Here is a 288,358-nt window from a genome sequence, read left to right as displayed (position 1 = left end):
TTGAACTACCACCGGTGTTTCTGTAGGGAAAAAAAATATTAGGTACCCCACCTATGACACTTCATGTTATTATTCCATGACATCTGCTCCAAGAAACAATGTCATGTATCAAAATAAAGGTAAATATTTTGTAATGCCTCTACAATAGAGAGCAGACATATTTAGACATTTCATAAATAAACAGACAGAAAGATAAATAAACAAATACGTTGAGGCACTTGCTGGTGAATGCAAGAGACATGCCACAGCTGGCAGGAACATGCCTTGTCTCAGGTGTTAGCCATGTTTTCCCAATTTTTTTGCATGCACTTGCTCCAGAGGAGCAGGATTTTGTAACTCTGTAATCCAGAATCTTTGCCCAGAATGCCATTATGACAAGAAATAGGCTTTTCATTTCCCCAAATGCTTTCTCATGCGTAAAGTTTTACCAGTAATTTTCATATTACACACCAGCAAATTGTATTTCATGCTGTATTCTGCAGAAGGGCTCCAAGTAGTTAATGCCAGTTTGAGGTGTGCTTGGTTTTAAACCATACTAGTGGTCTGTGTGAAATGTGTGGATTTATTGACAATAAACAGACAGCAAATGCTGAACACTGAGCTATTCCCACAGTGCTGAATGATGTATCCATGAATCAGACCTGGAGCTGCAGGTGAGCAGGTAAAGTAGGAGCAAACAGGAATTAAGGGAAGCACAGTTTTACTAAAAGAACTTTTGAAGTGTTATCCACCTCCTGCACTGCTTGGACTTCGTGAATTGCTAAATTTATCCCAGAGAGCAACATTAGATGTCACCACAAATTCCACTCATTAGCTCATTGCAACACACAGTAGTTGAGAAGTCACGGCTGACACATTGTCAGATGAGAAAATCCACTGAAATCAGGAGCAAGAATTGTGCTAGAAATGAAAGAAGAAACAGATTACCATTGAAAAAAAACCAGAGGATTAGGGCACTATCCAAAACTGTGTTACTAAACATTTCTTGTTTTCAATAATACCGTGGTACTGATTTAGCACTTGCATCATGGAGATTGCACTGTGTGCATCATGCAAGGACATACTGCTTTTGTGGGTTTTTCCTCACTTTTCCTCCCTCAAAAAAACCCAAAAGCTCATGCTGAGATCAAATGGACAGAGCAGAGTGGGGTGAGCAATATTAAATAAAGGGCTTGATAGAAGTTATTCTGTCATGATCTTGTTTTATTCTCCCTTCTACCAGGCTCAGACTTAAGAAGACTCATTGGTTAATCCCACCTTACCTTTCCTCTTTTTAAATTTATAGCACTGTTTTTTTCTAATGTTATATTTCAGAAGATTTACCAGATTAATGTTCCCTGTCCACTACAATATTTTGGTTCCTACCATCAAAATTAGGTCTAACTCCATGTAAAAACATTCCTATTGCATGGGTAATTTTTCTTTCTTTTTTTTCTCATTCTTTTTAAGCACTAGGCATATATCTCACTTGTTCCCAAATTTCCTGGATATGATATATATTTCCTCACTGAGGTCACATGATGACACAGGCCTACACTACAGCTTTGCTGTATCCTATCAGAGGCATCAAGTTACTAGGAATGTCAATGGATTTCTAAGGAGAAATGGGTTAGGGGAGAAAGACAAATATATTTAGTAAGATTTTTCCAGAGAACACATGTTGCCCTGAAGCAAACACTTTAGTATGCAGCTGATTGTGTGTGTATAGAAAATAAAAGGGGGAAAAAAAAGGGAGAATTCTTTTTGTCTGAAAATTTCCATTCCTTGAACACAATCTAGAGCAGCAGAGTTGAAAACCTCCCCAAAGCAAACATGGACGAGCCATTCTAAATGCTGGAAAACTACATGTTAACAGTATGGAGCATGCCACACAACTTTCCAATTATTCCACTTTTTGTGGAAGGGCAAGGGATCAAATTCTGTTCTTAGTGGCACACTGCAAAGCAGAGAATGGGCCCTGAGCTGGCTAGGGCTGATCTCAGATCTGAAGGGGAACAGGAGAGATTCCCTTCCAGAAGGAAACATTCTCTTCTCCAGCAGCTGAGCAGGCCCTGTATGCTGTGCAACATGCCAACAGGAATGGAAGGAGAACAGTCAAAAGGAAAAACAACTGAGGAGGGGGAGTGGGAATAGAGAATGTACAAAAATCACAGCTGATACCATTTCTCCCATACACTAATACCTTGAGGAGTTCAAAGGTTTTCCATGCCTATGGCATTTGGCAATTATAATCTCACAGTAAAATACCTCAGGTTAATGAGTAACCTCTAAAGGAAGTTACTTCACATAATGACAGCAATTTCTCTGAACTAAATGTTAATAATCAGGCCTGTAATACGGTGAGAAGGAAATAGTGGGCAATTGGCAAATGGAACTCTGTTACCTAGTAACAAGTCCTTGAGGTATGAGCCGAAAAAAATTTGAGCAGGCAAAACATTTCCAGGCAGGCAGAGCAGCTTGACAAACACAAAACATTTTGCAAAGCCGGCAACTGTCCATGACATGGAAAGTGGAAGCAGATGCAAGCAAATTACCTCGTTAACAGGCAGTCTGAGGGACAATTAGCTAATGGCACAGCGAAGGGAGCGCTGTCACGTAACCAGCAGCGAGGGCAGGGCAGCGAAGTTCAGATTACTCCGAAGATAAATGGGAATCCTGTTCCTTACGCTGGCACTGCTCATTCCCAACTCTGCCGCTCCTTCCCCTGCCCATGGGAGATAAGGGGAGCGCTGCCGGAATTCCAGGCACGGTGAGTGAAGCAGCCCCGTTGCTGACTCAGCAGGTCCAGCCCCACGTTAGGGACGCTGCTGCTGCACGGAGAGTTTCGACACCTTTGTCACAGGAACGGGGCAATGCTCCCAGGCAGGGTTACTCGCACTTTGCCACGAGGAAGAGCAGCGAGGGTGATTGCCTCACTCAAACACACCGAACAGGATTTCCCAAATGCTCCCTTACAGCAACAAACGCGCTTGTCAAAATCGTCTTAACAAATCCATCTCCTTTCAGGCACAGTGCAGGAAAACACTTACCCACCTCGCTCTCCATCTCGTAAAATCCTTTTGACAGGTACAGGAACTGTACAGGAAAAAAAAAAAAAAGGTTTTGTCAACCTCCTTCGTGCATTTCCTTTTGCCACAAGCAAATGGTGTGTTTTATCTGTAAAGCTGGACAAACCAGCTCTTTGCAGAGCATTGGTAAATCCCGTGTAAGCCATGAGTGAGAAACATTTCCTACGGCAGCCTCACCCCCCAAAGCCAGCCCAGCCCCCACCATGCTCAAAAGTGTGTCCAGAACCACTCAAAGTCTTGGATTTGTGCATTCCATCATGACTCCTCATCAATATCACCAACTGAAGCACCACAAAGGACGAGAGTGATGCTTCATTCCATCCTACCTCATCACACACAACTTTTACCTCCTGCTGAAGCTGTTCATCAATTTACAAACAATGAGTGTGGCTAGTGTGTCCTCTTCCTTTTTCCCCTTATCTTAAAAACAAACAAGGAAATTTGGTTTTTAGATGTGATGCTAATGCAAAAGTAAATTTTATTTTTAAAATGCACAAAGCCCAGGAAATTCACATTTAAGCTCAGTTCTAAGCACGAGCAAAAACAGCATTTTCATTCCATGTCTATGACTCTGGACAATGCAAGACACTTCAGTGCTCCCATATTTGCATGAATTCAGATCCAAACTAATCCCTGCAGAAGACTCCAGAAAAAGAAACCCCAGTAAAGCAAACACATCAGCTGGGGAACTGGGGAAAGATGGGAACACTCTTGCTTGGGTGATACACCATAGACCAAAGCATTCCCTGGTTCCCCTCAATTTCATTTCTCTCCTTGCAGAATTCCTTGTAAAAGACAGATCATACCCTATAGCCTAAAGATAGCAATAAGGCAGAGCTCAATATTTAAACAAGCCTGATACTGAAAACCTGGGACTGATTGGAATTCCAAGTCCCTTGGTAAGAACACTTCTCAGGAGGAAACAGCTGGTTGGCTTTCAAGTGCTGTGCTTGCCACACATGCCCTTAATCAATTTGGTCTAATTTTGCTAGCTTGAAGTACTTAAATCAGCTATGTGGCCTCCTCATCATATTTGGACTCGGAAGGGAGCAAAGACAGAAGTAGCTGAAGAAAACCATTCCAGCAAGAGTCACATGAAAGCCTTTTAAAACTATCAAATCTTACTGTAGACATACCAAAAAAAATATAAGATCAAATTTGGCAGAACTCTGTGTTCTAACTAGTTTCCACTATCAGACAGAGAATACATTTGCTCATTTAGACAGCAAAGCATTTCCCCAAATCCCGAAGGACAGGCACAGCTGCAAGGATTGCTAAAAACTGTGGGCCAAGTCTGATGGTAGTGCTGCAATGTTGCTTCTAACACTTGAGCAGGTTCACTTTGTGACTTTATGTCAACAAGCCCAGCTTTAACCTATGTCAACACATATGGGCAGGATGTTATTTGGTGAACAAAAGCCACCAGTGACCAAGAGCACACAGGTAAAGCACTGGATATAAAACCAGGGATTGATACTGAAATAATTAGAGATTTGGCACTTGCCATTGCTCAGATATCTGACTCCAGGAACAGCGGAGCTGACTGCTTTCCAGGAATGGCCAAGCACCCACTGGGGGCCCCTTCACAGCACCCAAAAGCAGCAGCAATCAGAGCCACAAAGCACAGTCTAACCTGCCCTGATAGAAGCCAATATTCAGCATGGCACATTCTGGATATTTACCTTCAAGGAAGGCAAGAGGATGGCCAAGAATTAAGAAGCCCCACATGGCCCACGAGCAAGCAATGCACTCCACGTGCCAGGGCTACACTGAGGCATCTGAGGGCTGGACTGGCACTGGGACCATGGGGCAGTTGGAGCCCATGCCTGCGAGAAGCTGGAGCCAGCACCACCAGGTCATGCCGGGACACAGCCACATCCATGGTTTTGTTCCCTTCCATAATGGCCTGAGCCACAAAGTTCCTGCGGAGCTGCTGGCAGCAGCACCTGCGAGTCACTCCTGGGACAGTGCTCTGAGGTGCGAGGTTTGTAGCCCAAGGCATCTGGCAACATCTTGGCTTTGGCAGGCGGCTGCAAAGTCAGGGAAGCTGGCTGCCCCTCACCCAGAGCTTCACCAGGGCAGGCTGGTGCAGCTGGGGGGCCCTGGCTGCAGACACTGTCTCCTTGCACACCTGAATTTATGGGATGCACAGCCATTTGGAAGAGAAAAATGAGGTCACTGGTTTTTATTTATTTATTTTCACAACAAGCAAAGGCTGCTGCTAAAAAGCTTTCCTCCCTCTGGTACATGCCCTAAGAAGGCTTCACCCCGGAGGCTGGCAAGAAAGATGTTTGAAACAAACCTGACACTGGACTCATCATTTGCACCTCGGCCTGATCCTCCTGCCTTTGCGTTCACCACTTGTGCAGCAGAACTCTTATCGCCAACCAATCTCAAGTGACTCATTTTACACTTGTGCTAGGGAGATCAGAAGGAAGCCTCGTGACTTATAATCCATAGTTAAAACTGCAAGAGCATAAAGACAAGTTATCTGGCAAAATGAAAGTTAAATAAATACAGGTGCCTTGTGGTTGCTACTTGCTGATCTGGCAGCAGTTGTTAGTCATTTCATCAGAAGGCCCATCTGCGAGGATCTAAGAGTCAAAAGCTTTGATTGCCTGCCCTTTATGTTGTCTGGCTCCTCTTCACTCATTCTGGAGAGCCAATGAAGGCTCGGAGTAGTAACAGAAACCTATCCAAGCCATGCTGTTCTGCAGATGTTAAAGAGATAAATGCACAAACTGTGAAGGAGCTCACACAATACACGGCAAACGTTTTGATTAACTGCCCTAACTGGAAGTCACAGACTCCAGGCTCTCCTAGCGTGTGTTTTGGCTTTTAAGAAAGGAAGTCTGTAATGGGGTTTTCTGTGAGTGCCTGTCATCCTGAGGTTGCTCAGCCCACTGCTCTTCAAGTGGGAGAAGGCAGCACTGCAGTGGAGCTGGTGTGGTTGCTCTGCAGGGAGCAGTGGGAATCAGATCCTTTTCAGGGAGGCAGCGACAGGAGCATGGGACACTGCACCCACCACTGGGCTCCAGTTGGCTACTGGGGAGCAGCTCCACCACTTCAAAGGAATTCCTCCTCCTTCCTTCAGTCTGCCCACTGGCCTGGATACGGGGGTCAGGCAAGCAGCCCCGCGTTTGGCCCTTTGGGAATCACAAGCGGAAAGAAGCACAGGGAACAAGCAGAGCATGAGGCGGCACATGGGACTTTCTTCACGGCCCACCAGGGGTTGGAGCTTTGCAGGAAGCCAAGTGACATTTCTCAGGCTTAAAAGCCAGAACAATACCTGCTATAAAATATTTTGTGCCAAAAGAGAGAAACCAGCATCACATTCACAAAATACCTCACATGTCCAGCAGCAAAACTGGTCAATACACAGGGAAAACATTGCATCCACACATGCAACTTTGGTGCTTGCTGCTGAACTTGTGTCTCTCAAATTTCCTGTCCTGAACAATATAGGACAGTCCAGAGACTCAGTGTGCGTTGCAAGGGGTGTTGGCACAAACTGACTGAAACCAAAAGAAATTCAAATTCAAGGCTGAATTGCTCTCCTTACCTCATCCCATTGTACTTAGTTATTTCAGCACATAATTGCTAACATCCTTCATTGATCTGAAATTCCTGCGGATACAATAAGGCCAGCCACGGATGGATGCTAGCCTTCACTCTGAGCATACAGGCCTTTGTCACAGCCCCTGGGCTCAAAAAGTAGAAAGCTTTCAGCGTGTCAGTGACCTAAATACATCTGTGAAAGCCCCGAGTGCATCTGTGGGCGCCCCTCATGATGCATTCAGCCCATTTCCTGCAACCACGCCAAAAGCCTGAGGCTCCCCTGTACACAGCAGCTCCTCTTCCCAGCCCTCTCGACTTGTCCTTTTTTTCCACTTACAGTCATAAAATCATTTCCTCTTCCTCCTGGGCTCTGCATTACCTATGATTAACTGCCACAGGGCATCCTACTTTTAAATTCCCTGTGCAGCCCCATCTGAGGAGTTTGGTGTCACAGTGCTTGGAGAAGAAAATTCACTGGCACATAAAGGTTTTATTATTCTCAGAGTGGGGACAGATGTGCAGGTGCTTTTTTTTCTCTCCCAAGGTGAAAGGGAGAGATTACTGTAACACACAAGAGCATAATGTAAAAGTATTGCAATGCAAATAAGAGGAGCAAACTGGGAGATGTGTATGAAATTTCTATACATTGATATCAACATCAATTTTACATAGAGATACGAATACTTTCAATTACTAGGGGGAAACATCACATAATAGATATTTCTCACACCTAAAAAATTATGAGCATCATTCTTTTAAAAAACCATTGACGTTATTGCAATAATTTGAAAATCATTCGAGCTCATGTACAAAACACACTTCAAGAAAGCCTTTAAGATTATTTCTCATGGTTCAGTAGAAATAAATGCTCTGTTGAGCCTGTGTTTGAAAATATTCAGTCCCAATACATATATTAGAAACATACCTCCCTGGCGGTGAGAAAAACATTTTAGGGTTTTTCCTGTCACTTTCCAAAAACAGCTTAGAAGACAGTGGTGAAATCAGCATGTAAGTGATCATCTGGGGCTTGTCTGAGGGAGCAAGATGTAGAAGAGAAAAAATAAATGGAAACAACAGGTTCTCCTTAATAATTATAATAATACATTCTGTTGAGATGGAAGTCCTTAATGCACAAGTATATCTAATAAATATTAGCAAATCTACAATCAAGAAAAGGTAAAGTCAAAACAAGGCAAACCTCTGGTTTTCACAGACACTGCAAGAGGCTCATTTCAAATATCTGCTCACCCCCTCCATCCAGTAGGATCAGTCTCGGATATTTTTGAAATGTCCCTCTAAAATTAGATTTACCTAAACTGTGACAGTCCCTGCAGCGAAGAAAAAAAAAAAAGCAAGTACATGTTTATTCCAGACCTAGATTTTGATTTTACCACAACTTTTCAACACCCATCTCAGCCTCCCTTTGGTTTTCAAATATTACTGACTGAGACAGGAGATTACCCTGCCAAAACTCATATTTTTCTCCTCACACAGCAGCGCTGTTTGAGGGGAGGGCTGAGGCCTCGGGGCCGAGCGCGCTTGGCAGCGGCTGGAGAAGTGGGTCACTCGCTGGCAGCTCAGTGACCCCGTTCCAGCCGGGATTGCACGATGTGTCCCGGCCTTTGGGGAACGGCAGGGTTTGTTTGCTGTCGGGGAGGTGCGGGTTATCAGCTCGGCGGGGAGCGGAAACAACCCAGCGGGGCAACTTTTGTGACAATAAGCAAAGCTCCAGCAGCCCTGGGGCGGCCTCTCCCCTTTCCACGGGAAGCTGTCTCGGCGCAGGTATAAAACCTTATTAACCTGCCGCAAAACAGTGGCCATGCCTCCTCCACATCTAGAAATATTCAAGCGAAGCGTGGGGCGCCATCCTCCCCACAGGGACAACCGGGGAGGCTCCGCACATCACCTCAGCAGGCTGGGCACCATGACACCAAAATGGCACGGGAGACAAAGCTGCAACCGGGCTTTTCACACCACCCAGTGTGGTCCTGAAGAAGAAGGCTGCTGGAAAATGCCCAATTCCAGCCATTTTCACAGCGGGCTCAGCGCCTCAGGCTGCGCTGGCCTGTGAGGGAGCTGCGTGGAGGGAAGGCCGCCGCCATTTCCTGCGGCCCCTCAGGGCACTGAGCGGGGCGCGCCATGAGGGGCACCTGAGGCAGCGCCCACCGGGATGGCAATGGCGGTGACACCCGGCCTCCCCTCAGCGCCCACCGGGATGGGAATGGCGGTGACACCCGGCCTCCCCTCAGCGCCCACCGGGATGGGAATGGCGGTGACAGCCAGCATCCCCTCAGCGCCCACCGGGATGGGAATGGCGGTGACACCCGGCCTCCCCTCAGCACCCACCGGGATGGGAATGGCGGTGACACCCGGCCTCCCCTCAGCACCCACCGGGATGGGAATGGCGGTGACACCCCGCGTCCCCTCAGTACCCACCGGGATGGGAATGGCGGTGACACCTGGCCTTCCCTCAGCCCCCGCCGCCACCTCTGTGCTGAGGGAAGGGGGAAAACAGGGGAAGAACGCTGTGACACCTCTCTGTCCCCTCGTCACCTTTGCGTCCCCTCGTCACCTTTGCGTCCCCTCATCACCTTTGCTCAGTGTGCTCAGCCCTTCAGACAGAAAGTGGCCACCGACTTCTGTTAATCTCAATACCCGCTTTGTTCGCTATGGCCATCGCTTTCTGAAAACTGCGACAAAAAGAGGCTGGCGGGTGCTTTTGGCCCATCTAGGCAGTGCCAGGGCTCCATTCCAGCCTCACAAGGCATCAGCCACATAGAAGTGTACTTCCTACAGATTTCAGCGCGCTTAACTTCACACAGATAGAATCTCACCACAGTGGCACTGTGTGCCACATTAGACCTTACTGCCACAAAAGGGAACTTGAACATGAAAACAAACCCCTTCAAGTCATCCTTAGAAAAACCTATTAAAATCGTAGAAGAGCCAAAAAAGAGCGATTTGAGCACCCGGGGATCCCCAGTTAATAATGGTGGCACATGTGCAGGCTGTGCTGCAGCCCGTGGTACTGGGTTGTGTCCTCAGTGAGCCCATCAGCATTGCCAGGAGCTGCTTTAGGGGAGATACCAACGATTTCCACCATCGTTCTTTCCTCTCTTCCCTTCCCCGCCCTGCCCCAATGAGGCAGCTGTCACACAAACCCCATTTTTCTTCAGGTCGCTCTGAAGAAGACGCTGTTTTGACAGCATCGTGCATTTTCCCTTTTGCGAGTCCATGGAAGCCCTGCCAAAGAAAGTGATATATGGCCAGAAAGAGACCCTCAACCTCACCCTAATTAGAAGCCTTCACTATTCAGCAGGGTTTCAAGAGGACAGAAGCCCGAGGCAGCTGGGTTGGAATATGAACCATACCATGCTCCAGCAGCTTTCTCATATTCATCCACTGACTGAGATCCATCTGTTTATCATCAGCTGCAATACAGTCGGAGACAAAGTGCATTGTTAATAGGGTGTGTTTGAGAGAAAAGTCACAAGGAAGTGCCCTAAACTAAGTGATTTCTGAAAGTAATGGCTACGGAGCACATACCACACAGTAGCGCTGTGCTAATGGATATTTTTCTTCAGTCATGGCCATTAACTGTGTGGTTTTGCCAGAAAGATCCAAAAATAAAATAGAAGGGGTGGCAAAGCTCCTAATCTAGATAAGATAGTTTGGTTTCTAACTAGCTCTAACTTTGATTCCTTTTTCTTATAAAGAAGGCAGGATTTGCTGTACATTATCAGTACAACAGCTCCTTTTGGCCACAAGCTTGTCCCTGGCAGTAACCCTGGTCACTGCTTCAGAGCACGCTGAATGTTCTCCAAGGACCATGATTACATATACCAATTCCAAAGCATTAATTAGCTTGCTTCATCACCCTTACTCAAGTTCCTGTCTCTAAAATAACAGGCCATGTATCATCACATATGACTGTTATAATCTATGAGCAGCTATTATCACATGCTGCATGTTGTTTGGGAGCTGGGGATTGTGCTTTTAAGGCCATGATCCTGTTCTGTCCAGCACTGTATGGAAAGGAGAGGGAACCAGGAGACACCACCACATTTTTACTGAGGCACTGTGAAAATGCAGCTGACCTGATGCCACTGAGGGATGTCTCACCCAGAGTTTGGATGTTGGATCCATGGAGAGCAACAGATTCTCTGCTGCTAAAAAAGCACTCAATGGCCACCAGAAGTAAGTAAATATGGTGGGTTTTTTTTAAATTAATGACAATATAAGGGAATGTCAGATCTTTCTAGTCTGGGGCCTTCCTAGAGCTACTTGGACTTCTCTTAAGTGTGGTGCCCCTTGGACATGGGATAAAAAGCTGGACACTGTGGAGCACATAAAATTCAATCAGATCAGCAGAAGGCTTTCAGTCCTTGAAGCCTCTAAAATTCAGAAATAGAGACACCTTGCAAGCAACACACCCAGGGTTATTTTCAAATCAAAGGTTATAGGGTGTACTTCTTTTTTTTCCTGTTGCCCTTGTTTCAGCTTTCAGAAATTTAACGACGTTCCACACTATCAAAGCATTCATTCATCATCTTGATTTCTTGCCCCTCCCATTGTAAACTCTATTCTACCACCTTTTGCTCACTTCCATGCAGTCACTGTTCTCAGCAGGCTCACAGAGAAGATTGTCTGGAGGCAGACAGACACTCGGGGAACTCGAGCAGATTAGTTCATATGGTACCAGAGGGATGCTAGTTTTATAAAACTTTGTGCACCTGTTTCATAAAAGGTAACTATGGTAAAAAACCAGCAGTTTTCTTTTCTACACAAATAAAGATGGTTTTGTTGCTAATAGAAGTTTGGATGTCTGAGTTTGAAGTAAAAGCTCAAGCTGGACCTTTTCCAACAGGACCTAAACCCGGAAGAATTACAGTAGTCTTGTGATCCAGCGAGGAGTTATATAACACTGGCCAGTGCCATGTGGAGTTATTTCTAAGGATGATGTCACACTTTGCTCTGTGGCCCTGTTCTGTGAGGTGGTGTTCAGGCTGCCATCCGCTACTGGAATGGACTGCACTCACAATCCTGTACAAAAAGTCATTTAATCAGGGTTACCTCTCTGCTCGTCCCAGCAGCTCATGTTTGGTTTAAGCACTGCTTCCAAGTAGGGCTGCAGCCCTGACCTGAATAAATCAGGAGCTGGGGAATTTATCACTTTCCTTGGTGGTTTATTATAGTGGTTATTAAACATCCCTGCTAAAGACACATGCCTGTGCTCTGAGTTTTCTGGTTTCAAGTTCAGTCTCGTGACTTAGCCAGCTAAATTACAGAGCCCTTTAGTACATATTTCCTCTCCACAGAGGTGTTTAAAGTGCTGTAACCAAGTCACTCCTCAGCCTTGCTTTGTGATAAGCAAAATACATGGAATTCTTGATCTCTTTCTCTCCATGCAAAACACAAGCCTTTAAACCAGCTCCCAAGCTTTCTGCATTCTCCCATCTTTCAGCATCCTCCTAAAAGCACAGGCAGCTAGAGGGAATGCTGCACCCCAGTGCATTAAGTGCACTTGTGTCCCCTCTGAGCTCCAAATCCTTTCTCAGATGTTTTATGGAGTATAGGTCCCCATTAGGAGGCATGAATCTGGCTCCATATCCATCCCTTAAATTTGTGTATCTTGTTTTCTAACATCCAAGGAGTCTCCTTCACACCCCTTCCGAGAGAACAGCACTGCACAGATGTGGCATGGCCCAGAAAGGGCCTTTGAGCTCTCTCTATCCCATTGTGACAGTCTTGACACTTTTCCCTTCAGCTTGCCCCAGAATTGCCTCCGAAACCACCATTAAATGGCAACGCACTTCAGATTAGAGGAAATAATCTCCAGTTTAGTGCTGCAGATGACTTTGGGAGGAAAAGCACATTCTGACAGCTGCTTCCATTTCATTGTGCTTTTTTGTTTTTGAAAGAGAGAAGACCATTTGTTTTCAATTTGTCTATAAATAATAGAGGAAAACACAGCTGAGGGGCCCAGTGTGATTTTTATAGAACGTTCATTTTTAGAAATCCGATAAGCGTAACCACATATGTTTGAAATCACAGTAATATAAAATAGAGAAATCTAAAAAAAAGAAAACCTACTTGTCATGCAATCTATTATTTATTTTATCTAGTACTTAGCAGCATTTGTCAAATACTTTGTGTTGAGGGCAACTTTGGACCTAAATTCTGAACACATGGAGAAGTATCTTGCAGACGGAATTAACAGATTAGGACTTAAACCTTTATGAGGTCAGGACTGGGGAGCTTTTCCCTGCATTGAGAGTGACCTCACTCACAAGCCAGTACGACAATTAATTAGCTCCTGTTTATCCAAGTGAGCCAGGAAGGCAATGGATGACATCTGAATTCCACTCAAGAGGTGAGATCTCAGAGATTACCAGTGACACTGGTGATATCTGTTCCTCAGCCAGGGCATAACAGCAACCCCTTATTTCTAGTCCCCTTATTTCCTCAGGAAGACCATATTTAAAAATAAGTAACTAAATAAATACATAAATAAATGAAGGAGGTGAATTATGCCACTCATGTACCAAGAGAAGATCCCCCAGCCCTGGAGTATTTAGCATTTTAGCTGGCCATTCAGGGGATTGCTGATTTACAGTGCTGATCTCTGCTACAGCAATCTCAGGAGACCAGAGTAAAGGAGAGAGGGACAGATATGCAGCTCTAATGTAATATTATGCCTTAGAGCATTAAATTCTCTCTTCCCTCTCCTAGCACTACAAAAATTGTTTATGACCCTGTTTGCCTTCTGCTTTCCTGAGGAACAATCGTGTCGTGTGTCACACCCCTGCCATTTCACTGATATATCATGAAGTGTTTGTTACTAATGTGGCATTACAGAATATTTCTGGTCTGACTTGAATTTTTAGTGCAAGTGGGTGAAGCCACTGGGAACAGTGCTGTTGGAGAAGGGGCTGCATTCAGCTGGGTGGTGGCATGTGAAAGCTGCAGGAAGCCATTAATAAGCAGAGGGGTTTTATTACAGAGGCTCTGGCCACTACCTTGTAAGGTCTCCACAGCATCAGAAACCCAGCCTGTTTGTATCTGCACAGTGCCTGGAAGAGATACAGCAGCCTGGAGAGGCTCCTAAATCTTCACAGGAGGTTGCACTTCTAAGTGTAACTTCCTATATAAGGAAGCAGGCTCTGTGTTGAAGGAAAAGCGAGACTTACGGGAAGACTTGAGGACATGAGAACACTTCCCATGAGAGCAGTTGGCTGAAGCCATCTGTCCAGCATGGGGAACACTCACAGGAGCTCATAGGAATGACCAGGCAGCAGAAAGACATTTGCCAAGGGGCTCAGGGCACTACAGCAATCATCCCTGTCCTTTCAGCCGTGTCAGATTGCTCCTGAAGGAGCAGTGTGGGGTACCAGCAGTGGTTATGAGGGAGCCTGGGGGGAAGAGAATGGAACAGTGATATGCAAAGATTGCTGCTTCTAAAAAGAAGTATGTCCTACAGTTTTAATGAGCTGGTGTTTGCCCAGTACACTCAGTCTAGCTGATGGCACAAACTGCAGATACATCACATCCAGACTTTCAGAGAGACAGAACTGCCGTGTCCTCAGTCTTCTCAGACTTCCCTCCAGGTGCTGAGCTGGCAGCAGGCCCTGCTGCTCCCTAGAGAGGCAAGCAACGCTCTTGACTCAGAAAATGTTAGCAGACAATAACTAGTCATTTCAAGAATATGTTCTGTTTTCAGATAAACACACACAGAACGTGATGAAACAAGACTTTTTTTCGCAAAGGAAGCTGCCCTGCTCTCACTGGACTCAGTCCTGATTGCGCTTGCTTAGACATCCAGCCATTTCTGGAACCTAAGGGCAGTGTTCAGCCAAGTGCATTAGGGCAGGAGGTTGCTTAAAGACCTTGGCTTTAGCCGCCAGTGATTTTGGAGCACTGAGTTTAAAACCACCCACCACGATGTGTCCGTGTTTGTAACATATTGATTCACATTGCCCACGTACACACCCTGGGAGGACATGACAGATTTGTTCCTGTCATCTTTTACCACTCCTTAAGGAAAATATGTAACCAGCATCCCACCTGTCACATACTGAGTCACCTCCCAGTTAAATACATTTCTTACTTGTGTTTTTTTTCTATTCAGCAGATAAACACGCTTCATTTGTCAGCACAGTCACTTCCTCAGGAAAAGCACTGAAGGTTATGCTCTATCAGAATGCAGATCACCCACCAAAACACTTGCTGTGAAACAAATGCCCAGACTTTAGGAACAATAAAGTGCTGGGACTGATTTCAATCAGGTGCTGCAGGAAGGGGATCCTCTTAGGCTGGAAAAGGAATAGCTAAGCTGGCTCGGTCACCCAGAGCAGCTCTCAGCATCCCATGGGCACCAGGTCCCCATCCAGGCTGGGAGATCCAAACCAGGAGCAGCATGAGTTCCCAGCAGTACTACACAAGCAATTATTGAATGTTATTTGCAAAGTTAATGTTTTTTTCCCCCCTAAGAATCTCCATTCACCAAGCCTCCTCCACACATTATGAGAAATTACTGTCAATTCATAGAGGGATGTAAAATTTAGGGATTGGAAGTGGGTTGTTTGCTACAGCTCATGGGGCAGTCTGGCAGCAGAATTAGGAGCAAGTTTGGCATTCCCACTATCTTGGCTTTGTGCTTTAATCAAACTTTATGTAAGATGAAGGAGGCCCAGGAACTCGCCGTGCTATCTGTAATGTCAGGAACTGATTACAAAGGCACCAGTGCTTCTTGTTCTTGCCAGTGCAGCTCCAGTCTGACAGAAAATTATTTGACTGAGGGCTGGTTCAGAAAGGAGCCATAAACAGATAATATCCACATGACTACAGGAACCAAGAACTTAATCTCTGATGGTTATTTCCCAAAGTAAATATTTAAATAAACTAACATCTAAAAAATAATAAAATATAATTAGAGATAAGCAAGGTTATAAAAGTTATTTTCTTGTAGGCTGCAGGAAATTTTACTTCTAAATCCTCTCAGCATACAATGGGGATTAAAAAGTCACTGCTATAGAAATAGACATTATAACCCAAGAGCAAATTTCCTCTGAATATCAGAATGCACTTCCTGCAATGGGAAATTGTCAACAGACCCACGCAGTGCAAAGCAAGGGTTCGTTTATTACACGTGGATATCCTGCCGATATATTTGCACCTGCTTACAGGGTCCAGATTGATTTACAACCACACGGGAAGGCTTCAACTCCCTCATCATGAAAGGTGCCTGTCTCACCCATTATGAACCCCCTTGCCTTTTTATCCTCTTAATGTGAAAAAAAAAGTTTTATTTTTCTGCCTTAAAATTTCCAAATCACTATTCCAAAAGTCACCATTAATCTGTCCGCGGCGCCTTTCCTTTATGTTCTTTAAACCCTCCAAAAACAACAAGCCGAGAAAGAAAAAAAAAAAAAAAAAAAAAAAAAAGAAAGAAAAAGAAAGAAAGAACTTGGTAACGATGCCTTTCATCCCCATAACTGGGGAGCAGGGATGGAAGTGCAGGCAGGCCGAGCATCAGCCGGGCTCTGCGGGCTGCCGGCTCCGTCATCTGAGCTCGGGGAGGAAGAGGAGGAGCAGAGGCTGCAGCAGGTGCTGTGCTTGAATTCACAAGCGCAGCGACCCTCCCTAGGAGCATGGCAGGAATTTCAAATGGGATTAGCCACCCGGACAAGGGAAAGGTCATACTTGACATTTCCACTGGAAATTCTAATGCAAATAGACCTCTGATACTCATGACGTTTTTTTCACACACATCTAACAGCCATACATATGTAAAAGGAAAATGATAAAATGTGATGACTAATTTATGTAAATCTCATAAAGGCAATAAGACCGAGGGCTGAGCACATAGAAACATTAGTCAGGCGAAGGAGCATATGATTGTACTCCTCTGTTATTTGCTACCATTTAAAATTGGTTTATTTTGATAGGGTTATTATTTGTTTAGCTTTCAAAAAGTGCTCAGTGCCTGTACAAGGAATATAGGACAGTGAGCCCTTGCTCGTAGTAAGGAGCACAGCTATCCCTCGGCTTTATTTGGAATGGTTTTGGTTATTGCCATGAGGGTGGGAGCTGAGCGAGGCAGGCTCTCTATGAAGCCAGGGATTTTTACAGCCTACCTCAGGCTTGAATATTTACACACCGAAAAATCCCGGCTGAACACCCAAGGAAAACGCGAATTTTTGGAATTAGATCCCAGTGCAATTCAAGCAGGATACTTAGAACACGAGGATTAGATGGGAAATAGTTCTACAGCAAAGCTTTTCTCACCTCAAGGAGTCTTAACAAGAGCATTGCAACATAGTCTCACACTTACAGCTATTTCCACCATAAATCTTGATAAGCAGATTTCCTTATCAGCTGTGAGGTCACCAAATTAGACAGAAATAGAGTGCTTTTGTTAATCTGAACGCTAGCAGAGTGGCTGGGAATTTTGGTTGTCGAGCTTTTGTTGTCGCTTTGCACAGCAGGCTACACCGCTCAGCAAACCTGCGGTCAGCAGAGCTCTGAGGTATCTGCAGGTCTCCCAGTACTAAATATAAACTAAGTAGAGAAAACCCAATTCTCTCAGCATCTTATTCAAAGTTTTGCTTTCAACACGACCAGGAGCGGTTTTACCCCACTTCCCATCATCACTCGTTTTATTTCAATAAGTCTATTTCTGCACTTTTGTATTATTCCAGACGGACATTTTCCTCGGTTGGGGGGTTGAGGAAAACATTTATTAAACTCCTTAAAGCTTGTTTATTTTTCTTAAGCCTAATTACCTGCCCGCAATGACTTCATTTTGTTTATTATGCGTTTTAAAATGACAAGTTCATCTGCCACCGGAAAGCAGCGCTGCTTTAGCGACAATGAAAGGCCGCAGTCCTGCAAGCACTTATGCATATGCTTCACGTTTTGCATGTAAATAGTCCCATTGACTAAATCCCTGTACTTTGAAAGGGAAGAAAAGGCTGAAAGGCAATCATTGTTTTCCCAGGCAAACAGTGCTGGAGAAGAAAGGAACAAGTTAGGAATATAGAAAATTAACTCATTTCCCGTCGCCCACCACATGCGTGCATATCCTGAAAGTCCTGAATTTACTTCAAGTATCTAAAGTCTCTTCTGTATGCAGCCCAGTTTTTCAGTGCCTTAATGCTTTGTTAGTTTTCCAAGGCAATTTATTTAGGCAGATCTAACATGGCACAAGGAAACTTTTAAAAGATAATTCAAGAGAAAATATTATGAGTAAGTAAAGACCAGTCTGATATTCAACCTCCTCTATAAGTATAAAAAAGGGGGGGCAGTTGGGATTCAAACTACTGTCTAGGAAGGAAAAAGCTATTCAAACACTGCAGAAATTAAATCATTCAATGCACTCTTCCTCTGAGCTTCCCAGTTAGTTCCATCCCCATTTCATCTAAGCTGGATAACAGCAGGTGTATTGCTTCAACTTAGTCATCCTAGGCTAGATATGGCAGGACTGATCATAGAATCATGGAATGGTTTGGTAAGGATCATGTAATTCCAACCCCTGCCACGGGCAGGGACACCTTCCACTATCCCAGGTTGCTTAGAGCCCCATCCAAACTGGCCTCAAACACTTTCAGGGATGGGGCAACCTGTGCCAGGGTCTCACCAGCCTCACAAGGGAGAATTTCTCCCTTGTGTCCAATCTAAACCCATCCTATATCGGTTTACAGTCATCCCCCCTTGTCCTATCGTATGCTGTGAGCAAAAAGGGTCTCAGACCTGGCAGTGTCCTAGAGGATAAGAAATTCCCTCTCTAACCAAGGAGGAGGAGCAGCTCACAGCCTTGATCTGAAGCCCCCTCCCCTTACAAAGAGTGGAAAAGATGGAGTTTCCTTCTGCCTGTCTCTGCCCTCTGGCAGCCCAGCCAGAAGCGCTGGTGCCCATTTGAGACCCTGGTGTTTGGGCACAGCCCGAGAGCCCCGTGCTGCAGCCAACCAAGATCCCACAGGTGCAGTCTGGGGCAAAGAGGGGTGGAACAAACCTGAGAACAGCACTACTGAGGGCCGTGGGCAGCTCATGAGCAGCAGCACTGACATCAGCAAGTGGAAATAGTCCCCTATTACAAACACACACACGTGGGTTCCTACATGAAAACCAGATCTGCTGCTTTGCCTCAGACTGGCTCATGTTTTTTCCGCTTGATAAAGACTCATGAGTTACTCTGAAGTTTCTTCTATCACCAACTTCTTTCAAACCTGACTGAGTAACTATCGTACCACCATCGATGAACCCACATGAGAGGTTTGGCAAGTGGAAAGAATTAAAATAAATTTGCTAGCATCAATTTTCCTATAGCTGTTCTTCATCAATTCTCATTTTAAAAAAAAAAAAAAAGTGTTCTTAACTTGCACAAATTAAAACCTATATAAAAGCAAATTGGGTTGGAACTACTGCTTTGAGGTTCCAACCTAAAATATTCTAAGATATAAATTGCTTATCACAGCACTAACTTTGGCACAGGGGAGAAGACAGAGGAGCAGTCATAGCTGTGATTGCAACCAACAGATATGGGGACAGATATGGGTTCAATTAACACAGCCTGTTAATTGAAGAGTTCTTGCAGCCTGGAGGGCTGCAGCTGATACAACCTCTGCTTCTCAGGTGCCCTTAAGTTGCCACCTGACAAATCTTGCAAGCAGTGCAACTGAATCTATACAAATATTTCAGTGTTTCTTACTGCCCAAAGACAACACTTGAGTGTATAAAATAGGGCCATGGGGGGAAAAAAATGCATGGAATTAATTGAGGATCATAAGCAAACTGCTCCTCACAGAGAACATCCAACAGTGGTGAAACCAACAGGCTTGTGGAACAGATTGCTCTGAGAGCCAGGAGAGCCTAGGTGAGGGTGCCTGCTATGGGGGCACCTTGGCTGGACAGCATTCCTCACTGGGCCCAGGATTCCAGCAGCTGGAGCCCAGACAGCCAGGGAACAGAGCTCCCAAGCTGCCTTCGTGACACGGAACGTGTCCAACTCACACCACAGACGTTCGTGTGATTTGCCAGATGAAGGGGTGGCCTTGACAGAATTAAATGCTGATGATGAATCAGCGAGGCCAAGAGAGCTGATGCAGATTTTTTTTAAAGGTTACTATTCAAGGAAGCAGTGTAGTGCACAGCAGTAACAAAAGGATTGTGGTAACCAGCAAATTAGTCCCTGGAGAAAATTCCTTCAAAATTGGGTAGTGACAGAATCCAATCAGGGTGAAAAAAACCCCACACAACAGGCAAAAAAACCCCACCAGACCCAAACACAAAGAATAAAATCTTTGCAGAACAAGGATCTTTCTCCTTTAACTTCTATAGAACTGGAAACCAGATGTACTTACTTTTTTAAATTATTTATTAATTTTTTATTTTGCCAGATTGCCTAGGACTAAGCTGTCTTGAATATTGAAAACCTACTTCCAAAAATACCCAAAAACAACTTTCTTGATTTTAGCTTACAGATTACTGAATAACCCACAGGCCACCAGCTTCTCTCCTGCTATTTCTAAGTCAGTCCAGATCAAGCTGGATGGGGAGGGGAAAGGCAGGTTTGGGCTTTGTTTGATTTGGTGTTAGGCTAAAGCTCAAGGTCCGTTTATTTAGGAAAGAGATTCCCACCCCCCAGGTGCAGTGCATTCTAAGTTAAATGGAAAATAATAATAGGAAAATAATAATAGGAAAATAATAATCCATATGCCAAGTAAGGTGTAATGCACACTCAGTTCTAGGTTTTGGGGTTACAATTTCTCAAGAAAGAATTTTCTTCTCTTTTACTACGTTTTACAGAATTCCCATAACTTTCCTTAAATACTGGCTTTTTTATCTACAGGTAACTCAGACTCCCCTTTCTAAAGCTGTCAAAGCTGCTCTCTGGAGAAGATCAGTTCTTTCCTCCAGGGCCTGGAAGCCTCTCCCTGACATAACTGCTCCAGCCACCCCAAGAGTATCACAATGAGCTGGAGGCTTTGGGGACAGGTTCCAGCTCACCTGCCTGAGCAGCCAGGCACAAAAGCCCCGTAGGAGAGGAGCAGGGAGCAGTTTTGCCCCTTTGCCTCTGATGGGGATCCAAGGGCTTGGAAAGGAGCGCACAGCGGTTCGCATCAGTGCACGGGATGAATCTAAAACCCAAACCAAAACACGATTTGTTTTTCAGTTTATTAAAGGAAATGTTTTGCTATAATTAATCATGGTCGGCAAGGCCGCTTTATCCAATGCCGTTCCTCCCTACCCCCGCCATCCCACATGGAGCCTTAGCCGGACTAAAATTTTGCAAAGCCTTGCATTGTTCTCCCTGACACCGGATCAGCGGACACAAAAAAGCAACTGCCAGCTCAAAAGCAATCCGGCGATAGAGCCTGGTGCTATCTAATCAAGGGCAAAAGGTCACTTCCGAACAACTGGGCAATAAAAGATTATTTCCAGCCGCAGAACAGAAAGGCCCAGTGGTGGATGCTTGAAAGAGGGGGGTGGAAGGAGGGCAAAAGGGCTCCCGTCTGTGGGAGGAAGTGCATTGAATAAAGCCAGCAGACGGGAACCATCTGGCTTTGTGCGTGGTCTGTTCTTCAGAGCAGAGAGAAAGCCCCCTCAGCGGGGCCAGTGACTCTGTGCAATGATTCAAACTTTTCTTCTTCCTTTTTTTTTTTTTCTTCTTTCTTTCTCTCTCTCATCAATTTAAAAGCAGCTTTCCCAGGCACCAAAAAAATTGGAAACGGGAACTTTCCAACAGGTGGATGGACACGTCAAGTGCAAGCTGCAAGATGAAGCCCATGTTTTAATTTGGTCATGAGGGCTGGCTCTTATCAGGGAGCAAGGCCTGGGGATGACCAGAGCGGGCTTTTTCTGTTTGTTTTGTGTTTAGGGATGGCTCCAGAAGAAGCCTCCCAGGGACCCAGCAGACTCAAATTCCCAACCCGCCCCGTACACTGAGTTTTGGTTGCATTTTTGAACAGCAAACGGCATTTCCAGCAGCATCACCCACCTTTATTATGTATACTTCATGCATTTCCCCCCTTCCTCTCTCTCCCCGCTTGTTATATGGCCTCACTTGAATGAGAGCAAGAAAATAAAAGGGCCAGATTACATTCAGTCCAGTTGCCATGGCCTGTGGGAGGGCAGAATTGCAAACACTTGAGTACAAATGGTACAGTCCCTCCTCCCTCCCCTCGGCCCTGCAGTTGTCCTCCATGTCCTCACTTTCCCTCGCTCCGCGGTTCGCACCGGAGGCCTTTGGCACTCGGCGGCGAGGAGCTCAATCTATTCAAGCGCCCAGACACCTCCTCCGTTCACCAGTGAATTAACTTTAAGCATGCAAATCACTCTAATCCAGAATTCACAGGAGAGGAAGTCAGGAGGGTTCCCAGTGGTCTGGGAAATATTTTTCCTTTCGGGAAGGGAAGGGGAGGGGGGGTCATTGCACTCTTCTTTAGAGCTCACTGCAGGTCACTCTGGCTCATCTCAAAGAAAGTTTAGTTCAGAGGCTCAGCTTGACATTCATTGGTTTCTAAATCGGAACCTCTTGAGCGATTGTCCCAGCAATCCCAGGGATTGGGGCCTGAGCAAATAGCCCCCGACTAATTCTGCTGTAGTAGGGGGGAAACGAAGCAGTTAAATGTCCGGTTTATCAACAGAAAACAACAACTGAGCCTTTGTCCTAACAGGGTGCAGGAGGAAACCGTTTTGCAGGGCTCATCTGCATGAGAAACCCGGGCAGCTGGGAAACACCGACATGCGGCTTGGGGGGAGACCCACGCAGACACTGGAGGAGAAAAATATTCCATACATCGGCTTTCTGTACCAGCACCTTCAAAAAGGAAGCTAAACTCGGGAATTCTGAGTAAGTCTGTCACAGCTTGACAATTTAGGGGCTTTGTTTTAAAGGGGGGGGTGGAAACAGCACCAAAAAAAACCCCCACAAAGCAAAAGTTTAAATTGACAACCTACACAGCAGGTCCTCTGCCACAGCGTATTTGTTACAGAATGGAAAAAAAAAAAAAACAAAAAAACCCCAAACCCTGCTACCAACAACAAGGTGACCAAATGGCCAAGCCAACAGCTCTGGTATTTATTCTCTACAGCTCTGCAAGCTAAGGCAGTGCAAAGACACCAGAGTTTCTGCTATAGTCTCACAAACAGACACAGAAATGTGGGATGCAGTTTGGAGACGCAAAGCCAAAAAGGAAAACCACAGATTTGAAATGGACCTACTATAAAGTGGGTTAAAAAAACCCAGTGTCACTCCTCCTGTTCCTTATTTATTTTTTTGCCACTCAGTACTGATCTGTTGTCAGCTTTACTCAGCTAAGGGTTTCTTGGCAGTCACAGGCATTTTTCTCTAAGGATTTTTAGACACCAAGAAGTGGTTGGAAAAGCACAGGCAAAGGACTTGCCCACCACATTCCCTGTCTCTCCAAGAGCTGAGCAAAGACCCTTGCCCTGTTATTGCCCAGGGTGAGGTCTATAATCCATATAGCAGACATGGAAACTGCATTCCACTTGCTCATCAATACCCAGTGGGAAAACAGCTTGAAGGTGGGGGGGAAAAAATCCCAAATGTAAAGCAGGTGAGCCTCAGGTTAAGGCAGCTGCTGCTTTAACAGCCACTTTCAGCACTTCAGAAAGTGAAACCACTTAGTGGAACAACAAAGCTGTGTGCAAGGAGGAGGGGATGGCTGAGAAAATGTGTCCCTGAGACAAACCCGTTAGGGACAGGCCAAGGCGAGATGATGAGGTTATCACCAGGAAGATCACAACCCCAAACTGCAAGGTCACAACCTGCAGGAACTTAGACAAAGCTTTTAAAGAGAAGCAAATCCAGCCTTTTCTGCAGTGCCCCAAAAGAGACCCACCCAAAGGGACGCTGCCACGGCCCAGCAGTACAACATTCACATTCCAGCCACAACGGAGCCAAACAGCTTCCCTGCAGTGGGGGCAGCTCCTACTCCCACGTACCATGATTAAAAACCTGGAGACTCACAGTTGTTTGAGAGCTCCGCTGGCATTCTTTGAGGCCAGAGCATGCCCTACACTGAGCAGCCACCCTGCTTTCCACTCCACTTAGCATTAATTACAAGCCTCTTTCTTGGATAGCTTGGCAGCTTTGTGGTTCAAGGGGGAAAGGGGGGAAAAAAAATAAATCTCATCCTATTAAGTGTAGCCCAGCGACCAAAAGACTCTGAAAGATAGGAAACCCTTCTCAGCGTGAACAAGCAGCAGAACTGCACTTTAAAATACAGGTTTTAATTGCAAGTGGCATTTCCAAGCTTCCCTGCTCCTGGGGCCACCTCGATGAGGGCCAGGCATGCTATCAGACAGTTAATACCCTCAAACAAACAGCTTCCCACTCCCAGCCACAAACAGAGTTTTAAACATGCCCCATTTGTATCACAAAAGGCAGACAAAGCCCCTGTCCTTGCAGGAGGCTCAGCTCTAGTTAGGCACCCAACAAAGACTAAGTTGGTAAGAACCTCCATTTGGTCTCTCTGGCTGACTCAACCCCAGCATTTTGCTGGGAGCAGATTCTGTAATTCTCACAGGATGCCCCTGTTAGCTTTGAGCACAGACCACAGGCCAGTTTTAGCTGGTACCCTTAGCACAGACTCACCTAATCCAGCGGAGCTCCAGAAGGGATGAAGGAGTCCTGTCACAAACCCTTGGGTTTAAGGCTGCAGGTCTTAGGGCAACCTAAAGGAGATCAAGACCATGCTATGTCCAGCCTCAAAAAGAGCAGGTGTGGTTAATACCCCTCTGTATAACCAAAGGCTCCCTCAGCTGTGGGGAGTTCCTAATTCTGTGGAGCACCCCAGCTGCTCTCAAGGGGCAGAAAGAAGTTAGCCACCAGCTGAGCTGCTCAGAGCTTTCTGAGCAGATTTTTTTCATTTTACCCTGAATTCACAGACTCAGTAGCATTGGTCTGCCATGTTCTCACCACCCTAACCGGCTTAGCCAACAACAGCCATGTCTTGCTGATGTGGGATCCTTTAGGTTTGTAACCTAAGGGAAATGTATGCCAGTAATCTACTGTGCAGATGAGGCAAGCAATCGCTATTCCTTACATCCAGTTGTAAATCAAATGGTTTCCTGCCTAAGTCTAGACAAGAATATAACCCCCAGGCTACGGACGAGTCCTTTTGTTAAGGAAATGATTGCAGATGACTCAGTGCTTTCACCTGTTCTCCCTTGCCAGGTAGCATCTCTGGATGGCTGGACTGAGCTGAGGCTTCACAGAAACTTGAAGCTGAAACTCCTTAGACAAAAAATCCCATCTGGCTTTACAGGCCATCCCTGCCTTTCCAGGGTAGGAGGGCAATGGAGACAGAGCCACCTCCACCTGAAACATTCCCTTCACAAACACATCCTGGTGAGACCTGCTGAGACCATTTTCCAATCTGACTCTGGTGTATTACTGTAGAACCTTGTCCAACCCCTTTGTTGCTTTGTAGCTGTTGTCACTCTCACCTTTCCTGCCTCACTGCTGCCCTTTCTACCCATGGAGTGGGTTTGCTCCATGGGGTGCTTCCCACCATGGCTGCAGGCACAAAACCAAAAGCTCTGATGCCATGTCTCGTAACCCATCAAAAAGCGCCTTGTTTGAAACGGGGAGATGGGGTGAGGTCATCAGGAGCTGTAACCATTCTCTGTTTCAGGCACACCACCTCCTTGTCTGGGAGGCATTGCAGGCAGGGCATTGTAAAGGTTACGTAAAATCAAAACAGGATTGTCAGGCGTTCCTCTCCCCGACATTTGTTTTGGCAAATTTACATCCTCTGAAAAACATGAGGGAGGTATCACCTTCCACAGCAGAACATCACGTACGAGCAAGTGGGGCTAACACAGAGAACAGGCTGCCCAAGAGGCAGGAGGGGAAAACCTTTGGTGTACACTGAGGGCATGTGCAAATATCCCCACGTGTCTCTGTGCCCACAGGATGCAGGAGGAGGAAAGGATTATCCATCATACAGCTCCTGTCATGGGAGACATTTTCATTATTGCTTTATTGTGTTATACAATTGCATTGTCCATAAGCACAGAAGAGCCAGATAAACCCTTTGTGTTGGCATCTCACAGAAGCACTGCTGCAGACTCACGGGTGGGAAGGGTGATGGGCACGTACTTTGTTCATTCAGGTCTCCTCCACCTTCCTAAATTATCTGCAGTAACTGGAAAAAGGGGAAAATCATCAGAATCCCCTAACCAACCTACCAGTGAGGCAGTTTTACAGCTTGGCTCCAAGCCTCTGCTCAGAATCTCTTCCTCCTCTTTTTCAGAGCTCAGTGAAGATGAGCAACAGAGGGCATGGCATCCTTCCATCTGCTCCCGTTCTGGAGGAGAGATAAACCCTTTGTGTTGGCATCTCACAGAAGCACTGCTGCAGACTCACGGGTGGGAAGGGTGATGGGCACGTACTTTGTTCATTCAGGTCTCCTCCACCTTCCTAAATTATCTGCAGTAACTGGAAAAAGGGGAAAATCATCAGAATCCCCTAACCAACCTACCAGTGAGGCAGTTTTACAGCTTGGCTCCAAGCCTCTGCTCAGAATCTCTTCCTCCTCTTTTTCAGAGCTCAGTGAAGATGAGCAACAGAGGGCATGGCATCCTTCCATCTGCTCCCGTTCTGGAGGAGAGATACATCCAAATGTTGCAACTCTGCAATCCTTCTCTCCTTCTGGGATAGTTTCTATGGTAAGATTTACAGCCTAAAAGATATCACTGAAGTCATAGTAGTAAGAGGGGCAGCTACAACATGAAGGAGCAGAAACAGAAGTATTTTACTGAGTCCAAGCCTTACAGATGGCGAGAACAAGAAGCAAAAGTCATGCTCACAGTTAAAGCTAATTAAATTCTGCAATCCCCATGGGAAACTCAGAAACACAGGCATGAAATGCAGAACTGTTTCTTGTTTTCATTTATTTTTTAATACTTTGGTTACACATTCAAATGCAACACGTGGATGGAGTGCAGGGACTGAATTTCCTCAGGTGCTGCTGGATTCACCCCATTTTTGGTTCATAGCCCTGCACCCACATCTGCAGTTCCAGTAGCCACAGTACAGTGATGTGTCTTCAGGCAGAGAGGTAAGGAAGGAGAGCACCTCTAACAAAGAGAGGCATGAGCATCCCAATCCAGACACTGTCCACCTGCCCCAAACCATTTTTTGATAAATTTTAATAACATTACAAGAGCATGTCTTTGTATCTTCTTCGTAGGCTTCCACAGCCCTCCATTAGCAAGATAAGATGAAACAACAGCCACTTCTATCTTTATGTGGTAAAACAAGCTTCTGTATTTAAGATAAACTTTACAGGACAGGTGGTTTCCTAGAATGGAATATCCCCAAGAAAACATTTAACTATAAACGTCAACAAGGTATGAGAAGAGTGCACCTAATAAAGGAGATAGAGGCTACAATAAAAAGGGGCCCTAAATCAAAGAGCAGGTTCGCACCAGCAAACACTCACACACCGGGCTGATTGGAGCAGGGCCCTCAGCACTGCTGCCAGCCCTGCAGCTCTGCTGTGGCTTTCCCTGCCTTTGCCTGGAGGTTTGACCCACACCATCACCTTCCCGGGGTTGTGGCCGGGACTGCATCCACAAAACTGCCCGCGCGGGTTCTGTATTGGGAGCTCGAGTGTACCTCTACCTTTATCACCTCTTAAAAAAAATAAATAAATGAAAGGAAAAAAAAAAAAAAAGAAAAAAAAAGGGGGGGGGGGGGAGGAGAACGCAGAGCAAACATTATCTATTGTTAATTACCTGTAAAAAGTAGGGCTTTTGCCACTTCCCCAGTTTCTAAGAGCTCTGAAGTGAAACCTGAAAGAAGCCACCCATTGTTTCCAATTGTGCAAGAGCCAGGAGCAAATAGGGCTCAAATTGCAGCTCTGAAAGGCAGCAGGAAATTGGCAGCCCGGTAATCTGCTCCCCACCATTCAGGGGAACAAAGGCGACATTCCTCCTCAAGTAGTCACCATTAGAAACCCAAGGCTGATCTATTTAGTAAGGCCCACAGAATAAATCTGTGGAAATAAAGAGTTTTAATTAGAAGGCCATAGGATATGGCTCTAGTTTGCAGCCCCGCAAGTAACATGTATTATTTAGGCTCTTACCTCGTTTCCCACATATCCAAACGCTGACACCCAGACGTCGGCACCGCTGCCATTTAAAAAAACAAACCCAAAACTAATAAATGTGGAAACTGTTGATTACAGGTGATCATACTGTACAGTGCACTGTACCAAGAACATTTCAAATTGATCCCTGTCTTGGGATTATATATTTTCCTCCCAGAGTATTAACAATTCTTCTAACCCACCACACTCCCATCTATGGCAAGGTTTATAGATTCTCCACTAAGTGCTACAGTTTCCAGCAGGATGGGGTTTTTCCCTCCCTTTCTTCCTCCCATCCATCATCCATCCATCCATCCCTCTGCACAGAATGACTCAAGTGCTCCTGCTCCAGTACAGGGCAAGGGATGGACAGTGGGCATACAAGAACACAGGCCTTAGAACTTCAGGTTTGAAAGCCTGGACACTCCAGAATGGCACCTTCTATTTCTTGCTCCAGAGAGACCCTTTGGCTATTTTGACACAGCAGAGCTGGTGCACTTTCAACTCCAACAGTGTTTCCTCACATACTTTTGGCAGCTCAGTAAATTCGAGCTCAGGTACAGCTCAGGTACAGCCAAAGTTTGGCAAAGTTCACACCTGGAGTTGAATTTTGGAACAAAACAAATTAATGACATCCAGCTGTCCTGTATGTCCCACCCTGACTAACCGGGTTTATCCTCACCTTGAATTGGATGAGATACAGGACATGTAAAAATGTATTAAATCAAAAAGTGCCTCAGTGACAGCACAGGTGCTCCTGTAATCCTAGCACATTTCATCCAGAAGAACTTTGCATGCCATACAGAAAAATGAACAAGTGGAAAATTACTCCCTAAAAAGAAGGGGTCAGGTAAGTGAGACTGGATTTAGGTAAGACTTTGGTATAAAAAGAAGGTGCTGTGGAATCTCCCCATGCCCAGGGTAGAGGAAAGCTCCAGCACTTCCCCTTTCCTTTCAGGCAGCTAGTTTATTCATTTTCATCTGGAAGTGTGCTACTCCTAAGTGCACAGATCCAAAAACAACAAATCAGACATCACACAAGAAACGAAGCTTTGGGGAGAACCTTCACCAGGTCACGTAAATTCATCTCTTCCCCCTGCTTGGAGTGTGGAAGAGGAATCCTCCTGGCACTGCAAGAACACTCAGGTGGTTTGGAAATTGAAGCATGTGCCAGAAAACAGGAGGTTTCATTTAAAATAGCCATTAAGTAGTTAATCAGTTATGTAATTTCAGCCCATTTAGGGAGCTCCAGCTGCTTCTCCCAGTCACTTTATCCCACAAACTAAGAACACCCTAACATTTATGAGCATGGGCATTCCCAAGGCAGCGCAAGCACTGTTGCCTGGCCAGCTCATTCACTGGTGTAAATCCATCAGCTCCATTCAGAGAAATATTCCATGGAATAAACGCGCTCATACTCCGGCAGCGACCCTGCGGGGTCAGGCAGGATGTCCCATTGTGCTCCTTCTTGCACAAACACAATGGGGTTCAGCCCCTGGGGGCAGAGCCTCTGTCAGGCTGTTTGTGCCTCCTGACATCGTGTTCTGCAGGATGTTTGTTTTCAGGTCGGGGCACCCAACGTGCAGACAAAGGTTCACAAAACAGGGCGTGCTTACAAGGCCAGAGCCACGGCTATCAGGCACACCTTTCTCCAAGGACTGACCAGATGGATGTTTCTCTGCTCCAAAATAAAGCGCTGCCACACTTCCAGCTAATTTTGGAATATGTGTTTCTCCTGGAAGCATCCTTTTTCTCTTATAATACTGCCCCATGCACATATCAGGAATATTGAAAAATCCACGTGAATTTCTGGTTCTTTTTTGATGCTAAAATCAAAAGTTATTCATTAGGAAGTAGTGTCTCACCATATATACTTAAACTAAAAAGCCAAGCCATGTGTGTTTTGCAGGAAAACTTACCCGAATTTGTATTTATTGGTAAGTAAATGAGGCAGTATCTAAGACACCTTTACCAGGAGGAGTGGGAATGGCAGCTCCGGGGAAAACCAACCCTGCAGTGTTTATGACAAATATAAACCAAGCTGCAAATATCACTGGAGATCACAAGGTTTTTGAGCAGATCCCTCCAGTGAGCAGAAAGCCCCTTACCACGGGCTCCACATGGCTGGTAACTAATGCCAAGGGGAAAAGCCATGCCTTGGCTCCTTCCACCAGCCCCAGGAAGGTGAAACACAACCACAGCAAAGAGCTACAAATGGTTAAGAGCTGCCCTAAAAGCAAACTGCCTCTAAATGAAGGGTCATCTGAACAGGACCTGTGCAGCCCCATGTGCTGTGTAAATCCAGCTGGGTGACAGCAGAACAGAATTTTATTCCAGGTTTTTTTAAGCACCACCATGACTGACACAAATGCTCCAGCTGGAAGAAAGCCAACAATTAACCAGGATTCCTTAGAATTTGGAGGTAATTTTAGCAGAACAAGAAATGCAGAAGTATCACTGAGTCCTGAACATTCCTCCAGGACAAAAATCTATTACTTCATATATATCCATTAAAACACTTCATCTAGCCCCTTTAATCCCTCTTAACAGATTTGCTTTATCACAGACAGAGGAGCTAATCCTCTCCCACCTGTCCTTATGATATGGATCCATAAACAAGAGCAAGTCCTTTTCATTTGTTAGGCATTACCCCCCCTCAAATAACACCCTCAGCCACCCCAGCATTGGTGCAATGGAGCTGTCTTTGGAGAAACACCCCAATTCTAAGGGCAAATTCTCATCCCAGACATGGATTCCTCCAGCACAGAACATGGAAACTTTTATCTACCCATTGTCTTTATTGCTAAATTACTGTTTCCTAAACTCATCTCTTATCACAAGTTTCAAGACATTAAGCAAAGCAAGAATTCCCTTTCTCCTTCAACCCAGACCTTACACATCTGAGGCCTCTGCTGCTGGAACCAGATGGCAGCCTCAGCCAAATCCATCACCCACCCATGCAATTAGGTCAGTAGGTCAGCTGAACTTACTGCCTAATTACACCATCATTTTACACAGCGTTCTCTTGGCTTCTCTAAACAAGATCTCAGAAATATCAGGGAAAAAAATGTAATTTTTATGAGCCACATTGCAACAGGCTCTGAATATCTCAACAGCCTGGTGCTCTGCAGACATGGAGGAGTAACCTCAAACAGCCCCCTGATAAATTTGGGGTTGAAGGCTGAAATGTGCACTTCAGTGCTCTAACTGCTAGAAACCCCCTCAGCAAACCCCCTTCCAACAGAACACAGCATCCTTCCACATTCCACTGTGGAAAGTAGAACAGACACAGTGGCTGAGCACTTGGGGCATGTTTAAAGTAACCTGTGTCTGTCTCTGGAGGCTTCACAGCTTCACTCCACCCAGCTGTCAGCTGGAAAGACATTCATGTGCTCTCACAAACCCTGAGTGGTTCTACACCACAGAATGCAGCTGCCTGAATGAATCCCCAGTCATTTCCATGGCACAGTGGCAATGACCTTACATTCCAGAGTACTCAGAAGTGAGCTCAGATGTATTTGTATGATAAATACAAAGCATACACCATCTAACCCAAGAGAAAAACACATTATTCTCATTTTTCTAACACTACCTGTTCTACCTGGCAATTAGAAAACCATGGAAGACTGCAAGGAACTGTTTTCTTCTCTTTGCTGTGTAGGTCCAAGTAATTTTTTTTCTCCAGAGTCGCTGCAACCTCAAGTTATTCCCAAAATCTGGTTAGCAAAGGGAGCATTAGTATGACTAACTAGAGCATAGCTTTTGTTTTAAAAAAGAGATCTGAAACGGTGCCACGACATAGCTCCTGATGGAAGACAATCATTAAAGGATGGAGAACACGTGGGTCCTCTGGGATCTCTTCTCTTTGGCTAGGAACCAACCCAACCCCCAGCTGAAAAAAAAGACAGAGGTTGAGAGGGCAAGGCTTTCCTTGGGGAGGCAGAAGCAGCACCCTTGGAGCAAAGCCCTGAGCAGGGAGCTGGCTGGGATGCAGCTGTGGAGGCAGTTGGCTCCGTGTTCCCGGGTGTCAGCGCGCAGTTACAGTGGACATCTCCGGCCAGCGCCGGACAAGGCCTCCATTGTGTCCGCGGGGCCGCTTGCAGCTGTCGCTCACAGAGACGCGCGGTGAGAGCGAAGGAGCGCAAGTCCCTGCTCCTCAGCACAATTCCTCTCCTGGCTTTGCTTCCTCTTGGGAAATCTTGGAAAGCAGGATCTGTGTGCATCCATTGCTGCCCCACGAGCCCCCCAGCCCGTCACTTCTGTCACACAGAGGAGCAGCACCATCCTGCAAAGCATTCCTGGGTGTGCTCAGAGGATGACTCCACTTTGTACCTGTCAGGGGCCACCTGTGCTGTTCAATAAAAAAGCAGCTCTTCACTCAGCTCTGCCCCACGACACTGCATCAGCTGGGATGGAATGAACTACCAAAAGACCAGCTTATACAAATCATCACTGTGCTGAGAGTCAGAGCAGCTTGAATATGGCAATTCAAAGCAGCAGGACTTCAAAAAAGAGCAAGATATGACACATTTGTCAAGTCATTGCTCTGTTCTGAAGTGGAGTTTCTCTAGAACCACTTACTCTGAACACTATGTGAAACTGCATCCATTTAAAACTTTTAAAGTTCAGGAGAATTGTGATGTAACCTTGACCCAAATGAGGAAAAGAAAGAGGTCTCCCCATTCACTCTTAATGAAAAGCTTTTTCTGTTGAATGTGTGTTAAATGGCCACAAGTAGCTGTGACACTTAGGTCACCCTTAAGAGCCTTTAATTTAAAGACAGAAGATTCAGTTGACATTGGAAAATGTATGGGAAAAGAATCAAATAAGTCATAGACATAGGCCCAAACACACACATTCCCAGATTTCAAAGCTACTAAACTACAGCAACACAATCACTATTTTTCATCCTGCCTCCAAGCTTTTTATTTAGAATCAAGCTGGGAAGATTAATTTCTTCAGCTGCTGCACAATTTAACTAGCCAGAAAGTTCTATATAGAAAATTTTTAAATGGCTTTGCATGTTAATGTGGTATTCCTTAAGGAAGAAAAAAAACCAACTTGGAAGTTGTGGTTTCCTCCTCCACAACTGTATTTCCAAATGCTTTGGTAAATAAATAGAGCCTCCATTTCTTGGCACTGTTAAGCACAACACAGATTCAATTGTATTAAACATCCCTTATTTGATATATAGTTGGCTTAAAGTTTAAATTAGGTAAACTAAACTAGAGCACAGACTAGTGGCTTTGAAGCATCAATAGGAGGTTATTTGCCACCTGACAGCCCTGCAGGAGGAACAGCCCAGCAATACACACACATAGCTCACAACCTGTGGTTGTAACAAAAGAACTCCAGAGGCGTTTTCATTAATTAATATATTTTCTGCATTATAGTTAACATATGTACTTTCTTCGTGTCATCCTTATTTCGTTAAGTATTGATATTTTGTTATATTCAGACATGAGTACATTTTCGAAGTCTTTTGCAATAAATATCATAAAATAATAGAGATTCACATAATAAATATTCTTTACAATAAAAAAAGTTTTAACAGACTTTTGTCTTAAAAATAGTTGGGATTCAACTTTGTGTTTTATACATAAAATATACAAAAAAGGACCACAATTTGTGGCTAAGGCAATAAAACAGGGACAGAATAAAATTATAAAGTACAGAGCAGAGCTACACTCACTAAGCCAAAGGATCACAAGAGACTTGAAGGATTCAAGAACATTTAGGTGACTCAATGACACCTGAAGGCTGTTTGGATATATGAACACCACCAACTTTAATATCAACTGATACTGACAGACTATAAAAACGGGATTAGGAGGGTGGAGTGAGCAATATCCTTCAAAGACTGGACAGCAAAAGAAACAAATGAGTATGTTGCAGCCACAATGTCTCCAATGTGAAGATCTACATGGTGTAGCAATAACTGAAGTTACATTGAAAATGTAAAAGAAAAAAAAAAAAAAGAGGCAGGGCAATTCTCAGGTCTGAGAATGTTCCAAAAGACAAAAAGAGAGGTGGGGGGAAAAAAAGATGCAAAAAGAAGCAGGCTGCTTATAGAAGAGTCAGGCCTTTCATTTGGTGAAGCCTTTATTTTACATCCCTCTCCAGAAAGAACACACAAAAAGTTACTTCACAATCCACCTCACTCAGGAAAGTTATTCTTCCTTGGCACCCAGGAGGTTAAGGAGGAAAAAAACCCATAACTTGCTGAGAACAACAAAAAAAAAAATCATCTTTGGGAAGATATTCACAGAGCAAGAAGCTTCAAGAGCCCAGTGAGCCCTCACTGTCTCTTTCAGGAGTGGTTCAGTTACAAACTCAGAGACCCTGCCCGAGCGAGCGGCAGGTGCAGATCCCAGGTCCACACTTACCAAAGAGCAGCAGCGACTGCGTGAAACGCTCCACACTCAGCCAAGTCAGTAGGAGGAGGAGAGCAAAGATGCAAGGGGAAGAACTCATGTGTCTGAAGTTGGGCAGACAGAAAGGAATGGAAAGAAACAGTCCTCCCAAAATGGGAGAGGAGGTGGGGGGGTGGGAAGAAGAAAAGATGGGGGGAGAGGAAAAAAAAAAAAAGTCAGCTACAACCTGAAAAACTGAAGTTGGAGGAAGTAAACCTCCCTCCCAAAATCATGAGGGCTTGCCCTGACCCCGGGAGGGGCAGCTCTCCAGTTTACAATAGACCGTGTTGGAGTTCTTGCACCGGCAGCCCGGACGATTGACGCGGTCGTAGCACCCCCGGCAGAGTTTTAGGCATCCTTTGGCCGGAGGGTAGCAGAGCAAGCAAGGCAGGAACAAGGACATGGCTCCCATGCACAGGTACCTAGAACAGCAGTGTGACTGGGAGCAGGAGCAGGGATTATCCGCGTACGAGTCCCCTTCATCGTCGTTGGAACAGTGGTAGAAGATCCCTTTGACCAGGCACATGCAGGTGCCGTACTCCACCATGCTCTCGGCCGAGCACAGGCACTGCCGGTTGCAGGCCAGGCAGGAGGGCAGGGCCCGCGGCGCCGTGCACTCCCCGCACTTGCACTTCCCGCACTGCTCGCAGATGAACTTGTGCTGCGTCAAGTCCTCTTTCAAAGGCCCCTTCAGATCGTCCACGATCAGGGCCGACTGCTTGGGCTGCGCCCGGATTGTCCGCTCGGATCTGTGGCCGGAGCCCGGCCGGGAGGGCGGCGAGCGCCCCAGCAGCCCTTGCTCCGAGGAGGCGCTGCTGTTGCTGCCGGAGCTGGCCGCGCTGCCCGTGCTGGTGGAGCGGCTCAGGACGGGAGCCCTGGCGTTATGCTGATGTGCCGCGTGCCCCGCGTGGCCGGGCCTGTGCTCGTAGTTATTATTCACATTAATTGGTAGAATCTCGTGAGTCCTCTCGTGCTTCTCCTGCCTCGGCGCCGTCCGCGGACCCGATTTCTTCACCACCGACGGCCCCTCGGTGTATTCGTTGCTGCCCCTGATGGCCTTGATCTGGTCCAGTGACAAGATGGTCGTGGGCTGGCTGTCCCTGTCATAGTCCAAGCGCTGCCGGCTGTCCAGGGAGGGCTGCTGAATCACCACCAGGGAGCCGCCGCTGCCGTGCTGACTTTGGGGCTCCATCTGTAGTGATCTCTGCTGCTGGCATTCAGCAGGAACCTGGCATGCATCTGAAATCCTGAAATAAGGAAGGAGACAGAAGGTGTAAATAAACACTGCTTGTGTACATATACACACGCGAGATCAAGGGCAGCGGAGGGATAAAGCACGGGATACTTTATGGAAACAGAAATGATCTGGCAGAGCCCAAACTGCCCCAGCCACCTGGTACCGATCACTTTCAGCAGGGGATTACAGCAGTGCTGAGGATCTGGCCAAAGTCCAGTAATGGGGAGAGTCTGGCTATGGCATCATAGATGAGGAATGCAAAGGAGACCCCATGCCATTTAAAAAAAAAAATTAAAAAAATAAAAATCCAGTATTAACTTGTATGCTTACTTGGCAAGCCATGGGAAGTGCCTCTCCCTTGCTACTGAACTCAACATCTGTCTCTAGCAACAGCAATTCCGAATGCCCCTGACACCGAGCTGGAAACAGCCAAGAACACCACTACATTCATGGCAGAGTGAGGAACGAGCCCAATTCTCACTCTTCTGCCTGAATCTGCAGCATCAGAAAGCTCCACAGATGTGCTTCCTAGTGCATTTGGAAAGTCTCCCTCTTAAAGTGACGTATGTGCATTACAGAGTCCTGAACTAAGCGCTGTCAAGTGGCCAAGACATTTTCTGTGAGAAAGTAACTCAGCCTACACATCTAATATGCTCCTTTATAAAATTAAAGCAAGGGTGCAAACAACCTGCTTTCAAGTATTTCCTAACCACAGGCTGGAGTATGAAAGAAAAATGGGGTAGAAAAGGCTTAGATGAACTAGGTGTCAAAAAGTACCTGAGGATTCATAAGAATGTTAAAAGCAGATAAAAACCCCTCAACAACAACCTCAAAACACAAAGAACAAATCCATTTTCACAAGACAGATTAAAAGCTTCTCAAATACACAGAACATCTGCTCATTTATCTTCCAAATAGTAGAGATGTTACACGTTTCCATCCATTTCCATCCTGTCTAGCTAGACACATGAAGATTGCAACACTGAGAAAACTGCATTGACAGTTCTGCACCTACACAAAAACGTGGCTGAGTATCTAAGTGCCACATTTATGCAGGGAACCAAGACAACAAACTGCTTTTCTTTACTGCCAGCCAAAGGAAAAGTCCCTTTTCACTCCCCTCCGAGATGCCATAAGTGTTTACCTGAAAGCAGAGAAAGGTAAGTGCTACCAAGCATTTCGAAAACTCACCCAATAATCCTCAGAAAGTGTCTTGCCCACCCAGACCACAGCCAGCATGGAGCTGTTCTGCACTCCAGAGAGAAAAAGGCACTGTGGTGTGGGAGCACAGAAAGAACAAGAAGAGGAAAGGATTTTTCTAGCAGCAGTTACCACGGGCAGAAAGTGACAGCTTCTGCCGTGACATGAAGTCTTTGTCCTCATGCAGTAGTCAAAGATTTCATTTTACATCCAACATCACCTGTGTGGGCTTTGTGGTCACCAGATTAAACAGAAAACCAAACACTCTCACTTGTAATTCACAGAATAGAATCACAGAATGGCTTGGCTGGAAGGGACCTAAAAGACTGTGCAGCCCCAAAGCCCCTGGCCATGGACACCTTCCACTAGACCAGGTGGCTCAGAGCTCCATCCGACCTGGCCTTGGACACTTCCAGGGATGGGGCATTCACAGTTTTTTTCCTGTGCCAGTGCCTCACCACCTTCCAGCAAAGGATTTCCTCCTACCCCACTCAATGAGCCGCCTTCTTCACGAGCACTGAATACAAATCCACAACAGACCAAGGGTGAATGAATGCGAAAAGGGAAAGATTTACAGCTGTACCAGTCAGGAGCTGGGCTCCCTAGGGGATGAAAAACAATATCCCAAGAAAATGCGAAAGACATCCAGTGCCATCTTTGGGGGGAAAGTGCAACATCAACGCGGCGCAGACTGACAAGCCCAGCTGCAGACCGGGGCGAGAGTTGAACCAGCCACCTCCACCCCCGCGCAGATCGCTCGTAAACTGCTTCCCCCCCGGACAATAAAATAAAAATGAGTAAAACAAAATAATAAAACAACGTACGGCGCAGGCGGCGAGAGCCCTCACGGTTCTGCACCCGGGGCTGTTCTCCCTCCCCGCACCTCGGGGGTGGGATCCCGCTTCCCTCCCCTTCTCCACACCCGCTCGGACACGCCGCCAGCCCCCCCGTCCCGCCCCGCTCCGCCCCGCTCCCCGCAGCCTCGGGCGGGCGGCGGCGGCGCGGCGCCCTCTGCGCCCCGAGCGGAGCGGAGCGGATCGCGGCGCTGACGGAGAGGAAGGAAGAGGAGGGGAAAAGGGGAAGAAAAAAAAGTTATGAATGAAAACATAGGCTTTTTTTTTTTTTTTTTTTTCTCTCCCTCTCTCTCTCCTCCTCAGGGGAAGGCAGATCTCAGCCCGGCGCTGCCTCGGGAGGGCGGATTACCTGGCGCTCAAAGCGGCAGCCGAGCGGCCGCTTAGCCCCGGGGGATCCCCGCGCTGCGGCTCCGCACCCCCCGCCTCAGCCCCTCCGGCCCCCACCTCCGAGGAGCATTAGGGGGATGTTTTTGACGTTCTCCTCGATCACAGCCGGCCACGGTCCCCAGCAAGCCTTCCCTCAGCAGCCGGGTGCCTCCATTCCGGGAGGGCGGCGGTGGGAGGGTGGTCGGGGCCGCCCCTCGCCGGGCGGGCGCCGCAGCGCTCCGCGGCACCTGCTCGCTGCGGCAGCGCCGGCCCCGCTGTGAGCGCACGGCGGGTCCCAACTTACTGATGTGCACGGAGCCACCGGGAACGGCAAATCCAGCGGGCGGGGGGCGCCCGGGCCCCTGCTCCTCGCTCTCCCGGCCCCTGGGGCAGGGAAGGCCGGCGGGCTGCGCTCCTTGTCCCCGGAGAGCCCTCGCTCGCTGCTCTCCACGTCCTACTGGGCCAGCGGAGAAAAGCCCCGCTCTGCTGCCCACCGCAGCTCCCCTCTCCCGGGGGGCAGCATGCAGCGGCCCGGGCCGCCCGGGAAAGCGGCGCTCTCCTTCGGCCGCAGCTCTCTCGGTCCGGAGGCGACGGGGAGCAAATCCAGCTCTTCCTGCAAAGCGGAGCGTCTGGATCGAGCCTCAGGCAGCTGCAGGCTGCGGCAGGCAGCGGGGTTGTTGCGATGCAGGTCTTCGGGAAGAGGCGGCGGGTGCGCGGCTCCTGCTCCGGCTGTTTGTTATTTCCCTTTGCGATCGCAGTGTGCAGGGCTGCGGTCCCGCTCCGGCGCTCGGCTTCACCGCATGGTCCTTACCGCAAGTCCCGTCTGGCAAAGTGCAACCACAACCTCTGGTGCGAAAGATTTGGTGGGGTGGTTTTTTTTCGGTTTTTTTAATTCTCTTTTTAAAGCAATCACGAAGCGGCTCTGGCTCTCCAGGCAGAGCTCAGCGAACTGCGAACGAAGCCAGAGGCAGCGCAATGCAATGGCCCTGCGAGCTCCCTGCACACAGCCATGTGCTGGCTGTCGCTGCCGGGGGCCGAGTGACAGGCTCGGGGCAGGGGCAGGACGCGGCGGGGAGAGGCGGCCCCGCACGCCGCAGTCCGGTACCGAGGTCTCCGCAGGCTCGAGAGGGTCGCGCAAAGCTCCGACGCGCCGCACACCCCGCGCCGGGTGGGACGGGCGAGTACCGACCCGGAGCTTCTCTGCGAGCAGCGAATCGCGCCCAGCTCAGCGCTGCCGGCCCGGGGAGCCGAGCCCCGGCTCTCCCGCCCGCTGCCCCGCGGAGCAGCGAGCGCGGCTCGCCCGCACCTCCCGCACGCCTCGCAGCGCGGCCGCCCCCAGCGCGGCGCGGGGAGCCCCGGCCGCCCGCCCGCACCTGACCCGGCGGGAGGGGGGTGTGCGGCGCGGCGAGCGCCGCCCGGGCTTACCTAGGGCCGGGGTGAGCGCCCGCCTCCCGCGGCACATTGGCGGCGCGGATCCAGCCCGGGCAGTGCCGGCAGCCGCTCCGCGCTGCCCCGCCGCCGTTCCGGAGTGACTCGGGCCGCGCCTCGCCGCCTTTCAGCGCGCAGCCCCCGCCCGCCGCCGGCCGCGCCCCCCTGATGTCAGTGTGCCTCCGAAATCCCGGCGTGGATTCCCCGCCCTCCCGCCGGGAGCCGCTCCCGCGCGGGCACCGCCGGGGAAGGAAGGAGGGAGGGAGGGAAGGAGGGAGGGAGGACCTGCCCCTCTCCAGCCCCGGCCCCGCGCTGTCCCGCAGCCGCGGCTCCTCCCGGCCCCGCCGGCAGAGGGAGCGCCCCGGGGGCTCGGCCCGGCGGAGCCCGGAGCTGCCCGCTCCGCACTCGCTGCCCCCGTCTGCGCTCTGCTGAAGGGCTGAAGCTCTGCCACGCTCCTCTGACAGCGTTACAGAGAGATTCTTGTCTGTGTTTTACCGTCAGCGCCCTTCAAGCCAGGTGGAGCAGCCCTTCGTTTAGACTCACAAGATATTTTCTGCTTCTTTCAGCCTATTGCAGAGGCAGAAGGACCCGACAGAAGCATTGCCTTGTGTCACCCTGCCATGAGATAGGAAACGGCTCTTCCCACCGTTTTACGGCTGGCACTGCAGCACCAGAGCTGATACGGGTTATTGACCCGGCTCTCTCTCTCCTGCCTTTCCAGCCCTGGCTCGGCAAGGTCCCACCCAAAGGCCACCACTGCATCTCTGCCATAGCGCCAAAGAGATACAGGGATGCTTTCCAAGCCAGTCGTTTTATGGCCAGATACTACCTTTGATGTAAGATTTTGGGTTTGGTTTTTCTCAGTGAGTGGAGTATTTTAACAGGCCACCAAAAGAACAATGGAAAGTGATATAAAGCACATCAAAATTCTAATAATTATTTTATAACAACACGTAAAGTACTGGAATAGTTGAGACTTCCAGTACTTGGCTAAATACCACTCAGCCTTAAGTTTATCTGAAACATACTAACACAATCAGTTCAAATTAACAAAAAATCCAAGTGAAGAACCAAAACAACTAAGAAAATAACAATAATAATAAATATCCCTGCAGAGTAGTCTTAGTGATGCAAGTTCATCTTGGAGGTAAGCAGGGCTCTCTTCTCACACAAGTCCATATGCATTTTTCCTAGGATAGACCAAAAAAACACCTCAACACCTCTCCTTTCACATCTCTAAAGCCAGTACCACCTTAAAAAATCTATGCCAAGAGTAAGAGCTTGATTTTAGAAACATAATACTGGGCTTAAATGGGTCAGTCAAATAACCAGCAGTACTGGCAGGTATTCACTATCATCTGGCACCTGAATTAATACTTCACTGAAAGAAGGGAAAACCCTTCAGCGATATCCAAAGGCTCTCCACAGGCTCAAGCAAACATTCCTGCACCTCACAGAAGTCCATCTCACTAGATTATTCCTGGAAATTATAGCAGTGAGAAGTTCTGACTAGAAAAAGGAGAGGTACATTCTGCAGAATGAACTGGTACTCATGGCTACATCCTGGCATGGCCTTGATTTGAGGATTGATGCACAGGCAGGAACTTAATGCAACCAAGTTATTTTCTATCTCCAAACCATCATCTAGAGGTAGCCCAGCTAACACCAAGTGAGTAGAGACCAGCCCTCTATGCCTGAAGTAAACCCTTCAGAAAAACCTGCCAGAATGGAGTTCAAGAGACTGAACGATGGCCAAGAGCAGTGATCCAATCCATGTCCACCTTCACTCTGAAGATCAGCTACCAGAGATAATCCCCACCTTCTGCAGTCAGATGCTGCTTCTCCCTCATGGCAGCCTGAGTACCAAAAGGTGCATTGGACAGGACAAAAAGCACAATCCATCCTTAGCTTTTTGTTTGGTTTTCCTCCTAATCTACATCTAGAAGCGACTTTTATCTCTAGGTGATTTAACTGACCTTTGTAAAGATGCACTGGATAAACTGTGACCCTCCCACTATCAGTAACAAATATTTCCATGGTGCATCCCACCTGGGAATATTATTCTATTTCTCCCTAAGTAGCATCTCTTAGCCCTTGCTAAGGTGCAGATCTCATGCACTCAGCCCCAACATCACCTTGAGGAGACTCAGCAGGGAAAGTGTTTCCCTTTATGCAAGTTATTTGTCACTTCATAACCAATCTTCACAGCTGCAATTTCTAAGGTTACAGAGGAATACAAAGGCAACTAAACACCCCCCTCCATTAGTATTGATAACAAAATCATGAACCAAATTGTTGTGGCAGCATGTGTAAGTCAGGTTGTTCCCCCACCAGAGATGATCTTGCAGAGGTGGCATCGGGAAAACCGAATGGAACCTGCAGCTCCCCAAAGCTTTGTGTGTCAGCAACTTTGAGTTTGTGTCAGGTGGAACTTTGTAGTTGTCAGTGCTTGAACAGTCTCAGAAACTCTCAGTGCTTGTTGGGACAAGACCAGCATAACAAATTTTTTAACACACCACTAGGCCTATATACACTACAAGGCAAGAGGAAATGGCCTCAAGTTGCACCAGTGGAGATTTAGATTGGGTATCAGGAAAAATTTCTTCACTGAAGGCACTGGAACAGGTTGCCCAGAGAGCTGGCTGAGTCACTAGTCCTGGAGGGATTTAAAAGATGTGTACATATGGCACTTAAGGACTGGTCTAGTGGTGACTTAGCAACCTGGGTTAATGGCTGTACTCAATGACCTTAAAGGTTTTCTCCCAACCTAAATGATTCTATCATTTAAAAACTCTCCAACAAACCAACAAAATCACCAACAAAATCCAACAACAGCTATGGAACACTGCTGCAATAACAAGTACTGTGGGCACTTTCTCAGCATGAAATCTTGCTGGGCCTGGCTTAGGCTGGTGCATGAGATGAGTAAAGCCTCTCCCAAGAGCCAAACACCACGGGTGCCGTAGTGAAGGCACCTTGCCACGTACAGTGAATCACTTCAGGGTAAGGAAGAGAAAGCAAAGGCTGATGTGGTAGCGTTTCCCATCACACTTTCTACCAGACAGGTTGACCTTTATCTGAGATCAAAGGCACGGGTGCCTGGGGATTTCTTCAGCTCCTGTGCAGGGGCTGTTCTCAAAGCTCTCTGAAGACGCACAGCCCATGCAACGCTGCCTCTTGCCGTCACTGTGCGGGCTGGGGAAAGGCACACAGGAAATCCTCAGTTACAAATAGAACCTAGAGTTTTCACTTCAGGAGATAACATCAGCTCTTCTTAGAGGCAGAGGAGAAGGTAAAAGGCAGCAGCCAGGCAAACCTCCAAGAACAAAGGGACGAACCTCGAAGTGAACCTGCCTCATGAACATTTGAATGTGCAATCAAAGCACCGGGGAAATGCTACGGAGAGAGGGGTTTGGTCTGTGCCCAAATTCAGCACAAATTAAACAGAAAGAAAATGCCAAGGCCTGTAAAATAGGTTGAGAGTCTGAGAACTCTCTTCCCTATCTCCTGCAATGTATCAAAGAAACCAGTATTTTCCTTGGATAACCACAGGCAAAACTTCACTCTCCTAGGGGTAGGCCACTGCAAGTCTCTTCATTTTCCACCACTCCTTTGACATACAGGCAACTGGTGCCTTTACACCTCTCCTTCAGGTATCCATAGTTACTGTTTTCTCATCAAGTTTAATCTTCCTTGGAGAACTGCCTCTGTAGCCTTCATGTGTAGCTGCTACATGGGTTGCCTGTATGTGCACAAGATGTTCTGCTAAGCTACTGACCCTATCTTCCTTACTTGGTATTAATTGTTAACTATTTTAGCTAATATGACTTCATCTGCCTGTATAAACAGCTTTGTGAAAAAGGAAAATGGTCATTATTGCCAAATACCGATAATGACTTACTGTCATCTACCATAAATTATTGACAAGTCTTTGTCTCCTGTCCTAGCACTGAGCAAACTGCTTTTCCCAACCCACTGAGACACAATTCCTCGCACAGACACAAACCTTTCCCATTTCTACTGGAGCAGTAGCTGCTTCCCAGGAGTGGGCTGCTTTACTGGGGAAAGAGGAGAAGCTCTCTGCTAATTTAAATACATGGCTCTGTGCATGTTTTTATTATCTAAGCACTTGTGGTGACTCGGTTAGCACAGCTCCAGGAATGCCTCCTGTTTATCAGGTTGTGCAATTCGTCACTGTCAGCTGAAGGAGGTCTCAGGAGCAGCGTTTCTAATTTGATTTGAAAATATACATGGAAACCTGAGCCTGCTTTTAGCAAGAATGATGGGGTTGGCCTAATGAACACAATCTCTCTTGTTGCTCTCCAGAACAGTGTGTCAACAACCAAAGTTTAGGTTCCCTCCGTGGCTGCAGCAGCTTCTGTGGGGAAGCAGTAGCTTCACGTCCATCACGTTCTTGGTTCTGCTGTACCATCAAAAGGCATTTCAGAGAGATTTTAACAGGCAAATGCAAACAGGGAGAAAGTTATTCCATGCATCTCTTGAAGAGAAGTTTGGAACAGGCAAATTTTTTCTCATGGCAACTTCTGCCTCTGAGCCTTCATACACTTGTGTGGTACCAAATGGTGCTAAGAAAGCGTGTATCCAGAGAGCCAGTTCTCAGATAGCTCAGAAGTTGTCACTGCTTTCCCACCACAGACTGGCTACAGAAAAAGGAACATGCCACAGGAACCACACAGATTTCTGGCTGCAGCATCATCCACTTCAATATTTACAGAATTTAACTTCTCAGGGCAAAACCCAAATAAACAGCTCCACACCTTTCTTTTTTATGGCTGAAAAGATAAACCTCTTACCACAAATCCACAAGACAACAGTGATGCCAGTTTGCCAGATCCCAACAAGAGAAGGATAAAATATAATTTGCTATTAACCTATATTTTTTCATCCTTTTCTCATTTTCTGGGTCTTACTCTGACAGATTCTGCAGTTGGAAATTCAAGTATAAAGTGCCAAGACACCCCCTGCATGTTTGACATGGTTTGTTGTACTCTAGAATAGCTTGCCAGGCACATATTGGAATTTTGCTCTGAAGTAACAATGACCTGCCAAGGAATATTCAGTGTCAAGGGCCAGATTCTGTTTCTGAGGAAATCAAAGTTAACCTTGGTTCCCTCTGAGATTGAGGAAGTCAGGAGACTTTGGTATTTTGGAGACAGTGTAAAAAATGTTATCCCTCAAGAGCCTTTGGGTTAAAAAGGTCAGATTTCTCCCACCAAAAAGGACTGGGAAAACCCTTGACAGTGAAGAACAGAAAACACACATGCCCCTGCACATACTGTCACATTGCTGATGAAAACCCCCCCTAATTTCCATTAGGGTGGGAGACAGGCTGCTCTGGTTCCACACAAGCCATGGGGAAAGCTTGCACTGCCTCTCCTGCTGGCTCCCACCCAGGAGGACATGTACAGACACACACAACACAGGGAGGCTGTGACACCAGAAACTGTGCTTGTGTGTGTTGGGGAGGTGGTCCCTCTTTTAGATCCCCTCCATGACTCTATTATGAAGCCACTCCTGTGATTCTTGTTTTTTCCCTGATCAATTAAACAGGCTGTTCCTGAGAAGCCAAAGAATTCCCATGTACAAAGACAGTATTTATTACTGAAACATACCCTGTTTAAAGTATCTCAAAGCTGAGTCAGCGCCCTATCTCTATTGCCCCCCAAGTTCAGTAGTTTTGAAATTTATGCAGAAAATGGAATTTCCTCCTAAATTAGCCTGCCCACTAACCTTCCAAAACACTGCAGTGATGCTGCTGCAAGGTGACATTTCTTGGAGCAGCACTGCAATACAAAAGCATTCCCAAAGGAGGGATTGCCTACAGCAAGCTTTCCATAGATTTTCAGCAGTATAACCCAGCCTAAAAGAAGCATCTGAATAAAGATAAGAACGCCAAGTTTGCCCAGTTGAAAAACAGAAAACACATTTTATATTCGCTTAGAACTGTGGATATCATTGCCTGGCTGAATTCAGTGTTTGCAACAATTCTCCATCCTGTTTATTAAATAAAAGAAAAAAAAATCCCTGACAACAATTCCCTAGTGGGTTCTAATCTTTTCTACATGGAAGGCCAGACAGAGAGCTCAGAGTATTCGAGAAAGGTCATCTTCAGCTCCAGCAGATATTGAGGTCAATTGCTCAGCTATTATTTATGTCCATACCTCTCAGAGGAGTGAAATAGCTGTCACCACCTGGCTGGATTTCAGCTCTGAAGAGGGCAGTTATCAAAAGCTAAACACTGATCTGTTAGAACCTATACACCACTCTGTTCTCATGGCAAACCAACATGACTTTTCTAATCCTCCTCCAAATGTCCCATTTCCAGAAAATTCAAAACTTTATGCACCTAAGATCCAGTATTCAATATATTTTACCATATTCTGAGTCTTTGCTGCAGGTATTGTACAGGGGGAAAAACAAACAAACCAACACCACACCTTTCTTTTACTCTTTCATGGTTGAAAAGACATGGAAAAGATCTCTCACCACAAGCCAGCAAGAGCACAGCAGCTCAGCAGTAGCACTACTCGGATTTCATCACACACCATCAGTGTGAAACATGGGAAGTAAATGGAAAACAACATTTTTGGAGCTGGACTGATGTCAAGAATTACCTTTCAAAACCATCTGCTGTTTTTTTTTTAAACTTGCCACATGAAAAAACAACAACTTTGAGTCAATTACAAACACTCCTGTAGACTCATTAGCTCCTGCAGACTTAATTTTCCAGGGTGCCAATTGCTATAAAGTAAAAGTGCTCAGCACTTCTTAGGAAGACCCAGAAAGAATCATTTGCTCAGAGTTCTTTCTAAGACAGGAAGGGACAATTCCTACTGTTAGACCTCGCTGGGCAAAGAAAAGAGGGGTTGAAAGGAGGACCATGTCAAGAAAACCAAGCTGAGATGCCCAGAACTTCCAAGGCATGCATTTTCTAAATCACACCCCTCTTTCCACATGCTGTTAGGTTTTAGATACCCATATGTATCCTAGTTTGTGTTTATAAAGATGCAAAGTTAATGTGAGATGTAGTAAATGGGACTTATTCCCTGTTTGCTCCTTGAGGAACAGCTAAACCAGCTCTACTGTTCCTGTTAAAGGTAGCTTAGACAGGAGACAGCTGGTCCATCACCTCTGTTTTAAACTTAGGTTTCAGACTAAAATGAAAAAAGCCTGAAAAAAATATTTTCCCAGTGTATTTCGTGACAGGATAGCTCAGCCAAAGCCCATGAATGTAACTGCTTTACTTGTTTGTTTGAGGAAACTTGCCATGTTCCAAATCACCTCCACATCATCAATATTTTCAGCACCAGTGCTGCTCTGCTGAATTGTGTAGAGGAAAACAATCTTCCCTGGCAGGGAATGGGAAGGAAGCAGCACAACAATGCCTCTGCTAAGAGAGATGGCTTCCAAAGGTGTCACAAGAAGAGCTGACTAGGATAGCAGATCCAGGGAAGGAGGAAGGTGGAAAGGACAGAAGTTGATAAGAGCTCAGCAGGAGTAGATAGATATAGTTGGATTGATGTTTTGTCAGAAAAGTGTAGTAAGCTTCTTTCACATTTCACAAGAGGATTCATCACTATTTTCAGCAGCTCTTCCCCTGTACCCAAACACCATGCGTGAAAGCACTTTGTCCCAAGTTATTCTCTGCTGGGAGGTAAATGAACACCAGCTACGGTGAGACAGGCAGTGACCAAGCTCCTGGAAAACAAACAGCCCTGTGGCATGGCTCATATCTTTTACTATATATACATTACTTATTAGCAGTCATTAAATTAATTGCTGTATCTGTAAGCAACTAACAGAGGCTGATAGCACCTGTGCTGAGGGGGTGGCTTGGGGAAGGGCCAGGAAGGAGCAAACCTCCCTCTGTCCTCACTGAGAATGCACTGCTGCACAAAGGCTTTGGCCAGGCTACATTCTGTTCTAACTTTTTGTTTCTCTGTTTCCCCACCCAACTTCACACAAATTCTTACAAAGGTTATGTACAGACTTGTACAAAATGGAGACTGACACTGGCTCTTGGAGGGTTTCCCAGAGCAAGTTTAACAGAGATTATATAATACATTACATCTGTGTTGGTTGGGGTTTTTTTTTATTTTTAATATAGATGTTATTACACTACCAGTTTGTCCTTCCTAGCTTAACCCTCCAACCACCCTTTCAAAATAGTTCATTATATTCTGCAGAGATTAAAAACCTGAGGTTGTGATGTGAGCTTTGTTTCCAGCCCTCACTTAAGACAGGACAAGTGTGTTACAACTGGAGGGGCTCAGCAAGTCACAACAACCATTATTTTCCTTCCACATACACTCTACTATCAAAGTCATGTTGGGGGGGGGTCCTTAATTGATGGAACAGGGGAATTTTAGAGCTAACAAAGAACTTTACTTCGAAATCCTATTTTTAAATCAGAAGTCTCAAAGTAGTCTGCACAGCTTGGGCTCAACTTCTGCAGCTGTGACCCTTCCTCCCAAGACAATCCAGCAGGATAAATCCACTTTAAAATCACAGGGCACTTATTAAGGATATTGAGTATTCTCAAAAAATTGGGCTAAGTCACATCCTAACAGAACTGACTGCAAGATATAAAGCCCACCTTTGTGCAAAGCCATCTCCAAGATGCTCTTCCTGTTACTGTGGGTCTTCCTTCTTCTCCATATCTTTGTTTTTCTTGTGGAGTTTAGAAATAAACAATGAGCAGACAGAGGAAAGGAGGAAATTTTTCACACATGATTTCTACTAATTTCTTTTCCTCCTCACTTCTCCTCAGATTTTTATTCCCTCAACTTTCCCTCTTCTCATTGAGAAAAGGGGCAGGATTCACCTCCTTTCTCTTGATACCATTACTGGACCCTACATTTCTGAAAAATTTAGAAGATTTTTGTCTTACCTTTTTTGGTCCAAAGTAATCTCTGCCACTTTCTATGCACCTCAAGTGTCTAAAGAGCCAAGCTCCAGAAACACACCTGCTACTCCAGTGCTGATAGGGTTAATGAGGTCAAAGCCAGACTCCACTTTGTGCTTAGCAGTGAGACACTTCCTACCACAGGGCCAGAGTGACTGCAGCCCTCCTTCAGCTCACCTAAATCAGCATCAAAATAACACAAATCAGCCCCTACTCTGATTAGAATCAGTATTCCCACTTTCTGTCTCCTTCCAACTCCACTAACCCCCACACCTTTCCATAAAAATCAGTCAGTGATGAATTCCAGGGTAATTTTTCTAATTCACATGTTTATTTTCAATAATTTTCTCCATCTATCCCCTCTCCCACCCTCCCCTTGCTGTCCTTAATCAGTAAGGGCTTCATGTGCTCCAAAGCCAGCTCTTACCTCCTCATCCAGCAGACAAAATGATCCCAAAATTCAGCTCCCCAACAGCCAAGTAGGTAAAGAATAGCTCTCCCAACATCTTCTCTTAAAGTCTCCCCAGCCAGCCAGTGCAGGAAGGGGCCTAACAAAGCTGTATGCAGCCAATTGTGTTATCAGGGCACTTGGCACTACCAGCTGATCCTTGATTACTATTCATCCCTCGGGAAAATAAAACACCCCTTTGTAGTAAAAGTGTAACCGGTTACTATGAGGCATTACACATTAACAAAAGCAGCTTTTTACCAAAATCACAGATGATGAAAGCCTGGAAGTGGAATCAGACCAAGGTAACTGGTTGTTTCTGCATGTTTCAGATAGAAAGCCGACAGTTTAACCAAGATTTTCACAGCCCTAAGAAGAAAGTGGTGGGTGAGTTGTGTCACGTATTTGTATATAAAGTTGTAGTGAGTTCTGTAAAACAAATTTTAAGGATAAAATTGTAGCAACCTTTGTGGTGTAGCATCCTACATATGCTATTGCCTGCACTGCTGCAACCTCAGTTTTCACAGAGTCTTGAATGTTTTTAACAACTTTTTATCATTTGTGCTTTTCATGAAATCCACAGACACATTCAATATGCTTTCAGATTTTCCTTTTTTTTTTTTTTTTAAACTTAAAGTACAAATCACTAAAGAGCACAGCCATCTGAAAGGCAGACTTTTCACTAGGCAGAAGGGTAGAATTTGCTGGCTTGGTAGAATAATCCCTACTTAGGTGGTGAGGAAGCATTCCAGAATATTAAAGGATTTGTTTGTTTGCTAATCTACTTAAGCACCCATAGGCTTTAACACCCACAACTTGTGTGCTTTAGGGATCTTTCATGTCCATGGCCACTCTCACTGCCACAGCTCTGCATTTAAGCTGCAGATTCACACTGCAAGCTGCTGATGGGACACCTGGAAAGAGCTGCATGGCTTTGGTCCAGCCACCCACAAATCCTGCTCCACATTCCTGTATTTTAGGTGCAGGAGCAACGCACAGGTCACTCTGCTTATCACATCCTGTGCTCCCACATCCCACCCATCCAGCTCTGGGATAGGACAGCAATCCAAGCACAGCAGCCCCCTCACAAGCACTGCAATGGAGCTGTGTGGACACATTTCACAGCCTCAGCTTGGGGAGAACTCGCTGACAGGGAAGCAGGGTAGCTTTAAAGGCATTAAGTAGAGCAGGCTCGGTGTAAGCAGCTGCCCCTGTGTGAAATCCGAAGCTCTTGCCAGCGGTGTGGAGGAAAGACATGACCTCATTATTCCACAGCCCAGATAATCCGTTCCTGGATAAAGTGAGAGCTGACAAGTGTTTCACCTTGAACGTTATCAAAGCCCTTTCCACACTTGGCTGATGGCAGAGCCATTTTACCAAACAGGGATGTGAAAACTCCTCAGTGTTAGCAAAGAGATAAAAAATCCCTGGGGTGCGTGGTTAATGCCACACACACACAGGTATGAGAGGAAGAGACCAGCAGCATTTCCAGAACCATTTAGGCACCAGCTGATAAAATATTTTTCTCAACATATCGAGGGTTGCTGCTCTCAATTCCTTCCATCCACCTCAAGGCACTTTCTCTAGGTAAGTGATGAGGGCTTCTCCTGACATCAGCTGCCCCATCAGCACCTCCAGAAAGGTACTTCACCTCTCAGCTGGGATAAATCACTGTCTGGACTATCTTCTAGTATCTTCCCAGTGGTTGCCAAGAGTGATTCCACCCCTCCAATCTTTTAGCTAGAGGAACCCAAGCTTTAATTTCACACAGGCACACGCAGACAACACGCTAGTCTCCAATTTTGTTGGAAGGGTATCACAGAATCATTGAGGTTGGAAATGAACCGTTAAGATCATCCAGTCCAACTGCTGGACCCACAATCAGTTTGAGCAATGACTCCACGCTAGTCCAAGGGGAAGGAATGTCATCTGGTTGCCATTGCCTCCTCTCGCAACACCTGCGCTCTCGCTGGAGTCCTGCCACGCAAACACTGAGAGGGGCTCTCTCCCCCCTCGTCCCTCCTGTCCTTGGCAGGCCAGTTAACAGAGAAAACACACATCCCCTTCTCTGTCAGGGCTCTGGAGCTGTTGGATTTAGGTCTGTGTGGAAGAATGACACCATTTAAAATGTTTAACATAGAACACAGAAAGCCCTGGTGAAAACAGGCAGTTAAGATTCCAGCAGAGGAGGTTAATAAATGAGCAGGTAGCACTTGCAGAAGGAGCAGACACAAACCCCAAGATCAGGAGGAGGTTTCTGCTGAAATATTTGTCTTCCAGATGCTGGCCTGCCAAATGGGCAAAACATGCCCAGCCACAACAGCAATTCTGCCTCTTGCACCTACTTGCATCAGAAAAGCTCCTTATCAAACTGCACACATTAATATCACCTGTGGTATTGTCTTCCATGTCAAAGAAAAAAAAACATCAGTAAAAAATGTTGGGGTTCCTAGGAGACAAAAATTACTGCAATTCACTACAACCATAGCAACAATATTAAATACAAATACAACATAAAACTGATTTTCCAAATGTAACTGCCCCCACTGCAAAGCACTTGCTATGCCCCAGACTGCATGAGCCCAGGAGTAATCCCAAGGCTCAGGAGTGTGAATGGAAGCACAGTCAGTTTTATCCCAACTTTGGGATCACAGGAAGCAAGGTGAGTTCTTTGTGCCTGCTTTTTACTAATTCTTTCAGGGCCTCTTGCCAAGGTTGTGACACCTTCCAGCAGGTGACTCCTCATCTTTGAGGTCCAATTCCTCCCAAATTCTAGCACTACATACTAGGATACCACAAGCCCTGGGCACTAGCATTTCTAGTGCTGGCAGTTGTGTTTCACCTATACATCAGCTGCTTTCTCTGGTAGAGCCAGAAAAAACCAAAACCCTTCAGGGTCAGGCTCCTCACGGCCCTGACTGCAATAAGCAGACAGTTCTCCTGCCCACCAGCCTGTGTCACTGAACTTCATCTTCCTGGGCACTATGGGGCAAAACACCAGATTTGACTTCACTTTTCCCTTCTCCACACCCCATCAGTAGAATTAGACTCCTGCTTCATCAGGAAATATCACTCCCAGCCTTCCATGGATGCTCAGTTCCTGGAGCATTGCTTGGCATGTGTTCAGCTTCCAGAGGGGAATCACCACACTTTGACATTCAAAATGAGTAAAGAAGCTGAAAGAAAAGAGCTCGGATACAGAATCCACAAAAATCAGCTTTAAGGACATAGTATTTAAAAGGGCTGACAAGTCTAAATTCAATGATTTTGAATATCCAGCTTTGAAATAAATGATCTTTAATCTGTCTCTAATGTTTGCCCTTGCACCTGAGGTTGGTAAAACTTATGTTCTGCTCTCATTTAGAAGCTGCAGGAAAATTATCCACAATAAACCTCATTCTTTCTTCTAGGATTAAGAATTGTATATCATACTTGGAGTGAAAATCTGTTTTATGCATTAGGTCGAACACAGGATTGAAATTTTTTTCAAGTTAAGTGAAGATAATTTTGCGTTTTGATCATAAATATTCTCCTGGTCATTTCTGGCCAAACTGTCAAAAGACATTTTATGCCATTTTGGAAGAGGCTGTTATTGGAGGAAAAAGGTAGATTTTATATTTAAACAAAGTGTGCCTGAAATGTTGAAAAGTTGATTTAATGTTAACAATTCTGCAACTCATGCAGTATTTAGGCCAAAAACCAGCTCCAAAAGATAACAGCAGGCAGGAAAAAGACTGTGTTTCTGGAAAACTGAAAGAAGTAAGCTTAGGAAGTCTAACCAGTTAAAGAGAGGATGGGACAGAGATGCTCTTCTCAGATGCCTTCTCTGTTGAGAATTATTTTATTAAAATGAAATTTCACAGAAACACAAGAACAAAACCCAGCAGAAGAGAGAGTGCCTCTACCTTTGAGTTGCTCTGCAGCACACAGGTGTTCACTTTTATAGGCTCACACTGCAAGAGATCTGAGTGGGTGCCAAGGCACAAGGTGTTCAGCAAAACACATGAGGAGTCAGCTGTGAATCAAAGCTCTCTCCTGTAAATGACAGGAGATGCTCCTGGAGTGCTCTGTCCTACAGTGCCCTCATCAGTAAGTTCCAACGAGAGGCTCAGGGTGCAGCAGCTCTCACCAAGCTGGATTATGAAAGGGCTATGAAAGGTGTTTTGATCAAAACCAAATTTTTGGTCCTTTTCCAGAATTCTGATACCCAGGTTTCAATTTGCTCATCCACAGTAGCAGTGATCTGTCTTCAGAAAAGAGACAGGGAATCATCACACCTTCCTTTAAATCTCAATTCAGGAGTGGCTTGGGATGGACTGAGATCCTGACTAGCATCAGACTGGAGAAGTTTTCCAAACAGAATTTTCACAATTTTTTTTATTTTTTATTTTTTATTTTTTTAGAATATCTTTTTAAAAAAATCTAATTCCACAAATGCAAGGATAAAAAGGGGAGCTTCCTACATTTAAAATCATTTTAGGCACGTGGGTGTGTATCAAAGGATTTGGCACCCTGTGGATATATGTGGCACCATACAGGTACAAGGATAAATGTTCACACGGATGGGATTTTTCCCAAGGCACAAACAGCAGACATGGGCCAGCATTTTCTCCTAGTGTCCTAAAATTCAATGTGCAAAATTTCCCCTGATGGCAGCAGGATTCCACAGAGGGGCAGGGCACCAGCTCCCACCTGCCTCTCTTGTAGTTCCTCAGTTTACATTCACTCCTTGGTGCATGTTCCCAATAAACCAGAGAACTTCCCAAGGAATGCCCATCTAGTTTTAACACTCATTGGGAGCACCACAAGGTGCTATTTTTAAGGCTACAAAATCACAATCAGAATTCATTATTGGCAGTGAAAACTGCAGTCTCTCTTTCCTCCCTTCAGGAGCAGACACCAGAGTGAAGTGCCAGGGGATAAAGGTATAGCATTTAGTTTCTGGAAACCTCAAAAATTTAATGGTTGTGATGAATGGTTTACATCCTGAGCTCCAAGGTGGAGTGTGTAGAATTTAGAAAAGAAGGATAAAGTAGTTTCAGATGCAGTCTTGATTCCTAAGGCAACTTTTCCTGTTCATAACTTTTTAAATTCCCTCTGTCTGTTGGACTATTAAAGAGTCAAACAATGAAAAAAAAGAAAAAAAACCTCATACACATCAGCTGAACTAAGGACCCCCTTTTCCTCATCCTCTAATCTTTTACAGCAATAATAAAATTAAATGCTAATTACAGCAACAATAGGTTAGAATGAGAGTAATAAAAAAAGCTGTCATTTAAAAATAGTAGATTTCTGTTTAAAAGCTACAAAATGCGTACAGTGTGGAACTAAGTAAAGAGAGAAAAACCACATTCCAGGTGAAGAAATTACCTTTCTGTTGAAGTTTGTGTTGGTGTTGGTTTACCTTTCCCTGAGCTTTTTATGTCTGGACTAGAAAAGCTCAGCCTTTCTGTTGTGGGGGGAAAAAAAGCTGAATATTAGTTTGCTTAACTGCATTTCATCCTGAGTGCAAGAGCAGAGAGCTCAAAAGGACCTGTCATCATTTCAACAGACGATATAACAAAGAAACAACTTGAGGAGATTTTATCTGTCCCTGAAGTATTTCATGGTCATTTATAACAGTTTTGCAAGGAGGTTTTCTCATCCATTAATTAGGGTTCATTATGGATTTTAAGCAGCCAGCTTTAAATTACCTATTATATCAACATTCCTATTTATTTTGATGGAAACAAACAAGAATCTTGTGCTGACACCTGGCAGTGAGTTCAGGTTAGTGAAGGGCTGGACAGTTTTTTAAGGTGCCTACCTAGCAGCATGTCTAAAAAGGAACTGGTGAAGACCAAAGTTAAATGTCTGGCTGTAATCAATCAGGATGCCTCGGCTTTATCCCAGAAACCTGTTTGGCAGCTTTGCTGGAGAGCATAAATCAAAAAATTCACCATCATTTTAAGCAATTTTTGTAATGAGGCCAGTCACTGAGATGGTCTCTGGGATGACACTGTGGTTGGGGCAGGAACAAATGAAGGCAGCAACAGCATTTGTCGCTTCTCTCTTTAGGGCCATGAATCCACCAAAACTCAGAATTTTTTTTTTTTTTTTTTTGGATACATGGATATACAATTGAGACACACTGACTTAAACCAGAAATCTGACTACCTCTAAAAGGCAGGTTATACCACCAAAATGGCAAAATCTAAAGTTCAGGACAATGTCTATGACACTCAAAACTTCCACAGGGACTTTTATTACGGCAATTCTGCATTCAGTTAACTCCAGACACTCCACTCGCTCCCAGTACAAAACTCTTTGGCTTCTGACAGCATCACAAAGGAAATCTGCCATTCACACAGTGAATGGGGTATGTATTAATTTGCCTTTCAGAGCGCGTGCAGTCCACTTTGCTGCTGGTAATCTGCATAAAACTGGATTAACGAGTCGGGAATCCTCGGGCTCACGACCATCAGCGCGCTCCGGAAGTGCCGGCCTGTGATAGACTTGGCATGGATGTCTTCCTGAAGAGCTAGGAGGGCTGCTTCCCTGCAGACTGCTGTAATCTGCAAAGAAACAACAAAAAACCAACCACACAGCATTATTATTATTATTATTAACATTACTTGAAGAAAGAGAACACAAGAACATCGAATCACTCCAAATACCAAATAATCACAAGTAGAGTTCTTCCAACTTTTTTTTTTTTAATAAATGAGGTTGTGGACGATTAGGACATCCAAAAAACAGGATGCAGCTCAAAATTCAAACCACAGTTAAATTACATTTCACATTACAGCATGCTGCAAATTAACTCACTAATCATATTACCTTGTGTTAAACTCCCCACACCTGATAAATTCAGATCCTAACCACCAGCAATACATTTTTCCATCCCCAAAGTACAAGAACAGATATTCCCAGGCTCTGCGGGCACTTTTCTTTCCCAGCCTTGCACTGGGAAAGAAATAAAAACAATTAATTCCGAAAGGAGGCTCGGAGGAGAGGGGTGTGTGGAAGGGGAGGAGGGTTAAGGTCTCATACCCTGCAATGTGTTTTTAAGCTCTCTGGACTTCAGACAGCGGAAACAGACTGATGCCAGTGTCACTCTAAAGACACATTACTGTGGTGAAAGGAGCTTGTGGAATGAAAAGAGATATTGTGATTTCCAGTGCAACAGGGAAAACAGTGATTGATATTGACTGCTCCCTTATATCTGTAAATGAAAGAGCCAACTGAAACACATTTGTCCGGCTATTCAGCATATTTTCTCTGTTTGTTCACTTACTGAAAGGAGTTCCCCCGCTTATGTTCTGCTAATGGTTGCCAAAGCCGTTTAGTAGCTTTTTAGGGGATTTAGCAGCATGTTTAGGAAGCTTTCACAAGAAAACATGCATGGATTTAGATGGCTTTGTCAAGTTACAACAATATTACTATTAGTTCTGTGCTGCTCTAATGAGCACCAAAGCTAAACACTGCTGTTACGCATTTTAATGCTTTTCAGGACTTCAGAGACAGCTGAACGTGGAAGCGCAGCTGAGATTTAGTGCACCAGCTTCTCGTGGAGATCAGTAATACATCACCCAGAAAGTTAATAGAGGCACCCTGGTCTTTCTGCTCAGGTTTTTCTCTAAGCAGACATTGTGACTGTGTCTCCATCTTGAACAGGAATATTAAGCTACTTAAAGAAAAAAAACAGCACCAGATCAAACACCCCTTGCACTCCCTACCTACCACTATACCTAGAATTCTTTCTCAAGGGAGAAGACAGGTGATGGAAAAACAGACCCCAAGCATTCTGGATTCAAAACCTCTGTTGGCCTTTGAAGGAGGGGTTCATTCCCCCTTGATAAATACTGCAGTAAGGCTACAAAATGAAGAGACTCTCTGGAAGTTTTCATAGGCATTACTAAAAAATCCCCAAATGCAGTCCAGCAGATTTGGCTGCCCCATTCTTCTCACGGAGACCATCACCTATCCATGAAACGCTGAAATGCTGAAGCAGGGTGTCACTGACAAGGTGTTCACTTGTCAGCAGCTGTTTTAGTGAAGGAGAAGCTGAAGGAGACACTGTCAGGTTGTCACATCCAAAACTGAAGGAACACCACTGCCAATCCTATTTCTTCCTGTTTCATTTGTACACCAATACACCCAGGAGGAATTCACCCACAGGCTGATAGTTCTGATGATTATTTAACCTGTTCTCTATGCTCTGCCAACACTATCAGTAACAGTGATGACAACTAACCTCCAAAGGATTTTTTGTTTTGCTTTAATTTTATTCTTAAACACTGAACCATAAGTTTTGTGATAACTCAAAATCACTAGACATGAGGAAGCACCAGAAAACTGATTATTTTTGATTTCTTAAAAGCATTTCAGTTGCTTTTAAGGGACAAGGAAAGACTTTTAAGGTATAAATTATTGTTTTCCCTTTTCCTGGCTGCACTCAGAATTTTTGTGGACTAAACATTTTCTATATTATTGAGTAATAAACAGCAGGCGTTATGGCACAGTGTTGAAAATTTAGGCCCTCATGTCTGATCACAGAGTCACATGGAGTTGTTTCCATTCCTTGGCTAACCCAGGGGATCAGGTTTCTGAGGTAAGAGATTGAACAAGGCAAGTTTGATTATTTTCCTTTGTTCAAGTATGCAAACCTTTAAAAAAAAGTCCTCACAAGCATTCTCACAAGCTGGTAAAGCTAAATCACTCGTGGAAAGCAAACACAAGTAGTAGTGTGGCCACAGTGACTACACAGGAGGGTGAATTCATCTGGTGAATTAGAACTAGTCTGTCATGGAGACTCCTTGACACAGCCACATTAGGACATTTCTTACCATATGGAGCAACAGAAGGGCTTTTACATTTCTGTGGATTGAGGAAAAAAAGGAAGGCCACAGAAGAGACTGTGACTGACAGCAGAGGAAGGAGACCCTTTGCAGCAAGACATGGATTGTTCCCAGGCTTAGCAGCACTCCAAACACAGAAGTTGCATCCACATCATCAGCTTCAAAATCCTTCAACAGGTCTATCCCAAAGGAACTTCTCCTGTGACTGTCCTCAATCACTTCTTCTTTTGGCCTCCACAAGATCACCCCGTATCAAGTACCACAGTCCAATCATGCCTTATATAATAAAAGCACTTTTGTTTGTATTTAACCTGGCAATTTCAGCAAGTCCTCTTATTCTCTGTTTTGAGAAGGTGATTCATCTCTCTTCCCTGTTCACCTTCCCTGTATCATCGATGGTTTTACAGAGTTTTATCTTATCCCCTCTCAGTCAAGTCTTTGCAAGCTGAAGAGTCCTCAGTGACTCAGACCTTGCTCCTGCCCAACCTGTCCATTCCTCCTCCCCCCTTCCATTGTTGTCTTGGCCAGTTCTGCCCTGAGCTCTCACTGCTGAATGCCTGAAGCTGTGCAGGGCATACAGGGGGCTGTACCAGGCCATAGCTCTGGGTTGCTTGCAGTTCCTTTCTTGGCATTGTATTTGTGCTGAGAGGATTTTTCTCAGAAAATTATCCGTGCTGCCTCCAGCATCTTTTCCCAAGTGACAGTATCTAATTTAGGCCAAATTATTTGTGAATTTTTGAAGCTTGGGTGATATCCTTTTGTCTCCATTGCATTTATTAAGATGAACAGCCTCTGCCTTCCTCTATAAATGAATGCTGAGAACCAATACTACTTACCTGCAAGGTAATTCTTAATGAGTTGCAAATACAAACACAAGGGATCATAATTTTTACCCTTTCAGTACACAAAAAAAAGACAAATACAAGTGAAGTATTTTGGATCTCTGTGTGTTGTGAGGAATACGAATAACATCCTAGCCCTTTTCCAAAGTCAAAAATATTATCTCACTGTAGGGAGGGACAAAATAAGATATTTTGTGACTGCATCTGAATCCAGAATGGCTTTCAGCACCCACTCTTAAGGCAGTAATGAAGACATGAAGTGATTGTCAGAGACAACAGTGATTAAACAGCACAACACCAGGCACCAGGCAATTAAACTCTAACTACTGTAACTACATGGGTGCTACTGCAGCAAACCAGGCTAAAGAGCCAACCAGGTGGGGTAAAAAGCTGCTGAATCTAAGAGTACCAGAATATCCCCTCGTTTGGTTATTATTAATATCATTATAAAAGGAAGTTTACCAAAGAGAATTCTCGTTTTCAACAGAGTCAGAGCAATTTACTGACCAATGCAATCATCTGTTGTCTGCAGTCATCTGTTAGCATGAGAACAGTTTTGAATTCATGCATGAAAAACAGTACATTGCTTTCCTAAAGGACTGATTTATCATCTCAGGAAGTGCTTTGAGTTCAGAAAATAAACAATTAATTTAGAATTCTGCTTCAAAGTCAAAAGGAAAGGAGAATTAAAATTTGCTGTGTGAACCACGCACACAGAGAGCAGTAAGAAGCAAAACCACACACCAGCTCAGAGCTATGGTGCAAACAATGAGCCCCTGAGCAGAAGAGGATTTACACCTAGTCCTTCCCTCCTGCCCCATTCCATTCCCAGCAACAATAAAATGCCCGGTGCCAGTTACTGTTCCCTGAATAAACAGCATAAGCACAACCCATCTTTCCTCAGACACCAATGGCTACACTGGCTGCTTCAGCTGGGCCGATTCTCCCCCATTCTGGCATTAAGCACCGACTCTTTCCAGCGGACTCAAAGTCCTTTTCAGCTTCTTTGTATTTAAAGTGCTCTAAATAGCTTTAAAGAACCTTAAAAAAAAAAAAAAAGAAAGAAAGAAAAAAAAAAAAAAAAGAGCTTTTGTGTTAAAGCCTTAGGTATTTTCAAGAAAGTGGTTTTGTTAAGGCCGAGTGTGCTGGGAACACCTGTGAATGTCGGGTTTAATTGGGCTGCAGCTGGTGTCGATTGTGTGCGCCGTAACTGGCAGCCACTGCCTGGCCCGACATTGTGTTTCATTTTCCTTTTTCCTTCCTTTTTAACTCGCTCCTCCACCCCGCCAGTTAAAGTTGTAAGGGGTTGTGTGTGAGAGAGGGATTAGGAGGCTGGAAACAAGAATAGTGCCCTGCGGGTTGTGAATAGCGCAAATTGGGGCGCTTCCTGGCGGAGCGGTACCTGCGAGCCTGAGCGCCCGCCGGGCACCTCAAAGGGAGCCGGGACCAGGTCTGGGGACTCGCCTTCCCCTCGCAGCCAGGGAGGGATAAAAGCTTCACACACGGCATTTGAAAAGACATCAATAACCCCCGGGTCTCGGACATCTGTGTCTCACTCGGGCGAATTCCTGCCCTGCCCCTGTGCCAGGAGCTGCTCTGTGAGAGCAAAAGGCTTACAGCCACAAAAGAGGGAGAGCAGGAAAGCTCTCAGCACCCACCTGAACTAAGGGAAAAGGTGGGCATGGATGCCTTTCCAAAGCGAGAAGCACAGTAACTGGAAGAGGTTGCTGACTGTACTCTTAAAATCCACATAAATAATTCAACGCAACTCCAGCAGCGCACAACTTCCCACAAGGGATTTGCAGGGGGCTCAAAGCAGTGCCGGGCAGAGATGTAAAAACCCCTCGAGGTTTGTGCCACCCCCAGCAGGTCACTCCTGCTCAGTGTGGGACGCCACGGCCCCGCTTTCCCCCCTGTCCTTTGTGCAGGCACCACCCGCTGCCGGCTGCGGGCTCCCGCCCGCCTCTTGTGCTGGCTCCGGCGCTAAGCTGGCCCTTTCATTCACCGATTCAATGCACCAGACCATCAGAAAACTAATCCAGAAGTGAAATAAAAAGAGCCTTAGCTTGCTGCTGGGGTATTGAGATGGGCTCAGGAGGGATTCGACAAGTCGGCATGGGAGGAGCGGGGAGCACAGCAAGTGGGATGCGTTGTGCTCCAGGAACTGCTGGGGAGACCTGGCCTAGATAAGAATGCTATTTTAAGATCTCACAAATATACTTTTTTTTTTTTAATGGGTTAAACTGAGAGGGTCTTAGCTCCTGAGAGGTGAAGTTTTTGATGTGTTTCAAAAAGGCTTAAATATAGTACTTCTCTTGTGTTTCAACTTCCCTGTTTCATGAACAAACCAAGGAAAGACAAGAAAACAGCTTTTACTGTTGTCTGCACAGAGAGTTAGAGATTACTACAAATCTTGTTCTGTATAAGGAAAAAGTTTCCAATACTGTGGAATTGTGGATCACCATATGATAAATTTTGACCAAAGAATCACCCTGTACGTGCATCTCTTCCTTCTGCTCAGTTCTATGAGCTGTGTAGATTTAAATGAGAAGGATCATAGAATCAAAGAATGGTTTGGGTTGGAAGGGACCTTAAAGATTAGCTAGTTCTAACCCCTCTGCCATGGGCAGGGAACCTTCCACTAAACCAGATTGCTCAGAACTTGGCTTTGAACACTTCCACAGATGGGGCATCCACAAAATGATACAACTATACATTTGAGCATTTTGCAAAGGGAGAATAATTTGTTCTAACCAGAAAACAGTGAAGTGTATTAGTATCATGCTTTTCAGACAGTACCCATTCACTCCTCAGATTCATGTTCTGAACCATGGCAGCTATGGAGTGGATTTGCTTAGGATATGATTATTGCTCCATAAAATTTTCCCAGCTGAAGTGTGCAAGGCCCTCACAGGCCACACAAGTGCCTCAGTGAGACAGAGGCTTCTTTGATCTCTAAGCAGCTATGTTGTAAAATGTTATTAGCTTTCCTCAAGTTAAAGCACTTACATCTCTACAGTTCTGTATTTAGGAACACTGCCTTGGAGCAGATGAGTTCCTACCCTCGGCAGTGATAGTCTACAATTAGATATTATTTTTCATAAAAATATAGACTTCTTTCTCCCTTGTTTATTAAAGGAACATTCAGTATGAGCAGACATTGGACTGTCTACTTTTAAACAAGTCTGTACTGATGAGGCAGCATCTTTGCAATTCTTTAGTGGAAAGGACAAGTATTACTTTTTGAGCAACCTGGTCTAGTGGAAGGTGTCCCTGGCCATGGAAGGGAGGTGAAATGAGATTATCTTTAAGATTTCTTCCATCCCAAACCATAAATCCAGGATTATATGTATTATGTATTATATTATACTGTATCTCTGAGAGCAAATGATCTCTGCTATTCCTGATTCCTTTAATGAAAAATTGTTAAGCACATGTAATTGAATAAAACCAGTTCCTTTAACGATGTCTGTAAGTGACCTTAGTTCAGAGCAGTCTGCCCCAGATCTATACAATTTAATGTGCCATTTGCTTATTTGTGTAATTTTGTGGCTGGATATGCAGGTGACCATGTGTGTGGGTGTCCACAGCTTACCTGAGGTGCTGCACAGGGACACAAAGCCGTGCTGCTGCCTGAATATATCTGATTTCACCAGGATGGGGATTCCCACTCACCCTTTCCATGGTGGCCACAGCAAAGACCAAATCCTCCTACTGCCCTCTCCTCCTGATCTCAGCCAGGCTTCAGAATCAGCTGAAGGTGAGCCAAGAGCTGAGCCAGACAACTGGACAAATGCACATGTGGGAAAATCATGGCAACTACTAATGAGGCAGAGCAGCCCCAAAATGCTGCCTTTAATTGCTCTTCCAGTACCAGAATCTGGAGGTTTCTGAGCAGGGGCCGTGCCCGGGCAGCAGACAGCATCACATGTATCAGTAGCTCCTGCTATTCTATAAAGCTCACACACGCCCAAGGAAGGGAAAGATGAGGTATGTAGCCAAAATTAGGTGTATGTATCATAACTCCAGCACATGATGACAGCTAAGGGGAATAAAGCAGAGCTCTCAGTGGTACATGCTAAGTGTCATCACACATACCTCTGCTCATCCCGACATGTTCTAACAGAGCGAAGCCTCGGCTCCATCTGCAAGCTTTCTTTTTTAATTCCTTCCACTCTCTTAAAAAATATTACTAGATGTGGTATCCTTCCAAGCAATGTATAAAACATGTAAATTCCAATTTCAATTTTGTAACTACAAGCCCAAAAGGCAGCTATTTTCCAAGAGGCGCTCTGCCGATATGGCTCCCATCACTTTGGCAGAGACGTGGCATAGCTACACCTCTCACAAAGGAATTCCGTAACAAAACGAGTTTTTACATGCTGGGACTAAATATTTTTAAACAGCACTCTCTGCCAACTTCAAGTTTCAGCTATATTTGTGCAACTAAAAAAAAACCAAAAAACCAACCCCCCCCCCCAAAAAAAAATCACATGCATGTTTCTATACAGGATTAAGCTGCATTTCTGGTTAACCTCAGAATTATTTCATTTTTATATAAACATTTAATGGGAAAGTTTAACTTCTTCCCTTCAATGAGGAAAAGGAAGCCAAGCCACTAGAAAAACAGAGTCTTTCTATGTGTGTGTGTGTGTGTGTGCACGCACTCATTTTAATTAAAAGTAATTAAGAGAATCCTGTGTTCTCACTCACAGTCTGCTGGTGCTGCAGAGGGCCTGGACACAGAGCCAAGGGTATTCTGCCCTAAGCCACCAGCCAGAGAGATTGGATTATGCAACTAAAAATTTAGAAGACTTCATCACTAGCTGGGGCTGTCATGAGTTGCTCCCTAGGAAAAAACCTGTATAAAATAGATTTGGCAGCTCCTACCTTATGAAACCTATCAGGGTGGAGGTGTTAAGTGGTTGCTGCATTTGCTTGCTTGCTTTTCAGATTTCAAGGCACTTATGAGGCTGGGTGATATGTTCAGCATATTCCCCATTTCTTGCACTGGAAGATAATTCTTACCTTTCCTTTCTCAAGTTTAACTTGAGCAGAGACCTCAGACTCCTATCAAAACAAAGCAAATAAAAGCAATTCTGCAAAAAGAATTGGGAGAAGTGCTCTCCCTTCCCTAAAAATATTTTTTTTTTGGTCAATAGAGCACAGCCAGTCTAGAACTGTCTTTCATCTCCTTTCAGCTCCAGCTGCATTTCTATTACATTATATCACCATTTAAAGGTAGCTACAACCCTAAACTTTTGAATCCAGCTAGGAAAGAAAAAAAAAAACCAAACTTTTTTCATGGGTTCTTTTAAACTCTGCCTTTCATTCTGACTTTGGAGCCATGGCAAATATTGTCCTGATTTGGATCTTACACAGCAGGTTAAAAAAGAAACTCTAGTTACCTACATATGAGCTATCAGAATACAGCACAGTAAAAGCAAACCACCAAGTAAAAAATAATGACGAATCTTCTAGAAACTTAGTTTTTCTGTCAATTTGGACAGAAAACACACAAATCCTACAATAATAAGAGTTATATTTTCTGGGTGACATGTGCATACACATCCTGGGCTGAGGCAGGAGGTGAGAAAAGACATTTGGGAGAACACACATAAGGCCTTTGGATTGCAAAATGAATAATGTCCTTAATGGAAGCTCTCTAGCTTTTATTTATTGGGTTCTCAGATCCTGGAAGGAACTGATGTCTCCTGTGGAATATCTATTTCCTCAGCAGAAAGCTAGAGGAATTTCAGGCTGTTTCTAAGTTTACCTCTTGGAGCTTCCCATGGCACTAGCTGCTCATGTTTCCCAGGAAAATCAGGGAGGAGCACTATTGCATGCCTGTATTCCAGGGAGGCAGAGTGTGGCTGGAAGGACAGGCAGACCTAGAAAGCAATGTCATTAAGCTCCAGCAAAATGCCTTTGTGTATGGTTATTACTCCTAAAGGAGGAAGCAAAAAATGCTGGAAAAGAACTTATTCAAGTTTTAATGCAGGTTTTGCTTGTGCAAGAAAAGAAATGAAGTAATTACAGCAAGAAAAGAAACCACGAATGATGCAAATACACGGAACAAGAAAAGTGGGGTACCAACAATTATCTTGCATTAAGGATTGATGGAAGGGTTGTATTTTAATGGAACAGAAAGTCAATTAAGGTGTCTGCTTTTGCACTGTTAACATCACAACTTGTAATTTGGGGGCTCTCCTCCAGCTGAGGAAACTGAATCCACACACTGTCTGAAAGTCACAGAGATCTGCTTACTTCATGGATAATAGATCTAATTTGACAAATTCTTTTCTTTCATATTTGTAAGCTTCTCCATTTGTGCCATGTTATTGCAAAAACCTCCTTGGTCTCTTGGGTTTTCTCCCCCTCCTTCCTTGTCTAAGCAAGACAGTGTAATCCAAATTTCCAACACTAAGAAGACTTAGAAAACAAGTCGCTTGAATTTCTCTTCACAAAGATGCTTTACATCCAAAATTTACATCCTCAGCATTTCTGCAAATATGCACAGGGGAAATAGAGGAGTCTCCCTTCCCCTTCCTCTATGCTGTATGCAGTTTACGTTAACAGCATTTCAGCTTCTTAGAAGTTGCAGTCTAGCATGATACTCAAACAATTTAAGGTTAGAAAAGTACAAAATTTATGCTTAACAGTGCTCAAGGGAGGAGGGGATGACACCCAGAGGAGGATGCCACAAGAGTGAGCTCAGAAACTGTAACAGAACTAAGGACCACAGCTGAAAGACCCTAAAAAGCCACTAGGAAACATGCAACCAGTGACAGGACAGTCCTGAAGTGAACCTGAGGGACACTTACAAATTGAAGTCACCATCAGGTTTTCTGCCTCCTGCTGTCAGTTTGCCAACCAAAACCTGAGTGAATACACAGGAAAAGACCATCTGCTCTTCTTACCTGCAGTGCTGTAGGTGCACTCCTCTTGCTAGAGCCTGCAGCACACATATGCTTTCTCCTGAACTTCCATAAATATTTTACTGTGCTGAATTGTGTGGCCAAGTTATATAATGACACAATAAAGCACAACTGCTTTTCCTAGAGCCATTCCAGCCTATCTAACAGGCTCAAGAATCACCCAGCAACCCACTTTGCATGGCACAGAGGAGGATTGTAAGGATGACAGCATCCAACAGCACGTGCCAAGCGGCCATGAGTCAATGAGATAGAAAAAAAAGAGGACACCTTAATTGTAACATTGACTTTATCCTTAGCAGATGCTGCTCTGTCTGCCTTGTGTGGGTATCTACAACTGGTATTGTTTCCAGACCCTTGTCAAGAGCTCAGTTCAGGAGATTTGCTCAGGAATTGCCTACGTACATGAAAAAGCTTGAACTTTCCAGTTTCCTGTGTACTGCATTTACTCATTTCATGTTAAATGTACAGATAGTAAGACTCAGACAGAAAGTCTTAACCCCTCTGCAAAAACAATAAAAGGTGACCAAAAGAATGAAGACACCACATCCAGGATGCTGACACAGAAGTACAGTTTTCCATACTGAACCGAAAACCAAATGCTATTTTCTCTCAGCTTTTATTATTCAGTACTGCAAAGAGCAGATGTTCTTAACATTCCCCACTTGGTATCATGTTTAATATTTTTCATGCTACCTGGAAGATTCTTTGATATCAATCATTTGTTTTTTATGAGGTGAGCAAGTTTTAAATGCATGAAATGTCATGGAGAAACTGGACTTTATTCCTTCCTTTCATTTTGCATGATACCACATGACTGGTACTTCCCTTAGCAGCCCAGACTGGTGAAGGTGCTTGTTTTAGCTTAAAGGGCAATGACTGAGAAAGTCTCTCTTGTGCTGCAGTGTGCACCTCCTATTTATCAAGTGACTTCCAGATCAAATGGCTAACTCTGAGTTTTGGAATGGGCACAGCACCACAGCAACTTCTTGCACTGAAGCCCTTTCCTCCCCACCCCACATAACCATGCTGTAGCAGCAGGGAGCGTGAAACAACGTGGGACTCTCACTCTGAGTCATTAAACGCTATTTTGCTAAATTAAAGGCCACAAGTAAGTCAAGTATCCATAAGCACATGCATGCCACAGGCCTTTCCCCTTCCCATACTTCCCTCAGCTGTTGATCCTGCAAAATCCCATGGAAGACATATTTCAACTTTTGCTGTTTTTTTTTTTCTTTTTTTTTTGGTGAGAGCAGGACTTCCTACCCCTCAGAGCACACAGCACTCAAACCACACTGCCAAATATTATATCATGTCCTTTCCAGAGTTAATTTTTAATTTCCTGACTCCACTGCATGAGAAATTTTCAAATTGTCTTGGCGGTCACTTAGAGGTGTGTGCAGACCTAATTGCAGGAGTGAATGCAGTGTCAGCCTAAATGCAAACCTTCAGACTAAGTGAGGAATTTCTGTAGAATTAGTTCCTTGGTTGAATTAAGTTCCAGAGAGACCCGCAGCCCAAGGATCAACTGCAAATGTAACACAAAGGCTGCGAGCCTTTCTTGCCCCAGCCTGCAGCCAGGGGAGGCAGGTGTTTTCAATGTGTCACTCAAAAACCTGGTGATTTTTTATTTTCATTTTTTAATGCCACAATTCATAACCCACAGATGTTGTGCATGGCTATAAATCTTGGCACCCTCTCCTCTGCAAAAGAGCTTCTCCTGGTATTCAATTTTCTTTGCTTTACCTTAAGTCACCCTAATCATGCTGACATCTACTATCGATGATTATATTAGCCCTAAAAGATCCTTAAACAAATGAAAAGGACTGACTTCTACTCCTAAAGTTCTGCTTCCAATTTTCTAAAGGAAATTAAATAATGTATAAATCAAATGCTGGGCACAGGCCCAGGCAGCTGAACATCGCTTTGTCCTTTCAAAGTGAAGACGAAGTGTCTGCTATGGAAGGGACAAGCCAAGAGAAATAAAGCTTAACCTCAGCTCCATGTGAAAGTGATTTGGGATAATCGGGAGAATCTGCAAAGAGGTTAAAACAGGGACCACATACTGACAGGGGAACTTCACACAACCATCAAAAATATATCAAGAGCTGACCTTCACCTGGAAGAGCTGCACAGCCCTGACAGCTTCGTCACACTGGAGCAGAGTGCGAAGGGCAGGAGAAAGAAGAGATGAGCAGGAAGTCAAAAATCTATTTATGGCTGCCATTTGTCATGTCTTGGTAATCTTATCAGGGTGAGTTTTTTTTCTGTTTTGCAAGATTTATAACTAAGTACTGCCTGACAACCTTGCAGTAAGTGTGCACACTACTTCCCAGTTCTCCTTTAGCTAGTACACACTACTTAGATTATTAAATCAACCACCAAGGGACTTCCTAATTTATCTACTATTGATTGACTGCTGATCCTTCTCTTTAACACAGTATATGTATCTAGAAGGGGAAAAAAATCAGTTAAATGTGCTAGATTTCTTCCTGATACTATTTTCTGAGCAAGCAATTGCTTCAATTGCCACAAGGCATTTCTTAAAACTCCTGGGAGCAGATGTACTTTGTAATATGATTTCTCAATTAAAAAAAGATCCTAATCAAGTCTATACTGCCTCAACACGAGTTCATGCTGACATTTTTGCACACAGAAGGGTGGATTTGAAATTACTGATCAGCACTAGACTTCATGGTTAGGGTCAGCCTAACCCTATTTACATAAACCAAACTTTGGTGGAAACAAAAAGATGTGACATGCAGCTGTCAGTGCTCCAACTGTGTACACTAGTATTTCCAAAATATTCCTCTCCTCATCTTTACAAAGTACAGAATATTTCAGATGTGATGCAAATGGCCCTTAAGCTTAGATAGTGAAGTCTCATCTTTACGCGTTCTTGAGAAACCTGCAAAATTGTTTTCAGCACTGTCAGCAGTTGTTTGGTCTGTCACCACACGAACTGAGCAGCTGGCAAAGCAAGGACAGCCATGTAACACTCAGATGTGAATGTGAATTCAACACACATCTTGCTTAGCTGTTGGAAACCTGTCAGGGAATGCTTCACTGTTCGAAAAAACCCAAAACATAATAGCACAAACAAAATTCCTATGAATTTATTTCCCTTTTACAAAGAAGAGTCTGTATACACACTCTTTTACTGCAGAGCTGAAGTACACAATGAGTGCAACAGCCACTTAATGGGACACAAATTCATCTGAACATCCAGCACCCTTGATTCTGAAGAACCAGCGAGTTTACTGGGTTCACAGACTTGTAATTTACTGACAAGCATCCATGTCTTTCACAAAAGCTATAAAATATTAGAACACACTTCAGGAATGTTATTACCATAAAAGAGGCAATGCAACCAACCTGTGAGCTGGGAGATTCTCCCATCCATCTCCCTGTCTTCTGACAGACCCCCTGCAAACGAAGCACCAGCTCAGGCTATGGCTGTGCTTGAAAAAGCAAAGCAAGCAGTGGAACTGAGGGGGATTTCATGGCACCACGGGGCTTCACACAAACACTGCCAGAATAAACTCCTCTGTCAGACCTCCAAGTTTCACATCACTTTGTCTCTGCAGGTTCCCAAATATCAATAGTGAGAAGAAAAAAAACAAACCATAAAGAAGGATGGGAAGAAGTAGGAAGTTTTCACGGAGTGTGGTTGTTTGCCATCTTTGGATTTAAACAGAACCAGGCGCACAGTGTGTTACTCACACATGAAAAGAGGAGAGCCAAGAAGGGAAAGAGAGGCTTCTCTCTTTTCCTCTCTCCCTGTTTCAAGAAAGCATCCCTGAAAGCACACAGGCATCTGTTTTGGGTTCCTCTGACGTCAGCAAACACCACTGAAGTTCAGCACATGCTTAAATATGTTCCAAACCCCTTATCTGCTTTTAATAATTGGAAGCTAAATGGAAGCTCTAAGTCATTGAGCAGAACCTTTTTTGCCTTTAAGGTGACGGTGTTTAGTGGCTCTGCAAAACTTTGGACTCAAAAATTACTTTTGATAGTAATACCCACTATCAGAAGTAGATACGGATTTTAATGCAGGATTCAATCAAATTACAAATGCTAAAATTCATGCTCTTGTCACAGAGAGAAGTTGTGATTAAAGACAGTGCTTTATATTTCTACCTATTTTTCATACATTGATGTCTCCAGTAAAAGGAAAATAGGAAGAAATTCTGGTACAAGGCTACTCATCTCTGCCAGGTCATTTTGTTGTGGTCAGCAACTCAGGCAGTGTGTGGCTGGTGCTCTTGGGGAGTTTGGGAGAGGGATAAGAAATGTGGGAGAGGAGTATGAAATATGGTCTTTTCCAACAGACCACATGAAACATTACCAGCCAAGGATCCCAGCAGAGTTAGGCAAAAGTCACTCCTAACAGGAGGCAGCCATTTGACAATCCCTGAGAGGGACTAAATGCAGGACTATAGTCTTGTCATGAATGTCATTTGTCACCACCTAGCAAACTCTGCTGATACCTGGGATGAGCTGCTTCTCTCAGGCCAGTGTTCATTCATGTCCCAAACCTCACGGATCATCAGCAGTGGAGGGTTGCAGCAGCCATTGCAGTGCCTAGCATGGCAGGGACTGGTTCCAGGGATTGCCATGGGAGATACTGCAGTGGGATTTAGTTCCTCAGCAACAGGCAGGATCAAGTCCTAAATTAGCAATTCCCGGCTTTCATTAAGTTTATTCATCCTTAGGCCAATTTACCTGCTGGCATAACTCCCCTGGGGATTGTGCCAGCAAAGACTTTGGCCTAATAATTTCAGATTAATTTCTGTATCATCATCTTTGTGTGGCTTTGGGAAGACTATTTGTATATCCTGCTATAGACCTTGTGGAAACAAACACTAATTATGAAGGAAAATTTTTGACTCCACAACTACTCTTCCAAAATTAAAAAAAAAAAGGTAGTCTAGAGCATGGACAGGAATTCCAGATGGAAATATGTTTAACAAATATGGAAAGTGAATACTTTCCTGTACATTGCTTTGTGAGTTATTAGCACCTAAATAGTCTCCATGGTCAAAAGTGTTATTAATGAGCTGGAAGACAAAGTGATGTAATCAGCAGGGATCAGCAGTAATTTCTCCTGCAGAAGATTTACATGCAGCAGCCATGTGTGTTTGTTTATGATCTCTACATCTGGTAATGAGCTCTCGACGTGATGGAAAGCTGCGGTGGAATAATGCACCCTGCTCCTCACACGCACTAATTAATGCTCTATTTAATCCGGGAAAAGGCACTTTAAAAATAAACACTCATTTCCAGCAGACCATAAAGGATAGGTAGCAACTGAATCACACCACACAGCCTAAAAACTGATGTGTAGCAACCTCTCAGGCATTAAAAAAGCTGAGTTTTAACTCCCAGAGTAGCACAGGAAGAGTGTGTGCACACACAGATCTCTCCAGCACTACAAACACGCACTAACAGGTAACTAACACTAACCCCCAGATACCCACAGAGACAAAGCCAGAGTGATAATCTGCAGGAATGACAAAAAACAGTAAGAGATGGCACAGCTAAAATATTCCCCATGACACTGGGTGTTAAAATATGTTTTGTGTTCTCAAGACACCTATGGTAACGCTGTTGGCCATCACCTCAACCACCTCATTCTGACAATTGATAACAAGAGCAATCAATCATGATTTCCACACTGACAGGAAAAGCAGCCATTGCAAAGATGGTTAGATCTTGGCTGCAGAGGGGGGAATGCAGTGGGGGCTCAGCATCCTCAGCTTGCACTGGAGTTGTTCCACTGCCTTTAGTCACTTCACCAAGGCCCTGTCTCCACAGGATGTCATGCTGGAACAGCTACTGCATTTATATTCACACCCCATCTCATTCCAGGGTAACTTCCTCACGCTGACATGCCCTCAGAAGTACAAGAGTATTCGTCTGTGGCTGCATTTAGCCCTAGGCTGGAGTCTCACGAGGTAACAGAGAATAGAGATTTGGCTTTATCTTATAAACTGTGCTAATATATCTCACCACCCTTTGGACTGGAGCCAACTTTTTCTCTCTAATCTCCCAAACATTTCCCACAGAAAACCTGCACTTTGTTTAGCCCATGAAAGAAGACAAAAATCAGGAAAATCACAGAGATTGCAGAGCATGGAAAACTGTGTGAGCTGTATCCAAGTGCAAATTTCCCAGCCTGAGATACAGAGCTATGAAATGGCCCCTTCTAGTGACAGAGAAATTGTGGCTAAACAAAAAACTGTATGGAGGAACAACATTTCAGAGATTTGGGATGGTTTTAAAGGTAAATCAGGTAAAACAGATAAACACAGAGCAAATAGATGAGTAAAGACTGAAATTTTTCATGTATATTGAAGTGGCAGTGTGAAAACAGTGTTTCTCCTGCCAGACTCAACTCCTACATTCCCACTCACACATCCAGTGTACAGAGTTTGCAACTGAGGACTTCTTGTATGCTCCTCAGCTACAATTAAAAAAGGCATTTTTTGCAGTGCTGACAGCTCAGACCCCCATCCACACCCACTGAGACCATCTGACACATCCCTGCCTCCCCTGTTCAGATTTCCCAAAGCAAGCAGAGAGGACCAAGGGAGAACCACACGTCTGACAGGGATATTCTGATATCAATGGTGAGTTGTCAAAATGAAACCAGCAATTCCCTAAAACTAGTCTGGTTTCAGGAAAAGAATGTGCAGGCTGCAGTCTGCAGATGTGTGCCAGATTCTATCACAGCACCAAGTGTAGGTGGGCAAATGGCAACTCCACTCTCCAATTCCACCAAGGCTTTTCTGATTTAAAAATTATGGCTTTTTGTCAGTGCCTGAGTCTCCATGGGTTCCTAGGTCTGCAGAGCATCTTTGTTCTGCTTAGGCTTGCTCTTTTTTTTTCTCACTCAGAGACAAAACAAGCCAGGGCTTCCAACCATGCAGGGTTTTAATGCTGCAGAATCCCCACGTACCCACTTCCTCCCTTTCCTCAGCTCTTCTCTATCTGATTTACTGTTTACTTACAGACCAGATGGGAAACATGTCGGGAAAGCACGCATCCGGGTTCACATTCACAATAAATACTTTTTATGACTATTCCCATGACCTGCAGCAACAGACTAGATTAGTTGCCCACAACTATGTATAATCACACCATCATTTAAATACATTTTCAAAACAGAATATGTGCTGAGATACAGATCAACTAAATATTCCTCTTTCTAAAATCTATTTCCTACAACTTTACCATTTCCACCTGAGACAGAAAGTCTTATCTTTCAACTGTGGAGTCAATATAAACAGAAGAACATGAACACCTGGGTCCATATAAAAGTGCAGCCAGCAAATTATCAGTCTGGGCTGCTCAGTTTTTGTAGCAAAATTATGAAGTGAAACAGCAAAAGACCTGAAAGTAGTTGTTGATGCTATCAAAATGTGAAAAAACCCCTCTTTTTTATTCTCTGTATCATAAAACCAAACTCACTCTAATTTTAAGTTCATCCAAAAACAGAATTGCAAAAGCATTCTATTCTGATGATTAGAATGTAGAATATTTCCGAAACAGAATATAAGACTTAATCCAAAGCCAAATAAATAAAGGGTCAAATTCAACCTCACCCATTCCATTTAGCAACAAAATTGAAAGGAAATCTTTAAAAAGTAATTTTAAATTTAAATACTTAAAATCTTTTCAAGGTGAAACATTCTAATTTTGTTTCTAATGTAAAAAGTTAAGTCAATTATATAGAAGAAAAGAAATTATTGAATTTAGTGTTTCTGAATAATTTTATAATCAGAAGGAAGTCTAAAGCAAAATTTATAAAAGTAAAATTAATATCTACATTTTCCCCGTGTAACTAATGAGACAGCTATGTCCTGTCCATTTCATCTTATTCAGGATTATTTAAAATTTTTTTTTCATTTCCCATCAACCTGTGGTTTGAAGAAAAATTTGCTGTATCCCTTTTGCTTTGGAAAATGGTTCTGATAGTCTTTTAGCTCACAACTGACAGGAACAAAGAATGCTGGTAGCTCTCCCCTAACTGCTCTCCCTGTGGAATCTCATCTGCTGCAGGATACTTGGAGAACATCTCAGCCAAACTGACTGATTGCATCATGTTCCAATACTTAATCAGAACACATGGAAATATTCCTTTTGTTAAATGCATAAAGATTTTTAAAAAATAGAGATTTCACAAGGTAACTTGGCTTCTTAGAGCTCTATGGTTTTATGAAATGGAGGTTGGGTGCTGATCCTACAGGCAGATGTTGGGATACTGCTGTAACCCTTTAAAAATGAAAAGGGGGTTTGTTTTCCTGCTTTTTAAGGAATGCTTTACCTGCAGGTTTTTGAGATGAAGTGCAGAGCACTGTAAAGTGTTTCCATCTCACTGTAATGTTGGTGTTCAGCAAAGCACCGAGCAGGGGCTGAGCTGGAAGCACCTGAGTGAGCCTTGTGCTGTCAGAGCAGGATCCTGCAGGAGGAGGGCCCTGGTGAAGCAGCTTTCCCAGGAAAGCTCAGCACTCACTGTCAGGCACACACCAGCCCCGGTACTGACCCTGCTTTGTGGAGTCAGGCTGTTCCTGGAACAGCCACAGATCCATCTCTGCCGGCCTCCTCTGCCAGCTCCACTCCAGCTCAGAAAGCGTCGGATCTGGAAAATGCTTTAAAACTGCACATTTCCGTTCAGTGGGCTTCTTGTTGTTCTGCTTGTTTGGGGGCAGGAGCAGGAGGGGTTGTTACATGGTGGAAAAAGCACATTTTCGTGGGCAATTACTATATTAATATATATCACTTACATACATAGCACATCTACATATGGAACCTATTATTACTGAGGAAATGTTTTTTTAATGAGGAAGACTGAACAATACTTAAGAGAGAAAATGTTCAAACCAATGTTAATCTGCAGCAGAAGTAACAAAATATTTTAATAAAAAACAGTAACAAGAACTGGCCTTCCTATCCAGGATCAGCCTACTTCTATATTCACACCTTGAGAATAAAATTCAATTTCCATGGCTTTCCCAACCTAAAATTGCAATCTAAACTCTGACTCAAGGACTTTTAGGAGCAAGACCTGCTTCAGCTCTACATAGAAAGAGAGAGAGCTCATTAGATTTCTGTTTTACAGATCCATGAAAGCATTTCTCCCTCCATTTCTTTTTACCAAGCCTGTGCCTGCCTTTCCTTCCTAGCCCCCAAACTCATCCAAAAATAAAGAAAAAGGGATTTAGGTAATACAATCACTTGTGCATAAATGTAGCTAAATATATTCTCAATTGCTGAGTACTGTTTCCTTTCCCTCTCCCTGTATGCTGTGATTAATTAAGCTTTCCTTAAATGTGCATATGAACTAAGAAGAAACAAACAGCAAAAAAAAAAACCCGAAACAACTCCTCATTATTTTCAAAGGAAAAAAATCTGGTCTAAGAAGTCCTGGCAGGCTAAATATTAGTACAATAAAACTGCTGGATTTCAAATGGTAAAAATAAAGTGTCTAAAAGCTCTCTGTTTGAAAAATGAGAGACATTCAAGAAAGACTGTTCCTGTAGGAAACAGACACTTTCTTTCAGGAACCATCTCAAACCCAAGGATGAATTATTAGTACCAAATATAAACCTCAAAATAGACTCTGCCTGTTATCATAATGCAAATATTAATGAGTATTTGCTAATCCTGTTAAATGTTATCAGCGCTGTTCCGACTTGCAGGGAACAACCTGTTCTGTGCAGATCCTGGCTGGGCTAGGACTGGACTTGGTTTATCATTTTAACACCAGGATCATTGTTTTGTTCACCTTGGGACACCACAGCAGGAGCAACGATCACAAGGGAATCCTGCACGGGTCTATGCACTGGCTCTGCTGGGAAAGCCTGGAGAGCTCTGGGGCTGGCAGATGAGCAGAGCAGCTCCTGTGGCCCAGGGAGTTGTCACTGGTCATGGCTCCCACCCAACTGACCCCTTTATTTACTGTATTTAGTTAGCTTTTTTAATAGGTTGAATGACTTGTGCTGTACAGTACAGATTCAGAATGGCACTGAAATCAGCACCAGCCATTCCAAAGTGGCTTGATGCAACCTCCTGGGAACACCCCTCAGGAAACAGCTCCCAGAACAAATGGGCAGCCACAAAACACACCATCTGTCATAAAGCCCTACAGGTATTTTGAGTGTGGCTCCTCATTTTGAATCTGCACATGGCAAAACCAGTCCTACTTTGTATGGCAAGCAGTGAGGTGAATTGTAATTTGTTCTGCTCCTCAGGTTGCACACAGACAACACTGAACGTCAAGTCTTATGTAACAACAGATTTCAAATTATAAATGTCACCCAGGCATCATTTCAGGCTTTGAAATACAGTTTACTTGTTACCAAATACGATGTGTCAAGTGATTTATCAAATCCATAAGAAAGAAGAAACCAATGAGACAATCCAACAATCCATCCTATCTCCCAGCAAGTCCAGGACTGTCTCCAATCAAATGTATACTGGAAGAAGAGAGATTTATTACCACAGTTTCTTAATGTTACATTTTATATTCAGCAAGTGCTCCTATCATGCTCCACATGGTACTTTCACCAAGCACAACAAGCCCACCTGGATTTCCAGCACCTGCCCAACTCAGTGGTCACCCATTGCCTGCACATCTCTGATGCTGTGTCTCTGTGACAAACTTCTAGAGATGAAGCTGCTATTGAAAAATTTTTGACTATAATCTCTTTCCCTGCTCCAAAAACACACCAGAGTGGCAGAGTTTTTCTTAAAGGTGAGGCTGTTCTTTCACATGCTGACATCAGCATCAAGGACACACAGAGTTTTTCAAAGTGCTGATTAAAAGAAGAGGGATTCCTCCGGCCAGTGTTTCTCACAAACACATGCCTCTCATCAGAAATCTATAAAAAGGAATACTGAAAAGACCTGGAAATATTTAGAATGGCTTAGCTTGGGATTGAGTGACACTGAAAACACACCTTCGCTTTGATGTCACTACAATGGAAGGGATTTTCTTGGCTATGAAAGAAGCATTTCACTAAAAATTAAAAAAAAAAAAAGTGAATTCTGGAATGGTTTGAGTTGGAAGGGATCATAAAGATTGTCTTGTCCTAATGTTCCTGTCATGGCAGGGACACTTTACCAGACCAGGCTGCTCAGATCCCAGTCTAATCTTGCCTTGAACACTTCCAGGATGGGGCATCACAACTTCTCTGGGCAACCTGTGCCAGGGCCTCACCACCCTCTTTTTACAAGTTATTTTTGAAATCCTTTGCACAGGCAAAACTGAAGGAAGCTGGCTATTTAATTCACATCTAATGAAGGTAATGAAAATATTTTTGGTTTGAAATGCCTACAAAAAGTAGTACATCTCCAGGACAAATTTCAAAAAACACTTAATATTCAAGAAATAATTAAATATATGATAAAAGCTCCTCCATGTCTGCATAAGAAAGGAGACACACACACATATATATATATGCATTTACATATTTGTAAAGAAAGGGTAAAACAAGATGAGCTGTACATGAGTGATAATACTACCAACAAATTTCTAGCAAGTCTCTAACAAAAGTTGAAATCCTTTTCTGTCACATGAGAGAGATGTTTTGGCTGTATTTATACATCATCCTGAGTAAACTGGCTGAACTGCAAAACCAGAACACTATGTGAGAATAATGAAAGGAATGAAAAATACTGCTGCCCGGGCCTGACATTTATCAATATAAAATAGCCACTTTTGCCATTGTTTGAAGTAAGGGAAGCAATTAAAGTGCACAAAACCATTTTGATACCAGCACCCTATTTCCTGCACATGTTGGTAACCCAGGGGCTCCCCCTCCCTCCTTTGGTGCTGTTCATTAACTCTCCACAATAAACACCATCCTCCCCTACCACACATTTGAGAGCACTCCGAAACTGGGAGATTGGGCAACAGCACTGCTCTATGCAAAACCAGCCAAGTCCAGTCAGGAAACAGATTAATTTGAAAGCCTTAATTAATGACTGAACGTTTATACAGCCAAGATTTATGAGTTACAAGGAAGTAAGTCCAAAACATAACACTCCCTCCCGCATGCAAGCTCTCTCTTTAATGGTAAACAACTAGCCTAGGGTAAGATATTGTCTCAGTGCTCCAGTTCCCTTTCGTATTCCAACTTCCAAGCACTGACAGAAGACAAATTAATTTCAAACTTCTTTTTTCTTCCTGCTCCTCTATAAATATTGTTACTAATAAACATGGCTTAATGAAGACAAACTATAGATTTTTAAATAAATAAGCCAATCTTTTTTTTTTTTTTTAGCTCATGGATGCAAAGACATTATATAACAAAGAGGAAAGAACAGAATCCTTTTTGTATAGGTAAGTTCGTGAAACTTATTTTCTTGTGAAATGATAAACAAGAAGAGATGCAAAAAAAAAATCTCCTAAAATCCTCCCAAACTCCAGGTTTGTCAGCTCACTTCACAAATACTCTTGCAAATTTAGTAGCAACAAATGTAAGAAATGAAGAGCAAGTTTTCAGCTTTTAACATTTTGACTATATTCCATATTCCACTTCTGAGAGCTGACATCTCATTATGATGAGCTCTTGCTGTTTGAATATTAAAACAAGACTGCCAACAGCACTTCTTTGGAAGTCCTCAGGCCTTAAACTAGAAAAGTCGAAATCAAGAAAAGTTTTGTTCTCTTGTTTGCAAACTACCACACTCGTTTTTTGCTTTGCAAATTCTGTTTCGCTAACAAAGGAGCGCGGTTTGGTTCCCCGCCCCTTGGTTTATATAACACAGAAATACCCAGAAATCACCACAGAAAAGGCAAGATCCCATGAAATGAGGAGCCTGAGATGAGTCCTGCAGCCACAGTTTACCCTCCCTGCAAGGGGATTCCCCAAAATCCCTCTCTCCAGGTACACAGCCATGACTGCCCCTTGCACAGGTAACCAGAAATACACGTGGCCCAGGGCTTTGGGGTTTGGGGTCACCGTTTTCTGCTTGCTTGTGGCAATGCTGAACACTCAAGCCCCTGTTCCTGCCTGCCATGGGAAAACCCCCAACAACCCATCCTGCTAGCTCCTGCTCTTTGGTCCCTCATCCCCAGCTGAACAACAAAAGCCATGCCATGCAAGGGAAATGAACTGCTGAAGAGCAGAAAAAGTTCTGCTTATACAGACTTGTAAATACTCACAAACCTGAGCTATGAGTTGGGTACAATTTTTTTTAACCCCACTTTATTGGTTTTATCATCAAGTGAGAGCTCACTGGGAGCAGTTCTGGAAAAAGACAAAGTTGGTTTATCCCAGTAAAAAGTGGACAGGAGGACAAAACAGAGGACAAATTGCTGCTCTCCCTCTCCTTTCCCTCCAATGGCATGTTTCACTGTGCAATGTTAATATAACAGTAATTTTCTAGTTTTATCACAAATTCACTTTGTTTGCTAGGAATGAAGTAACAAACTCCACGTCTGTAAGACGCCAACTACTTGGAGAAAATAACTCCCACCCCCAACTTTCCTAAATAAGAAAATAACCCATCAAACAAAACCCAAAGCAGCTCTTTTAAACTGGACAAAACGCTCTTGGTTCTCCTCCCCCGACAATGGGGATGTCAAGACCAATTAGCACTTGCAGTCATCTTGGGGTTTGCTCTGTTTTCTCCCACTGCAAGTGGTCAGGCCAGATCTGATGGCTCCCTTCTATACATGCAATGCCATGGACAAATTATAGAAGACTAAGACCTGAAAGGCTTTTTTCCTACCCAGCTATCCTTGACATTTTCATTACACAAAGACAGGAAACAAAAAGCCTAAGCTGAGAACTAGGTGATAGTTTGAAAAAAGTTTAATTACAAAGTAAAACAGACCATGGAATTGCTTCTAACATAGCTAATAATTTGCTGCAGAGTTATTATTGTGCTGCTTCCATCTCCCAATAACCTTTTAATCCTTTTGCCAAAGGCAATCCAAAGCTTTTCCATATGTATGTAAGGGTAACCGTAAATGATAACTTGGAAATAACAACTTCCAACTTCTGCTACACAAAAATCTGAGCTACAGCAGTGCTTGTGCCCATCAGCTTTCCAGCAGAGCTCTGGAAAACAGAATTTACATGGCAAGAATGAAAACTGCCCTGTTTGACAATGTAGGTTTGGCTGCAATACTTGAAAGATTCCCTGTCTCCATATTCAGCATCAGTGACTGTCTTAATTACCAACAACTTCTCAAAAGTTTCAGAATTAACACTGAGAAGCTTAATCTCGCCAAAAAGCCACCAGCTCCAACAATGCCATCGCTAAAGTTTGTGGATAAAAAAAGAAAGTGGAACAAAGCAGACATTTCAACTATTCTATCCTCAAAAAATCTCACTTAGAAAAAAAAAAATTACACATAATCAAAATCTCTCTGAAAGGCAACAGAATGCATTTGTGAACTCAACTTTATGGGATGACAAGCGCATAAGCCTGTGCCTTTTATACATTTTTAGGGACAGGGAGTATCAAAGCAAACCACAATCAAAATTTTAAGGAAGAAACCAAAACACTCCTCCACTCCAAATATTTTGTCAATAATGATCACCCCTCAGAAAATAAACTCAAAATTCACTTAACACAAGTAAAATATCATTTCTATCATGGGAGAAAGCAATGGAAGCTGAATAGTTGGTGCATGTATTACACAATGGTAGTTTTACTAGCAAGAGCATTTAAGCTTGAAATTAGGTACATTTATTGTTCAAGAAAATCACAGCCTATTGTGATTTGATTTTATTAGATATTATTATTCATTATTAGGTTCCAAATTTTTGCAACAGAAACAATGACTTTTTGCAGATGACTGCCAAAAGCAAACATCCTATTTTCCCTGCACACCAAGATACCAATATATGTTCAAACATTTTAATTCACTCACAGAACGCCAGCTCTCCAATCTTTGCAGTTCAGTGAAGTGTAAACAGTCAGTGTTGCCATTAAAATAACATGTTCTTCATTCACAGCAACAATAGCCAGGTAGATTAACAGGCTTTTACACCTGGGCCCTATTATGCCTCTGCCATTCATTAACATTTCTTCTACCATGACAGCAATTGAACTGGCACAGTCCCAGAAACACAAGTAGGTCAGCACAAGGTGTTCCTCTGGATGCTTTCATCTGGTATAAACATCCTGAATTAGCCTTCAGGTACTACATCTAAATATCCCTAGTGCCAATTAAGATCACAATCAGAACTATTGCAGATCTCACTGACCAAGTGCAGCCCGTGGTTTTGGAGGGCTGATTCTATTAAGGATGGAAGGTAATTTCACTGCAGAAGTGAGGAGCCTTCTGCAGCTCTTCTGGCCAAGCTGATACTGGACATTATGCTTTGGTGCTACCTCCTTGAAATCACAGAATCATGGAATGGCCTGGGTTGCAAGAGATCCTAAAGATCACCTCTTTCCAGCCCCCCTTGCCATGGGACACCTTCACCAGACCAGGTTGCTCAGAGCTCCATTCAGCCTTGGAGACTTTGAGGGATGGGGCAGCCACAACTTCCCTGGGCAAGCTGTGTCAGGGAAAAATTTCTTCATAATAATCTAATCTAAACTTATTTTCTTTCAGTCTGGAGCCATTCCCCCTTGTCCTGTCACTACATGCTCTTGCAAACAGTCCTTCTCCTTTCCTGCGTGGTCCCTTCAAGTACTGGAAGGACACAATTAGGTAACCCCAAAGCCTTCTCCAGGCTAAGCAATCCAATTCCTTCAGCTTTTCCTCATAGGAAAGGTTCTCACATCCCTCTAATCAACTTGGTGGCCCTCCTCTTAATGCAGCATATCCTAAGGGAAAATGAATATATATGTAAAGAAAGAGAAATTGAACACTGAGGATGGACAGTCAGACATTGCATACTATTAAAATTAACCTTAATTACCACTTAAGCACTTGCTAATCTTAATGGCACAAGAAATAGCAGTGAACACATAAGAATATTCACTTTCCCCACCCACCTCAGTTTATGAAAAAAGTGAGTACAAATCAATGAAACAAGAAAACTTCAGATATACCTTTTACTAATGTACTAACACATACTCAGTATTTACAGCAGCTTCTGCATGTTGAGATGATCTGACTCCGAAGTTGTCATGTAAGAGTGGAGGACCAGGAATCAGTTTTCTCTGAAGTGGAATAACTTTTTGATGACTTTCTCCAATTTGTACACCTTGTCTTATACTTTAGGACTAGAGCTGAGACAAACTCCAAGCAGCAAGTTCACTCCTAACCACATACCCCATGACACATCATAACTTACAAGATCAAATGCCAGCACTACAGGTTTAAATCAGAAAAACAGGTCTGTGTGAGGAAGAAAAAACATTTTTTATTTATTCTTTTCCTTTTTTTTAACATAAAAGCCAATTTTTCAACTCTGAGCTGATATAAGCATTTGTATTACACCAATGGAAGTACTTCAAAAGGCAGAAATAAGCCAACACTTTCAATTCCTTCCTGATCACTGCAAATGCAATTTTCACTCTGAACTTTACATACCCCCACTTGTGCTCATTGCTATACTAAGAGCGTGTGCTTTAAGACACTGAAGAATACTCCCCACTGTCTGATTAAAAAATAGATTAAATTAAAAGTTGCTAGAAATAACTCATAGGCAAAAAATAAAACTCAAAGAAAACAATAGCAGTAGCCTAAAGAGACATATTTTTTCCTTCAGGAATGAATTCCCATCTGCTTTTAAAGAGCAACATGTTTTTCCATTGCTGGGAATTACAGCCAAGCCCAGGACAATAAAGCAGCAAAGCCAGAGGCAAGAGCAGAGGGCAAGTGAAGCTGGCTGACAGAGGCTGGGCCTAGGTCCCTCTTTTATAAGCCTCTGTGACAGTGGCAGCTCAGCAGTGCCCTGCTGTGCTGGCAGCACCCCTCTGCCACCCTCAGCAGCCAGGAGCTCCTGGTTACCCTGCTATGGGTGAGGCTGTGGGAAAATGAGAAGGAAAAGACAGGGAAAGGAGGCAAACAGCACAGTTGGTGCTGCTGGCAAAGCCAGGCATTTCCCCTGGGCTCAGCTGGTTTGATGAAACTACAGCTGGCTTGTGCAAGCTCAAGGGAAGGGAGCTTGCTCCTGACACAGGTGATGCTCCTACTGATGTTCTTTCTCCAAATACTGCACACAACACAAAACAACCCTGCAAAAGCAAACATGAGAATGCTCACTTACAGAACCTGGGTGGTGGTTACCTTTACATGTTGAAATCAGCTGTAAAGTTCCTGCATCTGAACTGTTTTGGCATTTAAAGTATCAAAGTGTCAGCTCTTTATGGGGGGAAAAAAAGAGTCAGGTTTGAGAAGCAAGCAAAATTTCATACCTCAGCACTGGTTGGTGCTCATTCAAATTCCCTCTGGCTTTTTTCCCCAAGTTCCTCTGAGGATCACTGTTCTTTGAGTTACTTAGGAAGTGGTTTCGACTGTGTCCTCCTGAGCTGTTAATGCGTCTGACCTTTCGGAAACACTAATGTCCCTTCAGCCAGATGCATTAAATCTCCCCTGCTTGATTAAACTACTAGCAAATCATTATCTCACTGAAGGAGAAAATGTTCTTTCCCAGATGAGCTTGCCATGCATACATTTCAGTGCCAATACTCTCCTCTACACCAAACCTTATGTTTGGCTTAAATGTGCTGATTGCCCAGTTGTGCTCCACATCCTCACTAGGTCAGAGCACACAGCACTTTATCAGGCCTCAGCTGAGACACAACACGATGAAAACCCACCCACTCGGGGCAGCATCTCTGAAAAATGGACGACAGGAACCAGACCTTTCAGAAGTGACTGCAAAGAGCAGGGAGAGGCAGAGTAATGCCCCAGGATCCTGCTTTCAGCACTGCCACACCAATACCATCCCCAGGTGCTCACACTGCCCTTGTTCCCAGTCTGCCCAAGCACATTCTGCACGTAGGAGCCTCCTGCGAGAGCAGCAGCAGGCAGAGTCCCATGGGAAGTCCTGTGTAGTTAGTTATTTCCTTTCCGGTGATTCATCTCGTTTATCCCAAACACTAACATTTGGAAAACATTCCCAATGCCAGGTATTTCCTCACCTTCCAGACACCTGTGCCAAACACATCCTTAGCACTGATAAATGTGTGTAGGAAGGATGTGATCCCATGCTACCCATATTGGATGAAGGCTGAGACTTTTCCTCACCCACCCACACAAAAATGTTCACTTTTCAATGAGTGATATAAATTAACAGATCCTCTGCACCATTCCAAGAGAAACATCAGAGGTTCATCTGAGGCCTTAATCTTGCTACATTTCAATTTGATGGCGTTCCTTACCTTGAAAATCACATTTCACTCTAATACTTCAGGCTACTATATAGAATTGAATCCACTGCCCTTCAATAATGTTAAGCAGAAAGCCTTTTCTTTAAGTCTGGAAGATCTTTTCCTTCTTGTAGAGCTAGATGTAAAGAAAATAACACCTTTATCTTCTGAATGTCCTTTTTTTCCCCTATATCTAAACCCTCTCTCTCCTTTATGGCAGATGTTCTTTACCTAACAGACAAATTTTTCCCCAGTCTCTTAAAAGGGTCTTTACCTCTATCCACCTACAGTGGAACACATCCTCATTCCTTTTGTACTTAGTATCTTCCTCTCTATGAAAGAGGATTTTGGAGAGGTTTGGTTGTCTGGGGGTGTTTTTAAAGTCACTAGTTTAAATATGTCAATATCTGGTAAACAAGAACACGCATGTTTTGGAATACATATTTTAAGAGTCAAAGACTTGAGCTGATTTGAGCTAGTTTGCTGCTGCACAGATCTTTTTGGCACCACATCTGCTCTTATTTGAGCCAGAGCAAACCTTCATCAGCTTGCTTTTCTTCCCTTTCATTTTCTGTGCTCCCATTGAGAGTTATTGCAAAGTGAGAAAGATATTTTTTACATTAACTGTTCCACTTCGACTCAGAACCAGTGAAAGATTTACAGGTTCCAAGATTCCCGCTCTACTCTTGTGTCCTGTAAGCATGGAAACTGATAATACTATAGAAACCATGCCAGCCTTGGCTTTCACCATGACCTGCTTTCCACCAATTTAAAAGCAGTCAGTCCCATTATCTTACTTTTATAAGCACACTCATCTGAGGAACATTGTCATCATACCCAGATTATTTAATTTTTTATTACTTCCAACCAACTTTAAACTCAAAACAACTCAACACTTGATTTCAGTTTCTGCCTAAAACCTCCCCCTCTGCCTTTTAAATTGTAACAAAAACATCATCTGACTGCAGCTCAGACAATAAAAGAACATCTCTCACTCTGCTGGGTTTATTTTCCTTTTTATCACCTACTTTCTGGAATAAAATATTTCTCCATTGGGGAAATACTCCCTTCATGCTTTGCTTGTCTAACCCCAAATTGAAAAATGAAGCACCTGAGTTTGTGGAAAGCCCATCTTTCCTAAGGAGAGCTGGCTGTGGCAGCACCATGAAAACAAGCAAATTACTTCAAAACATTTCTTTTAAATACTTCTGTGGTCAGATCTCTAATTATTCCTACTTCATTGGGAAATGAAACAGATAAAACTTCTCAGCATGAAGTAGAACAGTGAAAATGCTCTAGGAAAAGCTGTGATCAAACTGTGAGCAGCCTCAGAGTGCAGACATTCTAATTATATAAAACCATTAAAAAATTATCAGTTTTATAGAAGTTGGACCTCTGGCAATTTTGCCCAAAATAAAATGCATTATCCCTGAAGAAGAGCCCAAGCACTGCTGCAGAGCACTACTTCAGAAGGGTCTGGAAATGAAGACTGCACTCAAATTCAAATATTTCCAGAAAGCTGAGGATTTCTCCAACCTAAAAGTTAACTGTACAGACATTGCTCATCTAATGCCTTTTTTTTATTAAACTTCACTGATACACGAGAGAAGGAAACTGTAATTCACTCTCATAAATTATCTTCTGCCTTCCCTCACATGAAACAGTGGGAAGTAATCGCCCTATTTTGCTATCTTGATGTATCTTTAAAGGTAGTCATTAAAAGAAACGCACATCCAGCAGGTGAACAGAGATAACTGGTCATAAGCGATGACAGGCAAAAATACACAAGTATCTGATCTGAAAAGGGGCCAAGTTGGAAGCCAGATGCACACTGAACTCTCCACTTTCCTGGCTGTTTATTCAGCTCATGTCAGGATGATTCAACGCATCTTTACACGCAGCTCACTATTCATACAGCATCTTCTAGTCACAAAACCAGGCATTTTCCATTTCTTTCTCTGAACAAAGGCTAGAACACTGCAATGGGAACTTGCCATTCAGCAGCGGAAACTATTTGTAAAGCTGGGAAGCTGGAGACACTGGGAAGAAAAGGCTTTAATGAAATTGGCCACTGTGTGTGCCAACTGTCAAGACTTTATATAGTCTTCCAAGGAACCCTGACTGAGGCTTTTTCTGTATTTACTCTTTACATCCCAGTTATTATGATACTTTGCATGATGCAAAAGAACAAAATTCATGAGAAATGCCATATTAGAAACAGACAGCTTTTTTTTCCCCTGCAACCAGTCTGTAGCTGCACTCAATGACCCATTAACTTATTTTTGGTTCTGTACAAAGCTAGCACCAAGACATTTGTGACTCATTATCAACCAGGCACTGGAATTCACCACCAGCTTTTCAGCTGATCCAGATCCAAAGGAAATCCCCATATGCTTGGAATTTCTAAAATACAAGTACTGCTGTTGTTGCCTGGTAAGGAGACAGTTGCCATATGCAACAGAGGATATGTTTATATTTATGTTTTTGGAGGCTTGTAACTCAGCCAAAGGCAGATAAATTTTCCCAAGTTGTGCCACTGTCCCCCAAATATAACACTGTTTCAGGTCACCGCTCCAAAACATGGAGGCAGTAGAGCTGTGACAGTTTTCCAGTCCAAAACTTCAGCCTGAAATCCTTTTTATTGTTGCCTTTTTTTTCTTCATTGTAAGAGCTCACATTCTGGGCAGAAAGATGTGCTACCCAAACCAGCTCTGCTCACTACACGGTTTCCATTCATGCATTCATTCATTCAATCATTCATTCATTCCCAGAGTGCAGTCTGCCCAGTGCTGTGGAGGAGGAAATCTCTGTGGGTTTGGCTTTGGTGTCTGCTGTGACACAGCTTTCCAAAATGACCCCACAGCACATACAGCAGTGTCCTCACCAGCCAGAGGTTATTAGTAGGCAGCACAGCATTTTACAGACTACCAGCATCTAAATGACAGCTCAGTGGGGAGAAGCCTTGCCTGGGAGCATCACCAGCCCTTTGAGAAGGGCCTTCAGCAATCACACAAATCCTCCACAATCACCCAAGACAAAAGTTTAGCTTATTTCCCTGCCCTTGTAAAAAGCACACAGAGAGATGGGGAGCCAAGACAAGCACATCACATTTTCCACTCTGCTATGGAAAAAGCAGAAGGTGACTATGTAATTAGATGGTGTGATAATGAAGACACTAGGGCTGGCTACAGCAAGGTGGAAATTCTGGCATTTCATACCTTTCAAGAGCTCAGCTTGGCAACCTTATTAACATTCTTTGAATTTTTGAATTAATATAACTACTCTCAATCTATTAAAATGAGAAGAGAATGAAATATCCTTTCACAAGACACTGACATGAATAATATTCAGGGAGCAGAATGGTGACCACTAATGTACTGATACTTATTATAACTGCCAGGCAGCAGCATCTGAGAAAGTTTCTCCTTCTACCCAGGACAGGAAATAATTGTCTGACATCCACTGTCAGAAGCTAAGTAACAGCAATTAATTATAACAATAAGTGCTGCTGTGAGGTCTTGATTATATGGATTAGGAAAACACAAGCTTCAAAGTGACTCCTTTGCAATTTCCCTGCAGTGTTTCCTAACTCTGTCTCTTCTCTCTCCTCCTGAGGCTCTTAGTCACAATCCTACATCAGAAGATTCCCAGAGATGTGGGGGAACTGTCTGGGAGAACTTGCCTCCACCTCTCTTCACTCCTGGCAGCACATCCTTAATGAGGCCACCTGCAATTGTACGAAGGCTCACCCTGAAAGAGGTCCTTCCCCTGGCACCACTCCTCTGATGGGGACCTTGAAATAAAAAACCCCCAGACTGCAAAAACACAGGAATCTCTGAAATATTCCCTTTTATAATTCCCACCAGCACTCCCAGAAAGCTCAAAGAATATTTGAGTTCAACTTTAAACATCACTTGTGATGAAAGTTTTACCTCTGCTCCTGAGTACTTCTGTGTGTGCTCCACGAGCTCGGCCAAGCAGACTTCATTGCTGACTGGCATGGACTGGAAATGAAGCTTGAAGATTTCCCTGCGAGTGGCTGCATCTGGCAGTGGCACGTAGATAATTCTGTCTATTCGCCCCGGCCTCAGCAAGGCCTGCAACGAAAGCAGAAGTTACAGCACATCAAGGAAATAAAAAAACCACAGCTCAAAACCACCACTACCACTAAATAACCAATAGTTTCAGCAAAAGCAAGAACCAGCACAAGAAAAGACAGTAAGGCTATTCAGCTTGTGAAATATCAGTTTATGGAAAAAAGGAATCATAAAGGAACCACAGTCATCTTCTTAAAACAATAGTTCTAGACTTGTTGCAAGGTGTGCTGGAATGTTAGGACTTGGCAGAAGGACAGACAGCAATGGACACATCCCAAGTCCAGATCTTTCACCAAGACAATAAGCAGAGAAAAGAAAGGTTTTGTTGAAGTGAATCTTACACTGTGGATCCATGTTGCTTTATCCCACATTATTAGAGCTACACTTGCTTACAGAAAAGCAGGTTATTTTGACAGGGTTTTTTATGCAAAATAAGGTAACAACAGCGATGCTCAGCTTCATACAAATGTGTTTGGCCTTACACTTTGGGGTTCAGGGTTACTCAGATTATACTGGACATGGGAAGGTGACAGAACAGAGACAGACAATGTAAAATGGGACAATGCCCACAAAGGACAGCATGGAGGGTTCAGACTGGATGGGAGGAAAAAATTTCTAGAAGAGAAGCACAGCCTCAGGGCAGGTTATTGGGGAAGCTGTGAAAATTCTGCCCTTGGGGGTTTTATGGCTCAGCAGAGGAAGCCAAGCTCTCTCCAAATCTGGTCTGGTGAAAGCCCTGTGTGTACAGGAGGGGGACTGCTGGGCCTCTGGAAGCTCCCTTCAAACAGCTTTCTGGACAGGGTCAAAAAGTAAACTTTATCTATATATAAAACAATTATATCCGATAGAGAGGAGAAGCCAAGCTCTTAAATTTATGAGAAGGGAGGAAGCACATTTCCCTATGTTTATAAAAGATCTCCAGGATTTCTGAAAACCATCTACAGTAAAAAAAGTAAAAATCCTCCCAGCCTTTCTTACTTGACATTTGGAAAAAAGAAAAACAAAGTACAATAATCCCATGCACAGCAAATGCACATAAATAGTATTTAAACTATTTTTTTAAAAACAGAACAATATTTATAAGATTCAGCATGTAACCTAAATTGTTTTTATGTTATGGTTCTCCCTTGGGTAGACTAGTTTGAGTTCCAGATGACTAGAGATATTGCATGGCTGTCCTGGGCTGTCAGCCAGTAAGTCTTTTCCCAGCCTGATCATGTCAGTGAAAGTCATGCTGAAAAAATAGTAGGAAAGAGCTTTCCTTCCTGCACAGCATTGATCAAGTTAACACCCTTCCTAGAGTTTCTTTAAAAAGACTGTTGTGGTGCTTCAGAGTGGAAAAATGTATCCTGAATGTTAAGAGATGTCTTGTTATTTTTAAAACAGAACATGAAAACACTCAGCAGAAAGCACGGCCCTGTGGTGCTGCATGGAGCTGTGCAAGGATAGAGCAAGGCTGGAAGACCACAGGTCCATACCCAGCCCAGCACCCTGTCCCTGCAGCAGCCAGTGCTAGATCCCTACAAAAGAAAGCAAGAAACACTGGTTTGTGCACTGGTATTTGCCCAGCAGACTGTGCTGTTTTCCACAGCACTCCTGATGAACCCACACAAGACCTCAGCTCACTGACGCTATCTCGACCACTGTATAATTCAGTGCCTAAATCATGTGTGTGTGTCAGGATGTTGCCATTTTTTGCCAACACACTTGAAAGAGAAATTTGCATGTTTCAAGACTAGGCTTGGAGGGAGAGGAATTACACTGCAATTGTGTTCTGTGTGCTCTTAAGGAAATGCCCATAGCTAATTCTATTATTTAAAAGAAACAAGAAATCTTCACGTGAGTATGGTGGTGCCTCTTTCAAACCAAGGCAGGTTTCATCAGGACACCCAGATAATTAGAACATTTTCTAGAGCCAGCTTCCCACTGATGAATGACCAGGGATGTGGTGCAAATCGGACAGGGAAAATGCTCAGTGCCAATCAGCTGGGAGCAGGCCCTCCATTGCCTGGCTCTCAGTTCCAAGACACAAAAAGCACAACTGTAGATATAACACAGTTAACATTTTTCTGGTGAGTGACTTAAATCTGTGTTTCCTCCAGTTTGTCCCCAGTGCTTTGTGTTTTACATATGGTGGTAGTTGAAGGCCCAAGTTTTAAGCATGCTATCATTACTTTTTTGCTACAATCAGGCCCAGGGACCTTATCCAAGGCAACCAGATGTGCTGGGAACTGTACAAAAAAAGCACAAGTCAGTTGCAGCAGTGCATGCTGGCTATATCAACACAGACAAAAAGGAGTGAAAATATTCTATAACCTCAGCTTGAGACGAGAGTCAGACTCCCTCCAGGCCCTGGAGACAAATGTAGATTGAACTGAGAGCTGGTCTCCACCTGTCCTCCTGATGTGGTAACCCTGGGCACAGCCTGACTCTCCTGGCTCTGCTGCCATCACTGTGGCAGGAGGATGGATCCACACCGTGGAGAGGGAGAAGGAGGGATTCAGCAGGAGCAGGAGGATGGATCCACACTGTGGAGAGGGAGAAGGAGGGATTGAGCAGGAGCAGGAGGATGGATCCACACTGTGGAGCTGGAGGAGGAGGGATTCTGCAGGAGCAGGAGGATGGATCCACACTGTGGAGCTGGAGGAGGAGGGATTCTGAAGGAGCAGGAGGATGGATCCACGCTGTGGAGCTGGAGGAGGAGGGATTCAGCAGGAGCAGAGGCAGGAGGGGGAGGGTGAAGAGTTGAAGCAGGCTGCAGGCCCGGGCAGATGCGGCTGCCGGGAGTGCGAGATGAAGCGCTCTCGGCTGAGAGATGCAAACGCCATTTGGGGAGAGGAGCACACGGGAGGTGGGAAGTTGATGGGGCCAAAATGAATTGATGTGTGCAGAGCCACAGAACTCACTGACGTCGAGATGCAAGGCTGCACAATTTACAATGGCCAGGAAGGGCACAAAATTAAGTAATTGGGGTTTTGGTAGAAACCAGAACACTTCGAACCCAGAATACATCGTACCATCGAGCAATTCTTCTGTAGATTTATGTGATTTTTTTTTTGGTTGTTGTTACCACAACAGTTATGAAAGGTCTAAGTGCTCATGCATTGAAAGGTTATGAGGGATATACAGATACAATGCTCCTCTGGGGAACACTGGGAAAGTGGGATAATTGTCATGTAATACAGAGCATCATCAACAGCAAACCCACAATTTTTAAAGGAGAAACTGCTCCACTTTCAAAAAGAAACTTTTCTCTTTTTCTGTAATTAAAATCAAAATATATCATTGGAAAAGATACCTAGGTCAAAAACGTGTATTTTGTGCAATTATGAGGACAATTATTTCAGGAAAGAAAATGTAAATAGGTAAAGCATGGAAATATTTGTGGTTCCTACTAAGAATGGACCAGATTTAACCTTAGGGCTTTGCTAATTTTCTTCCTCCTCTTTCCCTGTTTTTTTTAAGCATCTACCTTTAGAGTTAGCTTTGTCAAAGGATACTTGGCCATTTCTAAAACCACATTGTCAAAGAATACAGAACCACAACACTGACAGGATCAGAACCAGCTGATGAGCTCTCTATTGGACAGGAAAAAAACATTATTTTCATACAGATATATCTCCACAGCTGTGCTTAATTCATCAAAACCATTCTTAATCACATCTTGTAACAAAAACTCACACATGAACTGTGTGAGAGGGTAACCTAACTTCAGCAAAAATAAATACTTAAAAACTCCCAAGCAGTAAGTGGTATATTGAGGTAAGAGAAAGCAAATCAGTTCAGAAGGTAGAGAAGCTCATCTGGAGAATCAGTGTTACTGCATGTTCTCTGCTGCAATCCACCGCCACAAGAAGGAGCAGATTTTTATACTAATTTTGCTTTCTTTCAAGCAAATAGATTGCTTTTAATATAAAACCTAAAAAAAAAGCAACTAAAAGCTTAATTTTGCCTTTGGAGTCCATTGGGATTAGACCACTGATGAAAAGGAGAGGACTGGGAATAGTTCCTTTGTAATTAAATCCTTCAAATTTAGATTAACAATTGCTATTTATGAACTGGGGTTATGGCTCCTACTTACATGGACTCCTCAATACAAGAGATGCTCTGTATCTTGTAAGCTCAGTGGGTAATGCGATTTTTTTTAAATTCACCATAACAATATTTGAACATTTCTAAGTAATTTTAAAGAAACAGAATCAAACAATCAGAGAATGGCCTGGGTTGGAAGGGACCTTAAAGACCATCTAGTCCCAACCTCCCTGCCATAGGCAATGACAACTTCCACTAGATGAGGTTACTCCAAGCCCCATCCAGCATGGCTTGTAACACTTCTAGGGATGGGGAATCCACAGCCTCTCTGGGAAGCCTGTGCCAGGGCCTCAGTATGCTGCCACAGCCTTCCTGCAGCCTGTGCAAGTAGTAGCTGTTTGAGAGATGCTTTCCATGGTTTTACCCACATGTCAGGGCAGATGCATTGCAAGTGTGGGAAGTGTTAAAGCCTTCTTGTGCCATCATTTATCTCTGGCAGGAGTGAAGGCAGCTCCCATCAAGGAGGTTCTCCTACGCTTTTGAGGCTCACCTCGGTGCCTGATGTTTTTGTTCTCGCTCTGTGCCAGAGCAGGTCATGCTCCCAGCCCAACAGATCAGGAAGTACCTGGCATTTTAGGATCTTTGAAAGTTTCAAGTACAGGAAGCTCATCTATCCTGTTTGCTAGAGAGATTAGGAGGTTTTTTGGCAACCATGGGTTAATTACCAAAATTAACAGAAGGTGCTGAGGGGAAAAGACATATTGGAGTATTACTATAAAGGACTTAAAAACTATAGTCCAGTGGAGAGCTGAATTTTAGTCTCCCACAAGGTTTTTACGCTTTTATTCCTGCTCCATCTGGCATGAGCTGCTCTGGGAGGAAACCCCAAATTCCTCTGTTGCAGGTGACACGCTTATTCACTGTGTCACAAGGCTGGAGTCTTGTAATTACAGGCTCCCGAGTCAAGCAAGACTGCTTTGTTCCTGCCAAGAGCCCCTTTCCTCACACTCTGCCACCTCCCCACCTTCTTCCTTCTGTGCCAATGCCTGTCACCACCGTCAGCACATGCCAACATCTCTAACCAGTTCCTCTCTTTGATGACATTTTTTGCTGGTCACCACCCTTGTACGTCTCCCAAGATCTGTGAAGATTACTCTCTGCTGTCATTACACAACATCTACGACTCCTCTCAGGGTGGAGCACTTTGGTTCCATAACCTGTGCTGCATCCACTTCATAAAATGCATTTGCCAACACAATTCTACCAAACATCATTAGAAACCAGCTCCTAGAAAATGCTGGTCCCCTGTGAGAAAGCTTTGCTTTCCACACAGATTTATAAAAGCCAGGCTGCACAGCCCTTCTGGTGTCAATTTTGCTCAAGACCTGGAGCATTGTGCAAGTTGACAAGAAAGGACATGATAGTTTGACAGCAGGTGTTCAGCAGGAACGCGCTACCGAGTGGCAGCCGCGCAGCCGGAACCCTCTGCTCAGGCATTCAGCAGGAGCACAAATTAAAGGCAGGAAGCAAAGTGTGCTTTGATACACTGGCAAACAGCAAACCAACTCCAACTGGGAGACAGCTGAGATGATCCCAGTCCAAAGCAAGATGGAGCGATACAGAGAGTGAACCATCTCCAAAAGAAGAACGTGATCTGTCCCTCAGACACCCCTGCCTGTGAGGCAGTTACTCCCTCTGCCTATCCTCTAGGTATATGTCTTTAGTTAATCTTTTCCCTTCATCCACTAATTCAGACCAGTTTCCAGTCTGTCACATCAACAGTGGGAAACCACCCTGTGTAATTCCATGTGTCCTCTGGAACTGCTCTCTTTGCCAGCTACCCACAGGAACTAACACCTTCAGCCAGCACTACAGATCAGTCTCTCAGCTATTACAGCAAAACAGTTTACCCTACAGTGTGCAGGGAAATAGCAAATTCATCCTTCTTTACAAAATGAAACCTGGGGAAAGAACTGTCTTGGATCAATTGAAACCACTGTCATCACCTGCTGGAACGACAAGCCCTGCTTCTGCACATTTCACAGCAACCAGTCATTTCCACTAAGGAAGGTGATTTAAAACAGATACGAGTATAATTTCAATAACTACAAATAGGCAGTGCTTGAAGCGCTTCAAAAAAGCAAAAATTTCCAGAGTTGATGTGAAAGCATATTGAGCCACAAAAAACCCTAAGGAAGGCCAGGCTTGGCTTTCCAAACCTGCACAAAGCGGATGCCACAAAACAAACACTCTCGTCTTTTTCATCAGACTAACAGCAGTGCCCTGACCACATCACCGTCCTGCCACTGGCAGAATTTGATTGATACAGCCAATTCATGGGGAATTGCGGAGAAAGGAGACTTGAGGAGACTTGTTCTGTTGCAATGAGACCATGCAAACACAACTGTGAGGAACAATGCACTCCTTGGCCCATGCAGATAATACCAGGGCATGGGTTTGTGTAGTTTTGTTCAGATAGGATTAAAATATCTCAAGAAACTGAGTTTCAACCACTTCTCTTGGCAGAAACATCTGCAGGCAGATACTCTGCAGCTGCAGAACCAGTATCTCCGTGCTTCTTTACTCCATCTGATATTTCAAACAGTTAAATTGGCCAGTTGGCACAAATCACTGCAGTGCTCACTGGGAGCCAAGCTTTGCCCAGGCCTCCATCTATAAAAGTCTAAACCTGTCAGACACACAGCCCGTTTTCAATGCAGTAAAGGCAGTGCAAACCCAAGCAATCACGCTGATACAATTCCAGTTTGGCACCACAGAAATTCAGCTCCAAATTACGTGTGTTCAAACCCGCTGAGGCACTGCCAGGGAATCAGGCTCTCAATCCCCCCTGCTTTGTCAATATTGCCTCAGAAAAGCAATTTATTCTTCACAATCTGCCTGGACCTTCAGCACACTCAACCACACATTTTAAAGTCACAAACTTCCTTTGCAAAAGGGGCATCAGACACAAGGTTTTGTCCTCTCCCCATGTCCAGTCTGAGCAGTCTTACCACAATGGCACAGAGGATGTCCCAGTTTTCAGCTGCTTTCCTGCAATTTTAGCAAGGAGCAGGAGTGATTTAGTCCTTTGACACTTGCTGGGTCTCACAGTGAGGTTTTAATGTGGAGAAGACACTGGAAGATACCCACTCCATGCAGCCTTTTCTTCCTCATTGCTAATAAAATGATTTTCAGTAAAGTTAAAATTAAGTGAAGGGAAAAAAAATTCTATCATCAGCTAATAAACAACATAACACACCCTCTTCAGTGTATGTTTACATAAGAGTCCTCCATGCTCCTGTCTAAGAGGTGCAAAACCTCAGGAATGTCAGCTCTTTTTTTCCTTTCCTTTTTTTTTTTCCTTTTTTTTTGGGGGGGAGGGCAGGCAGGCAGTGGGGGTTTAATGAAAGAACCCCTTTAGAAAAAGATAACAATTACATGTAATGGAACCTGGAACCAGACTCTTTTGGCAATTAATCACCCAGGAGCCGTTGCAATCCTGCAGGCTGTTTCTGACAGATTTTGAGAGCTTTACAGGAATCACTGGGATAAGATGTGCCTGGGCTGGCTTCTGACAGGGACCAATCATGTACAAAGTGCATTGTTGGTTTTGAGTTTTGTACTTTTTTTTCCATTTGTATATTCATACACACACACAAATATATATGTGTACACACACATCCACACAGATGTGTGCACCCATATATACATTTCCATAGGAGTCTTTCTTTACATACATGGAACAACTGCAGAACTCATTTGTTGGCCCAGAGGCAAAAAAAGAAAGAAAAAAAAAGAAAGAAAAAAAGCCTTTTCTTCCTCTCAGCAAAGTAGAGCTATCCATCACTTAACAGAGATACTTCCTGTTTTCAAGCAGTTGGGAAGGCATGACTTCCAACCCAAATACTTGGCTTGGCAAACCATTCCTGTGTTGACAGATGCTTTTATAACCACTTCATTCCACCTGAAGTTTCAGTATAAAAGGAGGTGGCTTTCGTTGTTAGGTTTTTTACCTTCTTTTTTTTTTTTTCTCTAAGCGGGGAGAAAGGGAAAGCAGAAAGGAGAGGAAAGAGAAGGAAAAGGAAGGAAAATACCACAATTATAACAGCTGGATGACAGAGGTTAGCATAGCTCTGACAGATGTTGCCATGTAACCTCAAAATGACATGTTAGAGAAAAAACAAACCACCGAACCTGTTCCTCGTAGGAAAGAGAATTTTGAACTCCTGCCAAAACAGCACAATTCTCCTCAGAAGCTTTTGAACACTGCAACAATGATCTACCACACAATACATTACTTTCCATACATAAGCTTTACCTTTATATTACCAGTGCTCTGACTGATTAAATTACCAGCATGGGATGAGATGTTTTTCTGAGAGACAACTTAGCCTCAAATGACAAAAACCGACAGTGGGTCAGCTCCATCAGGATCTGCCTTGTAATAGTTTTTCATCTCCTACTTTCTGTTTTCCTAGGATTCATCCACAGAACATGCTCTGAACACTTCTTGAGGCTGCATGCTTCAGTATGTGACAAGGAGAAGTTAAACTGTGCTTCAGACAAGAAGATGTGTTTCTAAAGCTGCATGATCCAATTTATATAACCTTTTGTCATACCAGTTTCTGTATTCTTTACACCTGGTTACTTCAGTGACTACCCTACCACAAAATTCTTCATGACTTTTCCTGGCTTGTGACCAAACTTTACAGACCTGTCTAACAAACTACAGATAAACAAGCTGCAAAAAAATATTCCTGGAACAAACCAGACATGTGAAAGCAGCTGCTTCTAAAGAAAGAAATCAGGAGAGAGGTAGGTAACATCAAGGAAACAATTCAGAAACAGTTTCAAAAGGAAATCAATGACTTTCCGTCATTACTGCCAGTGCTGCAGCTGAAAAAAAATAAATTTCTGGTTTTCATTATTTGAAAGATCTTATTTTACTACTGTGGTTCTGGAAGACCATTTTAAGCAATAAAGTAGATACCAGTCACAATAACTGTAAGCTAAAGGAAAAGTCATTCAATGCAGAGAGAGAATAAAGCCATGATACAATAAATATCACTCATTCGTACTTGAAATTGGAAACCAAGCTGATTTTGCCTTTTACAATCCTGTCTTGAGGCTTATATTCCAAACAAACAGGGAGTGAAAAAAAAACAAACCCTGGTTTAAACCCCTCTCTTTGACAGTCACAGCCCTCCTGCCCTTTCATAGCTAACACTTACTGGGTACAATGCAGGTGCCAAGCCCATTTGAGGCTAAGGGAACACCTGGCACTGTTGGGGAGAGATCCAAGAGGTCTTTCTCCCTGCCAAGGGCAAAGCTGGTGGCCAGGCAGGAGCCTGCTGAGCAGAACAAACAGAACAGGATGCCTCTGTTCATAGGATAGCAACCATGCCTTTGATAAAGAAACAGCCAGAAGAAAGCAAGGGGTTTAAACAGGTTTTAACTCACTACCTGGTAGTGGAAGAATCATAGAATGGTTGGGGTGGGAAGGACCTTAAAGATCATCTCATTCCAAATCCTCTGCTATGGGTCAGTGCCTGAACACCAATGAAGCCTTTTCTTCCTCTCAAAAGGTGCATTCCTAACCCATGTTTGTTACAAATTGAGGAGAAAAAGAGAAACAGGTGGGTAAGAAGCCTCTAACCAGCACCTGCAAAGTGATGCTCACCCAGCAAAGCACTATTTGAACATCTAGCAGAGGACATGCAGCATGAGTCTTTAAGTAGTTCAAAATTTTTCTTGGGTCCAGATGAGCAAAAAGACTTTGGGAACAGCCAAATGTGGTCACTGAGGCTGCTGCTGGTGCCACAGAGCAGGTGACAAGGATCCAGTGACTGAGGAATAACAGGTAACACTGAAGAACTGCACGCCTGACTCCAGAATGCCAGATAGCTGCATGCCAGGATATTAATGCAGTCAAGACACGGCTAATTAAGAACAGCGGTGCACTGGCTGGGTCAGAAGCCAAGACACTCTGCCTGGAGAAAAGGCCCCACAGACATGCCTCCTCTTATTAGTGCAGGCAGACAATCACTGACTTCCTCCACCCGGATGCAGGAAGACAACCTGGTGGTTTTCTCCCTCATACCAGCAGAAACCACTTTGTGTGTTGATCTTAGAGTCTTGTGGGTGGTGCAGAGTTTACATAAATTACAGAGCTCGCTGCAGCTGCCAGTTGCAAGCGACAGAAAGCTGGAACTCCAGGGTTAAAACACATCCTTTCTGCTCATCAGGACTGCAGCGGTGCTGATAAAAGTCCTGAAATCATTCTGCAGGTCTGCCAAGAGTTTATAGCCCCTAACAGACGTGAAATACCAGAAAAAAAATTTGCCACTGAATTCACATTTTTTTCCTACACTGCCAAGAGTTCCCTCACACAAATGCAGGACTCTGCTGACTTGTCCATCTGGCTTTCTCCTTGACTGTCCCCACTCTGTGAAGCCACCTGTGATGTTTCCAGCTCTAAGCACTTTGCAATGGAGGAATCATTTTGGTCAGCCCCTTTCACATGTTCTACAGTCAGCCTGAAGGCATTCCTGCCATGGCAGACAGTCTGGCATCAGATCTGGCTTCATTCTTACCACATATCCTAGATATTTCCATCTTCATTTCTGGATAATTTAGGAGATTAAGTCTTGTTCAACTCCCGACGAATCTCAGTATTTGTTATAAATTCATTCCATTTAATACCGACTATTTCCCCAAGGCATTTAATTTCAAAAGCTTTTAGACGTCTGTCTGTACCTTTGGTGGATTTCCAGCTTTCACATCCAACTGTTAAGGTGGAAACAGAATTTCAGTGGAAGATTCCTACATCAGTTTTAAATTGTGGATTATCAACACCTACATCTTCCTCAAGCTGGCAAAATGCAGCTGCTGCCTCACTGATGTACTGCACTATTTCCTTCTGGACATCATGCATCACATACAAAGTGAAGATGCCTGGTCTGCATCTAGCTTATTTTTGCATTGTATTATCAGGCCTGAAAATTAGTGGTTCTTGTTAAGTGTATTTGATTTTTAACTTACCTCCTCTTTTTTCTTTTCTTTCCCCTCCTTTCTTTTGTCCATGAGCGTCTGCTGGAAAACAACCTGGTTGTGGTTTTTGTTAAGTAACATAATGTATGTTCCGAGTTACCTTTTTTATCTCCCACTTTTTCCCACTTAAATGAACAGTGGCTCCAAACAACAGGGGTGAAAGACTGCACCTCTACTTGTCTGCATGAATGAGTATTCATCCTGTCAAGCTGTATTTCAATCAACAAAGCTTCACCTTGACCTTAAGCCTCAATGAACTTCTCTTAACATACCCTGTCATTTCAAGATGCTACAGTACCAGTTCCTGATGGACAGATTCAAATATCTCTAAACCTATCAGTACAACCAACACTGGGGAAGGTGTTTCAGATAAGAGTTTGGCCAAGTTATGATCAGGATTCAATTTGGTCAGCATATGGCCTTCTGTTCTACTGAACTTCAACTCATTCCTTTATCCTCCCTGAAACACCACAGGAGAAGACTTATCCAGCAACAAAAAAGTACAGAATCATATTAATTATACAGTAGTTCAGGTCAACTTTAATTTCTGCTCTTCTTTTTTTTTCCTGTTTTTTTTTTTGCTCCTGAATTATATTTTTGTAACAACTTCACATTACCTTTAACAATTTTTTGGGCAATTTTCAGGATCCATATTCATTTACAATTCTTCCTTTGAGTTACTTTTCCCTCTCTGCAGTGAGGCTTACGATGATCTACTTACAAACTATTTGCCAAGATTTACAGATCATTGCTCTGCTCAGCTGTTCAATATTATCATTGCTTATTTCCTTCTCTTCTTGTTAAAAACATTTCATTTATTTCCTTAGGAAGTCTCCTGAGGTGTAAGCTACGCTGGTATCACCTTTTTAACAATTGTTCACGTTCCTCTGATACTGTCAGCAACACATCTCATTTCAAACTGCATTTACTTGTAGTGCAGTTCACAGAAACTGGGTTTTCCACCTGAAAGGATCTGTTTGAACAGTTAATTTGCATAATTTCAACAACTTTTACATATATAAACCGACTATGATTTATTAATACTTGGCTGTCTGGAAAGCTGCATTCATGTGCCAGATATGAAGTTGTCAGGCAGAAAGGCCCAAAAGAAGCCACGTTGAACTCCTGAGGTGAATTTTTTCCTTCAGCCAAGATTTCTTGTGAAGTGTTGAGGGATGTTTACTCCCCTTCATCTTACAGGTGTCCAAATAGGTGTGAGCTTAACTGAACAAGCCTCTTCTCCTTATGGGATGCAGATTTTGGAAACCATAAGCAATTTCAAAGCATAGAAGTTCTTGCCATAACCTGAGCTGTACATTTTGTCAGCTAATAGAGTTCACAGCTTGTTACATTCCCATCCTGCTGCCAGTGTCACAGAACCCCCCTCTTTCTTCAGCATCTGGGAATTGCAATGTATTAGATAAAATATTCGATTGGCCCATTATTAAAAAAAAAAGGTGTGTTTTTCCTACTGAACTCCAGTGGTGAGTTATTGCTCACTTGCAACAGGGAAACAGAAGTATCTTCAGTGTTCACACCACGGTCTTCCCGGAATTTTAGCAGCATTTGATCCTGAAAGCTTAAGTGACTTGCTAGGGAGTCACTTTGAACCAGCAGCTTTATCTTGGGCTCTAATCACTGTTCAGAGGACTATTCAAACCGTAGTCAATTTGACACAACTATCTGATTACAATAGCCCAGTTCAGGATGCCGCTCAGGAATGGTGTGCCCAGAGCCTGACGTTGCCCAAGGGCGATGTGGCTTGTAAGGAGACACTCACCTCGATTTCCTATTGATCTGGAGCTTCCCCGAAGCATTTGCAAATTGCAGGGACCCGCACTTGGACATTTAAAATTTAAATTACTCTAACTTACTTCACAGGACCATCAGTACTCAAAGCTGTCCTCTAACCAAGAGGAAATCCGAATTGCCCTTTGAATAGAGACAACTCTTGGGCTCTAGGGTTAGGATTTATCAAAGGAATTTAAAGAAAAACATTCCTACCTCACATAGCTACATTTCTAACACAAGAGCTTCACAACTACCAACATTTCCTCCCACATATTATTTAGCTTTCCAAATTATATTCATTCTTCAAGCTTCTGAATTCATAAAACCATTATTTGGCTGAAGGCCAGAAAATTCGGGAGGAAACAGAGAATCTCAGTTTGCTCAAGATGCTCTGATGGAACACCAGAGTTTTAGATTGTTTCTGGGGATGAAAAGATATCTTTTTGTACCAATAGCACATGCATGCAAAAATTATTCTATGGGAAATCTGTGCCAGGAAATTCGGCTCCTCTCATGATGAGCACCATCAAAATGGTCACAAATGGTGCTGACAATGAATCAAACCCCATTTTAAACACAAAAATGAAGACAATTAACCTGTAAGTGAAAATAACTTGCTCCCTGGACAGAGTTGGGGATTATGGCTGTCAGATTTTGACAAATCGATGACTTTTCGTCTGCTTAAGGCAAGTTAAAATTCAGTTAATGCACAATTCAAATCCCCCCTTTTGCAGACACACTTAACATCTTTCTCACAGGCTGATATTTCAAAACCAGCACTTGTATAACAGAGAACACAGTTGAAAAGCTGAGAAACCTTCCATTCTTAAACTCCAACTTCAGAACTGCAGGCATTCAAAGGTAAGTGAATCAAAAAAATGCCAGACCATAATAATCTCCACAGCTGGGTGTTGGGGTCTGTGCTGGAGACAGACAGTCTCCAGCAGCAGCACTCAGTATCTGCAGGTTTTACACTCACTTTTGGTATACCTGCATACAGCCCAACGTGAGTGTTCCATAACTCACAGGGTTTCAAAATTCCCGGAAGATTTATTAGCCAACACGACAGCTTTTGGCCCCTCTGAGAGCACCAACACCCACAGACAAAAACTTCAGGGGGGCTGTGAGACTGGAAATAAACCTCCCAATTAGCATTGCTTTTTCATCCCACTCTGCTCATAGGAAAAATCCTCCCAGTCCTTGCACATAATGCAGAGCTGCGCAGTCCTTAATATTTTATTTCCTTAGTCAGTGCAGTCCTAGGATGGACAAAAGCCTGTTTGGCCACAGCTATGCATAACTGCAGGGCTCTGCTGGGCAAGCATCACTGGTCCTCTGCCTGCCAAAAATGCCAAGGAAACACAATCTGAAGAAATTCAGGGAGCAATAAGAGTTCTCTCAAGCACCAGGCTTCACCTGTCTAGAAACTGCTGGAATTTCATCATGAAGTGTTCATTTCCCTCCTCTCAGTTCTGTATCCAAAAAGCTCAGCCAGGATGACAGAAACAAGCCACATCCCTGCCTTCCCTGTGAGACTGGAGGAGAGTAAAGATAAAAGAAAAAAAATTCTCATCACCTTTACAATAATCACTGCAAAACTGTACTGAATTTATCAAAATGAAGGATGATTTCTCACTCATTTTTTAATTACAACTTGGCAAGCCTGGAATAAAATAAAAATGCCTTCTGAATTTCAATTCATTAGTGTATATTAATGAATGTTACATTATCATAATGCAGCTGATGTTACTATTCATATTGCTGAAATGAAATTTGACACAATGCAAGCTGTACCAGAGACAGTTCCTTTAACTTCCTATATGTATTTTCTTTTAAATTAAGTCAGACTTTTTTCAATTACATATTTCCTGCTTGTTTTTTCCTCCAAGTTTTCTTTCTTATTAATTTCAGTGAAGCAGCTGTAAGAGGTAACAATTACAGCAAAAATGTTTAATTACCCAACTAGCTTTTAAACAATACCTGTGGGCACATACACTCCTTACGAGAAGTTACTTAAAAGTAAACCCACAAGAATTATTGTTAAATAATGGTGTGATTATCAAAGAAAATTATTCTTTGTGAGTCATTTTCACATTAATTACAATGTATTATTTGCAGGGCAAGGTACATGCAGTTCATTCTGCAGTGTTCCTAGGGGAGTTTAATGAGGAGTTGGTCCCACCAGGAAGCAAAGGCAGGAACTGGATTGACAAGGCCCCCACACAGAATCTCTGCCTGCAAATCACCCCACCACCACCAGAGTCTGCAGCAAACTTGGCAGGAATGGACAGGATCAATGAAACTAATGAAAATCAGTTAAAAGAGGTGACAAACAGCTGCAAAATATTTAGAGAAAACCATGGAATTGAAGAGATGATCAGATTTCCAAACCTTGTTTTCTAACACTCTTAAAATACCCACTCAGCTTTTGAAAAAATCTCTCCAAATGAGTCTGAATTAACCTGACAATTAATTCAAATACCATTTATAAATGATGAGAGAATATCACTCAGGTAGCATTTATAAATGTATAAAATAGAAAAATAGCTGTTAATCTCTACAATTTTCATTCTTCTAACTGGCAAGTGCATCATGCATGGGGTTTTTTTTGTTTTTGGAAGACAAAATCTCTTCTACAGTAGCAATCATTTTAATGAGGTTTAATAATAATACATATAGTTTACATATCACAGGTACTGTGTTAATGCATCAAGCTCAGCTGGAGTGCTCACAATCAGTTCTATGAGACTTTTTTTTGAGAGCTTGGATTATTATTCACAGTACCCTTCAATTACCTTTCCAAATTCTTCACTGATGAGCACAGCAAAGGTAGAATCACTGTAACAATGCACACTTACATTTATTAAGACATTAGAGCTCCAACCTGCTGCTGCTGTAAAGCTCTGCAGCTCCTCTCTCCTGGCACTGTTAATATTTACAGCAACAGAGGCTGATCCCAGAAATGAAACAGTGGCCATTGGCTTTCTCATCATATGAATCAGCAAGTTTATATAACCTCAAAATCCTAAAACTTGGGTGGTTGAATCTTACTCAGTATCTCATCATGAGTCCTCCTGGCCAACGGGGAATTTCAGACTTTGGAAATTTGCTCTAACTCACAGTGATCAACACCCAAGGATTACAGGTGGCTCCACCCTGCTCCAGGGAATTAAAGCCCAGGTTAAAGAGATTCCTAACCAAGGAACTGCAGCTAAAAACTAAACCAGCACTAATTGTTTCTAGCACAGAGGAAAAGCACCTGGAGCTGCAGCCAGACCACAGAGGAAGGAATGAGAGGAAAGTGGGAGAAACACAGGAGGAAGAAGATAACAGAAAAAGTCAGAAAGAAGAAAGAGTATTTCCCATTAAGATAAGTCTAGAGAGACAAAGGTGTCAGTAGGATTCACACACAAAAACAGCTCTTGCAAAGATCTGCCCCAGTCAATCAGCACAGCAGCTTGACAGTGAACGGGAATGAACCTGAGCTGCACAGGTTTTGCATCCCTTCATTTTCTGGGAAAGACTTTAGGGCCAGAAAAGCAAGTTAAAGACTCAGAAATGGTCATGTGGTGTCTCCCTGGAGCTCTGCCTGGATGCCATAAACTTTGGTGGAAACATGTTCTGCAAGCACAACAAGAGCATTTCCAAACCAAAGTATGTCCTTCCTTGACCAGGTGTCTCATGTAAAAACCCCAACTGGTTACCAAAGAAAACACCAATTTCTGTTAAAAGAAACCAATCTGAAACATTGATTATTCACAGAAAAAGCTGATTTTTTTTAAACTACAGCAGCATCTTCGAAAAGCTATCTTATTGTATCCAGGCTAGCCAAGATCAAACAATTTTAGAAATCATTCTTGATTAATTTTTTGAGCATGAAAACTATTTGCTAACATTTTACTGAAAATTCGTGGGAAAGCTTGAACACAGCAATGCCTATTCTTTAAATTCCAGTGATAAGCACATCCTAGAGCTCCTGCAGGGAGTATGCCCAACCTTCCCTACTGCCTGAACATGTCACCCTGAAGTCTCTGCTATCATGCACACACAGCATACAGAGACAGGTTATCCTTGTATGGTTTGACAGAGCAGTAGAAGCAGGACGTGGGAGGGCAGCCAAATACCTGAGGCTAAATTCCTGGCACATTAAAAGCCTATTTACTATTGCCCATAATGCCATTTCATATATAAAAATACAAAAAGAGATCCATGTGGAATTAACTGTATTGTTCATTTCTGTGGTTTTCCCTTTGCCTTTTTAATTTTTTTTTAACATGGAAGAACTAGGTCAATATTTTCCAGAATTACCCAACTTGTTTTATACTATGAGAAAGGAAAACCATTCCTACTATGAACATTGTTTGGGTGAAAACAACGTTATTTATGGGAACTTTCCCCATGTGACATTTCAGAAAAGGAAGCATAGTAGCAAACCCCTTTTACCACATGGAATAAAACAGATTTTTATGTGAAATACCAGTACAGACATCTACCACTGGAACTAATAAGGCAGTAGCAGTCTGTTAGGTGGGCCACTGAGCAGAGGAAAATGAAGATTATACCATGCCTTTAGGTTTCACAGCTCTGTTTTGATTTCATAACTGTGCAGAGTAATCTAGATTCTCTGTGACATTTAAAGTGCCCTTTACAAGATCCATCTGCTTGATTTTCCCAGTTTTGACTCCACATCAGTTGTCTCCAATTTGTTCAGCCACCTGATACCCAGCTACAGGGATGCTGTCACTCTCCAAGATTCTCCTACACCTCTGGGTGCCCCACTCTCAACTTTCATTCCTCTGAGTGATAGGAGTGAGAAAACCAAAGTGTCAGCCACGCCAGAATGGATCACACCCAATGACAACTGTTTAATTTAGCTGCCAGACTCTGTCATGTACAGAAAAGAAGGTTTACTAGAAGTAAAATCTGCCCAAATCTGGATAGAATTTGCAAAAAGTTAAGAAAAGGTACACACATAACGAAAGTCTGAAGTCTCTCCTTTACTGTGCAAGTGGTGAAAGAGTTTCTAAACCAAATCACAGTAAAAAAACCAACAATACTGGTATGGGCAAAACCAACAACTGCGGTAAGAGACAAGCCCCTGTTAGTTTCTCTTGAAAGAAACAAAAGTGGTTTTTGTTCACATGAAGTAGACAATGGTCCCAATGGTCAACATAAAGATTCCTGTAACTGATCCATTTGACAAAGACCTGGACAACTTTAAGTACAGACAGCACTGTGTGGATCACCTGTAACAATGCTAAAAAGCATCTAGGACTTCAGCTTCACTAAGGCAGGCAGTGTGTGTTGTCAGCAAAGACAGTACTTACAGAATCAGCTGTGGCTTCTTTTAAGATACATTTAATTTCTTTTCCCAGAAAATTGGCATTCCAGCTGACAGCTCCAGAAGCATGTTCACATTTCACTATCTCTACTTAAAATATTGAAGAGAGGACAGGTAGCAAATGCAGGTGAGTCACATCTTTTCATTAAAAGAGATACTTAAATATTTTTTTTGCTTTTAAACTTCCAGTTGACCATAAAAGTGTAAAAGTCTATAAATAAAATAATGAAATTACAGTTAGAGTTGGAAGGGACCCAAAAGACCATTTAGTTCCCATGGGCAGAGACATTTTCCTCAGACCAGGCTGCTCCAAGCCTCATCTAAACCTGGCCTTGAGCACTTCCAGGGATGGAGCATGCACCAGTTCCCTGGCCAACCTGTTCCAACCTCACAGTAAATAAAAAACCAGTTTGGTTAGCTTAGATGAATCCTTTTTTGCTCTTCACTGTTGGAACATTTATTTCTGCCCTCATCAACACCATTACAAACCCAAGGTAAATATGTAAGAAAACCTAGAACCATTTAGCATGATGTGCTTTTACACCAATAAAATTATCATCTTATTTGTGTATCCCTTAACACTTACCCTAGAAAATTATTGTGGCCTCTGGATATTGCATTATCATATATAATCAACAGCATAACTAAGAACAAACACTATTTAAAAGATCTGACTAGTGGCAAAATGCTAATGTAACAACAGATATTAAACAGGTGCAACATTTTAAATTATTTGGTATGTTCTCTATGAAAATACAGATGATGATAGTCCAGAAGAATAATGAATACAATTTTATTTTGTGCAGCTGTAAGATAAATGCATATAATTAAGCTGTCATAAGGGGTTTTGTTCTCATTTTATTCAAGTTATTACTCTCCAATCCTCTGGAATGACCGTCCCTCTTTGCTTAAAGGTCATTCTCTATAGTGGTTCATTTAGAGAAATTCTACTGAACACAAATACTCCATATAAGGCTACAGAAAGTCTAAAACCCTGTGAAAACACAGGGTGCTCTGAGGACGGGGAAAATTTGTATCAAGAAAGAAACACTGAAAGATTCAGAATAAACCCAAATACTGAACACAGGTATTTTCTGGTAGGGCTTTACAAACCCTGTGCCACCTCTTAACCTTTTGCCTTAGGTGGTTCCTGGCTCTCTAGGAGCTACTGAAAGAATTTTTCAGCTCCTATCAACATTTGGTTGCAACTGTAGCCCCTAAAGCTGTAAAAGAATTTGTACTGATACTTGTTCTGCCTGTTACTCACAGAGTTTTTGTGTAAAACCCCGGCTTTCACACAGCCTCTCTAAACCTCAAGTAGCATCTCACCAGTCTACAATATTTTGGTGTAGGCAAAAAAAATATTACTTTATATACACTTGAATCATTAAATGATTAAAAAAAAGCCATAGCCACCCCACCAAACTAATTAACATCAGAGCCTGATTTAAGACCAAGGGAGAAACATCAAAAGACATTACAGCATCGTTTGATGCTCCTCTCTTGGCAATGATTTCACAAACAGCAGGAAAACAAATGTTTCCAGTTACACGTAGGCTCTCACACTCGTGCCTAAGCAAGGCCACAGCTCTCTGCTAACTATGTTGGGGTGCTTAGCTGCCAACTGGCTCCAAGTACTTCTCAGAAATATGAGGTTCCTCCTGCAGCAGGGCCTAGATAATGAGGGACAATTAAGAGATGAAAACACGCTGACTTCCAAAGGAGAATAAATACAGTGCAATAAAGTACGAAGGATTTTATTGCCAAGGAGGCAATCATATAACATAAAATTAAGGTATTACATAAAATTAAGGGATAGTTGAAAATCTGAGCTTCAGAGGAAGGAAAATTAAGAATTGCCTCCCATCATTCTTATAAGGGAAAACTACCAATGAAAGACAGAATTTTGTCCCACCTGTTGCTGAGAGACAATAAGGACTGGTCCTGGAGAGAGAAAAGAAATGGCCAAGGTAGGGAAGGGTACAGCTGGCTACTGTCTTACCTGGGGGGTTTTCTCTTTGGAAGGGTGGAGATACCACAAGATTTTGGCTCAGCTCCTCTCCCTCGGACAGGAGACGGGCTGCGATTGCTGTGGGAAAAATCCATCACAACCGCAAGGTTCTGTCCACTGCCATCCTCTCCCACCGTGAGTGCACCTTTGCTCATTAAAGCAGCTGCTGAAATGGGACCTTATTCACACCTGACCTGACTGGAAAGGCCCCTCACCATCTACTGGGGCACCTCAGGGGCACCATTTCCAGGGAAGCTGCTCTGGAGGAGCCAGCTGCCACTGCCTTGGGCTGTGTGTCCACCTGACCCCACAGTCCTCCTGAGGTTGTGAACTTTTCTGTTCCATTTTGTTTGTTCACCACAGGGAGGTGCCTGCCTCTCCCATCCCAGCAGCCGCTCCGAGGTTCCTGCTGGAGCCCACCTGCCATTACCGCGTGAGGGAGGCGCGGCTGAGCCACAGCACCCCCTGGAGGCTCGGAGGAATCACTACACCTGCCCCGCCCGGCCGGGAGCCAGCAGCGCCCCTGCTGGCTGTGACAGGAACTGCATCATAACTGTGCCTTCTCCAAACAAAACAAACTAAACCAAACAAAACACCAAAACATTAAAAAGACACTTCACAGAAGGTCAGACTGCAACAGGCAATCTCAGAAGAAAATGCCTCTTCAATCTGAATCAGAGGCAGAACCATTTTTCAAATTAACGGATGGGCGTGTTTTGCTGCTAATCAAAGTAACAATTATTGATAACTTCAGAGCATTAGCCAGTTGCTTGAAAAATATGTTCTCCAATCCAAAAATCAAGTGCAATTGCTTCTAGAGTTTTCCATTCCCTTGCACGTCTTTTTGGAGAAAGGAGGAAAAGTACAAGCAGCTTTTTAAGGACTCTGTAGATGTTGGTGTCTTTATTTGTTTTCTAATTTAAAAAAAAAATCTGTTGACATATTAAAATAACAACTTGTTTAAGTTCAAGTGAATATTGGATGTGACATGCAGGAAATGTTCTACATAGCCTTGTCAAAGAAAATGAACTTCTCACCTGGAGGGAGGCAAAGGTAGGGGGGAAAAATATGACAACCAATAGTATTTTCTGCTATTTTATATCTGTTTTCTCTAAAGCATTCCACCAAAAAGCCAGCAGGGATCTTTAGAATCATGACCACAGTTTGCTTAACTAGAATAAATCATAAAACACTAATAGTTCAGTCAGTTAGGGAAGGTGTATTTGAATTTCATATTGCACTGCAAGATTTTTCAAGGTGCTTTAGAAGTGTGAGTCCTAAATACGTGATTCTTTCATATTTCCAGGGACAAATCGTCAGACCCTCCACTCTGAAAAACAATGAGCAAAGTACTTTTGAAAGTTTCACCTACAGTGAGGTCACATCATACTGAATTAATGATATATTACATGAAATATCTTTATTACCTAGAGAAATGACTACAGCTCAGGCAATTTTCTGAGACACCTTCAGCACAGTTACTAATAAAGTTTCATCAGCTGGAGGGCAAGGTGAAGAAACAAAAAGAAGAGTCCTTGCAGGAAAAGCAATTTTCAAAAAACTGTTTCGGGAATAACTCACTCTTGAGTGCCTGCAATTCAGGATGTGCCACACATGATCTTGTGCTTAAAGTGAAATTGAACTCCAAAGAGGAGATGGACACAAGCTGGAGAGATTTATGTGGCTACAGGCTTGTTGATTTTACTGTTGGGTGGTGTGCAGCTCTGATTTAAGATGTGCTGAGCAGATCTTTATATAAAATAATAACAATAAATTAGTGATACACATGTAGATTTATGTGTCATGAGTCCAGAGCGCAGAATGCACTCTTAATGAATTTTAGAGATCTGTATAAATAAATATAACAGAAATCACACCCTGGATGTCCCTGTCTTGTGTCTCTCAATAGGATCTAAATTAGATACAGTCTGTTTCCAACACATATATAAATATGCTCACAGAAACACTAATTATCAGCCTGCAAAATCAGCTTGGGTTTTCAGAGCCAATTAAGATCCCTGTGGGTTCATTTTTTGTCAGGAAAGTCAGCAGAGACAACTCAAAACATACACAGGAAGTCTATCTGCTGCCCAAGATGAGATTTGTACAATTGCTTTTCTGACCGTAACTGCGCTTACTTCATTTCTTTTTGCTAACTTTACATTTCCCATATATGATTCATGGTGTTATGCCAAGGTCACCCAGGTCCCTGGTATTAAAAGGTTATACAAACACATCCCTGGAGGAACTCAAATGAATCAGATACGCAGCGGACAGACTGCAGGCCTGGACTTGGAGAGGGAGGGAGTGTGAAAGCCAGACCCCAGACAAAAAAAAAACCCAACAAAAAAACAAAAAAAACCCACTTCACTTTCATTTGTGACTTCACACGAAACACACAGAAATGCATCATTACTAGGAAGGAAAAACAGCAGAAAATGTTTCCTCTGGGGGAGGAACAGGAAGGCAAAAAGGTAAAACACCCAACATTTGCACTTCTAGAAACCACCTGAGGAGCTCTCTGTGCTCTGTTTTCTCATGCTGTCTCAAACCCAGCACCCACACAGATCCCTGCCCTCAACTGAGCACTGACAAGGACTCAAAGCTACAGCCTTTCTCAGCCTGCTGATTTGCAGCTGATATTCATAGAATCAGAGAAATCCTCAGGTTAAAGATCACCTAGCTTCAACCTCTGTCATGGGAAGGGATGACTTTCACTAGACCAGACTGCTCAGAACTCCATCCAGTCTGGCCTTGGACACTCCCAGGGATGGGGCATCCACAGCTTCTCTATTTTCCATCAGGCAAGCAGTACCAGATGTTAAGGCTAATAATTTATCACTCTACATCTTCAAGATACTGTAATAATAACAGCAACAGCTTGTATTTGTTACATTTCTGTGAAACAAGGAGTGGAAACTGGGGAGAACAGACTTGGAGGGGTTTGTCAGAAGCATCATAGCAATTTTATGTTCCAATTAGAACAGGCATACAGTTTTTCACTTCTAGTATTACATTTGTACATTTTTAACCTTCATAGGTGTCAAGCAATTCCTGAGTTCTTACAAACTGGTATGTCACTGCCACAGAGCAATCATAAGCAACTCCAACTTCAGAGAGACAGGTAGGTTGGACTTCAGCAGTAGATTGGACCAAAGAAATCTCAACAATAATTTTCCTGATTTTGTTGGTTTATGTAACGGCAAGGTTCTGAGCCCAAATCCTTGAACTCTATTAACCTGCATTTCTTCCTCTCCCAGTACAGTCCTGCAGAAAATTCTAAAAATCTCTCTCCCTCAATCCTGCTTCACTTCGAATGCCTGTTCTTTCTATTACTCATCAAGTAAGATTTAAAACATAAATGGAACAAGGTGGCAGAAACTTGCTTCCAGCTCTAAATTCCTGACAGTACAACCCAAAGTCTGTAATTTATAGCTGAAAAAAGAAACAATAAGGCAATGACTTCTTGTTATTGTTACCTTTACTTGAAAGGTTACAGCCAAAAACTGTCCAAATTCCAGACAGTGCAGGAACAGTCACACCTTCTCCTGCCAACTTACAGCATGTTAGGACAGGAATAACTTTTGTAAGAGGACAACATGGTTGAGGCTTTTTCAGTGCAACAATTTTCTAAGCAGTGAGCTAAGAAACATTATCTATATTCCCCGACACACTGATAACCAAACACCTGGCACGAAACCTGCATGTTCCCAATAAACCAACACCCATTTCCTCTGCTCCTGTTCTTGTGCTATGGATCATCTGGGCTGGAAGTCTCAAGATCTGGCTGATGTTCTCCATTGCAAGTTTGTCTTCTGTTAGTTTTGCCACAATCCTAGCTAAGTCAGATCTGTTTCTCCCACTTCAGTAAAAAGAACTTCCAAAATCCTAAGCCTGTTTTACCAACTTCTTATTTGCTGCTCCTCCTTGTCTCTACTTCATTCCCACCTATAACCTGGAAATTTTCTTCCCATAGAAAATATAAAATTATAATACTTTCAGCTTTCCATTTTCCATCAACATTTATATCTCCAAGTCTTTCCTCTTGTATCTTTGTCCCAGCTGGAGTTTCCCCTTGCCCAGTCTCTTCCTTCTCTCCCTTCAGTCTTCTTTTTGTCCTTCTGAACTCATCCAACTTATCTGCTCATGTCCTTCAAATCCACATCCATCTTTCCTTCTATTCTCTGACCTCTTATTCCATGAAACACACCCCTGGTTTCTACTGTCCTAAAAATCTCACTCTTCACTCCATCCAGCCCAATGCCAACCCTCTTCCCATACCTGTGTGACATCCTGATCTTCCTGTCTTCATTAACATTTTCCACCACAGTCTCTTTCACACAAATCATCTGAAATTATGTTCCTCATTATTCAAACTATTTTTCCCCATTTCCCAATGCTGTTATCTGACATCCACATAGGTATGCATATTTGTCTTCCCAAAACATGGATGCAGACTCTTGACCAATTAATACTGGTTATAAAATAAATACTGGTTAATAAAATAAGATTTTATTCTAAAACTGAGTTACTGAGAATAAAGTCCACAGTATTGAGAATATTCTCAATTAATTTACAGGGAAATGAAAATCTTTTGGTTTTAAGGGAAGGCTTATCACTAATACAAGCCGTGCTTGTGTGCTTCCACCTACCAGAAAAAAATTCACCTTATGGAAATTACTGCACAGGACACAAGAAAAGTATAATGAGGTTTCATTTCATATCAAAGACTCCTAAAGCACAAGATACTGCATCACTGCATCCAGTACTAAAACCCAATCACCTCCAGGATGGAACCTATGTCAACATAATCTTTTGCACTGATAATATCAATTTGTGCTTTCCAGTGAAAGGAGTCACCTTGCAAGACCAGTCCAGGTGAGACTGTCTGGAGCCCACATCACTGGACTTCACACAACTTTAGGCAAAGACCTGTCTCTCAAATCAGCTCAGGAGAAGAGCTCAGCTTCTGCAAGGGACCCACAGGACACCTTCCCTGATCTGTGCCATGCTTTAAAGGAAAACCTTGAAGTCCATCCCTGCCTGACGCATCGCGTGCACCAAGGTGAGCCAGACCCAGCCACAGGCACCGCAGTGGAAAAGCCTCCGGCTGCCTCCTGACAGTGCCATCAGGTGAAGGCGGCTCTCGGCGCCCTGAATAAACACAGCGGGATGAGGGAGGGAATTCCTGACATTTCCGGGTCTGAGGGGAGATCTCCGGAGCCTCGGCTCCTTTCCAGGTCAGACTGGCTGCCGCCAGCAGCGCTGATGGCGAGAGGGAGAGCAGTGCTGCTGTCCTTGGGGTGAGTGAGGGCTGGAGACAGACAGTAACAAGGGAGCAATCTTCCCAACATCTCCCAGACTTCTGGGTTAGAGAAACCTGTCAACCTAACCTCCCCTTTCCTTTTCTCTTTTTTTTTTCCTTTTTTTTTTTGTTGTTATTTCATTGACAGGATTAAGATTCTTATCTCAGTAAGCTATTTTCTTAAAGCTGAAAAATCAAGAAATGAACTGCAGAGCTCAGGGTTGTTTGCACACCCAAGACAGCAGCACAGGGATGCTCTGGTGAGGTGGGAGAATCTCCTCTGCAGGCAATTATCAGTTTGGATCAAGTCATTCAGAAAAACTAATGAATGAACAGAAGATCCTATTCTACCCAAATCAAATTTCTGTACCTAAAAAATGTGGGTTTTACAGGGCAGGCAGACCAAAATGGAGGAAAATGAAACAGTTCAGGGTTGTCAGGAAATCCCCTCCAATCCATCACATAATTTATTTTAATTGCTCTTTCAATGAAGACCATGATATCCAAAGGCTTTTCAGTGTTCCTGGGAACCTTCAAACTGTACTGCCTGCACTTCTCTGCCTCTAAGCCTTAGCAAGTTGGAAAAGAAAATACTCTAAGTTCTCATATGCAGAGATACATCGCCCTAGTCCTGGAGTCCTAGACTTCCAGTATAACTTACCCAGGAGATGCAAAGTTTCATCAAGCTATAGAAAATTAAATGGAGGTAATTCCACCTTTCCAAAGTGCCCTTTTCTCCCTGTTTAATCTATGATGTCTCCCAGACTGCTCCTTACCCTGGAGACCCGAGCACAAACTGTGCTTGGGACACTGGGCACATCATGCCCTAGGCTCTCTCCCTGCTCATAAAAAATGTGTTTAGCAGGAATCTTTGGCCAATTTAAAGTCCTTAAAGAACCAATTATAACCTCTCATTTTCAAGAAAGAGGGTACCTCAAAATGAAACTCAAAATGCACAAAGCATCAAAAAACACTTCCAATATATTAAAATATTGAAGTGTTCAGATGCCATTAAAAACAGCCTGTTTATTAATAAACAAGTAAGCAAGATCTCAGCTGTCAGACTTTGCAGAGCTTGTCACAGGCAACAAGGTTGTTCCTGTGCTTAATTAACTCCTTGAACTCCAGTTTCAGCTGAGTACTACTTCCCTTAAATTCAGATTCTGTTTACATCACCCTAATTGTTCCAGCTTTAACTAATAGTCAGGATAGAAATTGTGTGTATACATCTCTATATAATAATGACTCTTTTTTTTGGTCATATTCAGGTGTGGAACCAATTCTTTGGTTTCATTTTGTGTTGTTTTTAACATACCATCACTCATCTATGGTTTTCCCCTCAGAGCTGTCTTGACTTGACAGCAAAAGTAACACTGCCATTTTTTCAACAACAGCAAAAAAATCCAATCTCCCATACTCTTTCTCTGACCCAGTGAACCTCTTCTGTAACTTTACACCAGAGAACAGCCCTGCTCTGTGTTTCAATCTTATTAAATGCTTTTAAGATTTTAATCATTCATTCATTGGCTGCTAAGTGAATATTATATCCCTTTCCTGTAGGCAATCAGATACCATAATGCTTTAAGTTAAAACTTGTTGCTGCTGCAAACAAAAAGGTAACAAATAGTTTCTTATTCAGTGCTGAATCAGTACCCAGAAAACCACCTCACTAGCTGCAAATACCCTCAGGGCACCTTTATTAATAGAGCTGATCCAACAATATTTGAAAACAAAATAGCCAAAGACAATGTTCATAAAGAAAAAACGGGCAGAGTTATAAAACATTAACACAGGGTTGTGACTCTGCATTTTTATGGGCAAATTCTAAAACTGTATTACAGCTGTCCAATGATGTTTTTAAATCTTAGTGGAAAGCTTCCTTTGGGTTTTTGTTTGTTTTGCAGTTCTCTCAGTCAATAAACCATTTGGTTGTGGGTATTTTGTCAATTACTTGAACACACAGGAGAGAAAAAGCAGTGATATTTCTGATAAATGTTCTGGTGCTCTGTCCGTTCAAGGAGGAGCAAATTGGGAATTTAAGTCATTCTGGGTTCTTTCTTAGGCATCTATTTTCCAGCAACTGCTAGAGACTGGAAATTGGACTAGATGAATCCTTAGTCTGGTTACTCTGCCATTCCTGAAATTATTTTAAAACAATCTGATAAATTGGGTAGAGCATTTGTACATGATACAGTTTTTCACATCATGGTTATCCAGTAAAGTTTTATTTTCTGAAAAATGTCAGAATTATTTCTCTTTATTCTGGGCTAAAATGTTTGCTCTCAATTAATTATAGTTTCACACAGCAATCAAAAGACAGAAATTCTTTTTCCAAGCCTTTTTTTTTTCTCCTTTCCTGGATTTTTTTTTTCAAACTCCAAGGATCTGACCTCAAGCATAATGGAGTCAACAAAAATCTTTCCAATATCTTCATCAGACTCTGGGTCATGACCAAAGCTGACTTCCTCCTTTTTCCCTGTTCCTTCCATAACACTTACAGGCCAAACAGAGTAACAACCTGTTGACAGGTAACACTAATTTACAGTCATGTGAGAGGCAGAAGCATCACACACAGTTCTGCTGTAAACTGAGCCCAGTGCTGTTTGCAACTTCTATAACTTCATGGCTCGTGTTTCTCCACAATCATAGCACCAACTTTTTTCTTTAAAGACCTCTAAATTGATATGTCCTTTACATCACTGGGTATCTCCTAGTCTGTCACCAAATAATAAAAACCACAATAGAAGTATAAAAAGTCAGAAATTAATCCTTTAATGGGCTTTTACCAAGATGGTTCTGTCAGTTTTGCAGCTCAGATTGCGCACTAAAAGTTATGAGGCACGTGACAATTTTTGAATTACACTATCTTTAAAAAATTGCTTGAAAAGCTTTCTCACTACAAAGCCACCTAAGTTAAGAAAACAGGGAGGCTGGGGAACGGGGGACAATTCTTGCCCTACCAGCAACTCTAATGAAGGTTTTTCTTTCAACACTTCCCCAAGCCTCTTAATTCCCACACCATTCAATATTCCATGAAAACAAACAAAATAATGCATTAGCTGATTGTAAAGTCTCATGTTATTTCTTGGCTATATTGCATACCAAACTACAAACGAGGTACTAATATTTATTATTTCATACTCAATAATGCCCTCCATATTGGATGTACCTTTTTTTCTGGTAGTGGAGCCCCTTTTATCCTTCAATAAGCTGTTAAAAGATTACAACCAGAAAGGCAGCCACTTCTGTGAAGGTCACAGTTTCACTTACAAATACAGACATCATCAGGCTTCTTCCTAACACCATTATATTATTTGATTTTTTTTTGTGTGTGTGTATATGATACACAGTTCTACTTGGAGAGCTGTATATACATGGAAATAAGGCTTTATGGCCACCAAGATCAATCTGCTTAACAGGAAAAATTGGCAGGGAGAGTAAGGAAGAAAGCTGAAATACCTGTGAACTCAAATGTAAGGAAGTTCATATCACTGAGAGTCACAAGGGTTTTCTTTTACCCCAGGACATTGCATCAATGTATTCATTTGCATTAATGATCAGAGAACCTCAAACAGGTTCATGAGATATATAATGAAACAAGCTATTGGAACTGCATGCTGAGAAACATAAAGTCAAAAAGCCAACAACATGGAACTAAACCTCACCTCTGAAGAAGAACAGGAAAAGAAGACACTTTTTTCAAGGCCATTTGCCATTTAAAAAAAAAAAATTCTCATTTGCTTTCACTGAGAAAGTTTGAATAAACATTCTCAGCAGAGCTTTTGCCTTTCTGACATCATTGACTGTAATATTTTGAACTCAAACATCCAAATATATTTTGGTTAATCGGGAATCATAAAAAATCAAAATGAAAATAAATTTGGCAAGATAATAAAATGGGAGCTCTCACCAACAACTACACCCAGCCCGCAAGATACACCAGTGCAGAGTTCCAGACAGATTTATTATTTATAACTGAAACTCACCTTGAAATAATGCAAGGGAAAGATGCAAATCTAACCTGAAAAGAAACAGAAGCACACACTCCACTTCTTCTCTTAGCAAGCTGCTTTTGCAGGACATCCTTCTATAAAAACTACATCAAATAACTGCAGCAAAAGGGGGTTCAGGAGAATTTTGTGGCTTAATTTTTCTACCTGTAATTGTCATCCTGCCAAAGCAATGGGGAAGGTATGAGCAATTCCTGAAACAGTTGTGTTTTAATTCTGATGCCAAGTCTTTTGGTTATGAAGAATTTTTTCTGACTGAGTTGAAAGTCTATCACAAGCACACAGAAAGTCCTAGGGCAAGAACAAAGGTGCAGGGCAGAAGCTAGTTTATTCAGGCTTGTCAAGTTAAATCTTGTAAAATATGTACACATTTAATTGTTTTCATCATTTATATACGTTTCAAGCGTGGAGGGGGCCTCCTGAATCTTTCAAGTAGAAGGCAAGCACCAATTCTGGAAGTCCTGTTTGATGAGGGAAGAACTCACTCATTTCGGAAGTTTTAAAAGATTGGGTTAGTTTGACTTATTTTGGTCACACTAAACACAGACAATTTGGAACCATTTCACTTATTTCAAGCAAAAACATCTCAAGAGCAGCCTGACCTTTGCAAGCAACCCTAACGGTGGGTTAGACACATTATAAAGGATTAAACAAAGCAATAAAGTAATGAGGAAGAAAATGAGGGGCAATGAGTGTGTGGGAGACCCTGTAATTGAGAAAGCATTATAAAATGAGGTACCACTTGCAGTAAAACACTTAATGAAAGCACAGCACAAGCCTGGCTTCTCTCTCCTCTTGTCACTTAGTTCACTGAATGACTGGATGTGCTGCCTCCTCTAAAAAAAAAAAAAGTGAAATATTACAAAAGAGACACCTGGAAAAACACGGATGTGGTCTTTTTAGCTCCAGCCTGCCTTCCTGACCCCCCCACGCACACTCACCACTGGCCAGGCTCCTCCCCACCTCCTTTCTTTCCTCAAAAGCAGTTCCCCTCAGCTGCAGGAATGCCAAGCCATTCTTTCAGGTAGCTCAGCCCCACTACTTCTCCTTTCACATGTCAGGATGCGCCATTCAACAGAGCTTTGTAGGTACATGTTGGGAGGGGTTTTTTCAGCATCAGTACCAGGAGTGCACACAAATTCTTTAAGAACAAAACAGGGAGATCTCTGTACCAGTTTACCAGGTCCCCTCAGACCATCTTACCACTTCTACAAGTGTTGACCAATTTTAATACTGTGAAAAATAGGCAGGAAAAAATACACAACACATGCAATATGTCCCTTCCACCTGTCCTACCAATTTTTTTCCCAAGATTGACTGTTTTTCACAAAAGCCAAAATTCTGCAGCACTCTCACTGACAATAGAACACGTTTTAGAAGCGACTTCTCCTATTAGAGATGAAAACAGTGGTCTGACTGAGAATTATTCTAGGACAAGAGAAGCTTCTGTAGAACCTTCTCTGCTATCAAAAAAAATTACAGATGTTTTGGGGAGGTATGATTTGGCGATGACTGTGAAGTAGCAATTAGTAAAGCATCAAAACTTTGCAGGATATTCTCAGAGTACACTAGAAAAGAGGATCCTTATATCACATCCCTCTTCCAAAATTCAAAACAATTGCCCAAAATAAAATGTGTGGGGAAAAAACTTCCTGGGGAAGAAAGGTAGTGGGCATGGAGTTCCCGCTATCTACCACATGGAATATTTAGGAAACAAACATTCTTTTCCCTGTAATGGCAAAACAAGTTAGGTGAGCAAAAGATGAAATGATCCCAAGCTTGGGCTTCATTCCAAACTCCCTATACATGAAACCCAACCATCAGCTGGATCATCCCGCCTGTTTTCTGAAGAATATAATAGATGGAAATCTGCTCCTTAAACTGTTTTTCATACAACAGGAAACCGACAAAACAGCATCGCAACAGCAGCGCTCACAGGGGCTACAGAAAGTCCTGATCCTGGGATCAGAGCCCTTCCTTGCTCCATCTTTTTCCCTTTAACAAGCATTGGAAGTATCTGTAAATTAAAAATTTTTCGTCACAACCTCCTAAAGTGGTCTAAACACACAAAGACAATGTATGCAGAGGAACCTATGTGCAGGAACACAGCCATACACACAAGGCTTAAAGTTTTAGGATGTTCTAAAATAAGTTTTTGAGAAAAGTAGTCGCTACTATTTATGATGGAGAAATAAAAATCATTCCTGTATGTTCCTCCATTTTCTCCATTATTTAAAACTAATTTAAGAAAAGTTAGAACTCTGATATGCAGCAATTTCATTATAATGGAATTAAGGTGATCAAAACATGCCTATCACTGAAAAACACAGATCCAATCACCCCGAAATAAAAACTGTGCAGCAGACAAAGATCAATGAACCTATCAAACACAATCTGGTAACTTCTTAGCCTCAACATTTAAGCGACCAACACTATAAGCCTCTTGAACAAACACAGCTTTTGGAAAGGTTAAACCTGTGAGGTCCTCATCGGAAAGTCCCTGAGTAAATTATAACATGTGATGATGACATTCCTGTGTCTTTTGGAAGCAGCGAGGGGAAGTAAGGGTAGGTCATTATAAGCCACTTGCCTTTACAACCGGTTGTAAAAGACAATGAGGACAGGAAGCTTCCCACCGAGATCAAGGTGCACAATCCCCAGCTAAAAATAAACAAGCCCCGAGAGTCACATCTGCTGGAAAATATCATTGGAGCCTGAATTCCCAGGTGCCGAAGCAATGGGAAGAGAATGCCTTGGTACAGCAGGCTCCCAAAGGATCACAAAATGATAATTACAGGGATTGGCAGCGATTACTGTTCGTGCTAAAGCTGTAGATAAAAATATCAGAGCGTGCTAACTTATTAAACCATGGGAAAGAAGGAAATTAAAATAAAAATCAGATTAAAATAATTTGAATTTGCTTTAAATTTATCCTTGCCATCCTTTAGCTCCCAGACACAAGGCCTGGAGTTATTCTGTCACAAAACTTTCCTATCAGAAACAACTGGAGCAGTAGGGAAAAAAAAAAGCCCAAATTTCCAGCCTTTCTCACCAGGCCTCACCCATTAGACATCACCACCCCACTCCCAAAGACTCCCAGGCCAACACAAATTGCTCTGGGGATCAACAGCCATGCCTGTGCCAAGGGATATGCACTCTCTGCAGAGGGAATTGGGTTGCTGGAGCTGCTGAGATCTCTTCCCATCAAACCAGCCATGGGTAAGCACCCAGAATGGGTGGGCAGTTCTAGCACAGCTGATCAGCAGTGGCAAAAAAATATGGACAACATCATTCGTTAGGGTCAGGGAAGCTACCTGTGCTGGCACAGCCATGTTTTGGTTGAGGAATGGAAGAGAGTTTTCTGCCTTCAATATTTACTTTTTTTTTCCTCCCATGGGCAGGCTCCTGTGAACAATGTGATGACATCTTGAGTCAGGTAATTCTTTCCTATTCTGATTTTTTGGCAGCTCCGTGTGCACAGAAAGGCCTGGTGAGAGACCACAGTCTGGAGACTGCAGTGGGAATAACAGAAACCCAGAAAGCTCCAAAACCTAATGCTGATACCATTAATGAGTAAATTTATTGGACCTGAGGCAGTTTCATTTAATTCATGGATAGCCTAGAAAACTATTAAAAACCATGGATTAGAAACCATTTCTGGCTGTCAGTACTAGGTAAAACTACGCACAAGAACATATCCTGCAACCTGATATAAAGATTACCTAAACATAAACAAGACTTTGGACTAAAGCACAAAATAAAAAATATTCCAGTTGTGGGAGGGCAGGAGGAGCATCCTGTTTCAGGTCTTTTTAATGCTTCAATTCCTTACATTTCTTACTGCTCTGAAGAAGAGATTTTCACACTTCCAGTGCTTCTTCCCTGTATGCTTGGTGGTTTCACCATTTCCTTCATTTCTCAAAGCATCTTTTAAAAACCACTCTGTTTTTTCACTGCCATCCAAGGACAGCTACACCTGGTGTGGAAGAATTACTTTAGTGACTGGTGGTAACCACACAGTCACTATACAATAACAGAATTGCATAATTATAAAGATAAGCTCTTCTTTAAAACAGAGTACCCACATTCTTAGAATCAGCAGGAAGGGGTGAAAAACAGAACTGGTGAAGAAAAATAATTAGCCTTCTTTTTTCACTCTTTCCAGTCAGTAACTATTTTTGCAGGACTCATTTCTGTAAAGTGTTAATGGGTAGTACATGTTCCTCTCCTGCAGACTCTGATGCACTCTGTAACCTGAGAGCTATCACACACTCATTCTCTTGGACACATTTTCCACATTATTTGAATATATCCTTCCCTTAAAACTACTTTGGCATGACATTAAGGAAGTTGTGGCTCAGGTGGTAAATCCAGGACCATCTTGAAAGGCAAGCTGGTGAATTAAGCTATATTCAAATTAAACAGGAAACCACGGGTTGTTAGGCTTATATAAAAATACCCCTAAGAACAAAAGGCATTTAGAATTTTTGTTGACTGCCTAATAGAAGGAGTTATATTCTGGTTCCAAAGCATTCCTATTACAATAGAAGCAGCCCTCACATATTCCCATTTGAGGCACAGTCCAAGCTGGAGCAGCTCTGAAGCCCAAACCACCTCAATCCAGTCCACTAAAACTGAAATATTCCAGATATTGACCCAAAATAAAGTTCACCAGCTGAATCCTTCCATGGGTTTGCTTTTCCCCCAGTAACTTTAATTTTGCAGGATTCAAATCTGTTGCATATAAAATGCACAGAGCATCACTCCATTGCTTTCAGCACAGCACAGAAATGCACACACCATCATAGCCAACCAAAGTGAGAGAAACAGAGGGGCAGTTTCATGGCCTCCACAAACCATGATTATCATCCGAAAAAAGAAAAAGTCTGCTGTGTGAAAATGCAAATACAGAAAAACAATTTAAATTCTTTTTCTAACACTTCAGATCTTAGCAGCAAAAATCTCTGCTGAATAACTTTATGCATGAAAACTCCCATCCCAGAGGTTTTACAGAAAAAACCATCAGAATTTATTAAAACAGTAATTCATTCCAGTATTTTCATGTAAATCATCTCTGTTGCCTTCACAGCCCAGTTATTTTCTCAGCTGCTTTCCCCCCCATATTTTTTACCTCTAATTTTAAAGTAGATTAATATTAATTCATATTAATTAATATTAATACAGATTAACACAAAGTGTGGGCCAGATGCAGGAAAAAACTTCCCTAAGCCAGAATGATTTGGAGGACAGGCTCTTGAGTCTGATTGCTGCAGTGATGAAGATCAGACACACAGCTTTGGGGGAAACATCTAATTTCACATTTTAAACACCTGCAAAAAAAAAAAAATCTCACTGTGATCAGAGGAATCAGGGGACTGGGATTTATGAGTAAGACTGTCAAGATTGTAAGAAACAGAATACTGCGTTTCCAGCTCCCTTGCCAAATATGTATTATGCATTCAGTTCATTTTACATAGATTCAAGCAAGCAACAAAAAAGGAAAAAAACTGAGAAATAAAGAAAAAATCATTCTTTCAGTCTACAGAAACATCAGGGATTAAATGTCAATAGCAAATCTCTCAGTACTTCCTGCCACCACGCCAAATAAAGCCTGATTTCAAGCCAAACATCTGCTTTGTCTGTCCCAAACAGGAACTCATGAGAAGGAAATGTAGCACCCTGTACACTGTGGTCAAAAGACAACATTTTAAAAATTCTGCTCTATTCAAAGGTTTACCTGTAAAATCTCTGAAAGAGTAAGTATAAAAAAATAAATCTGCTATTTGCACTCTCTTCCTCAAGGGCTTCATGACCAAGGCATCATTCATCAATCACACAAATGTGGCATTGGCAAGAATATTCACCATGCTAATGCCTTTTACAGAAGTTCCAGTCCCACATACATTAATTCTGAAGGAATAAACCAGACTGACATTTATTATGTGCACATGTATAGAGTACCCTCTCTCTCTTCTGCTCTCCAAAATAGGAGATTATACAAAAATCAGGTGTTTCAATGATATTAACACTACTTTGGGAGTACAGTTTCCTCTGTGTCCAATGCTATTAAACCTCCACAAAAGCTACAGAGGTTTTACAGAGCAGTCACATTTTCCTGGTCTTGGCTCCAGATAACAAATAATATCATTGTAAACTGGAGTACCTACTGAAAACTGAGGTGGAAAATTAAAATATACAAACATTTTTCCAGGCCAAGATTTCCAGCTGACAGTATCAGAGCCTTTGGATGTCTCACGAACTAGAGGTCTCTTGGGAACTCCCTGCTAAAGGCTGATGACACATTTTGCTGATACAGAATGAGGCACCAATCTGTATTTTTACAATTCTAGGTAACAAACTGCACTCCTACCTTTCAGAAAGAAAATTCTAGTTGGATTGGATGGCAAAACAAGTGCAGTAAATTTTAAAATCTGGTGTGTATGTTTAACAGTGAAATTGTTCCTCTGCATTTTACAGGGTTAAAAACATTTCACATATATTTCCATTAGACAATTACATATTTTTTGTAACAAAATGAAGTTTCTGTTCAATTCAGTTAAACTGCACTAGCTGAAAATCTTGGTCAAACATTCCCCAGCACCCATGAAACAATTCATGTCTGCAGTTAATTAATCCTCACCCCACCCCTCTGAGAAACTCAGGTCAGCTCTCTCCTTTGACAGGCAGCCTAAACTACAGAGCCATGAAGGGGTAAAACCCAGATTAGCACTTCTTGTTCCTTAATCCTGTGATGGGTCTTACAGATCACAGTGCACTTAAGAGCCTCAGAGAGGAAGGACACAGGAACTCTACCACTGCTCTGAAGAGAATCAACATTCAGAACAGTGTTATTTGGCTAGGAACTTCAAACAGAATTCCAAATGGCGGTGAAAACACTGCCATGGCATGAACAGTAATATAAGGGAGGGAAACAACACAAAATTGAGACAACCCACACATGCATACAACCACACACTCAAATTCCTCTACAAGAAATAAATCCAGAGTATTATCAGCAAGTGAACAAAAAGGCTCAGTAAATTTGGCATCAGTTATGATTGTGAGATCTCTTTTAAAAGCAGGTACTGAGTTCTCAACCATGGAGGCAAGGGACCAGAAGTTCACACCATATTATCAGATATGGATATGTCTGTAATTCAGTTTCTTTCAGTTTGGATAAATCAGCTATGAAAAAGGAAACCCTGAATTTTTAAAAGATATATAAAACTTTGTCTCCTAGAAAATAGTACTGGCATTGCTATTCAGAACCTAAAGAAGTAAACAGCAAAATAAACTAACAGGGAAAGGGTTCCCAATAAACAATAATATTTATTTAGTGTGCATTACTTAAAGAAAGTATTTTGTTAGGACTTGCTGGAGTTTTCAGGTTTTTTATCTTGTAAATCTCTTGTATCAGTTTCAAGCCAAAGTCATGTTTCCACATGAAATCCTGATACTCTCATTTTACACTAGTGGGCATAGTGCATTTCAACAAGCTCCAACTTGCTGTCACATGGAGCTCACATTGTGGGGAAATGTTACATTTTTAGACCAACATTTGAAAGTAAAACAGCCACTGAGCGTCTTTGTGCAAAACAGGATCAGCAGATGGTCACCTTCCCTTAAAACACAGCCCCATACTTGTTAATCTTTCCACAGATTGAGAATTCAAGGATTACTGGGAGATACTCCTTCTTAATAAGGAACTACTCTCTGTGAATCCACAGGCTGTTGGTGGAAGCTCTTTGCTCTTTATCTAGATAATAAAGAAACAGGAAGGAAATAGAAGCTGAGATTTGTACAAGAGCTGTTAAATGATGAAACACAGAGGAAAAAAAAATTAAATCCTTCAGGCCGTCAGTCCTGTTTCCTCAGATTTGCTGCTAGCATGGACATCGGAACATGGGGACTTAGCTCCAAGTCAGACCACCTGGAAGGCTGCTGAAAAGCCAGGAAAGCCTGGGAACTTTTGTATCTCAGTGAAATGAAAGCCCTTTTCCCATCCAGCCTCCCTTAATTGCTCAGTGTATTTCTTGGTGATGGCAAAGGAAATGAGTTGTTGCTCAATTCACTAGAGCCCTGCTCTATAGCTGACTTAAAAAAAAAAATCAACAGGGAGGGGGAAAAAACCATAAAAGAGTAGTTAAGCAAAATTGATTACTGGACTTGAAGAAACTAGGATGTAATTTTTAGCTCACTCTGAGTTTCCTATACAGTTTAACCTGTGCTGCCACAGCTGCTCACTGCTTCACCTGTTTCTCAGGTGTACAAACACCATCCATAACTGCATGAATGTGAGCTCCTGAGCTATTTTAGTGAAGAGGACTACCCATATTTTTAGGTATCACCCACAGGCTTTCCACTAATAGTTTATATCTTTTCAAATAAAATTTGTTTTTTCACAAAGTTGTGTTCCAGAATACAGCCCCACAGTTAAGACTGCAAGTATAACAAAACCCACCCACAGTCTCTTTAAAACCTGCAGAAGTGCACAACACCAACCTGGCATGTGCTGGAATTAAATCAGGGGTGCATTTTCTTTTAGAACCCAAATAAAGTTTCCAAGGCTTAAGGGAACAGTAGACCTCAAGAAAAATCAAGCAGTTAATAATTTACTTTCTGATGTGAGACTAATTTTTATCAACTTACCTTGCCATCAATCAGTTCCCATCTTTTATGGGACCTTTTTTATCACAGCTCATTTTTAACCTAGTCTTTGGAATATTTCCCAAGAGTGGTCCCTTGTAATTAAAAGGAAAAAAAAAAAAGAAATAAAAAAAGCAAAAACACAAAACCCCACCACAAACAAACTTTGAGCAAATTGGAAATTAATGAGACACCATTTATCAGTTCACTGCAAGTGAGAAGTAAATTTGCAAATGTGAATAATTAGGAAATTTGTACATCTAAAATGAAATTAATTTCTGTACATCTTTTCACATGGTATATATTGAAATACTTCTTTTTAGATGTGCTAAACTCATAGAGAACTCCACTACTACAAACCAAACAAAGAATTTTAAGTGGTACATGGCTACTCCGCTGAAGTATCTTCACATGATGGCAGGTAGCAAGAATCTATTATTTTCTAATTAATGCAATTATAAGTTAATTTACTGAATCTGTGTGCAGGAGACAAAAAAATCTTCCAAGGAGGAAATCTTTCAATAGGGTCTTGGCACCATTCACTTGGTAATTCCTCAAGTGTTTGAGTAAAGTAGCAACCACGAAAATGTTAAATCAAAATTTGGCTGTTGGTGAGGGGAGTAATGAGAGGAAGAGGGAGACAATGGAAGAACATTAGGGAATGAGGAGAATATTTCATATTTACTTTAGTCATCTAATACTGACTGTGATCTAAAGATACCACTACTGGATTCAACCCCTGAGCCAATTTGCCTAGATCACAAATTAAAAGTCCCAAGACAAGGGATAGGCACATGAAGTTATCCACTCTCCAACTCCCTGCCCATATACAGGCTCAAGGAATTCACAGAGCAACCAGAAAAAAAAGTCAACAAACCTGCAACTAAGGCACATGGAGCAGGGAAGAAGGAATGGTTATTTTACACTTCAACAACCTTCTAGTGTTCAGTTTCTAAGAGATAAGCCCACCATGGCTGGGCAAGCATTCCTTCCTTAGAACCACCAAGTGTATGCTCCTACACTTGGCTACCTGCACCATTACCATAAGGGTAGCCCAAGCTTATCCCACCCATTTATCAGTATTAATTTTGTCATGCCAAAACGAGGATAACTGTTTTCTTGGGGCAAGAAGCTTGCCCATACTTGTACTGATAGGAATCTAGCTTAGTTTTAGGCTTCAACAAAGCAGAGAAAAAATACAGTGACAACAAAAAACACACATTGAAAACTTAAATTCCATTAGTTTACAAGGACTGAAGTGTGTGTCATATTTTTTTCCCTTGTGGTACCAGACAGTCAATAACAAGAAAAAGACATATTTGTAAAGATTTAGCATTTTGGAATAATTAAAATTAATGGAAAACTTCCAAAGTAGCTCACTAATGTATCATGCATAGCCTATTAAGCTTGACACAGCAAGCTTTTTCTCATGGCCTCAGCTGCAGGGACTATTTAATGTATCTGCTGTGTGCTGTCCCCTAGGACCACAAAATGGACTTTATAAACTGTTAGGACAAACACTGACGTGCATCTAAACTTTGTTTATCGCTGAAGCCAGGCCAAACAGTGCTAATTGGAGCTCTTCTGCTAAACAATGTTTACTCACTAATTAGTCCACTTCCTAAACTGAATGTTCCAAGAAAAACTAAGAAAATATTGGCAAGTCGCCACTGGGTTGCAGTCTCATCAAGAAATTACTTCACAGACAAACAAGGACAGGTAATGGTAAACTGAAAAGGTAAATTCAAAGGGATGAACCAACATATGTGGCTAAACTGTGAGGGAAAGCTGTTTCTATGGTTTTTTAATGCAGATGGAACCAAAATATTCAAATGTGGAAAAAATACAGTGCTGTACACAACAAGACAGAATGGCAGCGGTGAAAGTAGCTCCACAAAAATAACATGCTGTACTCTGATTGCAAATGCATCTTACTAGTACTATTATTATTTATAATTTGGACTGCTAGCAAAAATCTGAAGAGGATATGTCAGCCACATGATTCATAAAGCCGTGTCATTCAGACCTCTGAAGCCAGCAAACTGAACCATTCAAGAGACAATCAAAATCTGGTGGGGTTTTACAGACCAACAGCAAATCAATTTTGCAGGGGAGTGGGGAAAAAAGCCTAAAAAAAAAGGATTGAAACTCCACTAAGGGTAAATGCTCATGTCCCTGAGGTAGCTCCTGGGGACAGGAGGTGAAGAGAAGCCATCGAGAGGGAGACAAGCCTAGAAGAGCACAGTGAAGAGGGAGAAGGGGAATGGTCTCAAGGGGAACATGCCCCTTCTCTTTCCAGGATGGCTTTGGTTATGAGATAGGGGCCCTGGAACATCCAGGATTTTGTTCACCCTGCATATGATCAAGGAAATTTTTATTAGGTGTAATATAGTAATTTTAAAAGAGAGTAAAAACATGGCAGTATCATGGTTTTCAATACCTTTTTTGCTTTAAAATAATGCCAGTTTTCTTGCACCAAATCCCAGGGAATATTGTTTTCATGCATCAGTCTCAATCTCAAGAAAGTTCTTCAGAGCACAGGCAGCAGTGCAAGGACCTGGATCTCTAGAATACTCCATTATCAGTATCCCTGGTAATCAGAAATGCCTTTTGCTGTGTTTAATGAAAGGAGGAAAAACTTTTGACCTGGAATTTCAAGCTAACTTAGCAATTTCTGTCTTCTGACCCCATAGTCTCTGACCTGCGTTTCATTTCACTCTGCTGCCGAAGGACTTCCTCGCGCGGCTGCAGCCCAGTGCCAGACATCCAGTCTGATTTGGGCCGGATCTTTGGAAGCCTTATCTCCAGCCAGCAACTTCCTCTGCAACTACAAAGAGACCTGGGCCATGGCTGACTCCCTGCTGCACCTCTATAAGGGACTATGAGGAGCAAAACTCAGGAGCATGCCTAACCTGTGCCAGATGGCTCAGGAGCACAAGGCTTCCTCCACCTGCAGGGTGGCCTCTTGCCCACACACCTGGGGCTAAAAGGGGCTCCCTGTTGCCACCCCTGACTTCAGAGCCATGCTTAGGAAACACACACCAGAGTCCCAAGAGGGTCCTTGCTCTTTCCTACTCACAACTTCAAAGGCTTTCCTCTTCTGCTGCCAGGTACTGTGTGAACTTCTGGTAAGAGCAGCTGGCTCTGAACTGTCCCTCTGCTAAAGAGGGAGATGCAGAGAAGAGGGAAGGGAAAAGGCACATGTCCTCCAAGAAGCTGTGAGGCAGAAGCACCCATGTAACAGGAGATAAAGCACCACACAGGGAAATAAAACTCCCTTCAGGACATGAAAAAGCACAGGGTGGCAAAGGGTAAGTGCAGTAGATGGGAGTGAGACAGAAATAAGGTCCATTAGCCAACAGCTGATTGTTTCTAGGATGCATCTGGGAGCTGTGTTTGGTTTCCCTATTTAAATTTCCAAGTGGCTCTATGCCTAACTTGGCTAAGGAGGCTCACAGACATGGCTGCAAAATATCCCTCCTGCAGTGAACCCTTCTATGCCACTCTAGAAAAATGGGTGGTTTATCCTCTTCACTGCTTGATCTCTTCTAAACCACAGGATCTTCACATGATCTTCCCTAAATCACACATTCCCACTTCTGGAGCTGCCTACTTTTCTAGTTCAGTGGTTTCTCAGTTATGAAAAACTAAGGGCACAGTATTCTTTAGAGGTTATAACCGTAAAAACAAAAGCAATCACTCCCAACAACTCAGCACCGTCAAAAGAAAGCCAACACCTCATCAGCTATTAAAACTGAAAAGACCAGTAATTTAACTTATTTATTAACTGGTTTTTGTATCAACCCACACTTTCCCTTTAATTCAATCCTTAATCTCCGGTCTCATTAAAGGAATAAATTGCTTTTCCAACAATGGGGAAACCCAAGTAGAACCCAAGGCTACTTGGTTAATTCACAAACACATCATGCTGCTGGGCAAGGAAAACACAGTGTCTGCAGCTTTGTTTATGCTCCTGGATGCCAGAGGATAGACTCAAAAGCTACATGCAATCAACAACCTGCAGAGTGTAATAAAGAATAAAGGACAATGCTCCACACATGGTGTATGGATTACAAATGGAATCAGCTTCAGAAGACTCCTTAAACATGAGAAACCTGGGAAAAAATTCATACCCTCAATATAACTGAATTTGTCACACAGGTTTTCAGAATGCTCCCATGATTGACAAGTGAGGTCTATTCTGTCAATTCTTTATAAAGCAGGGATATTGTTTTGCCTGTATGTGAGTTTGGAAAATAATTTAAATTCAAGCTGTTACTGTTAAAAATCCAGTATTCCTAAAAAACTAGTACTTGTGCACAAATTAAAATGTCAACTATGAAGCAGCGTGAGGACTACTTCAGAATAATAAATGCTCAAAATGTGAACAGCAAATTCTCCATTAGCATAATTTTGGGAGGGGAAAAAATAATAAGTAAGAAAGATTTACCAATAAAATACAGCACCTTTGTAACACTCAGGGGATGATTTTCAGAATTCCACTGAATTCCACAGAACTACTTCTGGAAAAGCCACACTGCTCGCAGAGAATAACAGCAATTAAAAACGAGCAGTAAAGCTGTCAGCAGCTTCCTTCTTATTCAGGCCACTGTGATTTCTGTCCTGAAGAACACGTCTGCACTGATGAGCAAAACAAAAAAAGCGAGTTGGGAATGACTGTACATGCTAAATAACCCCGAGCTCTGGAAGTGAGGCAGCACACATCTCGTCTTACCCACCCGAGAGCAAACACTCCCTTCCAGCAGGGACAGGGACAGGTGAACAGCCTGCTGCAGAGTTTGGGTGTGACACCTCTTTGTGATACCAAGAACACTCACAATGAAGCATCCCTCAACTCTGAACTTAGCCTCAGGCACGGCAGGGAGTGTTTTGAGCTTTAAAAAGAAAATTAAGAGCATACAGACTGCTTTAACTCTCTCTCCTCTCAGGCTTGTCTACAGAGACATTAATGGCTATGCTAATCCTGTTGGGACGCTTGTATTCCAGGATTAATGCTCCCTACCCTCTTCTACTTGTATTTTGTACACAGAAAAAAGGGGAATTTTCATCCTGGAATACAAGTGTCCTCATAAGGAGTTACACTGGGATAGCTACCCAGGATCAAAGAACTTCCTTAGAGGATAAAGCCTTTATCTCCACACATTTGTTCTTTTCCTGTTAACTTGAAATGAAAAGCCAAGACCAGCAGTTCTCCTGTCTGCTACCCTGGGAACCACTGGACAGCTCGGGGACTATTCCATCTTTCAAGAAAATTTTCTTTCTCATAAGATAACTCAACTTTTTATGATCAAGTCATGTAGTTTCTGGGCCATATTCACCCAGAGTTTTCAATGCAGATCTAGAAAACACAAAACATCTGCATAAAACAAAGACTTGAAATTAGCTTCTGAGTCTGAGAAATAAGATGTTTATCTCCTCATGCTTATGGATCCAAACACTTTATATAAAATTTTTTAACAACTTCTTTTACAAATTCGGATTGTGGAAAAAGTTGATTTTTCCCCCCTTCAAGTAAAGAAAAAAAAACACAGAAAATCCCCACCCAATAAAATCAACCAAAAATCTCTTACTTGCAGTGGGAAACAGCTACTGTTTCATTCCACTAAAAGAGAGGTTTGAGTCTACCAAAACCTGACAAGATATAGATTATTTCTCACCACTGCAGCTCTAATGCTGTAAATGTCATACCCATCAGATTCTTGCTGCAGCATCTGTCAGGAACTAAGACATTTACTAACACAGAACAGGATTTGCTTAGCTGGGCCTTAAGCTAATAGAAGTACTGAATTGTAAACAGGCAGTGCTTTAGGACAAAACATGTCAAAAGAGCAGAATTTAAACAATGACATGTAAGGAAAAATGAAAAACCAATCACTTGCAATTAGACTCAAAACGTGTTTAGTCCCCACTGCCCCCCACCATCAGCTACAATAAACATGAGGCATAAAACCAATTGTAAAAAGTCACATTTAATAGAAGGGGAAGCCTCATTTGATGCAATGGGTACAAGCAAAGTAAGGGACAAAAATGTTCCATGACCTAAATAACAAGTTGTTTTCTCAACTGCCAAAGGAATTTTAAAGGGTTTAAACATTAGTTATTTCCATAGGAAACTTGCTCATGGTTTCAAGCTGCTTGTGATTTCAAAGGAGCTGCAAGACTTGTTTTTGTAGCTGTGGTTGCAGGTTTACATGAAAACTCTTATATTGATGTTCCCTACTACTCACTGGTGCAGGCTAAATAACAATTAATACGCTTTGTCTAAACTCACATTTTCTTCAACCATTCAGCTCAAGTTTAACTTCTTTATTTCTATGTGCTAGCATCCAGTTTTCTTTTTTTTATTATGCACAGCAAATGCTGCACAATCAAGCAGAAAAAAGATCAGGGCTTTAAATAAAAAACATTTAAATATTTAATACTTAAATATTTCATACTCTGACTTGTAAGCACAGAAGTAAAAACAAAGAAGTATTCACAAACTGAAAATGCTCCTTCCATTCACATTACTTTCTGAGTAGATTAGATTAGAAAAATCAATGCTTACCTTAATGTTATTATGTTATGACAATATCCAGAAATGCTTCCTCTGCTAGCAAAAATAATGAGTGCAAATAAAAGCAATACAGCTCAATATCTACAGAAGAAATATTGCCATGAAGAAAAATTGCATTCTGAGAGGATGCACCATCAGGTACATCTGCACACAGCACCAAATGTCCACATCAACAAGAAAACATATTTCAGGAGTCACCCACACAAATGAATAGCCATCATCTCTGCCATGTATTGGGGAATATATCCATAATATTCCTACCAGGTTTTTAAATAAAGGAAGATCTCAAGTATGAGAAATTCCACAAAAGCTACAGCAGCAGGAAATAAGAAGTAATGCAGTAAAGTAAGAAATGGGACACTTGACAGTGATTTTCATTCTGTGATGCATTTTTGAAGCAAGGATTTAGCTGTCCTTTATAAGTGATTAAATTAAAACTCATTTTATTCTTCTCCAAGTATATGTATCCTACAGACCAGGAGGGAATCCATATAACTAATATTAGAGTTTTCCTGATATTCTTTGTTCTTAGATCTTTTTTCTCCATTCAGTGACAGTCTGTGCTTACTCTCTACACAGGGGTAGCTGTATTTTCCTCTCCTGACAAATACATTAGTTCCATTAACACCGGCAGTGCAAGCACAACAAGTCTTCTGTGTACCTTTAAAACACACATTGTCCATAAGCACTTGTGGAATTAAACAGTGAACTTTACCCTCGGGGCTGTCTCCGATTGGAAGGCAGCCACTGGATACAGAATGTTTTTGCAAACAGGTCAATCAGGAAGGTTAAGAGAGCAGACCAAAAAAAACCAGCTGAGAATAACCCTGCAGTCCACTTGCAGGAAAGCCACACTATATTTTAATTGATGTCATTACTTAAATCTCTTGATGCTCCATGCCAAAATGGGTGACTTCATTGCTATGGCAACCAAAGCAATGCTGCTGGCCACTTGTGCCATCACAAGTCCTTTTCCTTGTCTCCCTTTGTTGTAACTTTAATTCACTGGGTATTGCAGGCAGGGGGAAGGAGAACTGGGGTGGCATCACTGCTTTTGTTACTGAAGAAACCACTTGTCCATCTCAGAAAAGGATCTGAACAGTCAAAAGACAGTGATAATGTGAATTCAAACCACAATGACTGTGCTTTAGTTAGCATTAGGGAGAAATAAGAAAGAGTAGAAATTATAAGAAAAAAAACCAACTCAACAAAAGAGTTTCAGAAAAAAACAGAAAGGTGTGTTGTATATAACAAACACAGCAACCATCAGTTCAAAGCAAGAAATACCAGGAACAAGAAATCTGGGAAAGAAGTGCGGATGTTAAGAATGGACAAGAGTCAATAAAGAAAGAAATGCAACTGAAGAAAATGTTGCAATTGGGCAAAAAGGAATCAGAGGAAAATAAAGCTTAGAAAAACACCTAAAAGCTTCTATACTTGGAACAAGATACTAAAAAACACAACCAAAACCAAACAAATACAACAGCAAGCAAATACCCCCCCAATATATATCAGTCTTCAACTTTCTGAATTTTGTTTTCCCAGAGCCATTGACATATTTCGGTCTGTTTTCACCAGTAAATCAGGTTTGTGCCAGCATAACCTGTCCAAGGCTAACAGAGGCAATACCATCCCCATGTGAATTATCCAGTGTCTGCATGGGCAATTAATCCAGTCAAGGTTTTATCCCTTGCTCACTGGGCATACTACTTCTTTCCTGCAGTAGGTTCTATGGTGTTTAATACACCAGAAGTTCAGGTATAGCCTTCCTAAAATCCAGCAGAAGTCAGCCAATAAGCAGACATACAAATTTATCAGAAGTTTCATTAGTTTTGCAGCTTTGTGGAAGCCCCTGTTTTAGCTCTGGAGGAAAAGATGTTGGTGAAAAAGCTGATTCGGGTGCCATGGACAATTTTCAAGACATTTTTTCAGTTTGTGATTCATTTTCATTTTTTGAGAATAACTCTACTCAGTACATCTCTTTTCACTAATCAATAAATGACTACTAGAAAAGGGACAGAATCAAAGAAATCATGTACAAAGCAAAGAACTGAAAAGGAAAACACAATATAATTGGGAATTTCCTTACCAAGGTGATTGATTTTGCAAGAAGTGACAAAATGAGAGGTAGCTGACATGAACAGGAAGGGTGGGACACACTAAGATGGAGAAATACAGTGCCAGGGAAAAGACAAGAGAAGAAGAACAAAAAGAGAGGGAGGAAAAGCAGGCAAAATTTGAAAGCGTGAAGTCAACAAAATGAAGAAAGGTCAAGCTGGGAGCAATGAGAAATTCAGCCTTGAATAGGCCAGTGTTCACAAAAGGAGCAAGTCAGGAAAAAAAAGCATCATTAGTGGTGGAAAAGGGCAAGTTGTGGTTCAGAGAAAAACAATTGAGAAAGATTTGGAGGCGGAGGGGGGGAAACCCACACAGAGTTTGGTAAAGACTAACTCAAGTGAATGAACTGAATGAGTGAACAGGAGACGCCATCCAGGCAACAGCAAGATGGCTCCAAAAGGAAAAAAAGACAGCTTCCAGAGTCACTGGATTCTAGCTGGTTTTGACCTTGAAAATGGAGAATTTGTTTGGCATATTTGAGAAGAGTCTCAGATAACTTCAGGCATTAGAGTACAACTTGACCTCCTTTAGCGGGATGCAATGACATAATCCAATTTTTTTTTCAAACTTACAAGAAGACAAAGTGTGAAGAAAGACTGTGAAAGAAATTTGTTTTAAAAGAAATATATTGATGAACTTTGTATCATCACCATTATTTTTGGCACCTCTAATGTTTCTAATAGAATTCTGCCACTCCACTGCTTTTAGCTTTGCAACCCTTCTATTCTGCATTTGGTACTATAACAATTCTTTGCCTTACCACTGGAAACTGGTATCTTCTGGAAGAAAACAAAGTAATAGTTCACAGCAGTCCTTAAACCATGACCAATATTTTAGGAAATGAAACTGCTCTTAAGCACTACTGAGTCTTTTGAGTGCCTTACCTTACCCTGTTTCACAGAAACCTGATGAACTACACAAACAGGCTCTGGAAACAGGAACGCTGAGAAAATGTGTTGTTCCCCAGAACAAAATGTTTAGTTAGCTGTAAGAGAGGCTATTGTAAAATTCTAACCCAATTGGTTCAAATATATATTTTACTCTACTTCAGAGGCACTTATTGATGTGCATTGAATACACATATTTAATATAACCAAAAAGAAAAAGAAGTAGATAACAAAATAACAGATAAGTAAAAGGTGTAGTTGAGGAGATTCTTAAGAAAGAGCTGCAGCAAGAAGTTTGCAGCTAAGATCTAATATTTCTATCTTTTCTTTTTGCTTGTGACTTCAGCATGGCACCAAAGTGTGTTAGAGCTACAACCTGCTGCCTTTTAGGTGGGCTTTCATCCTGGTGAGCTCCACAGCTGACACAAAGCCCTTGTGAGGATTTCACTTCACTATGAATTAGTGTCTAACACTGAGAACGCCTTTCATCATCAGCTTGTATTGCCTTCAGGTGTCTATAAATTCCTCTCAGTCTTTATGTAGCACTTGTCTATCAGACCATGTCATCAGTTTTACTGCAGGCAAGAGGAAGACACACCTCTTCCTGAGACACAGACAACACAACAATTACCACAGCCACTCTTGCATTATCATTTCATATCTGCTCATTGCCAACTGCTAATCATCCACGACTCACTGTAGAAAACACTTTCCAGACTCTCTTCACCTCACTGGTGCTGAGAGCTACAAGGTTAAGATGGTCTCACCATTGACTAAGCCAAGCCTCTGTGAAAAAAATCCCAGCCATGCATGCTATCTGAACAGAAATGAATAGCTAACAAATATTTATAATAAAAACATAGGGACTTTATCAACTTTTTTAACCAAGTCTGTGCTGCACTTGTGTGCAACTTATTTTGTTAAAGAAGAGGTGGGGTGAAGTTGTGTCTTCTCTTCCAAATTTAAAAAAAATGAGCATAGCTAATCCTCCAGGAACGAGGCAACTCAAGAGGTGGGGTAGGGAGTGCCTAATGTTGAGGATCAGCAACTTATTCTAACCTGTGGATAAGAGAAATCTGAAGTTGCAACCTTCCCTCACAGCTGTTTGGTTAAACATGATGGTGCTGAGCTAACATGAGTGGTTGTTCATTCACACCACCCCTGCCATCAACCCACTGTGACATTCCTCATTGAGACACCACAGTCGAAGGAAAGGAACCAACCAAAGCACTGTCTACCTGAAGGTTAAAATCCTTCACCTAAATTCACATTTCAGGCCTTAGTCAAGTCTGCACGTTGAAACAATGAGTGAAATAAGTTCAGGTAGGAAAGTCACACAACCGGGGAACTCTGCAGCCTGTGCCTGCTGACCCACACTTCCACCACACTGCTGTAGCCATGAGATGCAGCTAATCTGCGCTGTCAAGCACCATTCTTTTAATGGTAGCACAAAGTATTTCAAGGAATTGAGTTCAATGCAATCTCTCACATCTTAGTAGTGACTGTGTCCCCTGCAGAGATGGAGCATCCTGCTGCTTTCCCATTTCCTGAAGAGCACACCCCAGCAGATATTCCCCTCTGGGTTCCTGCTGCACGAGGGAACCAAATGCACACCATCGAATTATTCTTACGAAACATTTCAGTCTTCAAACTTCAGAATCTCACCCAAATGTGTATTTTGCTTGTCACTCCTTTTATTCTGTTTTCATAGGAAGGAAGTAATAATAAACAAATTACTGCACAAAAGCACATGAGCTCTGGCAGGCAGTTTGAAAGCTATTGACAAAAACCAGTCTATTCACTGCAAGCCTCCTACTTTTACAATCTGTCTGATCAGGATGCAGAGGACTAATTCAATGGTTCCCGATGGAAAAATACCTAGTGGGCGTGTTCCATTTCCGGAGACAATGGTTTGCCATGCAGAGCTTTTCTCTTCCTCCATCCCTCTACTCCCCTGCCTTTAGCTTTCTTTTTTTTAAAAAAAAAAGATCTGACGATTTTGTTCTCAAATACCACAGTAATACTTCACTTGCACAAAACCTACTTAAAAAAAAATTTAAAAAAAAAGGTGTGGGAGGGGGAGAAGCTTTTCAGGAAGGCTGGGACCTTACTAAGTACTATTTAGTCAGGGCAGGCTGCTTCCCACGGACAAGTCCACATTATATGGACCACATATGGTAGTGAATGTCAGAAAGAATCATGTGAATCAGTTCAAAGAGAATGGGACTAAGAATTTCAGATTTCATTCTGCAGTAAGAGGCTAAACACAGCAGACTGTGCAATAAACGTTGCTGAGTTCACAGCCATTCACATGCCAGCTGAGGGTTGACTCTGGCATTAGCAAACCCATTTGCTCCCAGCTCTTCCAACTATGACAAGGCTTTTATACATGAGCTACCAGGCACATAAAAAGAACATGTGAAAACTCATAGCAGAGATCACATCTTCCAGTGTTTGCATCTCACAATAGCACTGACCACAATTACAGTTTCAGTACCATTCGCAGGCCTCCGACAAAGCAAAATTTCCATGTTTTATGCAGAGCTATTCCAGTCACGGATTAGAATCTCATTAAAACAGCACCCTCATTGTCCTTTTTAACAGCATTGTTCATAAGGAATGGAAGAACTAGCCACTGCAGTTTATTTATCAATATTTCTCTTTGGCTCCCAAAAGCACGTGCCTGCTCTCTCTTTGCAACTGAACTTAATTGATGAAGTAGTCTGAGATTTAAGACCTATTCCAGCTCTGAGCCCAAAGACCTTTTTCATATTTCTGAAAGCTGTTTAGTTAATTTGTTTGGTTTGGATTGTGTTTGGGTTATGTTTCTAGCCATAGTCTGTCCTTTCCCTGGCTCTCCAGGACACATTCTCTGAAAGGTGTTCCCTAGCCCTTTCGCAGTGTTCTGCACCTGATGAGCCTCACCTCTCTGGAGAAATGTTTGCAGCATCTACACATTCAACCACGGGGATGGGTAGGCAGAAACGGCTGAAAAGGTAAAGGTAGCAACAACAGAAAAGAAAGAATTCTACCAGTACAAAGGTCATGGCAGTCCAATCATCCTGGCACTCTTGTTAGCATTTCAGAGTTAGAAACACTGAAGACATAAAAAGGGATTTTCTAAAATTTGTGCATAATTTTGAGATTGTCCTCTTTCCCATCATCCTCATAGATCACCAGTGAGAATCTAACACAGAGGAGTGGTGGTCATGCAGGTACTTCCACAGCATTACTTGTAGGATTTTAGGCAATTTTATGTGGGTGGAAACCTGTTTTGGCTGTTTGGCCATTTCAGGAAGTGGGCCTGAAAAACGGCCTTTATTCAACCACATATGTAGTGATTCTAAAGAGGGAGAAACCTGTCTTTCTATTTAAAATTATAGTAATTGGAGCTGGCAAAATTCAATTTATGTTTCTAATAACCTGTGACACAGAAGGAAAAATATGTCACATGGAAAAGTTGTACTGTCAGTGGAGATATCAGCACCAGGTGAGATACAGAATAGGCTACCTGCCATTTTGAACTCTATCTTCCAGTTTTGAAACCTGTAGGGACACTCCAACCTATCACACCACCAACAACTCTTCACATCAGCTAAACCAGATGTGTGACTTCATTGCCATAGGAAAGAAAACAAAAACCAATTTATTTCATGCCACACTATTTTCAGATGGATTTTTACATCCACTTTTCTGGGAAATCCAAAGTTCAGAGCTCTCACAATCCCATCTCTGTCCTCCAAACATGCCCAAGTGTACACATCACCAGAAGACTTTTTCCACTTCTGCAGCTTTTCTTTGTTTCAACAACAATCTGGATGGAGAAATAACAAAGCTCACTCCTCCCTCCCAAAATGATCTGCTTTTAATCACAAGTAACATTTAAAACAGACATTAGAAAGGAGAGGCTGCCCCTTTATAATTAGGAGCTTGATAATTACCTGGTGACTTGTAACAGACCCATTTTCAATGCATCTTCCTTCCTCTCTCCCTTGATAATGTAATCTAATCTCTTGGCTATGCTTTCATCTGGCATCCAATGCTACACATTGTTTATCAAACAACAATCTTTTCTTAGGTAATGACAGAACAAAGGCAAGGAAGAGCAACTATGGTAATACTACAGCACTTACCACTTCAAAAGTCACTGAATTGGTATGATTTACACTACTTCCATGCTTTTTCTCCTCTTTTCCATCCACTATTATCTCCTCTGTGCAATACCATGACCTGTCTTCACCCTTTGCTGGACACTCTCTGTATTTACACCTTACAGAAGCTTTGTGCAAATTATCAAGAGTGGAAGTCAAAACTAAAAGCACACAGAAAGCTGAGATACTCCATATATGTCTTCACACTCAAAAGCACAGATATTTTCTATGACATTAAAATCATGTATCTCAAGTTCCTTTCCTATCACTAAAACATAGCAGTAAACATGCAATGACTATTTAAACACAGATTTTAGTCCCTCAATAGCCCATTCAGAAATCCTGATAAGACTCTAAACACAAATTTCTTTTATACCTCAATGTTGATGAGAGGTCAGGCTGCAGAAGCTTTTGCTTTGGATTTTTTGGGGACAATGATCCTGTTTTCTACAGAAGCCTGTACTTCATATTCCCTGTGTGCCTTAAGTTCAGTAATTCCTCACATCCATAAATCAAGACAGGATGATCCCTGCAACATCCCACCTGTGCAAGGTTCAAGACAACAACTGTGATGTAGCGAACAGTGAGGGCCCCAAAACTCCAATATTTTGACAGGTCACAACTGCAAGGACTACCAAGGGCAGCACAGTGATAAAAAAAAAATGCCATCAGCAATTAGCAGCTTGGAATCAAAATCAGGCAGAAACAGCTGGGTTCATCTGTGTAAATGGAATCTGCAGATCTAAAATAGCACTAATCACTGAATCTCAAGCCTGATCACTCTCATCACATGTCTTTTACCACAGAAAAATGTAAAACAATTATAGAACAGAGCAAAGTAAAGGAAGAGGTAGATGACTATAAAGTATGCAGATATTTAGTACAATATTAAACTAAGCTTTAAGATTTTTATGCCAAAAGAAACTGACTACATGCATTATAAACAACAGCCCTCAAGTACCACTCTCAGAGTCACACCCTTGTATTTACAACTCATTATCAAAGCATAATAGCTTTATGGTGAGTGACACTGACCCAAACTAGTACTGAGATAATGATAATGCACTTCCACTGCGATGTGAACAGGTTCAGAGAGAAATTCCATCTTCCCCAAACATTATTTGAAGCACACATCTCTGGTGATGCTTTCTGAAGACAGAGCACAACCACCTACTTAAATAGGTATGAACCAATGAAGCACTGAGGTTAGCAAGTCAAAAACCACAGAAGAATGTGGTTGTGTGGGTGTGAGGATGCTGCCAAGCTGTGATGCTGTTACAGACTCTGGTTGAAAACACTAATCTGTAACAGGCAAATCTGGTCAAGGCCAGAGCTGAAGGAAGGGTAAATGGGGTGAGAGCATGGCAAATGAAGTGTGGGGTTAGGATATTCTTCCATAATACATTAGAAAATTCTCACAATTGATAACAGCAACAAATAATAAGATGGATTACACAGTTCCTAACAGTGTTTATTTTTAAGCAGTTACACTACCCAGTCAGGATGGCAACAACAGGACTGTAATTTGGCCTTAACATCCTTGCACCTGAACCTTGCAGTACCATCCTCTCCTAGCAATTCCATGTAGATCCCCCCGGCAAAACACTGGGTCATGACTAGGAGCCCAGGATGATTCAAACCCAAATAATTTGTGTGCCACTTCAATTATTGCAGCCCCTCTGACTAAACATATTTCTCCACACCCGTGGGAAGCAGCTCTGCTATTTTTGCCACTGTACTGTTTATCAAAGAGAAAAATTAAAATTGCTCATAGCAATCACTGCCATACAGTGTCACTGCCTGGTGTGCCTCACTCAGACCCAGTTTATCTCTCTTTAACCCCATGCCAGGTCAGACAAACACATGGATTGTCCTGCTTTGAAGTCAGCTAGCTCTCAAATTGAACTCTGGCTTCTCACACTACTGCAGATAAGAAAACAGTTCATACAAGAAGCACTGCCAAGTCATCTGCCAATCAAAAATGCCACAATTCTGACTAAGAACCCACCCCTCGTCCAGTGCACTGGTTGCTATCTATAAGCTCTATTTTGGAGCACTTCCAAGTGTTAAAGTAACTCTGCACCTGTTTTTGCATCTAAATCCAAGGTGTTTCAGCAGTTCAGCTTCAGGTCAGTCCCAGGCAGAGGTGACGGGGTGGGAAGGCAGCAGAAACTCTACAAGAGTTCTGCAGCTGCAAAGGCAAAGGGGAGGAAGGAGCATATCTTAAACCCAGAGCATATCTTAAACTTCTTTCCATAATTCCATAATTTTAAAAGTCTCTTAGTGATGAAACAATTTCCACAAACATCATCACCTATCCAGCAAATCACCACTATTCCTTGCAACCAATAACACTGCCAATAATTCCTGGTAAGCACAAAGGTTAACAAATCTGCAATATTATTGGATAGCTCTTGTAAAAAAGACAAACCAGGAGTGAATCACAGCTTTATCACACACTGATTAACACAGACGATAAGAAAACTGCATTAATCAACATTCCCATTGCTGCTTCACACCTTCCCTACCTTCTGTAATGGGATCTTTGCATAAATACTTCTTCTCTTTTATTATAAAAGACTACGATTTTACACCAAGAGGACGTTTATCAGTTAAAGTGTGTGGTTTTAAAAAATGAAAATTGTACTATTTTCTCAGTTTTCTAAGAAAGTACTGTAACAGCTGAATAAGGAAAGGTTATTTTAACCTCCAAAGGCTATTGTTCCCTTTTTTCTCCCAAAAATTGTCTGGAGCCAGACAACACAAGGCTGCTGTGCCCTGGGCTAGAATGGAAGGGGGAGGAATGATAGGAGGGGGGGTGCCTGTTTACAATTACTCCATTCCTGTTTTTAATGAATCTTTCTGAATGACCACTAAGTGCTGGTTTTGTTCTTTGGAACAAGGGAGCTATTACTGGAGGACTAAAAAAAGGAAGGAAAAGGGAAAGCAAACGGAAAGTTGCCAAACTCCAGGGTGTTTCAAACACTTCAGCTGCATGTCCCGGAGGTAATCTGCTCCACAGGCACAAGGCTGTCCCCACACATTTGCAGCCTCTTTTCTTCCTCTCCCTTGCCGTGCTAAAATGAGACAGCTGAGATAAGGGGGAGGGCAGGAGATAGAGCTAAAGTAAGAATCAACAGATAGCTATAAAATATGAAGAAAGACATTCTTCAATTTTGAGTATCTATAATTTAATCAGTGTCTACATTTGACTACTACTGACACTTGCAAGTCAGAATTCCAGAACCACATAAGGGGATGGGTCACTATTGCACCATCATCTGCCTGCCCTGCACACCATTTGAGAGTTGCCCTCCTCAAGAATCTGTCAGTCCAGACAGTCACCACTAAGTCAAAGACAGAAATTCACCATGAAACCTGGATTTCTGGGATTTTTTACTAGGCTGATAAGGTTGCAATGCATCAGACCTTCTTCAAGAGCAGGCTGGATGGGACTCTGAGCAATCTGGTCCAGTGGATGCTGTCCCTACCTTGGGACTAGATAATCTTTAAGGTCCCCTCCAACCCAAACAAGGCCATGATTCTATGGTTTAGATACTATTAATTACATATTTTAGATTTACTTCTTACCATACCTTAAATAAACACTCATTTCTTACAAGCACAAGGAGGAGTCAATCTCACTTAACCAAAAAATATTGTAAGGACGGCAAACACATTTTCATTCAACAAAGCTTCTTCAAAAATTTTTATGGCACAGACATATAAAAATGGCACTACATGGGGTTTTTTTTTGTGTGATGTGGTTTAGACACTGTATTGACATAGATTTAAAGAAAGCTCCTTACAGCCACAGTTTGAGAAATGCAACTACATCAAATTTACACCAGTGAAACCATCACGTACCTCAGTAAATTACCAAGTTTTTTCCGCATGCATTACTAAACCTGACATCAATCTACTTTATTGAAAATAGTTTTCATCTAATCATCAGGAAAAAAAAGTGCAGCCCCCTCTGACTTGCTAAATGACAGTCCATTTATAAAGCTGGCTGGGGGTGGACAGTTTCAATTAGTTAACTGTTCATCATCTATGACATTTGTTTATTTACAAAAGGTACTGGTCTGCTACTGTGTGTGAAACTATCCAAGTTGCACCAGGATGTTAGAAAATCAAGGCTGGGACCTGTCTGTAATACTGTTCCTTGCTACACCATTTTTGTATCTTCAAAAGCTGTCAAATAGATGTGGGCATGTAAAAACATAACTTGTGCATGTCTGTACTCTGCAGAGGTATTTGCACCTACAATTACATGTTAATATTCACCTGCTGCATACAGGGCAAAGAGGGCAACTGTTCTGCATTGTTTTTCTGCTTGCCTTTTCACACTGTACAGAAAGTTTTAATTTTTGTTCCAGTTAATTGGTAGCATGGTGACAAATTAACCAAAAAAAAAAAAAGTTTACCTTCAGAGTGGTGCTGGATTTTTAAAAGTGCAACTGTATAATATTATTCCTATTTCTGTGATAAGTAGCAGTGCAAGATAAAGTTTTCCTTGCACAAAATTAACTGGCATGCACACATGGGATCCCTATCCCATAAAAGTGAAATAATATATATTATTTCACATTTTGATTAATCCCATGTGTTTTTGCTACAGCTCACCATGAAGGATTTGACAATATTTCCACAGCCAACACAATAAAACCAATAATAAAAATAAAATAATAATAAAAAAGCTTGCAACAACATATTCCCTCATAAAGAACTGTATAAAGCAGAAAACTGCTCCAAGCTAGAAAATGAGCAACCATTATTACACAAAAAATTACCTATTTTAATGTGTCATTTCACACACACCTTTGTCAGAGAGGAAATATTATTTGTATACTCTCCATCCTTCAAGCTGAGCTTGTACTTACACACTTGGAACCACCATGACTCATCTGATGACAAAAAGTTGGATTATTTACACTTTTATATACAGCAACCATATTTTATCTCTCAGGTTCCCTGCCATGGTGGCTGGAACACACATTTTCCTTGAGAGGCAGCGAATGACTCAAATCCAGATGGGCAAATTACCACACATTTGCTGCAGCAAATAAAGAATGTGCTGTGCAAAGGAAGAGTTATCACAACTTGGCTGCTGTTTGTGTTTCAAAACCTTCAGTCTCCACTTGGTGAGGACCCTCCAAACTCCAGGAAGCAGAGTGTGAGTAATATAATAAATTTCATAGACTTAGATTCATTTTAAAACACAGACATGACAAAACACATTTATATAATATTTCTTCCTAGAATCTGGACAATTTTATTGCCTGAACAAACAGAAAATCCCTTGTGTAACCTGGCTAAGATGCTTACCTCAGTGACACTGCATGGCAGTGACTGGTATGAGTTATTTTTCTCTTTGATAGCTTTTTGAAGTCGGTTCTTTCATTAGCCACTTACCCCATTAGTCACCAGGTAGGCTCTTATCCACTCAATGTCATCATCTCCTTCAACTTACAAGGAATACAAATAGATATTTTTATTCCATCTTTGTTCCCCATTCACTTTTGCCTTCTTTTTAATTAGCAAAGTTTAAAACTGTAACGATAAAAGCCACGTTTGCTTATCTGAGAGCGGCTGAACTCCCTGAAGGACTGATGCTGATCTCTGAGCCTCCTCCACAGCACCACGTGGCCACTGACCACATTGTTCCATCCCAGAGCAAAACACCAAACTATTTTTATATCATCCCCATACTGCTCAGCATATACCTTAAAACTCATTGTTTGGGTTTTGATTGTTGCTGTACTCAGAGCAGATATTTTCAATGGCACTGGGCCATCCATAAGTAATCCCCCAAACAAATACTTTGTGCTTGGGAAATCTCTGGCAGGACCCTGTAGCACACATACACACAAAGAACAAAAATCAAACTGCAGCTACCCATGCAAGTCTGGTTAACTCCCAGCATCTGCCTTTATAACCTTGGATCAGATTCTGTGCACATTTTATTTCTGAAGCTCAAAGGAAGAGCTACCTGCAAGGAAAAGCAGAGTCTATCCCATGGCACACTGCTGACAGAAGGGCAACTTTGGGTCCTCACCTCTTGGGGAAGGCAGGGACAGGTTTTTTCCTGTACGGTGCCCAACGTGGTCCTGGTCCATCACCACAGCTCCCAGCAGCCTTCCTGCATTTACTAACATAAATAGTCAATCCACAGCCCAGACACTTTCCATCTGGATGATGAGAACAATTTGTGGTAGCAGGAGGATGTTATTCTGTGCACGGACCAGCCACCCAAAAACCCTACCACAGATACGTAGCCTGTGGATTGCACTACTATTTGCAAGGCAGCACAGAAATTATTTCTTTTAAGACTTGGCTTCTTTTTCTGCCCCTGAGGAGGAATGTGGTGCATTGGTTACCAGCATCACAACCAAACACAGACTTCTCTCAAAGTCTGGGTGACTAAATGGATGCTATTTAAGAGCTACAATTAGACCTCTGCTTCTCCACAAGCATCTAATACGACCACAAGCAACATCTCAATCATGTCGTTTGCAAACAGGGTGAGCGCTCCCTGCTTGCCTTCTGTCTGCAGTACTGTGCCATGACAACCATAAAATCCAGAGAACCTACATCCACTCAAGAAACTGAGATTTTTCTGGATCCTTTTGCCCTTTTCTGTGCCACAAAGGACAGTAGGGGGACCTCAGAATTCCCAGTTCTTTCCTCTCCCAAAGCTCAAAGTCCAGCTTCGTGCTTTGCAGACAAGACATGATGGAGGATGGGGCTGCAGCTACTCAGAAAGCAGTATGCTGTCCAGACTACCCAAAACACAAAGATGTTTGCAGAACTCTGCGATAAGCTGATTAAATTTGCTGAGCAATATATTTTCCATGGCCAAATCTAGGTGAATCCTCCCAGAGAAAGCAATCCTCCTGTTTGGATCATCACCAATGCTCCAAAGATAAAGAGCCTGGAGTTTTTCAGAGACTTGATCTAATCTAGACAAATTATGCCCTTATTTTTCTTTTACTTCTCAGAATCATCTGCAACATTGTTGTGAAAACATAGAGACAAGTCAGCCCAGAATGCTTCAGTCAGAGTGGTTAATGTTGGACATTATTTCTTTTAGGGGTATATAGATTTGTACCACAGCAGTCAAAGAACTGGAAAGAATTGAGCCTTCTTTTTTTGGTCTTGCTTAGTTCACATCATTCAGGGAAAAGGTACAGTTACATCAGCAGAAAGTCTCCACCAAGAGCCTTCTGCCAGCTGAGCCAGAGAAATGCAGCTGTTGGACACTCAGTTACACCAGCACTGTCACAAATGGGCAAACCTTGCCAGCAGACCAGACATGAGCAGAGTTTCAGGCAGGCAAATCAAAACTCACACACAGGGGAGATGAATTGCCAAGTTCCTTAAATTTCTGTGAATTCAGGTTTGTGTGTCATTTGATTGAATTTCTTTTCAGTTGAGGCCTGCACATGCAGCATTGCTACTGCTAGCAATTGCCAGTTGACACTTCTCTGGGAAGCATATCTTGTGCGGAGATTAAAGACAAGGCAGGAAACGAGGGTATCTTAAAAGGAAATTCCCCACATTTTTTTCCCCTCAGACTACAAAACAGGACGAAGATGATTTCAGGATTAAACACACGATATCTTTGCAGTGTCACAAACCAGGTGAAAACTGAAGTGAAACTGAGAGCACAAAAACACAAGACTGGGTTTTTTTCTACAGTATTTTCATCAGAGATTTTAACTGGTAAATATGTAAAGCTACACCTAGCTTGAATTTGAAGGAGAAGAAAAATATCCTCCCATTTCTTACTTTCTCTACGCATTTTGGAATGTAAAAAAACACTTCACACATCCTGGAGAGCAGTGGTGTGCCTACACAACATGGTAAAAACTAATTAAGAAGTAAAGAAAACAGAACCAGTGATTCAGCCCAGTGTCAATTTTGTGAGAAAACAAACAACAAATATAAACATTATCAGAGGGCTTACAACCCCTGAACAGAGGCTAAGTATCTTCTATTAATTTCAACATTCATGTAAAAAAAGTCACTATTACTGTTATCTCTAATCTTTTTCTCCTTCTCTAGAGACTCAAAATAAATTTCAGAACTAACCAGATGGTCAGCAAGCATTAGCAAATGACTTTTAATAATAAAACCTAATTAGTTCTGACCTGATTTCCATCATGCATTATCAGCTTTGGCCATCATAAGAACTTTGCAGTCCCACAAGCACTACAGACAAAACTTGGACACGAAGTCTGGTGGAAACCTTCACTCCCTGGGCTCCCCACAGCCCCCTGCTTTTTTGCAAATGGGATTTTTATTTTAAATGGGACTAAGAGACATATAAGGAAATTTGTACTTGCATTAATAGCTCGTTTGTTATGAAGTTTTCACTTCCTTTTAACATTAATACATTCTGCAGATTTGCTATTCCATGTGACAGTATTTCAGGCTTCCTGGCAGAGCACTCCAGGTGCAGAGAAGACTGCTTGCTGAAGCCACAATTTTCCCTTTATGCTTTCCTAGAGCCAATTCAAGCCAGAATAACATAAAGCAAAGAAACAAAACCATTGCAGACCTGTCATTTAAAAACAGAGATTTTTAAAAGGCTTTAGGGGTATCATTTATGAAACACAAAGAGATTTCCTTCTTTAGCAGTGTTCCAACACATTACTCTTTCGTGCTTACTCCAAGACATGAATACACTTGCCTAAAATGTCAGTGAAGTATTTATACAAAGGCAACTCTTCAGAAACCTATTATTGTGAATACAAAACAGGAAGCACAGTAATTCCACCAATATATGTTAAATAATGCTCAGTATAAACTGTGCTCTTCAATTAATAGGCAGTGTTAATCCCTCCAGGGGAACAGGAGATTTGAAGTGTGAACTGAAAATACTGACTCATGATAAAACCTGTGAGTATTTTTCCCACAAAGTTTTTTGTTTTGTTGGCTTGTTTTCCATTAGGGGCATTTTCTCTCTCTCCTCTCCTAATAGCAGACAGGAGAAAACAGAAGATAGAATTTGCAATATAAAAGGATAAGGGAAAAAAAAAAAAAAAACAGCGAAGGTTGACATTCAATGATATTGTAAAGTGAAAAAATGAAAATAAAACAGTGTAATAAATGCATAATGATACTTCAAACCCTACAACTTCTTTCAGTTCTCATGCTCTCAGTAACTAAGCTTTGAAATAACTGCGTTACATGGAAAGTGCACCTCTAGGAAACTACTCCATCAACAACTTGAATACAGCTGTACTGGTTTGCAAGTGTCACAACTATTTAGAAAAGGAACTAAATAAAAAGACTATTAATACTGAACAATCCTCAGCCACTTAGCTGATATTCCACAAAAAAAAAAAAGTTACAAATAGAAAGTATTAAAAAAAAAAATCTTTCCTTTTAAGCATTAACCCCCATGAATTAAAGAAACTTATGGTTTTTATTAAAAAACAAAATAAACTGATTAATAAAAATCACATACTTCATAGTGAGACACACACTCCAGGTATTAAAATCACAGCTCTTTCCTTACACATGTTGAATAAGAAAATATTTTTAAATAGACAGATTTCTAGAACACTAGTGAGACAACCTAATCAGCAGTTTGCTCTTTTCAAAACATCTACAGATGCTTTAAAAAAAATAAATTCAAGAGTTTCCCAAGTCCAAAGACCTGAAATAAACACCCTCTGCAAATTCCAGACAGACAGAAATCAAAGCTCCTCTTTTGTAAGGTCAGACAAACCTGTTTCTATTTACACATGTGTAAGAACATCTCTTTTGACACAACTCTGCCACAGAGTCTCTCTTCCCACTTTTTCCTACAGGCACAGGATTTGGAAATCTCCGTGCAAGCTAAGAGATGGAACTTTGGTTTGACTGCCATCTGCTGATCCCAAGCTTTGGGAACCTGAACAGTAATTTAAAAACATGTGCACAAAACTTTCAAAATGTTCAGTGTTTCTTAGCCCAGTTCTTGGTAACAAAGAAATTGGAAAATTAGAGACAATAGGTGTCTTTGTTAAAAGAAATAAAATCAGACGAAGTGTCCAGACACTTAGCATCTTTTAGCTAATTTTCAGATAAGCAGACACAGAAAATTTAATAATTTCATGTGCATAAATAAGATGACTGTTGAAACAAAAGTATGTAATGCCCAGGACCACTGTGACAGTAAGAAACAATCAGGTGCAACAGCTGCTCCTTAGAGAAGAGGGAATCACAATTGAAGCAGCTATTAAAAAATCCAGTGAAAATACAGAATAACAATAACCTACCTTTATATTCTTCCACAATGGAGAATACCACAACAACCTGTTTTACCACAAAAATATTTGATATTATAAAAAGTCTTTGTTTCATCATACCCCAATGAAACAAACACACATACACAAAAGAAAGCAAATTCACTTTCAGGATCCTAGCATTTGTTGTTTTATTTCTTTCAAGACAGCATATACTTGCTGAAGGGCTGAATGATGTGAAAACAATTACACCAATCACCCCTTTGGAAGGGAACACACTGTGGATGAGGACAGGATGTGAAGTGGGGTTTTTTCCCAACCCAGAATGTTTTTTTATCAGTACAAGACAACATTTAGACACTGGGTTCATTTTCACTCTTTTCCCTCATCTCTGGTGAGGTGGGAGAACTCTTATGTCCCACAAGCTTTTTCTCAATTTTTTCCTTCAGCAAAGCTTAGTGCATTCACTCCATTATTATATGAGAAAAGTAGAAAAACAAGTAATTATATTAATAATTATTTAGGTATATTATATAAATGTTATATTCATATGAGCAGACAATGTTAAAACTCAAAGGGTTCAGAATTGCCAAAACAAACATTGTTTGAACCCTGTTTGTATGCATGGTGTATTTCTGCCTAATCAGATACTGACTTTAGTCACCCTTTTCTAGCTCCTAAAATTCCAATTCTGCAAACATTCAAATCCACACTGAGCCATACAGTAAAGCATATCCATAAATGATTCCATTGTCAGAAAAAAATGCAATCCTCAGCTTATGGGAAAAGAAAATGGTTTGAGCATGGACTGAAGGAGTTCCAGGTTAAGATCTTTTGTATCAGTATTTCTATGAGAGTAAGATCCACATGAATAAAATGCAAAGCCATGGAAATCCTACCACAGGAGAAAAACAAAAAACCAAAACAAACCAGGCTGCCATTTGAATAATGAGTTTGCATTTCTCTGTGTGCCCAAAACTTGAGGTGGCATGCCAGGTACACAAATTCTGATGATTCTGAATTAAACCACAACTTTTCTTCTCTTAGAACAGTACTAATTAAAATCATTTATTTCCAAATGTCTTCACTGTCTCAGAAGGTTAATGGTTCCAATTAATATTTTTCCCTTTCCAAGGGCCTATGTTATTTATGTTCTGTCACAGCATTGCTGGCAGATGACGTCAAAATATGCCTTTGTTGTGGAAATGTGTCTGCTTAAACAGTTTCTTTATTTGTGATGTGGCATCTCCTGTAAAACATATTCTGTTTTCACATGAAATACAAAGGCAGGACAGAGTCCTATTATCTACAAAGCCAGTGAATGGTCTTGTTCAAGCCTTGCACATGATCTAGATCCTTCAGTGGTGGCTTCTTTCTTTTCTCTGCTCTGTTTGCTGGAAAGTAGCTCAACCCAAAAAAGAGGAAACACAAGACTTTCCCCCCTTCAGCCATAATTCTGAAATCCCTTCACAGGCAGTGGGGTTGAACAGAGGGAAGAATTTTGAGCTCTGTGAATGTTAATCAGCAACTTCTGGAGAAACAGTGACAGAGCTGCACCTAATGCCTCAATTACAGCGCCTACAGCAATTACAGCTCTTTCACTTTGTTTCCATCACTCTTGCTCACGATGCACAGAGGAGACAGAGACATTCAATAAGAAAGTGTCAGTCTTCCACAGGCAGCACACTGCTGTAACTGCAGCAAGGAACACAACCTATTTCCCTGTCACTGATTCTTTGCACTATTCCATCCCTTGACAACACTCTTTCCAGAGAGCAGGCAGATGGCTGAAGCAACATCATAAAATCCCTCCCTGCTGGTACAGAGAATCAAACCATCATTTAAGAATGATATCCTCTGAAGTCAGTCCTTCTGAGTGAAGAATGAGGTTTACACTGCAGCTCCCCTGGGAAATGTATTGTTTCTAAGTACAGGTGGAGAAGCTCAGAGGAATAGGAATCAATAGGGAAATCTAGGATGAAGTTACATTTCCTCACACCCACTCAAATGGAACTGTTAGTGCATGAAGACAACAGAGAAGCTCAGATATCAGACCAAACTAGTACTTAAGCACTAAACCAGGTATTTAAAGACTTTAACACACTTCAGCATTAAATGCATGAAAGAACAGTGTTTCAATTTTATATCTATAAAAAAAGAGAATTTTGTAAGCTAGCAGAGGGTATTTACATTCCTTAATAAAACTAAAATAAATGGCCATTTTATAGGTGCAGGAACATGTTCCAAGGTGTGTGTTTGCCAATTACACACACCCCACATGCTGACTGATGAACACACACACCCTGGCGTGTGTTCTTGCTTACATAGCTCACGTGCCTCCCTGTTAAGTAATGGAATAAGACTTGCCTTGCAAACTGGCTAACACCGCCTCTCCTCGCTTGGTGACTTCTGCAGAATGCATTCACTGCTAAGAAAAACAACTTCTGAAGCACAGCTAAGCTCTTTGCAGTCTGAAGAAGATTCACTCTTGTCTGCAGGAAGCAATGCTGTGATCCCTCCATTTTCTGTGCCGCTCCCAGCACTCAGCACTTTCCTTGTGCATTGCTGCCTACTGTAACACAATCCTCCTTACAGATTGCTTTTTTCCTACCAACTAGTAAATCTCCACGAGTGCCTGTTTCACTGTTTTCCTCTTTACAATCAGATAGGCAGGCTTAGGCTCTGCACACATCAAGGTAAACTGTAATACAGAGAGAAACTTCTTTTAGAATGACCATTCTCTTCAAGAATTTTTTTTTTATTTTTGCTTTGCTTCTACTTGCTTATTTTGCACCCTAACTTGCACCAAAAACAGTGCCAGGCTTCTTGTTCTTCTCCCTTTCCTTTTCAGAACCAGTAAACAGTGCAAAGGAATACAAATTCCCTCAAGCTCATGATATTGTGTGATGCTTTATCTCTCATTGCTCCGTTTCTCTGTTTTCAGTAAGAGTCCAACTGTGCTTGTCAGGATCTGTCTGTAGATAACAGCATGCACTGGCAGGGGAGAGGCCTTTCCTGTTACCCATTGCAACACAATACAGACCCTCTTCATCTCCATCTGTTTTTCCTGTATAAAATATACACCTCCTTTATGAGGTTTAATACCAGAGAAATTATGTCATATAGGAACCATAATTTTTAATGATAGAGTTATTCAAAGCAACCGGGATGGTAAAGAATTGTCCAAGACACTCAGGAGACAGCAACTGGATAATGTTCAATGTAAGTAAAGGCAAAGCACTGAACATGGGAAGTTCAATATTCTCTTCATAAATAAGTACATGTGACATGAGATTAATCATTACCACTTCTACTCTTAATAGACAGTGATGAAAACTCTAGTTCAGTTCTTGGCAGCAGTCAAAAAAAGCAATTCTGGTGTTAAAAATGCAGAACTGCTAATAAAAGGGTAAAGATCAAACCAGAAAACATCATTGTGCACCCACACAAACCCATGGTGCACCTTGGTCCCCTTCTGTCCAAAAGCATGTAATAGATCTGGAAGAAGTTCAGAGGAGGACAGCAAGGATGATCAAAGGCATAAAGCAGTTTCTGTTTAGGAATAGCTGACTCTCCTTTCATTCTGCATGGAAAAATTTCACACGATCAACACTCTCCAAAAAAATTATCTTTTCCAGGTCTGACTGGGAACAGTACTTCAAGAAGATGTTGTAGACAGCAATCAAAGCATTGTTGTAAAGTGTGTTTAAAGCACAAATACCTGCTTTATGCTTCTCTGTAGCAGAAAACTTCATTTGCCATGGAGGGAATACAATAACATTTAAAGCAAAGGAAGAAGTGACTACACCCTCTTTAACTGAGCTCCTCAACTAGGTAGGAAAATGTAATATATAACCCCCAAAAGAAGCAGTCACTTCAGATTTCCAGAACTGCTGAGTCCTTCCTGGCACCACTCAATCAGAACACTTATTTAACTTTCAGACCCTTTGCTCTCAATCACCTTGTCATTTACACATTTTTCTAAGTTATCCCAAAAAAAATCGCTAACTGTCCTGAGTCTGAGTCAACTCATACAGTTGCCTATACATTAAAAATCAGCTATTGGAAATTCTGCCTGTGATCTCCTATTTTTCCTTCTTCCCACAGAAATTTCACAAAGAAATGGTCCTAATTCACTAAAAAGACTAATGGTGGCATCCAATATCCATAGAGGACATTAAGTAAAAGATTATTAAAATCCTTACTGAGAAACAAGTGTATAGCACCTAATCCCTAAATTCAGATGCTCTTTAGAGTCCTTTACTGATGTAAAGAGCTTGACTGTGTTTCAGCTTGAACTCTGAGGTTCAAAGGCTTCCTAAACCTAAAATGAGAAGTGAAAATGTCACAATCTTTACGTGTATAACCAAATAATGGCACTGGCCACCTCATCCTCTCAAGTTGCCCTTGGTTCTGACTGACACTAAACCAGTGACCTGAACAAAGCTGGGCCTTCCATTTCACCATGACTTCCCTTTTTACTGGAACAGCTCCCTACCCTATTAGGGGAGAGATAACTATCAACAGTTAATATAGAAGTCACTCAACATTTTATATTATAAAATAATCCATTTAGTAGCTTATGCTATTCCGAGCTTTGACCTTCTTGTCCTTTCCAAGCTGGCTGGCTGCCTTAGACTGATTTGTTTTGTAATGTTCCAGTCAAAACATTTCAGCTGTTGCATGAGAAGGAGACCAGGAAAAATGTCACTTTATTTACAGTTCTTAAAAATTAATAAAAATAAAACTCTTCCATCCTAACCTTTGGAGAGAGGTCTCGAGACCTGACCACATTACAGAGGACTTGAAACATCTCAATTTGAAAAGGCTTTGTGAGGCTTCTTGACATTTTGTAGATACATTTTCCAAATTTTGCCCACTCAGAGACTGATCCTACCAAGGCTCAAGGAGTCTGCAGCCCATGCTGGATTTTGGCTCCCAAAATGACAGCAGGGAAGCAACTTCTCCCCTTATTGGAGTTGTCTGAATACAGTCAAGCAGAAAGAGAAGACATCAGAATGAAAAGTCTGATATGAAGAGAGAACACATTGAAATCACGAGTCTGGACACTGGGGCAAAAGCACTCTTTTGTTCTCAGAAAATACCCTGGGTAACAGGCTAAAGTCCCCAGTAGACACCACCAAAAGAATCAGCAAAGGAGCTTAATGTCAAATTATGACCTGTTTCGAGTAAACAAGTTTTCTGTGGCAGATCCAGAGGGTCCTGTACTGCTGATAACCACGAAGTTCTCAGTATGACACAAAATTATGTAACCTGCTAAATCCCCCTCAGAAACCAGTGATGGTTCATCTGATTTTAAATAGTGTTAATCAGAGCCCTCAAAAGCAAGGAAACATATTAAGGTAATTAAAGTAGAGGTAATCATAATGACTTGCAAAAATAATTTTCTAAATGAATGCAATTTAATTAATCGTGCATAATGCACACATCTCTAATTAATGTAAATAGAGACTGCACTGTGATGCACACAGAGGATGAATGAACCAAGACTGTAGCCAGTTCTTCACTCACGAGTGCTCAACAAACACAACATCCTCCATAATGCTATTTTAATATAGCATACACAAAAAGTTGGACAAACACTGTGCATCCTGCACCCACAAAGAGCAAAGCTGGGCAGAAGACCAAGTGCAAAGCAAGCTCTAAATGTGTCTGTGGCTACAACCCAAGTGTCGTATCTGCAGCCCTTCCCTGAGCTTCTGCAGTTCTCAGTATTACACTTACATCCCTTCCAGCGTCACTCCCATAAATATTTAAAACCCAAGGTTGTTTGGAATGCCTCTCCTTTAGCTGTTATCACCACCCTAATGAAGCTAATTAAATAAAACCAGGACTCATACCATCTACCACACTGGAATATGCCTTGCTGCATTTTGCTTCTCTGCCTTCTCTGTACTTTGCTGTACAGGTACATTATACTTAGTCATAAAATTAGTGTTACTTCTCTACATAAAGCTTTTTGCTTTGTCACTAAATCAACATGAAGAACAGACTTGACCTAACCCAACACTGAGGCATTTACAGCCAGTCTACGTGTACTGCTTACATGCCCCTCATTTTTAGAGGCATTATTCATTTTAACCCCAGATGTTCCCATGTTATCTTAGAAATACAGCATAATTTCTATGTCATAGTTGAAAAAAAACAAACACACACGCAAAAGTAACAAAACAAAAAACAACCACAAACCTCCAAAACCACACCTGGCATCACAGTTACAGACACATTGAAGCAGGATGGCATTTATACAACAGGCAAGAATCCCACAGCCTTTCTGAGTTCCCACCATCCAGAGGCTTGCTAGCACCCTGTGTACCTTAGCTGGACTCTCCAGGCAGGAGGTCTGAACAAGAACAAACTTTGGCCTGTGGCCTTCACCTCTCCATCTCTGGAATGAAATAAATACACATTGATAACCTTGAAGTAAATTTTCTGGCATGTGCTGCAGGGAAGTTTATAGAAGTCTAAGTGATGCTAAAACACATGACTGAGCCAACACAAGGAATGCTTTCCACTATAAACAACAAGAGAAGGGTGTATTGACTTTTCTGTTCCATTTGAAGTAAAACTATTATATTTTTACATTGTTTAAATGTATGTTTTCACAGACAAAATAAAGCCAACTTGTCCTGGCCCTATAGTATATCTGCTAAAGGAGAAAATATGCAGCCCAGCAAGTTTTCCCTCCAACCTTTCTTTTCAGGCAAGTAATAAATCTTGAGTGAAAAAGTCACTGTGCTCTTCAGCTGTCACCACTAAGATTTTGTTTTTTAAAACCACAGCAGCCTTAAGGCTGATTTACTACTCAGCCCTCCACACTCTGACAATCGAATAGTTGGAAACAAAAATCACTTTTGCACACCTGGAAATATTTTATTTGCTGTGCTCATGAGAAAACAAAGTTTCATCTGCGAGGAAGGAGGCAGGGGGGAAGGGAAGGGAGACAGGGAGATTCAGGTGAATCTTAAAACCTAGTTCTTGACTTAGATACAAATATATATCCAAAACTATCTCTGCATACTAAGAGTGGTCAGGATCTTCAGGGATCATGGATTCACTATGTAATCCAGCTTTAAAGCCTGGAGGTCTCAGCCCCTTAAAAATCTCAGCCAGTAAACAGCACTGCTCATCAGGTGTGTCTATTCAATCATTTCAGTTTGGCAGGTGAACAGAACATTTCAATAAAAAACTTCTCAAGAATTTCATTTTGCTCTTTTTAAAAATAAATTTAATAAGCTTCTAATCATGCTAAAGTGTAAATATCTGATATTTAAAAAGCCATAACCTGAACCTCTGAGAAACTTTCCAGAGCAGCTCTTTGCCCCAGTCAGTTGCAGGTTTAAGAAAATTAAGAGGAAAACTCAAACACATACCAGAGAAAAGGAATTGATGGAAAATGTGATGGTGCCAAAATAGTGAAAATATTTTAGAATATCAGATCCTCTTTTCAATGTCATGTAGTTTGATATAATTTTTCCCTAAAGCTTCATTTTCTGAAAATTTATTATATGCTCCAGAACAATCTTGTCTTCAAAAGAAATCCCACATCTTCTGTTATTTCAAAGAGCCATACTTGCACCTGGGCAAGATGATGTAAGTGCTCTAGGTGCTGGCTGACTGAAAAGGAGACCCACAAAATCTCACTCTCTGTTTTTAATCCCAGGGCTTTACAAGAATATGGGGAGTGTCCTTTGACAAGCAGAGAGGCATTTCAGCATTTCAAGTAAAACAGTAATAATTAATGGTCCAGCAGTGTGGAGAGATGTGGTGATTACATTCCCATACTTTGAGCCCTACTCTGAAATTCTGCATCACAGGAATAACCTTTAGTGAGATGTATCTGGGCAATACAGAAATCACAAATAGGCAAGTACATAAACAGGAGAATATATTACGTGGTACTGAGGTAAGATTGTGCCACTGCATCACCTGCTTTGGAACAGCACAGACAATAACAAATAAATGAGCAAGATTCTTTCCTATTCCTTTTAACTTTTGAAACTGCAAACTTAAATATTTTAATTTCTTCCATGAGTCTTCAGAAAGACTGAACTTTGATCTTTTTAAAGAGGAAAGATTATTCACTTTTGCTGCAGGCAAGAAATTATAATTTCTTTACTGATTCTGCCAAATGGTTCTATCACACGTTTTTTTATTTTCATCAAAAAAAGCCACTTTAAATTAAGATTGTCCCATAACTACACAGCAATCAACATTTTGAGGGGCAGATCAATTTGATAAACCTCTGCTTGACTTCTCTGCCCAGAAGAGTCCTTCAAATCCAACTGAAGCATGGGGGAAGGGAGTTTTATTCCCTTTCCTCACGCTTGGCAGTTGCTAGGAAAAATATCAGCTGCAGTTCTGTTTTATTTTGCTCATGCAACCAGAACAGAAAACTCAGTGTTATCCACATGACTCTTAAACTAAATAAGCTGAATTCAAAGCTAGTGGTTAATAGAATGAAGTCAAGAAAGCTTACAAAAGGAGCAGCAAAACTTGCAGGTGATGGAAGAAGCAAAAAAAGTAAGGAAGAAGACTAGGGAGTAGGAAGCAAAATAAACATGCAAAGGAAGGCAGGAAAAATCCCCTGCACCAGCACAATATGCAAAATATGTATTTTTATAGCAACAAGCAGGATGGTTGGAAATGGGGAGCCAGCACTGCCCCCCTGTGCTAACAAAGCATTTGTAAAAGTTCAGCTCTTCAGTATTCGGGTACCAGGACAGCTTCCAGTTTAAATTACACTGAGGCCCATGAATGCAGACAAAATCCAGACCATCATCAATCTGGAGACAATGGGCACTGCTGACAGCACAGCCTCCCATTAATCTTCATTTGTCCTATCACATCCTGTCATTCTTATGCAAATAGCATATTTGAGGATACATCTTTTCTGCACCCCAAGATAAGGAGAAGTGAGGCTGTCAGGAGCACCAGGATGTCATCCTGTACCACAGACCATCCCTTCACTCAGCACCTTGTGTTTTCCATCACAGCTAAAGTGTTTGACATTCAAATTTGACCCAGCAGGAGGGAAAACCATCCAATGCAACAACACACATACTGCTTCCTGGCTAAAATATTCACCCAGGTCCCTGGGGACATGACAGCCTCCCTTTTTTCCTTATGTATCCTTGCTAATGGAGTTTGAAATGTTGCTTAAGAGGGGTAAAAAAACATCACTGCATGGATAGGTAATGATACCAATTCACCCTACTCACACTAGAAGTAAGCCCAGCACTTAGAAACCAGGAAAATGGGTTCCACTGAGAAAAGGAAGGACAAGGGACACAAATCCTGATGAGTTGGACTAGGTTTTCTTGCATGGAAATCTGTCACAGCACACCTGAAAACTTGTCCACATGTATGTCTGGACAGAATGTTTCATTTCAAGCTGAGCAATTTACACACAGCCTTCAAAAAATTTTATGTGGGGATGAGTGATCTCTCATTAGGACAACTGATGCATAGGAAAATACAAACAGGCTTTGAATCATAAGCAGCTCCATAAAGTTACTGCTACATATTTCAGGCATGAAAAATCACTCCTGAGTGGGTAAGTCACCAAAACCAAAAGGCAGTTTTTCCAGCTATTGCTCATCAATTCTGCTTATAGAATGAAGAAGAAAAGGAAAGATTTTACTATTATTACTGACTCAGAGTGTTTTGTTTCTGTATCACTTTCAAAGAATGTTCAGAACATCTTGTTCCAGAATATTTCCCTTCCAAGAGAAATCACTTTCTGTACCATACATGGCTGAAAACAGTACGTGCTGGGTTTGTATTCTTACAGAAAATAGAAACTATTCCAAAGTCTTTCCAGCATCACATGAATGAGATGCAAAGTAGCTGAGACACAAACATGAGACACAACTCGAAGATGGAATAATATTTCAATACAATCATGACATCTTAGAGAAATATGTTATTAATAGGCATCTGTGACGAGTCCAAACAAGTTTCCCATTACACAAAACTTTATACAAAGTCTGACTCAAACCTATTCACTCTCTGAAAGCAACGCACTGCAGTGTTTGCAGGGATAATGAAGTCTGGGGAATACCCTTACATCTGATATCCCCACGTGCTGTTTGCAAATTACAAGAGATTAATCATCACATCATTGTCAGTTAAGCAGGAGCCACATAAATTAAAGTGTTGGATGGATTGTTACCAATTTTGCAGGCATAGAAACCTTAGAAAACACACATTCCTCAAGCATTTCTTACTTTGAACAGTCACAAAAACATATTCCAGACGTTTTTACTTGGAAGTAAAGAACAAAAATTGCAGTGCACTTTTATACCATATGTAAAAGTCATACCTTAAAGATTACTGTATAATCACCATACATACCTATGAAAATTGAACACTTGCTTATTGTAATATATAACTATTTCCATATAAAATATTAATGTAACAAATTCTTACCTTCTCAAAGGGATCACCTATTACAGAGTAAACTAAAAGCCCCCCACTTTCCCATTTCCCATGAGTGAACCTTTCCCCTTAGTGAAGTATAAATGCTTTTTGGTATCATCTTCTTTCTTCCAGGGAAGGGAAAAAGTACAACTCAAGGACTGCAAATATTCCATGGACCCAGGAAAAGACTGGCCTGGTATAGCCTCTCTGGTCTGGATAACAAAATTGTGTTGTTTCATTCTTAAAAGTTCACCACTCCCATAAAATTTGTATGTACAGAAGATATTAAATTTTTATGCATCATATCAAAATGAAAACTTTCATTCCCATGCTAAGAGGTCTGGATTTGGATCTGGAGTGATGGAGGTACAGCACATAGTAACTTAGGCACTATCCTAAAGTCCTCTGTATTGTAGGGTGGCACCCTTAACTCATGGTAGTTCTGTTCCAATATTGCCAGTATTTTAAATAAAACCTAAAATATGAGAAAGCAGCATTCACTGTGTGTCCAGGAGGAATCCAGCAAAAGAGAGAATGACAGAGAACTCAATTCCCAGGTGGTGATGGAGACAACACAGTAGAACGTTGAACTGACTCCAAAGGAAATTTCCTTGCTGTTCAATAAATCAGAATGTTCAGCTTAGTCTTACCCCAAAGAACGGTCACCAAAAAAACCCGAAATCACTTTGACAAAAGTGAAATCTTGAAAGTTTCAGTCTTTGCACACTTTTCACTGATGAGTTTTATTATCTTTTACTGAAAACTCTTTGCTAGCTCTGCTTTGCCATGGCAGGCTCACAGATAAATATACAAGTAAGCACTGAGGAAGTCTTTGTCAGGTCTCCATCAGCTGTGTGGCTTCCTCCAGTTCAAAAGGGAAGAGGCTGTGTTCTGGAGCCAAAATGCAAGGTTTTTTTCCTCAAGACCCCATGTGCATACAAACCTTACCTTAAACATACACATTTCATATGCATTTTATGCCTGGATGCTCCAAGACAAACAGAAAAGACTATTCCAAAACCAGCTCAGAAAGTGAGAATTATGTAAGAAACTTATACAAAAAACTAAAAAGATCATTAAAATTTAATTCATTAATGTGTCATCAAATTCATTAATGTTGTGAAAAAGCTGTGGAATAAGAGCCTTACCAACACTATCAATCATATCTTAAAGGAAATAACTTCAGACTGATCCATCTCCTGCACTTAACTGTGAGAAGACACAGCAGTGGTAAATGGTTTTAAAGTGGATTTTCCAGAGGGCTGCTGGGTTGGGTTTGTGCTTGAAGGTTTTCTGCGCTAAGTGTTACAACCCTCCAGATTTTACAAAGTTGAAATGTTCTTGTCACACCAGCAGAGCTGCCCTGGGATTTGAGGAGAAATTTCCCTGTTTACAGTTGGAAACTGAATTGCTGAGACACTTAATCCTTGAAAGGAAGTAACTAATGAAACCAGCAAACTCCTGCATAAACAAACACAACAGAAGCAAAAAAACCACAGGAGCAGTTTGACAGAAATGTTGCTGCACAAGTTCAATGAGCTTGACTTAAGGAAAACGTCTTCAAAAACAGATATTGAAGGCTACCATAAAACACTTTTCTTTTCTTTTAAAAATTCTGTAGAGGAGGAAAAAAGTGAGGGACATGAACCATTCCTCTGCCTTGTCTTCATTTCCAAACTTAAACTCTTCTTCATTAAATTGTTCAGACAACAGTTTGGAGAGCAAAAGAGGATGGAATTAAACCAAAACCTGGTCTTTTCAAGAGGAACAGGATATAGACAGTGCATCTATTTGTACCTTGTCTATCATGTCCGGTCTGTTTGTAGCTGCCAGAATTGTCACATCCTTCAGCTGTTCTATCCCATCCATTTCTGTCAGCAACTGAGCCAAGACACGGTCTGCTACGTTCCCAGCACCTGAAGAGCTGATTTACAGGTAAAAAAAAAAAAAGTCACAGCATTATCCTTCCCTTCTTAGAAAATAGAAGAAAGGAAAACATATACTCTTCTTTCCTAGCTACATTTTTTTGTCCAAATTTTTCATAATATTTCTTTTCACTTTCAACCTTATATTAAAGTGTAAGTGCTCTAAATATTTCCATCAGACAGAGAGTGCACAAATATAGTTGTACAGTTATTACACACATATATTCCTGCATCACCGCCACCCACCACAGTGATGTCCCAGAGCCAAAGCAATAGTAATGGCTCCATCACTGTTGTACAGCTCCAAATAAATCCCCTAACTTTCCTACCATACAACTGGTTCTGCAATTTTCCCCAGCAAAACAGTGAACTTATCACACCCAGTCTGGAAAACATCTTTAAGGAGCTATAATAAATGTTGGCTAAGAAAGTAAAATATTTAGGTTGCTAAGAAATATTAGAGAAGGGACTTGGGTTACCTGGTTGACAGCTTTTGGGGTTTCTGCAGCCACACTGGAAATTCCCAAGCCATATTTGAGTATTTCTAACATACCCATGGGTCAGAGTCCCACTGACTTACAGACAGCTGAGTGTGATAAAACACTTCAGGTGTTGGATATGGATAGCAAATGCTTTTGGAAAGACACACAGCTTAAAGGAAATTAAAATCAACTTTGTAACATTAGCTAGTCTCAGCAGGGATTCAGGCCTCCCATCTTGCATGAGTTTCAGTTTTACCCCACTTTACACCCAACAGACTGAGCAAAAGAAAATGCAAAGCAAAGAAAAAAATAACAGTAAAACTGGGACAAAAATATTAACGTTACAGGAGATGATCTGAAGCTAAAAGACTTTGGAGGAGATGCTAAACTTTTCTTTGTTTCCATAAAAAATTAAAAAGAAATATTTAGTTTTAGAGAGAGGTGACTAGAACAGATATTACATCTTTCCCCAGTATAAACGTTTCTCTTACAGGCTTCAGACCAAAAAAAAAAAAATGAAGTAAACAATTTTAAGTCCATGGATGAAAAAATATATCCCTAGCAAAACCAGTATCAAGTGAAGAAGTGCCTGGGCCCTATGACACTATGGATTTCTAATGTCAGTGCTTTTTTTTACACAGCTTACTAAGCTATCACACACTGCACCACTTCAGCACACCCTACAATGAGTTAGCTTTTGGTTGAACAGGACACCCTATAAAAATGCCAGGCAGGCACAGGGAGAGATCCCTTCCCCAGCTGCTGGGAGCTGCCCCAGAGGCACGGTGTGCTCCCAGAGCTCGGGTGCTGCCCGAGCTGTTCATTCCAGGGGTGACACACAAGGATGCGATTTTCCATTTTCCCATGGTTTCCCAGCAAGGCTTCCAAATTAACACAGGCAACGTTCATTAAGGCTGCTCGGAGTTTTGACGCAAACAGCAGCCAGAGAAACAAACCGTGATTAACCCTCCAGTCCCACGGAGGCACTGCCAAAACCAACTTCCAGCCAAGGGGCTGCCTTGGCCCCCACCTCCCCGCCTCCACCTGACCTCCACACGTTGATGTCATCCTCACAACTGCCTGGAAATGGTCCTCCAAAGGCACGTCCTGGTACAAACTAATTTCCTGTCAACACGCTGCCTGCAAATCCAGGCAGCCAGAGCTAAGCCCCTCACATAATCCACGCAGGGCCATGTGTGTGCATGGCTGTGTGCATGCAGGAGCCCTGCCCAACCAGAAATACCTCGGAAATAAAAAACGTGTGAGCAAAGAGGAGCCTGCCTGAGAATTTCAGGCAACCGCTGGTGCAGCCCTAATGAAATACATTAGGCTATGTGTTGTTTTAATTTTTTGTCAGCCCCACTTTATTTACACTCCTCAATGAAGTTTTTAAAGGTAGAGAAGGTCATTACAGCAGTTAGAGACAGAAATTCTCCTCTATGTGATATTCCAGCTAATCTTGCAAGTGTCCCACCAGTCTCAGACAAAGCACATGTGCACTCCTGCACAGGCACCCAGCTTCACCACCAGAGAACATTCCTGAAGCCTGTCAGGTAAGACCATACACATTGAATATGAAAGACAAATCTGTTCTTGGTATTTTACTTTGGCTAAAGGCATTCCCAATGCCCATTCTGGCAGATTAAACCACATCTTTTACAGTTTACCAAAGACTCACAATAAACCTGGATTAATTCTGCCTTTGCCTGATGGACCCGAGATGAGGAGCACTGGCTCCAAAATCGATACAGCAGGAGAGGACTCTCCACAGCTTTTATTTCTATCTTCTCTGGTCATATCCAATGACTGCTCAAGCCAGCTGGATTCATGTATCAGTGGGCACTGAAATTTCCCCCTGGACACCTTAAACCACTCTCATAGTTCTTCCAGGGGATATAAAAGCAGCCACAGCGTGATCCTATCACCGCACCAAGGAGTACATACAGTTCACTAGCTTATACAGATCTTCAAGCCAAGAAGATTTTCTTTCCAGACATAACCAGATGTATGAAATCACATTTAAATATGTTACCCTTCCTGCTATAGGCATTTTTTTGACAGCAACTTCTTGTTTTGTACATTTTTACTTATTTAATTTCCTTTCGTTCCCTCCACCCTTTTTCAAACAGATTTTTTAATATTTGAAAACTGAAAACAGTCTGAGAATGCAGTCAATGCGTTTCATCCCCTCAATGAAATTTGGTAAGTATCACCATTATGAGCTTAAGCAAACACACATTTGCATCATCTGACCATCTAGAGCCCTTCTGAAAAAATACTCATTCCACTGGCTTTCCAACACCAGATGTCATTTGCACTGAAAAATACATTTAAGGTTACACCACCACTTCAATCTCATAAAGGAGAACCAGTGACTCTCCATCTCACCACTGACTGCAGTGGCACTGAAGCCTGTTGGAGCACCTTGGTTTCAGAATCAGGCTCATAATTTAATTATACTGCTAAATCGTAGATGTGGAAATGCAGGAGATCTTCACACAATAACATTCTGAGAGCTGTTAACTTCACAGCAAGTGAGGCTGCAAAAGCAGGTGGAAGTCTGGGAGGACCCCTCTCCTGCACAGCTGACCCTACCTCAGGCAGAGCTGTGAAGTCAGAGGCAGACTTCAGAAGCATGCAGGAAAAATTACTGCAGACAGATGAATCTCCACATAGCTGAAATCTAGAATGCAGGTCTTGTGACAAGGGAGTCCAGCCCACCTTCTTTTACAAAACATCCCATCAGGCAAGATTTACATATGGATAAAAACTGGCTTGATTATTTTTCCCCCCAAACAAAAAAATTGCAATCAAAATTTACAGGTTTTAAAAATACTTGTGGATGCAGTATCATCTCAAATAACCCTTTCACTGAAACTCATGCAAACAATTTCATAACAAAACAAACGTAAAACTCATTGAGATATGACAAAATGCTCAGTATCAAAATAATTTGAACAGGTTGAAATAGACTGTCCTGGCAGGATGTGAACGACGGAGGTAAAAGGTTCCTGAAATACAGAAGCGCCCTGCCAGCAGACTCCCACGGCAGAGCTGCTGCACTCACACAGCCTGAAGGATTTTTATTGAGTCTGACATTTGTGTTGGGGCTTTGCAGGGGGAACCTGTCAGCAAGGAGCACCTGCCAAGCCCAGCTTTTCCATCCGGCTGCCGCGATCGTAATTAACTGTCACACTCCTTTATTGCTCTCCCTCATGAACCCAGGTGAATTATGGCTTTGGCAGGTTAAGGTTTTCCTCAGAATGTGAAAAATAAAGAATTCTCTACTCCAATAGCATTACCAGAAAGACAATAACCGCAGCATGGTCCCAGATATCAAATTCTGGGCAATAATTCCATCACTGGGTCATTTTGTCCAGCAGAACGGACACTGCCATGCCAGTCAGGAAAAGCAGGCTTGTCCAATATTAAAACACTGGGCCAAATTTACTTATGTGAATAGAACAACTTCAATGACCATTATTCAGACCACTACAGATACTACAGGCTTGGATGTTGTTAAAAAGCTGAACAACAACATACAGCATGCATATCCTGAATATTATCACTTAAAGCTTCACTGTTCATTGGGGAAAAAAAAAACCACACTAGTACACAAGCCCTTTCAGTGCTCAGACAAGAAACATTCCCCATGGCAGGGAATCTGTTATCAGGAAAACTCTGCAAGAGGATGATCCTAAACCATTCCCTCCATCAGCACCCTACAATTAGATGCTGTTGGATTCTGTACACACCTATATCAGCTATTACCCACTGCATTGTTTCATATCTTCCCTGTTTTCTCAAGCACAAAATTCAAGTACCTCAGAAGGAAAATATCCAGAGGAAACCTAGGCAAAGCCTGAGAAATTCAGTCAGGGTAGAATATTTGTCTTCATGGTCACCTCCATGCCAAAATGATGTTTTGCCAACTGTCGATTTGCTGATTAAATGTCTTCCTGTAATTTGGTTTCCAAGGCATTAGAAGTGCACAGAAAAATAAAAGAACTCCAAGTACCCCTTGAGTGGTCTCCAGCTTGCAGGCAAGCTTTCCTAAAAAGATGAGCTTTGTGAAAACAGGAAATAGTGCTCAGCTGTCAGCAGGTGACTTTGAAACAAATGGCCTGCAGACAGCTGCAGACACATCCTAATTATCCTTCACGGTTGTGTAAGCAGCCTCTTCCACTCACCTAAATTTCTCATTATTGCAGCTTCCAGAAGTTAATGAAGTAGGCCCAGAAAAATGAAACAGTGAAAGGAGAGAAAAGGAGGAAAGGAACCAGTGTGAGACAGGTGTGGAATCAACAGACTTTCTTCCAGAGGGCTTTCCCCAAAGCACATCTCTAAATGCTTGAGTGCCTAGGTGATGATCCATCACCCATTTCCATCTGCTTGAAGCTAATTCCAGATGCACATCCATGAAAGACTGGCACTAGCCACACTTCCAGAAGGATGCTAACATCACAAGTTCTATTCTGCTAACACTGATGTTGCCCTAAAAACAAGCAATGAAACAACATTTTAAAAAAACCCACACCTGATGCACAGTAAATTTCCTACTTCCTTTCGTTCTGTTTTTCTCAGCATTTCTCCTCTGTGCATTCCTGGAAGTTAATCAAGTTTAAACCTGTAATCAATCATGTCTACCAGGCAAGCAAGCACAGTTTAAGTCATATTTTAGACCCAGAAGTAACAAACTAGACTGGATTTCATTTCATTACAACAATATTTATGTATAATAAGTTCCCTGTTTATAAATTTTAGTTACAATTATGTTCCTCCTGTATTTCATTAAAATGATGACTTCAAGAAAAGGTTTTATGGATCCAGTCCTGCTTTCACTGATGTCAATGAAAATCTCCTTTGATTTCAAATACCTGAATTATAATGCAGGCTGGGAATTATTGGAATTTGTAAACAAAAAGGAAGAAACACAGATTCAAAACCATGTTGTGATAAAGGATTCTCACCAAAAGCACTAACAAGTTTAATTTAAAATTAAAGGGACTGCAGACATTTACTGTATACACACACAAACGCTGTTAAAATCACTCTTCCAAAACCAATTACAAAGCTTTACTGTACAATAAAATTGTTTCAAAATTTTCCTCTTTCACCACTCCTTGCTAGACCTAAAACAAAACGCTGGCACTAGGCATGCAGCTTTTTCCCCCCCAGACAATACTTGTATGGATACCAAATTCCAAAACTCTTAAGAATTCATACAGCAGTCACAAAAGTTTTGAATGCCTCAATTCTCCATCATGTGCAAACACAGCTCAGATATTGCAGGGAATCCCCCAATTCAGGCACACTAGTGCCAAAAGAGGCCAGAAACACAAAGTTCTTTGTCTGAGCTCAACAAGAATTGGGTCCCTCACAGCAATCATGGCAGGGGGAAACTCCATTTCTTCCAGGCATGCTTTGTTCACGTTCTTGCATAAGAAATATTAGGGGGACAATATTTCCTTCAGCTTCAATACTGCTAATTTACCCTGTGCAAGGTGGATTTCTGCCAAGAACCTCTCTTTTGCTGCATCCCCAGAGAATCCAGCCTGTGGGTTTTACTACTGGATGCAACACACTGACCTCCTTCAATGACAGAGCTGCCCATTGCACCAGGGAATTTGCACAGGCACTAAAATTCAATGACAAGTGCAAGTGTAGAGGATAAATAAATATGAGCTAAAATATCCCAGGATAAATAAATACCAGCTAAAATATCCCAGAAAGATATCTTGGTTTAAAAAGAGAAGATTTATCACTACCCCTGTTCAAGGCAGAGGTGGCACATTACAGAAGAGAAGCTGCTGTTCCTCACAGGTTCTTCTGAAAGCCTGAGAGCCTCAAAACTTGAGACTGCAAGATTTTAATACCTCAAGTGAAAAGTGTCTTTCAGTGGTTCTGACTATTTTAAGTTGGGGTTTAGGAATCAATGTATCATCTCCCAAGCATACAGGATAACATTTTCCCAAAAAAAAGCATCACCATGCTGTGGTTTCAGAGGATTGGAACCCAAGTCCATCCACTTTGCCACTTCTGTCCTCACTCTGAAAAGGTTGGTAACATTCATCTACCAACTTTGGGCCTCCACAAGTCAAATGCAAGGTACTAATTTTGTCCCTGTCTTTTTATTCTTTTCCATGCCCTTGGAAAATTGAATTTATCAGTGTCTTTTACAGCAGCCTACAGCATTTCCCATGCTATGTTACAGAGACTTGCAGTTCAAGGGGAAATGCTTTGCTTCTGAAAAACAAGAAAAGGATGTCTCTTGCCGAAAAATCCTAAAAATCCTACTTATATAAACAATGTCCCATTTCCAAAGCACAGAGATTTCTGAAGTTCAGCAAACAGACTGTCTGTGCTGCATTTACACAGACCCACGTTCATTCATCACTTTCAAGTCTAATTACCAAGCCATTTCCCTCTTGGCAACCCCTAATGGCCAGAAGAATTAGGTTTTACATGGTCAGGATACTGAGGGTAACAAATACCCATAACTCTCAGCAGCTGTGCAATTTGTACAGCCTCCCAAGCCCTGTGCAGGCACAGGATTACTTCGAGGCAAACTTTCCTGCTCACACTCTGCTGTATCCAGACCAGTCCTGCTTCAGTGCAGTCTGTCCTACAAAAAGTCATTAACAGCATCTTTCAAAAGTAGGGGGAAAGAAAAGAAAAAGTCATAATCTGCTTGTGCAAACAAATGCTAATTAGAAGCAGAAAGCAGAGGAAAAAACTTCATGCATCTCATGGTTCACCTCTCCTGGTGCATGACTGCAGAAGTTTTTCCTTTCTCAATCATTTATCCTCTTCAAACTTCACTGCAACACCTCACCTCTAACTTTATACCATCTTTCCTGCTGCAGGTTTATCATTTATTCTTTAGAAACAGTCATGGTGAATGCCTCCCTTTTTCTCTACAGTCAGGCGACTAAGCCACTAATTTTTCATTTTCAGTTCTCTCTAAACTTACTCTAACATCCCAACATAAATCAGAAAGAGATGGAAAAATCCTCCATAAGCATTAGAAGCTCAGAGTAACAGAACAGAAAATGCAGAAGTGAACACAGCTCAAAGTATCTTTACATCTTCACTACCACATTAAAAACTCAAGTCCATTCAGAATCACCCTTTCCACTTCCTGCATCAAGGATCATCAGATTTGTCTCTCAAGCAATTGCTCCTCACATTAAACTATTTTTCCTCAGAACTGCAGGATTATATTTCATAAACACTGGTATGCATCCAGCCCACAATCTTAATTCCTTAATTAATATGTATCAGTGTGTTGCCTACATGCAAAATAGGGAGGGTGTGAACAGACAAGAAAAAAATCCAGGAGCTTAATTCATACTGATAAAACATATGGAATTTCTAAGCAGGCTGGATAAGAAATAATATTTTCCAAATAAAACATTTTGACAGTGCACAATGTCAATTACTATAATTTTTGCTGACTTCAAAGTATTACTAGTTTTAACTAATAAACACACACACATAGATTTTGTAAAACAAAACTGCTACATGAGACAGTTACATTAGGTATCGTGTTAGCTATATTACAATTATGGAATTAATTAGAGATTGGGAATGTGTAATAAATAAAACACTGTGGCATAACTGAGTGCAGCCACAGTATTTGCCATGGAATAATGGCTTGTGCAGTGACAGAATCCACTACCTGATGCAAAGGAGACATAATTATGAATAGTTCCAAACAAGAAAATTCCTCAGCTTTCTTTGTCTACCTCTACACTCACTGCATTACAAAGTCTATTAGCTCATATGTGCCTGCTGCTGAGAAGGGATTGTTTAGTGATCTCTGCAGAAGGTTGGGAGCAAAACATTTGTGTTTTAAAACCACAAGCTTTAGTCAAATCTAAATAATGGTTTAATGAATACTTGGCAGGGTGCTTTGAAGAACAAAAGCATTAAGTGATTTACTCAAGGTTATTTCACATCTGTATTTCTGATCAGAATTATGTGTAAAATTACTCCCACAGCTTGACAGATGCAGCTTCTCTGGATTTCTGGACATGCCTACCCAGCAGATATGGAGTGGCACACTCTGCAGAAAGCCCACAGCATCCTATCAAGGATTTAAACTAAGAGGATTTAAACTCTCACAAAGCTGTATCACACAGTGTTTTTCACTGCCAAGGCAAAGAAAACTAATTCAGCCAACAGAGGGAATAGGGAGACAATATAAACAGGTGTTTCCTTGAAAACTTCAGCATGGTCAGTAATAGCACAGGAAATGGATCTCCAGAGACCACAAATCGTTAGCATCTCTAGTGCATTTGCAAATTCCTACTGTGCAAAGCCAGCCTGTAAAAAAGGGCCATTTCTAATAAGTGCCTTGTCTGGTTTCCTACACCATTTAATTTCAGATGAATTTTATGAGAACTCTGCTACATATTTTACCTCCCATCTGGTTCAGATTTGACAATGAAATATTTGTGTGTCCCACCCTGTTCTTTTTAAAGCTCCAAAACCAGATGTCTCCAGCACAACACAACTGCAGCAGGTCACACCACATTCTTCAGTAAGCTGTGCCAGGCCTACTACCCCCCACAGACAGTCCCAGGTAAGGTAAAATCAAGTTGTTTACTTCCTTAAAAGCAAACAAACTCAACATGTCCAGGGCACTCTGTGAAAAGACTGTTTAAAATGCACCATGGCTTAACCTTCCAAAAGGTTTGATCTTGATGAAGTGCTGGTTCTGAAAGCTAAACACATTAACAATTGCAGCAGGGGATGATATTCTTTTCCCCTCTACTGGCTTGATTCAAGCAAACAATTTTGCAATTTCTGTTGCTTCAATGTATAGCACTTCTAGGAAGCTCACAAATTGCCCAGCTGCATACATTGCACTTGAGAAGGATTCTGAGAAAAGCATCTTTAATGAGATTTTGCATTTTCAACAGCAAGAATGTTCATTTCTTAGCAGGCTCACAGGGCAGCTCTATGCTACATGTGATACCACCTCCTGTGACACAAATAATTTATTTACGTTACCAACATCAAAGGGACACACCTGTTATCCCTTCCTGAATATACAAATACCCTTCTTGCAATACAAAAGAATCTGTAAGGATGCTGAGGGAGTTTTCTTCCCAGAAAAATATTGAAATTTTGATGTGCTTTTAAACAGGACAAATGCTTTCTAATGCACCAATTTGGCAGTTTTTCATGCAAAATAAAACAGGATAAAAGTATTTACTGCAACAGCAAGTAGCAATTACATTTATAAGGAGGTATCCTCCAGCAAAGTCCACTTACAGAGTCTGTCAGATGTGAAACAGTGTAGTAGTAACTAAAAGCTTCAGACATGAACTAAATCTCTTGGAATCATCACAAAGAAGGATATTAAAAAAAATACTATTAGCTTTTTGCACAATAATCCCTTCTTAATGTCACACATGAAAGGACACAACTGTTCCCAAATATTTTCATAAAGTTTCTCCCAGTCTGGCAAAACGTTTAAACATAGGTGTAAATTTAGGTTTATGAGTGTTCTCCTTGGAAATTTCTGTCATGTAGCTTATGATCATATTGTTTGCTTGATGGAGACACCAAATTAGGCCAGGGCAACAACCCTGGGAAAGGAAAGGAGTTAAGTTACTGGAAATAAAAGGTAAAACCACAGAAAAGAGTCAAAGAGCATGAGAACCAGTAGATTCATTCCTGCTAATGAGATGAGAAAGGAACTCCATCAACTTACCTGTTTATGCCAAGTTAAAAAGGCTTGAGTAAGTCACACCTTACCCTTGTGTACAAAGAATGAAGATATTTAATAAAATAATTCTAGAAAAGTAAATAAATATGTGATTGTACAGTGAGAGTAATTTATCAGGAAATAATGTCTGCTGTTTTTGTAACAGGATTACTTACTTTCCCCTTTCACCAGCCAAGGCATCAATTTCATCAAAGAAAAGAATTGAAGGAGACACTGCTCTGGCTTTCCTGAAGATCTACAAAAAACAACAATTAAATACCCAGTTTTAAGGGATGGAAGCTGTTTACAGTACACTTATCACTCCCTGCACATCTCAAGACCTACAGAGCTTCATGTAACAGCCTTTTTTATTTTAAAACAGATTTTTAATAAGACAGGCTTGTAGTAAAAGCCACCTCAAGACCCCAAATTCAACATGTATCACTAGGTCGATGCAGGAGAAAGCTAAATATCCCTGCTGCTTCATTTTTTTATCTTCTTTTTTAAGCTTACACCAGAAGCAGTTTTTCAGAAAGTTTAATGGTAACCTCACAAGCAGAGAAGAATTTGAAAGCCAAGGAAGCTTAATATCTAACATCTCACCTCTCGCACTGCTCGTTCAGACTCACCAACGTATTTATTCATCAACTCGGGTCCCTGCAAAAGAGAAAATTAAAAAGCATGATACATTTGTATACAAAATTATTAAGATAATCTGCCAGTGCTACCCTGGTCATGCTGTTACAAAAAATTCTGAGATTTTGTCATTTGTAAGTGTTATGATTGTATTTTTAATTTACCCTCTACCTGGTACCAAGCTTTCTCCACTTATTTTAGTATCTATGCATGTTGTTTAGTTCTCTCATCCTAACACTTTGCCAGTATCTAAATATGAAATGGATTTAACCAAAAAACCAAATGCTGTGAGGTTCTTAAAAGTGCTCAACAACAGTACCAAGGGGCTGCAAACCAGCCAGGACAAATCACAGTAAAGCATTTACCTGCACCCTGTGCAACCAAGCACCACAACAGTGACTTAAACTAATGTTTAGTAGCACTTCTTTGAACCTGACACTCTGCAGGTGAAGCAAAAAGCTCCAGAGCAGCACACCTGAAACCATCCCTAGCGAGGAAGCTGCTCAGTGTCTGAGCTCATGCACATTCCTGCTCCTCTGCTGAGCTGCCAAGCAGGGTTATGAGTGCCAGCTGCTGTGGTGCCTGGTTGTTCTCACAGCCCCTTGCACCAGGAACAGACTGGAGACCACAGGGTCAGCATTCCAGTCTTGAACAAGTACTTGCAATTATAAAAAGTAAAACAATGGCAAATTCTCAGAGTATTTTCTGTTCTGCTGCATCCTGTAGGATAGGCTGCTTAAATAATGCTTCCTAATGGGCCTCAGCTTCTCCTGGGATTGGTAATGACTCATTGACTTCAGCCTGGTTTGCATCAACACTGACCTGCAGCCACAAACAAGGATCATTATCTGCTGCCCTGAATGAAAAGAGCCAGTGGCTCCAATCTATTTTCCAGGCAACAACAGGTGTCCTTGTAATTTCCCCAGAAGAAACATCCTTCAGAGTCAGAAAGCTGAACCACCTCCTCCCAGCTGCGGGTGCCTCCAGGTAATACTCAGCCCAGAGCACAGGGCAGCTTTAACAGCAGGTATGTCACAATTAACAATGTGTGGCAGACAGAGATTTCTGCACTGGCAGTGACAGAGCCTCCGTCACAAGCCCTCTTTGAATGGGACCATCTGGACTTTGTTCCCAGGTCAGTGGAACACAGATTCACCACTCTGAAAATGCAGCACACTGGGTTTTGCAGCCTCCCCTCTCCACCACTCATTTTCATTCCTGCAATAACAGTTAATACATGACTTTACCTTGACACTGAAAAACACCTGTGCTTAAGTAGGGGTAAAAAATATATCCTCTGAAAAGCAAAGCACAAGTCATCTGGTATCAGCAAAGCATCCAGGCATAGACACCATGTTTATTTCCTTCTTTTCCAAGATTGTCCTTTATCCAAAGGACCAGGTGAGACAGTGCAGCAGACAGACCTAGACAGGCCAAAGCCACACTAAAAGGGTTGACAGGGACAGCACTGTGTGCACTGCCTGTAGGAAAGGTAAATTACACAACTGGCATTGTTTTCTTTCAGCAACATCCACCCTTAAAGCAACTGCTGTGGTAGCTAAAGTGTCACCTGGAGGCCTCCAATGACTGCAAAATTAGAGTTTGCATGGAAACAGAATTATTCAGATACAAAACCAAGGAATGACGGAAAGAGAAACACAAAAAACGAGGTGTGAGAGAATCACAAAGCCTTTTGCTGCTATTGACACCACCCCTGAGGAGTGTGGAGCAGTGTTAGTGAGGGACAGGCTGCAGCTCAGAGACAGCCCAGCTGCTCCAGGCCCTTGTTCATCATGCTCAGGACAGATCAGGAATCTGATAGCACAGCCCTGACAAATCCTTAAGGAATGAGAGCAGAGTCCTCTCTTTCCATCCAGCTCCCTGTTACAATGAGAAACTGCTGCAGACTCTACGCCCAATTAGAGATTTCTCTCCCTAACTTTGCCTTGGAGCCTGTGGACCTTCTCTTTCATGCCCTTATTCCCATAAGTAATCTTCATTCACATCAGTATTTCCATGGAAACCAACATCACACACATCAGTGCCAACGGTGTGCTCCTCTTCTATGACCCAACATCAAACAGCCTGATATTTTCTTTTGTCTCAGAAAAAAAAACAAACCAACAAACTTAAACCCAAAACTACTCTATTTGAGCTTTAAGGTACAATATAATTTCATATGCTTGTAGTTTTATTTTTAATTAAGCATTAAAATATGATGAAGGCAACATAAAAGCAATAAATACAGTTTAAAATGTTTCAAAGAGAATTATTCTGAATGCAGCATTTTGCTGTAAGCTTCAACATGAAGGTTTTTCTCCATTTTTCTCTTCATTAAGCAGCAAATCCAGGGGAAAGATCACTACATGTTAGTGACCTGTGCCTCTTTGTGGAGAAATTTCATGAAAATTGGTTTGAAAGTCTCCTAGTTCACCCTTCATGAGGGATACCAGAACTGCATTTGAGTGTCACAGTTTTTTCTGTGAGCAGCTCAGAATCCTTATTGTCCATGGCAAGAAAAAGACAAAGCACACACAGAAGAGGAGGAATTGCTGTACAATTCAATCATGCAAACACTGAAAAACCACAACACAAAAACTAGAAATGCTCAAAGCAGCTGCAGGTAGCAAATGAACTGTGTGAGCTCTGGTCCCACCTGAGCTGAGCCTCTGCCTTACCCTGTCTGCACCTGTGCTGTCCTTCAGCTCAGATTGATGGCAGCTCTTATTTGAAAAATAAATCTGCAGGACAGGCAGTCTGCAGGCCACCACAAAGTCACCTGCTGGCAGCTGATACAACTTCTCATTTTCACAAAACTCACCTTTAGCAGACTTTCTTTAGAGGCCACTGAAGAAATACCAGGAGAGCTTTTTTATTTTATTTTTCAGTGCTTTTCTAAATGCTTTAAAAATCAAATGACATGAGCTTGACTTAGCAAGCTGACATTTGTTGAAATATCATTTCTCTGGCCAAAGGAGTGAGCATAAGGATTCTTTTAAAAGCTTTTTATGGCTGTTGATAGATTGACCACGAGGTGCTAGAAAAAATGGGCTAGTTTAATGCTGCACAGCTCTGTTCCCATCTGCAACAAGTCATCTTCCATACAAACAGACATGAAGAAATAAAAGCTGCTTCTTGTGGTCATTTGCACAGGGACTCCAAAACCAGCAAAAGATGTGGAGCAGAAAATTGGCAGAAGTGGTTGTAGCTTAGCCATGCATATAAGCATTTGTGAGCTAGAGTCCAGACTGACAGTAAAAAAATCTGCCAATTCAGGCCCACTGGATACTGCTGAGGTTTCTTTATTCAGCCTCAAAGTAGAAAGGGTTTCCAGGCATGCTCTGCTTAAAGACTATTCCATCCCCACTTACAGGATATATCCCTGTGTATCACAAAACCTTCTCCTTGCTTATGGTCTGGATTTCTTTTTTATTTCAATAAAATACAATTCCTTACATTTAAAACAGTCTCAGAATCAACTCTTGAAAGATTAACTGCACAGAAGATAAAACCCCTATATACATGCAGCAACATGAGATAAGCTTGTGCACACATGGTTTTGACAAGTTCTCAAAGTGTTTTTAAACTGCAAGAGGGACATCTGCTATCCCTGAAGTTAAAGACTATCAGTCATTTTTCAGAGCAGGGCTTAAGATTTTTTCCACCACTTGGCTAGGAAATTTAGACAGTGACTTCTCTTACTTTTTTTTTAACTCTTTTGACAATCAGGCAAGTTATGCACTTAGGTTTTCTTTCTGAGTCACATGGGCACAGCTCCAGATGTCTCCAGCATACAGCTCAGTCTAGACTCCTCAGAAATACTGTGATAACTTCACATATAGGTTCTGAGCTCTTACACAGACACATTAAATTCTGTTAGCCACAGAGCACAATTCCTATGTGCTAAACATCCAACTAGAGAGTTTATATCACATCCAATAGATTATTACTACAAGAGAAAGCACAATTCCTTCTTCACCATATTCAAAGCAGAAATAGTCAAACAGACATTAAAGTATCAGTCATAATTAATAATTAATTTCAAATTATGTCTCTAGAAACTAAGCTCTGTATTGTGAGTCTCAGGGGAACAAAAAAAAAAGACAGAGGTGCCAAAATTATTTTTCAATTGTTCACAATGTGTTCCTGAGGCAATGTTCAGTGCCCACAGTCACACACTGACATCTGAGTTAGACATTGACACAAACTGATTTGGGTAGACATTCACCTCTCAGGTGCCACATGCTAATTAATTTCTCTCAAGACTGCAGGAGAAGCTTAGACATCCAGCTCAGAGGAGCAAAGTTTGATCCCACCCCACCAATGCATCCTTCACAGAGTTAAAACTAACATCCTTCTTTAATTCTTTCCAGCTTTGACGCTAAAGGTGAGATAGAGTCATGGAATCACAGAATTCCTGACCTGGGTTGGAAGAGTCCTTAAAGATGATTTAGCTCCAACCTCCATGTCATGGGCAGGACACCTTCCACCAGACCAGGTTGCTCAGAGCCTCATCCAACATGACCTTGAAGAACTCCAGGGATGGGTAATCCACAACTTCTCTGGGCAACCTGCACCTCTGCCTCACCACCCTCACAGTAAAGAATTTTTCCTAATCTATCTAATCTAAATCTGTTCCATTTTAAAACCATTCCTTTTATCCTGTCACTACATGCTCTTGGAAAAAGCCTCTCCATCTTTATTGTAGGCTCTGTTTAGCTTCTGGAAGGTCACAATCAGGTCACTCCTAAACCTTCTCTTCTCCAGATTGAACAATCCCAATTCTGTCAACCTTATGCTCTACTCTAACAACACTGAAGAGACTCAGAAATTAGTTATTGAGTCTTTAGGCACTGTAACCTCCATGGCAAAATGCTGTTCCATCCCTTCCACAGTCTAACCAAAGCAGCACATGACTCAGGGCGGCTGCAGGGAAGCAAGTTAACAAGATAAACACTGAGACTTCCTTGATTTTAACAGTAAGGCTCTTTCTAAGGCAGAGGCTGTACATGTGTGATTTGGTAATTGGTTACGCTGCATAGAAAAATATTTGCTCAGAAAACGCATTCTATTTGCTTGTTAAGAATAAAGCCTGCTTCTTCTCTTTCAGGGCTGCTTAAAGATTTAATCTGCATCACTCCCAGCTTCTCAGCACAAGGAAACCCCAGGCTGAGCACCATGCACCATTTTAATCACTTCCTCTCCCTCTGCCCTGCATTCCACAGGACCTTAAAAACTTGTTGACACCTGTCTGGGGTTTGAAACACTTCCATTTCAGCAGGTGCTTGGGGGCTCCAAAGTATTTAAGGGAGCAAACTGGCAAAACCCTGTCATCCCCAATCTCTGCAGTGAAGTTGCTACAAGCAGCATGGTCAGACTGCAAAGGCAAATCAAATAACCAATTTTCTTTATTGCCTGCCTCAGAATCCACTTGTTTGCCATTTGCCTTGACCAGCAAACTACAGTGACAATTTTTTGTGGCTTCTTTACAGAAGACAGAAGCCAGGATTTGCACTGCAGAATGAACTGACTGGAAACACCAAATTGCACTCCCTGCATGCACCAGTGCCCTCGGAGTGCCTTTGGCATCATCAGGGCAGGATCCACGCAGGAGCAAAAATCACACAGCAAAAGCACAGAAAATGAGCCACCCCTGCTGCAAAACCTGTTTGCTGAGACTTCACACCTCCAGCAACACTCCATTCCTCCACTGGTTACTTGAAGAGAAAGAGAGAAAAACTAAGTGCTAATAAAAATTAAATTTGCAAGGTAATTGTGAAGAGACAAAAAACCAGATGGGGATTATATTTAACCATTTTCTGCCCATATATTCACTTTTGGTAAGTTTATGGTAAGAATGGATGAATGATTTATTTTTAGTTTAGTAAAATATGCAGAGAGTTTCAGGATTAAAAGAGCTCAAAGAATCTCAACTTATCTCTAGTAAAAAATGTCAATTTTTTCAAATAGAGTTATTTTTACTATCTGCTAATTAACTAACAAGTTACTGTAAATGTGGTAACCGTGAATTATCTTAGAAATTTTATCAAATGTTTGACAAAATTTCACATGAAACCACAATGCTTCTGCATTTTTTTCATCTTAAATGCCTTGCTTATAATCACCAAGCTTTCTTATTTCAGGCTTCTGCTCACTGAAATCCCCATTAAAAGGCTAAGCTATCTCCCCAAAACTCAGTGACAGTTCTTCACAAAGGAAAGCAGTCGACCTTTCCAAGCCTCATTAATCTGTTGGAGCTGCCACAGCCAAGAGCTGAAGGGAAAAGCAGAGGAAACTTGAATTGGAAAATATTTTGACATAATTGACCCAGATGACAAACTAAGCTTAAGCACATGTCAAGCACGGGGAGTGGTACAAAAGCATCGGCTGGGTGATACAGGAAGCTAAAGCAAGCCAAGGTGAAGTCAGAGCCCTGGGAACTGTGTATATTTTTGTAATTACTGCTAATTGAAAAAAGAAAAGATTCCTTCTGCTCAAGTTCTTAAGTTACAGCAAATAAAAGGTCAGGAATATTTTCTCTTAAAAAAAAAAAATCACACTACAGTTGGCTCTCTTAACCAACATTTCAAATTAAAGTTTAAGAACAGAGTTCACATCATCTATACCAGTGGTTTGCTCAGTGCTGACATCCTTAAACACTCCTTACTGTCACAGGTGGGTTTGGTTTTCTTTTGTTTTGTGTGGTGAGTTTTGTTTTTTTCCAAGCATTGCTTCATCCTGTTTACAACAATTACTGTGTCTCATTTAGCTGAACTGCAAGGCATTAACTTTTTTAAATTTAAGCTGGTTTTTGCCACTACCCCAAGTGAGGTTTTGCCTTACTTTTGATTTTAAACAGACAAATGTTAAAAACCACTAAGCAGCAAGAGGAAAAATGATGTTTCTGAAACTTTCACTAGCATATAGAAGTTACATAATTTTTCTTGCTACGTATCTTATAAACTCAGGTAATCTGCTTGTTGGACAGCAAACAGAGCTCCAAGTCCCCATGGATCAGACCATCACAGCTGGGTGATGGAGTTTATCTGGATGGGTTTGTCCTGATGGTGGCCTCCCAGCCTGACATCTTAAGAGACTCCAGTGAGTCAGACTCCAGTGTTCATTCTAAAATAGGTTAAAACCAAAAAAAAAAAGCTCAATGGTTTTCTTATTTGGTAGTAAAGTTAATGACCTAAACAGCACAATAATAGGAGGGGGGAAAAAATTCCACACAGAGTCTCTGCAAATTGCTTCCCAGAAAAGCAACAGCAAATCTGTAAGGAAAAGTAATACTAATTTGATTCTTAGCACAACACAGTGACAAAGGATTTCCTAAAAATAAAATAAACTAAGAAACTTAAAATCCAAGAGGGCACTCATAACACACCTAAATAAACTAAGATGCAAGACAAATGCAGAGATAATTATCTATACCATATAGTAAAATAGGTGAGCTTCTTCCAAAAACATAATATCACCACAAAAATCCTAGTGGTCTCACAAAAATATAGCTCAAAAGAAAGAAAAGCTAGTCAAAGCTGACCCTAAATGCAGGAACTGACAACACAGTCCACAGAAATACCTACCACATAAATAGTCAAAAGAGGGAACACAGTGACAAAGGGTTTCATTTCCTTCATGTTCAGTTTTAGATGACATCTAAAGCAAAAATGTCAGAGAGACAGGTTGTATGTAATAGCAAGGTGTCATCAGCCTGGCAGAAGCTGAAAATTATATCCCCATCATATTCACATGGATAGGTCCCATACCTGTATATAAGGGGCTTTTCTTAGTAGCACAAAAATGCATAAAACACATTTCAGAAGAAAATTACAAACTTGGGGACAAGCACAAGAGGACTGTGAAGGACAAAAGTGCAGAGACGTCTGATTGAAATAAGCAGTCAGATCAAAAGTTGTTGATAAGTCAAGACTGATGTTCAATCCTGCAGAATGAAAAAATTATCCTAATCTATTCCTTCCTGCAGTCTTGCACACTTGTATCCGTGACTGCAAAACACTTAAGAAAATCTCCAAGCAGCTGAGAACAATTCAGTTGCCTTTTCTGTAGCAGAGGTTTGGAGGGGGGAATAATCCAGATGACCACTAAAACCCTGAAAAGCCTCAGTGCTACAAGAGATTCAGAAAAAGGGGTTGACGGGAAGGAGCAGGAAGAGCCATCTCCTGGAAAGTAGTTGACAACCTCCTCCTCAGTAAATTTAGCAGATACATTGTGTTAGAGACAAAGAAAGTCAAGAGAAAGAACAAAAATAAACTATTCCCCCTAGGAATTATATGCAAGATTGCTTTGTAAAACAAACCAACCAACCAACAAGCTGTTTCGCTCTGGAAAAGCAAAAGGTCACCAATCTTGGTGAAAATACAGCTATAAAAAGTTTTTGGCCAAGTATCAAAGAGCATGTTTACAAAAGGGCCACATTCATTGTAACACTAACCATTCAAACCTCACAATAGACTTCAGGAGAGAACAGGATGCAACGTCAAACATCTGTTATCACGTTATTTTCTTCAGCTCCTCTGCCCAGAAATGACATGGAGACTCAGCCCATCTCCCAAGCCTCACGAAAGGCCAGTCAGACACGGGCCAGAGGCTGCCCTGTGACAGCTCCCCATGCCCAGGATGGATGGAAAGGTCACATCTGAGCAGTTTGCTCATAACCCAGCTGAAACGTCTCACTGAACAGTCAGCTGTCCAAACTGCACAGACACACGTAGCAAACAAAAAGCCTTCCTTTGGAAGGAGGCAGGTTGGGGCAGGGGTGATACCTGCTGCACTGCAGCAGGACAGCCAGCTCAGACAGACAACACATCCTGCACTGGTGGCAGCTGGGAATTACTGTGCCCATGGCTCTTAAATGCAGTGTGCAGACACAATAGGTCCAGCCTTCCAAAAATCACTGGCGCGAGCAAGCACTGCATGGAACAGAATCGATTTCCTCTCAGGCTTCACGGACAAAGGGAGAGGCAGCATCCAGCAGCAGGCTCCCACAGCTACAGCTGTGCCTCCTGCCTGCAGCCCCTGCTCCAGAAGAGCCTCTGCCCTCTGCACCATCCCCAAAGAGGATCCCACAAGCTGTAGAGCAGACACTTTTCATCAGAATTACTTACTCGAGAGACACTGGAAGGAAAATGCAAGTCTGAAAAGTAAATCAAGAATCACACTTTCATTTCAAAATGCCTGATGTCAGTTCCAGGGATGGATATCAGAGACAAAATTTAGAGAGCAGGAAAATTAATAGGGCTATATGCAAGAAAAATCCCCTTTAAAAAAACCCCATCAAAATAAACCAAAACCCCACATATTCATCTACTTTGGATTTATTGCAGGAATACTTGCAGTGGAAATTAATTCATGCCTGTTGTGCTTGAAAAAGTGCTACAGACGATATTTAACACATTTAGTACATGATGGATGTTGCCTTTTTCTGTCCTGGAAACAAATGTGAAGTTAGAGAAAGTGGGCTATGTTCCCTTCCTGGAGTCAACATGTCCAAGGCTGGACATGCTCCAGAGATGTGCTTCTTGAAACATCTGTACATTGAATATTTGACCAGTTCCAGGCCAGGGGAATTAAATCAACAGGGAATCACAGGCAGTTTGCTAGAGCCAGACACTTCTGCTGCAGTTTGTCAATGATGGGGGGATGTTGCACGTGCAGAACTGCACCATGGAAAAATCTGCATTCTGTACACCAGCATTTCCCACCATTGCACCTTCAGATACCTCCTGGTCAGCATGAGCCACCCTTCACTTTCAGACAATTAAGTGCATCAGTAAAAATGTGAAAGGTGTTGTGATTGAGGGAAACAAGACAGCAACAACATCCATTCTTAACTGTTAGGGTTTTTTTTTTCCCCAGACTGCTACCTTTTTTCCCCACCCTCACGGGCACTGGGACAAAGAGGAATGTTTTCTTTTAAACAGAGGCAGAGGAAAAGGTTACCTTGTTTACCAGTAACTCTGGAGCACAAAGAACTACTTTGTCTTTATGGAAGAGGCAGTAAAGGTAGAGTTTCTTAAGGGTTGAGGTTTCCAAGGTTGCCCTTGTTGATGTGACTGTGACCCAGAGGGCTGCCTGCAATCCCAGGGAGCCCAGGCAGTGAAGAGCCCCTGGCTTCAGGGTCAACACAACTGCCTCTGCTCCCAGAGAGGATCCAGCTCCAGCGTGCCTGAAAGGATGGGAGGAGGAAGAAGCTGTGCAGAAACTAACACAGGAGGCTTTGTGAGTAAAGACATGGTCAACAGAGAAGGGGACGTGATCTTACTGCTGAGGAGGAGATACTTTCAAAATACTTAAACAAATGTTTTTTCTTGCACTTCATTAACATTCTGACACAGCTGCAAGACTACCCCATGTGGAATCACTCTGCTATCTTTTTTTTTTTCTTTCCTATGCAGTGAAGCTCAGTATTATTATTAAATAACTTCCATTCATATGTTTTCCATACAACCCACAGTGATCAATTACACTGATTCATAAGCAACAAAATCCAAAATTTTTCTATACTAAGTGTTTCTTAACGCTGAGAGACTATCCCATTTATCCAAGAGTATTCAAGATATAACTGATTTTGCAAGCTTTCTGAAAACTGATGGAAGTAAAACTATTTCCCCAGGAAAAAAGGCAAATAGGACAAGAAAAATCTGTAATGAAACACAGTGAGATAAAGAAAGTGACCTTCCTGAGGAATGAAAAGGAATGCAAGAGATTAGATTATAATAATTCCATGCATGCAAGTAATTATTACAGTAAGAGCAGTTATCCACTATCCAGAGTCACTTTTCATTTACATTGCTTTAATTGCAGTATAAATACTGTTGCCACTTTCAGAGAGACTTTAAACAATGCCAATATTTAAGATGTCACTCTACAGCTTACCTGTCCATCCAACATCTGTGCTGTGATAAAACAGATAAAATAAATAACAATTCTTTTAACAGCATACAAGAAAACACAAGGTTTTTACAAGGTGTTTGCTGGAGCATATATAGGGATCAGAAAACCTAAGACCCACTGGATTTGAACACTGGAAATTGCTAAACCATCAGTTGTTATGCAAGAGTTAAGAAAAACATGAGCCTGAATGGCCTACCTTCACTGCCAAGAAGTTGAGGCCACTTTCATGAGCCAAAGCTTTTGCTATCATGGTTTTTGAGCACCCAGGAGGTCCATAAAGCAGGACACCTTTGGGAGGCTGGATCCCCATTCGGATGAAGGACTCTGGATGTTTGAGAGGCCATTCAACTGCCTGTTTCAACTTCAGCTTGACATCTTCTAGTCCTCCTATGTCTGACCAAGACACCTGCAGAACAGAGCATTTTTGCTGAATTCAGAACATGGAGAAGAACTATTAAAAAATTAAACAAAACAAAAATGCTCTGTAGAATGTGCACTGGTTCTTTAATGAATTTGTTTTTAATGAGTCACTTCTTCAAAAAGTCTTCATTAAACAAGAAGCACAAGACAGGCTTGTCAGGAGTACATAAAGCCATGTGATATGTCCTACCCAAAAAAGCAGGCAGATCTAAAACCTGCCACACCTCTTCCTACATGGCTGTCAACAAGTCTGAGACTTTGCTCCACATCCTCCCAGCCTGCTCTTCCTCTGGTCACCATACACTCCTGTTCAAGTATTAAACATGTCAAGGCACACCTAAATCAAATAATCTTCTGCCTTAAAACACTCTTCCAGAAATTTGCTCAACATAAATCATCCTTCAGCTCTGGAAAGTGAGTTAGATGTGGAAAGCAAGCAGAGTGTTGCTGAGAGGTAAGGTATTGCCTTTCCCCCAAGCTGAAAGCTGGTGTCACCCTTGGTTTGTCCTTATTTTCTCCAGATGCACAAGGAGTGGAAACTAGAAGTGGACAGTCCTTGAAAAAGGTAATTCAGTCTGTTATTGAAGCAGATGAAAAAGAGTATTAGGATGTGGTGCAAGCACTTTTGTTAAAGACCAAGCAAACTTCAAATCAAATAAAATTTCTCTTAGATTGTCAACTTTTATGGAGAAGAAAATAACAAAGAGAGCAGAGAGCAAACAACAGAAGTCTGTGCTTCTGAGTCAGACATAAAATAGTGTGGCTTAAATTTCATTTTAAAAATGTCATTACCTACCCCTACAATCCTTGATTCTATGTAGGAGCTTTGTAAACTGCACAGAACTAAATCTTGACACTCTTAGACAACTTTTTCTGAGGGTAGAAGACAAGCTTGTTCTCCTTTTTTCAATATCAATCCTTGCTCATACCTGGCAAACCATGGACTAGTCATTCCAATCAAATATTTTGACAAACATGAACAAGAACATCTTGAAATTAATTAGGCCATCATGAATTCCCTGTATAATTCAGCAACAGAAAGCAAGATCTATTAGCAGTACTTCACATGCACGTAAAAAGTCAGGGAGAAAACTCTTAAATATTATTTCCACCCTCTTAAATATTCAGTCACCCTCTGCAAATATTCAGTGTACTGAGTATCATTCAGGCATCATTCAAGTGATTTTTCAGACCCACTACATGTCATTTAACACCAACACAAGTGACAGAATTGTACAGAAAAGGTGAAATAAGGCCACTTTACATGAAGGTTGTTTCCAGCAATCTGGAGACTTATTCTGACTTCACTTTGAATTCCAACAGTACAAGTGGAATTGGTGCAGCAATAGTATTCAAAGCAAAAATAGCTAATAAACCATTCCCTTCACATTCTGGTGAATTCTAAACAGAACAGATTTTTCCTCATTTCAAAAGAAGAGAGATAAGTGTGGATGGGGTGGGGAGGGGGAGAAAGGTTGGGGAGCAGTCCACCAGCAACAGTTAGACTGCTTCACCTGCACAGGAACTCAAAGGAGAGGTCTTGCAACACCAGCAATGAGGTGTGATGTGATGTCACTGTGGAAATGGCTTTAAAGATCAGCCTTAGGGCTGGGCTCACACATACAAAACCAGCTCTCTGCGACAGCATGTAGGACACCAACATTTCATTACTGCTGCAATCTTTAGCTCTCCCCAGAATAACAGAGCTCAGAGTGCGATGCAGAGCAGCAGCTCCCCAGAGGTTATTAAGCACCAGTAATAAAGAAATAAAACAGGCAAAGGATGTCTTATCCAGAACCCATTGGCTGCAAAGACACAAATCTGAGAGTTGAATTGCAGTAAAGGGAGTGAAAGAGGCAAGCAAAACCCACAGCACTCTCTGAAAAAAAAATTCAGAAAGACCCATAGGAGAGGGAGGAACAGCAACTGCAGTGCAACTCTCCAAAGAACCGCAGTATTAACTTTCTGATTTGTAATGTGCATCCTCTCTCTCCTAAATTCCTGCTGCAGAAAAAGCAGCATTCCAAAAAGGTTGTAACACACAGCAAAGTTCAAGAGAGGTTCTGTAAAAACAGAAGGCAAGATGCCACACAGAACTAGGCAGCAAGGATTTTACATTTGCTTTGGTCACAGCCAACACAATTCAGGCACAAAAGGAAGGAACTGTGGCTTTATTCAGAAGTTAGTTTGAACTCTTCTCATTTGATTGGCACATGGCTACTGCAAAGCAATGAAATATGAAAGAGCTCACCATCTGAAAAATGAAGCTAAAAATCAAAAGAACTCCTGCATGTCAATGGTTTTACTGATAAGTAACTACACAGGCCAAAAGTCCCATCCATACCAAATGTGATGCCAAGTGAGCACTGTACCTGCACTACCTACCTAAAAAGTAGATATTATTAACGTAGCTCAAATTCCTGTCTTCTCTTTGGGAAAAAATCTCACAACTTCTAATTTATTTAGTGTTTGAAGTCATTTTTAGCAAGGATTTTTTTAGATTACATCATTCACAGAATATTTTGAGATGGAATGGACCCTAAAGATCATCTAGTTCCACACTTTCATCCTTTGGTAGGTGTTATGGGAGGGCACAAAATCTGTTGCACCCCGTACTTTAGATTCTACTTCAAACTCACCCCAGGTAGCAAACACATGGCTTGAAATTTAATCTACATCTTCAGAGAATATGCATTCTTTGTGGGAATGCAGGTCCTGTCAGCACAAAAGCAATCCCCACTATGTTGTTAATAAAGGAATGAATTCCAGTGATACTCCAATAACTCAGTGGGTGTTTAACAAATAAAATCAAGTGATAATCAAGGAAGCCACTAGCAGGGTGGTTTAGTGGACAAGAGGAGCCTGAGGAGTGGGTTGACCAGGACTGAGAACAGATTTCCTGCAGTACCTCAAGGCCTTGCTTCTACCTGCCAGTGTTGTGCCTTTGGGCAGCATTCCACCTGGCTCCAAAGGGGCTGGAGTGCCTGGGAGGCACAGCACAGGGGTAACAACCTGAGCCCACGAGCTAGTAGCACAATGAGCAAGACAAGAATTAGTAACTCTGGCTCTCAGCAGAACCACTTAGCCTTGAGGATATTGGTGCCATGACACCATTTCCAGGAAAAGCTGTTTGGGGCCAGCCCAGGCAATTCCACCCTGCACAGCATGGACTCTTAGCAAGCCAAGTGTGACATCCGAGCTGGCTGCGTGCTGCATCCGGTTCATGGATCTTATTTCCCATTCCAATAAGTTTGGGAATAAGGGTCTACAGTTATGCAATCTAATTCCTAAATGACTCATTTTCATGCAATGAAATATAAATGTTTTCTTCTAGGGCTTGGGAAGCTGCTGAGAAACACCAGCACAACTGCTCAAAGAATCAGGATTAGACAGACTAAATAAAAAATTATTTGCTCAATCTTCTTAACATAGATCAGAGCTGCTTTAAACCAGATCAGTTCCCCAGCCCAGTTTATGTTGGGTCTGCTACTGAACCACTATAACATGTAATTAAAAGGGCAGTAAGCAGGGTAAAGATGAACCTGGCACCACCAAAATGCTCATATAATGACAGTCATCTGACAAGTGACACTTGGCAGTGATAATCTGCCTACACATTGAATTCTGCCTTCACTTAAAACCATATAATGCCACTGAAGACATTCAGGCCACATTTACACAAAAATCAGAGCAATCAAACTCTTGACAGCTTTGTTTCAACAATTTTGGTTACAAATGCTAACAGCTGGTTTCAGCTTTATTTTGTGTCCGCTTCCAAACAGGGTCCAGCTTTCATGGCTATCCCAGACCTTCCTTGAACATGCATCTGAAGATTATTACCCCATTAATCTGCTCAGCATAAAAATCTACAGATCAGGAGATATAATCCTGCACTCCAAACTCTTCCTGAAGCATTAGGAACCATTCTGCAAAGGGTCTGAAATTATAAATAAATAGACATGCAAACAGAAAGATAATGCACAACATGAATCAGTAAATTAAGGCTTCCACTCCATACAACTCCTGACAAAGTTGCCACAGCATTGCACAAAAACAACTTACTTTTGGCACATCAATTGCCACCTCCCTCATGGCGCTGGGCCTGACATCGTTCATCCCCTGCAGGAAGTCATTGAAAGCAATCATCACTGACCCAGCCACCGCGGTGTCCCACAGGCCGGGCCTCTTCCCCAGCGCTCTCCGCAGTGCGTACAGACCTAATGGAACACAAAAACATGGAAATGGGTAGGCTTCCTCCTGGTTCTCACCACAGCAGAGTGTACCACACACAAAAATACTGCAGCACTGCAAAGGAAATGATGTTCAAAAGTGCTTCAGTGCTGGGCCCGAACTACGTCAGAGAACACGCATTCACTTCTGATGGGAGAGTACAAATAAGGGGATTTAAAAACCACACATAGAATATAAGATGTATCTGTTCCAAAAGACAGAACCAAACAGCCTTGTTCCTGTTTTCCCAGAGATGAAGCTTACAGGGCAAATCTGGATGTTCAGATCTGAACACATTTCTAAACCACAGAGGAAGAGGGACAATGAACATTCAAGGACACATTAAATCAGCTCACAAGAAATTCACAATCTCGCCCACTTCTCTATTATCAGGACAGTATCTTCAAAATTAAAAAAAAAAAAAAAACTATGAGATTGCTTTAACTTTTATTGGAACCCCATTTTTCCATTTAGTAAGATGACAGACACCTGCATTTTTCTGGATATGGAACAAACATTCCCTGTAACACTCAACAGTTCTTTGTTCCCTTCAGCAATTACACTTTCCAAATGCAGGAAGAGCTTTTACCCATTCTTTTGTTTGGACAAATCACTCACATGCAGTATCTATAAATCTTGATGCTAATTCATAGTTTCTTCCTATAAATCAATCCTTCAGAAGCCACACAGGTCCCACCTACTCACCCATCAATACTCCTAAGGCAGGACCAAGCAGTACTGCTGGCAGCTCCCAGGCATTCCCAAGAAAGCAACTGCAGCCCCCTTGTTTAAGATGCTCAAAAGAAAGATTGTTTTCCCACTGTATAATTATCCATTTTAAAGTCTAATATAATTTAGAGTTTTATTGCTTTTGCTTCCAACTCTGTCCTGTGACTGAAAAAGTTACTTTTTTTTTGTCTACTATTACATGTTCAGTATAATTTTATATGCAGGTATACACACACCCAGATACACGGTGTCTGTTGCCATGTGTTCCAAAACAAATGAGGCAGTTCATACCACACCAGCTCACCTTGCATGACCATAAAAAGACAAACATTTGTTAAGTCTCTTCTATATTTAACCAAACAAAACATCAATTAGTGCTACATGAAAGGACAATAAAAGGGATAAGCCGTTTCTGAAAATAGACGTGGTTTTAACTTTCAGCAGATTGTTGTCTTTTTTTTTTTTCTGCAGAGGCACTGGTAGATGCAGACATGCAAAGTTTCTGACAATGACAGGAATTCTGCATTTCCTACAATATATACAACGTGTGAAGAGATATAATATGTCCCCTGTGAAGCAGTACAGCTGGTGTCTCTCCATAAAGTGCCAATTACGGCAGAGCCGGAGCACCTGCATCCAATACCCAGGCTCTTAATACAATAACAGAAAGGAAAAAAGATTGTAATTCAGGCTTCCCCTTGCACAGAACATCCAAAACTAATAAGATATATAAATAAAAACATTCCATGAGGCCAAGGAGAAAAATGAAAATCTGGTCACCAGAGGACAAGTATAAAATGTAACTGACTCATTTTAACAACTAAGGCAAATTTCATGCTATTCCTCGCCCACTCCTTCCTTCCTCTGAAGGAGTTCATTTTAAGCCAAAAAAAAAAACCAAAACAAAACAAAGCTTTAATGAGACAACTTAGATTCACACCCCCAAATTTAAAATTTATATCCAAACAAATAAAAAACTCAACATATTATTCCAGTGTCATTGCAGCTGTGACTTCGGGAGGTGGGAGTGGGCACTGGGGTCCAGTCTTAGGTTTTCTTTCAGGGCAGAATATCGGTTTAAAAAAATGCAAGTAAATGATAAAGATATCCACTTATTTCTATTCCTATCTGCTCCACCAAGTGCCAGTGTAGCCCAGCACTCATTTGATGCATTTTAAATGTCAGGATTAATTTTTTTCCCCCATGACATGATTAAGTCTTAAAACCAAGCGTATTTATTTTAAAAATTGAGAAAGAACAGCAAACAAAAATGCCCAAGGAGACCACTGCTCTTAAAGTTTGTTACTGCCAGTGCTATGAGGAGTACAAGTGAAATTTCAGTCCTCAGCAGTGGGTTTGAAAGGCAACAGCCTTGATCCAGAACAGGAATAAAGAGGTCACAGCTTTCCAAACAAAGCCGGAATTCATTTCAGCATGTGCACGCACACGCCACTGCACAGGTCAGCATTTAATTGAAACAATGTTTTACATTAAAACAATAATAAAAAACAGATTGAAAAAGAAAGCATGATTCTTCCTGTTTCCTCCTGTTATCATAATCATTCTTTCCTGCACTTCAGATTGACCTCTAACAAGAGGGGCGGGGGGGGAGCCTCAGTAACAGGAGAGGGATACAGCCAGCGGCTTGCCAGAGGCAGGAAAACACATCCTTGTCTTGAGACGCTGAAAGATGGATTTAATGTAAGGAAATGCAGGGTAGGATGCAAACCCTGCTGCCAGAAGCAGTGCAGAGGCAAAGGCACGTTCATCACTACACAAGTTATAATGCAGATACCAACAGGAACACCTCAGAAAACATCAGGCACCTCCTGGGTGTCTTCCACATGGGAATGCTTTGGGTTGAGCATAATGTCACTGCTGTGAACTGACTCTGAACACAGCATTTGTTTCAGCTCTCCCTGCTGCTGTTCAGATGTTACCCTATTCTTCAGGGTTAAGGAGCATCAATAACCCTTTTGGCAGTGCCTAGGGATGCTCAGAAATGGGCAGGTGGGTTTTCCCTCTTTGATTCCAGTCCTGCATCAAGGGAAGAAGGACTGAAGTGCAGTTATCCTGTTGAAGGGTCAGTGGGACTTCACACAGGCATGGGATACCACATCAGTGAACAACACTGATCCTCAGTGAAGCAGCAATGGAAAATCCTGGTTTAAACACAAAAAAAAATAAAAGGAAAAGAAAAAAAAAAAGGCAGCATAACAAGGCATGCATGATTACAAACAATGGAAAATAAACAGCTTGTTCCAGCCCAGCAACTGTGTGCTCTACCTCACCAACTCATCCTGTCTGTCTGGAACAGAGGAAACCAAGTGGACAGAGGGGAAAAACGCAGCAGAACGCCCTGTCCTGGTACAGAGGATCCTTCTTTGGTACCAGGCTATGCACAAGGTCGATAGCATTGTTTGCCTGTAAGATTTTCTTGCTCATAGCTTGGCTAAGTTTTGGCACATTAGGTCATAATAACAAATATCTGAGCCTAAAAATAGACCCTACGACACGGCTATATTTGTCAGAGTCTGTGTATAATTACACACCACTGTAAATAATAGGAAGCAGCCACTCAGAATGACCAACATATATGCTTTAGGTTTCCAAAACACAATATATACACGACACTTGAGGAAATAAACTGAGCCCAACAAAATGGTTAATCATGCATCTTTTACTGCCCATCAGCTGCTCCTCTTGCAAATCCATCCTGTCTGGACTTACTCTACCAGAATCCCAATACCAGATCTTGTAAGTAGCTTCAAAGAAATTATTATCTTCTTGTGAGATTGTTTATAAAAGGAAATGTTTCTTCTTTCTCTGCTAATCTAGCATTTCCCTCCCAAATTCTTCTGGCCAAACCCAGAAGATACACACTATTTCTCACTGTGACAGCTGTCAGGTCCAGTGTGATACTCTGCCACATGGCTGGCAGTGAAACACTCAACAGAGGGGCATGGATGGGTAAGATCCCAGATTTCTTACGGTACTGGAGGGGGCATCTTCCTCTACTTCCAGATCTTTACATACACTTCAAAATTTAGCAGGTTTATGTATAGAAAAAGCATTTCATATAAGTTAAAGTCAGTTTAAAATGCATTTAAAACTTTTTTAAAAAATTTAACATGAACATAAAACTGTACTTAGGAGAAAGTCAGTAAGCAGAAACCCTGACTTTTTGCTCTCAAAACCATATTCTGCAATCTATCTTTAGCTGCCAGAGCTATATGGGAAAAATCCCCAAAGAACTTTCATGCACTTTTTGCACAGGAAAGATAATGCCCTTAAATCCCTTGTAACCATAACATTGCAAATTCACTGGGCTAACCTGAGCACCAACCTACAGCAGGGATTATATCCACAATTTATAGTCCTTCCTGAAGAGCCCCAGCATTTGCTGGAACATGTCTGTGGAACTGCCTGAAAGTTGCTGAGAAGTGTGACAGGGGAGGGCAAGGAAGGAAGGAAGGAAGGAGGAACTGCATTTTCAGAACTTCTTTCGTAGAGGAAATGGTTTATTCACAGATCAGGTACACACACACGTCATTTATCCCAACACTGTGACAACAGAGGGAAATAAGGAATACCAGACTGCCTGCTCCCAGACATAAATGTACCTAAGGGCTGTCACACATCTGTGAGGAGAAAAATAAAGACTGCTAGGCTACCAGAACAGCAAGGACAGAACGACAAGAAGCAACAGCTAATGGCTAACTGCCCAGTTTAATAGTAATTAGGAATGTTGGCAAAGGATGCAGCTAAAAATTCAAGTTAGGAGACTAATGAAAACTTTGCCTGAAAATGTTCAAGCTCTGTCCCCCAATAGAAGCTGATCATTCTGCATACAAATGCCTACTGCTGACTGCATTGCCACACATGAATATAATTTCTTCTATACCACTCAAGCTGCAGAAGCAAGAAGACAGTGATTTATGTGCCAAGAAGGTTAATTTAAAATATTAGTTACAGTTATTGATCAACTCTTCTCAAAAATAATCCCTGTTTCCTGCTTGTATAAATATCAGTAGGCAGAATGGGATGTGCTTTAAACAGATTATTAAGTACTCAGCTCACAAATGTGTGCATGAAGTCAGCAATCCCATCATCCAATTAGCTGCAAGTTTTGGATAAGCACACACTTAAAACTATTTATGATGAAAACCAAAAGTTCACATGCCCTGACTGCAGTGAGTGCAATGTTCCTCGTGCAAAAACAAAAATTCACTACAAAGCAAACAAAACAATGGACAAAGATTTTAAGAAAAAATAATTCCAAAAACCAACACAGTGTGCACCAGCATTGCTTCAGAGGGGCAGCAGCCACATGTAGCCACTTCTGCAGAAAAGCCATCATTCTGAGCTGCTGCTCAAAGAAACAATCCCTAAACATGTCAGAGAGGCCAAAAAAGCCACACTGCATTGCCATGTGTGTGAGCAAGCACGGGCCTGTCTGCTCCTTACCTGCTGGGCCAATTGCTTTGGTTTAGAAACATCCTCTGCTTCAGGGATCCGACTTAAACACCACAGAACACAGAACTCAACACTCATGAACACTGAACATTGGATTTTCTTGCTCTCCTTACACCATAAATTAGTGATGGAACACAGCGCCAGAGAACTCAGTTGTCCCAGTCCAAAAACTCATTTGTAGCTTTACATTTGTATCACGTCTGCACTTTTCAGTGCATTTCAAAATCCAATATTCTGTCCTTTCTGCAAAAATTTCCTAACATTTTTTTCTGTATTGACCATCTGACTAGATATGTTATTAATATTCCCCAAACTCCCACATTTTCTACACGACCTTTTCACAAAAAGGCAAGCAGCCTTTCCCACCTCATTTTGAGTGTCTCGTGGGAACCAGCACTCAGTCAGACAATGCAACAGCAACAGTTTGCAACAGCATAGCTTCAATATTTGTCCCTGCTACTAATAAAAAAAATAACAACACAGACATGGCATTTTCAGTCACTTTCTGTAAGGGAATAAAATAATTATAGCATGTCAAGCAGTGCTTCCCCTTTCAAATCTGTAACTGCAGTCAGTTAATTTGAAAGCAAACCAAAAGTCACCCTGCAAAACAAACGATCCCATTGCCTTGGCCATCAACTGCCTCTGTCAAAATCTGCATTTTCAACAACATCTCAAGCCCACATTCCTACATTTAGCAGTGAATTCCAAGAAAAATATCTGCATTTGTTGCACACCCCCAGCAGAACCCGGGTCCAGACAGTGCTGGGAAAGTTTCAGCATCTTTATGGCTTAAAGAAAGGAAGGATATTCTTGATGCCCTAACACTGGGCTGTTTCATCAGGGCTGTGCCTGAGCTGAAAGGAAGAGCTCGATTGGAGATAGGAGGCTGGGAAGGCAGGGATTGAAGGCAGCGTTTGTCTGGTTGAAAGAGCAGTCAGGGGCTGCTCCTCGGGGTGCACAGAGCCTCACTGTTAATCACATTAGCCCACACAGCTCATGTTTCCTGCAGGTGGCCAGGCTACCACAACTGCAGGAGCTGGGGGGAAAAAAAAACCACACAGGTCTAACAAAGAGACATTCCTGGGCTTCAGGGGAATTCACTTCCCCATCAATTACAGGGAAAACCAGAAAAATCCTAAGAGACAGTCCTTTAGTTGATTATTGTTTTTTAATTCTTACTTTTAATGCAAGTGGATTGCAGAAACTCTTTCTTGGGGTGTAGAAGACAGAGTAGGAAGTTTCTCAGCTCCAACAAAAAGCCAAGTACAGTATGCTCCTAAATAAATTACAGAGCTATGGATTAAACAGCATAAAGCCTCTCCATCCTGTATTATTTACCAGAATTCAGGGATAATTAAATGAGCAAATGAACAGACAAGATCTCCAAACAACAGGACTCAAAATTAAGAGCATAAGACAACAGACCATTATCACACACCTATGAAAGTGGCTTCACAGATTCAGCAGAATAATGCTGATTCATACTGGTCAAAGATACATCTCAATCTCTTATTTCTCTAAGATTCTTTTATAATAGATACTCAAGCCAGTAAACCATTCTAATCCAAAAAGCTAAGCAGGGTGATACCTCTTTCAGGCAATTAAAAAAACTTCTGATGCAAAACAAAGCCACCAGTGCCTCTTTCACAGAAGTCTCAAAGTCTCAGTGGTTACAGCATCCTTACTGGAAGCAAATCAATGCTCTTGCCAGAGTGACCACTATTTAAACAAAGCCATTTGTTCTTCCTCTCCTCATGATGCTATCTTATCACAGCCCAAGTGTTTTATATCAGCACACTGAAATTATGTGTAATGAACAAGGATGTTCAAGATAAATTCTGAGAGTCACAAAGCAAATACTCCCTTTCTCTGTAAACAATATGACTGAACCCACTCCTTGAAGAAATCAAGTTATATTTATATTCACCCTCTTGAAATGCTACAGGCAGCCATAGAAGGATAAGTTTATAATAAATTGCTATATTTGGAAACCTTTGTTGCTAAGCATCTTCTAACATTCAGTACAGTTTATACCATTCATGTCCCTGCTACATAATTAACATTTCATATGTTTTGGTTTTTTTTAAAAAAAAAGAAGCACAGTTCTTATCTTTGCCAATAAATTAAAACCATTATAATTTTTTTAGGGAATTAATAAAAGACCACATGGTAAATGAAATAAAGGAGAAGCAACAAGACCTCAAGGACATACAAACACTGACAATATATGCAGGGATATGGCAGTCTATCTTCTACACACTCCTCTGCTCAATAAAACAATCCAGAAGGCAGCTTTTCACACTAAAAACCAGCCCATTAAATAATTTAGGATACAGTAGACCTCTCCCAACCTGAAGAATGAGCTTTTCTCAGCTACACACATAAATAAGCCCTTTTCTTGTCATGAATTCTCTGTGTGTGAATCCCTTGGATGGTACTCAAGTCCTCAGGAGTCTACCAAGAGGAGCTGATGCCCAGGGATGTGGCCCAGTGCCCAGCATAGAATCTGCAGGTTTGTCACATTTGGCTGTTAACTTCTGTAGAAATCACAAGTACCTTGCTAGGCAGTGGAGAATCACAGCAAATCTTAATATTTCCAGTGGAGTCACTACAGATACTGTAACCTTGGACATGTAGATACCCTACAAAAATCAGTTTTGGGGTTTCATTTTTATCAGAGGCTAGAACTGTATCTTCAGTAGAGGAAAAGGAGAAAAATCCACTAATATTTTAAAAATTCAGGAGTTAAAATAAAAACACTCTTAGCTGATTGTTATAAGTATCTCCATATAAAGGTGTCATGGGTTTTGGTCACAATACCCTGTTTGGGACAGTCCAGATCACAGAGCACAGATTCTGCAAAACCTTCTTGCCCACTTTTCCTCTTCCTGCCCATCCCAGCACACACCACACCAAAACCATAGACACAGGGGCCTAGAAACACATTCAACACAAAATGGACATTACAGGCCCACAGAACTTCTTCAGAATTCCCATGAAAATGCTGAACAGAACATGAAACTTGCCTGTCTGACCCCAGCAGTACCACTAAACAAATCTTGTACTGAAGAACAAACAACTTCTGCCAAAAAAAACCAGTTGTAATGTGTTAAATTGTACAATGGTTATTTACTTTCCATGATCAAATGGTCTTCAGAATTACACAGAAGGCAAACATCAAAGCTTTTATAACGAAGTATCTTAGGAAACCTGACTAGGGATGCAAAAGCCCTACAAATACTACATTTACCATGTTACTAATTACTACACCCTTGGTTTATACTAGCAGTATATACACAATACATGTGTTAAAAAAACAGAGTTGAAGTACAAAGATAAGGAGAGATGAGTCCTCTAGAAAATGATCTAAACTTTGTATTAAGAATATAAACATATTTAGCTTGCAAACTTGCAGTCTTTCCAGCCACAAACCCAAGGACATAAATGGGGTATGCAGGACTTGAGAGTCTCCCACAGATCACAACAGAAACACAATCAGCAAGCAACAGTAATCTTGTGCCAAAAACTGAACATGGATTCCTGAGTTCTGAAATCGTTTTTCTAAGCTAGTTTCCACATTTCACCTGTACTTACATATCAAGTCTGAATTTGGCACAAATAATCTTAACATCTGTGAAAGAATTCTTAACTCAGATGTTGTCTGAATACCAAGCATTTTGGACATTTAGAAATATGCATCAGTCACCTTAACTATATGTTTATACCATGTTTGATGCTGAAATAAATAAATATATATATATATGAAATGTTATGTTCAATTCTAAGGCCTACATCACCAAAAAGGTTATTGACAAACTGGAGGCAGTTCAGAGAAATTCAACACAATTTCTCGGAAGGCAGGAAGGATTTATTTATGAGGAAAGATTAAAAGAGCTAAATATTTATAGTTTGGCTCAGTAATGAATGAGGAGGTAGGGGACATAAGAACAGCCTAGAGATATCTGAAGGGTGTAAACACTAAGGAGGGAGAGCAAACGTGTTATACAAGGATGTAAATAGAAATAATGGGATAAAACTAAACAAGGAAAGCTTAGGCTCAATATCAGAGAGCATTCCTGGACAGCAAGCTAGCTTGGCCCACAGCAGTTTCTGAAGTGAAGCAATAAGAACCCATGCATCTTGGAACAATACAAAAAAACTAGACAAAACACTGGAAAATTTGCCATATGAAGGAATTTTCCTCTGCTGAGGAGAAACAGTAGATTTGCTAAATTTAGCTCCAATGAAAGCAGCAGTATTTTACAAGGTGTTGAAAATGTAATATAAAAAAACAGATAAAGAGCTTAATTGGAAAAAAAAAATACTCCAGCTAAGAACATTCCTTAATGATGAGCAACTTCAGTTTATGTAACAGCTCGACTGACTCATGCTTCTGCAACTTCTTGAAGGAGAAAACTTCACATGGGCTGCAAGGAGTTAATGGTGCTGGGCTGTATTTTCCCCAGCAGAGGTCACCCCACAGCAAGAAACACAGGGAAATCTGACAGCAAGGACTCAAACTTGGAGAGAAGAGCAATAGGAAGGAGACATCCTCCTCTCCCCTCATTCCCACCACTGGCTTTGGATGCAAAGTTCCTGCCCTGCAATCAGTCACAGGTAGATGCCTGAAGATTTTTATCTGTGTAATGTTCAACCTGCACAACGTTCCAGATTTATTTCTAAGAGGTGCTCATGAAGTAGGTAAATATCATCTATTTGCAGCTGGATTACGAATCCATCTGCACATGCATGAGTAAAAGCCTCAGCTGGGTCATGTTTGGAATTGAAACCACAGCACTTCTCACTGAGAACTTGAGATTACATTAGTTAAGTGTTTACTATTTGAGTTCCGAGACACAGGCAGACTGACAGGCTTCCAAAAACAGAGGGGAAGGAAAATAAAAAGGGAGTTTATCTTTTTTTTCTGACAAATATATACAAGCAGAAAAAATAATGATGTTTTCTAATTTAAAACAGAGCTTAAAACACAACTGAAGCCAAGAGGAAAGTGCTAGAAAACAAATAATCTCTTTTTTTTTTCTTCTTCATCTATAAAAACTCCACAAACTCCTATTTGAGAACTACCCCTTAAAAATTCTGGAAGCTGGCAAGTAAAGACCTTGCTGTTCCAGGTGCCATCACCCCTAATAAAACATCTGTCATCTTCGCAGTCAGCTCCGATGCAAGAACTATCCGTGCTCTGTGCCACTGCCAGAGGAAGCTGTCCCAGTGCCAAAGGAAATAAAAGTAACCAGCACATGCAGCAAACTTATTTGTGAACTACAAAGGAGCAAACACGTGTAAGCAGAGCTGGACAGTCCATTTTGACTCAGCTGTTTCAAAGGGTTGCTCATGGGCAGATTGAAGGTCCAGCACTGGAACTGTGCAGACGCACTCTAGCAAAACCTAGGAACTGATAGAGAGTACTTGCAATATTTCATCCAATGAAAACAGGAGTGAACTCATGCTGAGGCATTCCCTGGAACATACTGAACCCTGGCTGTGTGATGCATGGATAATTCTCCAGGGCTATGCCTGTTCCCAAGGCCAAGGGCCACGTTCCAGCCCTGGGCTCAGGGTGTGCTGTGCAGCGCTCTCAGCTCCACTACACAACCCGAGCCAGGTGCACACAGGGCCCTGGCCCCTGCCAGGAGCTCCTCATCTGCAGAAAAATGGAATACAGGCACAAAATATGGAAGGGAGACACAGGAAACACCACTCAGGCTCCACAGCCTCCACATCCTGGGAACAAAGACCAGCAGGACAAGCTGTGCAGCCAGAGTGAATTAGGATTTGTGTGCAAGGGGCTGTCTAGAGAGCAGAAGAACTCTTAGGGATGTTAGTTAATTCCCAAAACCATTTGTTTACTGAGAGAGAGCAAGCTAAGATCCTAGAAATGGTACAGGGCATTCCCCAGGATTATTGATCTTAACACTGCATTTTAAAAGTTATTAATATTCCAAGAATTTTTCCCATCTGCCTGGGAAGAGACACACTTGGCTGTGCTTTCTTTGACACAAAAACCTGAGTGTTTCAAAAGCTATTAGTACAGACTGTGGATTTCTTTTTTCTTTAATAAAGAGACTAACAGTAAAGTAATAACCCAAATAAGATAAACAAAGCCTTACCTGCTTCCTTGCACAAGGCTGCCAAGTCTGCACCCACGTAACCGTGTGCACTATCAGCCAGATGTGCCAACTGCTCTGCTGTGAGTGAATGGGGAACCTTCTTCAGAAGCTTCTGGAGGATGTCCAGACGGTCCTGGGCATTGGGAATTCCAATTTCTATCTCCTTATCAAAACGGCCCGGCCTGCGCAGCGCTGCATCCAGGGCATGAGGACGATTGGTGGCCCCAAGGACCAACAGCTGCCCTTCACTGTCTTCCTGAAGGCATCAAACAACACCAAATGTTACTTTTAAAATACAATCAAATGTAAAACAGATAATATAAGAAGCACTCCCACTTTAACCCCCAAGAATCTGCTTTACTAAATCAGGAAAGTCAGAATCAAGGAGAGAAAAAGAAGTGCTTACGCTAAAACGCAGTGTTGGCACAAGAACAAAATGGTATCAGCAGACCTTGAATAAACAAGGTTGGGAAACAAATCAGGTATCAAACCCAGCAGAGACAGGAGGTTATAAAGCTTCCTGTGGTCCAGCAGGAAAAGCAAGGTCAAAAATCCTAACCAGTTTCCTCAAGCTCTGCTTCTTCACTGTTGCAGCGAGGCAAGATCAGTTAGGAGGTCTCTCTTGCAATGTCATTCTCTTTTTGTGAATGAAGCACTCTATCCAGGAAGAATATCTGTCAGCCTTTGCCACCAGAAAATGTTCTGCCTGTGAACAATTCCAGACTGGGCAACTCAAACTGCCATGCAGGAAAATTATGAGAAACTTGCAGATTACATAAACAGAAGAAATTTATTTTCAGACTCTGGACAGAGTTCTTTCATCTTTCCTGCTAATAATCATAAAACATAGATGAGAGATTGCCAAACTTTATGGGTTTAATGTCCAATTTACTCAAGTCAATTAAATTTACTGTTTCTTTATTAGGTTCTTGTTTATGCTTTACATACTGCTCTAGCAATCCTGAAATAGTTGCTGTTGCCTACATATTATCAGAAGTATTCTAATGACTTTGATTTCAGAGCAATTAAAATACCTGGTTTAGTTCAATGATGAACTATCACTGAATTTTCAGTTTGATCTCCAAAACTAAAAGAAGGGGAGAAGGCAAAGGAAAGGAAGAGACTGGAAGAAAGCTACTTTCTTTTAAACTAACAGTTTCCAGGAGACATTCCTCTCCTACATCCTCTGCTTAGTATCCAAAAAAGCATTAGATTACTCTACAAAGTCTCACCTACGTCTGTTTTCTTTCCCCACAAGTGATACATCTCAACTTGGTTCCACTGCAGAAGCAAGTTCAGCAAGTCCCCATGTACATTAATTGTCCCATTAGATTCAACCTACTGAGCCAATGCCATCCATTAATGTCAGCAGTGAAGCAACAACTCTCTTTTCCACTTCATTCTGAGCTCCTTCTCTCTTTGGACAGAGGGCATCCAACTCATCTATAAATATAATCGAGGGGCGACTGAGGAGAAAAAAATAAAAGAAAAGAATGTTAATGTGCTCAGGAAGATTTAAAACACTAAGGCAGAAGAAAGTTCTTAATGGAAAACATTCTGTTCCTACAAAAACTAACAAGCATCCCACTCCTTTAGGTAACTGGAAGTTTCAATCTTGTATAGAGCGTTACTCAGAGAGAAAACTAAAATAAGTAATGTATGAGACAACTAATACCTTCAGCATGCAATAGTCACATTCAAGTCTAAAGCCTGCCTAAGCCAGGTCTAACAAATTTGGGCAAGGTGCCATCCTACTCCAGAGGAATGCTATATCCAGTACCAACACCAACTCATTTAGAGCTAGTCTCCAAAGATAAAAATCTGGATCCTGGTGAAACACTGGCTCATGCTTCTATCTGTTGAAATAAGCACACAGGTCAAGCAATTTGTCACCATCCCTAACAGCCCTTTAAAAAGCGCAGTGTCCAAAAGGATTTAAGAGGCATCCTACAATTCCACTGCTTTCCTCCTAGCTAAGCTCTACATATTTATTTAATTTTGAAAAGTACTGGATGAATAAAAAAAAATCATAATTCAAAGGTTCTTGCAAATATTTTTTTCTTTTAAGGCTGAAACTCATACCACGAATAAAATTCTCCAAAGGAACGTACCGGAGAGAAGCCTCAGCGAATATCTGACGTAACCTCGACTCAGACTCCCCATAAAACCTGTGAGAATTAAAATATTTTAATTTAATGTTTTAATTTTGAGGTTTTTGTCTTTTACAGGGAACTTGGAAAATTACTGCTCATGTGGTACAAAAGCTGTAGCACACAATTTCAAAGTCCTGAAGTCTAGGCAAATCTACAATAATCTTTATTTCCACAAGGACTAAAAATTAAGGTGAAATGGGGCACAGGCAAAATTAGAAATATTAGACAAAGGGAACTGCTTCTCTTCTGTGTCAGAAACAATTTTTTCTACATTTTTGAAGAACAAGAAAAAAATTACTTCTCTGGAGACATCAGCCTGTGCAGTGTCACCTTAATTGCAAATGGACTTTAGTTAAAGTTCCTCTTCTTGTTGCAGAACTAACCTACAGGCAACTGCAGATGCAGTTTTAATGCCCTCTTTAGTTCAGTCCACACCTCACACAAATTTCCTGGCCAAGTCCAATAAACCTCTTTTAATACAAGAAACATAAGCCCTACTTGAGAGAACCCTTTCCCACTTTGACTGTTTTGGGCAGATAACCCAGAGCAAACACTACACCACTCCACAATGGGCAGGTGCCAGGGTATATTTTGGGCTACTATATTTCCAGAGTGAATGGAAATAAAGTGGGTGCACTTACTTGCTGATGATTTCAGGGCCATTAATGACAGTAACGTAAGCGCCAACCTCGTTTGCGATGGCCTTGGCAATCATGGTCTTCCCAGTTCCTGGAGGGCCATAGAGCAGCACTCCTCGAGGAGGAGGGATGCCTTGGGACAAGCACATGCAGGCAAACAGAAAAAAGAAGTTAGTGGTGATAAATGCCAGGCCCAGCCTGCACTTGCACATTTCACCGTCCCTGGCACTACCAATACTAACTTGAGCAATAATTCCTGTAACAGAAAGATCATTACAATGAGTTAGGCTTACAGGGAAAAGATCACTCTTAAATGGCACATTCATCCACATTATTTATTTTTAACGTCCCAAAGACTCTTTAAAATCATCTGTTTAAATCATTATATTTTCCAGTAGTTCATTATAATCTTCACTGTGTTTTCTCAAAAAAATTACTCAACTGAATACCCAAAGTCCATGAACACACTAAGTTATTAATGATTCTTACAGTCATTATAATAAATTTCCTCATCAGTAAACAACTTCTCTTCAACACAAAAAGTTCTACAAATGCTGTGAGGCCTGATTTAAGAATGTTTACAAGATGATGAAAAACACACGTTAAAAGGATGAAACTGCCTATTTAATGGCACATGTTAACAGCCAAAGAGACAGAAACATTCAGGCACAGAACATAAGAGACTTTGGAAGAACGAGGTACTGCTGTGTGCAGCTGAAGCTGCAAGGAAATACAGGTGAACTGCATGAAACACAAGTGTGATCCCAGGTAAAAAGCCCACCAAAGTTTCAGATCAGCAAAGCCAAATTAAACGGACACAAAAGGCAAAACCAGAAGTTGAAAAACTCGAAAGCAAAAAGCAGAGAGAAATGTTTGACAAAGGCCTGACCCCAGTACAAAAGACACTGGTGAAACACAACCAAAGAAATATCAGGTGGGATTGGGAATCAGACAGGGAATGAGGACTCAAGCACAGGCCACAAGCCCAAATCTTAGAAACTAATACAACTGGAAAAGTGAAATAATTATCTGCCCTCTGACAAAGGATAAAAATAGAAGCATCTCTACAGACAGGTTCCTTCATACCACTCCATTAAAGCATGTGCTGCTCCCTCCTGTGGCGTTTCTGGCACTGGCAATACACGGGGCTGTGGAACCACAGGCTCACCTCAGCTCCCATGAGCAGATAAGGACTCCCAGCGTTTGGATGGGGGCTAAAGGTTTGTAACTGCTGAGAAAACACCATCATCGACCAGGTGATTAGTAGAGAACCTGCTCAAGCTGTAGAGATTAGGTATGAAGAACATTCACGCTGAAGCAAACTCTGCTGCCACAAAACCAGGTGGTGATGCTGGGGCTGGACCACTCGTGGAGAGAGATGCCAGGAAACCTGTGTGCTATGGAAACTGTCCCTGCTGAAATCACCTCCTCTCTTAAGTGTAAATCCTCCCAGTTTTTATATATATATTAGCTGTAACTTTATGTGTGGCAGCAGTAATCGTATTTGGTTTGCCACCCTGTAATTCCACACTGAACGGTTTGAGTAAACAGCCTCAAAAAACCTCCTTAAAATTTTGCAGGAGCACACAGGGATAAAAAAAAAAAGCAGAAGAATTAATCTGAGTTTTCCTCCATTTAAAAGATATGATTAATTGAGTCTACCAACAAAAGATCTTATGACAACACAAACAGCTGCACCACCTTTCAAGTGTCCAACTACAGAATTCTTCCCTGTTTGCTATAAATTCTGCTCATGTATGCCTAAATTTTGGTACAGACACACATTTCTTCTCTGCTCAACTGGTTTTCACACAGGTTAACCAGAACATCTTCACAGTATCCATGCAGTGTAATTGTAAAGCAGTTTGACATTGTTTGGACACACAAGTTTACCAGATCAGCTACATAAAATTCAGTCCATAATCCTGGAGTAATTAGTGTTTAATTTTAAAAAAAGCCATGTTAAAGAAGAAAGTCAATGAAAAAAACCAACTCTCAGGCAGCCTACCATAACTCTTGAACAGTTCAGGTTGCTTCAAGGGCAGTTCAACAGCTTCTCTAATAGTTCTGAGTTGGCTGCTTAAGCCTCCTATCATGTCATAGGTGACCCGGGACTCACACTCGCCATTCTCTGCTACACTGGTCCTTGGTTCAAGAAAATTTATTTTAGTTCTTGAAGAAATGAAGTAAAAACAATCTGTGTTGCTCACTGCTCCGATTTTGCCAGTTAGTGGGAGTCCCTCAGTGCTGCCTTCCCCAGCCAGCTCCAGATCCTGGCTGAGGTCTGCACCATCTCCCCTGCTGAAGGTTTTGTCTCCATGCCGGGAGTCTGGAGCGCTGGGTGTGACTGGTGAGCCTGAATCCACGGCTTTGCTGGGGGTGCTCATGGAGCCAACCTCTGGACTGTCACCAATGTCCATCCTGCTCAGCTGTAAGGACAAGTCTAAGGCACTGCTCTCCAGATCTGACCTCTCAAGGTTTGGCTCATTGGAATCATCAGGAATGGCGCTGCCGCCCTGAGCAATCAGCTCCGCACCGTCAGTCCCCTTCACTTTCATCACCACGATGTTGCAAAGTTTGCCATAGTAAGTGAAAGCCAAGAGGTTTCCTGGAAGGACTATTTTCCCATCTATGAGAAGATTAAAAAAAAAAAATGACAAAGATTATGCTATTTCAATCTACTTTGGCAGCAATTAACACTCAGATATTGTTGCATCAGAATAATTCTTTCTCAGAAATCTTAGAAAGTGCTATAAATTAACAAAATATAATTATGAGGTAATTTCAGGTTCTTTGAATCATCCTTTGTGCATACACAGACTCTACTGGATAAACATTTGTCAGTATCATATGTAATCTCCCCAGACTCAAACTCATCATTCATTTCAGCTTTTTAAATGTCACACAAAGTGAGGATTTGGGAATTAGTATTTTAAGAAGTAAACACTTTGTATTCACTACCTTGAATAACTTACCTTTCTTTTTTGCCTTACTTATGTACACCTAACACCCAACAAAGAGCAACTTTACTTATTTACCATCACCATAAAAAAAGGGATTCAGACACTGGGATTTTTTTTATGTTGATCCTTTAACTTATTATTAATGTGCAGCAGTGCATTCTTTTCCTCACACCCTGAAGTGCACCACAGCATCAGCCTGAAGGCTGTCAGTGGGTGCTGAACACTCCTAATTTGAGCCAGCAACACAAGTAATGGACAGGAGAAATGGAACCACAACTAATTCAATTTAGGTATTTGCAGCATGACATAATTAATTAGCTCAAGACAGATCCCTGAACTAAGTGTGAACAATGTAACACCCCATATTGTGCCATAAATCCTTGATTAAGAGCATAAAAGGAAACTGTTTGCTCATATATCCAGAACTACAAAAATTGAACAATCAAAAGAGAAGCAGCAAAACTCATACCAAGGTTTCTCAGCAGACAGACAGACATTTCCTCAGCATTAACAGTGGCATCTTTGTCCCTGTGGTAAGAAGGGAAAAAAAATCAGCATTCCAAGCACTTAAAAACAAAACCACAGCCTACAGCACTCCACAGTCTTCATATCATACGGACTTAATCCTGAAGACATTAGACACAAGAAGTATACCTATTTAATCTGGGACTAGTTTTGCCAAACAAAATGCTGTAATTAACAAAATTCTAAGTTGTATTTATCATTTCTCAGGATCACAAACAGGCAATGCAGGCATCTCTCCTATCCAGGCACGACAATCACTGCTACAGGTACTGAATTGAGAAGAATTTAGATCAGGTGAGTCTCTTTCAGCCTTGCAAACACACACACACAACTTTTATTAACTAAAACAATGCCTTGAGCACTTGCACACCCACTATCAAAACACTCCAGCTTTTCCCACAAAGCATTTTCTAGTCGTTCAGTTAACAGACTCAGAGCTAAGACTCACTCCATTCTGCAGATGGAACCTCATAACTCCTGTAAGCACCCACACGCTGAAAAGCGGCGGTACCAAAGCCATTTATTTAAAGCAAGCAGACGCAGCTGCTGCAACTCAAAGTGTGAACAACGGGGGGAGCCCTAAGCCTGCAAACGAAAGCTTTTTCTCGATTTTTTTAACGACCGAGGAAGCAACTTGATGGAAAACAGGTGTATTAAGTTAATCTAGTTAATGTTGTCGGGATCTCGAGTTGGGGATTGATTCTTTTAAGTGGAGGAAAAGCTAAATTGTGCATGCAAGCACTATCCAGAGGTGTTTAATTTGCAGAGAATGAACTACACCTGTTAAGCACCTAGAAACCAAGGAAGTACTTGAACAATGGGATTTCAATTTATTCTTTTAGTAATTTATGTTCTCGCTTTGTACATAAAACTATGGTTCTCTGGACATCAGGAGGAATTTATTAATGAAAAATAAGTCTGCAACTGACTGACTGATGTTAATTGCAGTGCTACGGCACTTTCAAAAGTAACTATAAAATAACTTTATTTAGGAAATAACTATAATCAGATTCTGCAACAACCCAAATGCCAACTCTGTGAAATTCTAAGAGAATGACAAATTTTGAAGGGAAGTGGTTGAATAAAAACCTCAGTAAGGTTATAACAAGTTCCATACCTCAACTTTACATGGACTTCCTCTGCCTGGATGACTGCACCAGTCACAGGCTGCACAGTGACAGCATCACCTGGATTTACTTTCAGGCTCTTCTGTGTGGTTTCACCCAGCCCAATTTTCCCCCCTGGGAAGCCTGTGGTGGGCCAAGCAGTACAGACCTAGGACGAATTTTCAAAGCAAACATCTGTCAATTGAGGTCATGCCCCTCTCATTTCCAGTCAGGGTAAGCAATGCTTTAATATGAAGGATTAGATTAAAACCTGGTTCCACTGAGCAAGACACAAGGGGCACTGAGCTCTTAAGATTTAACCTAAGACACTTCCAAGATTGAAGAGGTTATATTTTGCCTATGAATGTCATAAAAAAATTCCACCAGCACTCTCTACACATTCTGCAGATGACTCAAAAGCATACACTGGGCTCATTAGAAAATGCTATGCATCAGTGAAAAAAAGATAAGCAAATACACTTTATTTGCAAGTAAAACAGATGTGTGTGCTTATGTAAGATATAATATACAATCCATTTGTTCACACATGACTTACAAATTTATAGGAAAAAAAATCAGCTGCATGGATTTTTCCAACACAGAGAATACAGCTACAACTAGTGTAGATGACATGGAAGAGCACATTCACCATCTTTCTCAATGCATGATCCATGCTGGTTCCATGGAATACAACAGGAACAGGCTAACAGCACGGGGAAAGCACCTATCGGGCCAAGAGAGGGTCTCACCTCCTGCCGCCCATCAGCAGAGGTGAGCAGGGCCGGTCTCCCTATGCAGAGACCCGCAGATTTCACGCTGCTCAGCGACAGCTGCGCCAGCGCCCTGCGCAGCATCTTCGGCACTTTGTCATCTCCTAAAGTTTTGGGGAGAAAAAAAAAAAAAAAACAAAATTTTTTTTCTCCCCTTCCCCTCAGCAAAGCCGGCGTTTCCCGCGGTCCCCGGGAAGCACACCCTCCCCGCTCTGAGGGGAGCGCGGACCCCCGTGAGGCGCTGCCGCTCCGTACTGCCCTTTCCACCGCCATCCCGCCACGGCCGGCACCCTTCTGCGGGAATAAGGGTAGGTTTCCTGGTCTGAAGTATCCCTCTGGTCCCGCCTTCCTGAGGCGCCGGGAGCGCGGCTGCGATTCAAACGAGGCGCTCTCAGCGCGCCGGGCTGAGGCAGCGGGGCTGGGGCAGCCGGGCCCGCCCGTCCCCGCCTCCCGCACCCCGTACCTGCCTCCACGGCGTCGGTGACACGCAGCGCCAGCAGCCCGCCTGCGGCAGCTCCCGGGGGAGCATCCCGCGGGGAGCCGCCGCCCGCGGCCGGGCGCCCCTTGCTCTTCCTTCTGGAAGAGGAGGCGGACATGCTGCCCGCAGCCGGCGCGGAGCGGTTCCGGAGCAGAGGCCGGCACCGCCCTGAGGGCGGCCGCTCTCCGCCCCGCTCAGCGCCATGGCGGGCCCGTGGCGGGCGCTGCGGAGGGCACGGGGCTGCGCGGCCCTGGCGGGCTTGCGGGCGAGGCCGGACAAGTTCGGGGGGGTGAGCGTGGATCTGGGCGAGCTGCGCGGCTCCCCGCGGCTGGAGCGGGCCGCCTTCGGGCGGTGGCTGCGGGGCAAGTGCCGGGCAGGGTCCGGGGTCCCGAGTGCCGGGGCGGGCGGGGGCGGTGTGTGAGGGGCGGCGGGGGGCCCGCCAGGGGGCGCCCTCAGCCGCCGCCTTCCCCTCACGGACCCTCAGCCGCGGCCGGGAGGTGAAGGGCGCTGGCAGGAGGGAGCAGAGGTTGTTCACAGAACCGTAGAATAATTAGGGTTGGAAGGGACCTGTGGACATCATCCAGTACCATTGCCTGAAGCAGGTGACACAGTGACAAACCACAGCAGGTGGGTTTGGAATGTTTCCAGAGGAGACTCCACGCCCCCACTGGGCAGCTTGTTCCACTGCTCTGCCACTCTCAATGTGGAATTGTTCTTCCTCGTGTTGAGGTGACAGGTGTTTCATTTTTTGGCCATTGCTGCTTGTCCCCTCACTGGGCACCACTGAAAAGCGTCTGGCATCATTCTCTTTGAAATATTTGGATGGATTGATGTGGTCCCAATCATCTTCTCCAGACTGAACAGGTCCAGCTCCCACAGCCTCTCCTCATAGAGAGAGGATCCAGACCCCTCATCCTTTTAGTGGACCCACTCCAGTAGTTCCCTATCTTCTGTGTACTGAGGAGCCCAGAAATGGACAGAGCACTCCAGAAAAGTAGTTTTCCCTGTTTCTCTTGGCAGACCCCAAATGTAAAAGCCATCATTTTGCACATGAACACCAAGCTGTACCTCACTAAATGTTGAGCTGGCAGCCTCTGAAACTGCTGGTGAGTTTCTCACCAACAGTAGTTTTTCCCTGTGGTAAATGACGTGAAAACACAGATTTTTTTGCGCATTACCGACAGCTGCAGTGCACAGTAAAGTGTAAAAGAACACAGATCACGGGCAAAGGGGTCCCTGACCCTCCTCGCTTCCCTCTCTTGCAGAGTCCGTGTCTCAGTGGCGGGATGAAGGCCGTGTCGCTGTCTGGCTCCGTGTCCCCATCCTGCAGAGCAGCCTTGTGGCAGTGGCTGCCTCCCAAGGCTTTGCCTTCCACCACGCTGAGCAGGGCTCCTCCACCCTGACGCTGTGGCTGGGAGAGGGGCCCAGCAGGCTGCCAGGGTTCGCCACACACCAGCTGGGGGTTGCAGGTGAGTTACTGCAGTGGTTGCACCCACGGAAAGTCTTCAAGGAGCCCTTGGGAGCCCCTTCTCTAGGAATTGTTCCTTTGTACAACCAGCATGTGGAAACCAGCTGGCTGCTGCATTTTGGAATGAAAAAGTAACCACCGATATAGAGAAAAAAACACTTCTCTGCTCTGTGTGCTTAATCTGTCTAAACTGTTGTAGTTAATGTCTGTAAATGGGGAAAACTTGACCCAACAGGGGTTGAGAACCTAAAGCAACTATTAGCCTGAATTGCAGTGGTCTGAAAGCTGATCTAAGCTGTGCCTAGAAGTCTTAATCCAAGCATATATTTTACCAAAAAAAATTCCCAAACTCCATACTCATCCATCTAGACCTCCCACAACCACAGCTAGGAAGTTGTCACCTAACTGAGAAAATTTCCAAGGGTCTAGACAAGACGGTTTCCCCTTTTTTCTTTTATATTTTTTCATGTAGCACAGCACAAGGGACTGATGAGCCAAAAATACCATCAGCTTGAAGTTAGCTTCACCAAATTCCAGCAGTGTTCCATAGATCAGCCACTACCTATCCCATCACTCAGTTTTCTGTAATTGGAGATTGGTTTGGACCCCTCATGTACTGGTTCAGGGTTACATTAACACACAGAAATTACGAGACTGGGGAGAGCAAATTTCTCCGGTTGCAATCCTGACTTGTTTGTCCTTGGCTTGCAGAGACTGTGGGGTTTTATTTCGCCACCAAGAGGTGTTAGGGCCCATAAACAGCAATTTGAAAAATCTAGTTACTCACAAAACATGGTTTGTTCTGTGTAGTAGCAGGTCAGGTGAAAGGAAGTTTGGGAGGAAAAAGCCTTGAATTAGAACACAGTGCTATGGACATCAGCAGAGGGAGCCTTCGGTTCCCAGGCCAGCAGAGGGCAGGGTGGATGCAGAAGGCGGCCTTGGAGCTTGTCAATGGACATGTTGGAGCATGTTTTCCTGAGGTATGGAAACCTCAGCATTGAAATGTGTGGCATTGAACTGCAGCAGGACAGTGCATTCTCCTCGCAAAAGCACCGGGTTACTCCTTGTGAGGAAACCTAAGTGTAAGAGAGGTTTTCTGAATTAGAACTTGCACAGCTGAAAGTGCTGCTTCAAAGGAAATCACATTAAAAATGAGTTGTGGCCCTGGTGGACACCAGAAAGAACTGTAAGAAAAATCATAACTCTGAAAGACTTGAAAATATTTAAAAACGTGTTTTCAGAGCATGATTTGCAGCTGTGCTTCAAGACACAGCACTCTGCAAAGTAGGAAAAAAACTTTAAAGAAAACTTTGGTAAGTGCAGGTATATGGATTTAATAATTTATTATATGGGTTTTAAAATTGCACAGCGCATCTTTCCCATAATTCTTCGAACCTGTACACTTTTAGTCATTATTGGGATTTTCCTTAAAGGGTGTAAATATTTCAGGAAAGCATTCTAGGCAGGTAAACAAGTGTGAAATAATGACTGCTATGGGTTTTTTTTTTCCTTTGTTCTGCTCACTGTCAGTGGATCTGGTACACATCCCAAATACACTCTTAAGCAGCATGGATACCACCTGGTAGGTTTATTCCATTATCTTTCTACTTTAGGAGGGAGACCCTGGGTAGTGGAAAGGCTCCATTCTAATTTTAATTAATTTTATTGAAATATTAAAGCATTTAAATACAGGTATTGGGGAGGGGGTCAAACATAAGGCTTTCTTTATTCCCTAACCAAAAAGTATTTTAGAACATGTCTGCAGTAAATAAAATCAATATTCTGGTGAGAGTCTCCATCTTTCCAGTCAGTGAAATGCAGGAGTCAGTCCTGTGAGCATCCTGAAAATGGAAATCAGGTAGCAAGGCTCATTGCCAAGTAGACCAGCAGCCTCTTTTCCTCCTGCCTGGAGTTTCCCACACAGCAAACACAGCACAGCCAGGGCTTGAGCCTCAGGACCGTGCAGCCAAGTGATGACAAAGGTGTGAATAAGCAGGGTCAGGTCATGTTTTACCAGACTGGATGAGAGTGGCCAAGCAGAGAGTAGCAAATGTTACTCATTGGGCTTGGCCATTATTGTTTAGAAATAGTGGAATGTGTGATGTGTCTTCCAGCTAAGTTACTACATCCGTTTGTAGGCGGCAGGATTTTCCACATGTGAAGATGCAGAGGAGTCTCTGGTGTATGAAGTGATTAATGTGTTTTTAAAAGGCAATTCCAAAATCCTCCACTTCCGAGGAGGATGTGGCCTGCCATCCACAAAGTGACATGTTTGTAAATATGCCGTGCAACAATGGCATGAGCAACAAGCTGAGGAAGGAAAGTAAAAGGAGAGGAAGAAAAATGAAAGGCATTTTCTTCCCCCTTAATGGTCTAAAAGCCTTACAAAACAGCTGTTACTTGAATTGCTACACCACAATCCCTTTGCTGAAACAAAGTCCTTGAAGGACTCCAGGAAGGAAAACCTACACACATATGGGATCATCCCTTGGCCAGTCCTGGCACTTAAGGAGATCTAAAATGAGCAGCTGTGTTCCTGTGAAACTGCATGGGAAGATGGAGGTGGGTAGGTTTGATAAGCCAGTTGTGAAAAGTGACTTAGAAGTATTTCCCAAGTTGTTTTACAAATACCTGCTCCTGTCTGCTGCTGCTTACAGTGCAGGCAGTGGTCTCTGCACTCACTCTGTGGTTGACAGGTGATTCTCAACACTGAACATATATGCATGCATTTTTTCAATCAGTCATAAATAAAGCAGGTAGGATAAAGATATTTTTTTCCTCCATTACTCACTATATTCAGTTATCTAAGGGATTCTTTTTTTATTTTTAAATGCTTTTCTTGCCTATTCCCCAAAAGAGAACATTCAAAACCAAGTTATATTGTAATAGTGATTACTTGGTTGGGTTTCAAATATAAACCTTTCCAGAAAGTCATCCTGGCATTGGATGTTTTAAAGCTCCAGGTGCCACATTTGTAGCCAGAAGGAGAGTTTTAAAATCCTCAATTCAGGGCAGTCGAATTCTAATCTCACTGATGCCAACCAGGTGTGGCCCAGTGAGGGAATATGAGACCAAATCCTGTTAGTGTGTTTTCTTCCTTCTTGCTCTGGATTTATGTATCCCTTAGCAGAGATTCTGATCACCTCACTGGGAAATTTCACTGCCAAAAATTACATTCACAGGCTTCAATTTCAGGGGAACAGAGGCGAGCAAACACACTTTTTGTTTGATTCAAATGGCAGTTTCCTGCTTTCACCAGCCCTCCCTGATCTCAGCAAACACTTTGGCTGAGGAATGGCTTTTCTAGAAAACAAATCCTCTAATCGCAAAGTTCTCCCTGCTTTCCTTTTATTGCCTCTTTTAATCATTACAGTAGTTGAACTTGGACACTGCTAAATATTGACAGGAAGAATGAAATCATAAAGTCACAAGCCACGGGGAGGCAGATATGTGACTACCCTCTTAAAGCACGTCCTTTGACATATCTTGAAGGAAGCTTGGTACCTCATGTTTGAAATATCCTCCTACACATAACTCTGCATGTATTATTAAAAACCAGGATGTTCTTAGCTGGACATTTTAAATGCACATGTCATCACAGATGTGCCTGTATCCTCTTCTTCCTGCTGTGAAATGACATAAGCATTTTGTTCCTGATAACCTCTAATTTGAAAGCCATGCATGACTGATGTGGAAAAGATCTTGGGAAGCTGCACCACAGCACTCTTTAAAATCTGAGAAAAATACCTGTTTTAAGGGAAGGACATTTTTAAAGTATGACCAATGAGTTATGACATAATTAAACATCAAAGCACTTGGGTTTCAGAAAGTAGGAAAACTTGTAATCTGCAGGACAAAGTCATAGGCTGAGCATGAGGACATAAGGGAAAGCTGCACTTCTCAGACAGATGGGTTTTTTCATCAAGTGAAAGTGTCACTTTTCCACTTGGAAGCAATGCTTTTTGATTAAGAAGTTGACTCAGATTATGGTGCAGTTCCTGTCATGAGTTGTTAGCTGTAGTGCGAGTTCAAAGATATTCACACAGCTAAACATTGTCTGAACAGTCAGCCCAGAGTACTAAACCTGTGTGTTATTAACCCAAAAACACTCAAACCTTCACTGCAGCAGGTGGGGGCTTTGTAATGAATTTCACTGGAGAAAAATTCATCCCCCTTAAGGGTGGCTTCTCAGCCAGAGTCACTGGAAAGTTCTCTGTTATTTGAGGAAGATTACAGGCACGTCTCTGCTGAAGCGAGCAGCTTTGCCAGATTGTTTGGGTAACCTCTTGATCTTGCATTCTTTAGTTCTGATATTAACACAAGCAAGTTTTTCTTTTCATTTCTTGTCTAATCTTGAACTTGAATGTTGGATTTATTTATCTTGGTATTGCCAACTTTGAATTTTTATACAGGATACTTAACCTTTTTCTGATATTTTACTGTGCATCCGTTTTCCACTGACAAACCACTTTGTGATTCATCCATACATACCTCACTAGCTGTACATTAGGGGTTTGTTAGGCTTTATCAAAACATGTTAAATTTTGATTGTTAGGATTGAACAACATTGTCCAACACTTCCTCTTTTTCAATATTCTTTCTACACCAGGTGCTGTTCTAGATGAAAGCACTGGAAAGGTGTTGGTTGTACAAGACAGAAATAAGGTATGTTTGTTACAGGATTATAAAATAGATAAGTTCATTTAGATAAGCCTATTCTGTAGTAAAAAACCAAAATATATGTTTATTTGTATTCCAGACCAAAATTGTGATAGTTAAAAAGTTACTTCCTTTTACTAGCATCTTAAACACATCAAAAGATTACTAAATTCCATATTAGGAGGAAAAAAACAAACCTCTGAAAATCAACAGCTTTGTTATAAATTGTAACTGTGGATTGAACTAAGTATCCTTCCTGCTTTTAGTTTTCTGTTTTCTCCTGTAACTGATCCAGGAGTCTCTGATCTTGTGTTTGGAAAATCCCCATGGCTCGAAACAGATTCTGAGAGGACTCTGATTTGGTTTGGTTTCCAAAATTCCAGGCATATCTGTGGCTTTAACCGAGCAGCAGCAGCATGGTTGGCCATGACCTGGAGACCACCTTGGTCCAGCAGGTGTAAAGATCTTGAATTCCTCACACACAGAAGTGCCCGCCCCCCTACAGAGGGTGCCAGACCAGAGCAGTGCTGTGGTGAGGGTGGCTCGTGTGATGTGGCTTGAGGTCACCGAGCATCCATCACTGAAATGTCTTCCAGCCCCTATCAGCCTAACCCAGGTTTTAACTCAGCTGCTGCAGAAAGCTCTCAGGCTCACTGGCAGCTGCCTGTGGTACTCCATTCCATAGACATTTAGCCTGCACTCTGCTTTCATTTGCAAGTTAAAGTGTTTCATATTAAAACTGCATTAACTCTCTAAAAGAGTGAGACTAATGCAGTTTTAACATGAAACAATCAAAACTTTAGGTAAACTGAATGCATAGGCAGACTTGGATGCATAATTTTCATTTTGTACAGTTAAAACTGTGCCAGAGTCTCACTGGCTGCATTCTCCTGTCTTTCCCAAAACAGCTACTAAGACTTTCCTCCTCAGCACCCACAATATCAGTTCATTAGGACCTACAACACACCTAATGGGCTTCACTGAAAGAGTGCTTTCATAGGCAGGTTCAATCATACCGGATATTGAGTTTCTAACACAAAAGACAAGGGTGTTTCTCTTCCTCTGAACTTGTTTCCTGTAATTGAAGATGTTTATTTTTCATTTTTGTAATTTATAATTTTACTTACAATAAAGTAAAATGTCGAGGACTTGGCTTTAGGAGGACCTCCAGGCTTTCAGTCAGCAATTACCAATCAAAGCATAAACCCACCTCTCATGCTGTAGACTCCAAAAGTGATTCCAGCTCCAGAGAGTCTCCAGGAACAGAACAGCATGCTGTAAATATTAGAAACATTCCATTTATTTACCCTTTTATACACAAAAATATAAATGTGCATGCTTACCTTTTAGTAAATAACTGAAACAGATATCAGAGTTTAAAAAAAATAATTAAAAAATTAACAGCTGTTGGACTGCTTGGGTTTAATTGTGACAGGACAATTCCACAGCACATAAAGATTTCCAGGAACTAAAAGTAAATCTGAAAGCCAATAGACAAATACATGTACTTTCCATCTGCACTATTTTTAATCTATTGCCTTAAATTCCTATCCAAGCCCTTTAAGAATGCCCAGGAAAAAAAAGAATTTTCCAATGTAGTCATTAGGGTTTCAAATCACTGGAAAGCACACAGCTTCCCTGCTATGCTGCATAGACAAAAAAAAAAACAAAACTTTTTTTGGGCCAGTGTGCCTTTTTACTGCATTTATTTCTAGGAGAATGGTAACTTCTTCCTACATAAACTTTTAACAAGGAAAGAAATAGGAAGTACATAGAAGTAAAGCCTACAAATCTTTGTGCTCTTGCAAGAGGTGCAGGGAATGGAACTCCTTTAGCAGTGTGAGTAACGACACTTAGCCTGCACTTCACGTTTTAATACTGAAATTTATTGCAATTCAGTAAGTGTTTCTATACATAAATCACACACAAGCCCTCATTTCTTGTATTCCATGAAAATGACAAGTTACACTAAATGATCATTACAGACACACAGACATCTTAAAGCCAGTGCAGTATAGAACAATACAATCATAATATCTGTTTGTAAGATTAAATATATATACATTTTTTAAAAGCCAAAACAATGAAAGTGGAATACATTAGTGATTAAATATAAGATTATATAGTCTATAGCAGCTTTTTTTTTTAATACTCAACTACTCTATCTAGCAGCAACATTGTCTAATGACTGTTAGACAGTTTGTATTTTCAATCAGTAGGTGTTTTGTTCCAATAGTTCATACAGACTGTAGCTGTCTTTGATCATCATGTCAGCAGGAACAAACAAGTTCCAACTTACTGCTATTTTTAAAATAACAATACTGCAACTTCAAGAAAAATAAAAGTTATGTGTTAACTGTCTCCATATTAAAGAGTACAACACAGGCTGACTACTTCATTAATAGATTTTTTTCTCCAATACAGACTATAAACGCATGGAAATTTCCAGGAGGTTTGTCTAATCCAGGAGAAGACATTGGTAAGTTCTATGAGAACAGGTCAGCCATCAACAGAACTATAAGGACATGAATACCACTGAAATGCAGTGTGACCCACGCTGGTCCTGTGATGGATTGTTTCCTTGAATTAATGGTGAATAGATGGAGTGACACAATGCTGAAACCCTCATGATAACAGGGTAGTGTGTTCAGGACAAAGAAGGTTTGTGTAATATTTACTCTTTTTTACACTTTCTTTTAAGTGAGTGCTTGAGGCCAGCTAAGTTTTTGCAGGCTAGAGATATGCTGTGATATGAGCCAGAAGTGCAGAGGATTAAGGTAATCCATATATAGCCCAAATAAAACTGAAACAGGGAGCTCTCAGCTCACACTGGAATCCAGGGCAGTGACCTCAGGGATGGACTGAGCAAAAATTTCCAACTCTCCCTCTTTATGCACAAAACAGAAATAAATGCACTGCTTCCTTCCACCCCTTTCACTTGATTAGTCTGGACCAAGAGCTCCTCGGCACAGGGCCAGGATTAAGTGCAGGGCCTCAGTCTTGTGGGCACCTACTCCCACGAGGCACTCCTGTGGTAGGAAACAATGCTGGTTTGAGGAAACGTCTCATTTCTCTCCAACACAGCACAGCTGATGAACACTGCTGCAGTTTATCTTCACAGGTGAATGAACAAGGGTGTTTATGGAGGGAGAGAAAATCTGGCTTCTTCCTCCTTGTATCTCAGCCCTTAAAATCATGATCCATAGGCTGGTTACTTAAACTGGTTGTCAAGCCCAGGTTTCCTGACTGCTCCGTACCTTAGAAACACGTACTGTTGTAGCAGTCTCCCTACAACCATGTGTGGTAGGGTTGTATTCCAGTTATTATTTTAATACATGGAGAAAGTTGATGGTTGTCAGGATATGGCTGAGTTTAGTTTTTGGAACTCATGAGTCCTGTTTTAAGTGCTTCTGTCAAAGCTGGTGATGGAAATCAGAAATACTTGCTAGACAAAGCAGTGTAACGTGGTGAAATGGATCCATGTTTTCAAAAGAATCCCAAATGCCATGGCTGTTGTCTAGCCAGGCTCCTTCTCACTTCTAGTGCCAGCACAGCAGCAGGATTTTTGTACTCAAGGGAACAACAAATGACCAGCACTGGCATTCCAGTGGGATTCCCCAGAGTGATACTGCTATGACAGCAGCCATCCTTCACTTAACAGATGAGATGATGGCTGGAGCCTGAACTGAAAACCACCCAGAAGCTCTTACACAGCTTCCCTCCTGCCACTTCTAAACTACAGAATAATAAAAATTAAAATTCTCTGCATCACATATTACAGGAAGATATAAATTAGTGAAGCATAAAATATAATAGAGCCTAATTTTCCTTCCTCATTCTTACATAAAACTTTAAAAATACAAGTCACTCAAGGGACTAAATTTTAAATTAAAAATTGCCATTACAATTCTTAAAATCCTTTGGTTACATGAAGTGACAACATGCATGGCTGCCTACTTAAGTGAGTGCCAACTGACTCATGCAAGTGACACCAATAGTTTCATAATGCAGATTAAGCAAAGTGCACACATTTTTGTATCTGAGTATTTCTGAAACTCGAGCCCTAATGTTTCTTCTAGCTTAACTGTCATTAGATATTTATATTCATACATACACACACTTAAATAAAAGGAAAACAGAAAATGGCACTTCATCTAAAAGCAAAGCTCAAAGCTTAAATAAAATCCCTCATTACTGCAGTTTTTCTTAACCACAGCCTGCCCCAGCATTCCTCACGATCTCAGTTCACTTCTGTGTAACACAGCCCCTTGCCCACTAACAAAACCACCTGCCACAGGGAGTTGCTATTCCCAACATCCAAAACTACCCCTGAAATGTCTGCTTTGTTCCCCTCTGACTTGGCAAGATGCAAGCTTCCATACGATGGTGAATCTCTATGAGCCTTTTAAAATTTGTTTTTGGAAGCAAGCCAGCACACATTCCTTACTGAAAATGAACTAACAGGAGTGGGTTACACTGCACAACAGTTCTGTACACTGACCACTCAAACCAGACACAACCAGGAGGTTACATTAATTTAGGAAAAGCCAGTATTTAACCTACCAGTAGTTACCCCAGGCAATTAGGACTTGACTTGACTATGATGAAACTGCAGACTTTGGAGAAATCAGTGGAATATTAAAACACTTCACTGGGGGCTCTTCAATCTGTTACTGAAGAGAAAATCTCTCTGGAGCAGCTCTGGATGGATGGGTGGTTCTCTGGCTGTAATTGCAGCACACAGACCCTGCAGACCCTTAAAGCTCCTGCTGCATTTGTGGTGAGCAGTGTCAGCACTGACCTCACTCCAGCTGGGGCACACAGAATGCACAGATGCAGCACAGATGCAGCATGTTTCATGGAAGAACAGGCTCTGTGCTGCACTGGGTGCTGTGCCATATTTGAAATGCCACCAGACTCTTAAGGTACATCTTGAAAAGGACCAGGAGAGTTTTACCCATATTATAACCCCTTGGGGTGAAGTGCAGAGATCTGATCAAGAGATCTGACATCGGTCCAGGTGCAGCTGCACAGGGTCTGAACCTCAGACTGGGCACGGGTAAGGACAGGGATGGGGATCCAAAGGACTGCCAAGGCAGTGCAGTGCTGTCTTGGATTAACACATCAGTGGAGCCAGCAGTCCATTGCAAACCACACCCTGAACAGCATTACCAAAGTAATTCTGTAGGATATACACAAGAAAGGCACACAGCAATTACTTCTGTTTGGGGACCAAAAAACTAGCTTTTCCTTGTGTTGGAAAAACAGACTGACATTCTGAAAACCTTATGAAGCAGAACAGAGAACATGCTGAGTAACAAACAGGCTTTCCACCTTTCCAAAAGGAGTGCTAAGTTACTCTCAGATGTATTGTAAGGATTGCTCTTTCCACCAGGAGACACAGCAGTTCGAGAGGTTTTTGAAGAGACTGGCATCAAGTCAGAGTTCAAGTCCATCCTAAGCATCAGGCAGCAACACGAGCACCCCGGAGCCTTCGGGAAGTCGGACATGTACATCATCTGCCGCATGGAGCCCTCCTCCTTCCACATCAGCTTCTGCCAGCACGAGTGCCTGCGCTGCGAGTGGATGGACCTGGAGGAGCTGGCCAGGACGGAAAACGCCACACCCATCACCAGCAACGTGGCCAAGCTCTTACTGTTCGGGTACCGGGAAGGGTTTGATAGGATTGACATAACCATGAGGGAGTTCCCAGCTGTCTACACAGGCCTGTTCTACAAACTCTACCACAGGGAGCTGCCCGAGTCCTACAGAAACATGACATGATAGCAATACATTTCACATTTCCTTATTGTAATAATTTAGAATTATTATTGCAGTGTTGCATATTACAGTTAACCGTGGACTTCTTTTTAGGTAATTATTAGAATGTAATTATTCTCTGATAAGCTAAGATATAAATTATTTTTAAAGGTAATTATTGCTATGAATGTGCATCAGGTTTTTTCTCCTCTACTCCGTAAAGCAAGCATAAGGTAAATAAAATACATAGGTACCTAGAAAAAAACAGAAGTTACTGATCCTGAAAATATATTCTGCAAGTCATTTGACCTCCACACACACTGGCACAATAGATTTAAAGAGCAATAAAAAGATAGTATGAAACATTCATGGTTTAATCTGGTATCTGCAAAAGTAGTTATAATATCAGCAAATAATTGCTTCTATTTGGCTGCTTCGGAGAGGAGTAGGAAAGGCAACATTGTTAGTGCTGTGTGGCATTGATGCTCAGGATCTGCCGTGGAAGTCAGCTTTTAGCAGACATGGGAAGGAAAAGGATAGCTTTCTGTCCAGGTCCTGTTTTTGGTCCAGGTTTGTACTGTCCAGTTCTTTTCAGTGCCACGTACCAATCCGAGTATTTCCGTGACCGGTAAGTGTTGTAGTTATTGGATTCCAAACGCTCGAAAAAGAAACATTCTTCTGTTGCATATTTCTGAAAGGGAAAAGAGAAAGAATTACTGGTAGCACTACAAATCAATCCTTCACATGCAGGGACTAACTTAGCAAGAATGTGAGCAGTACCTTTGGTTTTAAAAAAAATAGAGATTAACTGTGTCACAACTGAACAAAGATACTTATTGTGAAAATATTGTTAAAAACACCTACAACAAGAGGTTTTTACCTATGGTTCATTTATTGTCTCTAACACAGATCAAGCAGCTTTTAATTTGCTTTTACTGTGTAATTTTGTTCTGATCAGAAAATATATAAAGAAAATGTTTTGTAAGAACAAAAACTTTAAGCAGAGTATAGACAACTCAGTACAGTTGCCCAAGCTGGAAATTCAGGCACATCGAAAAGGGTAAAAAAAAAAAATTCCTTATTTCTCCCTAAAGCATATGTGACACCAATGCCTTCCTACAGTGTGTTGTCAATGTAAACATTTTGACATAAACCCTATGATTTAGGTAACAAATGACTGCTCAGGCTTCATGAACTATGTGTTCCTTAACGTCTGCCAGAGGGAACATTTCAGGAGCTGTGCAGCAAGAGCGGGATGCCAGCCACTGCACTGTCAGTCTCAGCACCTGGAAAAACCCTGGATGCCTGTGGATTTTCCTCTCAAATACACTGCAGTCCAGGCTGCATTCAGAGTGTGGATCTGGCAGCAAAAGCTTTCACAGCACCTCATGAAACACCTGAACTGCTCAAACTAAATTCAGGTTATTCTCACAAACATTCTTGGAGCACAGCTTGAATCCATAACATCAAAAGACAAGGATTTCTCTTTGAGTCAAGTCCTTCAAGTCTGGCAAAACCTGGCTGATCACAGCAAAACTACAAAAGCACGACAGAATGCACGGTCATATCCTTAAATAAATTATTTATCATGAAACAAAAGTTAGTCAAAATTCTTCCTTTCATGGGAAGTTTGGGAAATTCTTCATTAAATTAAATAATCACATTTCATTCCATAAAGTGAAACTATTTTATTCTCATAAGTGGAAAGTCAAAATAAGCCGTATCAGATAGGAAATGTTTCCGTTATTCCACTGAAAATCTGATGGAACAGATGCATTTCTGCACAAATATTTTCAGTTAAAAGAGCATTTTCCAAGGGGAGGTTTTGACTATCGGCATTCCAACCAGCCACTTCCTCCAGTGGTAGAGATCACCTCTCCCCCACAACTGAGGCTGTTAGTAAAGAGCATGAAAATGCTCCGTTAAAAGCTGCATCATCCAGATTTACAGACAAGAACATAACCCACTGCACCCCCACGCAAATCATCAGGGTGAGCAGTGGTCCACGAGCTGTGCAATAAATCATCCTGCAAAGCCCAGCTCAGAACAAACCCTGCAGCATGCCTCAACAAGTAATTACAGAAACATCCAACCAGACGAAAAACAGGCCTGAATAACAGTTTGCAAACATATTTACAAAAATGTTAATTTATTTGTAAAACAAGGACACTATGCAAATTGATCCCGGACACTGAAAAGTAATTTTAGAACTCCAGACATAAGAAAGGACAGAGTAGTACTTGAGTCACTGGTGGATTAGAAATTAAAGTTCCATAATGTTTTAGAAGAAATTTCAGCAGTGTTTCACCATGTGCAATTCACCACAGACATTTCCACTGTACGCTCTGTGAGCTCTCATGAAACACAGCCCTGCTCTAACCGAACAAGAGATGCTGGCAATTAGAAACAGTTTCTTGAATGTGTTTAGAGGCAGAAAATGGTAAAGGCACAGCCAGCCACAGACTGTTGGAAGTCAGCACAGAAATCCTCATGGAAAAACATTGCCCGTGCTACAGAAAACAGCCATGAAATTGCAGCAGCGTTTGTTAGGCTGGTTGGAGGAAAAAAAGTCTTGTTTTGAGCAGAGAGTTTCCACTATGAATAACAACAATGTTGTGTGCAACAAACATGATTCAAGTAATACCCATTTCCAGAAACAACACCAAAGAAAAAAAGTTTTACAAGCTCAAGTGAGAAGCACAAAATGACCCAACATTACATATTCTGCAAGGGTAATTCCGAGTAACTGGACGATACTTCCCGAGCATTTCACCTTACAGGAACTGAGCAACTAAAATGCTGCAAGGGAGGATATTCTACAACCAAACCCATCATGCAGCAGCAGGTCAGAAATCCCAAATATAAACACACCCCTGTGTTTATGTTTATTTTTTACAAATGGTGCTAAACACCCTATTTTGACCATTCCCCATCGCTCAGGGTACGGAGTGTGATGAGAATGGGAAGCCGAATGCCACCGCACCAGCACCACAGGAAATTCCCAATTATCCCGAACTCAAGAATAGCACAGTGGACAACTCCTCACATTTTCTTCAACTGAGTTGTCCCACAATATCCGAGTAACTTGAAGCAGGTTCTTTAACTGCATTCCTGAGCCCACACAAAACTCCCTGGAGCCAGAACTGAGGAGCGCCCTGGGGAGCCCTGCTCCTGTAAAACTGTCTCATTTCATGGAGGCAGAGAAGGGGAATCAGAAATAATTTCTGCAGGCACGGGTCTTTCATCAGCTGCAGTTCAGCCAGGGTTAGGAATGCACATTGTTAGCCCCAGCCGCAGAGGGGGCTTGCACGGAGGCTGAATGGGGCTGTGAATACACAAAGCACCCGGGACTAGGTGCTTTACAGACCTAAATTCTGCCGGGGTGGATGCCCTGCAGTGGTGCTTCACCAGGCACTGAAGGATATGAATGTGCATGAGGGATTTACAGTGTCTAGGTGTCATAAGCAAAATGAATGCAACTGCAGCTCTTAAAGCAAAATTTATCATCTGGCTCTGAGAGATATTAACTCTCAGAGTCTGCTGCACACACTGGCTTTAAAACACAGTTAAAAATTCAGCTGATACCAATAAAACACACGAGTTTAAACTAAAACTAGTCTCACTAGAGAGCAGCTTAATTTACCCTCATTTATATAACTTTTAAAATTTTATCATCACATTTTCAAAAATATTTTTCTTGCCAGTTTTCTAGTTACGAAGTAGAAGTGCCAAAAAAAACCCCTTAATTCTCTACAAAGTGGAAAATGAGAAAATAATTCATACAGATTAGTATCACAACGGTAATTTTTTAAAGAAATTTGCTTTACTTTCCATTTCAAAGAGGTCTTTTAAAATCACTTTATGTGAAAGTAAGTGAAAGAGGAAAAAATCACTCCTGAAGGTAAAAAGGCAGACACTCTATTCTTCATTTGTTTTTATAATTTCCTGATCACTGTGATTTTTTTCTCTCCCAGACAAGCCATTCCTGTTAAATTTTGCAGCTCCTAGGTAGGGCAGAAATACCCAAGTCCTCCCGATTCCTATTTCAAGTAATTGACAGAAGCTGTGCAGAGCTCATTTCTCCTGATAAATCCCACACCCAGGAGCTAAGTCCTGCAGGAAGAACGGTTACTCCACACAGAGCAAGGGCAGGACACAGCAACACAGAGATATGAGGAAAGGGTGCTTACCAAGGCCAGCAATCTGCCATCCTCCTTCATGGCCAGGAAGCGATTGGCACTGACACCTTTGATGGACACCACTCCTCGTTCCTCTGCCTGAAGCTGCAGCTTGACTGGAAACAAACAAAAAAATAAAAAGACAAAAGGTTTCACATCCATTGTGGGATTGCAACACTTGACAGTCACTGCTTCAAACCCTCCACGCTTCAGCTCGCAATGAAAAGAGAAAATTTTCAGCCTTTGGCTTTCTGATCCCATTTTTACAAAGAAAGTAGCTACTCTCAAATTGGCAACCGCTAGACCGAGTTATTATATCTTCATTTCGCGTAAAAAACCCATGAAATTCTTTGAAAGGCCACTTAGGGCACGGCGAGCTGCTCCCAGAAAATGGAAATTTTTCATGGTAGTTTCTCCAGAGGTTATCTCGATGTTTGCAGAACAGCATCGGACACTGAACGCACACAGCTGTGTACAGGCAGCCTGTCAGCAAGTCTAACCAAGACTGTTCAGGTCCATTCCACTCCCTAAGGGTTCTGCAGTTCCCAACAGAAAAATATCCATTCGTTTACCTCATCCATCCAACAAGTGGGTGGAACAAACAAACTGAACTGCAGCAGTAGGTGAAGGCAGCAAAGGCACAAGAAACAGCGTTACACAAAACAGGAACATGTTTTGCGTCAATTAAAAGAAATTACAGATTTTATAGAAATAAAAACCTGTAAGGTCCTATCCCACAGCTTTCAGCTACTACCTGTGAATTATTAACACAAAGCCTTAACTGATTTCTGTAGCCATAAATCAAACCCAGTAGTTTGGATGAACACATGAAAGCTTCCCCTTTGCCTGTTGTACACAACATCTCGGACAAGAGCTTCCTTCACCCACCTGCTTTGGTTCAGCAGGTAATTTACTCTGTTTGGAGATGCAGTTTTAAATAGCTTGAGCTTTTCAGAATAAATGCCTGAAATGACTGTAAATTTTGCAGAAGGAGCATCTTTTGAGATTCAGAGAGAGGTTGTTGCTTATTTGGCTTTTTGTTGAAGGGAAAAAAGACAGCACTGAAGAAACCAACCCAAACTCCAACACCAGGAATACACGGAACATGAAACTGTCAGGATAATTGCTGCCAATCCTTTTTCAGGGTAAAAGTAAAAAGTCAGGCACAATTTCATCTCAGAACCAAGTATCCAAAATACAGGGCTCCCAAGTTATGAGGCCAAAATCAGACTTGTGAACAGCTCCAAACACTTTGGTGTAACTCCTTAGCCTCTGGGGAAGCAAGAACATGGAAAAGTGCTCTGGGCAGGGACTGTGGGAAATGGACTTTTGAGATGTGCCAAGCACACAGCTTTCACCACACACTTAACAAGAAACAGCTGTGGAACAGCTGAAAATTAATATTAATTACTGCAGTACTGTCTGCTTCGTGACTTTCTCTGGACAAAAACGCACACGAAATCCTACAGTATCACACCGGGCCAGAGGTTCAAGTTCTGTAAAAATAAACTTCTGGTAAAGGTTTGTAAGTCCTGTAAAAATTTGTATCGTTTGGAGAAGCTTGTGAAAACAAAAAAATAGTCCCAAGGTATTCCTGCAGAGTTTGAAAAGAGCTGCAATACTGAAAGCCCCAAAAGGAAAACCAGCTACACTGGATTTTCCTCTCCAACTACACAAACACGTGAACAAACAGAGCCAGAAGAGTACTGAGAGTTTTTCAGGTCTCAGTGTTACTTTACAGCTTTATTAACGCAGTGGGTATTTGCCACAGGGTTACACTGAGCTGGAGATGCCAAGATACAACACAGCCTTCTGATCAAACACATTTTGACCACATGACCATCACCAGAAGTGACAATTTTAGGTTTGGCTCACTGCAACTAAACTGGTTGTAAGAGGAATGTATCACTTGACACCAATGATCTGCATCTTTGGCAGCCTTTGGACACCAACAGCAACAGTGCAGACTTTGTTCATCATTTCACATCTACTCCTAATACTTGTTTTCAGCATAACTAAAAATCCCCAACCATGAAAGTCAATAATTAAGACATTTGTATCCCAAAAAAAGTAGTAGATTGTTGTGAAAGAGGTCACTAACCAAGGGCTAAAAAGGCCTGTTTTCCCAGATATTCTGGCACTTCTTTGAGGGCCCCTCTAGCACGGCAGAGTTATTTCCCACTTCTCATTCACGCCCTGCAATCCACAAGGAATGCCAAGCACAAGGCTCTGCTCAATGCCCGCTGGTGTTGTGAGAACACAGAGTTCCCCTGCTGGGCAAACATCCCCAGGACTGGGGCTAAATCATCACTAACTTATTAAATAAAACAATACAACCAACTCACAGCACCCAGGAAATTTACAGCTCCTATTAAAGACTTTCTTTTCTATCATAATAAGCTTAACAGAATCATTCTGCTGAGTAAGAAGAAAATTGCAGGATGTCCATATGCACTTTCACACCAGTGGAGAAACTGAGTGATGTAGCCCAGGTGAACCTACACTGCCTTCCATTCATATAAATATGGATAGAGAGGGAATGTTTTTTACAGTAATAAGCAGAGGTTCTGTTAGACATTTGTATTCACTGATGTTCTGGCTGAAAAACGCCACAAACTATAGTCCAACCCGAATTTCCACTGAAACCAGTACAATCTGGGCACAAAAGAAAGTTGGAGTACACTGCAACAGGAACTGAGATGTTCTTTCACAAGGTATGTGGCCAGGACAGATGTACAAGCTGCAGGTTAAATTGAACAGTGTATTTAACAGAGTTACAAATGGGCATTTATTTCACAACTTGGAGAGACTTTTCTAAGAATATGGAAGTTGAAAAGTGGTATTTAATAGCCTTGTGGTTGGCAAGGTTTCAGATTTCTGTTAAGAAATGGATCTTCCTTGTTTTCTTAGAGACCTCAAAAAAAATTATTTCCAAGGCAGTTTGTGCAGTCCAGTGGAGAAAATAATTTTAAGGACAAGTAGCTAGACATGAAAGCTGTTAGTAAATGCAGGGAATAGAGAAAACATGAACATTTTCCAAAAGTACTTTTATTGTCCTGAGCACAAGAACTGGAAAATCACCCATACAATGCAAACTCCCAGGTGCTTTTACAGTTCCAATAAACCAAAGCTTTAGAGTGGCCCAGACCCAGGAACTGCACAACTTAAACGGTCCCAAATGGTTTCACTGCTCCTCATCATAAAGGGTTCAGCCAAACATATCCTTCAAAACCAGTTCACTTCAAAGACCTGGGCAAAATCTTCCAACTTAATACTTCAGAAAAACAGAGCTGCACATTCTGGAAGTTGCTCACTGCTGAGCTGGTACTACCTTTTGATTCCCAGTGGGAATGTGCTGGCAAGCCCTTTGTCCAGGGCAAACCCTGTGAGCAAAGCCACGTGCTGGTATTTCACTCACAACAGGGGCAGGAGAATGCCACGGGATCAGTAAGGAAAAGGGAAAATAAAGGTCACAGGGAGGAGAGAAATGGACAGAAACACATTAGGAATAAAATAAAAGGCAAACAAAAAGAGCAAAGAGCAGTAAAGGGAGGGCAGGATAAGGCAGTACAGGAAGGTGCTGTACTGGGCATGAGGCGAGCTCACTCATCTGAAGGAGGTGGAATTTGAGGATGTATTAGCCAAAGGGATTAATAAAACTCCCATTTTCCAGCTCCTCCACAAGGAAATGGGAACTCTAGCCACTGTATCAGAGAAACCCTGAAGTAAAAACCAACTATGAGCTTCTGGCTTCGGATGCATTTACACAGCAAATGAAGGTTTGATTACAGCCTCAGCTGTATTTTCACTGTAACCCTACACACAGCCCTCAGTGCAGACCAACGCTACAAGTACCAGCCCCAGTGTCAGGAGCACACAAAACTCGGGTCAGGACTCCCTCTAGTCCAGCCTCCATCACTCCACAGAGAGAACCCTGCCTGCCACACTGCACCTAAAGGAACAGCTTAGGGCCGGGAAGAGAGGACAAACTGGATACTATTTCAGCCTCTTTTCACTAACATACAGCTGCTTTACTGGAACAAAATGCAAAACACCTCTCACTCAGTTTATGAGAAGGGAGAGTTTCTGTACCCCCCAAAAATCCCAGGCTGCACGTCTCTGGATCAATGACTAGTGTTACTACAGTCTGCTGTGGAAAAGCTCAGCCCCAGCCAAAGGCTCAGGGCCCATCTCCAACATATTTGCAGAGGCCCTGTAAGGAAAATCCTTCCACGAGGCCCCCGAGTGACAGCGCGGTGAAGCTGCTGTGCCAGCTCCTACTGCCCGTCCTCCCGCACCTCCGTGCCCACAGGAAAGCACAAAGCAGCTATTTTGCAGTCTCCCTGCAGAGGTGGGTCAGCTCCAGAGGGAATAAGCATCAGAAATGCAAGGAAGTTCACAAAAAAAAGAGGGGAAAAGTAAGACTCAACCACGTTTCGCTAAATGCAACACCCTACAGCCGAATTCCCACTCTGCTCTCCTCTGTGGCTGAAGCTCGCCATTCCTTCATGCTCGGGGGCAACATCTATTCCCAGCCAGGTGTCCAAGCAAAACACAAGGAGTCAGATGTGCTTGCTCCACACCTAACACGACAAACCCTCCCAAAGCCAGGGCTGGCTCAAAGCTACACATGCATTTACAAGCACACGTATATTAACACCCCACCTCTGGCATTTCCTGATTGCTGGATCCGATCCAAACCCCAGCCTGGTGATGCCTACTGTAGCTTCCTCTAAGAATTACAGACATCTTTCTGTCCCTCTGTCCCACATCAGTTTCTGACAGTTTCTGACATCTCTTTCAAAGGCACAATTAGCAATTTACAACTTCTGCTGTTTGATAAGCGCTGATATACAAGGTATCCCCAAGCCTTCAGACTGCGAACAAGAGAACAACTTGCTCACGGTAAAACTGAGCCACTGCCAGAGGCACTGATGGACACACTGCCTAAAACCTGGAACACGTGTGAGCCAGGGAGAAGAGAAACAGCTTAGCAGGAGAGGTGGGCTGCTAATAAACCAAACCATCAGAATTGCAACAAAAACAATCAAGCCAATGGAGTGTCACAGCGAGAAACAGTGACTCACGCTCCCATACAAAGGCACATTTCTTTGCTTTTGCATGACAACATTCTAAGTGTATCTTTTTCCTTTTTGCCAGCCAGAGGCATAAAACCACTGGCAGACAGACCCAAGGTCTCCAAAAGGTAAACATCTACAACAAAAATACACACTCCTGAAACACAAACACTTCAGGAAGTTCCGGTTACACTTAAGAGTAATCCAGGGCTTAAAGCAGAACAGTAACTTGTGTAACTGTTTAAGCATCCTCCCGCTGTTCTAATCAACCATATTAACAGGGACATTCTCAGATTTTGAAAGTTTTCACCTTTTAAAGTAGTACAGATACTGACTACAATAGAAATTATTTCCCTATTCAGGTCCTCTACCTATCCTGATTTACATCTTGACCTCAGTTCCTACAAATACCCAGCTGTACCTAACATGCACCTGTGACATTGGGAATCCTCCCCATGAAACACTGATTACCAAATACACAGCATTCTCTGGTGTTTCCTATAAATCTCATATAAAAGACAGTAAAGTCATCCTGCAGAACAATTTCAGAATAGTGTGACATTCAACACTTCTGGCGCCGGTGTGACACTGTGCTCTTTGCCTGTGTGCCCACATGTAAAATACGCACAGCCACACTTCTCCACTTCTCACAGCTTGCATAACCTGGCTGATCAAACGTAACTGAGTAAAAAAGTCATGCAAAAGCAAATCCAAAGTTTGTGGATTCTGCTTACAAAGCAAGACTGGGGCATTGTGTGCTGCCGAGTAAACAGCGATTGCTTCGCATTACGAAAGGATTTAATACGCCAGAAACTCCAAGTGACCATCATGTACAACCCTTCCAAATGCCTTCTGCCACACTGTTTGCTGACTCCTTGGCATTGCAGACGAACTGATGAACTGATGATGCATCTTTGGAAGTCAAGAAGGCAAAAGCAAACAGAAAGAATTCCTAGCTTTACCAGAGAAGAACTTCTTTCATTACTGGATATAGGTAATAAAGCTTAGTCTCCAAATTACCATTATTTTCACCCCATATTCTTGATTTAGAAAAATGTTTCAGGGTTTCCTTATCAAAAGAATAACACATGCCTGTTCACATGTAGATTTTTTAGAACTGTTCCCAAAGGGCTTTTTGCAGCAAGGGTTAAGTTATCCCCCACTTTACTCTCATTTGCTTTTGCTTCATTTAGTATTGACTGAAGTAAACTGCAGAATAACCACTTGTGGGTGTTCAACTTCAGAACAAAGCTGGTGCAATGTTCAGCTAACACAGTCGTGTCAAAAGACACGTACAGAACTTGCAGAAATTCAGCTTTATATTTACTGTGCATTCACTCATCTCCTTGTAACTATGACCTGTTTTTTACTTGCAGGAAAACAAACACATAAAACCAGGGACAACCCAAGGCAAACACAGGAACAGCATTTTCAGAAGAAAAGGTAAGATGTCTAATTTTTAGAAGGTATTTATAGTGTTCCTCCTCCAGGTACAACTCACACGACTGCTCAGTAGTACACAGCAGTTAGGGCTGTGACTGATGTCGGAGCAGTAACACATGAGATGAAAGGCAAAGGCTGCCAGAGCAGTGGTGAGACATTGCTGACCCACAGGCTCAATAAGCATCGGTGCCACAGCTGGAAAGAAAAAGCTGGATTTTAGGAATGCCAAGAAGAATCAGTAAGCTGGATTTCAGAGTCTGGAGCACAGTGGTGAAAGAGGAACTCTGTCAGGCACCCAGGGATGGCACATCAGACAGGAGGAGGAAGCAGGAACAACCCCATACACAGGAGCTTCTGAGTTTTGAGCTGCCTTTTAGAGCTGATTGCTCTTAACCTGACCAAAAGACAGCAACTATGCTGGGTTTGTACTTCCCAGTACCAATGAAACTGAACTGATCATTGAGATTTTAATAAATATTTTTACAAAAAATAAAAATAAATTTAAAAAATTAAAGCCTTACACGTGCACACACAGTATTGCACTGGTGCCAGCCCAGCTCCTTTACTGCCAGCACAGTGCAAATGCCACCATGAGCTCGGAGTCTTACTTCATCCTCCTAGTCCATCCCTTTCCAGCAAGCTGTGTAACCACCACGTGCTGACCTTCCAATAAAGCATCCACAGGGGAACAGCACCAGCTGCAGGGAAGGACAAGAGCTGTCAATCACTGCTGACCTAGCACAGTAATGAATCAGTCCTCACAAAAAGGCTCTAATTTGCTTTTGAATGCAGTGCTGCTTGAGTAGAGTTTTCTTCGTAAGAAACCACATTCCTTAACTGAAAATAAAACTCACAATACATATTTGGGTAACACTCCTCACTTTTATTCTGAGTACATTTGAACCATTCTAAGAAGGGACAGTAAGCACTTTCCTGAGAACAAAAGAGAGACCTTGGAATCTGCAGCTAGGAAGAACCTACTTGACTCCTTGCTGCTCCAGCCTGACCATTGCTAGTGCCCATATCCTGGTTTAGATTTATGTGATGGTTTCAATGTCCACACTGCTCCAGACATCTCCTGCAAGAGGGTGCTCCTGCAGCACACCAGCTACAGGCACTGGCCATCACCTTACAGCACAGCAAAGCAGCAGCCAGGCACCCCACTCCTGATAGAATATCACACTGACAATACTGATCCACGGGATGAGAGCCTGATCACTGGATCACCTTACCACTACTGGCACTGGCTCTAGCACAGGTAAGTGCTCTGGAAGAGGTTACTTCTTGAAGCTCTAAAGCAAGCAGTAGGTTGGGACTGAAATAAAGAACACCTGGCAACATGAGGCAGTTCTGTGCACCTCTTCAGCTTTGAGGAATTCCTGCATTTCTAAGGACACGAGCATTGTACATTTTTTCCCTCCATTTTCCTGAATGAACAGCATTACTGTCAGCAAAACATCCACAGTGAGTCTGTAAACGTCTCTAAAACCACAAAATTAATGTTTCCTATTTACATACTCCAACAAATGGCCAGGAGCACGTTCAGCTGTTCATCCCAACTGCTCTGAAACAGGTGGAGAAACCCAAGGAACTGAATCCACGTACTGTTTCCCAGGAACTGCTCAGCCCAACAAGTCTGTGCAGCAGGATTCCCTAAGTGACCTCTACACAGAGGTGACAGCCCCTGCATGGCCCTTGGTGGTTGCTTGTCCACACTAACACGTGCTGCTGGTTTTGTATCCACCTCTGTTCCTGCAGGTCCCATGGAGTAACTGCACACTCCACAGGTGTATTTCCTACACCCAGGAATGTCGGTCTCTCCACCGGTCTTTCCAGAGTTGTGAGACTCTATGAACATTCTTTGGAACACAGCCCCAAAATCACTATTCTAACCTGAAATGTAGCATAGGTGACAGCTATACAAACTCTCTTTGCACTCTTCCAGACATCCATCTGGGAAGACACTGTATCCTGTCCTGCATTTTGACAGATGAGATGGTTCAGGACACGGCATCACAGGACAGGCAGTGACAATCAGCTGCCACTGGAGAGGGGCACTCTGTGTCTCTCCACTTCACATTGCCAGCCTCGCACTCCTACCACCTCCCTCGCACCATCCCTGGCACTTTTCTTGGCATGTCAGTGATGGATATGTGGGGAAAAATGAAGACTTCACGATTTTTTCCCCAGAAATGCCAAGAAAAGATACCAAAAAATTGATGCCAGTCCCCACAGATGCTACAGACCCAAGCACAGATCGAGATGCTGTAGTAACTGCACACTTGAGTATGTTAAGGACATCCTTTAACACCAAAAATAACCCCAAAGCTACACTCCCACAGAACGGCACAGAGTGTCAGAGATATGGGGGAAGTTTGCATCAGGCATTGCAGGCCAGCCTCAGGGCAGAAAGGAAAGAACCAAGAAACACTACAAATATTTTCAAGCTGTATCACAGCTGACATCTCTCCTTGCTCTTACAAAACACCACCATGCAGGATTCCAGAGCCACGGCTACCAGGATTTTGTGACTTGCACATTCCAGGAATCCAAGTGATTGCGGTTTTATGAGATCTGCTGAAATCCTGTCAGAAGGTAACAGACAAACCACCAAGCTCTGCAGCACAAGAAGAGAATTTCACCACACTGGCACTGCACACGGCCATGGAGTCTGGGCCCTGCTTTGCCCCCTCCCAGCACCCTCAGTCTCCTTTGAATCACTCGGTCAATGTGGTTTCAAGCTCTGCAAGTCAAAGACGAGCGACAGGCTCAGCCAGGGTCACTCCAGCAGCACTGCACCACGACAGCTCCTGCAGGACAACCTCCACCCAACTGTGCAGACATCATCTCATTTGTATTCTCGGCCGATCCTATCGAGCTCCAGTCAAAATCTGGCCCTACCCTGAACAAACAAAGAACTACGTAAGATAATAACCTAAAATGCCAACAGCACTCCAGAGAGGCGCCCTTTCAATATTTTTATTGACAAGTCTGGAGGCAGCAAAAGAGGCAGACAGGCAAAACAGTTGACCTGCACATTGTCACCAAACACTGCTGAAAACAATGAAGGGTGAGAGACCTGCTTTGTTTTGAAACACCTAGTCTTGAACAGGTGCTAACAAAAGCCAAGGCTATTAATTCTCCATCAGGATTGGAACAGTATCTCCTAACCAAGGCTTCAAAAATCCTGCCATAAACTTTTCAGATATCACCTGGAATAGATATTCAATTTACAGATGTCAGACACTTATGTATGTTTTTCAGCAACAGTAACTTGAGCATTCTCTGGGCTGCGTTGGGTCTGGTTTGGTTTTATTAGATAATTGCACTAAACACGCTGTCACCAACAGTCAAAAGCACCATTAATTCCAGGGTTGTTTACCAGCTCAGCACAATCCATCACCTCTCAAGTATCCTGAACAGATGGCCAGTGATCCCAAAGTAATGCTCCCAAGAGTGCTAAAAACCATAATGATCAAATAACTATTTATTAGAACTGCCTGCCTTATCTGTAATCCAGGGGAGCAGGGGAAAGCTTACAGAAAAAGTGTCACTGAAAAGATTATCATTTAAAATTCAGGTTGAGTTACTAACATAATTTACTTCCTGTAGAATGCTTTTAAATATGACCCCACTGCAGAGAAACTTTTTCTTAGAATCGGCTGCACAAATTTCAAGCATTTATGAACCAAATGAAAACCAACAGCAGCCACCTGATCTCACAACATGTTATCTGTATTTGTCTCTTCCAGCTCTGGGAGTGTATGGCTAACAAAGTTGGATTATCATTTTCCTGCAAACCAGACTATGTAAAAGCACTCCCAATTTCCTAAGTGAGACAATTTAAGGGCTAAATCCTGCCCTCTAGTGTACCTCTGGATGGTGGTGCCCTTGGAACCTTCTCCACATCCAAACTGGGCAGAAAACAGCTGGGAGGGACAGGACAGCTCACTGCCCACTGGAGACCCCTTGTGTTGCCTTGGCCCACCTTTGGAGTGTACCTGCTCTTGGATCACACAGCTCCGGGGTGGACAAGACTCCCTGGGAACTGGGATAGGGATTAGCAAACACAGCGAGAGCTGAGAAGGCATCCTCCCCTGGGCAGGAACACGATGGTATTTCTATGACAAAAGAAGCAAAGGAAACATATTCCCAACTTTTTCACACAGGAGATCTCTGCTACCTCATCCCCTAAAGGCAGCAACATCCAGGAGCCAGGAGGAATTTCTCTGCCGTGCCACAAAGTACTTGGCAAAGCAGTTAAGGTCTGTGCAACAGATCAAAAGTAACGTGAAAAAAGTCTGTTTCCAGAAGCACCTGGGTAGAAGCAAAGCATTTGAACATTTAGGGGCAGGGTCTTTTCTAAATGAGTCACCTCTCAGTGCTAAGATCTGGAACAGATCTTGCCCTGTCAACAGCCCCAGCCACGTCCGTGGGACACCAAAATGGGAAAGGAGATATTCCAAGTTCCAAACAACTTACGCACCTACAAAAGCTAAACACGATGTCCTGAACCTTCATATGAAAACACTTCCTGACGTCTGCTCAACTTAGGAGCACCATGAGTTTTCTCCCATTGCATGATTGGTGACCAGATTGCCATCGTCTTCACTGAGCTGCTCTAAGAGTCAGTCAATACTTCAGCAGAGTCTTTCCAAAACATTTTGAGCATAACCATTTAAATGTGAGAGAGACTGGTCAAAATCTTAATATTAAGACCTATTTATGAAAGGAAACCTGCTTAAGAAATTTTCCTGGACCAGTACTACCCAATTTCACATTTTCTTCAGATATTTACGGAAGAGGAGAGAGGTACTGAGCAGGAAGAAGGCATTTCCTACATCTGCAGGGTTGACTGAGCTCACACAGCTGAATCCTTTCCAAGTGAGAGGCTGGAGCCTTGTCACCTCATTAAGGAGTGGACAAGAATGGCTTGGGATGCCTTGGATACTGTCTTGGGTTATGCACTTCATGAAACAAAGCTGCTTAAGAAATTATGGAAATACATAAATGCCAACCATTCCTCATTTAGGGAAACTCTGAAAGGAACCAGCTGTGCTACACATTCTAAATGTATGGATAAGTGTTCCCTTTCCATTCTCCAGGCTTTTCCCCCTCACCAGCACTGTAGCCTCTTTGAGGGAAACACCTCTGGAGAGTTTCTAAAAGCTTTTCCAAAAACACTGCGTCCTTTGTAAGTTTTCCAGGGCATAAATCAACAGTTGTTGATCAACAACAACAAACCAGCCATGTTTTTTGTTTTGCTTTGGACAACAAGACTCTCAGAAAGCGCCTCCTGTTTCTTGTTTGTGTGAAAGCACCTCTTCAAGGGAAAACACTGCAGAGTCCCCAGAGTGTGTCCAAAGGGGCACTTCACTGCAGTCACGGCAGCGCACGCGTCAGATGTGGCAATAGTGGCCATGGAAGACGCCCTGTCCTGGGTTTCAGCCGCGTGAATCATATGATCCCAATCCTCCAGCACGCAGGACGTCAACTCCCGTTCTTAATTTCATTAACAACGCAATTATGAATAAATGAAGGTGAGTGTAAAACCATGCTGGTACATAAAGCAGACGTGTATTTCAAACAGAGGCAGAAGGAAGGGAGCTAAGAAGGTCATGGATCATGGAAACTGGTTTATAGCATTAAAACTTTGGTGTGAAATGTAAGGAGACAGTAACTTGCCTTCTAAAACAAGAACTTCCTTTAAAAGTAAGAAGGATGATGTGCTATTGAAATGTTATTTTGTATAATTAATTCCCAAGAATAGCAGCAACCACAAGCATCTCTACTAACTGGCCTTTAATTATTTCTAAACCAAATTGTGCAGACATTGTATTTCTTTTCTCAAAACCACCTTACAAAACCTTTTGCTTAACTAAGAAAATCACCCTGAATTACTTGAGGTGTCTATTTTCATTGCTAATTTCTTTTTTTAAAGTCCTCTCACATTGTCCAAGATTTATTGCCCTCTGCCATGCCAGGAATACCACGAGATTTCACAGGGCAGCACTCACCAGGTCAGAGTTGAGCAGAGTCGTGTGGAATGACGTATTTACAGCAAGGATGCTAAGGATGTGAACCATGCAATGCCCCAGCAATGAGCCTCGCTGATGCTTCAAGCACTGATTATAATCTGCTTCTCAGAACTAGGGCTCTTCCAGGAAAAAAAAAGAAAGGAACAAAAAGCAACAAGCCAACAGCTGTCTGATAATAAGAAAGGAAAGCACAAGATGCCAGTTGAAAATTTTAGTATTGATAAGGCTCAACAGGAAGAAAAAACAAACATTCAATGGACTCAAGAATTAAAAACTAGTATTAGTTTTCCTGAGAGAGAGTAATAAAAAAGGCTGAGAGGAAGAAGTTGCTGTGAGGGAGCTCTGTGATGAAAAAGGCTGCAGTGAAAAATACCAGCTCCCTCAGGGCAGCCTGGCCCAGCCAGGTGAGCACACAACACACACCACTACCTGCACTGTTCAAAAGCAAAGACAGGGAATGAGGCAAGAACCCAACAGCCACAGCAGTGTCCTGGACTCAGCTTCAGCCTTGTGCATCCCCCTCAACATCACCTCCCTTTGCAGCAGATTTCCAGCACATTTCCATAGCTACTTATGGAGTCTGTTAACTAATGAGATTAATTACCTTTAAGGATTCCTGTAACAGGATTTCTTTGGAATTGCTGGGTAAAACTAATTGTTTTGCAAAAGGTGAATGTCCGAAGCAGAAAGTAATATTAAGCATCTTTGTTCTGTCTCCTCACTTCCTTTTCCTCCTAGTCCCTGTATCCATCACCCAGAGCACAGGTGCAAAGCAGATGAAGAATCCCAGTAAGGCATTTCACCTGCTCCTCATGCCAAGTGCCTGCAGGCAAGCCCTGCACACGGCACAGTAACAAATTCCCTCCAGCCAGGAATGGGGCTGGGACTATCTGACAGCTACACAGCAACTCCCCATACCTGTGCTGAAGGAAACGCCTCACAGGCACACCAAAAACCCACCACACACCTCCATGCTGAATACTTCCAAAATATTCTGAGCTCTGCAAAAGCCATTTTGTTTGTAGGACAAAAAGCAGCCTGTGTTGGTAATAGCAACCTGCCACAAGCTCCCTGCAAGCCTCTGATCACTCGTCCCATGGGCTGTGCTCCCAGCCCAGGAGCCTTTCTGTCCCTTCAAACCATCAGGTATTGGGAGGGACAGCCTCCTGCAGCTGCTGGAATCCATGGATTTTATCTGTATCTAAACCACCGTTAATAAAGTTTAAAAAAAAAAAAAAAAACAATGGAACATGTAACATTTTAAACGAAAAAGGTGTTCTGACAGCTGTTTGTTATAAACCCCGCTTCCTTGGCCAGATTTACCCCTCTGTTCCTAAGAGTACCTGTGTGCCAAAGTGCTCGTACTCAAGAGCACCTGCCCACACTGGGAAAAAGAAAGAACAACCTCCTCTCTACCTTGCTACGCATTCACCGCCGCCGTGTAGAGCCGTCAAGTGCCATCAGACCCCTGTAAAGGCCACGCAAACAAACCCGAGACCCCTTCAAGCCCGTAACCAAACCTCTGTGCACCTGACGAGCTCAGCACTCAGCAGGTTGAGGGCGGAGCCGCCAGCGAGGCTTTGCCTCGGGAACATCCCGCAGGTGCCGGCGCGGGACCGCTACGGGACGTGGGTACGAATTAACCCGGCATGAATTAACTCCGTCTGCGTACTCGCGGTTATTCGCTTAGGAACATTCGGCAACATTGACGGGCGCTTTCCAAGCACGGCTCGCTGCCGAAGCTTCGGCAGGGCGGGACGGCCGAGGCGCGGCTCCGCTCGCAGCCCCGCTGCCCGGGCGAGGAGCCGCCCGCCCGCCCCGGTGCCGCCCGCGGTGGTCCCGGGACACACTCACTGTGCGGGTCGCTCTTCTCGCGGACGCCGTCCACCTTCCCGTCGGGGTTGATGCGCAGGAAGAAGCCGCCGTTCTTGCAGTACAGGCGCTTGGGGTCCTTGAAGTGCCCCGGGGGAAAGGCGCCGCTGCCGCCGTCGTCGGGCAGCGTGGCGATGCCCCCCGCCGCCGCCATGCGCCGGGCCCCGGCGGCACCGCGCCGCGCCGGGCCCCCGCCGCCCCCCGCCGCCAGCGCCGGGCGGCCTCGGCCCCTGCCCCGGCCGTCCAGCCTCGCCTCGCCGAGCCCCGCAAGCCCCGAGCCCCGCCGAGCTCCCGACTCGTCCCGTCCCGGCCGGTCCGCGGGAGCTGCGCAGCTGTGCTACAGGATCGGCAGAGCGAGAAGTAAGACAGAGCCCAGCACGCCGGGCTCCCCGCCGGCACCGGGCTGCCCCCGCCGCGCCCCGCCCCCGACCGCCCCCGCGCCGCGCCGGGCGCCGCTCCCTGCGCCGGGCCGGCCATCCCGGGGGAGCGGGCAGGGGCGGCAGCTCGCCCCGCGCCCAGGGACCCCGGCCTGCAGCGGGGCTCTGTCCGTCCGGCCGGGCATCACCGCCGCCAGCGCTCGAAACGGGATGCGGCCAACGTCGGTCGGACATCTTTTCCTCTGGCGTTATAAAATAAGTAACTGGAGAGTTATTTTAGACCAGAAGTTGTGTGGCCTCTGCACCATGCTAAATTGTTTAAATCACAATATGATGAAACATGTGTTTAAAATAAATCCATGGTAGCCGTTTTGTTCCATTGCATTCACCAGAAACCAGTTCTCTTCCCATCCAACAGGAGCAAACTGATAGCAAAAGGCAACAGGTGAAAATTCTGGCACAGGCCTTCCCCCTCTAATAAAACAAATGTACACAGTTTATAAAGTGTAGCGACCCATCAAATGCACTTTGTGCCTGAGGCTGACAACAAAACGGGATGAAAAGTTTGTTTCCCAAAGCATGCTTTGTGCCCCTAATCTCCTGTTTAACAGCGGGCTGGCTGCTCAAGCCTGGAGCTTGGGAAGCTCTCTGGCTTCAAAGGCAGCACAAGCACAAGCAGCCCTGGACAGTCCCGAGCGGGACAGCGAGCACCGGGCTTTTCACAGAGCCAATACACAGCCACCCACAGGAACGAGCCAGCGCCAAGGCAGACACAGCGTCCAGCTCACGCAGTTTGCAATATTCACTTTGCTAGCCAGTACGTCAAGGATGTTTTGTTGCCGCTTAACTTCCCTTCCCAGCTCTGACCTCTGGCAAGCCATAAATTTTAGTTCTTTACCAGAATCAGGGCAATCACTCTGTGTCCCACACCCTCACGATGAAGGGAGCAGGGCCCAGCCCAGGCACAGGTTGAGCCCGTGTCAGCTGCTCCCCCTCAGTGCCACAGGCTCAGCCCAGGGACAGGAATCTGCTGCCAAATGGGCACTGCAGCCCCATGAGCGTCCCCCCTTCCCTAAGCTCCCCAGCCACCCATCCACTTCAAACACTCTGCTGCTTCTCATGGAAATCCCACCTTACCACTGTCCCTGACAGCTCTGGACAGTCACAGCCAACAGTGAAGACCTTTCTTGTTTTCCTCTTGCTCTTCCTCTGCAACAGAACCTCCATTCAGAGCCTTTTGTGTCCTTCCACTATGGAGCCTTCCACTTCCTTGTGTCTTTCTTAGAAGGCAGATGAAGGGACGATGAAGCTGAATTCAAGTAGATAAAGGGGTAAAAACGTCATTTTTTAAACTCTAATAAGTTCTTTAAAAAACCAATCTCAAAATGCTTAAAACCAAAGAAACTTTTCTAAGGACTAAACATCCATGGCTCCACTCAGCCATTCCTGGAACTCCACATTCCCTGCACTCACGGCAGCCCTCCCAGCTCTCAGCTGGATGCCCTGTCCCAGAGCTGCAGAGCAGACACCTCCTTTATGGGACAGGGTCCTGGTGTTTCTCAGACTCTTTGGAGCCCTGATCTCCTTGAGGGGGCTCAACACCGTGGAGGCAGGGTGGGTATGGCAACCACCCTAAATTCCTTATCAAATGATCTTTTGAAAACCAGTAAAATCCAGTTCACCAGTAAAATTGTGAGGCTTGAGAACTCTTTAGAGGCTTGACACTGGGAATTGTGTATATGGGGCCTGCAACTAAAAGATACAAACCTAAAATGAAAGTTCTATTCCCTAAGCAATCTACACTCACCTCCAGATCTGCCAACTTTCTGTATTTTTTAATCTATTTTCCTTTCTCTCCTTCAAATGGAAAACACGCCTGGTTTTATTTTCTCCACTCTTTCTTCTGCAGTCCAGCACTTTAATATGGTCATTAATACTGCTCCTAAACATTGACTAAAGCAGGTCTGGCAGTAGCATTTTCCTTTCTTGTGGCCTCTTCCACCACCCTTCCTCAACTCAGATCTTCCACACAATTACACCCATACAGCTGCTCCCCCTCCACCCAGACCATCCATTATCCAATTCCTTCACAAGCCTTCTCTTGATGTCTAAGTGTGACACTCCAGGTTACAGTGCCCTAAACCCAGCCTTCCTGCTAGGTACCTCTTAGAGAGCCTTTCTCTAACCTGTTCCATACATCTGAACTGCTGCCATTCTCTGTTTGTCCTGCACTGTTTTGTAACCAGCTACAATTTTTACTAGAATCAGAGAACATCTCAAGCTGGAAGGCACCCATAAGGATCATCTGAGTCCAATTCCCTGCTCCTCACAGGAATGCTTTACCTCTTACACAGAAAAGCTGTTTTATTCAGTGCTGCTCTCACTCACAGAGGTCATACTAAACACAAGGCACTCATCTGCACATCCAATCATCTCATTTATTCAGTACATAATTCTTAAGTTTCTAGAGACTCTCAATAAGAACATCTGGGGAAAAGCTCCAAAGCAAACACGATTTAAGCCTAAATTATATTATTAGTGTGGTTAAACAAAACCCCTGAAAAATCCAAGAGTAATTTTTGAGATATTTCAAATTAAGAGTAAAAAACCCCACCAGGTCCATCCATCACTTTTTGGTTTTTAATCCAAGGGGGAGCAACTCTCCCAGTAGTTACTGCTGCAAAATCCTGCCATATGATGAGCCCAGGAAATGTCAATCCCCTTTCACAGAAGCTGCTTTTAAAGGGGTTTCAGCCATATGTCCTTGATATTTACCAGGATGACATCTCCAGTTTGCTCCCACAGGAATAATGAAAATAGTGTTTGAAAATCTGCAGAAGACCCAATTTTCTATAGAAATTAAAACCAACCAACCAAACAAAAAGCCCCTCACTTTTGAAAAGCAATTAGAACTCCAGGAAAGCAAAGACACCAGGAACACTCGGGCTCATCCATCTTCCCACCATGAGGACACCTCAGCGGGTGGTTGGGGTCACTGTGGTGGCAGGGAACGCTTCCAGCTGCTGGAAATGGAACATCAGCCCAGGCCTCCACTCCACCACAGAGCCTCTCCACTCCCTGGGGCTCTTGACTTTCCAATCCCTCTCTTTGGTGCATATCCAAGAAGCAATTAGCCAAAAAGAGATGGATAAGGTGTATCCCTTCTGAAGTTGTTCCTGTGTTGTCTAGTGCGCAACTAACAGTGAAAAAACCATCCATGTCCTTTCTCCAGCACATATTGACACCAAAAGTCTCCCACAAATTCTCACACACTCACTTGTCGCAGGAAATGTCAAAAACTTCAAGTACATTAACTGCTTGAGTTAAATTTGGGAGGAAGATTTCCTTCCTTCAAAGCCTGAGCATGAGTTTAAAAATTCAGTAGCAATTTTTTCCTCAGAACTTTTAATTCTTTCACCGTCAAGAGCTGATGTTTATATTCTGGATCAATATTTATGTTTGCTCAGGAGCTTAAGCACATGCTGCACCTGCCTTGTATGATGGAAACAAACAGCCACAAATCTGTCTACAACTGAGTTTTCCTTCTAAATATTAGTTATGTAGAAAGCAGCTTCAGTTTTTGCCCACCTGCTTTTGTAGGTGCAGTTTATTAGGTGAAGTTTCCCTGCTTGAAGTATATATGGATATTAAGTGCCTGGGAAAGCCTACTGGCATGGTCAGTCTTTTAAAAACACCTGTAACAGAAGTGCAGCTTTTCATTCACCTTGCTGAAGACTTTAAAACCCTTCATCAATATCTCTTTTAAACCAAAGCTTATTTCTTCCTCCCTCATTTTTTTTTCTTTTTCTGGTGCAAATAGTAGAAAGACATTACATCAACAATAGAAAGAAAAATCTCCTCCCCATTACAAACCTCTTACAGTCTCCATTCCAGTTCAAAGAGTTATTCCTCTAAAGCACCAGTGGACACTTGTTTATGTCTTTCTAAATAACATTTTCTCAATATATGCTTAATCTCAGAATGCCAAGATGGCCAAAACTTTGTTTTGGGTTTTCTTTACAAATGTTGGAAACACAAGAGCCCAGTACAGCTGAAGATAAGAGAATGAACAATCCAGTGAGCCTAAATTGGAAGTAAATCAAATTTTCTGTGGTCCGGAATGATTGCACTTGGAAAAAGATCTGAACTGTCTAGAAGCACTGGCAGCTGTTGCAGGTCTAAGAGATGCAGTAGTGACCTCAGCTTATGAGAAATGAGAAATAATGTCCTAAGCACAAATATTTATGGGGGTTAGAGTTCAGAATTAGCAAAATCACCCCTCTCATTCTCTCTAATGTACATACAAACACATATACACACCCTTTGCTTCTGTATCCACATCACTTAGAGTAATACATCTAAATTAGCAAAATTACTCCAGGCTAAGAAAAGAAACAATTTCAGTATAAAGATTGATGATATACATTAACAAAAAAACTGGTCAGAAATACTCTGCAATCAAGCATCATGAACTCAAACAATTCCAGTTAATACTGAATTTCAAAGAAATCCAGATTTGTTGAGAGATTCCTTAATGGGAACAATCATAAAATCACATCTCTTTCTCACAGCATTGCATTATAAGCATAAGATCATGATTTAGGTGTTTATCTCTCCTGATCCTGTGTCACTGGAAGGGTGGCAGAAAGTGTCCCAAAGGAACCTGGCCCCTGCTTAGGTCTTGAGATACATTGTACTGGTACAGGGTAAAGCAACTGCTTTTGCACTGGGAGTGCTTGGACACGTTCAGAGATTAGAGGGAGATGATTTTCCCTGTGTTTGGGGGGGGGAATCAGTGCTTGTGGGGCAGGTACAGCTAGTGCTGCCTGTGTGGCTGTTGCCAGTTCAGAAACCCATTATCCCATTTGACCAGAGCACACACAGACTGTTAGGAAGCAGATCTTCACATAAACACAGAGTAGTTAAGATTGGAACGCACCTCTGCACATCTGGCCCAACCCCTGCTCAAGCAGGGCTGCTTGCTGCAATAAATTTAAATATTTTCAACGACAAACCTCTCATAAGTCAAAACATAAGTTACTGTCTCTCTTCTAGCAAGTGATCATGAAATAGTGAGAGTTTTGTATAGATTTGTCTCTTATCCTCTTTTAAATTAGATTCTTACACAGGTCATAGAATTCATAACTTCCACATGGGCTAATTCTGGAGAATGTTACATTATTCACAGGACTGCAGCTGGAAATATAAATGTAGGTGGAAGTGAGGAAAATACTCTCTCCATTCACTGGTATGTTATAGTACAAGGCCAAAGTAACCTCATGGAGGAATACAGCAAAGACAGACTATTCCCAAGGAACAGCAGTTACCACATCATGCAGCTTTCATCATGTCACGCTGAAGGGCAAGGAGAGATGAGATCAGTGGGACATTACAAAGAAAAAAAAAACATTTTACTACATCATGAATTTAATTTCTACCACTTGCACAACTAAATCTTGCTCTGCGTCATTTCTGTAGGATGTGTTAGCTGGCAGGTAGAAAACAGCAAGAATAAAGCAACAACCCCAAACCCCTCTGTGTTGGTAACAATCTGTGCTGATAGTATTCCAGAAGGAATGTCACAACTCCCCTGTTTGTTTTCTCTTTGTTTCAGGACTGTTTCCATGGATCCCCAAACCTAGGCCCCGCTGAAGGGCTCCCCAGAGGACATAACACCCTGCAGCAGCAGGTCACAGACCAAGCATCGCATGCAGAACACAAACAGGAGTTCCAGTGGCACAGTGAACATGTGAAGCCCTTGCAAAGACAGTTCCCTGTTCAGGGTATCGCGTTTGAGAAAGGAGAGACAAGCCCTGGAATGCCTTTGGAAGTGCAAAGAAATGATGTGGTCCCTTGTGCTGCGTTAGCTTTTTAGTTCTAGGGAGGGAGAACTCTCCCAAATGAGCCTGAGGCAGCGTTCAGTGCTGGGGTGGATGCACTTACTGCTCCACCACACCCCGATGCATCCATCCATGCAGTGACCAGCTTGGGACAAACACGTTCTGCAATGTCCCCCTTTCTCAGCTAGGAAACCATCCCTATATGTCTGGAAGTTCACCATGACTGCATCTCCCACGGTATCTGAAGTTACAAGTACTGTAAGTGCAACTGAAGCCAGCTGGCTCTTGTGAAATCTTGTTTGTTCCTTGGAGAGACCAGAGCTTAACGCAGCTCTTCATGGTGGTTAAAGAACTGTAATCCACTGTCCACATGCCAAGATAGAAATCTGTTATCTGCCAGAAAATGACTTTCCCAACACTGCCCAGGCTATTATCTCAAAGCTGACCTGCAATCATTAACTTCCAAGCATCTGGGAGGTTAAATTGCTCAGTGTTTTGTCTCCTTTTACGCAAAAGCAATACTCATTTCATAAGGATCACTATTTTAATTTATATCATTTTCTTCCTCAGGAAACAATAGAGATGGAATGCCTGCATAAACCACATTGTTACACCCTCATTACTTTTATAAGTGCAATCTTGATGAATTTTCACTGTAAATGCTGCATTACCTGCTCCAAGAGCCCCCAGCAAATGCTAAAGAGGAAGCTCACTGACATTAATGTGTTCAACTACTGACCTCTGTCTTGCTCAACTGCTGAACTCATACTTCCATGAATTCCAGCCATTTCATACTTCATGTGGCATCTGGGAAGATTTTTCTAGGGAAAAACCAGCTGTACCTTAAAAAGAATACTGAAGGTGCAAACCCCAAGCAACAGGGACTTAGGAGTGAAAAGCAAGAGTTACAGGTGTCGTTACAAGTCTGAATGTTTGCCCTGAAACCTCTGTGGGCTGTTCATGCTGTTGATCTAAAACTCACAAATTCCATACCCATCCCCTGGGGGGGCTGTCAGCCGACACTGGTGATAAAGCTGGGCCCACTGGCTTTGCCACAGGCCACAGTGACTCTGTGTCCCAAACAGTGAGAGGTTGTCCCCTGTGGCAGGTTGTCTCCTGTGTGGGAGTCCATGTGTGCACGTTATCAGGGGATGACAGTGTCTTCTGACAGCAGATGAAGGGAAAGGCTGTGTAATGCCAGAGCCAGGAGTGAGAACCAGGAGGACACTGAAATAGGCACAGACTCATCTCCCTTTCTCTTGGCTGCCCCACCCTCCACCCCCAGCCTGTCTCGTCTTCTCATCCTTTGTCCCCACCCTGTTCTTTTCCCTTCCCCTGCTGTCAGGCACAGGTTCCTGGCCTGTTTCTAAATCTTTCCCCAGCTCCTCATGCCAAACTCTGTCCTCTGGACTACTTTTCCTTTGTATCTCACTATGGCTCCTAGCCATGTGCTCCAGAGCTGTGTTTCTTTCCCCAATGCTTCTTAATCCCTCCTTTCTTGAAGTTCAAAGCCGATGTACTCCTTCCTCAGCCAATCTTCATAACCCTGTAGCTTATTTTTATCATGGGCTTCTTCATTTTCCTTTCCCCTAGGACTTGCCCATCTCATGGTAGTTCCCAGCTCCCCATTTCACTCCCTGGCAGGGTGCAGTGTCCCTGAGTCCCATCAGACTGCCCAGCACCTGCCTACCACAAAACTCAAGTCAAAAAACTCACTTCAGTCTTCTTCAAAGAAGGTACCATGGCATCAAATATCTCAGCAGGTGCAACCAATCCCAAACCATACATCATCTAGGAGTGCTTCACTGCAGGGAAAAATAATAAAAATATATGTACAAACTTTATTGCCATAAGTATTGAGGGCTCTTCTTCTGACTAATCACACGCCTTGAGTCACTGCACCACAGCCAACAAGTACCTTGGAAAAACAACAAAAAACTCAGCAAGCAAACAATGATAGAAGCCTTCCTCTCAAAGACCAGAAAGTCAAAGTTATTGCAATTACTGGTATTAAAGAATTAACTGAAATCCAGGTGGCCAGACAGCATTTTTAGTGCATATGTTTGCATACACATAGGATACATGCAAGGATGGATAGAACTCAGAAATGTGCTCTGAAGTTTATTTTGTAAAATTCACCCTGGCCAAGATGAATGCTGGATTTTAGCTGTTATTTCCATTCACAATTGAATTGCACTTTTTCAGACAGATTAATCTTAGAGTTTTCATATTGAGATGACAGCTGTTTATGAATCAATTTATGGGCTTTGTCATCTAATGATTCATTTGTTTTAAAATGACCGAGCTAATATTGATGATTCCTTTCACTGGAAATGGGAGTTACACATCCCATTTTACATCAGTTGCTCCTAGTCTGAAGTTGGCTTTTCCTTTGATTGCTTCCTTGCCCATTGTTGGGTTTGCCACTGTTGTGGCTGACGTGCACACAGAGACAAGGAGAGTCACTCTGAGCTATTGGCTGCTCTCCTGACATCAGTGTGTGGGTGCACAGCCAGGGTTAGTCACTCAGCCCAGCTGTGTGGGCCTGCAGGGAGCGCCGTGTCCTCGGTCACATTTGGGAGCCGTGCCGGGGGATGGGATCCCGAGGGAGCTGCAGGCTGCCAGAGCCTGGCTCCCGGGGCTCAGCTCCCGCTGCAGCTCCCTGGGTGTCCGCAGACGGCCGGGAGGGCGCTGCCAAGGCAGGCCATGGAGCAGACGCTGCTGGCCAAGCCGTGCTTGTATTAAGTAGCACTTGTGCAGCTCAGAGCCAACATCCTTCCTTGTTTTGACTGATGTAAAAAAAAAATTACTCTGGGATGATTTGAAGTCAGGCAAGAAGAGAGTGATGAAGCATTCCTTTAAGGTTTTTACTTCCCATTGTCTTCCCTGGCCCCCCTGAGGCTACCACGATGCTGCCCCTCAAAGCAGGAGAGGTGGGGACACCGTGCCAAGGGAAAGGCTGGATGCACAGTTATCAGGGGTATCAATCCCCATGCAGGGTATGGAAGGGAGAGCAGGATGTGCACAGGATATATCCCCAGGCTACCTCACCTACTTGGTTGGAATTTATGGGAACATTACCTTTTACTCACACCCTTCAAACAGCTCCTCTCACCGACTTTGGCAGCCATCTCCACATGCTATTTTTAGTGCACACAGATATCATATGAAGGTATTAAAATATTTTTACCTACAGCACTTGTGTGTTCCCAAGAAAAGTGTACAAGAGCCTTTATGGCCCTGCATCCAATGACTTCACCTCGTGCTGAACAATTCCTATAATTTTTACTAACAGGTCTCTTGTCACAATCCCACCACCACAGACACTGTAAGGTGACACCAGTGTCACGCCAACTACTTCACTTTTATCAGGGGTATTCGTAGAGGTGACTTTCAAGGACAATTATTTGTTCCGACTTCCTTCTTAACAATGGTACCAAGTAGCCCATAAGGCATCATTAGTTCATTAGTTGCTGAAGTATGGTTCTCCTTTCTTCATTATAAACTGCTTGCTGCTTTTTTTGACTTTTTTTTTTAACTATTTAGCTATTTATTTTCAGGATAAGAGTATGACCTCATGCACTAATTCATTATTGAGAAGAGTTATTTTTATGGAACGCTGGCTTTTTTCCTTGTGGCCAGTTTCACCACGGAGACATGGATGGAATAAATACCTTTCCCAGCTGTGGCTGTGGAATGGAGAACAGAATGCAGCAGCAGAGAACTGTGATCTTTAGCAAGCCAAAGTTTCAGAAATTCTGAAGGGGAAGAACCTGAGTACAACCTGAGTACAGCCCAAAGAATTTACTTAGGGAAATAAAAAAAGAGCCTTTCTTTGTGTGGTTTTTCTTTTCTGGAAGCACTAGAGCCAATCCCTGTCCTGCTTTTCTCCATCTATAATGTGTGTTCTTCTCTGGTTTCTAGAAGATTCCATGCTCCATAAAGGCAAAAAGATGAGACAGTTATAAATATCATAGCAAAACTCAGGAGCTCAGGGAAGGAGAGCAGGAAGAAGTGGCAAGTGCAATATAAGGAATGAGTTACTGCCAATGCATTTTTTTCTCCAGAGCCTATAACAAATAAAAGTTAGGTTAATCACCTAATAAACCTGTGATTTTATTAAACAATTACTTCAGCCATTATTCTAAACCAACCTGATTCCACATTTAGTGCAGCCTGGCCAATGCCACTCGACTGCCAGACACACAATTAGTGTTTCAGGAGTTAAGTGGACCTAGCTGGGAGCTCTGTTGGAAAGTATTTTCAAGCTTAGGGGATGACTACAATTAAAATCCTATCACTGGAGTTGTTAATTTGATGAGAAACCTTTCCTGTCATTCTTCATTACACTCTCACCTTCAATACCCTGAGCATAAGCTTCTAGGGAAATCAGTTTAGGGTATCCCTGTGTTGCCTGCCATTTCCAACAGCTGATTCCCGGCCATGTCCCATGCTCTCCAAATTAAGCACAATAAAGCATCTCAGCACTCTGGAGTCAGTTCAGGCCTCCATCCAAATCCTTTAAACATCTATTGGGCTCTTTGAAGTGATGATGGCAGCCATTGTTTTTAAGACTTTGGGTTCCCAGCCAGCTCTCACTAGAAGTCCTGGCTCCATGCATCAAGTGTGTGAAACTGCCTGGGTCTAGGACGTGCAGTAAGAACAACAGAGTAAAAATGTGACAGAAATAATGATGAAGTGATTTGTGTAAAAAATAATAAAAAGCATAATTTGTAAATTTATCCAGCTTTTTTTTACACAACTGTATTTAGCAGATGGAAGTAATTTTTCTGAAAAGAATAAGAAAAAGAGGCCCCTGAAAATTATGAAGGGGTAAACAAATGTTTTTTGGCTGCCACATGCCCAAGACACAACACCAAATTCCTAGAAAAAAGCTGCAGCTCGTGTGTTGCTATACCCTGTGACAACAGAGGTGAACAGGTTTGGTTGTCAGGAGTGAAGCAGGGTACCTTTGTTCTTCCACTCACACACAAAACAGATCAGCGCTGAATAGTCTTTATTCTTATTTCAGTTTCTCTACATGAGCTTTGTGTACTACCTTCAAAAAAAGAGCTTGGCTTGTTTTATGATGTTTGGATACTCCCTCAGGGGATAACTGAAAACACAACTACATTACCTCTCAGACACAAGTCTTTTTTCCAGCATGTTACATGCAAGAAAGGCAAATCATAAGCATTGTGAGCAATGGGATGAAAATACTGGAACAAACTGTATGCAATTATCATAGGAGACTGGATGGAACTGGCCAGAATCCAGATGTGGTATAAATGAGCATCAATAAAGGAGTTGCATCTGCTTACCTCCTGTCTGAATCCATCTACTGATTTTAGCATATGAAAAGCAGTGGAGCTGGGAGGAATTTAGCTGTAATTCCTGCTCTCTTGTATGGAGCTGAACTCTCATTCATTTCAACCTGCAAAAGATGGAGAGCAGAATGTTTAAGAAATTCAAAGCAGAGGCAGGGCCTAGAGGTCTGATCCCAAGCATTTTTAAAAGAAAACACAAATATTACTAAGATCTTTGCAATGAAACTTGAGTGGAAACAGGATTAAGGTTCTAGGCTACAAGAGAAAAATCATATGTAATAAAGTAACACTGCACTGTTCCAAAGTAGTGTAAGAAAAATGTACTGGAGTGTGCTTCTGGGGTTATAAGGCAGGCCAACCAAAACTTGTTGGATAAAATTCCTGACAAATTTGTAGGAATATGAAGCTGCATTCAGAATGAACACAGCTCAGAGGAGGGTGACACATAGCCAACAAGTGATGTTCCTGGTGAAATGCACTTTCACTGGAATGTGTTTTATGATTTTCACAGCAATCTATTCAAACTAGGAATGACCCCATCTTCACTGGTCATAAAGTATAATCTCACAACATGACTTTTTGTTACTTTTCAAGGGAAATAATTGGTCAGAAATGTTTGTAGACACAGCACCTGCATGCAGCCCTTTCCAGGAAGCAGCTGCCAGTAGGGCAAAGACACAGCCCCAACAGCTCATTTTTATCTCCCTTTGCTGCACAATTGCCCTTGTTGATCTTCAACTCCCAGCTGTTAGAGAAAGGAGAGATTTTTGACTCCAGGGACTGCAGCCACAGCCCATGGAAAGCAGAAGTGAGCAAAAGTCAATTTTGGTACACCCAACTCCCTCCCCACAACAGACAGACCTCATTTTTTCAGATGAGACACATCCCCGTCATGCCACTAAACAAAAAATATTTTTTTTAAAGTGCATGACACAATGGAGGAAAGAGGTTAGTGCTGAGGGTAAATTCCAAATGGTTGGGATGTTTTCCTAGACAGCCTCTTACATAACCCCCAAAATTCTGCTGGGAGCAGAGGGGAGTGGGCAGAGAGCTCATTGACAATACCAGGCACATGTGCACATACACACACAGCCACCACACACGAGGCAATGAGAATTAGCTAGTCCACTCCAAATGTCAGCCAATTTATGTAATATCCTTTTACTCAGCATTTCTTATTCACTGGAGGGGGAAGAATCTCAATAATTTTGTCAGCAGGCTCTAGAGGATTGAAAATGGGATAAGTCAGTCGGATTTATCGTGTCTCTCCAGTCAGTGATGTTGTTGTCTGCTTGACAGTCTGTACATCAATTAAATACCCAGTGAGCAAGCAGGTATTCATAACAACCACCAATGGGTTTGGTTTTAATGAGCTCTAATTATTATTAACAGCAGCTGTCAGCTCTGTGCTGCTGCTGCTCATCTTTATCCCATGAGGCACAGAAGGCTTATTCCAGAAAGCACTTTGTCCAGGGAATGGTTTCTCAGATGGTGGAAAGCCAGGAAGCACAGATCAGATGACAGCAGTGCTGAGACTTCCTGATTTAACACACCTAGGACACGAGGGAAGAGCTGAGAAGTGGAAGTATGGAGATTAACAGAATGGATATAAATAATGGCAATTATTTCCCCAGATTGCAATCAGAAACAGTAGCTTTTGTGACCAGAGTAAAGCTCACAATGCACATCGAACAGAATTCTGAAATTAAATCATCTCCCTTCAGAGGTACTGAAAAATCTAAGAAAAAATTAAGGTTGAAGTTCCAAAACCAAGTAAAGAAATTCACAGTTAAATTCATGGCTTCTATTTCTACAACAGTGTCATAAAGGAAAAACAAAACATTGGATCAGCAAGCAAAAAAGGATAAAAGAACATCTTCATTGGTTTCAAATGTCCAAAGGAAACTCTGATGAGCCTTCCCTTATAAGCCATTGGTTCATGCTCCTCTTCAAAGCAGAAAGTTCAGTTTTTCCTATTGCAAACATCTTAATAACTGATTATTTTAGAATTATATATATGAGGTAGAGGATTTTTCTTTTGGTTTAAATTAGGAAGGTTCCAGAAACTGTATTGTGTTTGGTGTACTATTTTGTTCCTGACAGATCAAGCCATTTTCTTGCAGCTACTTTAACTTCCCTGAGAAACTAATTTGTTTATTCAGTCTCAGGATTAATCTGATCTTCATGGAGAAATTTTATTCTGGAGATTTTTGTTTCATTACAGTCATCTTCAGTTCTTAGGAATACTTCTGGTTTTGAAGGAGAGGACAGATCCAATTAACATACAGATCTAAAACTGAGGGTAACACCTCTGTGAAAGGCAAGGCATCCCTTGGAAAAAGGAGTCTGGTTTAAACGACAAAATTGTTCAGCAATAATTTAAAATACCGTGTCTTCATCCATTTCATTTATTTACAGAATTCTTCTACTGGCTTTTCTTTTTCAAGGACTAAAGTTTCCATTTGTTCCTCTTGCAAATACAGCAGTAAACGATAACATAAGCTGTCATTACAAATACTTTGATGACTTTGCTGAAAGCAACTTTTACCTCAAGCGTGCCCCAAGAGCCATCAGATCCAGTCTGGCTTAAACCAGCAAAATATTCCTTTAGATAAAAGCAAGAAATGAGAACGTATTGGAGACTGTGTTCTAGCTAAGTGTAAAATGATTGTGTCTCAACATATCATTGTCAATGGCCCTTTATTTAAATGATCCAGTTGATAGGAGCTGACCTTAAGCCATCTCCTGGAGCAAGAGGCACGTTTCTAAATGCCAGGAATGCAGAATGTCCTTACCTGCCGAAATGTCAGAGCTCTAAAAAACCCAGCAAGCTCCACACTTGCTCTAAACCCTCCTGAACTCAGTTTGACTGAAACAGGGATTTGAGCAACACCCCATGAGCTGCCGCCTCCAAAAAACCCCACCTAGGGAGGGCATGCAGACCCCACAGACCTTGCAGTTTGAAGGAGGATAGGTGGTAATTTCCAGAGCTGAGATTAATATTATTTTCTGCCACAAAGAAAGAACCAGAATGGATTTTTATTTTCAATTTGGAATTTGTTTTAGAGATGTTTAATTTGTAATTATATCATGCTGGCTGAGTGCTTAGTTGTGTTGTGGCACTCTTCCCAGAGATCCTCGTGGATGCAGCTTGTAACAATTTCTTTCTGTTTCACAGATGGTCTGTATTTGCCTTTTGCTTTATTTATTATTTTTTTAAGAACACTAATTGCAAGATTTAAAAATGAAAACAAAGAGCAAAAATGACAGTGGAACAGTTTTAGGCTTCAAGTGGTTACTTGTCTCCAAAATTTCTTGTGGAACTGAGCTGCTTCAGATTACTGCAAAAGCTGCAACATAACATTGATCTCGAATTATGGTTTGAAATTTCAGCAATATGTCACAGAGTTCTCACAGGTATCCCTGTTATCAACTGTAGCCAACCTTGCTAATCAACTCACTTAAAAAAGCCAAATGAAACAACAGCAACAAAAAATGGATTCATGACATTCTCCAGCCTGGCTTTTCCACACTCCAGATTACAGCAGGAGGGAGGTCCCAGCCACAGTTGGTGCTGTCCCCCAGGCAAGGTCCTCTCCCTTCCATGCAAATCATTCCCAGTGACATTTCTTTGACAGGACTGCAAAGTCTTGATTGATTGCAGTAAATCAGCAAATCACAAGCAGCCCTAGTTCTCCTCAGAAGCAAACACTGGGCTCTTGATCCCAAATATTCCGTATTTAAGAATGTTGTGGAGCTTGGCTTTAAGCCCCTCACTTTCCTGCCAATTTCAAATGTGATTCAAATCTCAGTTAATTTTCTCATCTGTTGCAGTCATTCTCACAGGATTTTGTTAGAAGCAGAATACAGAGAGGATTGTAAGAAAATTAATTGGGGGAATTTCTGGACCTGGCACTTCCAGGAGGATTTAAGAGGCCAAATCAGATGATGAGGCCATCATCTTAATATTAATCTCTTCCTTCCATGCACATGTAAGAGTGCAGAATTCTCTCTTGCCTAGACTTTAAACACAAAAAGCTACTCATGTAGGGACACCTCCACTGCAGAGGATATGCTCTTTGACTGCTTTGCCATTGATCAACAGGAAATGATCAGCTAATAAAAGATGGTGACACAGCAAAACAATCCAAGAATAAATCCTAGACCACTTATGGCTCATTCCCAGTAAGTTAAATTTCTGTGGAATTTTCACTGTTGTTGTTCTCATCTGACCACAAAGGAAAACTCAGGCTGTAATCAGCAGTGATTTTAAGGCAAATAAAAAGAAGTAAATAAATGCCACAAAGAATCCTTCTCAAAATCCTTCTCTATGCTGGCAACAGCACAGCTACAAAATTAGCCTCTGCTTGGGACACTCAAACAGATGGGTGTCACCCAGGTGGAACAGATGACACATTAAACAACAGACAGTGTCTCACTCCATCATATCTGACCCCAAAATAATGACAAAGCTCATATTTAAGGAACAAATTACCCAGATCTGCTAGGCATCTTATTCTAAGTCATCCCATGTGCATTTAGAGACTCAGGTACAGAACAGATGGTGTGATGTAAGGGCTTTATCTTCACTGATTTAACCTACAGGCATTATAGAATGGTAAGTCTGAAGCTGAGCTTCCTACACAAAATAAAACCCTTTTGGCCTGTCTGCAAAGCAGATATTTCGTTGTAAAAAACCCAAGAGGAGTGAAGATCATAGTTCCATTCAAAACCAAAACACAAGGAAGAAATAAAGGGCAGTGTACAGATTTGTAAGATTTGCTGTATAGCACGGACAGGCACAGAGGATAAGGGACATTTTAAACAGAGCTGAATCAGGTCTGTAAAACTGGATTTGAGCCCTGTGGAATTCCTGGGATGTCGAGCCAGGTAAGCCCTCAATAGCTAGAGATGATTGGTGGTTTTAAAGCTTGAATATTTCAAAGAGAACTTTTTCCATCAATATCGCAAGAGGGAAAGAACCAAGACCAAAATAATGTCTCACAGCTTTTATTTTATGTGTGAATCAACTGGTCTAAAGGAAATACTACCTTCTTTGACTGGGAGTGTGGAAGAGTTCATGGATACAGTATGTATTTTTAAAGGAAAACCTAATACACATGTTTGGAAAGGAAAAGGACAAGAGCTAAGCTGCTGGCAGTATTTGCAGACATCCCCAGACATCTTGAATAGAGGTATTCTTCTGGGGGCTTTCACCTTGTCTGAAGGTTTTGTACTTGTTCCAGGTCTTGCACTGTTTATTACATTTTAGAAAGTCAAGTTATTCTTTCCAATTGCATTGCAAACTACAACATTACTCTTGCTAATTTTGGGGACTCAAGAGCAAACAGAGCAGGGGAAGAGGCAGACACAGATGAAAGCGCAATTCTAAAAAAGCATTTTAAGTTTCCCCTTAAAAAAATAAACCACAACCAAAACAACTCCAACTAAACCAAAGAGGAGAAGGAAGGGCTTTCCTCAAATCTGCAGCAATAAAGTCTGTTCATTTTTTGCTTGCAATATTAAAACCACTGCTACAAATCTGCCTGACCCAGCACTGCATCAGCAGTACAAGAAACGTGACAAGGGGCAACCTCCAACACTTTTGTCAGACCAAGACAAACAGACAGAGACTCCACCCTGGAGATTAATATTAAAGCCATAAATAAAGAGATGGCATGCAAAGGAAATGACTGCAGATTATGGGGAATTCTTTCAAAGAGATGGTAAAAAGAATTAGTAAAACTCTAACCCCTCCACATATACTGTGGTCTCACTTCACATCCCAGGCATTTGAAAAGACAACATTGCTTCCTGCCAGCATGCCAGCTCGGATGTAGAGGAACTGCTCTGCTCCACTGAGTTTGCACTGTGTGTTGTAGGACTACTCAGAGCTCTGCTTGGCACATTGTAAATGCTGTGGCTTAATCTTCACCCTACATCCCAAAAAAGAGCTACTGTGTTCATTGTCAAAATTTGCTATTACTCTCTAAGAGCTACTCTGGTATTATCCTTGTGGAGTTCAGACTTGTGGGAATTGGGTAAGGCCAAGTGAGAAGGCTTTTAGAGAAATTCCATCAGCTTCATCAGCTTTGCAAATCAAGGAAATTTCTTCTGAGGTGAAGAAACCGTATCTTTGATGACATCAAACATTCATCCATTCATTCGTTCCTACAACAATTCTTACTCCTGATCATTATCCAAGGCCTCATTCTGTTACGTACCATATGAACAGAGGAAAGAGTTTCTTCTCTACAGGGTTTGCAGTTTTAGGTAAGAAACAGACTGACAGACCTGGATATGCCTGTTTCCAAAGCTGACTGTTCTTCCTAAGTGACATTCCCTGTAGGAGGCATCCCTTAACCTAGGGATGCTGGGCTTCTAAACCTCATCAAATTCTTCTGTGGATAGCATGGCTCAACCTATTGCATCTCTGAAGGAAATGTTTTCAAGGACCAATTCCCCAAAGCCATGGAAATTTCACTGATGTTTTTAATGAGAAAGGGATTGGTCCCTCTATTAATTCAGGACCAAAGTGTGATTTCCCTTTCCCCTCCAGTCTCCTGAGAGCAACACATCAGGGAAATTACATCTTGCCACACATGCACATCAGCAAAAGCATCTGGGAATTCCCATTCAAGGTGAGTAAACGCAGTTAATTCAAACACAGCTAATTCAAACACAGCTAATTCAAGCAGGACCTCTTGGCACAGACTAAAATCTTTTAAATTAGTTCCTGTATCTTTGGAAGGCCTTTCTTCAGTACTTTAATAATTAGAAGTCTGTTTAATAATGAGACATGAACAAATAAGAGACACTGGATTTCCTCCAGCTTCTTCTGGCTTTGAAACTTCTCTCTTCTTCCACAGTTTCAGTGGCCTTATGAATGGTTGGGAGAGGAATCTGGGAGGCTGGAGGGCCTCCTCAAGCTCTGCTGGGAAACAATCCTGAGCATCCAGCACTGGAGCTGAGATGTGAGAGCAGCTCTCAAATTAGCCACAGTAACACCATGCATAGCAATTACTGCTGACATTTGGAAATTCTCAGTGCTTTCTTACAGCACTGCTCTTGTGTTTGAGATGTCGATTACAGGCCTGAATAATTGCACAGCCAGGGTCACACTAAATGACCATTTTTCAAGTTAACTGCCTGGTACTTCTGATAAACAAGGAGAGATTTGGGCTTCAATTCCAGTAAAGCTCTCTTACTGCCAGTGACACCCGAGTTGCCGGGCTTCTGGCAGCCATCAGCAACACTGTCCCAGCTGAACTGCTCCAAAAGGCAATTTGGGTGGGGTGGCTGGGGTGGTTATTTAGACAGTGTTTACATAAACCAAGAGATGAAGGGCAGTGAGAGGTACTGAGCAATGATTGCCCCTTACCTTGAGCAAGGAATACTCAGGGAGCTGGAATAATGTTAAATTAGCAGGGCTTTGCCAGTTAATTAACCTCATCTAATCAACATACCTGTATTGCTGCAGGTGTGCCAGTTAATTTTCATCACTTAGGGAATCAAAGACATTATACTGATAGGGAATTACACATGTGGAATCCCCTAAAGCTTGTACAGGCATATCCTGGAGCTGTGACTCACAGACAGAACTGCAAATGCAGGGAGCAGCAGATGGAATACAGGAATTAATACCCCAAACAAGACAAAAAGACAAACAGTTCCTTTCAGTTCACAGAAGGGATCTTTCTTCTGCAAGGCTCTCTTGAAAAAAAACGATTGATAATAGACAGCTATTCTAAAAAAGGAGGTATTTTGATGGTTTTCTTTGACATTAACAGGAGGTGAATCAGTTCAGAGTTGTGTGACTATACTGTAGATTAATTGCTGATTGAGAAACTGTTCTCTTCCAGAGTGTGTGAACATATGTACATATATAAAAAAAATTTATTTTATACAACTCCTCTGGGGTTATTCTGGCTCTCCAGTCCTAAGAAATAGGAAGTTCTTGTTGTTTGGTTTTGTTTTGTTTTGAAGTGTAGTCAGTGAAAGCAGTGACTCAAACTACACCTTGGAAATAAGTAAATTCACCAACTGTGTTATTTATAGTCATCTCTCCAAATCTGCAATGCTGATTAAATATATGGTCCCACAACATAGTGGACAAAAGTTGTGAATACCACTAAACTCCATTCTCGTGATTTCACTGGAATAAAACACAGTCTCATTACTTCTAAATAAAAACTGCATGCCATCTTTACTACTGCAATAATGAAAAAATAATCCTATTGTTTGGAGTAGCACTTGGTCCCTAAGGAAAGAATTCCTTTTGAACTAAACAGTTTTTTGTTTTGAATCTCTGCTAGGCAAGGAAACCAAATACAGCCCTTGGTTTCTCCCCCTTCTCGTGAGCTCTTTCACCATCTGTGCATGATCATGGCCCAGCCTTTCTTTCCACCCTCTGAGAAAGGCTCCTCCCAAACACATCTCACCATGGGAACACATGGCTGCTGGGGATGGTGCTGAGGTTTAAACTGGGATTAAACTCGGGCTTGGATTAAATGTGACATGAAGCCACTCCCCAGGGGTCATCCAGGGCCTGATGTGGAAGGAGAAATTGGGGAACTACTCTCTCTTTCCATTCTGCATCTCTGCCCCAAATTGCCCTTGTCCCTACAGAGTTTTCAGGGACACAATGCAAGAAGCTGAATCCCAGTACTCACAGAAAACCAGCATCTAAATCAGCAGAAGCACCAGTGTGGGTGCTTTTCAAAAATCTACAGAAATGGGTATTATGAGCAAAATAAACAGGTAGGAACCAAAACTGACAGAGAGGTGTGCTCTTCCTATTCAGTAACAGCACAAACCCCTATTAAGTGTCAAACCCAGTCTCTGGTTTGTGCATGCTCCTGAGCTGTTCCCCCTCTTCTGTCACCTGGCCTGGAATCATCCCTGTAGACATTAGTTCTTGAAGCAACATTATCTGTAAAGAAAAAGCCTTAGACTGGAGATCTGTTCATGCTTGGTTAGAGAAGAAAGGTCTTGGTCCTGCAGCTTTGCAATAAATGGTTAATTAATGCAACGATGCTGGTGGTAAGTGGCAGAATTAAGTTTGTGATTTTTAGATTTTTCCAAATTATGTCATACAAACTATGCTCTGAGTGTGCTGGTGTGGAATTATCTTGAAAGGATTGCTGATCTACAGAGAGGGGGATAAAACTGGGCAAAACAAATCATCAGGCTTGTAATGTGTCCCTGTTACTCCCAGAAGTGCCTGTTGTTCACAGCAGGTTTCAGAACAGCAAGTCCTTCCTTGAAGCAGCAGCTCAGCCCCATTTGAGTCTGGCACTTTGATGTAACAGGGAGTTTACACAGGAATGTTATAGAGTTTACACACAAAAAGATTTTTTTTTAAAACCCACAAGTTACAAGACATCTCATTCACTTGATACCTGGTGATGTTGGTTCAGCTCCTGTAGATGTCCTGCCTGAGTTGGTTACAGGAAGCCAACCTGCTTTGCATGGAAGGTCAGCTCCCATTCTCCAGAATGGTTTTTTGCTGGCAATGTGACTGATGGGATGACTCAGGCTTGCCAGTCACCTCATCCTTGTGAGCAGAGCTGAAAATCTCTTGTCACTCCGTAACTGTTCTCCTAGATTTGATTGCCCTCTCCAACTCTCTCCTCTAAAAAAAAAAAAAAGTGACAATGTTCTCCCAGCCTCTCCATCAGTCCTGGTCTGGGATATCTAAAGGGGTTCAGTGCAAACAAACAGTCTTAAGAGTTTTCTCCTCACCTTCCCAGAGTCACTCCTTTGCCTACCTGGGGATTGCTGTAGGCACACACAGTCCCCTACATCTCCCAGCTCACATTTTCAGCACACCTGGCAGCACGCAAACTCTCAGGTGCCTCCTGACAGCCACTGATCACTGGTCAATGTCCCCTACAGGGACAGAATTTGCAGGTGGCTGCGCCCTCCAGGCTGGCTCAGCTTGGGACAAGGGTCTGGTTGATTAAAAAGACCTTTACTACATTTCAGGAAATCCTCAAGGAGCAGAGGCCTAAAATTTTTTTTTTTATAAAGAGTAATATGAAATAGAATGCCATCAGCCCTAAACAGAGAAACAAGGCACCTGATTGGGACCTGGTTCCAGCGGGGAGCGAGATGTGCCAACTCCCTGAAATCTCAGCCATTTCCCAATTTCCCAGCACATCACATGTAAAAGCTTAGCTCTGCCATCACACCAAGCTCTACACAAACAGCCTTTGTGTGCAGAGGAGGAGCCTCTGCCTGGCAGGAGCTGAAGTCGCCCATGGCAGATGTTGAAATCCTTTCTGTGCCGAGTGCCATGGCAGACAGGCACAGGATCTCCATTCCATGGTGCAGAGAGCTTTAGGAGAGCTGAGGCTGAGACAGCCACACCAGTATGTTGTATTCCAAATTGCAGGAGAGGATGCCTTGAGGAGAGCTTGCATGGTAAACTTCTGTGCATATCAAAGACAGAATTTTAAATAACCCAGGATATAGGATGTACCTAGTTTATAAATTGTTCAATTTCACTGACCTGTACAAAAACAGGTGTTAACTAATCAAAAAAAAAACATCTTGAGAGCTTTTTTGAAAACCTCTTGTCCTGGTTTCAGAATCACAACATTTAAATATATCATTAAAAGCCTGATTGGAAAAATTACATCATTTTGGACTTTCTCAACATTTGGTGTGTCAGCTCCCAATGTCTAAGAGTGCCATAAATAGATGTTGGACCACCTCAATACAATTCCTGTCTGCAGATTTTCCATAACACACTTCACTCTATTATTCAAATAAAGTCCAAGTGGATCTTTTCCTGGGAACAGGGGTTATGCAATGCTCAGCACAGGAGGTTCAAGAAAAGCAGTGTAAAGCCAACCATGAGCTGCAAACACTGCAGAGCAGCGGCGTCTGTTTATATTTATTTGTTGTGTTTCCATTGAATTCTCACTTAACAGCCCCCAGCTCCTTTTGCCTCTTCTGATCTACCAGACTCTCTCTCACATCAAGAGTGTGCCCAAGCAACTGCACATCAATTTTCCAAACAATTAATAATGAAAATATAATTGCAGGATGATCAAAACTGTAATCTAATGAGATCCTTATGGTGCTAGGAACTACTGTTCCAAATTAAAATTATAAGCATAGTATATTGCCAAAAAAATCCACCAAATTCTGGGATCTGAGAGAAAACCAGAATATTTTGTTTCAGGTCAGAGATGTACTATGACTTTAATACACAGATACCCCCAATAAGTATCTAAACTTTATTTGTGGATGAATTTTGAGCATTTTAATGAGAAACTTCTTGAATGCAAGGATCCTGTTTAGCATCACCATTTCCATTCCTTTTCCATTCTATTTTCACCAGACTGGTGAGACATTTCACTTTCAGTGTGACTCAGAATGCCAAGCTCAGAAAAAAAATCTCCATAGTTACACACAATGAAGTGCCAGCTCTCCAGTGCCCAGCTTTCAAACTGTCAGTGCTGTAACACAGCAAAAATGCCCTGCCTCAACCACCAGGATAGATTCATTCCCAGTTGTTGGCCAACACCTAAAACTTCAGCAACATTTTCCTCTCTGCAAGGAGAGCTGAAAGACCCCATGGAAATGATCTAAAAATCCAATTGGCAATGTGAAAGAAAATTTTGTGTAAAGATGCATCCAAGGAAGGATTCAGCCTGAATTGGTCAAAAACTAGAGAAATTCCAGAGGATATATATTGGGACCATATAAACATGAACCATATAAATATGCAAAAATAGAATCTATTCACACAATCTCTCAGTATAAAATGTAACACATTATTTCAAGTTTAACTCTTATGCTTGCAATGTATAACAATTAAGAACAAGGCATTAATTAAGAAATAATTACAGTATATTATTTCATTTAACACAAGTACAGCAATGTTATGTAAGAGATCTTTACCTTTCTTCAGAAGACATTAGGAGGCAATACCATTAGCTAGAAATGCATGGCTTGGGTTAGGGATAAGGCCACAAGTGGTTTTTGTTTGTTATTTAATTCTTATTTCTACAAATAAGAAATTACCTTGTGACTGTCTCTCATTCTGACCTCTGCTGTTACATTCTAAAGTCACAATCACATCTCACTCTTTGCTTTATAAAGCCATGTAGGTTGCACCTGGGTTTGCACTGACTCATGGATTTACAAATCCTGAAAATCCTATAAAAACATAAATTCACTTGACACAGGCGAGTTCAGGATCTCATTCCTTCTGGGGCCTGTGATGATTTCAGCATCAGTTTGAAGCACCAGCAGCACCAGGTCCAGAGCTCTCCTCCACGCCTCTGTCTTGGCTGCAACATTATCACAAACCTTTAAATCTGTGACCTGGTTAAGGAAGGGATCAGAGCTGCCCCTGAACACTCCACCTCTCCTAAACTCTTCCAAAATATAAGCTGAGGCAGAGCCACAGGCCGCTGCTTTCTGGAGGTGGTTATCCACAGAGGCACTTGCTTCCAGCTCCGAGCCGGCCTTCGCAGTGTTACACAGGACCACGGACAGGTACTGCTCCCAGCCCCTGGCCAGTGCCTGGAGCACAATGGATTTATACTCTGCCAGCCAGGGACTGGGAAGCCATCTCACAGCTCTGTCGTTTCCCGGCCAGCCGGGCTGCTCTGCGAGCGCCTGGATGTGACTGAGGCACAGGAGCTCCACTGCACCGCCCCCAGGGAAAACCTTCCCGTCCTTTAGAGCGTGATGGAGTCGATACAACAGTGTCCAGAACTGGTCTTCGATGAGCTGCACCTTGCCAGGCAGGGCAGTGGTGAGCACGGCCGTGAGCAGGGCGAGGCCTCCCGCGCTGATCCGCGCCGGCACCAGCTCGCCCAGATCCACCGCTCGCCCATCGCTGGGCTCCCACAGCTCCGCCCAGGCCCCATTCCCGACACAGGAAGCGTTCAGCTGGCTCAGGTACGACACTGCCTGAGCACCTGTGGCCGTCCCAAAGGCACACAGCACATCCCGAGCCACACCGCCAATTACTAATATCCTGCTGGCGATGCACCTTTCCATGAAGTTCTTGCACACGTTCCCTTTGACCAAAACCAGGTTTACCTCAAAGCTCATCAGGATATCCGACATTCTGCTTAGCCACACATCTCCTGTGCTGCTTCCCTGTGGACTGGGATGCTCCAAAATGGTCCTTACATTACGAGGTCTGTTAAAACCCAAGTGTCGATACTGCTCCGTGAGGTCACCATCCATCAGCACAATCCGGAGGGGTTTGCCTGCAAAGTGTTTGATGACTGCGACTTGCTCTGGTGACACTAATGTGACAAAGCCTGGGGAGACACAGGAATAGCCCTCAGGCAGGCCCAGCACACAGCACGTCACAATCTCTGCGATATTAATCTGGGAAGAGCCACTGCACTCTGCTCTCTCTTGCTGATAAGCGGCGATGCTTTGCAGCAGTTTCACGCCGGTCTGGTTTCCACGGCTCAGAGCCATTGCCAGGTGTCCTAAACCACAACATCCACCCAGATCTGCTGACGGTCCTGAGAGGTGTCTTGAAAAGTGGCTTTTCCCTGGAGTGCTGAAGTGCCTGCTGTGGGTTAACTTCCGTGTGATGCAGCTGGATGCAGTACCACCACTTCCAGACAGCGCAGATGAACTTCTGTCACCCACTGCTTTCACAACAGAAGCCACTGAACCAAAGCCAGCCAAGGGTGAAACCAGGAACTTGTTAAAATTACAATCATCTCCTTGATGGGAACAAGAATTTACTGGAATTACTTCCTCTGTTGCAGAAGCATCTCTCTGAAAACACAGCAAATTCCAAGGATTTGTGAGACCATCACATCCAACTTGGCCAGTGTTGCTTTCAGAAGCCTTTGGCCTGACTTGGCAAGAACACAGCTCTTTCTTTACATCCTGTATTGGTATTTGAAGACACTGGACTCTCTCACAGCAAGAGTTCAACCCCTCAGACATCACAGACACTATTGCTGGAACAGGAACGTTCTGCTGGAGGCACTCCACCACAGCATTGCTCCACGCTCCAACCAGGAACAACAGGGTACTCAGCCCAGTCTTAAACTCCTTGTTCTGAGCCTGAATGGTTTCATTAAGAAGCTGTCCACCAGCACTTGTCAAATCCAAACTTTCAATCAGTCTAACAGCAGAACATATCAACGTGCTCTGGTTGGTGATTTCATCCACAATGAATTTATGTGATTTCATTGGCCCCAGGAATGTTCTCCCAGTGGATGCTAAGGATGACAGCTGCTGGAGTCCAATGTGTCTCCTGGCATTCACATCCCTGAAAGCCATGGGCAGTGGGCAGCATCTGTGAACAGATCACAAATTACTGCCCCATCCCCACAGCACACCACAGCATAAACCACCAAAAAACTTAATTAACAATCTAGCCCTGAGCACAACTTTCTTCTGTATAAAGCAGGTCTGCTTCCTGCCCACTTATGAGAAATCAAGGGGCAGAGTTGCTGAAATGGGGAACTGTTAAAATACCATGGAACAGTTCCTGGCTGGCTGATACCAAAGAGCTATTAATTCCCATGGTTTCTTACACTTCCAGCAGTACAGGCTGTGTGGAACTACCACCTTCCTCCTGCCCTGGTGTCTGGAATTTCAATTATTTGCCTTACTTAGGGCAAAAGTTCATTGGAGCAGAATGGACAAATTACGTGCCAAACTCAAGAGCTTTGTGCAGATCCTTCCTGGTAACAACAATGCCACTGACTAACCTTCAAGTCTGGAAAAACATACTTTATTCCAAACTCTGTTTAGTCCAATTAGCATGCATGAATACCTCATTAAGTGAAATAAAAGCAATGTCAATTCTTCATAACTTACAAACTGCCAAGACTTTAAAGTTTTGACCAACTATTCATTCTTAACCCACCAAAAAGAAATCTTCTTTCTCTCAAAATCTCTTCCACACCATGATTCCACGGCACACTACGTGGATTAAAATAAAGCTCTTTTCTTGAATGACCAAGTATACAGAGTCCCTGTATATCCAACCCGGCCTTGGACACATCCAGGGATGGGGCATCCACAGCTTCTCTGGGTAATCTGTTCCAGTTCATCACTGCCCTCACAATAAAGACTTTCTAATATTAATTCTAAATCGTTTGTCTGTCAGTTTGAATCCATCCCCCGCCTTGTCCCATGCCCTTGTAAATAGTTCTGTCCCTTCTTTACTGTAAGTTCCCTTCAGGTACTGGAATTTATTCACTTCATTTATTCCAGCTCCCTAAAGGCCCCTTTGCGTAGCAATTCCAAATCCAAAAAGCTCCTTCTTTTTTTTTTTTTTTTTTTCCCAATCCCACACAGCGAAATATTATTGAGCATTAAATTTTGAATTTAATTTTACTTGAATACTTGAATTTAATTACTTGAATATTATGTGGTAGTATAGCTAGGGAGAGGAAGCGCGCCGGGGCCCGCCTGCCCTCACGGCCGGGGGGAAGCCGCCCGCAGCGGACACACCGGAACTGCACTGGCGGCGGCCTGGCCGCTTCCTGCGGGCCGGAGGGTGCCCGGCGGGCCGCTGCGGGTGTCTCACCGGAGGGGCCGCGCTCCCGGCGCTCCCGCCGCTTCCCTGGACACGGAGTTGCCTGGACACGGCCGCCGCTCCCCTCAGGCGCCCCGCGGGCGGGCCCGCCCTCGCGCTCCCTCAGCTGTCCCTCACGGGCACGCCGCGCCGCCATTGGCCAGCGCCGTGAGGGGGGCGGGATCCCGCGCCCGTTCCGCCCGCTCATTGGCCGGCCGGGCGGCGCGTGCCGGCTGCGCGCGGCGGTGCGGAGCTCCGGTCCCGTCCGGTCCCATCCCGGAGCGGCATTCCCGGCCGGATGGTGAGCGCGCCCTCCCCGCCGCGGGCTCCCCTCACACCGCCGCCTCCCCCGAGCCCCTCCGCCCCTTGCTGCCGACACCGTGGGCTGTGCAAACCCCCTGCAGGTTCCGCCCCTGCCCAGGCCGTCGCTGCTGCCCGGTTATCTCGCATAACGCACTCCGGAGCGGCCCCCCCGCTCCAACGGGAAAAACACCGGGATTGGCAAAATGCGTCACCTGCTCTCGGCATTCCTGGTTCTTGTTGGCACAGCTCACAGAGCTCCGCATCGTTCGGGGCCCCCCGTTGTGGGAATGGCACCGGCCAGGCCCGGAGGTGGAACCTGGAAGGGATTTGCACAAGTCAGATGTGGAATAAATGGAACAATAATATCCGTAGCCAGGAAAACGTCTCGTGTTCTCCTTCCCAGAGCGGCATATAAAGAGTAGAACTCTGATACGTGTGTTAATAGCAGAGGGAGGTCGGGGTGAGGGACAAATCACGTTGGGAAAAAAAAATTTCATTAACAAATACAAGAAAATATCATCTTTTGAGTTAAAAGAGAGATCCCAGCCCTAAAAAAGCCCTAAAAATGGTAACAATACAGCAGAGGCAAGAGCCTGGTCAGCAGTAACTAGGTAACAAATTCCCTGCTTTGGGCTTGTTTTATTTACTTTTATAAAGCCTAACCAGTCTAAGCTAGGTGTGGGAGGGAATGCCTTTCCTTCCACGGTTCCGTGCAGATTCAAGGCCACAGGACGAAAACTGCTGCTGATATAAAAACAAAATTTTCCTCGAGGAAAGCATTTTTTCCTGCTTTATAGGCAGGAGGAACACTCTATACTGTGCTGGCTTACACCAGGGTTAGAAGTGTCCTGGATAATGATGCACCAGCTCAGCACAAGCAGATTAATTCTCCTTATGGAACAGACTGTGTGCTCATCTCGCTGTCTCACAGGAGCACATCTACTCGATGGACAGGCAGCCTGCAGCCACACAGCTCCCTTTAAACTTGGCTCCCACAGGAGTGGCTGGTTTTGAGTCTCATTTACAGCCAGGACCCTAAGCAGCCACCCTCTTTAGCTGTGAGGATGTTGTACTCATATTTTTCAGGTAAACCTGCAGGAAAGGCAACTGGCAGGAGGTGCAGAGGGTTAAATCATCTCAGTGGAGTGTTCATTTCGTGCCCACCTGTTTTTCTGGCATCATTCCTTTAACTGATAATCTTTCAGTTTAAAACAGAAAGCAGGAAGCCCAAATCCACATTCCACAGGAACAAAATATCTTTTTTTCTTTCTGCAATTACCTAAGGAAATCAACATAGAGATTCAATGTCTACCACCTGTAGCAAAGAATGCCTCACCTTTGCTACAGTGTTAATGTTGTCATTTGTAATTAAGTGTATCCAAAATTCTCCCTGGAATGTTCTGTTTCTTGTGTGTTCTCTCCCTTCACTTTCTGAAGGCATCCAACTACAGAAAACCTGGCTTAGGTACAGCTCAGCGGAAGAAAAGTGGCTTGAAACCTGAGCTTACAGAAGAGCAAAAGCAGGAGATCAGAGAAGCTTTTGATTTGTTTGACACTGATGGATCTGGAAGCATTGACATAAAAGAACTGAAGGTTTTCAAACTTTTTTTTTTCTTTTTCCTCTGAGATGAAATTATCTTTGATCTCAAAATTGTAGCTGCTTTTCCTGTTTGTCCAACACTTTTAGAAAAGTTTTGGAGTACAAAGAAGAGTAGTGGCTTGGTGTCATGACTGAATTTGGGGTGCACTCTGCATGTAATGCTTCACAGCAGAAAGGCTTCTCTACTATGTGGCTATTTAAATCTGCCAGCTTTGAATAGCTGAGCATTAGAGAAACTAAACAGTTTCAGGTTCCATGACTAAGGTGCTTGTTCCTGGCAAATGGACTTTGGTTGCTCTGGGATGAGTATCACGTATCAAATATTTTCTTCACCTGAGAACTAAACACAGATTTTGCACATATTCAGGAACGTTACAACCATATTTGCATACACATAATCCAAAAATTATCTGATTTTTAATTAAAAAAGAACAAAAGAGAGCTCTGACTTGTGTTTCAGTAAGAATTCAGGCACTGTGTGTGCACTTGCATACAAACAGTAGTACAAGCAGGAAGATGATTCTCTGTTATCTCCCTGTGATTTTATGTGTTTGATTTTTTTGTAAGCATGAACACTTTAATTATCTCCTTTACCTTGATTTCTCACATACACTCTGCTCAATTTCTGCATCTGTAATCTGGAAACATGAATTATCTCTGCCTGACATAAATTGCCATATAAGGAAAAAATCTTAATTATATCCTAAGATATCTTAAGAATATCAAACCTACACTATTATTCTTCAAGATGAAAAAAAGATGGTAGAGGACACCAAGGTGTTTTCATGGCAGTGACTTGTGACTAGAGTTCTGGAGAAGGAAATGAAACAGGTTTTAGCTTGGCTCTTACACCAAAATTCTGGTGGCCTCCTAACAGAATGGGTTTTGCTATTTTGGCGCAGGTTGCGATGCGTGCCTTAGGCTTTGAGCCAAAAAAGGAAGAGATTAAGAAGATGATAGCAGACATTGACAAGGAAGGAAGTGGCACCATCAACTTTGAAGACTTTTTGGCTATGATGACACAGAAAATGGTAGGAATTCTTAGAAGCATAAGAAAAAGGAACATCTCAGTGTCAGGGGTTTTCTGATGAACATTTGTTTACTCTTGGTTTAGAGCGAAAAGGATTCAAAAGAAGAAATCCTGAAAGCTTTCAGATTATTTGATGATGATGGCACAGGAAAAATTTCATTCAAAAACTTGAAAAGGGTTGCCAAGGAGCTGGGAGAAAATTTAACAGATGAAGAACTTCAGGTAAGTTCTGACTTGCCAGAACTTTTCTAATAGGCACAGACCATTGCTGTAGCTCCTAGGGGTTGGGTGGGAATTTAGTCCTATACCAAAAGGGCTGAGAGGTCAGAAATATGAAAAGCAGTCAAGTTGTTTTCACATGAAGTGCCTCTGATTTGTTGTTGTTGTTGTTTTAATGAGTGGAATATGTTGTGTTTAGAGTCCAGTGCCTGATCAAATGTACACTGTGTTTTGTAGGAAATGATTGACGAAGCTGATCGAGATGGAGATGGGGAAGTAAGTGAGCAGGAGTTTTTGAGGATCATGAAGAAAACTAGCTTATATTAGTCTTTGTTGCCTTGCTACACAACTGGTCCAAAAGATAACCTGGAAAAGGCTTAAAAACTGGGCTTGTGCCTCTTGCAAGGCAGGGTCCCTTCCCCTCCATCATAACAACTTCCCTGGTTTCCATTTTGGATAAAACCTGCTGTGTTTTACTATTGAACTAAAAGATACTTCACTTGACATGTGAAGATTCCCACTGCTGCTGGGAAAGGCTGCTTTGCCTTTCCTAAGGTTACTGATTGAAGGGACAAGCCAGTATTTTTTATTCCTTTGAAGGTTTTTTAGGTTATCTTTTGGTATTTGTCTCCTGTTGTTTATTTCCATGAGAGACTCTAAAATGAATTGCATATTTGTCTGTATTTCTGTATGAAACATAGTTTTCCTATGGCAAGTTGTTTCTGGATTTAATGGAAAGCAAATGTAGATTTGGTTCTTCCTTTGGAGCTGTGTGCCATCCATAGATGTTCTTGTGTTTATCTGATCACCTGGAAACCACAATGAAACTTGAATGTAACCTTCTTAGGTGACCAAAGTTTATTGTTTATTACCAGGCAACCCTTTTGCCATTGTTCTTACTCCCCAGACATTACAGAGCTGCTGTTACTCCAGGATTTCGGGTACCTAAAAAGTTCAGTTCCACAGTGCACTAGAGTAAATTTTCTCTCATTGACAGTTGCATTGCAGAGAGGATTTGCCTCTGAAGTGAAAAACTAGCTCACCATGGACATCTGTGGAGCACTGAATATATTTAGATCCCTGCACTCCAAACCCATTCTGCACATCACACGTGTTGGGGTGATTTTTTTAGGAGTACCCCTGCATATATTGTCAATCCAGGATTTACTGGAGAGCCACATTTCCTTCTGAATTACAGAGCAGTGACACACAGCCTGCTGTCTGATTATGTGGCTGTGCAGGAGGGTTTATCCTTTGTAGGCAATCAGCTTCAAAACTTTGAAATCCTGTAAAGCTCCAGAGCTCGAGAAGTCCCCTGTTAACGTGGTGGCCGTAGATGTAATCTATAGTGCTGTGTTTTAAAATGTCTTAACTTTGTATAAGTGTGAAATAAAACTGTTTTGCAAGTTAAAAAGTTTTTGTGCTTTTTATCTATTTTTCTTGCTTATTTTAAAGTCTTAAATGGTTCACCAAGCACATTTTCACTTTCATTTATCTGTTCTTTCTAACAGAGGAATTCTTAAGTGCAGTAGTCTGTCACATAATTCCTCTTCCACTTTGCTGATTAAAAGTTTCTAGTACTAACCACATATATTCAGAAAGGGAAATTTGAAGTTCTAGTTGATTATGGGGAATCCCAGGGCCTATTAGAGTGATTGTACTTTTTTTTATGCTGCCACAGGAAGAGATTGATGACTGTGGTTTACCTATGATGCATGTTACTTCTCTCTTTCTGATCTTATCCCATTACTTGCCCTGAAGGTAGGAAAAAGCCACACAATCATCCCTGCCATGTCTACTGCAATGGTGAAATGTTATTTCTGGCTCGCCCATTAATCTCTGAAGTCTGGAATGTCAAGCAGTGTCTGAATGAGCACAAAACCTGCAAGTGTTAACAAGTGTCTCTTAGTGCTTTTTTTGCATGATAGTGAGGGGAATCATCCCCTCTTCAGCCTGGCAGCTGCCTGTGAACCCCATCCTTTGCATCCCTCTTCTCCTTAAGCCTTACCTGGCATCTGCAGATTGCCCTCAGGTGTCTGCAATTCAGACATTCATTTTGTGCACCCAGCTGAGATCCTTTTTCTGCACCATCAGCAAAGCCTGGTTTTCACTCTGAGTGTTCATTCTAGGCAGATGCTGTACAGAAAGGAAAGTGGAACTGCAGTTTGTGTGTGGCAAACACCTAAATATCAAAGCACTGGTAAGGGCAATAAATAGCTGCTTGGGAGATCATATTGCAAATATCTTCTCATGAGATATGTTTTGAAATGAAGAAGTACCAGGCTTTTAATAAAATACAAAATAGTTCAAGAGGAAATAAAATTGCTTACAAGTTATATTCTAAAATATGACAGTTCCATGGCAATTTTAATCTCCCAAACGCAGCTTCTAACTTCTGCATCATTTCTCAGTCCCACAGTCTTGCCAGTTCCACACTAAGCTGTCTTTAGGAACTGCCAAGGAGTGCTGTGTTCTCACTTCATTAGGTGTGAGTTTATTTTCAGAGCAATGAGCTTCCAACATTGCAAAAGAAAAAAAGGCTTCTTTTCAGGTACACCTAATCTTGGCATTTAAAAGAGGATGGAGGGAAGCAACACAGGAAACATTTGTGTACATTCACATGCCAGGAGTCTTACTAACAGAGCCCAAACAGTTCCATGGCATTTAATATTAAAATATTTAAATTAGTCATTTGCAGTTTTGAAGACCAACTCTCATCTCCTTGTGTGAAGTCACACCAAGCATTTGAAATGTTAAATATTAATTCCTTTGAAACGTCCTCATGGAGTTTAAATAAATCAAATCTGGCCACACTAGAGCTGCTTTTAAATGCCCCTGGCTAGCTTAAGTAGCTTTTGAGCAGGGCACAGGGCAGCAAACTGCTCCGTCTAGAGGCTGAGCTGAGCCTTGGCCACTTGAGGAAAGGCAGTCTCAAGGGAAGGATAACGCAGCAAAGCTTCCTTTGTGTCACACCTCTCAGTACAATGAGGGCCCGTGGATCTGAGAGCGTGGCAGCCTCGCTAGAGGGCATCCAGTTCCTGACGTGTGAGGTGAGTGAGGCTTTGATGCTGCTTTGCCTCCGCTGTGGCTTTCAGTGACGAGGGAAAGTAAGTGCACAAACATCATCCACACTGAGCTTGAAATAGTGATTGGATACAGAATTATTTTCTGTGAAAGGAACAACGCAAGGCTTCTCTCACAACCCGTGTGCAAAATGCTGTAATTATTAGTCAGTTGTTCAAAGCTAAACCCCCAAACCACACTTTCTGAAACTCCCACTCTGTATCAATAATTACAGGCACTCTCTCAGGAGAGCAGAGAACTCGGCTTGCCTTTCACACAGTCCCCCCGAGTGCTCTGACCCCTCTGTAGAGTTATTTTCTCCCTTTGGGAATACTGCTATCAAATGGAACCACTTCCAGCACAGAGACAGAGCCAGGCTCACTGCAGGATGCTTGGGGCCCTCCCTTGGGATGTGGGAAAGCTGGAATTGTGGCCTTGCTTCGAGTCAAGAGGAACAAGGATTTCAGAATTAGACTCATGTCCCCAAGGTGAGTGTGTTGACCTTTAGGGATGTGGCATAACTCCAGTGGCCTTGTGGGGACCTAAACCTATAGCTCTTGAACTCTTTGCAGTCCTGGCTGCCACTAATTACTGAACTTGAAATTGCTCAAGGCTTTTTTTTTTTTTTTTTTGCTTATCTGCATTAGATCCAACACAGAGAACATTAACAAAGCAAAACTGTCAAGCCTGAGCTGCAAAGGTGTAAAATTCCCTTGCTTTCAAAGCCACTTTATTTCCTCTGAAAGCTTCAAACTGGTTCTAGCAGTGACATAAGTTTCACTATGAAATGAACCCCCTCACATTAAATAAAGCCATAAAAACAGGTTTCCATGGGATGCAAATGGAACAGCTAACCTAGCCCATTTCCAACATTAAAAACTAAAACATAGCTTAGTGCAGTGAAACAAAACCAACATAACTCACACAGCCATGCTATTGTCTGAAATTGCTTCCTTGTATGATTCCATCCCTACCTCAATACAGAGAAAACAGATCCATACTTTCCTCTAAATTTTTTGAGACATTTAAATGAGAAGTAGAATAAAAGCTCTAAACATCAAGGAAGAAGTGACCACAAACATTGTAGATTGAGTTAGGAACACTAGAAGGTATTTCAGTTTAAAAAAGCAACATTTAAGCAGCTTCTAAAACCATGGTATTAGATCATCTCTGTGTAAGTTTTAAGTCTGTGTTCTCCTTTTTTCCTCTTTAGAGAGCTTAGGACATGGTTGGCCAAGAAATCCACAGAAGCAGAGTTTCCACAAATCTTTTGAATGTTTTGTTTAAACGAGTCCTTAATACACTCATGAGGTTGAAGAGAATTGCTGCAGAATAGCTCCTTTTGGAAAGGACATAATTCAAAAAAGTTTTTAGGGTTTGTTTGGATTTTTTTCCTGTTGGGTTAACTAAATTATGGATGAAATTATTGATATTAGTCATGGAATGACAGGTACCTTTTGCAGAAATAAAAGGAGATTTTTGCCTAGATGAAAAACATCCATGTCAGTGAAGACATCAGAGTAGATATCAGGCAAAACAGGTGTTAAAAGTACAATTATTTTCTCTAAGCAGAAAATTACCATAGTTGAGCCTAGTGTTTGGTAAACATATTCCTTTACATGGCTCTTTCTCACCCTCCTCCTTAACATTAGGAACTAATAAAGCACTCATCAAAATGGCCAAGATATTTGAATCATATTTCTGCTTGTGCTGTGGAATATATAATTATTTTCTGTCAAACCCTCATAAATTGGGTCACTGTCTGGGTGGGCTAAATGCTTAGGCTCATTCTGCAGAAAACAACTCTAGTATTGCTAATGGCATTAAAAATAGCAGCATTACAAATCCAAGAGAAAATGGGAGTTGAAAGTGCTTATGTATCACAATTAAAGGAGTTTTTCCAGGAAATGAAAAAGCTTTTAGAAGGTGGGAGGGAAGAAACAGGTACTTTTATTCTCCCTCCTATCAACCCAAGATGCAGTAGATGAATTAACAGGACATTATTTATTACATGGGGATTTTTGTGCCAAGATTCAGAATTCTCCTGACTCTCAAACAGCTGCAATGCCGTAAAATTCACTGAGTCAAGGTCTAGGATGGTGCAATCCTGACCCCCTCCTGCCAAGGGCTCAGCATCATCCATTCCCATTGCCTGCAGCGGGACTAAGCTGTGCTTCAGCACTTTTGCAAAACTGGGCCTTAGACAATGGAGGCTTTAGGTATGAGCTTCCTATTTGCTGCGGTGGATTTGTGTAGGTGGCCTTGTTACCAGAAATCCATACTCCTACACAGCAACTTCTGACTGTGTTTCTGCAGAAATGACTATGATGAAAGGCATGAAATATTTTGAAAATAAAAATCATCTGTTTGTTTCTCCAAACCGGTTGGGGTATCTCCTGCTGGTGAGATCAATTTCTTATTTTGTGCAGCAAAATTAGGAGTGGGGTGGAAAACAAAAGGATTAAGGTTTGCAAGGGCACTGTGGCTTGGGCTGCTGCACACACTGAGAGGGGAGAACCCATCTGAACTGTCCTCTGCCCATCACTGGCAGCTGAGTCACTGGCCCAGCCTGCAGAGCTTCTTGCTGCTGCGTTTCGCAGCCAGGAAAATCCCACATCCTCCCAGTGGGTGTAGGAAACGCAGCTACAGCCTCTGGATGCGTCGGCACCAAAAACAAAGGGGAGATTGTGGCGCGGGCGGTGGCTGCGGGCTCGGGGCCAGCGTGCCAGGACCTTGCCGACAGCATCCCGGGGAGCCCGGGCCAGCACTGCCCCGCTGCTTTGCCAAGCCCAACACTGCCAGGTGTGTGACCAGCTCTGCCTCCCCAATGGGGACGTGCCAGGGCCACCAGCACACGGCCTCTGCTGTCCCATCTCGTCCTGTCTCCCTGCTTTTTTGGCGAGGAGCACATCACACCTTGCCCTTCCTGGTCTTCCCCAGCCCACGCTGTTTGCCTTCAAGCTTACGGAAGTCTCGGCTCTTGCCATGCTGTGGCCAGCACAGCCCTCATGGCTCTAGTGAGGGTCACCAGAGGTGCTGCTCTCACCTCCCACCCATCACAGCCCCAGCCTTATTCCATGATTGCAGAGCTAGGTGCAGTCAGCCAGGGTGGCTCCAAACTCTGAATTTTCCAGTACTTGCTGAATACTGCCAACGCCGCTTCAGATGATGGCTCTGCAAGCATCCTGCTGGGAGAGCAACCCAAGACATTGCTCACAGATCCATCTTGTTTCCTTCCATGTGTTTCCTTGTGGAACTTGCCAAGCTCATGTTGAGGGTGGTGTTATTCTGAGAAGACCGCAAACATCCTGGGTCAGGCAGCCAATGCCTGGCTCTCCAACCTAGGGTTGGGTATTGCTCTTGGGAGAGGAAACACAGGAACAGACCAGCATGGGTTTGCCCAGCTGTCTGGGCAGTTGCTCCAGACAAAAGCTCTTTTGAGAAAGCTGCTCCTGTAAAGGGGACAGGAAGAGACCTGACATCCCTAAATGCGTGCTTCCATGCTGAGGTGGCAACTGGAAAGCTCTGCTGGCACTGGGAAAGGTTGCCTTAGGAAAGCAATCAAACAGCCTTGGTCAGCCCTGGGCAGTACAAACCCTCCCACCTCAAGTCTCCAATGGCTTAAAGGCCATTTGGATCAGAACTGGCATCAGCAATCCCACAACCCTAACACAATCCTTCTGCACCAGTGCCATGCTTCCTTGGAGGCTTCTTGTCCTCCTCCTTGTGCCCCCATAGCAAAGCTGCCACCCCTGTGCCTTCTGTTCAGCCACCTGAAACTTCTCCTGGGAAAGTTAAGCAGCAAGACCATGCAGAAAATAAAGGAGAGGAAACTTCCTCTCTGACATCCATTCCCTGTCATATTTATTCCATGCCCGTATTGACCAAAACACTGAAAAGGACAGACAGGAGAAAATAGCTCTGTGTCAAGGGAAAAACAAACCAGCCTTTCCTAGCTCTGTCTAGGCAGGCATCCATTTACCAGACCAAGTGCTTTTGGCCCAGTCTGATGGGCAGACCTGCCTTTGTAATCCATGCCAACAAGACAGGAACAAGGCCTCACAATTCCTTTACCATGACTGGGCCACCACTTGGATATTTTAACACTGGTGTTCAATACCAACATTTTCTTCTGAGGAGGTGTCCCTGCTTGGCACCACCATGGGCCTGGTTACACCACAGGCGCTCCCTCTGCTGGGTTCAGCGTCAGCATTCCCCTTTTCACCCAAACTTCTTTATAGTGATAGATCTATCATGGCCATCTGGGATATTTCTGCATTCTTGGACTGAATTTCCTTCTACATGTTGGAGTCAGAATGAATTTACACCAATGAATCTCATGTGAGCTGCTGGCTCATTGTCCTGGAGTTCAGAAGTTTAAGGTGCTTTTTGATTAATTCCTTTTAAGATACAAAATGATTTGTTTTTAAGAGTGAAGCACTGATTCAAACTGAATCTAGGTATTTAATGGAAAATGGAGTCTAGAACAGTAATTTATTGTGGCATTGTTGCTATCCTGAAACTTTCACAGGTCAAAAGGTGGCATAAGCCTTAGACAAAAAGAAATCATTTCACACTTATTTCAGCAGTTTCCATTGAGAGACTGGCTTGTTCAAGGCCTCATCTTTTTTAAAACATTACATCAACTTCAGTAGATGTTACTTGATAATGCTCACTGAGTTCCTAGCAATTACCACTCTTTTTTATTTGCATATGAGTTGTTTTAGGGACTATCCAGGCAGAACTGTAATAGCCACATGCCCTAGAAAGCTTTCAGCCTCACCAGAAGACAGATAACACGTTAAGATAACAGTACTGGCCAGAAATCCAGGGAATGTTAACATCTTTCCAATAAAAATTTCTTAGAAAAGCTGTCTGAAGATGACTGAAACTGGGATGCTTTGGAAACACCAAAAAATATGCACTCTTAAATATGTTAGAGGAAGGTGGCAGAGCCTTGGAGCACAGGTCAGTGGGAGGTGGAAGGGAATGTACCAACAGCAAGTGAGAGACAGTCACGAGGCTGAGCGTACACCACAGTGGCCTTGGAGGAACAGGCATCTTCACTTGCATCTAATCTGGCAGAGACATCACAGAAATTATTTAGGCAGAGAGGCAGGCTTGGAAAATTAGTTTTGCAGGCAAGGATTACATGAAAGCCAAGTAGAATCCTGCAGTAACAGAGGTACAAGAGGAATGTTTAACCTTGTGAATAAAATCTTCACGTTACTGAGTACACACATCCAGATTTAAGCATCACCTGGATACAGAACAGTCCTAGACGAGGATGATGCTCGGTTTAACTCCTAATAGTAAACATCAGTGACATTTTTCCAGATTTCCTTTTTAAATATTAACAGAGATTTTGATGCATTTTCACCTTTTACTGAAGAATAACACAACAGAGGACCATTTCAAGACACAAACGAGAGGCACACACCAGAGAGCAATGGAGGAAGTTCTCCAAGGCTTAGAGTGAAAGTGCAAGTTCTGTATCCCAGTCCCTCCCAATGGGTGGATTGGCACAAAAGTATGAACATCTTTAAGCACAGGATGTGTTGCACAGTGTGATCACAGGTGGCTGCTTGTTTTACGGGACTATGGAAACAGCTGAGAGAGATTTTTGGCAGCTACAAGGTACTGTAACCAGCTGAGTATCATCTTTCCTCCTCCCTGCTTTGTGTAAAGATGATCTTCTTCATCAGACCCTCTTCCACGTGCAGGAAAGGGTTTGCCTTCATTATTAAAGGAAAGGGACAGGGAGCAGGCTTTAACAGCAGTGTTAAAGAGTAAGCACAAAAATGCACACCTGTGTGATAAATTTATCGGTTGTCAAACCTTCCATTTGACTTTTTAAACACCAGCACACAGCCTTGGTCCAGAGTCTGTGCAGAGACTTTAGCAGCCCAGAGTCTGATTCTAATAATTCAGTAGCTCATTGGATACCCAGTAAAGTCTTCAGGCACACAGGACAATGTGGCTTTCAGTGGTAATTTTCCATCAGTGCTCTTTGTTTCCTTTCCAATTTAAGTCAGTCTCTCATCATTATTGATCAAAAGATAGAAACACTTCATAATTTCTTCTTCAGCAAACCAGACAAGGTTTGATTTATTTACATCACTTCATAGCACTTGCTATCAAATACAACTTTCATGCCTTAACTGAGGATGCAAAAGATAAGGAAAACCAGGATCCTGTTGGTACTGTGCAACTTGCACAACTCAGTCACAGGTGGCTGCTTGTTTCATGTGGCTGTGGAAATGCACCTGAGGGCTTATATTTGGCAGATACTGATCTACTTTAACCAAAGGATTTAAAGTGGTTCAGAAATGCTTTTGTATATAGAAACCCTGTGAAACAGTTCCAAGAACTTCCTCTTAGTCCCTATCTCTCAACACTGAGATTTGCTCTGGTATAAAAGCATGAGCAGGTGGAGGAAAACAGGAGTCAATAGTCAGAGACTAATGCAGAAAATAAGTTTTAAAGAGCAGACTGTGCAGGCATACACCACACCTCTGCCTGTGGCTCTGCTGAGAATGAGGTTAGACAGCTTGGAAAGAACAGCCAGAGACAGAACTGCTTCAACATCAGCAGAATCTGGTTCATTACAGAGGCATTTCTACAGCAATGCTGGGTGATACGTCTGGAGGTTTCAGAGGTTTTGTTTTTGCAATGGATGGAAGTTGTGAACACACAGGTTTTTCTACCTTCAGAGAGGACAAATCTCATTTCAGAGGTCACAAACCTAAGAGGACTCTGATATCAGCACAATGTCTCAAGTTTTACTTTGGGCAGTTCAAATGACCCCAAAGCGAAGGTTCTGACAGGAATGGCAAAATCTGAACAATATAATTGAAAATGAGGGAAGCTGGGAGAAGGTTCTGAGATTTTGGAACTGACCTTGAAAAGAGCAAGAGTGAAAACCCACAGTATTTCAAAATTACACTTGCCACTTGGTTAGATGTCACTATGCCATGATTTAATAAATAAGGTTTATGTAAGAGAACACTATTTTGCTTTTGAACTAAAATTGGAATCTCAAACAAATCTCTCTGTGAATCCAGGAGAGGCATAATTAATTAATCTCCTGTCCTCAAACAGTGTCCATATGTCTCTGGAGGCACACAAAATTGCTAGGGAAAGGCAGTTCACTTGCAAAGCCCAACTCTCATAATTAAAAGAGCAGCACTTATATTCACTTGTTCAACCTTCATTCAGTCTGTTGCTGAGTTCCATTATTAGCCTTTAATTGCTTGACCTTGAGATTTTTCCCACTGAATCCTTGCTATTGATAGAAAAAGCACTCAATTTATTAATCTTTCTCACTGTTTGTGTTATTTTGTACACCAAGTAAATCCAGCATGAGGTCTTGTAAAAAAAAATCCACAGTCCTTTATGTGCTGTACTCATCCAAATGCCCTCATTCCTTTCAAACACATTTACTTTTAGACAGGTGTTAGGCAATATTTTGCTGTTTTCCCATTTTATTCATAAAGTACAGGAAAACTATTGGAAGTAAAGATTAACAGTAGTGACTCTGCTGCCTGACATGAAAGCTTTGGCCAGTGTGATCTGCAAACAAAGTGCTTGCATCTCAACTTGTGCTGGCTGCAATCCACACCCTGAAAAAAACCTCTTCTACCCTGCAAAAGCAAACCCCTTTAATTTTTTGTTTAGAATAAATCACTCCTAAACAGGTTTAAGGATTTTAGGAAGAAATATTCCCAGGTTTTCTCTGCAGGGTCTTTGACTATGAACTTGTTTTTGTTTGACATGATATACGCCCTCAGCTGCACATCTTCCATTTCACACAAATTTGGGGAATTTTGAAGTCCAACATTCCAAATCTGAATCCAGAGGAATCAAGCACAGTCTGTTTAAGCAGTAAAGTCTCTGACCTGTAGCTGGACATCCTGATTTATATCTTTTTGTACTGATATTCTCTATTATATATATATATATATATAATCCTTTTCAGTGTCACATCGTGCCTTTTAGCAATCTTTGCCCTGAAAAAGTGGGTGTCCTCTGGCTCCTGAAATTTCATTCCAGTAACATGTGCTTATGACCTCTGTATGTTTTTCATCTTGAACAGACCTTAAAAACTACGTTGTAAATGCCAGTACTATCCTAATGCATTGCTTTTTCCTGTTTAATTTAGCTGCCCTGGTAAAGGTTGTACGTGGTTAATCGGATAAATACCAAACAAATGTTCCTGTGAATCTCACTGCAATTCTGAGTAAGAGAAGCCCCCACAAGCCAACAGATGTATTTAACCAGCAGTTAAGCTGAATTTCTTTTGTATTTAGAAGCCTCTTTGCAGACCTGTTTCTTCTTATACCAAAGAAATGCAGAATTGCAGATACAGGCTTTTGTCTTGAAGCCATTGACAGAGGCAAATTGTTTAATCTTTTTTTCCCTTGCACAGCTCTCATGTCAGTACCAGCATTTGCAACTTTATGGATCAGTAATTTGGAAGGAGAATGCACACTAAAAAAAGGTAAGACTATAGAATAGTGTCTCTAGTTTTGGGAAGACTTTAGCTCTTGTTTAAGGGGATATTCCTGCTCTGGATCTGCTGAAGAGCAGATCTTTCTGAAAAACTACATATGCAGATAGGTATATTGTGCATTAAGACTGATGGGTGCCCATAAAGTTTATAAATTTTTTATTCTTTCTTGTGGAGGTTACCAAAAGAGAGAAAAAGAGCTTGCAGTGGTGAATACTTCTACTAAATATTGAATTTCTAGGATGTGTAGACAGACTTTGCCTTGCATGGCAATTCTTTTTGTATATTTCTGGCAGAAAAAGTGGCCAATGGTCTCCTGCAAGTCTTTCTTTTCCCCTAATTTAACTTTGTCTGGATTAAATATTAGACAGTGCTCTGCCTCTCACAAGCCCTTTCAGGAACCATTTTTTCCTTCATTATTCAATCAGAAAAGGATGATGATGTTGAAAAACTGCAAGGTTGTACCTAGAGATAGAAATCCAAATTAAGGACCCCTTCCTTAGTCCACTTAGACCAACACTTCAGCATATGTATTGAGTCCTATAATGTCCTTCTAAATCCAGTGATTTAAAGGAAACCACTATTTCTGGCAAGAGCTTACTTCTAAAAAAAAGAAGTTTTCTTAATTGGAGCTAACTTGAAGTGAAATCCTAGTGGAGATTAGGCAGGCTTTAGTTATTCATCTAAGCTAGAATCAGGGTCTTTGGAGTGTTGTTTTTATAATAACAATGACAAACTCAAGTGTGGTATGGTATATTTGTGTTTCCTGACTCCCAGTTGATAGAAATCTGCAGGCAAACCCTGTGCAACATGAAACAGTAGAAAATACACAGCCCAAACCCCTCTGGTGTCCTTAGCTGCCCAAACAAGTTCCCTTTACTGTGCTTAGCACCCAGGAACCTGTGTGCTACTCCCTGACAATGAGAACAGACCCTGACACTGAGAACAGACCCTGTCCCAAGCCTTTGCACCCTCCTGCAGCCAACAGCCGACAGCAGGAAATCTGCTTTGGCTCTGCTGAAGTGATGCTGAAAGAACGCCAGACCTGATTTTTTTGGCTGCAGATACGCCGAAAGAAATCAGTGAAAAATCCGAGGGCAACCTCAATCCACACTGTGGCTGTGGCCTGCAGCAGTCCCTACAGCTGCTGTGGTGTGCCATGAATTCCCCCTGCTCTGCTTTCCTGCTGCGCACTCGTGCTGCGGTAGATTCTCTGCCCCAACCCTGCTCACCCTGTGAAAGCAGCACGACCAACAAAACCATCCTGGATCATCTCCAGCTGCTTCTGCTCTTTGATTGCCACTGGGCAATTCCACTGCTTAGAAAGAACATCCCATTCAATGATAAAGCAAAGGCCAGCAGACAGCCTGAATATTTCTGCGTCACGGAGGACTCCCTAAAGGGCAAATTCTTCCATTTCTAAAAACAAGAATTCTTCTCTTCTTATTCTAGGTCACTTGTGGAACCGCACAGATAAGAGATCTCAACAATATGTCACTAATGATAAGGTCCGGGGCTTTCAGAACATGTTTCTGAAGGCAGGCATTTTATTTAGGTGTCTAAATGGAGGAGGCAATTTTCACCCACTATCTCACTTCTGAAAGCACTGGCTCTGCTATCACTGGTGTACTTGGCTATTGAAAAACCAAGCAGGCTGCTCAGGGTGTTGCACCAGGGAAAGGAAAAGTGCAGTGGTCGTTGTAAACACTGATTTGCTCAATAGGCTGGGACCAGCCACAGCACCCTGCGTGCCACAAACATCACTATTTTCTGACTGACTGTGACCACACAGGACTGAGTCACCTAATTTTAGCTGCCAGTGCAATGTAGGCAGCTCACAGGCTGGAAACAGCAGCCTGGATTTTATCCCAAAACACACCTCCCTGCTCCCTACTCCACGGAAATTTTTGTGGCAGCTGAAAAAAAAAATCAAATTCTAAGCACGCACAGGCAAAGGATGATTTTGCAAAATGTAGAATTGATCCTTGGCTACACTAGGGATTCTGGAGCTTGGCACCTGGATGGTGCTTCCCCACAATCTCCTCTGTGGTTCAGGGGAAAATTCAACAGTCACTATTCCAGGTGGTAAAATAATTACTATTGGCTGCACAAATGAAATGTCACTGAGCCATAATCCAAATATTGTTTTGTTTTTAGAGAACACTTCAGCCCGAAGGCCACTGAGTCCATCTCTGACTGTGCTGTGTCTCGACACACAGGAGGAAAAATACATAGCCTTGTTTCCACATTTTCTGTTCTCACCTGAATGACTGGATCAAGGTTAAACAACCGCAGACAGAAGGAAAAAGATCACTGAACAGGAGTGGAAATGTGAAATACGTCAGATGGCATTCTTTTTTTTTTCTTGCTGTCAGAAGTGCTCAGGGGTTGTGGCCAACCAGGCAAGAACAGGCAGGCTGTCTGCAGAGCGGGACATTCGTGACGGTGAAGTCCTATTGGGGTTTTTTTGGGACAGTTACATATAAGACACCAAAGGAATGGCTCAGAACTACAATCCCCACCTACAATGTTTCTTTTCCTTTACACTTACGGTAACGATGTTTGGGCAACAGTTTGCTTTTTTCAGTTCCCACCTACGATTCATTGTGAAACTTGGTAAGATTGGCCATGTTATAATGTATTCCATGAGTATGTGGATAAAGACATTTTTCTTCAACACCTTTTTTGCTGTATTCATGAACCTGTCCATTGTTTGGGTCATTCCTTACAGGGTTGAACATAGGTGGCATTGCTCTGGCAGAAACCTTATGCTATCCCTCTCGTGTTTATTACTGTGTATATGAAACATGGTTTCTGAAATTATTAGTCTGAAATCAAAGTTTCTACCCCAACCCTGAGCATGGGTGCAAAGGAAAGAAATTCATTTGGTTATACTACAGGACAGCTTTCCAAACTGTGCAGTGGGTGCTGCAATTATTATTTTTTTTTACTTCATAAGCATAAAATTCTTATTTTAGGTTGCCTAGGCCTCTAATTCATATAAATGTAAATTTAAATTAACTTCATATTCACTTTATTTTATTCAGTTCAGAACTTCATGAAATATCTGAGTCCTAGTCTGCTTAGTGAAACCTGAAGTTCTACCAAGTAAAAACCTCTCTTACGCCATTCCCAGCTGCAGAAATAATACCTAAGGAAACACCCTCTGACAAAGTCTTCAGGAATAAAACATTTCCAGTAGACAGACAATATAATTTTAAAGGCAACATTGAATGATAACCTTCGACATCTGATGATCTTTTAAGTGCCTGTGGATTACCTGCTGCTGGAAAACTCTCACGTGGCTGAACACTGCTTTGGCAGATGAGTTTGTCTTTGCCTGTAATTAAGACCAAATCTACAAAACACCTGTCTGTATTACCCTCAGAAATACAAATCTGTGAGCAAATTGGTGCTAGAATAAAAATTTACTGCTATTCATGTATGGGATTGCAAAATGTAAGGCAAAACAGTAGAAGATCAGTCTACATTTTTATATTTCACCTCATTAAAAAAAGGTTTCTTTACATCCCTTATTATGCTGCCCTGTTCTTTTTAGAACACTGCCTTGTTATTATTCACAGGTTTAATGTTCTTGTGGGTAGTTACAGCTTTCTCACTCATCATCTGGGTAGAGATGTACATTAAAAGGGTACATTTCTGAGTTTAAGACATAAAAAGCATTAGTGAATGTCCCCAGGGTCCCTTTAGCCACAAAGCAGCACAAGTTTTCACACTGATGTGTGCTGGCAGGGAACAGACTGACACCCACATGTGCCCAGGCGTGAGCTCAGTGACCAGAGCGATTTCTAGAGGTGCAGGTTTTGACACTTGCACACAGAGGGTTCCTGGCTGGTCTCAGGTTTCCTGTCACCAAGGAAAGAGGGCACCAATTGCATGTGAAAAAAACTGTTAGCACCCTGGCAAGGAACTGCAGTGCTCATGTTGCTGCAGCTTTTGTGACCTCTGGGCGTGAGTGAATCCAGGGTTGTAAAAGGAAGCTTTAATTTCTGCCCGTAAGAGGTGGTTGCTTACTGGTGTGACAGCTCAGAGACTTAAAATACACCAAAGGCATGAAAAAAAAAAGAAATATATATATATATATTCAATTATGGACAGGGGATTTCATTTTTCCCCACATGAATGTGACTACCCTTAGAATGCTAGGAAGAATATCTATTATACACTAGAAGAACAGTAAATTCCCACAAACAAAGCACACTAGTTTAATAATGTAAAATGATGTCTAAATAAATCATTTAAAAAATCATTTCTACCATATTTTCAGTAAATGTGGTTGGTAAGTATGTGAAATGTAGCTCTAATAAAGTGTGTAGCTTGAGAAAATTTGGTTAATTATAGAATTATAGAATGGTTTTGGTTGGAAGGGACCTTAAAGCTCATCTAGTTCCAACACTCCTGCCATGGGCAGGGAACCTTCCACTAGACCAGGTTCCATCCAGCCTGGTCTTGGAACAGCTCCAAGTATGGGGAGGGCACAACTTTTCTGGGCGACCTATTTCGTGCCTCTTACAGTACAGAATTTCTTCCTAAATCCAATCTAAACCTACCCTCCTTCAGTTTAAAGTCATTCTCCCTTGTCCTGTGCACTTACAAAAATTCCGTCTTCAGCTCTCTTGTACCTTTCCATACTAGTAGGTGCTATAAGGTTTCCCTGGAGCCTTCTTTCTCCAAGCTGAACAACCAAAGTCTCTCAGCCTGTCTTCACAGGAAAGGCATTTCAGCCCTGTGATCAACTCACTGCTCTCCTCTGGACTCATTCCAGAGGCAATTTGGTTGGCAGTGCTAGCAGAGCCTATCTGGGGAAACTGTCAGCACATGGAGTTTATGTGCAGCTGCAGATCTCAAACAGCATTGCTGCTGCTGTGGCTGTGCCAGCATGGGAAGTGTGCCCTGTCAGCAGCACTGCTCTGGCCACACTCAGCACTGATCCCTCTCCATACTGCCCCCTCCCACAAAACCTTCACGGGTATTCATTAAAAGTGATTCATAAAAAGCTGTCACCAGGCAGCAACTGATTTCTAGTCCAGACAGCCCTCAGTAACAGAGCCAAGGAGCTCAGCCATCCAACCTCGTGTGCCCTTCCTGCAATCCACAGCAAGTATGTCAGCACTGCCATAAATGTCACACCTCCTGTCACAGGCCTTCATGGCAGCCTCCACTAACTGTTGTCACCCTCACAGTCACCCTTCCTGCTGGAGTCACCAGGCACTGCACTGACCTGCAGGAGCTGGGGCTGGCAGCCAAGCAGGAGGGGCTCAGGAGGAGGCTTGTGCCATTTCTCTGCTCTCACCTGGGTAGCAAAGCTTGGTTACTTCTCAATCTTCCTTGCAATAATTTTGAAGAAAAGCCTGTTAGGGAAATGGAAAATTTAAAAGAATATTTCAATATCCTTTATTCACTACTGCACTTATGTTTTTTATTTAAATCCAGTGCAATTTGTTGTGAGCTCTGGAACTTCCTCTCATGGACCAATCCCCCAAATGCACCCAGACCCCCAAACACTGCTGGGTCTCCAGAGTGCTCCTGCAGCTGATGCACACCTCAGCTTCCACCTAAGCTGTTCTGTGGACTCCCTCTATGGGGATCATTTGATAACAGAAATGTAGGCATAAGAACAAGGTATCTTTTCAGCCAAAAATACTCATTCTGCTCACCATATAGAACTGGAAACAGACTTCACACCAGGTCTGATTTGATCAAGAGAGACAGGAATTGTGGTGTAGGTAAGGGGATCACTGTCCTTTAAAGCCCCAAGGAAGCCAATGCACCACCAGATGCAGGCATCAGTACTGCTTGCCAAGCCTTACAGAGGCTGCAGAAACAGTCACAGCCTTTGCCTGTACTTATTATTTTGACTGTACTTATTATTATGTTTTATTTTATATTTACTTTTACTTACTTATGTTTTCTATAGTCTGAAATATGCTTCAAATACTTTATGAAAGAAGCAAAAATAACCTTCTAATTTACCAACAAAGTCATCTACCAGAATGAATCAGTAAAACCTCCAAGCCATTTTCAAGTAAAATGATACCACATTGCCAGAATGACAAGCACAGAATTGCCTCACAGATGATAAACCAGAACTGAATTTGAGAAACCTCATGTAGACTTTCTACTGTGAATCATCCTTTTTAAAAAATTATTTTTAGCTGGAGGTTGAAGATAGGGTGATTCATCCCATTCTGAAATTGTTCTCTGTTTCAATACAATACAACTTTGTTTTCTGCCACTTCTTTTGAGCAATATTGGGAGAGCAGAATAAGAATTAAATCAGTCCCAGCAGAAGAGAAAAACAAGTCTGGGGACAGAAGGAGGCATTTTCCATCTGAGATTTAGGAAGGAGTGGAGCAGCAATAAGGCAGAGCTTTACAACAAAGCCTCTCTCAAGGCAAACAAAATTAATCTGTTTAAAACAAAACCAAGATTTCTGAAGGCAGAGAGAGAAATGGTCAGTACTGGGTGAAAGAGAGGAAATTGGGAGATATGAGCTTTACAAACAGTGAGGCTCTGGGAGCTCTTCCTGCACCATCAGGGGAGCACAGGACTTGTGATGTGGACAGGCCATAGCAAGAAATAAGCAGGTTAAGTCAGGATTTGGAGTGCATCTCTTGCCCAAAATGAGGATGTCTGGCCTTGAGACTTCTAGCAAGGAAGCTGAAACAAACCCACAGGTTTTCTTCCTCAGACAACCTGAGTGACTGTGGGTAGCCAGTAGCTGTGACTAATGCCACAGAGGTTCTTAGCAGTGCCAACACCATGCAGGTCCTGCATCTTGCAGCAGGACATACATGGCTGGCACTGAAGGCACTCCCTCAGGTACCTCTTTCCTATAAATTTAGGAAGAAAATATTGCCTGTCTATTTAATTCTCAGAGCCTTGGGTAAACTAATGTATTTGGTGAAGTCATCCCAGGAAAACTGTTTGCTGGCCTTTTGTATAAAGAGCTGTCTTCAGCTCCTGGCTGCCCTCACAGGCAGTTTTGCAGAATATAAACAACAACATTGATGAGGAACATGGCACTAATCAGGTCAAGATTTCAGGTTATTTACTTCCCTCCTAGATAATGGTCTATCAAAATATAAACCACTCCACCCTAGTTTCAAAACACCAACACGCAGCGCTAAGGTGGGGTAACCCAAGGGCATTCCCTCCCTGCTGTTTTCTTGACAAAACATTATTCTTGATCTTTATTCAAGCAAGAGCAGTTGGGCACAGAAACAATGTCTACTAGACCCACCTCAAAGATAATCTTGATTGCTGCCCACATAAAGCATCAAGTATTTCTGCATAAGACACAAAAAAGGGCGTTTCAGAACCACTGAGGCACACCATGGTGAATGCAGCTACTGCAATAGTCCTGCTGCTGCCTTTCCTGTGCATGGATACTCAAACCTCTCTCCTGGCTTACCTGCAGGGCAGCAGACTGGACTGCACCAGGGTTTGGGTGGCACCTGGCCTGGTGTGGATCCCTGTGAGGGAAGCTCTGCCATGCACCTTGGAGCTCTCAGGGGTCAGA

The 288,358-nt window shown here is 42.4% G+C and overlaps 6 protein-coding genes and 1 long non-coding RNA gene across 15 annotated transcripts; 3 read left to right on the top strand and 4 right to left on the bottom strand.

Moving 5' to 3' along the window:
- Nucleotides 1–22,107: 22,107 nt before the first annotated feature.
- Nucleotides 22,108–25,982, top strand: LOC116996599. The gene is made up of 3 exons (XR_004417964.1): nucleotides 22,108–22,479; nucleotides 24,829–25,002; nucleotides 25,910–25,982. It is a non-coding gene; the product is annotated as an uncharacterized LOC116996599 (long non-coding RNA).
- A 7,123-nt stretch (nucleotides 25,983–33,105) lies between these two features.
- On the bottom strand, nucleotides 33,106–48,763 carry SPRY1 (sprouty RTK signaling antagonist 1). Of its 7 annotated transcripts, none has more exons than XM_033060441.2 (3): nucleotides 48,600–48,763; nucleotides 40,354–40,436; nucleotides 33,106–35,408 (listed from the first exon to the last, which is right to left on the bottom strand). In XM_033060441.2, exon 3 carries the CDS (start codon nucleotides 35,351–35,353, stop codon nucleotides 34,391–34,393), a length of 963 nt encoding a protein of 320 aa, XP_032916332.1. In that variant the 5' UTR covers nucleotides 35,354–35,408; nucleotides 40,354–40,436; nucleotides 48,600–48,763; the 3' UTR covers nucleotides 33,106–34,390. The 7 variants fall into 7 exon arrangements, with proteins under 7 accessions (XP_032916332.1, XP_032916333.1, XP_032916329.1 ...); XM_033060442.1 differs by lacking the exon at nucleotides 48,600–48,763 and adding an exon at nucleotides 48,158–48,172; XM_033060438.1 differs by lacking the exons at nucleotides 40,354–40,436; nucleotides 48,600–48,763 and adding exons at nucleotides 38,123–38,664; nucleotides 39,244–39,330.
- A 6,220-nt stretch (nucleotides 48,764–54,983) lies between these two features.
- Nucleotides 54,984–208,744, bottom strand: SPATA5 (spermatogenesis associated 5). Its single transcript, XM_033061138.2, is given in 17 exon segments — nucleotides 54,984–55,174; nucleotides 87,464–87,628; nucleotides 162,026–162,152; nucleotides 172,530–172,609; nucleotides 172,957–173,010; nucleotides 184,103–184,312; nucleotides 188,389–188,543; nucleotides 199,893–200,148; nucleotides 201,235–201,358; nucleotides 202,004–202,060; nucleotides 202,687–202,816; nucleotides 204,692–205,312; nucleotides 206,116–206,174; nucleotides 207,289–207,446; nucleotides 208,027–208,151; nucleotides 208,511–208,654; nucleotides 208,657–208,744. Coding segments are annotated over 17 exon segments (2,715 nt in total). The 5' UTR covers nucleotides 208,730–208,744; the 3' UTR covers nucleotides 54,984–54,997.
- Nucleotides 208,728–220,779, top strand: NUDT6 (nudix hydrolase 6). Its single transcript, XM_033059938.2, has 5 exons — nucleotides 208,728–208,887; nucleotides 209,791–209,994; nucleotides 214,603–214,658; nucleotides 217,077–217,131; nucleotides 220,048–220,779. The coding sequence occupies exons 1-5, from the start codon at nucleotides 208,728–208,730 to the stop codon at nucleotides 220,434–220,436; spliced, it is 864 nt and encodes a 287-aa protein (XP_032915829.1). The 3' UTR covers nucleotides 220,437–220,779.
- FGF2 (fibroblast growth factor 2) lies at nucleotides 220,764–239,266 on the bottom strand. Its single transcript, XM_033060463.1, has 3 exons — nucleotides 239,004–239,266; nucleotides 224,603–224,706; nucleotides 220,764–221,103 (listed from the first exon to the last, which is right to left on the bottom strand). The coding sequence occupies exons 1-3, from the start codon at nucleotides 239,173–239,175 to the stop codon at nucleotides 220,918–220,920; spliced, it is 462 nt and encodes a 153-aa protein (XP_032916354.1). The 5' UTR covers nucleotides 239,176–239,266; the 3' UTR covers nucleotides 220,764–220,917.
- Nucleotides 239,267–261,178: 21,912 nt separating this feature from the next.
- Nucleotides 261,179–286,090, bottom strand: BBS12 (Bardet-Biedl syndrome 12). Of its 3 annotated transcripts, XM_033061011.2 has the most exons (3): nucleotides 286,058–286,090; nucleotides 266,607–266,710; nucleotides 261,179–264,861 (listed from the first exon to the last, which is right to left on the bottom strand). In XM_033061011.2, exon 3 carries the CDS (start codon nucleotides 264,843–264,845, stop codon nucleotides 262,737–262,739), a length of 2,109 nt encoding a protein of 702 aa, XP_032916902.1. In that variant the 5' UTR covers nucleotides 264,846–264,861; nucleotides 266,607–266,710; nucleotides 286,058–286,090; the 3' UTR covers nucleotides 261,179–262,736. The 3 variants fall into 3 exon arrangements, with proteins under 3 accessions (XP_032916902.1, XP_032916900.1, XP_032916901.1); XM_033061009.2 differs by lacking the exons at nucleotides 266,607–266,710; nucleotides 286,058–286,090 and adding an exon at nucleotides 266,104–266,194; XM_033061010.2 differs by lacking the exons at nucleotides 266,607–266,710; nucleotides 286,058–286,090 and adding an exon at nucleotides 265,934–266,077.
- LOC116996931 (caltractin) lies at nucleotides 266,303–270,657 on the top strand. Its single transcript, XM_033061012.2, has 5 exons — nucleotides 266,303–266,392; nucleotides 267,832–267,987; nucleotides 268,897–269,025; nucleotides 269,109–269,246; nucleotides 269,481–270,657. Exons 1-5 carry the CDS (start codon nucleotides 266,390–266,392, stop codon nucleotides 269,568–269,570), a joined length of 516 nt encoding a protein of 171 aa, XP_032916903.1. The 5' UTR covers nucleotides 266,303–266,389; the 3' UTR covers nucleotides 269,571–270,657.
- Nucleotides 286,091–288,358: the final 2,268 nt, after the last annotated feature.

The sequence above is a fragment of the Catharus ustulatus genome, chromosome 5, assembly GCF_009819885.2.
Source record: "Catharus ustulatus isolate bCatUst1 chromosome 5, bCatUst1.pri.v2, whole genome shotgun sequence".
Taxonomy (NCBI): domain Eukaryota; kingdom Metazoa; phylum Chordata; class Aves; order Passeriformes; family Turdidae; genus Catharus; species Catharus ustulatus.
This window is presented reverse-complemented; position numbering and strand designations above follow the sequence as displayed.

Excerpts from the sequence above, each read along its gene's own strand:
- FGF2 (XM_033060463.1), bottom strand. The coding sequence starts at position 239,175 with ATGGCGGCGGCGGGGGGCATCGCCACGCTGCCCGACGACGGCGGCAGC. Across the intron at positions 224,707-239,003 it reads CGAGAAGAGCGACCCGCACA|TCAAGCTGCAGCTTCAGGCA; the intron begins GTGAGTGTGTCC and ends GTTTGTTTCCAG. Across the intron at positions 221,104-224,602 it reads ATGGCAGATTGCTGGCCTTG|AAATATGCAACAGAAGAATG; the intron begins GTAAGCACCCTT and ends TTTCCCTTTCAG.
- BBS12 (XM_033061011.2), bottom strand. The coding sequence starts at position 264,845 with ATGGCTTTCAGGGATGTGAATGCCAGGAGACACATTGGACTCCAGCAG.
- NUDT6 (XM_033059938.2), top strand. The coding sequence starts at position 208,728 with ATGGCGGGCCCGTGGCGGGCGCTGCGGAGGGCACGGGGCTGCGCGGCC. Across the intron at positions 208,888-209,790 it reads CTTCGGGCGGTGGCTGCGGG|AGTCCGTGTCTCAGTGGCGG; the intron begins GCAAGTGCCGGG and ends CCTCTCTTGCAG. Across the intron at positions 214,659-217,076 it reads TTGTACAAGACAGAAATAAG|ACTATAAACGCATGGAAATT; the intron begins GTATGTTTGTTA and ends TCTCCAATACAG.
- LOC116996931 (XM_033061012.2), top strand. Across the intron at positions 267,988-268,896 it reads TTGACATAAAAGAACTGAAG|GTTGCGATGCGTGCCTTAGG; the intron begins GTTTTCAAACTT and ends ATTTTGGCGCAG. Across the intron at positions 269,247-269,480 it reads TAACAGATGAAGAACTTCAG|GAAATGATTGACGAAGCTGA; the intron begins GTAAGTTCTGAC and ends TGTGTTTTGTAG.